The sequence below is a fragment of the Anabrus simplex genome, chromosome X, assembly GCF_040414725.1.
Source record: "Anabrus simplex isolate iqAnaSimp1 chromosome X, ASM4041472v1, whole genome shotgun sequence".
Taxonomy (NCBI): domain Eukaryota; kingdom Metazoa; phylum Arthropoda; class Insecta; order Orthoptera; family Tettigoniidae; genus Anabrus; species Anabrus simplex.
This window is the reverse complement of record NC_090279.1, coordinates 183,743,446-184,031,803: the sequence shown is the minus strand read 5'-3', so window position 1 is coordinate 184,031,803 and position 288,358 is coordinate 183,743,446. Positions and strand designations below refer to the sequence as shown.

At 39.6% G+C, this 288,358-nt stretch overlaps 3 protein-coding genes, 1 non-coding gene and 1 pseudogene across 6 annotated transcripts; 1 reads left to right on the top strand and 4 right to left on the bottom strand.

The window, feature by feature from the left end:
* Positions 1–55,481: 55,481 nt before the first annotated feature.
* Positions 55,482–123,403, bottom strand: LOC136885876 (gastrula zinc finger protein XlCGF57.1). Of its 3 annotated transcripts, XM_067158555.2 has the most exons (6): positions 123,207–123,403; positions 120,940–121,009; positions 107,641–107,858; positions 103,116–103,219; positions 67,259–68,171; positions 55,482–56,361 (listed from the first exon to the last, which is right to left on the bottom strand). In XM_067158555.2, exons 1-5 carry the CDS (start codon positions 123,242–123,244, stop codon positions 67,375–67,377), a joined length of 1,227 nt encoding a protein of 408 aa, XP_067014656.2. In that variant the 5' UTR covers positions 123,245–123,403; the 3' UTR covers positions 55,482–56,361; positions 67,259–67,374. The 3 variants fall into 3 exon arrangements, with proteins under 3 accessions (XP_067014656.2, XP_067014659.2, XP_067014655.2); XM_067158558.2 differs by lacking the exon at positions 67,259–68,171; XM_067158554.2 differs by lacking the exons at positions 55,482–56,361; positions 67,259–68,171 and adding an exon at positions 79,528–80,435.
* LOC136886915 (U4atac minor spliceosomal RNA) lies at positions 113,116–113,233 on the bottom strand. Its single transcript, XR_010861879.1, has one exon. It is a non-coding gene; the product is annotated as a U4atac minor spliceosomal RNA (small nuclear RNA).
* Positions 123,404–133,299: 9,896 nt separating the features above from the next.
* LOC136886759 (cell cycle control protein 50A pseudogene) lies at positions 133,300–134,379 on the bottom strand (annotated as a pseudogene).
* A 565-nt stretch (positions 134,380–134,944) lies between these two features.
* LOC136886073 (coiled-coil domain-containing protein 86) lies at positions 134,945–157,253 on the top strand. The gene is made up of 3 exons (XM_067158802.2): positions 134,945–135,233; positions 135,317–135,521; positions 157,100–157,253. The coding sequence occupies exons 1-3, from the start codon at positions 135,079–135,081 to the stop codon at positions 157,187–157,189; spliced, it is 450 nt and encodes a 149-aa protein (XP_067014903.1). The 5' UTR covers positions 134,945–135,078; the 3' UTR covers positions 157,190–157,253.
* A 134-nt stretch (positions 157,254–157,387) lies between these two features.
* IntS10 (integrator complex subunit 10) lies at positions 157,388–236,758 on the bottom strand. Its single transcript, XM_067158691.2, has 13 exons — positions 236,589–236,758; positions 227,562–227,629; positions 219,561–219,688; positions 203,267–203,382; positions 196,436–196,517; positions 192,989–193,116; positions 188,247–188,362; positions 184,952–185,103; positions 177,092–177,319; positions 173,120–173,313; positions 167,629–167,817; positions 162,522–162,778; positions 157,388–158,195 (listed from the first exon to the last, which is right to left on the bottom strand). The coding sequence occupies exons 1-13, from the start codon at positions 236,733–236,735 to the stop codon at positions 158,036–158,038; spliced, it is 1,965 nt and encodes a 654-aa protein (XP_067014792.1). The 5' UTR covers positions 236,736–236,758; the 3' UTR covers positions 157,388–158,035.
* Positions 236,759–288,358: the final 51,600 nt, after the last annotated feature.

Here is a 288,358-nt window from a genome sequence, read left to right as displayed (position 1 = left end):
GTCTTATGGCGACGATGGGACAGGAAAGGGCTAGGAGTGGGAAGGAAGTGGCCGTGGCCTTAATTAAGGTACAGCCCCAGCATTTGCCTGGTGTGAAAATGGGAAACCACGGAAAACCATCTTCAGGGCTGCCAATAGTGGGGTTCGAAACTACTATCTCCCGAATACTGGATACTGGCCGCACTTAAGCAAGTGCAGCTATCGAGCTCGGTAGATTATGTTGAAATGTAGGGTATTGTACTAAAAGGATTGGGGAACAACATGGTGTATTTGAATCTTCAATAAAACCAACCTGCTTTTAGAAAAAAAAAATGTTTGTCATATATTGAACTCCGTTCATACTTCAGAGTTAACAACTTTGACCTGTTCTTACACTTCATTACGTTCATTGCAGAAAATCACCCTTTGCATAAACAGAATGAGATTTTTCACAGCCTTCGTAGAAAGAGCTGGATATTCTTTCGAAGAAAAATCCAGAGTGCTGCAGCTTCAAACCTCTCTGTCTTTCCTCATATTGACGAATTCATTTTCTTCTGCTCGGCGAAGAACAGGTTGAGCAAAATTGTTCCTCACCCAGTTGAATGAAGCATTGACAAACATCAACACATCTATGCAATCAACTTTCTGAAATTAATGTATCTACATTCACCTTTGGTTATTCTGCTGGCTGCTAGTGACTGTAGTTTCTAAAATCATGCATTTGCTGGTTATGAGAGCCAGCTGGTGAGCTGTAATTTGATAAGCTATGTAGTCTTTGTTTATGCACTAGTGTCCAAAAGTTAAGCATAAGTTACGAGTAAGCAGGGCAACAAGAAATAGACCACAAATCGCACGACATATGCACCTACCAACCTTACGTGTACACTCTGTATAGGAAACGAGTGTTCCCTGCTTTGACTAGCGGTGTAAACACAAGGTAAACACAGCCAGTGCCTGCACCCCATATTCCCCCAGTCGTGTTTGCCCTGTTATAGTGTGCGGAGTGTAGCCTCATGGTGAACGTGACAACATAATGGCATGACGACGCCATTTGGACCCCATTTTGCAGCGTAGAATACTCAGCCGACTGGAAGCAGGCCAGGCACAGACCGAAGTCGCCGTATCCTTGAATGTGCCACAAAGTGTCAATTCGAGGCTTTGGAGACGATTTCGAGACACAGGAGATGTTAGTTGTAGGCCAGTACCAGGTCGACCAAGGGTAACCACCCCACAACAGGACCGATATTTGGCCTTAACCGCCTGACGAAATCAGAGTGCATCTGCAAGACAATTGTCGGCGGAGCTTGCAGCCGTCTCAGAGGTGTTGTTTCCTGGCAAACTGTATGCCAGAGGCTCAGAACAGCAGGGCTGTTTGCCCAATGTCCTGTGGTGTGCATCCCGCTCACTCCAGCACAGAGACGGGCTCGTTTACTGTGGAGCCGTCAACATCGAAACTGGACCATGAATGAATGTAGGCATGTGCTTTTCACAGATGAATCCTGCTTCAGTTTGCAGAACGATTCCCGTCGCACATTAATCTGGTGAGAACTGGGTAGCCGGATCAACCACAGGAACATCATGGAACGGGACCTGCATGGTGGTGATGGCGTCATGTTGAATGGCCGTATGGATCTGCACATCTTCATGGGTGGTCCGAGGAACACTGTTAACACTCGGAGATATAGGAATGAGGTACTGAGACCACATATTCGACTATTCAGAGATGTAGTTGGAATAGACTTCCTCTTAATGGACGATAATGCTCGACTGCACCGCGCTGCTCTGGTGAATGAATTTCTGGCTGGGGAAGACATTCATTGCATGGACTGGCCAGCGAGGTCTGCGGATCTGAATCCTACAGAACATGCCTGGGATGCATTGGGGAGGTGAACTGCATCCTGTCAGCCTCCACCAAGGACCCTCCAAGACCTTCACATTGCCCTTTCGGAGGAATGGGATCGACTGCCACAAGAGCTCTTGGACCATCTGATAGAGAGCATACCACGTCACTCCGAAGGATGTGTGGCTGTTAAGGGTAACCATACATCCTATTAACAGCATATTTTGTTGTGGAAGACAATGCCAAGTTTTGTTAGTTGTTGTCAAAGGTGTACCTTAGCTATCAGAACCTTTCTGACACTGCTTTTTTTGGACAAGTTGTGTGCGTCAGCTTCTGTTTATTCAGCAATCCGTTTGACATTCCTGTCAGGCGGTATGGCCTCGTTTAGTGATTATGCTTAACTTCTGGATACTAGTGTAGCTTGTGAATAAAAATGAATTACTAAAAATCAATTAAGTTCTATTCCATTTCTTTGGGTATTACACGTAATGGAAAAATGTTGTTCTGTTTCTAAATTCGAGGCCAGCAAAATTAACACTTTCTTTTCTGAGAGTTAAGGCATTTAAAAAAAGGATGATCCTAAAAATCCTTAAAAAATTATAATTTATAAAATGTCCATATGTTTTGAGGTGGATTCAGAAATCCCACCCTACATTATGGAGGAAAGAGGCCAAACACTCTGCAATTGGCAACATTGGTTCATTCACAGCTCACCAGTTGAAAAAACCTGATCTAAGCAGGCAAAAGTATGGAGGGATTTAGCTAATAACTACTCATCAAATTGCTGTTAAAGTATAGAAAGTTGTGTGGAAATGATTGCAGAGATCAGCAATCCTTTTGCAAGTGTTCAACCAAGATTGTGGCCGATTCTCTCAGTGTCATAGTGCATCCGCTCCATGAACACCGCACTAAATACAGAAGACCAACTGTGGAGTAGCAGTGCAAAATGCGTGGGTCCAGACACCTCCAGAACATTTCCAACACCTTGTGGATTTGATGCCTCTCCGTATTGCTGTCGTTTTGTGGGCTCACGGAGGAGCAACTCATTATTAACATCACGTTCAGTGTCTTCCCATGACTTTTGACCACTCAGTGTATTTCGTCTTAGAAATCTGACCCATGAAATTCTGTCATCTAAGGTTCACTATTGTGCAATATATATTGGAAAATTCTTGTTCGTATTGATGTGTGTGCTGAGGGACAGTATTTCTCCAAAACAGCAGTAATATCAGGTGCAATGACAATATGTTATTTTTGTAAACAAGAAGTCCACTGATTAGGAACAGGTGTTCATAATTTCAATTATTTACTTGATCAACAAATACTTATCTCTTAAGGTACTCACTGAAAAAAAAAAATATATATATATATATATATTGGAGTTCCACAGAAAATTAGGTGTCAGACACTTTTTAAACATCGCTCACAAAGGACAAAGTGAGGCAATTTTACACCACAATAACACATGAAAATGAGGGAACAATTTATTTTTCACTCACAGAGATTCAGGTGATTACAATGAGAATGAGAAATAAATTCACACCCAATCCACTCTCACGCAAGATAATTGCAACAATAAAAATTAGCAGTGAGAAATTCTAAAATTTACAAAGTAGCTTGCAGTTTATCACATAGTATTATTCAGAAATGATGATATAGAAAATGTTCATATTTCAACTTCTTAAACTTCTCTTATACCAGTAATAAAAATGAGTTTGCAGTTCGGTACATTTCTTCCGAGACATAATCCTAACTGAAACACAGTTTTTATCACACCTCACTCAAATAATGGAGGGAAGTTTATAGGACTTATAGAGTAATGAATACTGTTCTTTTTTTTTAAGTACTCACAAAAAAGCTTTTGCATATTCATATAGCTGAAACTCAATTATATATCATTTTACTAACTCAAAACTTAATTAAATTCCCAGTACAGCTTACTTATTGTAACAAGAGATGATCAATCCTCCACCATAATCAACAGGCTTCAAAAAAGTGCTCAGTTATACCATCAAATTAGGAATCTTCTCTCGGCCAACTAAATTCCTATATGAGCTCTTTATCAGGACCACTTTGAAAGTACAGACAATATGTGTATTGTTGCTTTCACAATATGTAGTGATAAGGCACGACATTTTTTGGGGCTTTTGTCGTATCACAGAAAACAAAGAAAAGTTATTTACATTTTGTGGAGACTTTGCTCTGCCTCTTCCAAAGAGAAAACGTGCCTTCCCTCTTGGAAAGGTAGCATAAAGCGAGTAATCTGGTGACAAATGAGAGTACCACTTACAACGGACCAGTGTTCCTGTATTTTCAGGTTCAAACCGTCACTGTTAGAGTAGTCTTCCTTGTGGATCTTTGAAGAGCGGGGCAAAGCCTCCACGAAAAAGAAAGAATTGCTCTTAGTTTTCTTTGACAAGGCAAAAACCCGAAAGATTATCATGTCCAATAGAGATTACAGTAGTACTTGGATAACTGGGTGGCCCTAGGGCAAGAGCTGCGTGCAAGAGTGGGCCACATGCAAGGAGGAAGCACTGGACATGGCTGCCCTGCTGTAGATCAGATCGCCTACTGCTAGGAGGTGGTGCAGTCAAGGAACCCTCCCCTTCCTAATATTTCAAAGACGTTCGATTGCAACACAAGTTGGGAAAAAAAGAGAGAGAGAGTTCAAAAGGTGCTGTACCGGTGTCACGGCAACAAGTTCTGACAAAGAATATGTACCGCGTTCTAGTCATGTCAAAATAATATATAAGTGATATTTAAGAAACTAATATAGATCGTCTGGTTCAAAAGTAAGACACCTCAAAAATGCTAGTTCTAAGTTATATGAGATTGAAAGTTTGTTTCTCTGTAAAAATCAGACTTTTTTGGTAGCTTCCTATCGTTTTATACTTCCAAGTCACTGCAGAAAAATGACATAACATCTTGTTCCTGTTCAAAACTATTACATTTCAAAAAGGTGCTTGTGAAAAGTTCAACATGACAATTGTGGATATTCCTATAGTAATTTTTCGGCTTAGTTTGGTTTTGATTAGCGATATGGCTTAGTGCAGTACTTGACCAGAGAGAGTTTCAAAAATGGAAGAGAATGATATAAATAACTTAAAATCAACAATTTTTGAACCAAATGATCAATATATAAATGAATGAATAAATAAATAAATAAATTTAGATACTGCTTGAAAAAAGAAAGCATACAATGACAATTTTTATTAGGGTTTTTTTTTTTTTTTTTTTTTTTTTTTTTTTTTTTTTTTTTAAATGCAGTTTCTAAATGTATTTATTCACATATTAGTTCTTACAGTCTCAAGAGACTAAGAGTTGTAACAATCAGTATGGGTTTAGAATTTTATTGTTGAGATTTTACTCCTTAACCCATTCCGGTCTGGGCCTGAATATCCCTAACAAACGTTCTGGACTGGGCATTTCTAAGGATTTGAAAAAGATTATAGCTCTGTACCTGTAGGAGATATTTGCATGATTCTTTTTTCTTTGTGCTTCTTTGAAGATCTAGTTTTAAAAAAATGATGTTTCACGTCAGCTATCACTTGAGATTTTAAAATTGTTTATGTATTATACCATATTTTGCAAATGGAAAAAAAAAGTCTGATGGATTATTAAGTACAGTTTTCTGAAATAATGGTAATTTTCCCTAGATTGATCATGTAAAATGTGCATTGCAATTACAAAACAACAATAATGAAAATGATGTAAAACAGTAACTGTTCAATAATAATAACAGGAAATAGAACCAGTAATGAGCACAATCAGGAAGAAATGCATTTCATTTTTTGGACATCTAATCAGGACACCAGAGAACAGGATCATCAGGAGAATAATAGAAAAATTATGGAATAGTAAGTGCAACATTAAGTGGATTACAGAAATCAAGGAAGATATGAACTACAAATTACAGTGGAAGACCTAAGAAACAAAACCGACAAAATCAAGAAACTCGCAGACAAACAAACCAAACTGCAAATCGGAATCAACAGACAATAGGAACGGTGATTTCCGATGAAGAAAGGATAAGATCAGAGAGAATGAAAAAGTACTGGGCTGACAGGAAACTGTAAAATTCTTTGTATAAAGTTGGCCAGAGTGGTCCAATGAAGGCCATAAAATGTAAATAAAAAATAAATAACAGTAATAAGCACAAAAATGGGAGCTCTTATGAAATTTTATATATATTTTTATGTGATGATACTGGCTCAGAAGGTGATGTTATCAAAGGTAATACTGAAGGCATGTAATTGGTAATTTTATTCACAAATGGAAATATTGACATCGAAATAAGAATTTGAAACATCTTGCATTTCATTATGATTGGAATTCATTTTACATTTTACCGTATGTTCCCGCGCGTTACATAACTGCGTGAATACGTAAGAATATCCACATATTGGTAAAGTTTTCTGTATTTTAGATGCGAGGGATTATGATTACATAAAATATAAAAAATATAACTTCTATCAAGCACTTGCTTACTGCAAAACGCCATGTTTTAGAGCACTATGAGTGACAACACCTACTAATGCACACTTGTCAATTATATCGTAAATTCTCTGACTTAGACAATACTGCCATCTGTTGAAATACTCTCGTAAGTAACACATGAAGAAACACTATGCAGTCGGCAGAATATGTGAATAGCCCGTTCTCGATTTTTAACGAATTGTCATACCTTACAACGGGCCATGCTCGCAGAGCGGCATGAACGTAATTTTAGCCGCTGCTAGCAGACCGGAAGGAGTTAATTTTAAGCGGATTTAAACATTTTCAAGATAAAGTTGATGTGCACAGCTGGGGCTTCAGTAGCAGCGGAACTTGTCTCACGACAGCATTCAACGGCAATAACTTTTGAGACACTCCCAATAAGCTTATTTGATTCCATTTCACTGTATTCTCTTAGAACTTGCCGAGACTGATCATACAAGGTGGTATCATGCCAGAGTTACACTCTTTGTCAGGCAAATGGCACGGCAATTTTAGTACTACAAGATCAATCACATCAGGAGGGTAATGGCTCAATGGGCAGGTCCTGGGCGCACATCGTCTTGCAGTACACACTCGTCATGGACGCGCAGTGTTCGCTATACGCAGCTGACGTGCAACGAGTTTCACATATTCCAGCACCCTCAACCACCAGAAAACTAACCACACTTCTCTGCTCTCCTTTGCTTGCCTCCATTTCCACAGCTGGACGAACACGCTAGACCAGTCCGTGCACCAACAAAGACATAACCCAACGACTGTGTGCACCTGCGAGTTGTCACTTTGCAGTTCTCCTACCACAATGATGTATCGATACATAACAACAGTGTTGCCACCTTTCACACAGAACGTGCGTTATGACGGGTGCTTGGTTTTAATTTGACTGCCCCTTACACCCAGATCATGAAGATTCCTTCAGTGACATGATTGTCTGTGAAGGGCTTTGCTGTGACCCAGACGAAACACTAAGACAGTGGCACCATTTGTACCTGCTGTATATACTGTGTACTCTTGCAGCCAGCTCCTTGAACACCCTTTCCAGATTTCAATATTTCTATCTCCAGTATGCCTCTAGAACAAGTAGATCATTTTGTCTATCTCGGGGAAGTATTCTCTCTAGTAACTGCTAAACAGAGAAGACATGGAGAACAGAACACATGCTGCCAAAATAACTTTTGGATGTCTTACACATCAGAACCTAGAATTTTGTATACAATGCAGAATTCCGTAATGAAGCGCAGGTACATCAGCTAGTTATAAACTAAACTTGGTGAGTACTAGCCATATGATAGGAAGGTATTTTGCTAGGACGAGTCGCTACGATGAAATTAACTAAGATCTGGAAGAACACGAGAATTACTAATAAAACAAAAGATCCGTCTTGTTGAAACCCTTGTATTCTCTGTTTTCTCATATGGATGCAAGACAATAACCGTACAAAGGCTTTGGACAGAAAATGTCTCAATGCCTTTGAAATGCCTCGGGCTACAAGACAAACGTGCCCATTCTTCAAGAGCTGAAGACATTAAAACGCCTTTCTTCTCGTATCAATGAAAGAAAAATGCAAGGAATAGGGTGGTATACGAATGGGATGCAAGAACGAAAGAACTGTAGCTGATCGTTTAGCCATTGCAGATGACATTGTGGTTCTGACAGTCAACAGAGGAGGCATGGAACCAACTTGCCCAAGTCCAGGAAGAAGCAACCACCAGACAACTAACCACACTTCTCTTCAAGAGAAAGTCGATATGCTTAACTGGGGCTTCAGTAGCGGCAGAACTTGTCTCAAACAACGTTAGACGGCCATAACATTTGAGACACTCCCGATAAGTAGGATCTCCTTCGACAAGACACGGTACATGACCAACAGCACCCAGATGGATGACAGCTGAGGGAGAGAGAGGATTCAGAAAGTGGAGAAATTCAAATAAATGGGGGGGGCGAGGTGGATAGACTATAACCTGTCAAAAAGACAGGCAATATTATCAAGAATCAACAAGATGAACTTGGCATATAAACTAACTATGAACGCTTACAACAAGAAGGATATCTCGATCAATGCAAAACTTGGACACTACCAGACAGTGATCTGCCCAGAGGCTTTATATGCAGCTGAAAGTTTGAACTTGATAAAAACAGGATATTGGGGTCAAGAAGTTGAATCTAGTGGAAAGATCCTGAGAACAAAGGATGAATCATACAGAAAGAAAGGAAACCAAGAATTATATCTCAAGATGGAAAAGATCTCAGATACCATCCGGAAGAGGAGAGCCATGTTCTTTGGACATATCTACAGAATGAACCCAGGAAGACTGACCAATCAGATAAGATTTTTTGAGATCAGGAAAACTACAGTGCACTGGTATTAGGTGGTGAAGAAGGACCTGGAAGAAATGGGAATACAAGGAACGGAAATCAGCAATAGGGATGGTTACAAGTCGAGGACCATGACCACCAAGAGGTTTCAAGAAAAAGATCCCGTACTTGAGCGCCGTGGGCAGAAATCTGTCCTTAAAGCCGAACTGCCCTTATAAAATGGTTATTTATATGAACCCATTATCCATAATACTCTTGCAGACAGTACAAACATGATGATGGAGACTGCAATTGATCTTAAATGAAGAGCAGGAAACTCCTCAAAGTCTAACGACTTCCTTAAATAGAACATGAAACGAATGGTGTGTTTTTCCTGTCCTCAAGACTCTGATCATTAGTTCTAAGCATCAATACTATTCTAGTGTACTCAGTGCATGCTTGTTAGGTTTTAGGAATCGTAGAAGTTTTTGACTATTCTGTGTTGTCTATCCATGTCCATTTTAATCTAAGCTATTAAGAAGCAGCTGAAGATGTCTCTCATAAGACAAAACATGTACTGCCAACATTTTGATTATGTAATTTAATTGTAAAATGTGATCAGAATTGTATTAAAATTAACTCAATTGTCTAGCATTTCCAGATGACCTTGCGCTACTTGCAAGTAGTGTGGAAAATTAGAACAAATAGCAGCAAAAATTGGATTACAAATCTCCTTTGAAAAGACGGAAATGATGCCATCCTTCAAAGTGGAAACATCACCTATCACACTGACTAATAACAAACAAATTAAGGTTGTTAATAAATTTAAATATCTTGGAGAGATTATAACTTGAAACTTAAAAGAGAAAATATCAGTTGAAAATAGAATTACCAAATTAAAACAAGCATAACATATTACTTGGCCAACCTACAAGAAGAAATCTCTCTCGATAAATGCAAAATTTAAACACTACAACTCCGTTATTAAGCCTGAAGCAACCTATGCTAGTGAAACCTTATTCAGTTTGAATACAAAATCAACTACAGATAAATTACAGAAAATAGCTAGACGAATCATCAGAACAATTCTAAACAAAAAACACCAAGTAGATGGACAATGGCAATTACTACCTAATGAAGTATACCAGGAGACTGAGTCTATAATAGATACAATGCGGAAAAGAAGAGTTGCTTTTTTTTCTGTCACATATTATGACTACCAGAGACTAGGATACTCAAACATTTATTCAACTACTTTTGGAAAAGTAAAACTAAAAATCACTGGTTCAAAGAAGTCCGAGAAGATTTAAATGAATTAGGCTTGACAATTCAACAAATTGAAAACAGAGAAGAGAAGAGGATCCTGAGAAATAATGACGCGAGACTTAAACTGAAGACCTATACACGCAAACAGTACAACATAACTGATGAAGAACGGGCAGCCAGGTCAGAGAGAATGAAACATTTCTGGGAACAAAAGAAGAAACATCAACCAAATTTGTAACCAATATTCATAAGACTTGACTGTATATAGATTGATTTCAGTGCTCCAATGTGGGCGTAAAATAAATAATAATAAAAAGGTGGAAATCCTAAAGTCTTTTATTTTGAAGTATCTCAAACTCAATACAGACAAATTATGAAATTCTTAACTTTTAATGATAACCGATAACGAAATTTTTGCTGCCAGAGTTACAGAGGAAGACTGATGGTGAATTGGAAAACAAAAGTGGCGTTTCAGGAAAAGAAGTAATCCCTCATGCAGTGGCAACAGCACAACTGGAAAGACTAATGGTTTATCCAGAACGTCAGATGGAAACTCAAGCTGAACTGATGTTGGTGAAATGTCTATGCGATCGTGCTGCTCTCCATCAGACAAATTTAAAACAAACGAAACTTACACAGTATTTCAATAAACAGAAGTGAGTACAGTACATACTGTATTGACTGTATGTGCCAAAAAAGTGTCCTTTTTTATTCTTGTTAGTGTAAAAATAAATGTTTGTATATATTAGTACCTTATATTCATTTATTAGTTTGTTTCTGGATTACCTCTGGTCTCACCTAGTCCGGATAAACACGGTTCTTGTGTATTAGTGTTGACTAATAGACCTTCATAATACATAAAAAAGATATAAAAGCAAGAAAAGGAACTTATAATAGGACGAAACACAATGGCAGATCAGTGCAGGGAGGAGGCAACAGAAAAATGTTTCTAATTATATACTGTATTTCTCCAAATCCAAAACAACCCTCACTTTTTCCTTCCAAAAAATTAAATCAGGCTTAAAAATCACTTTGTGAAAGCATATGAATGCCTTTCTTGTATAGTATGCACTTTTAGACTATCTTTGTCTGCACGCCAACACCGAACATCAGGTTTAGGTTCTTGCGGCTGCCCAATTATTCTTTATTTCCGTGTGTTTAATAACCATTAACTTAAAATTGGCAACATATTATCGAGGAGAACCCACTGAAAATTTGCCAGCAATACCCATGTGCCTTTACAAAACAATGATCCATCACAAAAATATTCCTGCTGTCTAAAAAACTGTTGGGCCTAATTTTACCAAGTATCAGATACAGTAGACGCGTTATAACTCTGCCACTGAGTAACCATGGCCTTTCCAAGATTTCGAAGTCTCCTCGCAGTGTTTATGCCATTCTGCGGATTTGAGAAACGTTTTTGTAGAAGCTAGTAGGAAGTCATTCTCTCTTCACTATTTCTAGATAACCAGTGACGTTACAGAGGTACTGTACAATCGACTGCCGCAGGTAGCGATGTTTAATAAAGACGTAGACGTTGATGGTCAACAAATTTTGTGCGCGCGAGGTGGGGGTGAAGGGATGCAGCATGGTTACCGAGGTAGCTGCCGGTGGTGTTCATTACTGTTAGATCACAAATGCAAGACGACCCATGATTTTTCACCAGAGATTCTGAGGGGAAAAAAGATTTGAAGAAATACGGTATTACTAGATTTGACACTTGTTTGTTCCTTTCGAATTCTAGTAAAGAAGAAAGCATTTTTTTTGATAGACTATAAGTTCTGAAATGCATTGTAGAATACTAATTAATACACATTATGATAGTAACAGTTTTGGTTATTTCAGAATGAACCCTGTAGATAGTTTATAAACTAAATTATGCTGGTACTAGTATTATTTCTGTTCTATAAACAAATTACAAGAACTGAGTGCAATAAAATAAGAATGCCTGTGCATAGCCTAATGATATCGCCAAGGATGGTATATTATTGTCTAATAAAATTTACCAATATGCAAAGCCTTCCCGTAAGTACTCGGGGATGACAAACCTTAATCGTGTAACTTCAGAAAATAATATCAGTTGTTTAAAGTCACTCTCACATGAGGCAACTTCATTCTGATAGTATCCTGAGAAATACCAAACATTCCCCTACATTGATAAAATTCTAAAATCTGAAGCTTCCTGAAATGAGACAATATGTCGACGCTTTCTCCGGTGAGCCGACCGCACTGAAAAAATCTAAGGCACATCAATCCTGAAACGTTTTGTAGGTACTTCAGTCCGCTGTCCGTTATGTCACTGTACCATCTTACAGTCAAACATCTCAACTGTTTCAGAGAATGTAACCTCCTCAACGTTTCATCACTCACAAAACCACCATCAAAAGTCAGCTTCTGGATCAACGGACAGTGCCGAGCTATTACTTCAATGATCCCGTCGTCGTAAGCTTCGCAGAACGAAATCTGCAACTTCACGACTTGGCAGAATATTCTGAAGAAAGCAGCACAATAAACGTCACTAGAAAAGCTTCCGCCGTGAATTGTCAATGAAGATATATTCGTGAAGACCGGTAATGCCTCTGGTTGTTTGTCTAGACTTCTGCATGAATTATCCAGAGACAGAGACTTCAGCTTTCGGCACAAAGAGAGATGCGGCAGAACGCAGGAACCATCACGCATGATGCACGGGATCCTCAGTGTGTGCAATTGATGCTTCTTGTTTCTAATTAAACACTCCAGATCCGAGTTGCTAACTTCAACACCCTGAAGTTCTAAATGTTCTAGGTTAGGAAAATTTGACGAAATAATACTTAACCCTCCAAAGCTTGCAAAGGTGGTTTTCACGATCAAAGTCTTCAGATGAACAAGTCCTGTAAAGATATTCAACATCCTAAAATCAGTGTAATCCAAAGGTGCCGTAATCTCTTCAATGTTAGGACATTTTGTAATCAGGTACTTGAATACTGATAGTTCCACATTGGTACGCTCGCACAGGCGCAACACTCGTAGGTCTGGACAGTGGTCACCCAGTATCCTAAACACTTCCTCGCTAATAAAGATATGGTCCGAGAGATCGACCACCTGCAACTTGGGCGACAGTTTCAGCATCTCCGTGATGTGGGCTTTGCTGATGTGGCCGTCAGGTTTATATACGATGTAATTCCAGAGACTCCTGCTCCTAGACACCTGCTGCCATCGCCTGCACACGTACTGGATGGACGTGACTAGACTGTGATGGGAACAGTACGAGAAGATAGTCAGCAAGACGTCATCTGGCAGCATGTCAATTGTTGTACTCATGTTGAGGGCAGGCGGAGCTCCTCCTGGAACAGAACAAATTAAGTTACCACAGTTAATATTTTATTTTTACACCTACAACAAGCATATTCATATAGAACAGGCAGTAAAGGAAATCAAAGAAGAATTCGGAAAGGGAATTACAATCAAAGGAGAGGAAATCAAAACCCTGAAATTTGCCGATGATATTGTCATTTTATCTGAGACTGCAGAGAAACTGCTGATTGGTATGGACAGAGCCTTGGGTAAGGAGTACAAGATGAAAATAAGTAAGTCCAAAACAAAAGTCATGGAGTGCAGTCATATAAAGTCAGGTGATGCAGGTAATATTAGATTAGGAAACGAAGTCTTAAAGGAAGTAAATAAATATTGTTACTTGGATAGTAAAATAACTAACGATGACAGAAGTAAAGAGGACATAAAATGCAGGCTAGCACAAGCAAAGAAGGCCTTTCTTAAGAAAAGAAATTTGCTCACTTCAAATACTGATACAGGAATTAGAAAGATATTTTTGAAGGTATACTAAGGGAGATATTCTTGATTATTACAATTTTCACAAACTTTCACATTACCTCCAGAAATATCAGTTCTACCTAAAAAGAGTATATGACAAAGATGAAACACGGCCGTAGCTGTGTTGAAACACCGGATCCCGTGAGATCTCTGAAGTTAAGCAACATTGGGCGTGGTCAAGAGTTGAATGGGTTGCCACACGCTGTTGGTGGGGGGTAAGGGAATGGAGGAGCGGAAAGGAACTGGCCACCCTACCGCACGTAAACTCCGGCTCAGGAACACCTCTGCGGAGGTTCGGACCTGCCTTCGGGCAGAATAACCCTTACCTTACCTACAAAGATGAAACAAAATCCCATTCTGAATCTATTGTGTTCAACACATTTTTAGCAAACAACCAATAAAAACCTCTTTTGTAGACAGCCTCAATAATTTTAAACTCAAACTTCTTCCAAACTAGTACTTCTACCTAGCGTTGTTTTGCAAGTCATATGGCCTCAAGCCAATGGCCCTCATATCCTCTTTGACAGCACATAGTCAGTGCTTTTTCGGTCGCCAAGCGAGCGTACACTGTTGACATTAAAGTGGAAGGAGAGGTTGGCAACTCTGCCAGGTGCAGCACGCAGAACATGGCCATACTATCAAAGGCACCTTTCCCGCGCTTTCTCCATAATTAGCGTGATGCCCGTTTTCTGACGAATTGTGTCGTTACTGATGTGGTAGACTAAGGAAATGCTGATCAATCAGCAAGCATGTGCATCTCTACAGCGTGAAATTGGCATTCAGTGCTTTTGTTAGACGGTCGGCATTCCGCACTGTATAGCGCAACTGGACGTGCTATGGTTCAGTATATCTTTGATTTCAGAAGAAGAGGCATTCTTTTGTCACAAAGAGGCATCCAAGTTGCACATTTATCCGAGTTGTGGGGCTGCACTCCAAGCGAGGCAAACACTTGAAGCACTGGCTTCTTAACTAGTGGTTTAGAATTGACTAGGCTTATGTATTCTGTACAAGAGCTGAGATGCTCATCATTCTTTGGTATATGATCGAGTTGCGAGGTAAGAGGTGTGAAATCTGTGTGCGTGTCTTAACTTGTGTTTGTTACAATATGGTGAAATAGAGTGGGGAAAGCCTTGTTAAAGAGACTTTGTACAAACTCTGGAGGAAAAAAAAAGAAATAAAACAACCTACTCCAGTGAGAGTATTATTATATTTTCTGACTATCTGTCTGCTTGGTTTTTATACCCCTTAGGAAGGTTTTATGAAAAACTAGAGCCCATCTGTTTTCTTGCATGTGCCATCACTGCATTAGACTCTTGACACAAGTTAAGCTGGTATGAAGAGCTGCAACAAAAACTATGAACTGACAATAACAAAAGCAGCAGGAGGATGAGGTTTAATTTTAGTAACAAAGGCATACTAATTACCATAAACTGTAGTAACACAAGAAGAATAACTCTGCTCCCTCACTCAACAACAGCTGTCATCTCTGCCGCTTCACTCAGTACTCTGAAAAGAGAGGGAAAAAAAAAAAAAGAAAGAAATGACAACTATAAGTTTCTTAATTAATAAATCTCTAAACAAAAATCTGAAATCAACACTTTCTGACACAAACAATGAGGAGACAATCTTTGTGTACATCATCCTGAGCTACCCAAAACCAAGCCAATGGCTCAACAGCACCGAAGGGCCTTGGGCTATCAAACGAACGCTGCTCCGCTCGAAGGCCTGCAGATTACGAGGTGACGTGTAGTCAGCACGATAAATCATCTCGGCCATTATTCTTGGCTTTTCAGACCAGGGCTGCCATCTCACTGTTAGACAGTTCCTCAATTGTAATCATGTAGGCTGAGTGGACATCGAACCAGCCCTCAGATCCTGGTAAAAATCCCTCACCTAGATGGGAATCAAACCCGGGGCCTGCGGGTAGGAGGAAGCCACGCTTCCCCTACACCGCGGGGCCAGTATCCTGAGCTATGGTCTTCTATAATAATGTATTCCTTGTCTTACTCCTTAACCTCTAGAAGTGTCAGGGGATTTTAGTGAAGAATGCAGATGTTCAGGGAATATGTAGTAAATTCTTGATTTTAGAGTTATCAAACTGAAACTTTACCAGAAACTTAACAAAAAATCCCAACCTTTTGCAATATTGTACACCAATATAAAATGTACTCTTTCAGAATTCTAAATTATGAAAACAATTCTGAGACAAAACAATTAAAGAAACAATCAAAATGAGTTTGGAAAATGTAAACACCATGATACATTTAACTCTTTAGGTATTAAGAGAGGGGGTGTAAAAATTTAAGAAATAAGTGTTTGCTACTCTGGGATTCCATGCTTGCCTCTAGGGTGTGCAAAAACAAAGCACTGAATAAATGTAAGTTACAGTTGCTTAAAAAAAAAAAAAAAAGGGGGGGGGGCATGCATGGTTTTGCATATTCCTCGAATTTCATATTTTATCAGAATTAATTTTTCACCTCCCATGTATATACAAACCTTGTGGACACCCATAGCAAACGGTACGGATTAAACTGTTTCTGAGAAGAGTTCACCTGCGAGGAACTTATACAATACCATGCGCTCATTCTTGTTTTGAACGACTGTACATTTGCAATGTATAGGGCGAGCCAGAAATACGGCTGTATGTTTGATCGATCGCTGACGTTTGACTATAACTCCTACAGATGGAAGAAAGACACCATCGGAGAGTCAAGGCTCCTTACTATCGACACACAACAAGGCAACAACAAAGTTGGTTACATTATTAACCAAAATGGCGCTCAATATGCAGCAGCAAGTTACCGTATCTGGCTCAGTCTGATGGTATATGAAAGTGCTTAGATACATCAGCCTTATGCCGGTAGATTTACTCGCATGTAATAGAACTCCTGCGGAACTAAATTCCGGCACCTCATTGGCTCCGAAAACCGTGTGTGTAAAGCGTGTAAAAGTAAAGTTAACACACAAATAAATTAGAAACACATGTAATGAGGGAACCCTTTCTAACCAAACCATGGTGAGCACAGAACGAAGCAATAATAAAACCAAGAGAAGATTAAAGAAAAATAAATACCTTGATTACATAAGCAATTAACATTCTCGAAAGGCCAAGATATGTACAGACATCTTGAATCGCTTAAAATATCTTTTATATGCCACAAAGGCTACTTGGAAATCCAATCCTTCCATCTTCTCAAGTCAATCTCCACACCCCACCAACCAGAAAGATAACCCAACAAGACGGGGCAGAAAAGAAATGCTTAGACCTAAACTAACGTATGAGTTGCCATCTATCGAAATAAGGAAAGATTACATAGTGGTAACAACACATGATGGGAAAGAGTAATAGTTCAAAATGATATGGTGCGGTTGAGCGAAGTGTAGCTTCCACTGAAGTCCCAGTCTCATCCATGGCTGTGACAATATGGAAGCTGCTGGGGTGTGGGAGACATTCAGAGCACGACCAGTGTGTCCAAGTGTTACAAAAGGGTTAGTCTTGCTACAATAGCACTTTCTCGCCCAGTGCGGAAAGCAATGGCAAACTACCTCACTCCTCATCTTGCCTAGTGTGCCCCCTTTTCGTGCCATCATCGGTTGTTGCGGTTTCCCTCTAACCACATAACCTTTGGTAGTGTTATTTGAGGATCCAATCAGCCTGAAGTCAGAAGTAACAGACATGAAAATAGGGAGAATCAGGCTGCACCAACTCTCAGACCAGAAAGGGGAAAGTCCTCTGAAAATGCTGAAATTTAACCTGCAGGAAAATGTAAGTTTTAGGTGTTTTACAATGAGAAATACTTGATGGAAAACATGAATTATTGTTTTTCTAAGAAGCTATTTCAACAATAATGAATGAATACAAACAAAAGTCTGCACAAAACCACGTAAAAATAATGGTGTGTTTTGATCATGAAAAAGTAAGGAGATTTTACACTTTTAATATGTGTGAATTAAAAGGATGGAAGCTGTAGAAATACAAACTGTCTCTAAAATCTTAAGCTTTAGTCTAGTTTTCTCGTAGAACATCAAACTGAGTTTTTAAACGTAAAATGCCTCAAATATGTTGCAAAAGAAAAAATTAAAATGAAAAGCCAATTTATAAATTTAAAAAATAATTTTTTTTAGTAATTGTTGAAATGAAGAAATATAGGTTTCATAATGTGGCTCTTATTACTATTGGAGATGATAATATCACTAATTCCTAGTTGTCAATACTTTTTATACCTGCTTTGCCCGTTTCCCAGAGGTACTGTTCCAGAGGAAAGCAGGTTTAAATAGAATTGACAACTAGGAATTAGTGATATCATCTCCAACAGTAATAAGAGCCACTTTATGAAACCTAGATTTCTTCAATTTGACAATTACTAAAAAAATGTATAATTTTTAATTTATAAATTGGCTTACTTGTTTTGTTTTTTAACATGAACTTTTTTAAGGAAGGAATATTCATCAGGACATATTCTCTATGGACTATTGTACAAGGTGCGCCAGATACCTGACCAATTTCAGACGTAAATAAGTCGGCAACCCAACAAGCCATTCACAATTTTGTTGCGCAGTTTAAAAGAGCAGGGTTTGCCACTTATGTCACATACAGTACATTGGAGCGAACTAAAGGTCGTATTAGCCACAGCTTTCAAAAAGATGTTTTTGTTGTGGTGCGCTCGATCTTGGCCTTGGAGAACATGTGCATCATCTCGTCCGGGCTAGTCAGTCAGCCAGCCAGCCAGTCGCTAGCATGGCGTCGTGTGGTGAACACCGAGGTTTCGTGACTGAGAATTATTTCAAAAATGCTGACTCTGTTATCACAACACAGCGTTTGTTTCGCAGACACTTTGGCTTAGGTCGACATGAGAAAGTTCCGAGCAGGAACAGTTTGAGAAAAAGTGCTTTGTGTGAAAACGAAGCCGCCTGGTAGGCCTTGTAGCGGCCGAACACCAGAGACCGTCCATGCAGCGAGACACCGTTACGCAATCTCCTCAACGTTCGGTGCGTAGCCATTCATGTGCTCAGGGACCCTCGGATCGCACCGTAAGGAGGATTTTACACGCAGGTATGAAGTTCCATCCGTACAAAATGGTGCGAGTTCAGAAATTCTGTGAACGTGATTGGGCCAACCGCAGAGCGTGTTGTGAGACTATCCTCGAAGCTGTAGCAGCTGACAAGTGTCCTGGCAAGTGATGAAGCACACTTTCATTTGTCAGGCTACGTTAATAAACAAAATTTTCGATACTGGTCTGCAACCAATCCTCAACAGCTCCATGAGCGACCACACCACAGCGAGCGTGTTACTGTTTAGTGCACTGTCACTGATTTTGGAATTGTAGGCCCTTACTTTTTTGAAGAGGAGGACAGAACTGTAACAGAGAAATGTTTCCAGGACGTCTCATCTCCTTACGGGGTGACGTTCCATGGCCAGCCCATTCACCTGACCTTGCCCCGTGCGATTTCTTTCTCTGGGGATATTTGAAGGATTGCGTCTTCCGACATAAGCCACAACACTACATGACCTGAAAGATGACATCCGTGAAGAAATCGAGGCAATACCACAAGACATGCTCAAGCGAGTCATGCAGAACTTCAGGGAGAGGCTTCAGAGGTGCATCGAACAGGACGGTCGGCATTTGGATGACATTATTTTCAAAACCTAGTTGTATGTGTATGTGATGCAAATGGCAAACACTACTCTTTCCAAATGTGCAATAAATCTTTAAATGGCTTGTTGCGTTGCCGAGTAATTTACGTTTGAAATTCGTCAGGTATTTCTGCCGCACCCTGTACAAATGTTTCCTTGACAACAGCTTTCAACTGTAAAAATAAATTAAATATTTTCTCACGAGTATTTTGTTTTTAATATTAACATTTAAATCTTCTTATGGTGCTTTTAAGGACTACTTTCTCTCAAAGCACTGATACTTTGTCAATATATGAATTTTTCATCTAAACAGTGTTATGTGGCTGAGATATTAATAATATACGAAACATGTACCACTTTTAACCATTAAGTTGCCTTAAGCAACTAATGTATCAACAAGGTGGAAAATAAATAATACTTAGTTGTAATAATAATGGCGTGTGGCCTCCGAAGAGGCCAAGTGCAGGTCTTTCGAGTTGACGCCGCATAGGCGACCTGCGCGTCTAATACTTAGTTGTGAAAGAGCTCTTTAATAGCCCAACATCATACAATACGGAATGCTGAACAGACTTTATTCTGCCTTACCCACAGAGTGAGCTAACAATGCAATAACTCGGGCTGATGACAGAACAAGGAAAATATCAGTAATTTTGTTTCAAAATTTATTTTTTCTTCCTCACTAAAAAGAAAGAGGACATTTCCTTATTTTTACAAAAAAAAAAAAAAAAAAAAAATCTGGACACTCCTTTTGCTGTTATAAAGAAGACATGCCTGGGAAAATATTACGAAGATAATTTTCCAGTTTCCCATATGTAGTATACGAGTGCTCACCACTTCTTCCTGTCAAAGTATAGTTTCTGTCCCTCTACGTCGTCCCACTTGACATTCCTCCTGCTGACCTCCAATTTCACTGTGTGTATCCATAGATTCCTTGGCCTCCCAACTGGCCTCGTAACATGTCCAAACCATTGTAAGCTGCATCTTCCTAAAAGCTCAGCAACAGGTATTTTGATGCCAACCTCCTTCCTGTTTACTTCATTCTAACCTTGTCTTGCCTGGTGTTTTGGTTCATTGTTCTGATGAATTTCATTTCTATTGACTGAGTTTTACTATTAGCCTTCTTATATAGGGTACATGTTTCGAGTCCATACACGAGATAGTACACCTAATTCTGAACGTCACCACGATGGAGGGGTGTCTGAGAAATAATACAAAATCACATTCACAACCACTCTTTATCCGTAAAGCTGAGAAAACAATTTTGCATAAACAACAAGTTCAAGTCTGTTCATGGAATTTGTGAGTGAAAAATGTCATGATGAAGGGCCTTCTGAGTAATAAAATATAAAATCAAGTTTTTAACTACCTTTTCTGAAACCATTGATGAAATAGTTTAGCATGAACAGCAACTTTTAAGTCCTTCACGTAATCTGTAAAGTGGCAGCAAGAAAATAAACCTTCTGCACAAGCAGCGTGATAACTGGCTGGTCCAGCGAGTAGTCAGCTAAAACGCTGATTCCAGACATTTGGTTGTTGCTCTTGAAGCACAGGACATACCCACCAGATGGCACTACAGCCCTGGAAGGGCCTTGGCCTACCAAGCGACCGCTGCTCAGCCCGAAGGCCTGCAGATTACGAGGTGTCGTGTGGTCAGCACGACGAATCTCTCGGCCGTTATTCTTGGTTTTCTAGACCGGAGAGGACATATCAAAACGTATTACTAGTTGACCCCCTGCCACCTAGTACTCGCTACATTCAGCTACGCGCAGAATGACTGTCTTTGTTTGCTTCTCGCGAAGGACGTAGTTGAGCCAGTCAATAACGCTGCCAACTTGTTTACTGAGGAACTAAGATCATTCTGTAGCTGAATTAATTTATCATTCTGGCTAGTGACAAAACTATTGGACTGTAATAAGTGTAACCTGGTGTAAAGCCGCAGCTTAAAGTTATCTAGCATTACGCAGGGCGGTAGCAGCTCTTTCTATGTTGGACAGTGGCGAAAAATGAATATTTCGGGTCAGTGACAAAGTGACTGGTCTGTATAGGTTACCGGTAGGTCCAGTTAGCGACAAAACGATTGGACTGTGACCAAGCAAAGGGGGTCTGGGAACGTAAGTCCCCAGGTTAGGGCTGCAAAGCAGGTTTTAGGAATTTAACATTCTGTAGGATAATAACAGTGTATTCTATTTTGCCTAGAGCGATAGCAGAGCATTCTATGTGGGCGAGTGCAGTGCATTCGATTTGACACGTTCTTGCGAATATTTGCTGTTCTATATTCCACACTGTTTCCTTTACTGCCATGTGTTCTATTTGTGTTTTTGTTCTAACAGAGTTGGTAATGCAATCTAATTATAATAACTAATGGCAATGATGTCGTAACCCTTTTCACGTTGGCCAATAGAAATACAAGGAACTATTTCAGCAATGGACAATGGCGAGTGCTGTTCTTTATTAGGTTATAAAAGTAATTGTACTTCTGAGGGCGAGCAAGTTGGCTGTGTGGTTAACGCCGCACAGCTGCGAGCTTGCATTTGGGAGATAATGGGTTCAAATCCCACTGTCGGCTGCCCTGAAGATGGTTTTCCGTGGTTTCCCATTTTCACACCAGGCAAATGCTGGGGCTGTATCTTAATTAAGGCCACAGCTGCTTCCTTTCCACTCCTAGTCCTTTCCTATCCCATTGTCGTCACAAGACCTATGCATGTTGGTGCGACATAAAACCAACTGTAAGAAGATAAACTTATAAACATTTATGTTCATTTCTGTTTAAATACTTAGGAACTTGAAATCTGGAACTTATCTTAATGAATTCCTCTAAGATAAGTTCCAGATCCTGGTCTAGAAAGCCAGGAAGAATGGCAGAGAAGATTTCTTGTGCTGACCCCATGACACCTCATAATCTGCAAGCCTTCGGGCTGAGCAGCGTTCGCTTGGCAGGCCATGGCCGTTCAGGGCTGTTGCACCATTTGGTTTGGGTTTTTATGTTCCAGATTTAAAGTTCCTAAGTATTTAAATAGAAAAAAAAAATGTTTATATTTTTCTAAGTATCCAAGTGTTCTGTATTTCAAGAATGAAACGTCATTAATTTTAATTCATTAATTTAATTAAGGTGGTATTTTATTCAATATAATACTGTTAGCATGTGTTTTCTTTTTCAGGTAGTTGGTTTTGGCAGACCGAAGAACCTAAAAGTTATAAATTAACCAAGTCGAATCTGAAAAGAGACAGCTTTAGATATTACAAATGATAAAGATACAGTATGGCGGAAGTACAGAGCAAAAGGAAGCAACTGCAGAAATTCCTATTCACAATCAATTATCTAACTAAGTTCTATGAAGGGTCTAGGAAGCTATATTGTTTGGAAATCCAAACAGTCTTGAATGCTTTGATCGCAAATCTGTGAGAGATTCACTCCGGGATTTCTCCCACACTGATTCAAGGGACGTGCAGAAACAGTACCTTGTTACAATGTTTCAAGAACCCACACAATTCCCACACCTAAATAATTACAGCTGCTCTATCATAGATTGCATAAACACACAACTTTGACATTGCTTCTGCATAAACAACAACTAAACATGCTGTACACTAAGCACTTAAATACAAATCAGAAATTATATGATAAACATTTTTTGACAGATTTATACAATCTACAGTTGCTATACCTTTACACAGGTAAAAGAAGATACTTGAAGTCTTAAATGCTGAAGCTAGACATTTGGCTGTTGCACTTAAAGCAGAGAACATGTCAAAATGTGAAAATGAAACATTTTCATACTAAAGATAAAATGCTCCCTATTAATATTTTTAAATAGACAGACTTTCATGCATATTTCTGTTCTTACAATTTACAAATTATATCTTTTTGTTTTTGTTTTAAATATTGTGCTGCAGAAGCTACAGAACTTACTATCCACACGGTATATCTACGACGTAGGCACAAGGAAAACTTAGAGACAACACGTAGGTACAAGGAAAATCCAACTAAAATACTGAACAAAAAAACAAGAAAAAACACTGACGCATGTCTTTTGCAGCATTTGAAGCAATATTCTATGTTCAATATTATGTATGTCTTCTTCAAACCTGTGGAAAGTAATAGCAGATAATGTACGCACTGTTAATTTACGTCCCCTTTTTCTGATTCTTGAATGGAATATCCAGGTGGCCCTAATCCAAACCTCGAACGTCACACCGAATATTGCACACGCGGAAAAAAAATCGTCCTTGCCAACTACAAGTTTTACAAATAACTGTCACTTCAACCGTTCTAAGATTTGTTTACGCACCAATCCGAATATTACCATTTCTACCTTCTGTCAAAACTAAATGTAGGACGGTCCAGGTAAATTTGCCGGTTTATTTAGATTGAAAAAAAAAATCCATGTTAACGGTATGAAGGAATTCTCCTGTCACTCCTACAATGCTACATGTAAATTGGTAAGTACCTACACTTTCAGCCAGAAATAACATTGAAGTGAGTAACAAAATTTGACGATTTGGAGAGAACATTATGCCCAAAGCACTTCAAACGCGTCACAACAACATTTGACACTATTTGGGTGCGGTAACACCCACTCGTATATAAACCATAACCTACGACGAAAGCATTACGTAATATCTTACCAAGTTTAAACTAATACGCAGTAGATGCAAACTGTCGAGAATAGCATTGGTAACAAACTTCCTCATATCACTTATCTCACACAACATAAGCTTCTTTTTAAATTTCCTTTTGCTAACAAACTGACACCGATACAAATCACACCTGCTGTCACATGGTTTGTTTAGATCGAATCACAGAGGAGAATCGGAAAGTCGCATCGAATAATGCGGATATCGCTTCATCGGCACTACCTAGAATTTCACTTCGATTCTCGATTAATGAAATATCACCTCTATTTTATAAAAGCTGTATTTGATAAAAGCTAGTCAGTATGTATCCGAAATATTTTTGTTAACATTTCTTAATTCTAAACAAATCTATACGTCTCCAAGGCAAAACCTATGAATACAAAGGAACTTTCCGCCACTGAGGTTGCAGATGTGCTTGGCTAGCGCTTTAGTACAGTAGCGCGGAACCACGCGGGACATATTCTTCGAAGCGGAACGCGCCTGATGACAATCAACCGCCTTAAATTTAAAAGTTTTTCCGACCTGTGTCTTGACGCTGTGCATTGGTGATTTTGGACTTTTCGAATTTCTGACATGCTGCTCTATTCTCTCAAATGAAATGTAATTTGAAGCCACTCATCGGCCATATGTTGCGAGATTTTGTGAAACAAATTTTTCTCATTTCTTCGCACATTATTTGCTCAAAAATGTACTGTCCCGGTATTTGTCTTTTGTCGTGTACTTTTAGAACTCACCGATACAAATGAAACGACACCAGGGAACGTCTTCACAACCCATGTCCAGGAGAGAGAAGGGCCGCGTTTACAGTTTACTAGCAGTTTCCCGCTGGCTCCGCCCGCAATGTACAAAGTACGGTATGGTGTTGTTGGTTACTATCCTCACGAATATATTTGCAAAGGTTCGAGTTAATGAAATAAAGCACATGATCTGCTGTGGTAATAGAATGTAATATTATGTCAATAAAACACTTGGAAATACACCCCACAAAGAAATTGAATTAAACATTCCTTGGAACAACACTACAACTGTTAAAAAGTCCCTCAAAGACCTTCGTCATGGAGACAATTGTATTCATAACTTTTCTCAGAATCTACCAATTTAAATAGTTATTACCTCAAAAGGGAAGCGCTTAATCCACTGAGTGTTTTTAGACCAAAATAAACTCCGTACCTCAATTAGAACCAAAGATATGATTGCTCCAAAGAGACAAATAATTGAAAAAAAATCAAATAGGTAATTTGAGGAAGGCAGAAGTTAAGTGATTTATAGTACCTGATGACAAATCTGTGCATAAATACCTTTCAGTTAAAAAATGAAGGAAATCGACCGAATAGAATGGCCGGACTTTAGTTTTCATAAAAAATTTAATATATAGATTACCGGTACCTCAAAAGAAAGAGCTCGATCCACTGAGTGTTTTTAGACCAAAACGAACTGCGTACCTCAATTAGAACGAAAGATAATTATGATGGCTTCAATGAGAAAAAGTTTTGAAGAAATTAGACGTCAAATTGAATGTGCACTCATAACTTTCCTCAGAATCCACCAATTTGAATGGTTAAGAGCTGAAATGAAAGAACTTGATCCACTGAGTGTTCCTAGGCCAAAATGAACTCCGTACCTCAATTAGAACCAAAGATATGATTGCTCCAAAGAGACAAATAATTGAAAAAAATCAAATAATTTGAGGAAGGCGGAAGTTAAGTGATTTATAGTACCTGATGACAAATCTGTGCATGAATATCTACCTTACAGTTAAAAAAAATAAGGAACGACCGGATAGAATGGCCGGACTAACTGACTTTAGTTTTCATATTTTTTTAAATATATAGGCCTAGATGACGCCCTGGACTGACTCTCTAACAGGGCGCCTTCCAACTCCTTTCGCTCGCGCGGATGACGTCACACTAAGAGTAAAATCCAGCCCTCTATTCTATCCTCTTTGATCCAGCCTTTCCTTCAATCGCTCATGAAATAGTGTGAGACGGTTCTGGACATGCGGTGAATTCTGGATTTGGCACGTTTTACAGCCGATGCCTTTCCTGTCGCTAACCTTCATACAGAGGAGTTGAGGAGCCTAAAATAAACAGTGGGATATACACACAAGTAGCCTATCCAGTACCAGAGCGAAGGGAATCTTCCATTCGCGATAAAAATTTCTTGACCCAGTTGGGAATGGATTCCGGGACCCTCATGTCCGAATACCAGCACGCTAGCCACTCCGGCTATCGAGGTTGACCTCCGATATTCTTCCTATATATGAGTTGACCACTAACTTCGGACTAGTTTAAGCAAGAAAGAAATTATATGTAGGAATTTGGGAAGGAAGCAGCATAAATTATGTTGACATTCATAATGTTACAAAATCTTTCATTAAAATGCAGAACAAGAACAATATAATCAAGGTAAATAGTTCTACGGCAAGTAAGTTAGTATGTTCAGATTACAATCTAAAATCCAACTTTCGATGCTCATTAGGAAATAGATTCAAGAGATCAGTTGGTTGTACAGTTATGAGTGTTCAAAAGAGGAAACCCAGTGAGTCGACTTTCTCTCGTTTGTTGTCAATTTCTGTTTATTTTCTTTTGTAAAAATTTTATGTGGGGTGGGATTCTAACCCCCAGTAAAATCCCCTTGGCTACGGTCGCGGGTGAAATGGGAAATCATGGAAAGCCATTTCAAGAATGCCATCTCCGGAGACCAAATTAGGCCTAGTAGCCCGTGGCCCTACTGCTGAGCAAATCAATTGGATTGTTGAAAATAATGATTATTAATAACCACCTTTTGTAAATGTTATCTTGGTTTATCCATTCTTCTTATTTTCCTACCGCGGGTGCGAACTGCGTCGCACATGTGGATTTGGCCCTGTTTTACGGCCGGATGCCCTTCCTGATGGCAACCCTATACGGAGGGATGTAATCACTATTGCGTGTTTCCGTGGTGGTTGGTAGTGTAGAGTGTTGTGTGAATATGAAGAGGAGCGTGTTGGGACGCACATAAACACCCAATCCCCGAGCCGGAAGAATTAATCAGAAGCGATTACAATTCCCGAGCCAGTCGGGAATCGAACCCGGGACTCTCTGAACTGAAGGCCAGCACGCTGACAATTCAGCCAACGAGTCGGATATCTTGGTTTATCTATTAATTCAATATTATATAATACATTTATAAATGCATATAATCTAAGTTTCAACCACCATGGAAAGTTAAATTAGCTACATAAGTAGACTTGTATTCTCAATGGTGTTACAAAGAAACTGTTCCTATTACTGTATTTGACTTACAGATCAGTTTAAAAAAAAATAACAGGGAGACAATTACACTAAACTCACTGTTGGCTTTAATTTAAAATTTTTCCCTCCTTCCTGCCCAAGTATGGTACATCAAAGCTACACTGAGAGAGAGAATGCTGCTATATGACAAAGCATTTCAGAACCCTCTCACTGGAAATATCTCCGATGGTATCATACAGGCTAGAGAACATACGGTGCGCAACTGTGAACTTGCATTCGGGAGGTAGTGGGTTCGAATCCCACTGTCGGCAGCCCTGAAGACGGTTTTCTGTGGTTTCCCATTTTCACACCAGGCAAATGCTGGGACTGTGGCCTAATTAAGGCTATGGTCGCTTCCTTCATACTCCTAGCCCTTTCCTATCCCACTGTCGCCGTAAGACCTATATGTGTCATTGCAAAGTAAAGCAACTTGTAAAAAAAAAAAAAAAAGAGAGAAGAAGAAGAAGAGAACATACGGCTGCATCTGAAGTACAAACATCATGCAGAGCTAGGGAAGGTTAACTTGATGTTCTTAAAAGGTGCTTTTTGGATGTCAAAATTCACACCTTTACTCGTAACTTATGCTTTAGTGAGAGAGCTCCCTTTCGTTAAGGAATAGGTAGGCCTATGTGAGATAGAGTCTGATATTTGAGCGGCGAAAGCAGTAAATATGAGGTGAGCTGCATTGCCTTACTTACCTCCACCTGCAATAATCATCCTTCAATACGGGTTTAATAAAACATATGGGGTTAATTGAATTCAATAAATTTTGACCAGTTCCTAAGCCTGTGCTAATGATTTCAGCATCTAAGTCAGAACCCGTCCATGCCGATAAGTATGAGATCTCATAATCAATAACAGAATCACCAACTGCTGGTAATTAACATCAACAAATGCATAGTCTAACATATCAAAATTATAGTCAGTGTATATCTTATATCCATCAGCGAGTCATAAGTAACTTATTTTAAAATACAGAATAGAACATTATATTTATTATTATTATTTCACCAGTATTCCTTCATCCGTTGGCTTGCTTGTGCTCATTCTTCTGCCAAGAATACCCTATTCTTCCTCGTTTTCTCATCAGCTAGGTCCTTCACCTCTGCAACTCTCTGCCTGAAGAATTTTCTGTTTGTTATATCTTCTGCCATGATCCCACAGTTTTCTAAATCTCGGTGGACTTCTTTTACCCATGGGACTCGTGTCTTCCTGTTCCCCTGGAAGGTGAGGATCCTGTTGGCGAGTCTCTCTGATCCCATCCTTTTAATATGTCTGTAGATTATCAATCTCTTCTCTTTCATTGTGGTGGTGATGTTTTCAAATTGTTGGTATAGTTCTTGGTTTGGTCTCATGCAAAACATAAATTGTCTGTTGATTTTCTGGGTCCAAGAATCTAACGAACCTCCTTTCTTTCTGTTCCAAATCTGAGAGTCCCTTCATGGCTATTGTCTCAGCTACGTATAAACATTCAGGTTTGACTATTGTGCTGTAGTGCTTGAATTTGGCCTGGTAGGAGAATGACTTAGATTTGTAGGTGTTCTGACATAATCTAAATGCTGTTTCCATCTTTCTTGTACGTTCTTGAATTGCTGCTTTCTCATTCATGTTTGGAGTCAAAATCTCTCCTAGGTACATGAATTTTGTAACTCTTTTGATGTCACCATACTTCGTCCTCATTGTCCAGGTTGGGTCAGTGCTATGTATGTTCATGTACTCCGTCTTCTCAAAAGATATTTGCCATCCTGTTTTATCTGCTGTTTCTTTGAGGACTTCAATCTGCTTAGTTGCAATTTGCAAATTCTCTGCAAAAAAGACTATATCATCTGCAAATGCAAGGCATTCAAATTTAAGCCTGGTTCTCTTGTGATCTAATCTACAGTAATTCCTTTGGAAAGTTCAAATTGCTCATTTCTTTTTGCCATTCCCTGATAACTTTCTCGAAAACACAGTTGAACAAAATTGGAGAGAGGCCATCTCCTTGTGTCAAACCTGTTTTGATTTCAAAGGGCTCTGACAGTTCCCCTAAAAATTTTACCTGCGATTGTGTGTTTTTTTAGTATTTGATGAATCAGGGTTGTCTTATTATCTATTCCAAATTCCTTAAGCACTTCCATTAGTGTGTCCCGGTCAGTGGAGTCATATGCTGTTTTGAAATCTACGAATGTCATTATCACTTTCTTATCTGCTGCTAATGTCTTAGTTTTGATTAAGGTCTTGATGGTAAAAATCTGTTCTGCACATGACTGCCCCTTTCGAAAGCCAGTTTGATATTCTCCTAATTGTTTATCTATATGTCCTTCTATCCTATGCTTGAGTGCTATAGAAAGTATCTTGTAGGCTACTGGCAAAAGTGATATCCCTCTGTAGTTATTGACATTCATTTTGTCACCTTTCTTGTGCAGGGGGTGGATGATAGCCTCCCTCCATTCTTCTGGGATCTCTCCTGTGGACCAGATCTGTTGAAAGAGTGTTTCAAGTTGTTCCAGTAAGTTATCACCTGCATATTTCAGAAGTTCAGCAACAATTGAGTCCGTGCCAGATGCTTTGTTGTTTTTCAAGCTCTTGATGATTTCTTTTATTTCGTTCTTATCTGGCAGGGTTGATTCATGGAGTGTGCTTTCTGGTTTCTGGAACGTCAGTTTTTCTTGAGATGGATCACAGTTGAGCAGTTCTTTGAAATATTTAGCCAAGTGTTCACAGTTCGGTTTGTTGCTCATAATCAGCTTATTATTATTACTGTTACGGGGGTTACCCGTGGATCAGCAGAGGTGAAAGAAGGTGCCGGGGTGAATGGGTCTAACAACAAAGTCAAAGTTAATTTAAAATTTTAACAAAGGTTATATTTTTCGAAAAATAACAAAACTTTAACAACTTTTCACTTAGTGAGATAACAATGACATATCAGGTACCATGACAAGGTTTAGACAAAGCAAGAAAACCCAAACTTTAGCGACTGTTTAGTAACCAGGGCTTCCAGCCCCTCGCTTTACATTACCTGAGCTCTCAGCTCAACTTTACAAAGATTACAATTTTACACAAGGGCAGAAATCCCCTAATACATGGAGCTCTTGCTCCCAATTTACGATATCAAGCCTCCTAGAGGCATTCTTACAATACTTGAAAAGAGTACTGCTGCCTGATGAAAGAGGTGCCTCCCGCCCCCTGCTTGACACACACACTTAGTTAGATGACGATGAAAAATGGCCAAGAGACGAGAAAATCTGCAGTTTATAAACCCTCGGGGAAAGTTCGAGACCTTTCACGAATAAAACAGCCACACCCTCACAATTTTATTGGTGGATGAAAAGTTTATACTGAATATCGAAGAAGAAATACGGGATTGGTTGAAAATTAATTCCAGAAATTCTTGATTGGCTACATTCATGATGATGAAGACAACACATACACCCAGCCCCCGTGCCATAGGAATTAACCAATTAAGGTTAAAATCCCCGACCCGGCCGGGAATCGAACTCAGGACCCTCTGAACCGAAGGCCAGTACGCGGACCGTTCAGCTAACGAGTCGGACAACTAGCCAGTGATTAACTAAGAAAAATAAAGTAACAACAAAAGCATTCAGAAAATAAATGCCTAAAGTAATAAAACTAACACAGTACCGGTACAACTTCACATGATATAACAGGTATTGTATGGTATCAATTTCATTTTTTCCGTATTGTTGAGTCCTCAATTCATTAAAATACAAGGAGGGTATGTTTCCAACTAATCAATACACTATACTTATAAAAAATACAGTTATATTTTAAGTCACAGTACTAGTTTTGGCTTTATATGTAGGCCATCTTCAGCTGAATATAAATAATAATATCATCTAGCACGCCAGTTCCTCAAGAATAATATTATCCTATGTATTGTTCAAGATAGCATGCCTACGTTTTCTACTGAAATAATTGGTGCACAGCAAGCTTTTTAATAACCCATTTTACCATGAAGAAAACAATGGTGATATTCATTAACAAGTGAGGAATGCTATTTTGAATTTTTTAAAGAATGCATTTTATATTCAGCTGAAGATGGTTTCATCATTTCAGTGCTAGTTTAGGCTGGATCCGCTTGGAAGTTTGGTATTCGAGAACATACTGTGCAGGTGCATCTCCATGCTGCTTCCCATCATCTTTTCCACTCTGTAATTTGGTTGCAGCCTGTAGCAACCATGTCTAAGGCGTTATGTAAGGTTGGATGTTGTGAACGTAATCTGTTTTGGGTGATAGTTCGTAGATATTCATGTACAGGTAGATCGGGGTTCCTTAAGATTTTATTGAATTCCTTGATGAGATAGGTGGGTCTGCATAAATCAGATGGCATTATTATACATAAAAGCGGGAGCTAATGAGTTGGCGTGGATCGAATTGTGCCAGTTATTATGCGTATAATGGAATTCAATTGAGTATCAATTCACAGTGCATGGTTTGCACCACAAAAAGTGTAGGAACAAAAGTTTCCATCAACAAGACTTTCAGTGCATATGCTGGTTATGCAAAAATCAGTGTGATAGATAGGCTATCATGTCATGAGGTTTGAGAAGAGACTGAAGTCCATTACAAAGTTTTGTAAGGAATATTGGTCTTAAAATGTAGGTACTTTGCACATTTGTGCACTATCTCTTCTTCTTCCTTTTTGGGCCAACTATGGACCACATTAATTCTAATTCGGCTTCATCTGTTTCTGGGCTTTAATACTCGTCCCGTTCTCCTTCATCCTTTCACTCTGCATTCTCCGCCTTTCTTCTGTCCATGGCGCTTGGGTACGAGATCTAACTTTATCTTCAAACCTCTTTGTGGCCTTGAACCTCGACTTGTAACGATCGCTGTTGCTGACTTCCGTTCCTTGTATTCCCATTTCTTCCAGGTCCTTCTTCACCTCCTGGTACCAGCGCACTGTAGTTTTCCTGGTCTCCAAAAAATCTTATTATCTGATTGGTCAGCCTTCCTGAGTTCATTCTGCAGGTATGTCCGAGGAACATGGGTCTGTTCTTCCGGATGGTATCTGAGATATTTTCCATCTTGAGATATAATTCTTGGTTGCCTTTCTTTCTGTATGATCCATCCTCTGTTCTTTGGGGTCCCAGTATCTTTCTCAGAATCTGTCCGGCTCCATGGCTAAATGGTTAGCGTGCTGGCCTTTGGTCACAGGAGTCCCGGATTCGATTCCCGGCAGGGTCGGGAATTTTAACCTTAATTGGTTAATTTCGCTGTCACGGGGGCTGGGTGTATGTGTCGCCTTCATCATCATTTCATCCTCATCACGACACGCAGGTCGCCTACGGGTGTCAAATCAAAAGACCTGCATCTGGCGAGCCCAACATGTCCTCGGACACTCCCGGCACTAAAAGCCATAAACCATTTCATTTTTTCTCAGAATCTTTCTCTCCATTAGTTCCAACTTCTTGACCAATCCTGTTTTTATCAGGTTCAAACATTCAGCTGCATATAAAGCCTCCAGGTGGATCACTGTCTGGTAGTGTCTGAGTTTTGCACTGATCAAGATATTCTTCTTGTAGTAAGTGTTCACAACTAGTTTATATGTTAAGTTCATCTTGTTGATTCTTTATAACAGTGCCTCTCTTTCTTGACAGGTTATTTTCTATCCACTCCCCCAGATATTTGAATTTCTCCACTTCCTGTATCCTTTCTCTCTCAAATGACGTCAACTGGGTGCTGTTTTCATGTTGTTCATGTATTGTCTCTTCTCGAAGGAGATACGTAGGCCTGCCTTACTTGCTTCTTCCTGGAGTTACACAATTTGGTTCCGTGCCTCCTTTGTTGACTCTGACAGAACCACAATGTCATCCGCAAAGGCTAAACAGTCAACTCCAATTCCTTTGTTCTTGCATCTCATTCGTATACAAGGGCGCCCATGCCCAGGGGGCAAGGGGGGAACCCCACCCCCGTAGCTCTCAGGGAAAGGAAAAAAATCTAATGTAGTCAGGTGTTTTTCTTTCAAGAAAATTATTTAAAAGTTGGTGTTACATAGAATTGGTAAGGGATATTGTGGGCGGTATTCTACCATGGAATACAAGTCGCAATTCATCTTCCCAAATATTAAAAATACTACATACCCCAAGGTCTAAGCCCCCCACCTCTACAAACTATCCTATGAGTGGCCTTGTTCATATACCGCCTATTCCTTGCATTTTGCGGCGCCATTCTCTAATCATTTATTCCGGTATGTTATGTAACCTCAGCAGGTTACATAATATTTCCCAGTCATCTGGTCAGCACCAGACCTTACCCAGAAGTGAGCACTTCGGGTAGGAGAGGTTATCATTTTATTATCATTCCTAATAGTTCAATTATTTAGGCTCGTGAGCAGCGTCACGTTTGCCAGTAATTCTTCCATTAGTTCAAAATCCATACTTTCTCGTGAGTAGCCTCACATCTCCTGGCAATCATAGTTCATAGTCCCTTCAGGCTAAGCGGCTCTCTGGTAGAGAGTTGACCGTAAGCCATTTTGTTTATAATTCTAATTTAACTATTACTATAATTGTGATTAATATTCAGTTCTTGCTTGGTTGTTATGAATTTGAACAATGTAATGGGTGAAGGCCTTTAAGTTCAAAGTTCAATAAATACAAATACATTCTCTAATCACTTTGTCAAAAACATAATTGAATAGAAGGGGAGATAGTCTATCTCCCTGTTTGACCCCCATTTGAATCCCAAAAGATTTCGACAGAATCCCTCTGAACTTGACCTTGGATGTTGTGCCAGTCACTGTCTGTTTAATGAGTTCTCTTGTCTTCCTATCTAGACCCATTTCTTCTAGGATATGATTCATTGTTTCCCTTTCTACAGAATTGTAGGCCTTTTTGAAGTCCACAAATGTGAGCACAAATTTCTTGTTTCTCTGGTCCTAGTAGGCAATGATCAATTTTAGGTTCAAGATCTGTTCTGCACATGACCTGCCCTTTCTAAAACCTCCATGATATTCACCAATTGTTTTTTCTGTCCTATGTAGCAGTGCCTTTGCAAATATCTTATGTCTCTGGTAGTAGCAATATTCCCCTGTAATTATTACCATCCTGTCTTGTAAAGTGGGTGTATCAACGCTGAGGTCCATCCATCTGGCAGCTTCTCCTCTTCCCAAATCTTGCTCAGGATGCATTATCTCTAATTGTTCATTAAATGAAAAAGACACCTCACACGACGTGCTCCATGCCAGAGTCCATATCACAGGTGGCATACAAAACATATTGTTGCCTTTCTCGTGGACAGTCGAGATTTTCTCCTGATGACGCAGAGCACAGTTCTCTGCGAAACATAAAGAATTTCACCTTATTTTCTTGACATGGCATAAGCCCAAGAGCCTATACAGTATCATGTCTATAAAAACATATATTATTTTTGTCTCACGTCCGATACGGTGAATATATTTGTTTGCTATAAACTGTAACACGTCCAGTTCCATGGCTGAATGTTTAGCATGCTGGCCTTTGGTCCAATGGGTCCCGGGTTCAATTCCCGATCGGCTACGGGATTTTAACCTTCATTGGTTAATTCTGATGGTTCAGGGGCTGGATGTCTTCAACATTAGAATTCATCATAGTAGGGAACCCATTCTCAGAGATGCTCAGGTTGCCTATCAGGTGTCAAGTCAAGAGACCTGCGACAGGCCCCTCTGCCCTCTGGAGGCCAAACGCCATTAACGAGAACACAAATATTGTTAATTATACGTGGCATTCCAAATCAAGGAATCAGTTTTCAGCCAGCTCTCAAAAGTGTATACTGTCATCAGCTCTACCTAGCTGGCACTTTATTTTGCAAAAAGAAAACCCCGCAAATCAGCAGAAAATACAGAGACAGGAATCTGAACTAGGTGTCTCTCCCATTATCTGTGAATCCTCAGATGTCACCAATCCTAGCTTTCTTTTTCCTTTTCTACCGCTTTTCCCACACCTGTGGGGTTGCGTCTGTGAACATGTTGATTGATGATTATGCTTGTTGTTTAAAGGGGCCTAACATCTGGGTTATCGGCCCCTAATGGTATGAAATGAGACAAAATGTTATGACAATATAAAAATCCATAATCCTCCACTGACCAGAATTCAAAACGTGAGGACGAAGAATGAGTGGATGGATATGAAGTTAAAACAATCAGTGGATACGACACGCAATGCCGCACATTTCCAGAAACTAGCATTAAATAATAGTATTACTGACCAAGGGACGGCTTTTAAAGCACAATACTGAATCGATGATGCTTGTAGTCGAAACGGGTCCAAAATCTAGGTCATCGGTCCCTCATAATGGTACTTATCGCTAAGAAAATAGAACCATGCTATTTGTTATGTTGTGGTACTAATCAAAAGTAGCATAGACTCGCAATATTCCACAGATTATGGTACTATTCACAGGTAATGAAATTCACACATGTACTGTAACACAGACCTATGGTGTTCCGCACACTAGGGTGCTATTTACAAGCAATGCAAACCTATGGTGTTCCTCACATAAGTGGACTAACCACAGGGATCCGCACTATCCCGTGGTGTTCCTCACATAGTGGGTACTAAACATAGGCAAGGCAGAACCATGGTGTCGCTCATCCCATGGTGTTGCTCATATAGGGGTACGAATCACAGGTACTGTAAAATGCATCCTGAGCCACACACTGTCGCTACTATGAATCACAAACCAATTTTGTACCAAACATAGTGATACTACACGCCAGTAAAAGTGGTGTTCCCCGTGTGGTGGTACAAATCACAAGTAGTTTCATGGTTCTAATAAAATCATCCCTTGGTTCCCCTTTTAGTTGCCTCTTACGACAGGCAGGGGATACCGTGGGTGTATTCTTTGTCTGCGTCCCCCATCCACAGGGGCAACATGTTGATTCGGTCCTGTTTTACGGCCGGATGTCCTTCCTGACGCCAACCCTGTACGGAGGGATGTAATCACTATTGCATGTTTCTGCGGTGGTGGGTAGTGTAGTGTGTTGTCTGAATATCAAGAGGACAGGGTTGGGACAAACACAAACACCCAGTCCCTGGTCCAGAAGACTTAATCAGAGGTGATTAAAATCCCCGACTTGGCCGGGAATTGAACCCGGGACCCTCTGAACCGAAGGCCTCAATGCTGACCATTCAGCTAATGAGTTGGACACTAATTCTAGCTTATATGTTACAAACATGTTGCATGTAAGTTAGGGGGCAAGCCCTCCCCATCTTCAACACAGCAATGAAACTTGTTAGGAGGAATTACAATCCAAAAACTCATTGTCTACAAAAGTGGAACAGTGTAGCTCTGACTCAATGGAAGGCATTGTTCAACTGTAAGAATCTTCCACCTGGTTCTGATTTGCCCCACAAGACAAAGGTAACCCTCAATGGTGGACGCACTAACCATGAGAGATGCAGATCAATGATGTGACTGTGGTGATGCTAAGCAGACTATCAACCATATTGTCACCGAATGTGTTAGCAGGGCATTTGCTGGATCAACACAGGACTTCATGATAGCTTCTACTGAGGCCATATAATGGCTAAAAAATTTAGATCTTGCATGATTGTTTCAGCTGTTATAATGTGTATATTTTGTACTTATAATTTATATTAGTGCTTACTGTTTATGTATGTTGTTTTGTGTACTGTATTATATGCTAATAATAATAATAATAATAATAATAATAATAATTATTATTATTATTATTGGTGTACGGAAACAAGTTAGATACATATATCCAAGTACACAATATTTACAAATATAAACAGACAAGAAATATGTTTCTTGGGAGCAAGATTTAGTTATAGTAGAATATTCAGTTGGATGATCTACAGTATGGCTTACTCTGTTGGTTCCAAAACTTCATTCAGGCTACCTGTGTAGGAATGTCTGCCAAGATGATGATGATGATGATGATGATGATAATAATAATAATAATAATAATAATAATAATAATAATAATAATAATAATAATAATAATAATAATGGGTTATCGGCAACCCCACCTCCCTCAGAAAATTTTCGAGTCAAATCCAGAGCACGCACTAATGTCCTCGATAATGACACCCCATTTGCCCTTCCCAACAGCAATATATTCTAAAGAGTATCATATTACACAGATCGATGTCCATTTGAACAAAATGGCAAAATGTGATCACAAATCAAAAGAGGCACTTTAGAGTGTTTCTAAGAGATAACTGAAATCAGGTAGCAAATCAGCTTTTTGAACTACAGAAGTATTTTACTATAGCCTTCAAGTCTGAAAGTGTGCATTAAAATGAGGACTTTTTAATCATCTTTCATATCTTTCCTTTACGCCAAATTAAGAAAATTTTGTTGTAACAAGTTATAATGCACTAATTTTATGATATAGATATTGATTCCGATAGGGAACCTGAAATATTTGAAATATATAATTAGCTGGAAAATTTATAATGTCCAATAACGGACCAATTATATTGGAATTACGAATTTATTCATTCAGGACAAACTGAGAATGGCCTAGCAGGTGTCAGTTTTTGTAAATGAGACAAAGTCTCTCATCGTACATTGGCAATGCTGGTACTTCAAAGTAGCCTACGGTATGCTCTAGGCACATGTATTGGTAGGTTTGCTGGTTACCAACTGATGAGCCCAAACTGGCACACTGGGGCGAAACACTGGCAACCAGGAATGAGTTAGCAAAATGTCCAATAATGGACCAATTACATTGGAAGCACTAATATTAGATGCTGGCAAGATCTGATATCTAGAATTTGTCATGGTCTGAATTAGAGTATACCCTGTGGACATTCTGGGACTCCAGTGCTGCACCTCGCAGTTGTAATTTAGCTAGCAAAGTGAGAGATTGTATTGTGTTGAACTGCGAGTGGTGAGCAGAGGTGCTAACATTCAAAATGGATTATCGGCAACCCCACCTCCCTCAGAAAATTTTCGAGTCAAATCCGGAGCATGCACTAACCTCCTCGATAATGACACCCCATTTGCCCTTCCCGACAGCAATATATTCTAAAGTGTATCATATTACACAGATCGATGTCTGTTTGAACGAATGTATGAGAATCATAACAGGCACACTAAAATCTACCCCAATTCCGTAGCTACATACTATCAGTAACATACCACTTCCGGAACTGAGACGACAGGAAGCAACTATATGTGAGTGGAAAAAGTTAAAACATCCTGATCATCCACAGAATCTCCCAATCCATGAGGTCCTTACTGACCTACCCCCTTCTCGTCTTAAATCAAGGAACCCAATATGGCATGATATAACTGGCTTCAATATCCAGGAAAAAAGGCATCAAAGTTGGAGCTCTCCATGTGTGAAACACCAAGGCATCCAAGACCCCACAATTGCACTCCCAGGATTTCATCTGAAGAGACACCAATGGTCTAAACTCAATGGTTTAAGAACAGGCCACGCTAGATGTAATGCCATTCTACACAAGTGGGGACTTCGAGAATCTCCTGCCTGTGACTGCGGAGCCCCTTTCCAGTCAGTGCAGCACATTATTGAGGAGTGCCCTCTGAGGAATTATGATGGACCAGACCAAGATGTCATCAGTGCTACATGCCCCTTTTTAGAATGGCTACAGCAACTGGACACTGATTTGTAAATGTGAACGCTACCAACATTCTTGTCCTTGTATATATTGTAATTTTATTTTTTGTATAATTGCCATACGATAAATAATAATAAAATAAAATTTGGACACTACAAGTTAGTTCTGTGATGAAACATTCTTTGTAGCTTGTTCTGCATCCAGCAGCTACCTTTCAGAATAGGTTTTCTTGAAGAATCCTTCTCCTTGTGATGACGTTTTCATCTTCTGAATCATGAGCAATTCCACTGTAGATTTGTCTAATGTAGGCCCGAATTCTGTTCGATTTTTCCTATAAACACTGAAAACTATTTCTAAGGAGGAGTTAATGTCAGGTACACTTAATACTTCAAATACAACATTACTTAAGGTTTTACAGTGGAGAAGAACAGAGCAGAGCCCTTTCACTCACAATGAATTACACGACGCTCACGGATAGCAAAAGGAAGTGACAATCGAATAAGTATCAATGCCAACTCACAAGCATTCAAACGAGAAGGGTTAAGCAGCAATGCTTGAACATTTTCCCTTTCCTTTTTCTCCACAGAAAATTATTTTTCATGATAATATCACTTTTCCGTAATAATTTTCCCTTTGACCGTAATGCCATAATCTTGAGGTGAAATCCGTAGTATTTATGGACAATCTGTAATAGTTGGCACCTCTGGGTGAGTAAGGAAGATAGGAATTGCTGTTCAATGGAATCAGGTAGCCAAAGGTTGATGGTACAGGCATGTGAAGTGAGGATGTGCAGCAAACGAAGAGAGTCACCAGCAGCCAACTGGACTGCAGGCAGCTCTAATGTCGGCAGTACTACTTGTGATAGGAGGTGCAGAAATGAATCCTGGTCCGGGACCAGTGGGAGCAACTGGCTGGGAAGAAATGGAAGGGATCAAGAAAATTGTCAGAGAGGCTTATCAGTCCGAACAATCAAGAGAGCAAATCTGCAAACAGTACACTGAAATAGAGATAAAAGAGAGTGTAAAGAACTGAGAATCATAACAGAAAAGGTTGAGGAGAGCTCTGGTGAAGTAGACATACTGAAGACTAAAGTAAAAGGATTAGAGGCAAGTACCCTCTGTGAGTGGGGGCAGTAGAATGACACCCATGGTATTCCCTGCCTGCCATACGAGGCGACTAAAAGGGGCCCCAGTGGTTATCAACTTGGGAGCGTGGGTTGGTGACCATAGGACCCTCAGCTGAGTCTTGGCATTGCTTCCACTTACTTGTGCCAGACTCCTCACTTTCATTTATCCTATCCGACCTTCCTTGGTCAACTCTTGTTCTTTTCCGACCCTGACGGTATTAGGTTTCCGAGGCCAGGGGAGTCTTTCATTTTCATGCCCTTCATGGCCCTTGTCTTTCTTTGGCCAATACCTTCATTTTTCGAAGTGTCGGATCCCTTCTATTTTTCTCTCGGATTAGTGTTATGTTTAGGATGGTTGCCTAGTTGTATCTTCGTCTTAAAACAATAATCACCACCACTTAGAGGCAAGTCAAATAGCAAGAGAAAAGGATCATCCAGGAAACGATGGAGAAAATAACATTATCATCTACAATATATCAGAGAATGAAAATTAATATTTAAATTATTTTATGAATTAAGTGTTGGACGTTATAAATCACTGTATGAAGATAAACTGCTGTGAAACAGGCACATATGACAGGGAGAGAAAAGGGGAAGAGACCAATTAAAATTAAGTTAGTCTCTCACCGAGCTCGATAGCTGCAGTCACTTAAGTGTGGCCAGTATACAGTAATCGGGAGATAGTAGGTTCGAATCCCACTATCAGCAGCCCTGAGGATGGTTTTCCGTGGTTTCCCATTTTCACACCAGGCTGGGGCTGTGCCTTAATTAAGGCCACGGACGCTTCCTTCCCACTCCTAGCCACTTCCTATCCCATCGTCGCCATAAGACCTACCTGTGTCGGTGCCATGTAAAGCAACTTGCAAAAAAGTTAGTCTCAGCTCTGATGCCAAATAAAGTTCTATTGAATGCAAAGAATTTAAAGTGGGGAAAAGATATTGGTCCATCACGGAACAGAGAATCCTATGTTTCCAATTAGGAAAGGCAAGGAATTCAGGAGACTTCAGGCCTACATAAGAGGTAAGCATCTCGTGGCAGGTGACATAAATTGGTCATGAACTTGGATTCCAGCTCAGCTAACGGAAATGGATAAGCAGTTGATTTCACCAACTCTGAAAGTTCATATTCCTGTGACTGAGCAAGGAATATGCAAGGTAGCTAAGAATGCAACCCTACTTGCCGAGCCTCAGCTGTAAAGGGAGAACAGCATACGAACGCAAGTGGACAGGAAACTCAGAATACAGAATTGGCAGATGTCCGAGTTGATAACTAGCAGCTTGGCCCACATCCAGGGTCCAGTGAAAGAGCAGAGGACAGAAGAAAGGAAATGCAGTAGATAATCTTATAATATTAACTGATTTATAACAATGGCCAAAATAGCCAAACTGAAAGTTACTTATTTTTCACACAAAAGTTAGTACACCACAATAAGAACTGAGCTACTCATATAATATTAAGCTACAGGTTAAGTCTATTTTCAACAATTAAACCATATACAGTATGTTGTTTATTTCTGTTTTTCCTTCTCATACAAACGGATAAATCTCTAAACGACAATGAATCACTGAACCATCTGTATTAGTACTGTACTAGGCCCCAAGTTAACTAAGTACGAGGCATGTTTTTTAAGTAAGGGACATTTGAAAATAACACTCAAACACCCCAAAAACAAAAGATTTGAGTGTTCGATGACATTTTTGACTTATTATGTCGAAGAAGGTGACAACATGTTGAGTCAGATCGAAATGGGAGACGAAACATGGGTTTTGCATATCACGCCTGAATTGAAGCCACAGAGCATGGAATGGAGACACACACATTTGTCTGTATAGGTGAAGGCCAAACAGAATCTGTCCCAGCGCATCAAGATCTCTTGGTTATCGGAGCAGGCGGCTAGTTTCTATAAACTTGGCGGCTATGTTGAAAAATAGAGTAAAAGTATGTAGAATCTATATAAATAAAACTGTAGGGGGTCCGCTGTCTGTAATTTCTTTCGTTTTGCCAATTTTTCAGATATATATCTGTTTTAGGTCAACTCAAGACCGAATTGGTGGTTTTTACGTTTCATGTCTGTTTGTTCCACCATCACGTCGAAACGGCTGGATAGATCTCAACCAAACTTCATATTTAGAGTATACTCATCCCGGGGAAGGTTTCGATATGCATATCGTTTTAAAATCTTTGAATACACGGGGGGTTTATAGGAAAACCAGAATGGTTTTTTCACCATCACGTCGAAACGGCTGGATAGATCTCAACCAAACTTCATATTTAGAGTATACTCATTCCGGGGAAGGTTTCGATATGGATATCATTTTAAAATCTTTGAATACACGGGGGGTTTATAGGAAAACCTGAATGGTTTTTCCACCATCACTTGGAAACGGCTGGATAGATCTCAACCAAAGTTCATATTTAGAGTATCCTCATCCCGGGAAAGGTTTCGATATGCATATTATTTTAAAATCTTTGAATTATTGATTTTCTGTAAACTTAGTTTACCGTACGTGAAACGTCTCTTCATTATAAACAACTTTTGTTATGTTCATAATTCACTTTACTCTTCACATGACGGAGAAATTTACAATTTTCCGCTGGTATCATGCTCTGCATTGAGTGACCGACAGACCGACAACGAACCTACAGGTTACCATGGCAACGTCTCCGACTGCATACCAGCAGGGAAGTAACATATTGCTATTTTCCTCATCATGCTTTTAAATTCGTGGTTGTTCCTTGGGTAGAAGGCAAGAGAGACGTCAATCGGCCTATCTGCGGGATATTGGCGGAATATCGTTGGATGTTATAACCGCCCTCAAATAGATTAAGTAATAACACCATTAGTCATCTTCTTATTATTTGTTTACCTAAGAATCACTGGACCTAAATTTCTCCTCTGTTACCGCTTTATTATATCCATAACTCACACTAGCATAATTTATTGAGGGGCATGTGATTTTCCAATACATTCACTTGGCATTTACATAATTGTCGTTATCCGGCTGTCCTCAGTTATAATCCATTTTCTATTACTTTCAACTTTCTTAACTGTATTATTTTCTTCCTTAATTACGCCGTATGTACACGAGTGCTTCAAACTACTGGATGTATTTCCACCAAGACTCATATTTAGAATACACCTGTCCTTGATAGGTTTTAGGGCAAATATTGTTTCTAAATCCCTGAACTGACTGGGGGTTTATACGAAACCGAAACAGTGATTTTGCACTTCCACAAAATATACACAACCAAACTTAATGGAAATCTACCTACCTTGGTAGAAATTAATTTCTAAACCTTTTTTCTCATGTGCATCATTTCGATACGAGGATTAATAAGGGAGATATCATTAACAGACCGTTTTTCTGTACAAGTCCCATGGGACTTAACTCACGAGCAGGTGCATGTAAAGCGTATTCCTTACAACTTGAAAACTACTGAAGACATTCGAACCAAAATTTATACTTAGCATCCACCTGTCCAAAGGTAGGTTTTAAACGTAAATAATATTTCATGTTCCGGAATGGACTGGCAGTTTATAGGGAACCGAAATGGTGATTTTACTCTTCCACAATATATACAGAACAAGACCAACCTGACTGGAAATCAACCAAACGTGATGGAATTCCCCCTCTAAACCTTTTTTTTCATGTGCATTTTTTCGTCAGGAGGATTAGTAAGGTAATGGTTACTTTTGCAGGTTAAGTCCAGCGGACATAGCCCAAAGGGTGTTTTACATGGAGCAGATTCCTTATCTATATAAATCAAATCGTAATGACTGTGTGCCTCTACACTGACTATTTTGGCGAAATTTTCGTACAGCTTTCCGTTTAAGGGGTAATAATGACCATCTCCATAATTTTTGGTTTAGTTTCCTGAAAGTCCTAATTTTTACCCGCCTCGCCCAAAATTCAGATTGCGGCATAATCTGCCAGAAGAAAAAGAAGATAATTTGAAATTTGACAAAATTATACGTTTTAGCCTGAAACGAACGGAAAACATCCTAGATCATTAAATTTTTCACTTTTTATCCCCGAAGAATATCGAAATATGCAGGCAATGTTAATGATGGTGCAGACCTTCGGAAATTCCTATTACATAACGGATTGCACAATCTCCGTTCAATTTGGAATGATCTACAACCTTGGTCTTATGACTTTTTGCCGTATCTGTATCCCTTTTATGTTTGATTTTTCTCTATTAATCGATGTTAAGTCAATTTGGAATTTTCACATGCATAATTCATACTTTCAATTACTTATATGAAATACAGAATCATCAAACTCTTCACGAAAATTGGCCCACCCAGTAGCCATATGTGAGCCAAATGCTATGTATGTAGCTGTCACATAATTATCCGAAAAGTAATGTAATGTGAGATAATCTTACAAAACCTTTACCCTGTTCCACGTTTCTAACTCAATCTGACCCAAGAATAGATGACATATCATAGGACCAGCCATTTAAGCCACTAAATCCGGCGTGTCTTATGGTATAATCCTTTGTCGATATGATGTACGTTTAGTAGCAGTTAATCTGTAAATGAAGGTCTTCAATATTGTAAACACGCATATACTTTCGTATGTCGATCTATATATATTCACTGATGTCGATTTTTAGCGATCAAGAAAGGGTGGGTCTGCTACTGTAATCAGTACTCCCCACACCGACTTTGACTGGCAGTAGGAAAGGGTTCCTTCTCCAACTCCTGTGTAACTGTCATTAGTAAGGAAGGCCTACAATTGTAATGAATAGCTCCCTTCTCGATTTGACTTGCAGAAGGCAAGTGAGCATACAGTTTTTTTTAAAAATCCCCTACCCGATTGTGTTTGGCAGTAGCCAAGGGTGCCCACCATTATAAAGAAATGTCCTAATCTAAAATGTGACTGGCATTAGGCATAGTGGCCTGCAATTTTGATGGAAACTCACCAACTTGGTGTGACTGGCAGTAGGAAAATGGGCCTGGCATTATAATGATAACTGCACAACTCAATTTCGAGTGATAGTAGGGTAATTGCCTGCCATTATAATGGAAACTCCTCAACTGTAATCTGTCTGGAAGTAGGAAAGGGGGGCTTCCATTTTAACGAAAACTCCCCAAATTGATTCTGTTCGCGTAGTAGGCAATGGGGCCTGCAATTATAATGTAAACTTCCCAACTCGATTGTGAATGCCAGTAGGCAAGTGAGCCTGCCGTTATATCACAAATCCGTAACAAACACTTTACAATGGAAACAACGTACGGGGACCTCCCCATGCTTTTTCTCGGATAACGCTAAGAGACATGCAATTTTAAAACAATCTTATTTACTGCATGTACACTATTTACTTCGATATTCGAATACAATTTAGAATACCGTAGCGAAGCACAGGTACATTCGCTAGTGTGCAAATAAATGTGGTGTTTGAAAACTGCCTTTCGTTGTATAGTTATTTTCAAACGGTCCTTACTAAAAAAAACACGCCACGTATTTTCAGTTATTAAGCAAATCTTTATTTACCTCTGTTTTTCCTTTAGGAGTCTATTAATATAAATCATATTCATGATTTTTTTTAAAGCTACTGACCTATGTTGAATATCCCATCGCAAATTATCTATCACCTGCTGTATTGCAGCATCTGTTGGAAGTTGAGATATTCTGGTACAGCATCATCATCATCTTCTAAAGTTTCTCTTTGATGTTTAAGTACTTACATTTTACACTAGCCATCACTGCTCTGCACTAACACAAAGTTTAGTCAAAAGCTGTAGCTAAACTGGAGGATGAAACATGTCTGTATGGTGAAAAAGAGAAGGAGAGAATATCACCCCTTGCAACTGGTCATACTTTCCCCAAATAACAGCAGCAAGAGCTACTTCCAGTACAGCGTGGTACAGAACAGTACTTGTCCAATATATTAGTATTAGTTCATATGGGACTTAATAAAAGTGACAGCATTATCCAACTGATAATATTTGTGATTACAAAATATTTTACGAAAATCAACCTATTATTTAAGTGCGGCCTGCGATTTTGCCTAAGGTTTCCAATGTGGCCCTTGAGCACTTATAAGTTGGAAACTCTTGGTCTTGATGATCTGAATAACAGTGATCTTGATTGCAAAGATAGTTCATTTTGACACGGTAGATCATAAAATCTTGCCCAAAAACTGCACCAGTTTGGATTATCAGAACCATTACTTCGATGGTTACGTATATACTTGAAAGATAGGCATCAGTTTGTGTTTTTCAAAGGCGAAAACTCACACCACTTCATTAGTTATTCCAGTGTTCCCCAAGGATCCACTTTGGGTCCCCCTTTATTTTTTATTTTGATTAATGAATTACCGAATAATCTTTGTCATGCCAGTTAGAACAGTTAAAACAATCATAAAATAAATCAATATTAAACAAGGTAAAATACATGATAACTAAATGGTAGGATGTGGAAAGAGGGAGAGATCCCTAACAAACCTTCATGAAATGAAAAATTCGAGAACCTGTAATTTTTCTAAGAACACTATTTATTATAACAACATAGTTCAAAATTTAAAAAATTAAACAACAAAGCAAGACTTATGTACTATCGGTGCAACATAAACTGAAAAGGTTACATGAAAATTACAAACAAATAAAATGCAAATGTAAATGCATATTTTTCCACTACACAGAATGGAGAATGACGCCTGGTGCTAAGAGCACTAACCTACAGCATGTTCTACATTGAAACAGTGAGCTAATTCCATATCTATAACAGGAACTTCATTTAAATAAAAGTTAAAAATATTAGTTTATATTCCAAGGAGCCTGAAAGATGAAAAAATAGGATGGTGAAATGACTGACTTCGCAGTAAAGAACAGGGAAAAAAAAAAAAAAAAGAGGGTTAAACAGAATTATGGAGGCTGTCACAAGTTAAAATGTTTAATAAAAGACTTGCTTCCTGACAAGATAAATGTAAGTAATTGATAAACTACCCTGGTGACATTTAAATATTGAAAGTGGGTCAAGAGACCTCGTTGGAGAAAACGCCTGCCCTTGAAGTTAAATTAAGTTACATTACCCTGATTTAAAAAAAAAAAAAGTCCAAAGAGAGCAATTGCTTTCCCAAGAAACACTGGACCTCACCCATGTGAGCGGGAGCTGTCACGGATCTCGTCCGTTCTCTACGAGAAAGATGACTTGCTAATGCACATAACCAGCGGGAATGCTAGCGAGTCGGCAGAGAGGAAATAACCCCTTCAAAATTTAACGCTCAATAAGAGTGCAGGATTAACCTTGCTGAGAACTATTAATCAATAAAAATTACCTTTATTTCAGCCAATAGTAATTAGTTTTATTATATCCAATACTGTATATCTTCATTCTTGCTGATGCTTTGAATATTAAAATGTCCTTGAAAATTCAATATGATGAAACCAGATGCAACTCTTCTGGAATACAGTGTGTGCATCATAGGATGTTCCAAAAGATTTTATCAAACAAAATTTTGAATGCCAACAAACATTAAGTAAGGTTACATAAATGAATGTTCAGAAAAATTAAAAAATATATTTTGACTGCCGTATTTTATCACCATCACATAAAGAAATGTAAATCTTTAACTTTTACAAGGAAAAATAACGGGTTGCATCTTACTATATAAGAGAAACTAATAATAATAATAATAATAATAATAATAATAATAATCGTATGGCCTCAGCTACCGTTTGCAGACATTTCGATTTGAAAGAGTTTTGATAATTAGAGACTTAGGAGTAATATTTGATGAAAAATTAACTTTCAACACCCATATTACAAAAATAATGAATGATGCCCACCATATACTAGGGTATACTAGCGGTGAGCGACGGCCTCTTCCCACACTAGCATGCTGCGACTGCTCCCGTGCTGATGGGTTCAAGGCACCTTCCGTATCAAATTATTTACTCAATCATCAATAGTTGTTCAATTATCCACTAGCCTTGTTAGGAGTAAATTAGAATATGTGTCTGTAATTTGAGACCCACGTTCAAAGGAACTTATGCTACTGAAATGTTTCAAAGTAAGATTTTATGGTATCTATATTATAAAACAAACAAAACATTCTGCCCTTTTGATACATCAACATGGTATTGAGGAAGTAATTTAAACCTCACATCGCTGCATAACAGAAGAATGATTATTTTGTTAAAAAACATTAAACATGATTGTAAACAATAAATCTGATCCCATATACGATAGTTTAATTTTATCTCCTTTCATGTTCCACAAGTTAGAGCTCACAGGAACACAGTATTTGACTTTCAAAGATCCAAAATATCTCACTACTTGAGTTCACCATTAAATTTTATTAAAATGCTACCTTTTACAACACATTTGCTGCAGGTATAGATTTATTTTCGGAATCACATACTGTCGTAATCAATAAATATTTAAAGGCCTGTGTTCCTAATTTATAAATAGAGAAATGTTATTCTCTTTTTTGTTGTTACTTTGAAATGCATTTATTTATTTCTGCTTCACCCATTTGGAGGCTGCCAAAAAGACAAAGCTTACATAAAAATTTGATTAATAATTACAAGGATCATTTAAAATATGTCTATAGATGTTAGGTATACCATAGTACATCCTACTTAATATCAGTGCTCCATAAAGTATTTATTATTGTAGTCTTTTAATCACTTATTACATCAGTCATGGCTTTGTTTTTAGTTCCTGTATCTTAATAGCATGGAAAAATACTTGAAGTACTTCAAGATTATTATATTCTTTGTATACCTATTTTATTCTTCATCATTATTTTTTAAATTAATTTTAACTTTCATATGTATTATAGGTACTGGTGTGTTAATATCTAGAAAGCCAAGAATAACAGCCGAGAGGATTCGTCGTGCTGACCACACGCCACCTCGTAATCTGCAGGTCTACGGGCTGAGCAGCGGTCGCTTGGTAGGCCAAGGCCCTTCACGGGCTGTAGTGCCATGGGGTTTGGTTTGGTTTGGTTTGGTGTGTTAATAAGGTACTATATTGGGCCAGCAGCCTGGGTTCAAACAAACAAACAAACAAACAAACAAACAAACAAACAAACAAACAAACAAACAAACAAACAAACAAACAAATAAATAAATAAATAAATAAATAAATAAATAAATAAATAAATAAATAAATAAATAAATAATCCGGTGGCAGAAATAATTGCAGAAAGTGAAAGTGATAGCAAGGAGTGTGATGCTAAGCCATGTGTTTGTGTGACAGGTGTCTGTGCATTGCAATGGGAAGATATGTCTATTGATGTGGATCAGAGGGAGGTATTTTGTGATGTGGAGCAGAAAAAGTACAATATATTACACATCAATTGCATGAGTTGAGTTACAGAGGCTCCAAAATTGCTTGAGCGACGGCCTCCTCCAACACTAGCAGGCTGTGACTGCTTCCATGCTGATGGGTTCAAAGCACCTTCCATACCAAAAATTAAGTCCCCAGAAGGAAACCATAATTTCATTTCAATGATTGCAAATATTTAAATATTCAAGCCTTTTAGTTCATTTCAATTGTGAAATTATGAGCATTTCGCCCCAGTGTAGCAGTGGGCTCATCAGTGGATTGCTACACCTTTCCAAGACGCTGGCAGCTAGTGCACTACAAATCTCCTATGTAGGACAATGTAGTGATGGTGCACTAGGGGAAGTACGTCCTCCACTTGTATAAAAGCCTACCTTAGGTTTCCTGCTGGGAACTTAATTTTTATATACAAGGTGGTCATTAACAACATGAACTAACTATATGACCGTTAGAAGATTGGTTGTAGTGATAAATATTTTGAAAAAAATAATCTGATATCTCGTGCATTGTCATTTTATAAGCTGCTGAAATTAGTCAATCAGACTGCTAAATCTGCACGTGGCTTAAGATACGCTTTACAGCACCCATTGGAGAAAAATTACTTTTAAGCAGAAGAGTGATATGAACACAGACCTCCGAGCCGACAGGATCGCGTCATAGCAAGTACGCTACGGTGACACTGGCAGAAACCCACAGTGTGTTTGAGTTTGATGCCGAGTTCTTGGTAAGAGCCAATGTAAGCCACTTGCAAATTTAACAACACCTCCTCGCAAAGCCCACATGAATTCAACTGCAAAGTCATCAGTTTGGCCAGCTGATAGAACAACAACGGCACAAGATATCAATTTTTCAATTTTTTTTTTGGCTTTACGTCGCACCGACACAGATAGGTCTTATGGCGACGATGGGAGAGGAGAGGCCTAGAAATGGGAAGGGAGCGGCCGTGGCCTTAATTAAGGTTTATCATTATGACCAACCCTCTAACACTCATACACACGGTTCACGTTTGTTTCTGACCACCCTATATACATATATATAAAAAGCACTTTTGGCCTAAGGAAGTGCACAGATGTAAGAGTTGCCAACACATCGCAGTAAAATTATCATCCAGTGTTGCAAAAATCACCTGATTTTCACCCATAGTATCCTCTCTTCAATAAAAGACTAGAAATAGTTTCCTATTTTAAAATGAACATAAATTCAAGCAAAAATAACCATGACGAGACAAAAGCCACCACGTCCACTACTTAATTTTAACACGATTTTCCATCATAAAATCAAGTGCGGAAATTTAAATATTATTATATTTACTTGCCATATATTAACTTCATCTACATGAGCAACACTCAATGCTTCACTCGCTGAAAAGAAGAGAGTCTTCTGAACAGGGGTGGGGGTGGAGGAATTTGTAAGTTACCAGGAAAAGGGGTGTCCGTCATTGAGGAGAAAATATTGTACAACACATATTGCATTACAAAGTATATCTGTGCTGAATGATACAGTACTTCCTCTTTAAAGGGGAAGAATCGCTGCCCTTGCAGGGCATGGACAGTTTAAAATTTGTGTGAATGTGAGTTTTAAAAGTGCACGTACTTGCAGAGATGCCAACCTTCAAAGGTAGTGGCATGGTCTCTTGCAGATAAAAGAAGGTTGCGTTAAACCAAAACAACGTGTGAAAAAAAACATTCAGTCTGTATAACACTATTACTGTCACTTTTTGTCGTAAAAAAAAAAGGACGAGAGCAATTTGCACTGCCCGTTGTTACATGCATACTCTTAACGTTTTGTTTTATTTTTTAAATTTCTCATAGTGTAGACAACCATTGCATTGAAAAATCACATTTGCATGTTCCACACAACACGTTTCCGTGAAATTTCCGATGGTCCTAGGCATTAAAAGCCTTCTGAGTACTGCTTTCGGTAATACTGATTCGCTTCAGATCGTCTTTCTCGATCACTTGGCTCTTCATTGTTCTTATGTTTACACAACTTCTTCTTATTATTATTTCAGTTTATGTTGTTCTTAACTTTGCCAAAATAAAGGCTTGTACTAAAAAATCCAAACGAAATCCCATGGCGCAATAGTTCCGAAACCGGGCGAGTTGGCCGTGCGTGTAGAGGCGCGCGGCTGTGAGCTTGCATCCGGGAGATAGTAGGTTCGAATCCCACTATCGGCAGCCCTGAAGATGGTTTTCCGTGGTATCCCATTTTCACACCAGGCAAATGCTGGGGCTGTACCTTAATTAAGGCCACGACCGCTTCCTTCCAACTCCTAGGCCTTTGCTATCCCATCATCGCCATAAGACCTATCTGCGTCGGTGCGACGTAAAGCCCCTAGCAAAAAAAAAAAAGTTCCGAAGGGCCACGGCCTATCAAGTGACCACTGCTCAGCCTGAAGGCCTGCAGATTATGAGGTGTTTTATGGTCGGCATGACGAATCCTCTCAGCTGTTATTTTTTGTTTTCTAGTCTGCAGCCACCATCTCACCATCAGATAGTCTGCGTGTTTACAATTGAGGAGCTAAGTGGACCTTGAACCAGCCCTCAGATCCAGGTAAAAATCCCTGACCTGGCCGCGAATCAAACCTGGGGCCTCTGGGTAGGAGGCAGGCACACTACCCCTATACCATGGGACAGGCATAAATACTTCACAAAATAAATTTGCAGCAAAAGCATGCAATGGAATTAATAATCAGCACCAGCAACTCATTACTAAATCAAAGATAAACAGAAACCAAGATGTGCTTGGAATTTACAAGATGTCAGAGTGGCTGTTAAATGTACAAATGACATTATTTCATAATTTTTTCATGAATTGATTTCTAACACCAAGTCTCCAACATATGAAACTTTTCTTTTCATTTTTTCAGGAGAAATGGAGAATTTTTAAAGAGCACTCTGATTTCGTGAAATCCGTAATAAACAGTACGAATTCCGTATTGCTGCAGTATAAGAGAGAAAATCATAAAAAAAACTGAGGAATATCTATAGTACGTGGCAACTTCGTATTTGTCATTTTTCTGCTTTGTCCTTGAACTTAACATTTAGTAAAAGAAACAGTGGGGTGAAGAAAGCCATGTGTTTCACTTCAGATTTTTAAAAAACTACATCCTACCAAGCAGTTTCCAAGTGGTAAACTTAGTCAGGTTTTCTCCCTACTTTTTTCAATTTATGTTCAAACATATTAACTGTGTATGTTTTTGACTAAAGATACCATTACAAGTTGACCATTTCATGACCGTATCGATGTTTAATCAAGAAGTAAGTATAAATAACCACCTAATCGATACTTTATTAATGCCTCAGGCAAAATTGAATAAAATTAAGATAGATGTTCGTAATGTTTCCTGCTTGGTTAGCATTCGTATTACAAGTTGTCCATTTCATGACCGTATCGATGTTTAATCAAGAAGTAAGTATAAATAACCACCTAATCGATACTTTATTAATGCCTCAGGCAAAATTGAATAAAATTAAGATAGATGTTCGTAATGTTTCCTGCTTGGTTAGCATTCGTATTACAAGTTGTCCATTTCATGACCGTATCGATGTTTAATCAAGAAGTAAGTATAAATAACCACCTAATCGATACTTCTTGATTAAACATTGATACGGTCATGAAATGGACAACTTGTAATACGAATGCTAACCAAGCAGGAAACATTACGAACATCTATCTTAATTTTATTCAATTTTGCCTGAGGCATTAATAAAGTATCGATTAGGTGGTTATTTATACTTACTTCTTGATTAAACATCGATACGGTCATGAAATGGACAACTTGTAATACGAATGCTAACCAAGCAGGAAACATTACGAACATCTATCTTAATTTTATTCAATTTTGCCTGAGGCATTAATAAAGTATCGATTAGGTGGTTACTTATACTTACTTCTTGATTAAACATCGATACGGTCATGAAATGGACAACTTGTAATACGAATGCTAACCAAGCAGGAAACATTACGAACATCTATCTTAATTTTATTCAATTTTGCCTGAGGCATTAATAAAGTATCGATTAGGTGGTTATTTATACTTACTTCTTAAAGATACCATTGCATTTATATGTTTTAACAGGAAAGGGCTATAACGGAAGAAAGATATAGGAATGCTGAGCTCTGGAAAGACAGAGAACGAGATTCAAGAACCGTCACAAAGAGGAGGAGCTAGAGCGAGAGAAGGAATCAGGTATTAGAAACACCAAGATCTGGAAAGACTGCAAAATTAAGATTCCTCACAAAGAGTGGGATCAAAGTCTCTACAAAGGAAGGCAAATGGAGCTTCCAGCTCGCTGGAGAAGTGCCGCTCACTTTTAATGAGCTATGGTTCACTCGTGGATACCTGGAAAAGAACCATTCAAAAGATCCAGGTCGCTCATGAGCTACTCATCCCTAGCATATAAAATGCATGAATTTTTCTAGAGTTTCTAAGTCGTAGAAATCCGAGCCCTACCAATGATTAAAATGATAATTTCAAAAAATGTCCTGTTTTACCAAAGTCACACGACACTGGATATGAAATTTAAGTCCTCCCTTCTCAATATAGCCATGTTTGCAAGTGTCACAGATACCGTATACAGTTTCCCCCCAGTATGACCCCCTGTGGGTAGAGGCGGTGTCCCCTGCCTGTTGGAAGAGGTGACTAAAAGGGGCCGCAGGGTCTCTAAACTTGGGAGTGTGGCTTGGCGACCGCAGGGCCCTCAGTTGAGTACGACATTGCTTCCACTTACTTGCACCACGCTCCTCACTTTCATCTATCCTATCCAACCTCCCATCATCAACTCTTGTTCTTTTCCGACCCCGACGGTATTAGGTTTGCGAATCCTAGGGAGTCTTCCGTTTTCACGCCCTTTGTGGCCATTGTCTTCCTTTGGGCAATTTCTTAATTTTTCAAAGTGTCGGATCCCTTCCATTCTTCTTTCTGATCAGTGTTATATAGAGGATGGTTGTCTAATTGTACTTCCTCTTAAAACACCAATCACCACCACCACTCTCCCCAGTATGAATGGAACAGATGCGTGTGCGTGCGTGTGCGTGCGTGTGCGTGCGTGTGCGTGCGCGCATGCACTGTGAATCTGATTCAGCAAACATTTGTTGCAGAGAGAACATGAAAATTGGCTGACACCACTATGATAAAGAAATGATCCTTCAGGTTTTCCTTCTGCACAAGGCTTTTCTGAACTGTGCACACTCATGAGGTTTGATGCCAATATGTTGCCTTGCATGGATTTTTAATTTAGCAAGTTGCTTTACGTCGCACCGACACATATAGGTCTTATGGCGACGATGGGACAGGAAAGGGCTAGGAGTGGGAAGGAAGCGTCCGTGGCCTTAATTAAGGTACAGCCCCAGCATTTGCTTGGTGTGAAAACGGGAAACCACGTAAAACCATCTTCAGGGCTGCCGTTTAATTTAGCAGCCATATACAAAAGTACTCTCACAGATGGGTGTTACCATGCTGATGCGCTCAGCTGTAGTCGTAAATGTACATACGATGCTGAGATAACAATAGTTATAGAATTAGTTAATATATAGCTTAAGCATACAAGTGGTAGAAAAAGCACTAATAATAATAATAATAATAATAATAATAATAATAATAATAATAATAATAATGACTGAACGATGGAAACGCGCAGTGAGAAGGAACTAGGCCAAGAGAAAAAAATATAGGAACAAGAGAAAACCAAAGGTTAACAATATAAATAAGATATATTTAACAATAAATAAATGAATAATTAAACATTTCACAACAAGATAAATAGATCGCAGACAAGAGTTTGATAGACAGTGAATTATATACAGGAAACCACAGAAGACAAGGAAAATGTGCCACATTTACAATATAGGTTATTAGAAATGCATCAAAAACCGTATGAATAAGTATAAAGCGTACAATGAAGACTGGTAAAAGTCGAATAAAAGGAAGCAAACCTGAAAGAAAATACGAAAAGGAAGGAAAGGGGAATGGAAGTAGGGATTGAACTGGGGAAAGGATTCTCTTCGCCGGGTGTAGTTACGCAGCAGGATCAGTTATTATTATTATTATTATTATTATTATTATTATTATTATTATATTTGCAAAAAGTAACATTGCAGCCCTGAAGATGGTTTTCCGTGGTTTCCCATTTTCACACCAGGCAAATGCCGGGGCTGTACCTTAATTAAGGCCACGGCCGCTTCCTTCCACTTCCTAGGCCTTTCCCATCCCATCGTCGCCGTAAGACATATATGTGTCGGTGCGATGTAAAACAAATAGCAAAAAAAAAAAAAAAGTAACATTGGTCCTAGGAAGCAGATAACATGATTTCGAAATTCCATTGTCCGTAGTACAGTTCGTAATTGACAAGTTTTAGTAGAAATAATGTCTTGCATATGTAATTTTGAAGCCGGAATAAGCTGGCGAAAGCAAAGTTCAATTGGGGCAGATGGCACAAAGAAGAATTTAGTGTCAAAATAACATTATGATAAGTCTTGCTCACCAAATAACCTGAAGAAATAACAGTCCACATGGTAATGACAATATAGAACGTAGCACAGATGTTTTGGTGCTCCAACACTCCGAGACGAAGGGAGGATCAATTTTTAGAGCGGCGGAGTGAGAATATATAGCAGTACAGAAACATCGAGAAAGGTAAAGAAGCGTCATAATCACGTGTCCAATAGAGGTAAGCACCAGCACACACACACACAAGCGGAGAAGGCGATGCGTGGAAAAGATGACGTCAGAGTCACGTGATGAATTGAGTAGACAGACGACAGGTGAGCAGAGCAGTAGAATGAGTGAGGCAGCGGCGGCGTGATCGGAGAAAGAGCAGCATGCGAAGGTAGGGAATATACGTAGTATTAGCAAAGATCGTAACATGGGGCATAAAAAAGTCTATCATCGCTGCGTATCATTAGATGGTGTGAGAAGGTTGATCGAGTGCTGAAGTTTTTGCCACTGAGATCACAGTAGTGCAGCCTATCCCCCATGTGGTTGTTCATGTGTTAAGATAGTTGATACTTGGAACAGACATTCTGACAAATGGTGCACGAAACCTAACAAGATGGTTTGTGGTTCCTTCCATGCATTTTTAACTTCCTCTGCTAAATCATATACCAACTGCTTCAATTTATCAAGTATTTTCTTGCTGCATTCCAGGGAGTTGTCCTTGATTTTGCTTCCTTAATCTGCAATGGAAAATGTGGCACATTAAAGAAAGCATTTCAAAATTTTTGTTTGCAGTCACACGTCACATACTGAGAAGTTCAATCTATGAGTAAAGACAAAAAGCAAGGCTACTCTTTGTCTCCAACTTTATTTAGTTTGTTTATTAATAATGTTAGTTAATTTTTTTTTTTTTTTTTTTTTTTTTTGCTAGCGGCTTTACGTCGCACCGACACAGATAGGTCTTATGGCGACGATGGGATAGGAAAGGCCTAGGAGTTGGAAGGAAGCGGCCGTGGCCTTAATTAAGGTACAGCCCCAGCATTTGCCTGGTGTGAAAATGGGAAACCACGGAAAACCATCTTCAGGGCTGCCGATAGTGGGATTCGAACCTACTATCTCCCGGATGCAAGCTCACAGCCGCGCGCCTCTACGCGCACGGCCAACTCGCCCGGTCGAATGTTAGTTAAAGGTAGACAAAATATGTATAAGACAGACCCTATTACATGACCTCCTCTGACAACAATATAGGACAAAAGATACTCTACATCGTCATTAATGACAGGTACTCGCTTAACTGGAGCTTCTTATCAAGAAAAAGTTCCACCTTAACAATACTTAGTTTATTCTTTAAAATAAAATTAGAGAAACATGTTTCGTCCCTCTTACAAACATCTTCAGCCTCACAACGTATGAAAGTTTATTCATATAGAACATCCTAAAAATAGTAGGACTGCGCATTAATTAGTCTTTGACCATTTTACTAGTAACTCATCGATTCTAGAAAACATAAGACTATCATCATACAGGGAGTTTCAGTGGGATGTCCCACTTTTTAATAAAATCTAGTCTTTGATTGAATAAGAAAGTACCCAAGTTGAAATGAAATGTCATCTCTGGGGGAAATAACGACAGTTACAAGATGTGTTGGAAGTGTCCCCCCACCCCACTCCTCCTCCTGGAGACACATTTTTACCAGCTTAACCATGTTTTTCAGATATACATACGAGGATGTCAACATCGATATTAATTATTTCGGATTGTGTCCGGCTCCATGGCTAAATGGTTAGTATGCTGGCCTTTGGTCACAGGGGTCCCGGGTTCGATTCCCGGCAGGGTCGGGAATTTTAATCATCATTGGTTAATTTCACTGGCAAGGGGGCTGGGTGTATGTGTCGTCTTCATCCTCATCACGACGCGCGTCAAATCGAAAGACCTGCACCTGGTGAGCCGAACATGTCCTCGGACACTCCCGGCACTAAAAGCCATACGCCATTTCATTTCATTTCGGATTGTGATGTTTCTCCGGAGCGCTAGGCAAAGTCCCACAATGATTACGAATAGCGGAGAACTGTTCAAAGCCAGTTATTTAAACACTGTCAGGCATAAAGTCACATCACAATCGAACACATACGAAGGTCCATATTCATGTAGGAGTTGAAGACGAGCAGATTCACTGAAGCAACTTGCCAGCTCCAGGTGATCAGCGTGACACATTCAATATCAGGCACTGTGGTTTCAAATGCCAAAGTAAAATGGAGAATAGCTTGATGATCCAATTATTTTCCTTGGTTGCGGGAAAGTAAGTATATAGATAAATATAATACAATACAGTTCTCTGCTATTCGTAATCATTGTGGGACTTTGCCTAGCGCTGTGTGTGCCTTGCTGCCGCTAAGAGAATTACGCACTGTTTTTCTTTTGAATGACTTGTATTTTACTTCTAAGTTTTACAGTGTCTACCCCCGTTCATTTCCTTTTCATATTGCCCCTTCTACTGATCCTATGCATTGTCTTCCATTTCTTAATCGGCTGATGATGACCTGGACTAGGGTCGAAACCGGCACCATTTCTAATTATTATTAAATGAGAATGTAATTCTCTACATTTCTTATTCTTTGGTACTGAATAGGTGGAATCTCCTTATCAATTATTTCAATTTTAATTGTGACATTTGTACAATACAGTCATCAACAAAACAAATTATACATAAATGATGAAATCAATAAAATATCTCTTTTGTGTCTAAACTGTTCACTTACACTTAGTAAAAACTTTAAAAATAAAATTATTTTCAAATCAAAAAATGAATAAAACCTAATAAGTTAGTCACTATATACTAAAAATTGAAATGATATCTGCTCTGTTCTTGAAAACTTTTCCTTTCCTTAAATCCTTATTTACACCTAGAAAAAGAAACTATTATATTTAAATTTCTAATCTGTAAATCAAATATCTAATTGGTATATTTTATTCCAATAATTGTCAATTAACTTACTGCTATAGTTCTAAGACTTTTCAAATAAATCGGAAGAGGGGAAATATATAACGGTACTAGTCAGTGATGCTAATGTACAATGATGTCTTAGAAGCGCCCAGATTTGTATCGGGTGTGATCTGACATCTCAAGAGTTTACAAATTGGAAGAGGAGAAATTCAGGTTTATATTAAAGGTCTTAGAGCTATAGCAGTAAGTTAATTGACAATTACTGGAATAAAATATACAAATAAGATATATGAATTACAGATTAGAAATTTAAATATGTTTTCCTTTTTTAGGTGTAAATAAGGATTTAAGGAAAGGAGAAGTTTTTAAGAACAGAGCAGATAGCATTTCAAATTTTAGTATATATTGACCAACTAACAAAATAGGTTTTATTTCATTTTATGATTAGAAAATTATTCTATTTTTAAAGTTTTTACTAAATGGCATAATGAGTGTAAGTGAACAGTTTAGACACAAAAGAGATATCTTCACAATTTCAAGATTTATGTATAATTTGTTTTGTTGATGACTGTATTGTACAAATGGCGACTACTGTGTGTGAGTCTGTGATATCCGTGGTGGATAATGGTGTAAGATGCAGTGAAAAATGTGGCAAATGCAGAAGAATAGTAAAAAATGGGATTCTGTGTCGTAAGTGTGATGAATGGTACCATTTTCGTTGTGCAAATATTGTAAATAGGTCTGATATTGAAGAAAGTGAGTGGCTGTGTCCCGAGTGTAAACAAACTGATAGTGATGTAGAACAACAAGAAAGAGAGACTTACGAATCTATGCTTAAGATTTTAGGAATGCTACAAGAAGACCTATGTGCTCTGAAACTTGAAAATGAAAGCTTAAAGGACAGAATAAAGAAACTGGAAGATAAAGAAGACAGTGGAGAAGAAAGATCGCCATGGACGGAAGTGACGCGTAGTCATTTTAGGCCTAATGTTAAAGATGTGGGAGAAACTACGTACAACTTAAAACCGGGAAAAAACTCTTTGCAGTGCCAAAATAGATTTCAGTCATTGCAACAAGTTCCAGAAGAAGACACATCAAGTTTTCCGAATAATTTTAAATCCAGTGGAGGTAACCTACAGAAGAAGAAAACCAACCGGAAGTCAAGATAGCCAAAAATTCATCTCTACGCTGACAGTCAAGGGCGGGGTATGGCAGAAGGCATCAAGGATGAGCTGCATAATCCAGAAACTGAGGTTTTAGGACTAATAAAACCAGGTGCCAAAACTGAAGACGTCCTTTCAAGTTGTGATCCTGTGTTAGAGAAGGACAACTACGTGGTGATTGTGAGTGGTACAAATGACATTGCTGCAAATGAAGGTGAGGAACTAATTACGACCCTCAGAGGTAAGATTTCGAAACTAACTGACTCAAAAGTAATTGTAGTTAATGTGCCACACAGGTATGACCTTATAGAAGACTTGTGTGTGAACAAAGCTGTACATGATGTAAATATAAAAATCAATAGATTAAGTAAGAGTTTTAGAAATGTCTATGTAGTAGATACTTTAGGTCTTGGCAGGCAAATGTTCACTAGGCATGGGTTACATCTGAATGGTAATGGAAAAGCAACTCTCTGTAGACAAATTGCTACAATTATCAACAGAGATTTGCAAACTAATATGCACTTAAGAAAACCCATACCACTAAATTGGCATATACAGGGAAACTTGCCAGAAAACCCAGATCCTTAAATCAAGATCTATGTACAAAGATCTGGGTTCCAGGGACGTTCTCAACTCATGAGTCAAATATTACCCAATTACAACAGTCAAGTTTTAGGGAGGAAGGGGGTCTGAGATTGCTCTTGGTAAACTGGCAGAGTGTAGTAAATAAACAAATAAAATTCAGTACATTGATGGAATCTTATGAGACTGATGTGGTGATAGGAGTAGAACCATGGTTGAGAGAAGGGGTGGGTAATAGAGAAGTATTTCCAGAAGGGTATACAGTCTGTCGTAGAGACCGAGGAGATAAAAAGGGTGGGGGTGGGGGGTGTTTATTCTGGTGAAGGAAACTTATTGTTCACATGAATGGTTTACTGATGAAATGGGATGAAATATTAGGGATAAAAATAGTTTGTGATAATATGAAGGAGGTGGGAAAAATAGGAACATATAGGCCTGGAAGAGAGGAAAGAGACATGGAAATATTTGAGAAAATAATAGATTATACTCATACAAACAATAATGATATGGTAATAATTGGGGGAGATCTAAACTTGCCTGAAGTTGAATGGAATGGAGCTGCAAGTGAAGCCCATGAACAGAAACTGGCAAATAAGTTAATTTGGGAGGGAGGATTTACACAAGTAGTACAAGAACCGACTCGTCTCAACAACTTGCTAGATGTATTTTTGGTTAAACCATGGGAAATTGTTGATAAAATTGAGGTAATTGAAGGAATAGGTGACCATAAGGCTGTAATAATGGATGTAGGACTTGTACCAAAAATGCTTAATAAGAGGGTCACACAAGACAAGAAATTATACAGAAAAACTAAAGTTGATGAATTTGGGACTTACCTTAAATCACAATTCAGTTGTTGGATAAGTGAAGGGAGTAATGTGGATACACTTTGGGCTAAATTTAAAGGAATCATTTGGGAAGGAGAGAAGAGATTTGTATCTGTTAAGAAGGGTAAAATGACCTCAGACCCTGTTTATTATACAAGGGAAATAAGGAAATTAAAAAGGAAATGTAGAATAGTAAACAGGAAAATTAAAGAGGGTACGGAGAATAGAGAAACTAGAAAACAGCTAATGAGGGAACTGAATAGAGTGAAAAAGGAAGCAAAAGAGAAATATATGAATGGCATACTTCAAGAGGGTAATGACCACAAAGGGAAATGGAAAAAGATGTATTCATATATTAGGAATCAAAAAGGAAAAGGAATCCAAATTCCTACAATGGTGGGAGAAGGGGGTGAACACTATTCAACAGATACTGAGAAAGCAAATCTATTTAGTATGAAATTCAGAGATTCAGTAGAAGATTGTCAGGAGTTGGAAACAGTAACAGAAGATAGAGAGGGAGAGACACATAGGGAAACAAGAAGCTTCTCATTCACAAATGAAGATATTTTCAGAGAAATCCAACTGCTTCAGCAAGGAAAAGCAGCAGGAAGTGATCAAATTACTGGGGAGGTATTAAAGACAATGGGGTGGTACATAGTGCCTTATTTAAAATTTCTCTTTGACTATGTCATAAATAATAGTGTAATACCAAAAGAATGGAAGGAATCTATAATAATACCAATTTATAAAGGAAAGGGTGATAAAAGGAAACCAGAGAACTACAGACCAATCAGCCTGACCAGTATAGTTTGTAAAATACTGGAGAGTTTAATAGCAAAGTACATCAGAGGGATATGTGATGATAAAAATTGGTTCATGAGGAGCCAGTATGGATTTAGAAAGAAATTTTCTTGTGAGGCACAACTGGTGGGATTTCAGCAGGACATATCAGATCAGTTGGATTCAGGAGGCCAGTTAGATTGCATAGCCATAGATCTTTCCAAAGTCTTTGATAGAGTGGCACATAGAATATTATTAAAGAAATTGCAGGGAATAGGATTGGACATAAGGGTTATACGTTGGATAAGAACATTTCTAAATTCAAGGGTTCAGAAAGTCAAAGTAGGAAATAATATATCACAGGAAGAGAAAATTTGGAATGGAATCGCACAGAGTAGTATAATCGGTCCACTGCTTTTCTTAATATACACAAATGATTTAGGGAACAATATAACATCAAAAATAAGATTGTATGCAGATGATATAATTGTTTATAGGGAAATAAATAACATTGAGGATTGTTCAGAATTACAAAGGGACCTTGAAAGTATCCAACAGTGGGTTGAAGAAAATAATATGAAGGTTAATGGAGGCAAATCGACTGTTACAACATTTACAAACAGGAGCTTTGAAACTGAATTTGAATATACTTTGGATGAGGTAGTTATCCCAAAATATGGCAAGTGCAAATACTTAGGTGTGAGATTTGAAAGTAATTTGCACTGGAAGGGTCATATTGATGACCTTGTTGGGAAAGCATACAGATCGTTACATGTCATAATGAGGCTACTTAAAGGATGCAACAAAGAATTAAAAGAAAAAAGTTACTTAAGTATGGTTCGTCCATTATTGGAATGTGCAAACAGTGTTTGGGATCCTCACCAAGAATACCTAATAAAAGAAATAGATAGTGTGCAGAGGAAAGCAGCAAGATTTGTAACAGGGGATTTCAGGAGAAACAGTAGTGTATCAGAAATGTTAGAAGAACTTGGGTGGGAAACTTTAAGTAAGAGAAGGGAGAAAACTAGACTTATAGGATTATACAGAGCCTATACAGGAGAAGCAGCATGGGGAGAAATCCGTGAGAGGCTTCAGTTGGAAAATAATTATATTGGCAGAACTGACCACAAGTATAAAATTAGAAGGAATTTTAGCAGAAGCGACTGGGGTAAATTTTCATTCATTGGGAAGGGCGTGAAGGAGAGGAACAGTTTACCAGGGGTAGTGTTTGATCCTTTTCCAAAATCTGTACAGGTATTCAAGAAGAGAAAAAACAGCAACAGGGAAAATAAATGAAATGTTAGAGGGCATTCGACCAGTGCAGGCTATTGTAAATAAAAAATGTGTATTAAAAAAAAAAAAATTAATTCAATCCCCTGGTCCATGGAGTTTGGACAGCCAAAGTAGGGGACTGCCTGTAGGGGTGAAGTACAGTGGGGACTTCGAGGGCCCTGGGACCGCTACGGTAGCTGTGAAGGCCCTTCAGGAACTCTGAAAAGTGGTGGCAAAAGGGGGCTCTGGTTAAGACGCAGCAGGTCGTTATGCTACTTAGGTTCCAAAATGGGTTAAAAAAAAAAGTAAAAAAATGCAATGTAAATTTTAATCTTATACCAGTGCATCTGAAGTAATTCCACATACTGTATATGAGTTGACTATGTCTGTAAGTATAGGAGATATTATAAGTAGAATTTTGTAAACAATATAAATTTATTAAGGATGATCTGTTTGTTTAATAGAAAAAAATTGTTAGCATAAATTGTATATTATTGTATTCTAGAAAAAAAAAAATTCTTCTCTTGTTAATTTAAAATTTAGTGCTTGACAATAATGTATTTTAGTGTACCATTTGCCACCGAGGTAGACACCTCATTTGCAAATAAAGAGACTTTGATTTGATTTGATTTGAAATGTGTCAAGTCCAAGGATTTTGTTTGATGTTTTGCACCGCTGAGGAAGAGAGCAGTTGAACTCTCGAAACATGTATGGTAGATAATTATAATAAAATGTAAAGTATTGACAAGACGGGAAAAGTGTTTCATACAAAATGACTTCATTGTGAGGGTGGGTGTCAATACTCACCAAGATGTCATATTGACTTATCTTCAATTTTAATGTGAAAAGAGCAGGTTAAGAACAAAACAGGAAAAAGACATGGAAAAGAAAGAGACAGAGACACATACAGGTGAATAAAAGACTAGAAACACATAACAAACACAAAAGGAGGAAAGGAGCCTAACAGGTCAATAATATAAGTATCAGAAAGGAACGAACAAGTAATCAGTAAAGTTATATAAAAAAAGACAGGAACAAGATAATAGGATAAATCAGTGGGGGAAGAGGAAGGAACAGAAAGAAGATACACGGACAAATGGGAAACCACAAGAAAACATGACAATTTCCATATATTCATACACTGCCGTCTTCACAGATATCTTAGTCACTGAAGTACCGGTGTTATATTTCATTCCATAATTTCTGATTACTCATTTTACATGATTGGGTAAAATTCAGAATTTCTCATAGACATCTGGAAGTTTGATTTTCAAATGTTCTTTCCAATCTTTATCGTGTCTCTTATCAAATCTTATTGTTCTGCTAAACCATGGGATTACCTGATGTTTCCAAGGTTCTCTCTTCTTGGGAGAATATTTATCAGGTGAATTGTGTAAACTTACAGATCATGTGTAAGAGTACCGGTAATAATCAGTGATGCCACTGTACAATGACATCACAAAAGCGCCCAGACCTGTATCGGTTGTGATCTAACATCTTGAGAGTTTACAAGTTGCTTTCACTTTGCACCGACACAGATAGGTCTTATGGCCACAATGGGACAGGAAAAGTTCAAGGAATGGGAAGGAAGCGGCCGTGGCCTTAATTAAGGTACAGCCCCAGCATTTTCCTGGTGTGAAAATGGGAAACTACAGAAAGCCATTTTCAGGACTACCAACAGCAGGGTTCAAACACTCAATGTATTGGTCACAACAAGGAAACAGGAATTATTTATTGGCTTTTAAACCAGGCATGAAGGCAGGGGCTAGACAGATGGGACATTCTGCTGCCGAAATTGTGCAGGCATTTAACACTACTTGAAAGACAGGGTCACGTGTATGTGGGGAGTATCTCACGGAAGGTACTGAAACCCACAGTGCACAGAGCAGTGGCCGACCACGGATGTTTAATGATCGTGATCAGCAGTATCTGGTTGGAATAGTCTGTAGAAAAAAGACAAGCAGTGGTGGTGATTACTGTTTTAAGAGGAAGTACAACTAGGCAACCATAACAATAATCAGAGAGAAAAAATGGAAGTGATCCGACACAAAATGAAGGTATTGGCCAAAGGAAGACAAGGGCCACGAAGTGTGTGAAAATGAACGACTCCCTAGGCCTTAAGTGCTCTAATACCGTTGGGATCGGAAAAGGACAAGAGTTGACCAATAGGACAGATGAAAGTGACGAGCAAAAAACCGATAAGCCACACTGGCTCAAATTACATCCGCACTTAATACAAGATGACCAAACATATATCCAGCAGGTCAGTGAAGTATTCTTTAGTCCCCATTGGGCATAGGAGCAGAAGACTGACCAAACTGTCCTTGCTAACACCACAACATCAGGCACAGATTCTCACCTGGGAGCGGGATGTAGCTAAATGGATCCTGGAGGATTGGTGACTGTGACATGTTTCAATGAATTCCAGTTGTTTTGAGCTGATGGTACAGTTCAGGTGAACACAGGCCTCGTGAAGCCATAGACCCCAGGTGTTCGAACAGGCTTGAGGTGGCTCAATAATGGTGTGGGGTGTGTTCACACATCATAGGTTAGATCCACTGGTCCACCTGCACGTGATTGACCAGTGACCATGTTATTGGTTTTACGTTCCACTAACTACTTTTACAGTTTTTGGAGACGCTGAGGTGCTGGAATTTAGCCCCGCAGAAGTCCTTTTACGTGCCAGTAAATCTACCGATACGAGGCTGTCGTATTTGAGCACCTTCAAATACCACCTGACTGAGCCAGGATTGAACTTGCAAAGCTGGGGTCAGAAGGCCAGCGACTCAACCGTCTGAGCCACTCAGCCCAGTCCAGTAACCATGATGGTGAACTGCTTGGTGCAGCCTTCAAGGACTTCACATACCCCAACAATGATGGGATATTTTAGCAGGATAATGCACTATGTTATCAGGGCCAAACTGTCCAGAATTGGTTCAAGGAGACTTTTAACAATTCCTGTGGCCACCTCGCTCACCCAATATGAAACCCACAGAGCATTTACGGGAAATGGTGGAGAGGTCCCATTTGCACCCAAGATCCTGCACATACAAATAGCAGGAAGCTGTGGGTAGCCGTCCATACAGCATAGGTCAACATCTCTTCACAAGTGTTTTTCCCACTTGTGGATTCAATGCCATTATGAGTTGGTGCACTTTGCCAGGCCAGAGGAAGGCCTACCCAATACTAAACCCCTGCCTCATGTTGCTGATATGGCAGTGTATGCCCTTAGGTCAAAAACATGTAAGACACGAGACAGATAATCAAGTAAAACTACATATACGAGGGCAAGTCAATAAGTATCTGCAATTTTGCTCTAATTGTCTTCAGTTTGGCTCTATGGCATTGTGTGCTCACCAACCGCTAGATTGCGCCGTTGTCTATGTCTGTAGTAGGTTTCAGCGTTATCAGATCAGTACAGCTTGCGCTGTTGTGATGTAAAGATGGCTGTGCCACTCTCTGTCTGCACCAAGGAAGAACAGCGTTCTGTAATCCGTTTTTGGTGGTCTGAGGGTGTACCAGGAGCGGTAATTCACAGAACCGTCACTTGTCTGTTATACAGGAACATATAACGCACTTGTTCAATACTGACATCAGTTACAGCTGCAGATGGACACCCGGATCTTTCATCATCCTTCACGCTCGTGCACCCTCTTTTGAATTGTTCAATCCACTGGTAAACACTTTGCTGCGGCAAAACATTGTCCCCGTATTGTGCTGAAAGTCTTCTATGAATTATCTCTCCTGGTACACCCTCAGACCATAAAAAACGGATTATGGAACGCTGTTCTTCCTTGGTGCAAACAGAAAGTGGTGCTGCCGTCTTTATGTCGCAACAGCGCAAGCTGTACCGATCTGATAAAGCTGAAACCTACCACAGACATAGACAACGGTGCCATCTAGTAGCTGGTGCACACACAACGCCATAGTGTCAATCTAAAGACAATTGGAGCAAAATTGCAGATACTTACTGAGTTGCCTACGTAGATTCGAAACAGAAAAATTCTGGGTGGGATTGTCAAAAATCTGGTAGTGCATAGGTAAGTGGAAGAATAAGCATTTCTCTTACCTGGTAAGATGTGCCTTCCATTGGTTTCTTCTCGTTTTTCATTATGCCCCTGAGTGCTAGCTTTAATACCCAACACGTGTACAGAGGCGTGCAAGGTTGATACGCACAACAGCTAGTCAATGCCCAAGAATTTGCACGTGAGTTCGTACACCTCTCTTCTCGACAAAGCCGCGCCCACAAGTATGACAGGTGTACGGTCTTTCTCCGGTGTGAAAGGAGCGGATGTGAGCCTGCAACTGCCGACTTGAACGGAAACACTTCTCTTCTTCACATGTGTCACACTTGTACGGTTTCTCTTTTGTGTGTGTCCTGAGATGAACTATGAGTCCATTATTGTCCATGAAGTCTTTACCACAAAAATTACAGTGAAAAGTTCTTTTACCGGTGTGCCACTCCATATGACGCTTAAGGGCATACGCCATCAAATATTCTTTCCCGCACATGTCGCACTTGTGAGCCTTTTGTCCTAGGTGTCGCTTAATGTGAAACCTTAAATCCGCACGTCTGAGGAACCGTTTCTCACAGATCGTACACTGTTGGGGTCTGTCTGTCTTGTGTCTCCTGGCAGTGTGGTTAGCGAGTGCTGCCGGGCTCCTGAACATCATACCGCAAGTATTGCAGATGTGTGGTCGTTCTCCTTTATGTATATTCATATGGAAAGACAGGTAGAACTTGTTGAAACTCTTTCCGCAAAAACTACATAAAACTGGTTCATGAGTCACCATGTGTCGCTTGAACGTCTTCCAAGTTGGATAATTCCTCATACACATATCACACTTGAATGGCTTCGGACAACACACGTGAGCTTTCAATTGCTTGCAGGTGTGGAATGATTCCCCACAACGTTTACAGAAGATGTCCTTGTTCAGCAAAGAGACTGTGTCGACACGTATCGTTATGTCCCCTGTGCCACCTGTAAACATCCACAAGGAATCTTTTTAGATTGTAGACTAGAATTATGTTAATACAGTATTTATTGCCTCAGCCATATACGAGGGCTATATTTTTTTTCAACCTCCAATCGGTCGCTAAATTAAAACCACAGTGAGAATCCGATGATGTGTTGTGCAGTGTCTCTGGTATGCCTGTCGACTGCATCAGGACACATTTGTTAGTTCTGAGCGCGCAGTGAGCAAGTAAACATGCCTAGGACAACAGAGTCTCTCCCGCCAAGTGTGAAGTGCGTGCTGTCATTCGATTTCTTCATGCTGAGGGGTGCAATGCAACTGAAAATCATCGACGAAGGAGTAATGTGTGTGGTGAAACTTTCATGAGTGACAGCAAAGTGCGGCTATGGAGCAGGAATTTTGAAGCAGATGTTCATGATGCAGATGGTTAGGGAAGAATGCGAGTGTCAGATGATCTTGTTCAGCGAGTAGATCAGGAGATTTGAGAAAAATGCACTGCACCCCTCAGCATGAAGAAATCGAATGACAGCACGCACTTCACATTTGGCGGGAGACTCTATTGTCCTAGGCATATTTACGTGCTCACTGCGTACTCAGAAATGACCAGTACGATGTGACATGGTCAAAAGGCATACTAGAGAGACTGCGCAACACATCTGCACAAGGCTTCATCGGATTCTCACTGTAGTTTTAATTTCGCGACCAATCGGAGGTTGAAAAAAAAAATTGCCCTCATATGTCAACGCATGGTTTATGGGTCTCTCATACAAATTAAGACCATCGAAGAGGAGTTTTTACTCTCCGGTACTTAAGCTCCAGTGTGGGAGGCGCGCGCATAATTCTCAACCTTGCAAGTAGCCTGCAAGTGTTCGACCTGGCAAGCATCAGTCATCAGTCTGAATCTCAGCTGTTAACATGGTGAGACAGTTATCATTGCAATGCTGTATTTTTGTGTTTAAAAGTTCTGGTTTCATCTTTCTGGTCGTGTGAACAGTCCATAACTCTTGCTATTGGTGTGCAGAAAATCCTAACGGTGTTTATGAAGTCCCTCGTTATGATAGGAAGATTGGTCCCTGGTGTGCTGTTAGTGCAAGACAAATAATTGGGTCTATTTTTTTTGAGATGACAGTGAATGCAGAGAAGTACCAAGATGACATTTTGATGCCGTTCTTTCATGAATGAAAGGAGGAAGAAAAATTGGGTGGGTGGTTTTAACAAGATTCAGACCCTGGTCATACAGCAGAAGATTCCCTTCTTACAATCTCAGAAGTGTTTGCAGACACAATGATCAGTGCTGGTCTACGTATTTCCTCTGTCCTTATCCAGATCTAACAGTGTGTGATTTTATCTCGTGGGGTAAACTGAAAGAAAAGATAGATGTATTGAACAAATCCCCACACATTGGAGGAACTAAAAGAAAGCATTACAGTGGCAGAACTCACATACGTCAGCCAGAATGTGGTTACCAGATACAATGCCAGTATAACCCAGGAAGGACACTTGCAGCATCTTTTATAAGGTAAGATTTCATATAAGATTGTATACACGTTTAAAGCAGTACGGCGGCCCGCGACGTTAAATTCGGCTGAGACAGCTGCCATAGTGCAGAGAACAAACACTGTGCGCTCGGTCTTAGTTTATATAAGAGACCCTGTATCATTCTATCCATTCAAGGACAAATACTCTCCCCACCTTCATTCCAAGGAACATCTGTTTATTTTTTAACACTTACCAATCATGAGGTTTACTTTTTTTTTCTATTTACCTGAAAACATCTCTTTTGAGTGTAGACTCGTTTAATTTAAAACTGTTAAGTTCTTCAGTCTGACAAACCTAATTTTGAATAAATCAATTCATAAACTACCTGAAAAAGACAAACATATGGTAACAGAATTATACCTGGGGAAAAAAAAATCAACTTAATTAAAATACGGTGGTCCTCGTAGATTTTCAGAAAACTTATGACTCTGTGGACAGAGACACTCTTTTCTCCATACTATGGGAACTTGGTTTGGATGGGAAGACCCTACGATTAGTTCAAGCCACTCTGAGGAACATGACGTCCAAGGTCAGGTTCAGAGGTGAACTATCCGAAAGCTTTCGAATCAGAACAGAAATTAGACAGGGTGATGGTCTCTCCTGCATTCCCTTCAACTGCATCCTTGAAACAATCATTAGGGAATGGAGAACGATGCTACCATCGGGAGCTGGCCTGAAGCTTGGGTACAAGACAGACAACCTCACTGTCCCATGCCTAGCCTCTACTGGCGAACAACATGGAGGAGGCTACCTACAACTTACAGAGTCTTTATTGTGTAGCGGTTAAGACTGGTTTCAAGATCAGCAACCAGAAGACTGAATTTATAACCAATATCAAGGAAGCCCCTTCTACAATTTCTCTCACAGACACTACCATACGGAAAGTACCTGCGGTTAAGTACTTGGGAGAATAGATCTCTGCGAATCAGAACAAGAACCTAGCCATAGATGCCAGATGTACCAAAATAAACTAAATTATTCTACACACCGTGGAAGCTTCACCTCTAAGTCTGAAAGGGTTTAGCACTCCTGTCGTAGTATCTATTCATCTAAGTGCCTCTCCAAGAATCTTGAACTCAGACACTACAACTTGGTCATCAAACCATCTGTTCTGTAAGCTTCTGAGTACCTTGTAATGGTCAGGAAGGGCCCACTCGAAAAGATGGAGTTAAAAGAGAGGAAGATCCTGAGGAGGATATTAGGACCAATCAAAGAGGAAGGGAGGCATTTACAGAATCCACCACAATGATAAACTGTATGAAGACCAGGAGGACATCGTCACGTCTATAAGGAAAAGACGCCTGACCTTTTATAGACACTTCGCCCATCTGGATTCCGAAAGACTCACCAACAGGATATTCACAGTAGCAGGAAGAGGCAAGGCTTCTGCGAACAAATGGATCACGTCAGTTATGTCGGATATGGAACAACTAGATGTCCCACTGTGACAAACTCATGACCGACTAGTGTTCCGTCAAGCTGTCTGACAGTGAGTTTTCTCAATGTCCCTTACTACAGGAACTAAGTGGACGGAGGAGAGAAAGCTGGCTAATACTCAGCAAATGAAGGAGTATTGGAAAAAGAAGAAGAAGAAGAAAGCAACAACTTTACCGAAGAGTAGGTACGAGCCCCGTAGTCCTCAGTAGGCCTAACGACAAAGATGGAGAAGAAGGAGAAGAAGGAGAAGAAGAAGGACATGTTTCCTTCTTGAATGAACATCATCAGATTCTATCAATTCACACTAAAAAATATTAAGAAATGTATAAACATTTATGCTTTATTTCTGTTCACATTCTTAAAAACTTAAAATTTGGAACTTATCTTAATGAATTGAAATCGGCAGGCCTCATCGGAAAGAAGAAGAAGAAGTCCAAATGGACTGACCAGCCAGTTGACTCTTCCCAATGACAGTGTATCGGTATTGCAACAACTTGCATTAACAGAGCAAATTCAAAATTAAATACATATAAGCTCATTTTATCTTAAGATAAATAATGCAAAAATTATTATCTATTTGATGCTGTTACCGTATGGTAACCCTGGTTCTAGGGCAGCTATCCCTTGTGGATTCTGTCTCTCTCTGTGATCCCTTCGCCAGACCTCAGTTTAATGCCATATGTCAAAACCACCTTTTCTCTTTCTTTCTTTCTTTCTTTCTTTCTTTCTTTCTTTCTTTCTTTCCTTCCTTCTTCTTTGGTTATTGCCCATGCTTCGCTTCCATAAAGAGCTACACTCCACACAAAAGTCTTCAAAAACATTTTTCTAATAAGTATGTCTGTCCTCCATGAGATCAAATTTCTTCTCTCTTAATAAGGACCTTCCTTGCTTGAGCAAGTCTACAATTAAATATTTCGTTGCTGGGCAATTTGAAACACACGTCAGTGAATTCATGTGAAGTTGAAAGGTCTTTTTCAGTATATAAGAACATCCTAGCAGACAGACGGCATTCGATGACTGCAGACAATTTAGGAAATATTTAGTTATTAATTGTGCCTCCAAATAATATTTAGAGGTTGAATAACATCTGCACTTTTAACATTTTCCAGTTTTGTTTCCTTTTCTGTGTACAAGAATACATCAAATAAAGCTTAAATATAAAGTTAAATATTTTTATTTATTACATATTTAACTACATATTTTGCCAATTTTAGCTACATATTTATGTACATATTTCTCATTTTAATATTACATATAATCCAGGCTCTAGTTATAATGGAAGAATTTAAGTACTTCACGATTCTCGGGCAATACCTAGACTTTAGAGAATCCATGGCTAGAGCCCTGTGCGGATATACAAAATAACATCCACATCTGAACTTCCTTCATCCGCACCCGCGAATGGTTATCCGCATGCGCAAAAGTTTATCCACGGATATTATAAATATTTACCTACAGTAAATTACACCCAAGATATTGAAATAGATAGATCTGTTAATACAATAAGCCTGACACCTGGCACCAGAACTCCTACATTCACAGGTTTATGAGGGATTTTCTCTTGCGACAACTACCGACGTATTGACCTTTGTTCCTTTCTTCCACTAACTGCGGACAGGAGACAGTTAGGCTTAGGTCAGATTTACGGCTTTATGGTCTCGAGGCTCTATATATCACCATTCTCCCACACCAATGTCAAGGGTCCCTTAACTACAAGCAAAAGTAAGAGTACACCTGAGTGAAAATCAATAAACGTCATTATTTAAAAATTATCAGAGCCTCCGTGGCTCAGACGGCAGAGGGTCGGCCTCTCACCACTGGATACCGTGGTTCAAATCCTGGTCTCTCCATGTGAGATTTGTGATGGACAAAGGGGAGGCGGGGCAGATTTTTCTCCGGGTACTCCGGTTTTCCGTCATCTTTCATTCCAGCAACACTCTCCATTCTCATTTCATAGCATCTATCAGTCATTAATAAATCACTTTGGGAGTGGCGACCCCATCGTACTAATAGCCTATATCTGCTTCATTCATTCCATCCCTGACCCGGTCATTGACTGGAAAACAGGTTGTAGGTTTTCATTTTCATTTAAAAATTATCAGCAAAATTATCTGCACTGGCATACAGTTTTTATCCGCAAAGACACTAACTTCACGGATATCTGCATCCATGCAGGCCTCTATCCACGGCCTTCTGATATCATTCTCAGCAGGCATTCTGAGGAACGTATATCAAGTGCTGTGTTTACATTGGGAAGGCACAAAATGGCCTCGCGAAACTCAAGGAGTTTGAGCAGTTCTGAAGATGATTGTATTTCTGAACTTGATTCTGGAAATGAGTATTGTGGTACCCATTTTTTCTGTAACACCTACGCAAGAAAACCAGCCCTTCATCCAGGCGATTGCTTTGAAAAGTACCATACTATAAAAGAGAACAAGTGAATAGACACATGGACATTGGTAATTCTGCACATTCAGTGTTTGTGTAATCATGTAATGTCTTTTATTTGTTTACTTTTTTTTTTAGTTGCTTTACACTGCATGAACACTGGCAGGTCTTATGGTTGCAGGTTATAAACTTCATTTTCCTTGTCCGTATTGAAGATCTACTTGTGATACAATTCCTTTAGGTTTGCCAATTGCCACCTTTATTGTATTGAAAAGGTGGCAATTGGCAAACCTAAAGGAATTGTATCACAAGGTCTTATGGTGACGAGACAGGAAAGGGCTAGGAATGGAAAGGAACCGGCCGTGGCCTTAATTAAGGTACAGCTCCAGCATTTGCCTGGTGTAAAGTTGAGAAACCACGGAAAACCATCTTCAGGGCTGCCGACAGTGGGGTTCGAACCCACTGTCTCCCGAATACTGGCCACACTTAAGCAACTAACCAAACCAAACCCCATGGCTTACAGCTCCAGCATTTGCCTGGTGTAAAGTTGAGAAACCACGGAAAACCATCTTCAGGGCTGCCGACAGTGGGGTTCGAACCCACTGTCTCCCGAATACTGGCCACACTTAAGCAACTAACCAAACCAAACCCCATGGCACTACAGCCCTTGAAGGGCCTTGGCCTACCAAGCGACCGCTGCTCAGCCCTAAGGCCTGCAGATTACGAGGTGTCGTGTGGTTAGCACAACGAATCCTCTCGGTCGTTATTCTGGGCGTTCGAGACCGGGGCCACTATCTCACCGTCAGATAGCTCCTCAATTCTAATCACGTAGGCTGAGTGGAGCTCGAACCAGCCCTCAGGTCCAGGTAAAAATCCCTGACCTGGCCGGGAATTGAACCCGGGGCCTCCGGGTAAGAGGCAGGCATGCTACCCCTACACCACGGGGCCGGCACACTTAAGCGACTGCAGCTATCAAACTCAGTTAATGTCTTTTATTCCAGCTTGAGTTTTGTAAATAAATTGTTTTAGCCCTAAGAAAAGATAGCAGCAGTATAACCATACAATTCCAGAAAAATAAATACAAGTAGAGATAGGTGACCAACTAAACAAATCTGAATGCTAAGGGTTAAGATAATTTCCAAATTTCAATTTTTTAGGAGGTGGTGGCAGTGATTATTGTTTTAAGAGGAAGTGCAACTAGGCAACCAACCTCTATTGACAATAATCAGAGAGAAAAAATGGAAGGGATCCGTCATTTAGAAAGATGAAGGTGTCGGCCAAAGGAGGACAATGGCTACGAAGGGCGTGAAAATAAAAGACTCCCTAGGCCTCGCAACCTAATAGCGTCGCGCTCAGAAAAGAACAAGTGTTGACCAAGGGAGGTCGGATAGGACAGATGAAAGTGAGGAGCCTGGCACTAGTAAGTGGAAGCAATGCCATGACTCAGCTAAGGGCCCTGTGGTTGCCAACCCACACTCCCATGTCAAGAGCCCCTGGGCCCCATTTTCTTGCCTTTTACAACTGGCAGGGTGGTAAGACCCCAACTAGAATAAGGTTCCAATGTATAGGACCCTCACCAGGATTACTTGATTCAAGAACTGGAAAAAAAAAAATAGCAGCTTGATTTGTTCTGGATGATTCCTGACAAAGAGTAGTGTTACAAAAATTTTGCAAAGTTTGCGCTGGGAAGACTAAGGAGAACGGAGACAAGCTGCTTGACTAAGTGGTATGTTGATTCCCATAGGGAACCCATGCGTCTTGGTGGGTGTGCTATTTATGAACTGATGAGCCCAACTTAACACATTAGGGCGAAACGCTGGCAACCAGGAATGAGTTAACTGGAAAATTTATTATGTCCAATAACGGACCATTTATATTGGTATTATAAGTGGTATGTTCCGAGATGTCAGTGGAGAGATGGCGTGGAATGACATTAGCAGACAAATAAGTTTGAGTGGTACCTTTAAAAGTATGGAAGATCACAATATGAAGATAAAGTTGGAATTCAAGAGGTCAAATTGGGGCAAATATTCGTTTAACTGAAGGGGAGTTAGGGATTGGAATAATTTACCAATTTCTTTGCAATAATTTAAGAAAAGGCTAGGAAAACAACAGATAGGGAATCTGCCACTTGGACGACTGCCCTAAATGCAGATCAGTAGTGACTGACTGACTGATTATTCTACCGTCCCCACCCACAGATGATCAAGTTATTAAGGATTTAAACAAAATGTTAACATAAATATTGAATATTTCTAAATATTTTTGAGTGTAATTTGATAGAATCTAATGATGTTCTTTCAAGAACAAAATCTGTCATTCTATTTTAATAATTTGTTTCCTTTTTCAGGTAGTCTATGATTTGCCAGACTGAGTGGCTCAGATGGTTGAGGCGCTAGTCTTGAACCCTAAAATATCTTCTTTTTAAACCACTTGAATCTAGAACTTATGTAAAAACTGTTAAAAAGGCGGAAATATATCGACGGTCTACTTGCTGTGAAGCAAAGGGAATTTCTTATGTTGTCATTAGACAAAATGGACCATATATTTCTTGAAAGAGGTTAAAAATTGTGTACACTATTGAAATGTCTGAAATCTGGAAGGAGAAGAAGAAAACAATATGAAACTATGAAATATGTGAAAATGGTCAAATTGTCATGTGTGGTTGGTTCTTAAGTGTCAATAAGATTCATAATGTGTAACCATTAGAGTTACAAAGAAAATACATGAGAGTTTCTTGCAGAAAATTTAATTTCATGCTTTTTCTTCTAATAAGGCCAATTGTTTATTCATTATTTTAGTTCATGTAGGGCAAAAATAGCCCACATTTGGGCTGTAAAATCCTCCACTAGTTTGAAATGGAGAAATACAGTAGAAACCGTTTATCGTGAGATCACTTTTGACAACGTGTTCGATATAACGGTGAAAACTAACAGTCCTGTCTAAATTCTATATAGGCCCTAAACACAGTTTTTTTTTTAAAAATCACTTATTACGTGACACATTATAATTATAATTATAAAACAGCATATTTTTATCACATTTTCAGAGAAATGTATCGACTATAACGTCCAATGTTGATTTTTTTTCGTGACGCGTTTGGGGATTGCTGACAGCAATGCAATTTTCAAACTCTTGTCTTCAGTAGATTGTAGATTTCTATTTGTTTTACGTCACACCAACACAGATAGGTCTTATGGCGACGATGGGACAGGAAAGGGCTACGACTGGGAAGAAAGCGGCCGTGGCCTTAATTAAGGTACAGCCCCAGCATTTGCCTGGTGTGAAAATGAGAAACCACGGAAAACCATCTTCAGGGCTGCCGACAGTTGGGTTTGAACCCACTATCTCTCGAATACCGGATATTGGCTGCACTTAAGCGACTGCAGCTATCAAGCTCGGTGATTGTAGATTTCAAATCACTCTGTCCATTAAATAGTCAAGGCAAGCATCGCTGTGAAGATGTCGCAAAAGAAAGGGAACATCAGCATCGCGAAGGAATTGAGTGTATGGAAGAACAGAGAGAACTTTGCATTTATTAGCTAAGACAGTGTGCAACATTATTGATCAATTTACATTGTTGCTATTTCTTTTGCCGAAGTATTTTTGATGTCATCGTCATCATCATCATCATCATCATTTCCCTTTATCCAGCTGTAGCCGGGTAGGGGCAAATATGGTTCCTCTCCACTTTCTTCGGTCTTTCCACCACTTCTCCTCCAACACTGTGTCCCAGTCCAGGTTTCTTCCTATAATACTGCATTGGATTGTATCCTTCCATGTCAATCGTGGTCGTCCACGACCTCTCCTTCCTTGGATTTGCATTTCCATCACCTTTTTTGGCATTCTTTCATCACTCATTCGCTTTATGTGCCCAAACCATCTTAGTCGGCTCTTCTCTATTCTATCATTCATCTTTTCCACTCCAATTTCTTCCCAGATTTTCTCATTCCTTCTTTTGTCTTTTCTACTCTTCTGTATCATACTCCTCAAGAATTTCATTTCGGCTGCCTGTATTCAACTCTCATCCTTTTTTGTCATTGTCCAAGTTTCTGCTCCGTAAGTTGTTATGGTACGTAATACATCTTGTACATAGTATCCTTTGCTTCCATTGGCACATCTCTGTCCCATAACATGTTTCTTACACTATGATAAAAACAAGTTCCAGCTTGAATCCTCTTATTAATCTCACCATCCAGTCGAGCATTCTCCATTAATTCACTCCCCAGGTAATTGAACGTTTCCACTACTTCGGGGGGCTTGTCTGTCCTTTCCCTTCTTTCTCCCCTCTAGTCATAACAAGAGGTTTACTCTTTTCTACACTTATTTTCAATCCACATTCTTTGATCTTCCCATTCACCACATTCAACTGTTCTTCAACCTTTCTGTCGTCTTCTCCCCAAATCACAATATCATCTGCAAATAACATCATGTTCATTTCTCTTCCTCCATATGCTGCTTTTGCTGTTCTCATGATGTCATCCATTACTATTGTAAACAGGACTGGTGATAGAACACTTCCCTGTCTCAGCCCACTAGTTATTTTGAACCAACTTGTCCTGCCAACTTGTGTTTGCACGCAACTACAACATTCCTTATACAATGCCATGATCATTTTTATTAATCCCTGTCCAATTCCTTTTTGCACCAGACTGTCCCAAACTTTAGTATTGGGGACACTGTCATATGCCTTTTCAATGTCAATGACTTCAACTTAAGTGCTTTTGGTTTATTACACAAAGACCGGACGGTCCACCTATTCAATACCGTAAGTTATATATTATAATTATTTATTTAATCATCAGCATCAATCACAATTGGAAAACACTTTATATGCGACTTACAGTCAACAATATTCGATATATCACACTGGCATGTCTTGGGTCACTGGATGCTACATTCCATATACATGAGTCCATTTAAACTTATGTCACTTGTACATATGACTCACTTGTTCTTGTAAGAAAACCTATGTTCTTGGTATATGATGTAAATATTCCACATTTAAGATAACACAGTAACACATAAAAAATATAAGCTTTCATTATATGACTTTTATGATGTCCTTTGGTGTGGCTCAACCTTCCTCCAGAATAGGTGTACTAGTTAGACAATAACAGAAATATATAATAAGGTTCAAAACATAGTTTTGATATATAATGAGTGTAGCAAACAAACATTTTACACTCGGTGATCACTTCTGTTGCTTTCCACATCTTTTGTGAAACATTTGCAAATTTTGTTTCCGGGTTTGAACATTTGTAGCAGGAACACGGAGGCCTCACTTGGTAATTCCATTCTTTCCTAAAACACATGGAATACACTCTTCAATCAACAGAAGTGCCCCTTCTTCCTCAGAACTTGCAGACACTCTGTTTCAGAATTATGATCACTTTCGTAAACCTCATCTGTTTCATTACCATCACTTTCGGTGTTCAAGTCCACTGACTCCACTGTTTCACCCAACCACAAAATTTTGTGATTAGTGCATGCCTTTGTAACTTGTATAAATTCACTAACGACAGTCACAATATATACGTTGACTTATTACAATGCACGAAATATGAATAGCACTGTTACTCGCTACTGAGCTCAGTGCTCTCCAAACATACACTGTCATGCCTAATAATGGATTGAGGGTCTTGATTTTCAAAGATAATGGAAATAACTGACACTTCCCCTTCCTAACAATCTATCTGAAAGTTATATGGAGTTTCAAAAGTACATGTGTTGTAACATTCCAACAACAAGCAATATACTACAAAGGTGAGCGCCGCACTCACCATGCGAGTATTTGTGGGTTAATGGAAAGTAAATAATTACAAACCCATTGTAAACACCTGTGTGATAACAAACAGAACAACAATGTCTGAGTTCAAGCCCTTGGAAGTTGGTACTTGGGATAAATGAAAATTCCTCTGAAATGGAGCGAGTCAAGTTGAATAATGAATAATATAAATAAAATTGTTTATTTCCATGTTTGTGTCGCTTCATAGTTATAAAAGAAAAAACATATTCTATGCACAATGTTATCATAAAAACTGTTTTAAATTCTTGTTATGAGAACAAACCCATGCAAGGTTTACAAACACGAACAGCCCATCAATGTCCATGCACTTGTACGTGAGCTCGAACTCCTCTCTTCTCGACAAAGCTGCGCCCACAAGTATGACAGCTGTAAGGCCTTTCTCCGGTGTGAACGGAGCGGATGTGAGCCTGTAACTGTCGACTTGAACGGAAACAGGTCTCCTCGTCACATTTATCGCACTTGTGCGGCTTCTCTTTTGTATGTGTCCTAAGATGGACTCTAAGACAACTATGGTTTACGAAGTCTTTATCACACAAAGTACACTGAAAAGTTCTTTTATTGGTGTGCCACTCGCGATGGCGCTTAAGATAATACGCTGTCAAAAATGCTTTCCCGCACACTTCACACTTGTAGACTTTTTCTCCTACGTGCCGCTGCATGTGCAACCTTAGTTCTGTGCTTCTGAGGAATCGTTTTTCACAGATTGTACACTGTAGGGGCCTCCCAGTCTTGTGTCTCCTGGCGATGTGGTCAGAGAGTCCCGCCAGGCTCCTGAATGTCAAACCGCAGGTACTGCAGATATGTGGTCGTTCTCCTTTATGTATATTCAGGTGGAGAGGAAAGCCATATCTGTTGAAACTCTTCCCACAAAACTCACATAAAACTGGATCATGAGTCTCCATGTGTCTCCTGAACTTCTGTAATGTTGGATAACTCCTCATGCACACATCGCACTTGAATGGTTTCACACAGCAATCGTGAGCTCTCAGTTGCTGGCGGGTGTAGAATGATTCCCCACAACGTTCACATAAGATGTCCTTGTTCAGCAAGGAGGCAGTGTCGACACATATCCTTACATCCTCTGTACCACTGCCACCTGTGAACATCCCCAAAGAATATTTGTGAGATGTTCAGTCATTAGCAACGCAGACTAGAATTAAGCTTCAGAGTTGAGACAGGTTTAAGACAGGGAAGTGTATTGTCTCCCTTACTCTTTATCATCATGGATAGAATTCTACATAATATCAAGGAGAAGATGACGGGCGAGCAAGTAAAGTCTATGCTCTTTGCTGATGACATTGTAGTTTGGGGAGATAATGAAGAGGAAGTACGGACACAAGTTGATTTATGGAATGAGGAGATAAGAAATTTAGGAATGAAGATTAGTGCGTCAAAATGCGAGACTCTGATCATGACGAGAGGTAACAGAAAATCCAGGGGAGTGATAAAAACAGGAAATGAACCTCTTTAAAGTAGTGACAATTTTTAAATATTTGGACAGCATAATATCACAAGATGAAAATTTGGATGGAGAAATTAATTTAAGAACACAGCAGTCCGCAAGTTTCTACCAGTGTGTGAGACATTGTATGGAACAAAGATGTGCCAATGAAGTGCAAGAAGGTTTTATACTCGTCCTATTTTAAACCTATACTGACCTATGCTTCAGCAGCCTGGACGACTAAGCGGAACCAAAGTAAGATACAGGCAGCTGAAAAGAGGTTCTTGAGGAGCATACAGGGAAAGACAAGATGAGATAGAATATGAAATGAGGAAATAAGGAGAAGCATGGGAGTGTGTAAACTTCAAGAAGAGTGTGATATAGCAAAGCTGAAATGGTTTGGACACATGATGAGAAAGCCAAGAGAGAGAATATTAAAGAGAACATTCATGGAAACAGAGACTGCAAACAGGCCTAGGGGACGGCCTAGAATGAGATGGAGAAGTTGTGTTTTGGATTGTATTGCAAATAGAGGAGTCAATAGCAATAAAGTACTGGAAGAGGAGTGGTAGAAAGATTGAGTAAGGTGGAGGGCTTTGGTACACTACCCTAGCCAGAGAGAATCTGGAAAAGGGACTGGATGAAGAAGAAAGAAATAGTACTTATTTACAGTAGTTTGATGCTTTCACAGCCCATAATTGTAGAGATGATAATCAGTTTTTGGGCTTTTGTTGCGTCAAGAAAACAAATTTATATTCATTACATATTGCAGAAAACTTTGCTCCGTGTCTTCAGAAGAATATCTCGCCTGTTCATGAGGACAACTTCTGTAATAATGAAGGATTAATTTAAGAATACTTAACCATTGGACTATAGTAAGGAGTACTCTCGTTCGTTGCACTTTAATTTAACAATTTTTTTTTTTTTTTACTTATATCTCCTACCACATTCGTTCTTTAACCTATTCAACACCAAACCCATATATCTACGTTACTGAATGCCGTGCCTCGCCCGCCAAACCCGTATATTTACATTTTAGTGCAGTGTGTACGTCACCGATCTCATAAATGAACGGGATATAGTGTCACGCTTTGAAATTCCGTAGAAATGCTCAAAGAAGTTCTGTATGGCAGATATACCACTTCATTTCATGTGTTTTGAGAGCGATCTGATGTTATTTCCGCTTCGTTGGAGTGGTACACATCTTTCCCGCTAACATGTAGCCATCATGGCGTCTTGAAGTATAGGATTTAATTCTTGTTGACGAAGAAATTGAATGTTTCCTCATAAGTGGTGATGCTGGAGAGCTATATTTTGATAATGAAGATGAAGAATATATAGGGGGCGATACTGAACTACAAGAAAGTGTGACACAAAGTAGTAATGATGAATCTCATGTGGAATTGTCACCCCTCCTCAGATAAATTCTTGTTTCCCCAAATGTTAATGATTTTGATAATACCAGTTCTTGGATCAAAAATTTTGTATTATATTTCAGTAATAGTATCATTGAGTGGAGTAGCCGTACGTGTTAACATGCTATGACTATGGAGCCAAGCTCTGCATTCGGCACGTGATTGGGTTCGAACCCCACCGTCAGCTGTCCTGAGAATTTTTTTGTGGTTTCCCTTTTGCACTCCCAAGCAAATGCCAGGACAGTTCCTATTCATAAGCCACAGCCAATTCCCTCCACTTCCTTAACCAGTTTCATTCACCGTCATTCATTTCATATTCATTATCTTCTCAACTGAGGTTGGCATCAGGAAGGGCATCGGACCGTAAAAAAAAGCCGTAAAATTAATCTCATTTCATCCCCGACCGCGTATTGGGCTGCGGGGCTAAGGGAAAGATCTGCATTCCATTAACAGTATCAGTAAAAATTTATCTGTAAAAGTGCTTCTTCCTTTAAAAAACGCCCAGAGGGTTCGCCTGGTCATCAAAACTCAGCAGTGAAAAGGTTAATTTGTCTGATGACCTTGGTGTTTAGTACACAACGCACATACGATTGAACAAGAAGCATCTTAATTGTACTTAAGATAGCATCATCACTTCCCACTTTGAAGGCTAGCGCACAGTGAGCCATCTGGTGACGAACTAATAAGAGTACCACTTACAACAGTCCAACGGTAAAGTATTCTTAAATTCAAACCGTTGTTATTAGAGAAGTCTTCCCCGTGAACAGACGAGATATTCTTCTGAAGATGTGGAGCAAAGTTCTCTGGGAAATGTAAGGAATTTCAACTTGTTTTCTTGATGCAACAAAAGCTTATTAATATTTTTCAACTATTATCAAAAAAAAAAAAAAAAATAGAGGAAAAGAAATTGCAAAAACTCCTTCAAATGAGGTGGTGGTGGTGGTGGTGGTGGTGGTGGTGGTGGTGGTGGTGGTGGTGGTGATTATTGTTTTAAGAGGAAGTACAAGTAGGCAATTATCCTCTATATAACACTACTCACAAGGAAAGTATTTGGGCTCGAACAAACATATTTGTATGAAATTTTGGTTACCGTACCATTACGTACCGCTCAATATGCTGGTAAGTGTAGTTTTTTCTGCAAGACTTTGCAAATGTGCTATAGGTGTCATATGTCGTATGTGCTGAAACCTCTGACGTGATAATCAACGTATATGTTTTCTAGTGAGTTGTCAGCAAACACCAAGATGACACTTTCGACTTTCAGCTTCTTATCAGAAGGTTGGAATTCACTTTTGCGGCTTCCATCGCCTCTTCTCGAACGTGCCGTATCACTACCACTTGCAGGGAGGTGTTCGTCATTATCATCACTAGCATCATAATTATGTTACCGCTGATGCTTTCACGACCCGTACTTATAGACATGATATAGGCTCTTTGGCCTTATGGCGTGTCAAAAAAATAAGGTGAAATTTTTTACGTTTCGCAAAGAACTGTGCTCCGCGTCTTCAGAAGAAAATCTGACTGTTCACAAGGAAGTGATTGTCTCGTACATTTTTACCTTACGAACTATAATAATGGAGATATTTGCAAATTTAACCCTTTCGCACTCAGCCTACATGCAAGGGTTTGCTCGAAGAAGCTCAAACTAATTTCTGTGATTTTCCAACCAAATTACAAAAAATCAGCACGCAAACAGTTAAACACATATTAAAATAAAATGAATCACACTAATACAGGAAACTATGGGCATTTCAGAAATGAATATACCTTAGATGTATTATTATTGGTAAAGCCAAAAAATATATTATTAAACTTTGAAAATAAATTATGCCCCTACAGTGTACAATCTTCTGAAATGTGCTAATATAACTTTTTGTGTAAATAAAGTATAAATTGAAATAACTATTTTGCTAGATGCTCCTTTTTCTCCTTTTAAACCACGCCAACCTGGGCTACACAGTTTTGCCAGAAAATTTAGGGATACACTATAATTTGAACATATGCAACCCTGTCCCTATATTACGAAGGCGGATCGAATATAAACAGGAATTTGAATGTACCGCTGCTGTTAGTAATAATTCTGAGGTGGGGCTTTGTCAGCATGTTGGTGGGAGTGTCTCGAGAAACGGTTTGCGTGCGGGAAGGATGGTGGAGAGCTGGGCTGTTTCGGTACGCCATGAGTATGCAAGAGGTGCACAAATCTGTTGTGCAACATATCATTATCAAATTTCTCACAAAAGAGGGCACCAAACCTTCCGAAATTTTGAGACGGCTCCGCGCACAGTTTGGGGAAGAAACACTTTCGCAGATTCAAATGTATGAGTGAGCAAAAAATTTGTGGCAGTAAGAGTAGCTGTGGAAAATGAACCTCATGAAATGAGACCACGGACTTTCGCAGATTCAAGCGTATGAGTGAGCAAAAAATTTGTGGCAGGAAGAGTAGCTGTGGAAAATGAACCTCATGAAATGAGACCACGGACAAGCATCACTGCAGACAACATTGTTGCTATTCGTGACATTACTGGTGAAGATCGGCGAATAAAAATTTTGCAAATTATTTTAGCCATACGAATAAGTTACCATCACCTGAGACATCTCCTCAACCAGGAACAAAAGGCTTTATGCCAGGAAGTTTTTCAAAGACTCCTGCGTCGTTACGAGGAGGAAGGAGAGGATTTCTTGGGTCGTATTGTGACTTGTGATAAAACTTGGGTGCATCATTCATTAAACCCCAGAGTCAAAGCAAGCAAGCATGGAGTGGCGGCGAAGAGACGAACCAGGTCCGATTATGGCCAGAACGCGTCCATCTGCTGGAAAGGTGCTTGCAACCCTTTTCTGGGACTCCGTGGGCGTTTTGCTGGTGGATTTTCTTCACAAACAAAGAACAATTAATGCAGCCTCATACTGTCACCTTTTGGATGAAGCAAAAGTTGCGTATCACAACAAGCAACACTGGCAAACAATCCGAAACATCACTCATCTCCATGACAATGCAAGGCTTTAGCGCGGAAAAAACTGGAGGAAATTCACAGGACACCTCTTGAACAGCCTCCATACAGTCCAGGTTTATCGCCCTGTGAGTACCATTTGTTTGGACCACTCAAACAAGACCTAGGAGAACAGCGCTGCGATGATGATGCAAGTGTAGAAGAGTTCGTGCGCAAATGGCTCTGCACACGACCCTCTTCTTTCTATCAGGATGGCATCAAAAACTTACCAATCCGGTGAAAAAAATGTGCATCGTAGGCAGGACACTATGTAGAAATGTTATCTCTATAAGTGTATTTTTTTGGTTGATGCAATAAATTTTCTTTTAATTCCTATTTATATTTGATCATATCCGGCTTGCAGTAAGGAATTCATGATGATGCTGATGATCTGATCCACTACAACTAAGTTTTTATCTGTTAATTAACATTGGGAAAATAGTACTTTATTGGCGGTACTACCTGCGACTGTCTGGCCGAGGGTTGGGCGGCCGACACCAAACCCGACAAACTAGGGGAAGACCAACAGCTACGGGTGGAGTAGTTTCCCCCTAGAAGGTTTGATGAGACCCTTGTGTAGGAAATGACACATAAATTCATCAGCTGCTGCCTTGCAGTGAGGTAGGGGACTGCCAAAGGCTAAGGGAGAATACCCCTGGCAGAAAATCCCCAGCAGTGTTAGGCTTAGCAAGTCAACTGAAGGGTTATATCGATTGCTTTCAACTACAAAACGAGCCTCGGAACACAAAGAAATTACCGGACAGACACGTCTTCTCAAACATCTGCAACGTATGATGACCGTAAGGCTGATGTTCAAGTACGATGTTCTGAGAAGAAGCCCAAAAGAAAGAGTCCTAAACACAGAATTGGAACATTAAATATCCTGACCCTGACTGGCAGAAGCGAGGAGCTGATAGATATGATGGAAAGAAGGAACCTCTGTATTCTTGGCCTGAATGAGGCAAAGTGGAAGGGAAGAGGAACAAAAAAGCTAAGAAAAGGATACAAACTACATTGGAATGGAAATAAAACAGAAGCCAAAAATGGTGTAGGTTTTATATTATGAGAGGACATTGATGTCATCAGTGAGGTAATATATGTTAATGAAAGAATTATTAAGTTGAACATCTCTCTTAACAAGAGTGTGCTGACAGTAGTCCAGGTGTATGACCCACAGACTGGCTGTAACGAAGAGGAAAAAGAACAATTCCGAACTGATTTAGAAGAAGCTATAGAAAGAGAGGAAAATATAATAATGGGAGATCTAAATGCTCAAGTTGGATCAGACAGGCGTGGATATGAAAATGTACTAGGTCCACATGGTTATGGAGACAGGAACCCAGAAGGAGAAAGTCTTCTAGATCTATGTGTAAGGAATGGCTTGAGAATAACCAACAGTTGGTTTCAGAAGCAGCTAAGTCATAAACTAACAAGATACAGTTGGAATGGAGATACTAAAACTCTGATAGATTATTTTATATCTGACAATGAAGCAGGAAAGACCATATGTGATGTCAGAGTTATACCAAGTGAAAGCCTGGACAGTGACCACAGACTTCTCCTCGCAACAATAAAGCACATTGAAATTTATAGACCTCAGAAATACAGGAAACCAAAAATTAAGACATGGGAGCTAAAGAAGACAGAGAAACAAGTTGAATACACAAAAAAAGTGACCAATAAATTACCATCAGATGCATTACAAGAAGGCAACATCGAGTGGACTAGATTCAAAGAAAGCATTGTTGGAGCTGCATTAGAAGTTTGTGGTAAAACTAATAGCAAAATGAAGGGAAAAGAAACTCCTTGGTGGAACGATCGGGTGAAGATTGCTGTGAAAGTGAAAAATGAAACCAGGAAAGCCAGAGACAAAGAAATGCAAAAAGGAAGTCAAAGGAACGAATCTAGAGTAAACGAACTGCACCAGAAATACAGAGATCAGAAGTTACAAGTAAAGAAAATTGTGGCCGAAGAAAAACAGAAAGCTTGGACTGATTTCACAGATAAACTAGAGCAAGACAGCAAAGCTAATTCTAAACTACTTTACCGAACAATACGAAATATAAGAAGAGACAATGAATACATAACAGCAATAGAGGAACCAGATGGTAACATAGTTAGGGAGGAGACAGAAATAAGGAAGATCATGAAATCCTATTTTGATAATTTATACAACAGTACTGGGAAAGACTCCAATGATGTAACCACGCAGGTCAGTTTAAGCTGCAATGATGAGCCTGACCAAGAGAGTCCGCCAACATGGAAGGAAGTAGAGACGGCCCTTAATAGTATGCCCAAAGAAAGATCTACAGGATTTGATGAAGTCAGTGCAGATATGATCAAAGCAACTGGTGCAATAGGAATACAGTGGCTTCATAGAGTAATTAATGCAATATGGAAGGATAGGAAAGTTCCAGATGATTGGAAAAAGGGAATAATAATACCTCTCTTCAAAAAAGGAAGCCGGAAGAAATGTAGCAATTATAGAGGGATCACTTTATTATCTGATGGTTTGAAAATATTTGAGAAAATACTTGAAAAAAGGCTAAGGAAAATAATAGAACCACAACTACAGGAAGAACAATATGGATTCAGAGAACACCGATCAACTACCGATCTCATATTTGCACTTAGAATACTGTTAGAAAAGCATTGGGAGAAGGGCAAAGACTTAACACTAGTGTTTTTGGATCTCGAAAAAGCATTTGATAGTGTTCCAAGGAAGACTATATGGGAATGTTTAAGAAAGAAGAATGTACCCAAAGGGCTTATCCAGAAAGTTAAAATGCTTTACGAAGACTGCTGCAGTTGCGTACAGATAGGAAACGGTAATTCTGATTGGTTCCAAACCACTAAAGGAGTGCAACAAGGCAGTACCCTTTCACCATTACTTTTTATCACTGTCATGGATGAAGTCATGAAAGAAATTAAGCAGAAGAACAATATGGACATCAATGCATTTGCATTTGCAGATGATGTAGTAATTTGGGGAAATACAGAGAAGGAAGTCCAAGAGAGGCTGAACACCTGGAATGAACATTTGAAAGCACACGAATTAACAATAAATAAATCGAAAACTGTTACTATGTCTGTCAACAGGCAGAAGAAGAAAGGAAAAATAATGCTGGAAGGTACACAACTGGAAACAGTAGACCAATATAAATATCTTGGGTGCATCATTTCAAGTGATAACAGAATACAGCATGAGATTAACAACCGCATTCAAAAATCAGCTCAGTTTTACCATCAAGTTCGGAACCTCCTCTGGAACGAACAAGTTCCCTTAAGATCAAAGCAGATTCTATTCCAATCATACTTCACCCCCATAATAACATATGGCCTAGAAACCTGCACAACAACCCAACAAGTGGACAGCAAACTACAAGCCGCAGAAATGAAGTTCCTACGAACTATGGTACAGAAGACAAAAAGGGACAGGGTAAGGAATGAAAGAATAAGGGAGCAAGCTGGTGTGTACCCATCCCTGAATGAAAAAGTGACAAGGGCCCGTTTGAAATGGTTTGGCCATGTCAAACAAATGGACGATGGAAGGACAGCAAAACAATGGCTACACACAGTCGTGGCCGGAAAACGACCGGTAGGAAGACCTAGGAAGAGGTGGCTGGACCACGTGAAAGAGGACATAGGAACAAGAGGAATCAGCTGGGATGTCGTCTTGAGAGAAGAGTGGTACATGGACAGACAGAAGTGGAGAGTGCTCGTAAACCACACCCGGGCAACTGGAGTGGAAAACTGATGATGATGATGATGATGATTGGCGCAAATTAGGCTTTTCTACAACGATGGTTGCTCTTTCTAGAAAATGTTAGCCTTTTTAAGATATTTTGACATTTTCGCAACAAAATTCAAAATGGCTGAGAAACTAACTGTGAAGCAATTTTGAATCATTGCTGGATTGTTTTCAAAGTACTGTATTCTAAATCAGCAAGGATGAAATGTCCACTGAAATATTATTTTGCAAACGTCCGAGCATCTTGTGAGTTTTGAATTTACTAGAGAAAAGTGGTGGAAATCGCGGCATGAATTGTTTGATAAAACTGTTGAATTACCGGGCGAGTTGGCTGTGCGCGTGCGATTAGGGGCGTGCGGTTGTGAGCTTGCATCCAGGGGGATAGTGGGTTCGAGTCCCACTGTCGGCAGCCCTGAAGATGGTTTTCGGTGGTTTCCCATCTTCACACCAGGCAAATGCTGGGGCTGTACCTTAATTAAGGCCATGGCCGCTTCCTTCCAACTCCTAGGCCTTTCCTATCCCATCGTCACCATAAGACCTATCTGTTTGGTGCGACGTAAAGCCACTAGCAAAAAACAAAAAAAACAAAAAAAATGTCGAATGGAAGCATCTAGTGCACTTGGAACTTGTCTCACCTACAGACTGGATCCCAAGGAATTCTGCTGTACAAACAGCGGTGTGCTAGTTGCTTCCATTAAGAAGTTATATCAAACAACTTATGCAATGATTTCCCCCATCTCTATCCAGAAAAACCAAATTTGGATAATGTTCGGACATTTGTGAAGTAAATTTTTAAGGGCCATTTCATTCTTTCAAATTTAAAATATAATATGTTATAAATGATCGAGTAATAAATCAAAAATCAATCACAGTTAGTCACTCAGTTATTTTACATTATATTTCCAAAAAATTCATACATTTTCATTCGCTTAAAGCACTATAAAATTTTCTAAAATGAGCAACTATTGTTATAGAAACTCCTAGTTTGCAAAAAAAAAAAAAAAAAAAAAAAGTTTCCCCGATGTTAATTAACAGTCAAAACATTGTTATGTCACCTAAAGATATAAGGACAGGGTCGCATCTGTTCAAATTATAGTGTGTCCCTAAACTTTTTGGAAAAACTGTATTATGAGAAATTTTCACCTGTTATACCCTCCCCTATTTCTGAAGTTGAAAATTAGAAAGAAAAAACACGGGGTGTTACAGGCAAGTAAATACTGTATTTTTTATCTGCACTCGAGAACCATCTTTCCGCCTCCATTCCAGAAAAGAATAATCCTTCTTGAGATGGAATACGTCCATACTTTTGGAACTCCACTTAGGCTCATGTTTGTTACAAAAACATGAAAATTTTAAAATCAAAATAATTTTTGACAACACAGGTAATTACATGTAACTAATCTCATTATTAGACCCGTATTGAACTATGCTATGATATACTAACAATTTGTTGGTTATTTTGATCCACCTTTTCAATACAAATTACAGTCTGTGTTGCTAAGTTGTAATGTTACAACACTAATTTACCGGGACATGTTTCGCTTTTATTCATAAGCATCATCAGCCTATACTATTGCCTCAAGGTTTGTCATTTTTGGGTTGTTGTTACAAATTTCATTACATTGAATGTAAATCTGATTTCAGTGATAACAATATTTAAAACAAGAATAATATACACATTAAAAATTATGACAATATGATTTGAAATGTTGAAATGGATTAACTCTTAATTCTAAAACACATTGACGTCCAAAACACAGTTTTTAATTTGGCTAAAAATTGTTTGCAATGTTAAAATAAAATTGATTCAACTATAATTTGGCATTAAAATTTGAGTCATAAATATAAATATAAATATTGGATGTTAATATATAGGAGCCATAGTTTCTGAAGTGCGTTGGTTTCTAGATTACAGTAACATTTCAGTATTGAGAATTATAGTTAAGAATTGTGCTCTCTAAATAATGTTATTTAAAAAGACTGTAATTTTGCATTATGCGTGATTAGTCATGATGATAATCTAGAATTGAAGTCTTGAGTTCATTGGAAACGGCTTCTAGATTTGATGAGGCTTGCTGCTGCAGTTTGGCTATTTGATCAGAGGAAGTATTGACAATTTAATTCTTGTTTGTAGCGACCAGACTCTCCGTTGGAAGTTGATTGTTTTGATGTAAGTTATGGTTAAAAGGGGCTTCAATCCAAATTTTGAGTACTGGTATCTGATTATGTTTCTTTCGATTTATGGAATGGAAGAAGCTTCCCTTTGTCTGCTGCTACAGATTCTTGTGGGCCTTATTGTGTTACTGTGACTATTGTCTGTTGTGGCTCTACTCCTTGTCAAATCTAGAAGCCGTTTCCAACGAACTCAAGACTTCAATTCTAGATTATCATCATGACTAATCACGCATAATGCAAAATTACAGTCTTTTTAAATAACATTATTTAGAGAGCACAATTCTTAACTATAATTCTCAATACTGAAATGTTACTGTAATCTAGAAACCAACGCACTTCAGAAACTATGGCTCCTATATATTAACATCCAATATTTATATTTATATTTATGACTCAAATTTTAATGCCAAATTATAGTTGAATCAATTTTATTTTAACATTGCAAACAATTTTTAGCCAAATTAAAAACTGTGTTTTGGACGTCAATGTGTTTTAGAATTAAGAGTTAATCCATTTCAACATTTCAAATCATATTGTCATAATTTTTAATGTGTATATTATTCTTGTTTTAAATATTGTTATCACTGAAATCAGATTTACATTCAATGTAATGAAATTTGTAACAACAACCCAAAAATGACAAACCTTGAGGCAATAGTATAGGCTGATGATGCTTATGAATAAAAGCGAAACATGTCCCGGTAAATTAGTGTTGTAACATTACAACTTAGCAACACAGACTGTAATTTGTATTGAAAAGGTGGATCAAAATAACCAACAAATTGTTAGTATATCATAACACAGGTAATGTCAGATTTAATATATCATTTTAAAGGAGGAGGACCACAGTATCTAGCATTAACACATTTGAGACTCCCATATTTGAAATGCGCTCCCCTCCAGAAATTACGGATTTTTAATGGTTTTTGAAAATTTTTCAATACTAGGGAAACCAAACCAAACCAAACCAAACCAAACCAAACCCAATGGCACTACAGCCCTTGAAGGGCCTTGGCCTACCAAGTGACCGGTGCTCAGCCCGAAGGCCTGCAGATTATGAGGTGTAGTGTGGTCTGCACGACGAATCCTCTCGGCCGTTATACTTGGCTTTCTAGACCGGGGCCGCTATCGCACCGTCAGATAGCTCCTCAATTCTAATCACGTAGGTTGAGTGGACCTCGAACCAGCCCGCAGGTCCAGGTAAAAATCCCTGACCTGGCCGGGAATTGAACCTGGGGGCTCTGGGTAAGGGGCAGGCACGCTACCCCTAAACCACGGGGCCGGCAATACTAGGAAAAGCAAACTATATTTTTTTAAATTCTTTTTTGCAATCCGCTAACAACTCCCCACTGGACCGAATTTTATGAAAATGAATTCAGATGAAAGGTACTTATATGCAAATGAGTCAGTACTATTGTTTTCTTTATTTCAACCATCATTAGCATTAACATGCGCATATACGACAAGTACGCTTTCTGTCTAGAATCTATCAACAACTTCTACTAGGCCAAATTTAAGGTGGTTTGCTTTAAATTAAAGATACGTATCTCTACGTTCTACATCATTTTGTTGATAGTTATCACTTTAACATGAATTTTTCATTATTCAGACGAAGCTTTCCCTTGGCTTCAGGAAGCAGTTTCAATCAGTTCCAATAACTGACAACACGTGGTAATACTGTAGGTCATTCTGCGACTGTGAACAAATGGCACTACTACTGTTCTAGCGTGGTCTATATCAATGAGCTAGAATAACACAGAAAGGTGTAAGTGCTGCCTTGCTGAAGCTAACTGAACAAATGTCTGCCCTCTTTTCAGTGGTCACATAAGCAAGGGCACGGTCCTTGAATGAAGAAAAATGGTGAAAATATACATTACAGAACCAATGGTGCAAAACTGAAGACAGTTTGCCAAACGCGTAACAGTATTAAGCATTCCAACCAAGCGGAGGAGGGGTGGCCACAGTTCTACCGTGTGTCTATGCCTCTGTATTTCGGACACGAAGAGGGGCTGGTCCCCAACATTGGCTGTCCTGAGATTGGTTTTCCATTCTTGTGCACTAAGGCAAATGCCAGGTCAGTTCCTAGTAACTGTAATAACTTTGGAATATTTAGTGACATCACTCTCTCCTCTACACAAAAATGAGTTTAACTATCATAATAGCTTTTTTGCTAGTTGCTTTACGTTGCACCGACACAGATAGGTGTTATGGCGACGATGGGACAGGAAAGGCCTAGGAATGGGAAGGAAGCGGCCGTGGCCTTAATTAAGGTACAGCCCCAGCATTTACCTGGTGTGAAAATGGAAAACCACGGAAAACCATCTTCAGGATTGCCGACAATGGGGCTCGAACCCACTATCTCCCGGATGTCAGCTCACAGCTGTGCGCTCCTAACCGCATGGCCAACTCGCCCGGTACTACCATAATAGTGCGGCAACTTTTAAATATAAAATTATGAAGATAATACTGTAGGTTCTAACTAACCCCGTGGCACTATAGCCCTGAAGGGCCTTGGCCTACCAAGCGGACGCTGCTCAGCCCGAAGACCTGCAGATTACGAGGTGTCGTGTGGTCAGCACGACGAATCCTCTTGGCCGGTACTCTTGGCCTTCTAGACTGGGGCCGCCATCTTACCATCAGATAGTTCCTCAATTCATCACATAGGCTGAGTGGACCTCGAACCAGCCCTCAGATCCAGGTAAAAATCCCTGTCCTGGTTAGGAATCGAACCCGGCGCCTCTGGGTAAGAGGCAGGCACACTAGACCTCAGGACTGGTAAGTCCTACAAACGAAAAAAAAAAAAAAAAAATCTGATGCAGCTATGAATGCTAATTAGGTTAATATTTTGAAATTTGACAAATATTGATGACGCATATGCTAAAACATACTAATACAGATTCTAACCTAATTGGTCAATTTGCACGGGTATCCTTGTTTACAACCAGTAATTTGCTTTCCCACCATTCGTAGCCTGACCTGACAGTGGGCTCACATCGGGTGCATGTTGTCATCGGTACCGTCATTTGGGGTAATTTCGGACACTTTTAGCAATTTTTTTGGTTATGGTCCTTATTAACGAATTTAATTTATATTATTTTAATTTCTACGTCTAGGTACATATCTAGGAGATAAAATGAACACCGGAAGAAACACGAGAACGCACATCGTCGTGTTTTAAAAAATATTAAAATGTGTCCGAAGTTACCCCATATGTTGGGGTAAATTCGGACATGCAGTGTTTTTAAGTTACCGTCCGCGATTACCTCGTGTATGGGGTTATTTCGGACAGTTATTTGCGAAAAAAATATATGTGCATGATATAGCAGAATTATTCTTTATTTACATAACAAAACAAACAAAACTTTGCCGCAAAATACAATATAGTTTACTTTCTATTCAATTTAGTCATTCGTGTGGATTATTTACACAACGTCTGTATCAAAGGTGAATATTCCCCTTTTCTCTTTTGGTGCCGGTAGAATTTTGGCAATCTGGTCCTTCAGAACTGTGTCCTTATCCTCAACACTCGGAAACACAAATATTTTCTTGCTTCCCCTGTGTGACCGTAGGAATTTTACGACGACGTCCTGAGCTCCTATGTTGACCGTCACACCAACATATTGCCTAGTTTGTTTCTTGCTCCCAGACTCGTAATCGTAGTTCACTACGACGAAACTTTCTAGTCCAAGTGTGGAACTGCATGGTTGGTCATCTGATAACTGTGGAACTTCTTCCTGATTTTGTACAGCAGTTTCACTGTCACGTAAGTGACCACCCACGATAGATTTTCCGGGAGGAACATTCAGTTTACGACGGCGAGATGATGCGGTAGAACCAGAGCCGTAACGAGCTTGAGATAGTACAGTCTCGAAAGTGGATAACCAAGACGATTCCTTTGCATTTGAATCTGATGTTTCTGGAAACCTTTTAAGGACTCTCTGGGGGTCAAGAGGAATTAATCCAGTGCTGCGGAAGCCACTTCTGATATTATCTGCTTTTTGCACCTCTATCTTATCTAGCGTCTCCTTCAGAAGAGATGGGAAAGCATCTCTAGATATAGGCCCATGTGTACACTTCTTCCAGTTCGTCAGCACATCCCTCCAGGCTTTCTTAAGTGGCCCAAAAAAAAACACACGTCTAAAGGTTGTAGAATATGTGTGCTATTTGGTGGGAGAAGGATAAAAGAAATGTTGTGCTTTTCACATTCTTGAATAACTGAGAGAGACACATGGCTCAATAAATTGTCCCCGATCATGACTTTTGGTCCATCCAGCTGTTTCAAATACGGCAGTGCCACCGTTAAGAACCAGTCTTCAAAAATCAGTAGATCGAACCATCCACTTTTGTTCCTGTTGTATCGGGTGCCAGGAGGGCCACCTTCTTGCCAGGTATCCCAAAGATGCTCAGACTTGTACAAAACGTACGGGGGCAGTAGTTTTCCATCCCCACTTGCGCACATCATGACAGAAATACTTGTCTTGGAGAAGTCCATTACTCTCTCCGCATGCTTAATCCCTCTCCTAACAATCACGTGTTTCTTCGCAGGGTCGTCACTTAAGTTGGTTTCGTCACAGTTTATGACATTTTCCGGTGGAATGTTTTCCAGAGTGGGTAGCACGTTAACGAAAAATTCGCGTACGGACTCCGAGCTAACCTCCGCACGAGCTCTCTTAATATTCTCTGAGAGACGAACGGAGAGAATGCTGAGTGCTTCTTTAAGAAAGACCTTGCCCATTCGACGCCTGGAAGATTCTGTGTAAATCTCCTCTCCTTTCTTCCAATCCTGTCAAGGTACCCCTTTACAATATATCGAATATCACTTGAAGTGAGAGGATATCCCCAGTGTGCTGCTCGGACGATCCCGTGTACAAGCATTTCCTCCTCTTCAGTGTCCAGGACAGGTGGTGCTCCGATTGCTTTGGGGTTGGTGCGGTTCACCTTATTCTCCAGGGTCGATCGCGGTACCTGAAAATACTCCGCGGCTTTGCGGTAGGACATTTTTCCAGCCTTAATGGCATTTACTGCCGCATCGAGTTTACTTTTCTCGTAGTTGCAATACAACTGTCCTCCTAATCTTCTCTTGTACACACGCGGCATAGTCCGAAATTACCCCAGCCTTGCACAGATTCACAGAAAAATGTGTGTAGAACGAAGTGTTTAAAGATAAACTTCGTAGAAGCCTCATGGATACTTTCAAACACAACAGAACAAATGGTAGACAATAGTGAACAGCAGCTGGACTCTTTTAATACCTGTGTACACTAAGAAGTTCCTGTACCAATTGTCAAGGCTATAATGAAACCAACAACAACGAGCATTATTAACGTGATAATTTCGTACGTAACGCAGGATATACGCGCTAAAATTGGCGCGGGAATTCGTCTTGAATTCAAAAAATTTGAGCGCGGGAATTCTATCTTGGAAAATTCAGAGTGACCAACCGTGAAACGAAAAAGTACCGTTTTGTCCGAAATTACCTCCTGCGTCCGAAATAACCCCAAATGACGGTACACAGGAAGCAACTCACATATTTAGAGAGCAATATAAAACTGTATTAATGGTGTAAAGCAAGGAAGTGCCCTCTCACCTCTACTATTAATAAAGGTGATGGATGATATAATACAGAAGATAGCAGTGTTGCTTGCAGATGTTCTACTAATATGGGGAAACAGTAAGAGTGAAGTGCAGGAACAGCTAAATGGATGGGAGGAAGTTGTGTCATCTTATGCAATGAAGTGCTCAGCACAAAAGAGTGCTGTGCTGGTAACGACACGAAACAAGAACCGAGCGTACAATGACACGACATTAGGAGGGGAGCAGTTGAAAAGAACTGAAAGCTTTAAATACCTGGAAAGTGTAACAGAAGAAAATGGAGGAAACAGGAGAGAAACCAACAAAAGAGGAAGGTGTGCAAATGGAAAGATTGTGGGAGGATTGATATGGAACAGGGATGTACCACAGAGACATTAAGGAATTATCTACAAGACTTATTTTGTGCCGATTTTCACGTATGGATAAGAACTGGAGATGGTCATCTGAATGGTTCAATACAACCAAAGGAGTACAACAGGGAAGTGCCTTACCACCTCTTCTATCCATAGCAGTTATGGATACCATTTTAAGGAACTAAAAGGAGAAGGTAATAAAGATCTTCAGGCTCTGGTGTTTGCAGACGATGTGGCAATATGGGATGAAACAGAGAAGGGAGTACAAAATAATCTGAATGCATGGTGTAAGAAGTTTGATGATTATGGAATGAAACTGAACCCATCAAAAACAGTAGCATTGAAAATCAGCAGACATAATACAGAATGCAACATAAAAATACAGGACCACCAAGTTGAAGTAGTACACCAATTTGGTTATTTAGGAAGCATAATGGCATAATGGCTAGTAATAACACAGCTGAGATAGAAATAACAAACAGAGTAACCAAATGCTCTAACTTTTACAGTATCGTTAGACACCTACTATGGGATGAGAAGGTCCCACAAAGAACAAAAATGACCCTGTACAAGTCATATTTCATTCCCATCCTTACATATTCTCTGGAAACCTGCACACTAACATCAAAGGATTGTAGTAGGATTCAAGCCTGTGAAATGAAATTTCTTAGAACGGCCCTCCAAAAGACCCGAATTGATCATGTGAAAAATGATGAGATCCGATCTAACCTAGGTCTAAATGAATCGATGGAGGAAAGACTTAGGTCATCTAGACAAATGGTTTGGGCATGATAAACAAATGAATAGCACAAGGTTACCATGTGCTTATTTGGAAAAGGGAATAACAGGTAGAAGACCAGCTGGAAGACCAAGAAGAAGATGGATGGACCAACTAAGGGAAGACGTGGAGAGAAGAGGACGGAATTGGGAATCTGTCTTGGACAACGAAATGTTTTTGAATAGGCAACTTTGAAAGACGCTCGTTTTCAAACACCCTACCCGGCTCGCTCGAAGGGCAAAAAGTAGAATACAAGCAGCAGAAATGAAGTTTCAAAGGTGTCGAGTAGATTTAACAAGAATCGCCAGAGCAAGAAATGAGAGAGTTTGGAAAATGGTAAATGAGGTACCCTACAGGAAAAATTGGGGCTGCAGTGGTATGGACATGTTAAGAGAACGGAAGAAAAGAGGATACCGAGAAAGATTTTAGAGATGGAGTTGAAGGAAAGGAGACCTAGAGGAAGACCGAGAGACAGATGACTGAAAGGTGTTAGAAAGAGCACTGAGGCAAGAGGGGGGTAAACTGGACAAGAGAGACAGACGTAAAGTTGGTGGAGAGACAGAAAATGATAGACTTATGTTCCAGACCCAGCCTGTGGTTGGAAACTGCTCCAGATGATGATTACAGAGCCCACTTCACACCTACTTGAACTTAGCTCATTATCTAAATTTACTTGTCTGAAGCGTAAAAAATTATCATGTTCACTTGGTGTGCAATTGTTATCCTCGCCCTCGATTTCAGAACCCGAGTCTTCCATAAGAATATCCAGTATGGCTTCATCGTCTAAATTCTGTACACATGTTAAATATTCACAAAAACGATGCAAACTCTCAAACACACTCCCTTCCTGTCCACACGCAAGCATGTACCTTCCCGCTCATTTCACAGCTGAGAGTGAATGATGACGCAGCCTCAGATTATGCAAAAAATGTGAATATGTTATCAATACCCTCAAAGAAGAGCTCTCAACTGATGCTCGTAACTTGTACATTTTATGTTTATAGAAGCATCCAACAGTATTCCGAAGTCAACAGTTCACTCAAAGGCGATGACTATTTTTAGCTAAAGTTAAAAAATTCAAATGAAGAAAGATTTTCACCTATTCAATACACATTTATTACAGCAACCACAGGTTAAAACACCATGGTACTATTTTGAACTTTTCTTACAAGTCACCTTCAGCCAAAAATTTTAAAAATTGACATGACAATGACACAATGATCTACAATGAAGAACAATAAAATCTGGTAATATTTTAAAATGTAAATGAAAATACATTGATCAGCCAAAACATTATGACTACCTGAACTAATAGCCAGTATGTCCAAGTTTGTTGCGGATAACAGCGGCGACGTGTCTTGACGTGGAAGCAATGAGGTCTCAATAAGTCACTGGAGGGAGTTGGCACCACATCTGCACACACAAGTCACCTAATTCCTGTAAATTCCAGGGAGGGGGGCGATGAGCTCTGATGCCACGTTCAATCACATCCCAAATGTGTTCGATCGGATAAAGATTTGGCGAGTTGGGGGGCCAGCATATCAACTGCAACTGGCCACAGTGTTCCTCAAACCACTCCATCACACTCCTGGCTGTTGGGAAACATGATCGTCATGAAGGGGTGTACATGGTCTGCAACCAGTCTACGATACTTCTTGGCCAACATGGTGCCTTGCACGAGCTCCACTGGACCCACGGATGCCCATGTGAATGTTCCCCAGAGCATAATTAAGCCGCCGCCAGCTTGCCTCCGTCCCAGAGTACAGGTGTCAAGGAGCTGTTCCCTTGGAAAACAACGGATTTCACCCTCCCATCGGCATGATGAAGAAGGTATCGGGATTCATCAGATCATGCAACGCTCTGCCACTGCACCAACGTCCAGTGACGATGGTCACGTGCCCCTTTAATTCATAATTGCCGCTATTGTGATGTTAACATTGGCACATGCGTAGATCGTCGGCTGCAGAGGTTCATCCTTAGGAGTGTTTGGTGCACTGTGTGTTTAGACACACTTGTACTCTGCCCAGCATTAAAGTCTGATGTTAGTTCCGCCACAGTTCACCGCCTGTCCTGTTTTACCAGACTGCCCAGCCAACGACATCCGACATCTGTAATGAGGGGTGGCTGCCCAATCCCTCGACGTTTGGACATGGTTTCACCTTGGTTTTGCCACTTGTCGAAGACACTCACCACAGCACTTCTCGAACACCCGACAAGTCGTGCAGTTGTACAGACAAGAAACGTGGTCCACCTATCAATACTTATTTATTGTAAATGGATTTACAAATCAAAAAATTTAAACTCAAGTCTTTGCAGTCTGTCATAACACTTACTGAAGTACATCAACGGTTGAATTACATAGTATTTAAAGATAAAAATTTCATGATGTTCCGAATTGAACTGTATCACAATTAAATTGAAATAACAAATAACGTAGTTCAACCTATTCAATACAAGTAAATAAGAAATGTGGTGTTACATTCCTATTTAATTATAAGCAGAAGCGGTACCGGTTTCGACCCCAATCTGGGTCATCATAAGCCGAATAAAATGTAAAAACAATGCATAGGTAAATAAGAAATTAAATCATAAAATTTAGAAGAAGTAGAAGGTCAATCACTTAAGGCGCAATCTTCTGAATAGTAGCACAACACACGCAAAGTTCAGCACTGTCTCAAAATGTTTATGAGAAGCGGAGAACAGTTAAGTGAGCCAGCCTGCATATACTATCAGGCTTCTGCTTATAATTAAATAGGAATGTAACACCACATGTCTTATTTACTTGTATTGAATAGGTTGAACTACGTTATTTCAATTTAACTGTGAATTACATAGTACTCGAAAAATTTTCACTACAAGGGTTTTCACCACGAATCAATATGACATATATCAGCCATAGAATATTCTCGAAGATCACTCCATGCAACTAAATTAACATAGATACAGAAGCATAAGAACTATAAAGAAGATTGAAGAAGAACTCCACGCAACACAAACTCTCAAATTTTAACAGCGTTTTAACATATATATATATATATATACACCATATTTTAGTGTGTTTAACTTATAAAGTGTTTTATACTGTGCCTTATGTATTTTAATATGTCCAATGTACATTCAATAGGTTTTAGTTTACTGTAGCCTTCATTACCACTTTGATCACAGATATTTTAACCCCACATAGACAAAATACTACTACAATATATTTTATATTTTTTCATCCCCATTAGACATCCGGGTGATCTAACATAATAACATCTTTGTGATATCGTCTATGGCTATAATATAATTATGTACTAGCTGATGATGGCCATGAAAGGCCGAAACCGGTACTAATGTAAATCCATTTACAATAAATAAGTATTGATAGGTGGAACACATTTCTTGTCTCTACAGTGAATCCAATCAATACGGAAAATGAAACTTGTAAATACTAAAGTCGTGCAGTTTCCAAAATGCTCATGCACAGCCTTCGTGCCATCACAGTCTGCCCTCGGTCAAACTCTGACTGATCGCACGCCTTCCCCATTCTATACATGGACAGCACATTCACTGATACTACATGCACCGTGCGTGTCATTCCTTGTCAGGTGACGCTGCTATCACCTGGACAGATTTATATCGATAGTAGGTAGGTGGTCATAATGTTCTGGTTGATCATTGTACATATTCCTGGTTTAAATTTTATGTTATGATTATAAAAGTCTATTTAAAATGTTGTCAAAAATTCTATATTAAAACTTGAAGGTAACACATGTACAGCATGGGTGAGAAGTCCCTGTACCACTATAACTGTTTAGTGTCAAATGTTATTTATGCTATGTTATTTATGTAGTTTGGTAGCTATATTACTTCTTATTAATTGTTGGAATCAGGTGTTGGAATACATACTGTTGCAGTCGAGTGTTAGTGTGAAGCCACATGACAGATTTGAGCAGTAAGAGTTATACTACTGAGGAGCAGTTGGTGGCAAGTGTATGGGTGCATGAACGATAACGCACAGGGCAAAAAAATGAGACAGATTAAGGGAACATTCCAGGAAAGGTTTAATAAGGCTCCACCACGAAAACCAACACTTATGAATTGGGACAGATATGCTTTTGCCTTGGGCATTGTTAAAGACAGGTCGCGGGGTGGAAGGAAGAAGATACGAGAAGAAACATGTGCTGAAGTGAGTGCTTCGATTGAACAATCTCCTACGAAGTCGGAGCATAAAAGTGCTTGGGAACTCTGTATTCTGAAGACAACAATGCGAGATTACATTAAAAAAGACCTTAAGTTCAGACTCTTTTGACCGATGTTCGTAAACGAGTTATGGGATAGGAAACCGGAGTGAGTGTGTTTTAGCATGGCGTGCATTGTTAACTGAAGTCCCAAATGCACTGAGCCGTGCCAAGGTTATGTTTTCAGATGAATGTTCTATTTATCGCAGCTCACATGCTAGAGATATTGCCATGTCGGCCAAAGAGTACAGAGTTGAGTTGGAAAGGAACCCGCCTCAGTTAATGATATGGGCAGCGATGACATCACAACATCTGCTTGGACCATACTTTTTTTAAGGGAACGAATGGTGCAAATTATTTACAAATGTTACAAACTTGGTTAATACCCCAGCTTGAGGTGCCTGCTCAATGTGCTCTTGCAATGCGCAAGTTCCTAAACGAACATTTTGCAGGCCGGTGGATAGGTCATGGTTCACTAAGAACATAAGCTCCCATGAAATGGCCACCAAGAAGTCCTGACCTCACCACACCTGACAACTCGTTATGGGGAGTCATTAAGGCGCATGTATTTGCATGTCATTATGCTACAAATGAAGAACTGCGCAATGCTGTTGAGGATGCATTTCGCACTATAACAGCGGACATGCTTAGAAATATGTCAAGAAGAATATGGAGGTGTACAGAACTGTGTTTACAGCATACAAGCCGATGGGGAACATGCAGATATATTGGACAATTAATACGTAAGTAACGTAACCTAAATAACATTTGACATTAAACAGTTACAGTGCTACGGGAACATCTCGCCCACTCTGTAGTTTGTCATATGAAAGCAACTTGTTTTGTATTACTGTATTAAGTGAGTGTACTATTAAACTTAATTTTATTTATGCAACTTGTTTATTCTTGGACTAAAGCTGTGTGTTCATATGGAAAATGCATTGCATATCTGTTTTATATTTTCTGAACAGCAGACAATCCTGAGAAATGGACATTTTGAAAATCCCTCTAGCTGTCTTCTACTGAGAAGATAACTGTATCAGAAAGGTAAGAGTACCCACCAATTTTATGAGATTCCTTTTCTGGCTGCGAATCTACACTCCTGCTCGTTGTACCGCTGTCTTCGTCGTCACCACTCTGTTCACTGCTTTCCTCGCCCATTTTGCTGGTGACAGAAGAGTAAACAAAATCAACTAAACTACAAACATAGCAAAGTTAAAGATAATCACAGTTGATCTAGACAGGAGTTAGAAAGGGGAGGGACCAAATACGGGCTGTATGAACACTGGCAACAAGGAATAAGTTGGCTGGAAAATTTATAATGTCCAATAACAGACCATTTATATTGGTATTATAAATTTACTCATTCAGGACAAATATTTCAGGTTCCCTGTGGGAATCAACATCTATATCATCTGATGGCCAGGCAGGCATCAATTTTTGGTACTGAGACAAAGTCTGGTGGTGGCTCCAATTAGCCTATGCAGTAGCCTCCACGGTATGCACTAGCCATGTGTCTTGGTGGGTGTGCTATTTACCAACTGATGAGCCCAACTTAGCACACTGGGGCAAAACGCTGGCAACCAGGAATGAGTTGGCTGGAAAATTTATAATGTCCAATAACGGGCCATTTATATTGGTATCAGTGACAGCGGAATGATTGGATTGCAAGGACTGCTAGGCATGAGAACTTTGGGTGAGACAGTTTACAATGAACAATATTGTGAAATCCTCAATGAATTTGTGTTGCCAGTGATGCAAAGTGTTCAGCACCAACATTGAGTATTCCAGCAGGATGGTGTACCCCCTCACTACGCTACTACGGCAAGGGAAATTTTGAATTGCGAATTACCAAACAGGTGGGTGGAAAGAAGAGGGCCGACAGAATGGCCAGCTCACTCTCCTGATCTCACAGCCTGTGATTATTGATTGTGGGGGCATTTGAAGGAGAAAGTTTACGACCGAAAACCACGAGACTTCGACATGCTCAAAACAGTAATTGAGAAAAAATTTGTGCTATAACATTATTCATATATCAGAAAGCAATGAGCGATTTTCAAAAGCGGTGTCGACTGTGCTGTGATGTTAATGGCGAAGAGTTTGAGGCAATTATGTGACTCGGTACTGGTGATAGTTTTCGTTGCATTGTTGTGTGTTGACAGTGTCAGGCCTTGACTTTCTAACAGGGTTTTTCATTTATCTGTAGGAGTTATAATTAAACATAAGCAATCGATCAAATATGTAGCTGTATTTCTGACACCCTGCATCTATTTAAATATACAACTGTTCAACTGAGTTTTAAGTTCATTTTCCAAGGGAGAGAATTCTTAGATTGCACAAACTTAATGCAAGTATGTTAAGCACGTTCAGATTCATCTCTTTGTGAGAACAGTTGTTTCGATTACTGGCGGTCTGTAAATCCAGGCACAGAACTGGCTCACCAATCTAAACTTTAAATGTGCTTTGTGACTTGCCAGTAAAGCAACCAACAGTGTAATGTAGGTATGGCTACTCCTTAGTCCCATTTCTTGGTACGAGGTCGGGGATGAGGCGAGATGATGTGCCAACTTCCAAAAGCAAAGTAAACTAAACTTGTGTCCTCGCCCCAATGTGGTGCAGCTCTTTAGGCACGTCCCCAATGGAGGTGAACCATATACCAGCCCTCCTGCCATTCTTAAATTTCTGGCAGTACCGGGAATCGAACCAGGGCCCCCGACGACGGCAGCTAACAGTGCTAACTGTTACGCTATGGAAATGGACAATTTCAAAAGTAAAAACCAGGATTTTTTTTTTTGCAGCATATCCCAAAATGTTACAACACATCATTGGTTACGTAACTTTGAAGAATAGTTAACACATTATTCTACTCAACTATGTAATTTCTCTTACTTATTTCTTTATTTCTTTCTTTATTTATTTATTTATTTATAAATACTGCATGCATTTGAGCTTTAGAACACATGACTCTCCATTGTAACTGCCTGAGGCCTCTTCATAAATTTCTGAACTAGATTTATGCTCAAAGCACTGGACTTATTGAACATGTTTTAAGGTTAAATTTTTTTCCAAAAATCTTTTTTTGGGAAGCTTCGATCTGAATTGAGTTTTCATCCTTGTAAATATGTTAAAAAATACTGTCAGCATTGCTATGAGAAAATGATAAAATAAAAAAGCATTACGTTAGAGACTGTCATATTTAAGAACACCAGTAGCTGATTGCATCTGCTTGCCAGCGCCCACAGAACAGAAATTCTCTCCAGCTACTTAAAGAACGAGGAAAACTGGAGTTTTCAAAAAATATAGGAACACAAAATCTGCTCTCAAAATTGGGAGACAAGTCTCTGCGATCCAGAAAGAGGGAAAAAAAACAAAATATAGGGAGTCTCCTACTTAAATTGGGGAAGATGGCCGTGCGGTTAGAGGTGCACAGCTGTGAGCTTGCATCCAGGAGATAGTGGGTTCAAACCCCACTGTTGGCAGCCCTGAAGATGGTTTTCCCTGGTTTCCTATTTTCAAACCAGGTAAATGCTGGGGCTGCATTACCATTATGACAAGAAGATCACAACCATAATTCTGTTGTTGTATGTATTTCAATGTTATAATTATTCCTGCAACATTGCCTTTATCTTATATAATTATATTTTAGTTTATCACATGACCTGTTTAATTTTTACTTGGCTGAAGATGGCCACTAAATGGCAGAAGCTAGTCCCAAGACTCATGTAATATTATTTACTTGATGTATTGTATTGAAAAAGTGGACCCTTTTGTCAGTTTAATTCTTATAACTGCATTTCAACACGGAACAAAAATGAAATTTATAGCTTTAAATGAAGGAGTAAGTCGATCAAAATGTGACTATCTAACAAAGGTACTGACTAGCCTCAAAGTGGATATTGTCCTTCTGCCAGAGACTCACTGTGAAAATCAGCTACATGCCATATCTGTACTTTCATAACAGTGTATCCACCTGCCATATGAAATCAATAAATTTAGTATTTAACACTTTCAATACTATGCTCGTATGGGATATGGGCACACTGCTTCCCTGGTTCTGGACGATGCACATGTTTATATGCAGCTACACATATCCCATACAGTTCCCGTCCCTTGCTTGGAGATAGTAGTTTATCTAGTGTCCACTAGAATGCAGCAGTTGTCATGAAGTTCAAAAATAAACGATAAAAAGGGTAGTTTCTGCTTGCCGTGATCTCTACCAAAGCACTCGATGTGCTGGGTGCTGAGCGCACCAAATATGTCGCACTGTCAGCTGTGTTACTCTACAAACTCGTCCTCACTCCGGCTCCATGATGGCGATATCTTGGATATTTTATCCAGAGAAGTGGGTTCCGAAACAGATGACAGTGATGAATACTCGGCTTACGAGCCACATATCAAGTGATAGTTCGGGCAAGATTTTTATTTGTTACGTCACTTTCGAGTGCAAGTTTTTTTAACTGCATTATTTTACTCCAAATACAAACGATAGAAATACTTCACCTCTCCCGAAATTTGGGCTTATTTTTTTCATTAAGATGAAGATGCAGGCTGATGATTCACCTGTACCATGAAAAGAACGTACTGTAGATGGTGGTATAAGGAGTACAAGGTTGGACTTTGCATAGATCAATATCTTCAGGTTATTATACCAAAACAAACTATTCTTAAATAGGTAAATTTTGTATTTCAAATGTACTTGTGTTTATTTGTGGCTTTAGTAGCCACATTAAATGATTCATTTTTATGTCTGAGCAGGTTTATTGGCAAAACTTGAATGTAAATGATTTATTCACATATATTTGTTATGTTTATCGTAAGAATAGTATAATTAAAATACTTCAGATATGTACTTTCTGATTAACACCTTCATTTTAGACAGCTGACACCTCACATGATACAAAAATCAGGTTTGTACTGTTTCGCTATTGTGTAATAATGTATTAAAATTCAGGAAAAAGACCCAGTTTACTGACAGGGTCCATGATGAAATATGGTAGTGCTGAAAGTGTTAAAAATATTTACAAATACGTGAAATGATACTTCGTTATCTTCTCCCCAGCGGTTGCTACTGCATGAAGTCTGCCTGCTCCCTAGACAACGAGCTGATAACTAAAGCCAAATGGTCAACCATATTGCTTGACTGGAGAAACTGGCCCTGAAGTCTCACAAGGCTGAGAGAATCCTATTTCAGTCCTCAGCCCGGGATTAAAATACTTTGACAAGCAAAGAATCAAACGCAGCACTCTGGGGTATAGTACCCTTACATCATGAGGCCAGTAAAACTAGACTACCGAGCTCGATAGCTGGAGTCGCTTAAGTACAGCCAGTATCCAGTATTCGGAAGATAGTGGGTTCGAATCCCACTGTCGGCAGCCCTGGAGATGGTTTTCCGTGGTTTCCCATTTTCACACCAGGTAAATGCTGGGGCTGTACCTAACTTAAGGCCACAGCCGCTTCCTTCCCACTCCTAGCCCTTTCCTGCCCCATCATCGCAGTAAGACCTATCTGTGTCGGTGTGACGTAAAGCAAATTGTAAAAAAAAAAAAAAAACTACACTACTACACTAACGAATTACTAGCAACTTACCCATCAGGTGGCATATCAGGTTCGACATTCTCTTCTTCCAGAGTATCAAAATGCTTCATTTCAGAATATTCCATAGGTTTTGCCTCAAAATTTTTCACCTCAAAATTCTCCTCCTCAAAAAATTCTATGCTCTCTTCTAAATATGACTCTGCATCCTCTTCCTTCACAGCAACTACTTCTGTAGGCAAGATTTCTTCAGGACTGGTTAAAATTTCGTCCTATAACAGAAAGACTTTCTTGGAATAACTGCAATTACAATAGAACTTCATTATAAAGTAGCAAGATCAGTTTCAGCAACACCTTGTCAACAGTATCAGGTATTCTGTGGTACCACGGCATTCCTCATAAGGAAAGAATTCCTTTAGCCTGCTTAATATCACAAACATGTAATGCATAATGTTGTAATACCAATATAAATGGTCCGTTATTGGACATTATAAATTTTCCAGCTAACTCATTCTTGGTTGCCAGCGTTTCGCCCTCGTGTGCTAGGGTGGGCTCATCAGTTGGTACCTAGCACACCTACCAATACGCTGGCTAGTGCATACCGTGGAGGCCACTGCGTAGGCTAACTGGAGCCACCAGCAGTGCCAATAATGTTGTACGTCATGTAATTTTAAACCTGTTTGGATTAGGATGTTATAAGAACCTAGGTATTTTAAGAACTCTTTTATCATATGAAGATAAAGATGATGCCAATGACAGTCAAGTAGAGTACAACATTCTGAATGAATGCAACTATGAAACAGATGATAGCTTAGTTTCAGCTGTAAGTGAAGGGAAGATTAAGGGCCAAAGTGACCAGAAGAAGAAGAATTCTTTTCTTTACGAACTGTCTACATCGCACCAACACAGATAGGTCTTACAGCAAAAGTTTCCATGGTTTCCCATTTTCACACCAGGAAAACTGCTGGGACTGTACCTTCATTAAAGCTACGGCCATTTCCTTCCTATTCTATCGTTGCTGTAAGACTTATCTGTGTTACGGAACTACAAACTATTTCTATGTCAGCTTTACGAGGTTCCATTTCATTGCTGAGAAATCACTGCAACATGCTATATCTCTTGTAGTTTAAAAAGACATTATGAGAATAATGTAATCGACCAAATTATTGTAAGTCAAAATTATAATTAGATCATTATGCTTTGTCCATTGTGGCAACCTTCAACCGAGGGAAGTTTTGTAAATAAAATAATATAATATTTATATTGACAGACAGAAAAGCTTTCAAGTTGCATTCTATCCTAGTGAGCACATCTGAGACGCTATCAAGAGAGATTTGAGCACCCTGGACCCTGCTCTGATCAATCTCTGTGCATTATGGGAGGTCATGCGGCAGTCATGGATCAGTATGGCTCCCTTGTGGAGTCCACGTCACTGTCATCGTCAGAATGAAATGGGGCACTACATGTTCGTAGGCAGGCACCTCTAACTGAATGGCTCATCGGTGTAGAGAGAGAGACGAGGTGATGCAAGGATCAGGAATAGCTGGCAGCTTTAAATATTTAGCTACTACACAGTAATGCCATAAGTTCTGTCAGTAAAATCTAAATGCACTGTAGTATGGTAATTGTGAATGAAGAAGTGTGGCAACGCTGTATGTTGTCGTCCACAAGGTCACCTTCCAGTAATCGGCTTGCAATATGCCAATAGCAGGCAGCCGTGAAAGATGGAGTGGGGAATGTATAAGAATCGTATCGCTGTATTGGTGTTATTTCGTTGCAGAAAGCGAGCTAAGGAAATCTCTTCTATGCTAAAACCTCTCAGTATGGACGAACGATTTATGTTTCGGACAATAGCACGGTTTAAACAAACAGGTGCAACTGCTGATCGTGTCAGATCACGCCATCCTAGGTGTGTACGCAGAAAAGAAGTAGAGAATGCTGTTCGTGCAAGAATTCAACACAATCCTTTGCGTAAACAAACAATTTTGTCTCATGAAATGAATATATCTCCACAAACTATGTCACGTATTTTGAAGGATGATTTACGTGTTGGTGCATATGAAAGATACACACGGCATTTCCTGACTGACAAATTAAAGGTGATATGCCAAGTTCTATCCCACGTTTTGTTAAGGACATATGGGGAGAGCCAATATTGAGATGTCCTATTTACAGATGAAAAGATATTCACTGTGGAAGAGTCGTTTAACGAGCAAAATGATTTTTTGTACGCATGGTCCTCCAAGGACACAAGATGGAAAGTTCCATGTGTGCAGCATGGATATCACCCTGGTTCTGTCATGGAATGGTGGGTGGTTTCCTGGCGGGAAGAATCGGAGGTGCATTTTTGCGAAGGTGGAGTAAAGACTACTGCATCTGTCTACCAGGCAATGTTGGAAAAGGTGATACCTGTATCAATTTGAAACTGTTTGACGGGAAATCATGGATTTTTCGGCAGGACAGAGCTCCTGGACACAAAGCAAAAACGACGCAGCAGTGGTTGGCAACCAATGTCCCACGGTTCATCGGTGCTGTTGACTGGCCTAGTGGAAGTCCGGACCTCAATCCTTTGGATTATTCTCTGTGGCAGAAGCTTGAGGCAATAGCATGTCAAAAACGGAACACCAATATTGAGAAGTTAAGAAAATCAATCACGTCAGCTGGCAAAAAATTTTCACTCGACACGATTTGTGTGGCTATTGAGAAGTGGACCAAGCTATTTGAGATTCTGAAGGTGATCAGAATCAGATACCGAGAACAAAGAATTATCTACAATCTCTACAGAAATCAGTCTGCAGTCGTATGAGTCTTCGCTGCTGTGTTGCCGCAGATGGTGATCATTTCAAATAACAGTATGTTCATTTTGTAGCGTTTTTTTATTTTTTCCAGGATATATGTCTATTCATGGGTTTGCATAGTTTTATTTAATAGTTATATGCATTGAAAGTACTGACAGAACTTATAGCAGTACTGTGTACATTGTCAGATGATGGAAAAATTGAACAAAGAGATAAATGCACGACTTAAATTATGCACCAAGTTCTACCTGAGGGTGTGACAAGTTGTGTGGGTCCAGGATGTACCAATGAAATGCAAAGAGGTTCTCTACATGGCACACTTTATATTGATACTGACACACACTTCGGCAGACTGGACACAGGACCCAAGCAACTGAAATGGAGTTCTTGATAAACATAGCATGAAAAAACAAACAAGACAGGATACGGAATGAAGAGCCCAGGATGAACATTTAGTGTTGGGACTAATTCCAAAAAGCTGAAATGGTTTGGGTACATGACGAGAATGCAAGAAGAAACAATGTCAAAGCAGGCATACAAGGAAATATGACAGGGAAGAGGGCTAGAGGTCAGCCCAGAACCAGATTGAAGGATACAGTGAAGGAGTGCATTAAGGCCGGAAGAACCAACACTGACAGTATGTTCAAAGAGGAATGATGGAAGGACAGACTGAAGTGGAGAGTCTTAGCACACTAATCTTCCCAGAGAACAGATGATGACCCAAGCAACTAAACCAAATTTCCAACAATATACTTCTTACTACCTAAATTATGTTCATTTACATGATTAATCATGTTGTTCTTAGAAAATGTTGTATGTTAAAGGAAATATTATTCAAACTATAAAGGTTACTTAATACTGGTACAGTGAACTCGCTATCAATCCCAAACAGCCATACAAAATAAAATAATTCAATTAATGATTAAAACCAGCTTTAGGTTCTTTATCTCCATCTTCTGAACCACAAAGATCTCACTGTTCTGTGCTAAACTTGATTCAGAAGAAATATACGAACACATGAAGCAATCCTGACTTTAAATCTGATATTAGAGGATCGAATTAAGAAGGACAAGCCTGCATACGTGGCGTTCTCGAAAAGGCTTTCGATAATGTTGATAGGTCCAAGTTATTTGAGATTCTGAAGGTGAACAGGATCAAATACGGAGAATGAAGAATTATCTACAATGTCTACAAAAATCAGTCTGCAGTCATATGAGTCGAGGGCTGTGAAAAAGAACCAGCAATCCAGAACGCAGTGAGGAAAGGCTGCAGTTCGTCCTCCTTTTCAATGTTTATGTAGAACAGGCATTAAAGGAAATGCTGATGATATTGTTATTGTATCTGAGTCTGTAGAAGATTAGTAGAAATTGCTGAATGGTATGGTCTTGGGGAAGGAGTATAAGATGAAAATAAATAAGTCAAAAACAAAAGTAATGGAGTGCAGTCGAACAAAGTAACATGATGCAGAAAATATTAGATTAGGAAATAAAGTCTTAAAGGAAGTGGATGAATACTGTTACTTGGGTAGTAAAATAACTAACGATGGCAAAAGGGTAATATAAAATGCAGACGAGCACAAGCAAGGAAGGCCTTTCTTAAGAAAAGAAATTTGATCACTTCGAACATTGATATTGGAATTAGAAAGATGTTATTGAAGACTTTCATCCAGAGCGTGGCATTGTATGAAAGTGAAACAAGGACAATAACTAGGCCTAGCTCAGAAAGAAAGAGTATAGAAGCATCTGAAATGTGGTGTTACAGAAGAACGCTAAAGGTGAGATGGATAGATCGAATCACAAATTAAGAGATACTGAATCGAATTGGTGAGAGGAGATCGATTTGGTTAAATTTCACCAGAAGAAGGGATAGACTGATAGGACACATCTTAAGACACCCAGGACTTGTTCAGTTGGTTTTTTTAGGGAAGTGTAGGCAGTACGAACGGTAGAGGTATACCAATGTATAGGAGCACATGTAGGATGCAGTAGGTACAGAAATGAAAAGATTAGCACAGGATAGGGTGGCATGGGAAACTGCATCAAACCAGTCTATGGACTGATGACTCAAACAACAATAGCACACGATGTCTGTCACAGTCAAGATCTCATCGTTCGCAAACACATCCAGGACTGAGGTCATGATAGGCTTTTGTCGTACAAAGCTTTAAATGGAAACCATATACAGTCGGTCTAGGTAGGATGAGTCGCAATTCATAATTCACCCCCATCTATTCTCCGTCGATATAGCATCCATTGCGTAGAATTAAGAGAGGACAGTATTACTCCCAATAAGTGCAGTAAATATGGAAAAAAATGTTAAATTTAACATTAAATTACAATGAAGTACTAAACCAAATTATCTTCATAAAATAATATTAATCCTAAGAATGAAAATATCAAGCATTAACAACTAATCTCTCCAAATTTGCTGCTGTAATCAATTGGTTACATTTCCAACTTATTAATTTCTCTATTTATGATACAGTAGTGGAATAAATCATTTCCATGTAGGAATGTAGTATGCTGTCAAAGGAAATTCTTTAATATTTGAAAAAGATTAATTCAGATACAAAATCCATGAGCTAAACAGAGGTACAAAGGAATAGTAACACACCTGAATCCCCAGAACTAGAAATAACATCCAAAAATTCTAGCAGTGGGAGCACACAGGGTCTAATTGGAGAACCCAGCATTAAATTGTTAATTTTATCATATCCCCTATAAAGTAAGGGGACTACAAAAATTGCACTCAACTAAAAAGCTGGGTGCATGATAATTTCACTAGGGTGTCAGCATCAATGCCCTCACTATACGTTCATTGGGCATTATGCTCTCCCAGACAAGGACTGCTCTTAAAATGAGGGAGACATCTTATATTAGTCTCTTACTGCTTTCAGGTTATGAGTACTACAATAGATTTCTTTTTCCTAAAACTTATAGAGTATCATTTCATAACTAATCTTAACAGTACACTAATTATAGTTTTTTTTGCCACCAAACCAATATGAATACTACCAAAAACATTGCTATCTAATTCAGTTATTTGACCTAAACATATGTAACTATCCAGAAAATATTTAAAGTTATGTTACATCCAAGAACAATGCAGATAGCAAGGGTAAATTAATGTGGTTTGCTTTCTAGTAACTGGAATTGATTATTCAATTTGGCTTCTTGGCTACATGGTCAGTGTAATGGCCTTCAATTCATAGGGTCCCAGGTTCAATCCTGGTTGGGCCAGGGATTTTAACCACATCTGGTTAATCACTCTAGCTTACAGGCTGGGTGTTTCTCATTGTCTTAATATAAATCTTCATTCACATGCAACATATCATACAATCAACTAGGGCCTACCATACAAACGCACAACAGTCAATAAATCCCTCCACAAAGGGTTGGCCTGGGACTCAAACCCAGACAATTACCTATTTCTAGAGGCACGATTTTTCCGCATTAACGATAAACGTGACAAAAAATATTTTGAAGGGGTTTTGAAATATCTTAATGTATCATATGATTCTGGTTAAGAATTGAGTGATCCTGACTTCGCAAATTAAAGCGAAATTTACTTATTTTGCAATAAGCGCAAAAATGCTGCAAATTTCATGGAAAATAACGATCTTGAAATTGTATTCCAATATCACATGGGTGAAGGGAAACAGAGGACAGAATAAGCATTATTCCTTTTGACAGAAGTATCTCTTCATATTAATATTCTATAAAATCCCTTAATGGTATGGTCATATATGGTGAAAGCTTCTTTTTCTTTGTTAGTGGCTTTACGGCGGCCGTGGCCTTAATTACGGTACAGCCCCAGCATTTGCCTGGTGAGAAAATGGGAAACCACAGAAAACCACCTTCAGGGCTGCGGACATTGGGATTCGAACACACTATCTCCCAGATGCAAGCTCACAGCTGCGCGCCCCTAACCGCACAGCCAACTCGCCCGGTAGGGTGAAAGCTATGGCCATGTAGGGTTTACGGGAGATTTATTATGTAACCTTGATTAGGGCTATATTATAGTTCTAATCAAGATTACATAAGGAATGATGAATGATTATCAATATTGCTTCTCTTTATTTATTTATCTTTTTTCTTCTTCCTTTATGACCGCATAGGATCATTTTAGTCAGTCCATCATTCAGGTCACATTGAAGGGATTGTTCAGGCTTTGTTGCCCTCCCACTACTTCTTCAGATGCTCCAATCTTCGTGCCCTTTCCTTGGTTGCAAATATGATGCGTGTTGTTGGTTTGTTTCATGTAAGGGTAAAGTGGAGGTTTGAATTCTTGAGTTTTATATTCAATTTTATCTTATTTGTGGTGTCTTCTGTTGTAAGACCTATTTCCTTCATATCGTCTCTTACTTCTCTCATCCATTTACATCCTGTTGTGGTATTTTTTGAGATGAAATTGTGTTGTACTAGTTGTTTCAGAAGTCTCGAGTCCTGCGTCCTCATGATATGTCCACAGAATCCCAGTCTCCTCTTATGCATAGTATCTCTAATGGGTTCTAGCTCTTTGTACACGACTTTGTTAGGTATTATCCACCACTGTCCATCTTTCTGGTATTTTTTGTTGATACAGGTTCTTCCAATCCTCCTTTCAATTTTCTGAAGTCTGTCAGTCTTTGATTGTTTATTCAGGTGAAAAAGTGTTTTTGCTATATATGTAGTTTCTGGTTTTATAACTGTGTTGCAGTGTTTTATTTTTGCATTTATTGATAAACATTTCTTTTTGTAGATATCCCATGTTAATTTTCGTGCTTTAGCTAATCTATTTGTTCCTGTTTGGATTGAGATTTTTTCATTTAGGTTATGTGTTATTACTTCTCCAAGATATTGAAATTGAGTTACTATTTTGATTTTATTACCATTTATTATAACTTCTTTTAGTTGTGTTATTTTTTGGGGCATAATTTCTGTTTTTTCAAATGATATTTTGAGGTCAATTTTATTTGCAATGTTTTGAAGTTCTGATATCTGGGTTCTTGCTTCTTTTATATCCACTGCTAGTAATGCTAAATTGTCAGCGAAATCCAGGCAATTTGTTTTGATTTTTTGGCCAATCTTTATTTCTGGGGGACATTTCCTAAACCATTCCCCCATTACCATTTCTAGAGCACAATTAAATGATAGTGGTGAGAGCCCATCTCCCTGCTGTCGTCCAGTTTTAATTTCAAATGACTCTGATGTTTCACCCCTAAACTTCACTTTTGATTCAAAAATCTCACGAATTAAACTTTTTATGAATAACTTTAGGAAAAGATTAAAGCAAACTGACAGCGATGGGGTCAGCCCTATCTCGTGAAATAACACAAAAATGTGTTCCTTTTCGCAAAATCAAACATAAATTAATGCGGAAAATCATGCCTCTAACCATATCTAAAGATTCCCATCATATAAACACCCAACAGAAAATGAATGGCGTATAGCTTTTAGTGCCGGGTGATCCCAGGATGGGTTTGGCTCGCCAGGTGCAGGTCTTTTGATTTCACTCCCGTAGGCGACCTGTGTGTCGTGATGAGGATGAAATTATGATGAAGACAACACATACACCCAGCCCCCGTGCCAGGGAAATTAACCAATGATGGTTAAAATTCCCGACCTTGCTGGGAAACGAACCCGGGACCCCTGTGGCCAAAGGCCAGCACGCTAACCATTTAGCCATGGAGCCGGACAACATCCAAAAAACATTCGAATACACTTTGAAAATTATGGAAGGATTGTACAATTATGGTTGCTGAGCATATGAAGTATAGCCAAATTGCCCTTAATGGAATGTGGGGATTTCTCAAACTGGAAGCATCCTACCTGAATTCTGTATTTGTTCTTGCTTCAATCAGAATTATGAATTATAGTTCATATACAGGTCACCCCTATCAATGAGAAGCTTCAAGAGAAGCAGTTTTGCAGAAATGGTCATATAATGAGACGAAGTGAATCCCGCATCATACATCGCTCCTTGGATACGGAGGAACTGAGCACAAGAACAGGAAGGCCAAAGGTGATATGGAAAGGATCCCACAAAGTAATTACAATGAAGGCATTGGCAGATGGCACACGAGTTAAAAATTATGTGTGGCAACAGCAAGAGAGGCTTTCTTTAAACATAACATTGTACATCGAATAACGTAAGAAATAACCATACAATGGTGTAAAAATATGACGTGACTAGACGCTACAGAAGTTATCACACAGTTTTGAAGTATAAAGCTATCCTCATGGTCACAATGCAGACAAATTAATTGTGAACCATAATCTGCAGAAGGAGGCAACTATTAGCAGCTATGCATATGTTACGTAAAGAGTGTATGAGCGACTGGTTTGACCATCAAATATTGGATGTATTGTTTCTGTTTATGAGACCATTGCTTTTGACATTATGCTTAATTCTGTCAAAATTTTCAAAACACATAATTTCTTTGAAAATACAAAGAGTCTCTGCAGCAAGAGAAACTACGTTAAAACTATATTGTGCAGTTCCAAAACCTAAATAATTTTATGCATAGATAACTGTATTGTTTAACATATGGCCTAGCTGGGATGAATGGAATAAAATGTTACATTCATTTCTATAAAAATTAATACATTTACAAAAGCCCATCTAGTCTCAGCCAAACTGAATTTACGGATAGTCTCGATGGTGTAAACAAATGATGTGGCGGCCAGGACTGAATTTAAAACATCACTGAGGAAAGCCCACAATGTTTTATACTGAAATAAAATTGTTATTCTTAGTTTTACTTTAAGGCTTAGTAATTACACTCATTATATAATTTTTCCTGTATATACTTCCTAAAATTCAGGATCGTCTCACATGCAACACAGTCTTACATTTGGGTTAATATAGTAATCAAATAACAGATTCTTCTTATTATTATTCTTCATTTTTCGTTTCCAGTCTCCAGGGTCGGGTTGTGAATCAAGGATCTCCACAGTTGTCTATCTCTCCAACACTCCCTTCCGTCCTCCAATATTTCTTCTACTTTTACTCCTCCCTTCTCTATACTCTCCTTCACAGTACCCATCCACCTCTTTCTAGGCCTTCCCCATTGTCTTCACCCTATTATTTTTTCCATGAATACTTGCTTTGGAACTCCATCTTCTTCCATTCTCATCATAAGTCCATACCATTTCAGTTTACTGATCTCTATTTTGCCTTGCAGTTTTTTTTTTTTTTTTTTTTTTGCTAGTTGCTTTACGTCGCACCGACACAGATAGGTCTTATGGCGACGATGGGACAGGGAAAGGCTAGGAGTTGGAAGGAAGCGGCCGTGGCCTTAATTAAGGTACAGCCCCAGCATTTGCCTGGTGTGAAAATGGGAAACCACGGAAAACCATTTTCAGGGCTGTCGACAGTGGGGTTCGAACCTACTATCTCCCGAATACTGGATACTGGCCGCACTTAAGCGACTGCAGCTATCGAGCTCGGTGCCTTGCAGTTTAGAGAATCCTCTCTCTGATTTCTACATTTCTGACCTTAACCCTTTGTGTCTTCCCAATTATTTTTCAAAGGAATTTCATCTTGGTTGCTCAGATTCTGATTTCATTACATTTTCTTGCTGTCCATATGCCTGCTGCGTATGCCAAAACTGTTGTGCAATACACTGAGTACAGAATTTTCTTGCATTTCTCTGGGACATCCCGGTTCTACACATACCTGTCACACACTGGTAAAACCCATTGGCTTGTTGGATTCTCTTTCCAATTTCTTGTCTATTTTCCCATCTTCTGCAAGTATTCTCCCCATATATTTGAAGCTTTTCACAACTTTTAATGGTCTTCCCGTATGTTTTATTATGTAACAGATTTATATGATTAATTAATTACAATTCCTTTACAAGAAGCAGCTGTCTACTCTCATTTTATCCCTATTTTCTCTTATTAAATACTAGCTACTGCCTGCAGTTTCACTTGCATATGTTCAGGAATTGTTTATAAATAACATCACTAACACCCACACCAATGTTCATCTGCTCCCATTAAGGCAATAGTAAGTGGCATACTTGAATTAGAAGTTCCTCTTCCCATGCAGGACCACAACTATGACAAAAGAGAAAATAACCTAATGATGACAAATGAATCAAGAAAGAGGCCTAAGGAAACAGAAGAGAGCAGCAAGAGTGTTGTATAAAAGCAACAAGCCTGCGGGGAGCCCAGGTCGCTAACAGATCATTTAACTGAAAGAGTACACCAGTAACTAACAGAAAATGCAGCTAAGACAATCTGAATGTGCATGGGTTACTGGCAGAGTAATCTACAAAATTCTCAAATAAAAATAAGAAAATTAAACAATAAAAGTTAACAAGAGTTGCGTTCACAGAATAAAGCTAAGGCTGTGAATGAGCTAGGGTTATGCTACATGCTTTAACCAGTTATTCTGCTGAATGAACCTGCCTCTACTGGCCAGCCTGTTTGTTGTTGGGTAATTTACTTACCAACTGTTTGTGGAGGCAATAACTCAGAAACTATTCATTTGAAAAGCTTCCTGCAAATATTATTTTCATCATCATTAATGCCCGGTATCTGGAATGCTGAGATATCTGTCCAATAGCTATTGATTTGTTACAGCTGTTGACTCAATAAATCTTCGCTGCATTGCACAGCAGAATAGCAGCTAACTTATCGAACTGTTAACTATTGGCTCGTTGATCAAGTTTCATAAATACACACTAGTTGCCACCCCTCGCACTGCTTTGATTTTGTACATTAGATATGTTCCCTAGACTGACAGGCACATGTGCAAAAGTAATGCATCATATTTGAGCTTTCCATGCAGTTCCTATTATCTCCTCTTTGCCATGCAGTGAGAAATCGACTAATTCTTGCAGAGATGGGTGTCAGTTTCGTATTGTTTAAGGACATTCAGAAGAATTTTACATTGCGTGAGTATTTCTAATGAAATATGCACACCAGCAGCACGTCACATGATCCAGTTTGAACTGAGCCTTATAAATATACCGTATCTCTTCCCTGTTATTCCAAAATATGAACATTGTTTGGCCATCGAATAACGATAAATATAGGCTAATTAATATAATTATATAACCTGTTAGTTCCTTGTAAAGTAATATCTTTATTTAAAAACAATCCCATGATAAAAGTATATGTTCACTGCCAATGCAAGTAGGCCTACTACAATAAATGTGTAATTATCTGTTATTCTCTGTTACTGGTACCAGTGCTTTTATGGACATGAATGCAGTCACAGATACCAATATAATAAGACTCAGTAGTATTAAATGGTATCGTAACGAATATTTGATCAACAGGGGACAATGGAAAATTATTTGTCACAGGACGCAAATTGTTGCCTATAACCTCAACCAAACATATGACAGTATATTTGTTTAGCCTGAATCTGTCTTTGAATTCACTTTCACTATACTTCATTAGAACTGTCTGGCTCGATGGCTAAATGGTTAGCGTGCTGGCCGCTGGTCACTGGGGTCCTGGGTTCGATTCCCGGCCGGGTCGAAAATTTTAACCGTAATTGGTTAATTTTGCTGGCATGGGGCTGCGTGTATGTGTCATCTTTATGATCATTTCATCCTCATCACGACGCGCAGGTTGCCTACGGGAGTCAAATCGAAAGACCTGCACCTGGCGAGCCGAACTTGTCCTCGGACACTCCCAGCACTAAAAGCCACACGCCATTTCATTTCATTTCATTAGAACATCAGGCCAACGATGATAGAATAGTGGTCGTTCTAGAATGCTGACCATTTCTACAATTTCTTCGTTGGAAGAAGATGAGAAAGTCAGAAAATTTTAACAAACACATTATTAGCTGCCGTTACTGAAGTACTGCACAGACGCCCACCATGTTAACAAATAGATATCCCCTGCTCAGGGCCCTCTAGGTTAGCAGGCGATTTATCGAACTGATAAATGTATCTTATGTTCGTGCAACACCAAAACACAAATTAACCATTCAATACCGCTATAGGATCAATATCTCATGTTCCAGAAACCGGGCATTAATTTACTCACATATGGGATAGACTATTTTTATGATGTGTTTCAGGTTTTTGCAATAATATTGCAACGATTGTTCTGTTCTGTTAATGATAAATATGGAAATGATAAAAATGCTTATCGTGAGATGTCTACTGGAGACATTCTGCTCACATTTTGGAAGATGTAAATAGGATTTAAAGATAATTTCCCTAATTTTTTTGCTCTTTCTAAAATGGCTTGGGAATGCTAAAACTATTAAGAATCAAGGTCAAGTGTTTTTTTCTTCTGTCAACGTGTTCAACAATTTCTTTCACTGCATGCATCCTGTTTGAGTTATCTTTATAGTAGCCTATGTAAGTCAGTGTTTAAGAATGCAACTAAACGTACGCCAAATTTCACTGAAATATCTTCATTTGTTCCTGAGTTACAGCAGAACAAAGATACAGAAAAACTTTGCTCCCACTTACAGATTTGCTACATGTATACAAACCTGCGCTTTAGTTGGTTAAAAGAAGATTGCACAGTAGAATAGCAACCATTAACTTGTGCACATTACAAAATTATTTTGGCTGTTATAGGTGACAGTCTTTACATACCTCTTCTCCTTTCTTGAGCACTTGAGGTCCACAAGGGACAGGCACAAGAACTTCGTCACCCATCACACCACTAGAAAAAAAAGAAGGAAAAATCAAACAATGTATTAGTTTATTTATAACACTTACTGTGGGAACAAATACAGAATATAAAATACCATATCAGGGTTAGCTGGTAATAAACCAAGTGTTTTTTAAAACAAAACTGTTTTCTCAATGACAGGTGATTCCAATTTATAAATTTCATTATCAAGAATCCATATTGACATTAAACCAATTGTAATTCAGATTTTTTCCACCTTTTCAATGTTTTATTGTGTCTATATCAACTAAAACACATAATTAGAATGACAATTAGTACATGTTTGGTTCCCCTATATCAGAGCCTCTCAGGGTGCACGCACTGTGCACGGTGCAAAAGACGACTTTGCTTGGTTGACTAGAGTGCAGAACCCCACTCCTGGATTTGGAGCAATAGCGCTGTCTCTCTCTTTCCCCACGCCTGTCTCGCTCGCTCCCTATGTCTCCCTCTTCCTCACTTGCTCCGTAGTGCTACAAATCCGAGCAGAGTTGAGCCAAGCTTAGCCGAGTAGCCCAGAAACGAAGCATTGGTCCGAGCCGAGTGGGACCGATCTACTGTGCACAGGAACTCTGCGCCACTGTCTGCATGCGTGAGATTTTGGGCGTTTGAGAGGTCCTCCCCTATATGGAACATCTTAACCTACAGAGATAATTTATATCTAAAAAGACAATGGACAAGTTATTTCAATAACATTATTGAGGATTAATCAAAAAATGAACTTTTCGAGGGTAGGTTTTGAGAAAAAAAGTCGCACAACAGAGGAAAACCTGTGAGTGGTAGAAAACTCAACTCAACTCATGTAACACTTTTGCATTTACTCACGTAACTTCTTTGAATTTCTTTGCTTTGCTTGATGTTACTTGGTGGGGCGAGTTGTTGACAGGAGGAGGAGGAGGAGGTGGAGATGGTGGTGGTGGTTATTGTTTCAAGAGGAAATACAACAGGGCAACATCATCTCTTACTGTACCATAACACTAATCAGAAGGGAAATGGAAGAAGTCCAACATTTCGAAGAATGAAGAGAAAAGGAAAGGCTACGAAGGGCATGAAAATTAAAGACTCCCTGGGCCTCGCAAACCTACATACCATCAGGGTTGGAAGAGAACAAGAATTGACGACGAAGGTCAGTAGGAGGGTGAAACTGAGGAACCCAATACAAATAACTGGAAGCAATATCAGGCTCGCTAAAATTATAATTTTACCTTCCGCAGCCCAGCACTCGCTACATTCAGCTGCGCACGGAACGACTGTCATTTGTTTACACACTCGGGAAGGAATGTTGTCAAGAAGCGCTCAGCGCTGCCAACATCTTTACTTAGGAACTAATGAGTGGTACTTCGATAGCTGGTGGTGGTGATTATTGTTACATTGGTTGGACCTTTGGCCTGGATTGGTTCTTGCCATGCGGACGGTTAGGATAGGATCTGGACAAGACAATTGGTCTGGACGGTTAAAAGCCGCGAAGCGGCCCTAGGCCCCTAGTGTCGTAAGGAAACACGATTGGTCTGGACGGTTAGGATTCTTGCCGTGGACAAGATCATTGGTCTGGACGGTTAGCAGTCGTGAAGCGGCCCCCTAGTTTCATGAGGAAACACGATTGGTCTGGACAGTTAGGATTCTTGCTGTGGACAAGATCATCGGTCTGGACGGAAGACGATTGGTATGGACAGTTAGGATTCTTGCCGTGGACAAGATGATTGGTCTGGACGGTTAGGATTCTTGCCGTGGACAAGACGATTCGTATGGACGGTTAGGATTCTTGCCGTGGACAAGACCATTGGTCTGGACGGTTAGAAGTCTCGAAGGGGCCCTAAGTCTCTAGTTTCGTGTGGAAACACGGTTGGTCTGGACGTGCAGACGGTTCGTGTAACACTTTTGCATTTGCTCACGTAACTTCCTTGGAAAACCATCTTCAGGGCTGCCGACAGTGGGGTTCGAACCCAATATCTCCCGAATACTGGAATCTGGCCGCACTTAAGCGACTGCAGCTATCGGGCTCGGTGAATCTTATTTTAATTAGACCGCTTGCAATTAGCAATACTGATGAACATTTAACACATCAGAATCACGAAAGGCATGATTAATTTGCTTTACAATATGCCTTTGACAGAACTCCACAACTAGAGAGGAGACAACTTGGGGATAGATTCTGTTTATGTTCCATATTTTTTATAAATTGACAGCTTACCAAAGAGAAAGAAAATCCTCAAAGCGTGCCTGATGCATACAATTCCCTTTCTCAGTAACATAAACCCCTGTTGTTTGATAAAATGACTAAAATTACACTCGCAAAGACTTAGTACAGCTTATTTCGAACTTCGAACCATACTGCTTTAAACACGCCGAACACAAATATAAACAGCAGTCGACAGCAGTGTTGTGATGTCAACCACGAGCGACAACTGTTAACGCAATGAGCCAGTGCTTTAAACCAAAGAAAAAGAAGCAATGTCGCCAACACTTGATGAAAATGACCAGAAATAATATGGAGTAACACATTCGATAATAAACGGGACGGCGGGTTGATGCATATATCTGTGCTAACGAAGGGCATTTTGAACATCAATTAAAGGCGGATACCAAAGAGGCTGCAACATGCAACGCAAAGTTTGCTGCAACCTTGTATAATGTGTACGTTCGTCAAACCTCAATGCGAACACCAGTAGTTCCACAGCGTTCGTTGTGACACATGCAACAATGTCGTCCAGTATACTCGTCATAAGTGCCGTGTATATTTTGCTGCATTACCGTAACTAATCGAGGGCTGTATACATCCCCATCGTTGGTAGCAAGGTGACTTTTACAAAGGTAAGCTAATTCCAATTTGCTTCTGGGTTTGAAATCGCAAGAAATAAGTGGTTATTTTAAGAATTTCACGCATATATCACCGATCGATTTCGAGTATTTATTAAATTTGGTTGAACCGAAAATTAAAGAAGGGACATGAAATTTAGAAAAGCTATATCTGTTCAAGATAAATTGGTATTTACTTTGAGATTATTAGCCACCGGTGACAGCTTCACCAGCTTGCAGTATCTCTTCAGAATATCCAGGCAAGTCATAAGTTTTTTTCTTTGGTTTACGTCGCACCAACACAGATAGGTCTTATGGAGACGATGGGATAGGAAAGGGCTAGGACTGGGAAGGAAGCGGCCGTGGCCTGGTGTGAAAATGGGAAACCACGGAAAACCATCTTCAGGGCTGCCCACAGTGGGGTTTCGAACCCACTATCTCCCGGATGCAAGTACGGCCAACTCGCCCAGTAGTCATGTAAATTTGTACCACAAGTGTGTCAAACAATCATCAGCGAATTAAAAGATCACATAGAGGTAAGGTTCATTTAATTTTATTTCATTTCATTAAACTTTTTTTTATTTGTATGAGACGCCATTGATATTGAAATCATTTGGCACTTCACTGAAGGGTCCCATAATAATGTAGAATTGCGATATACTTCTATTAAATTTAGACAGGATTCCTCAGTCCCCTCCATGACCTCTGCGCGCCCTGACTAAGAAATGTGCCTGGAACACGTCAACGAACACACTGCGCGCTATTTTGTGTTTGCCGGAATACCGACAACCAGATGAATCACAGCGCGCCTCACTGCAAACGATTGCAGCAAAGAAGCTCAAGGCGTACTCATTAGAAAAATAGGTTGCAGCATCCATCGCGTTGCATGTCTCCGCCTCCTAGCGAGTACCCGCCTTAAGAAAGAGTCTCATGTGGTAAGCTGGTACGTTCTATTTCTGTGTGTATCCCATGATTAATGAACTACATAAAGTTGTAGAACATGAGTTCTAACGTGGATATAAAGCGTTTCAGGACCCGTGTCCATATACAGATATCTTCTTCGTTTACGTGTGAGGAATGTACTTTGGATGTTTGACCATGCCCTATTGTTTCATCCTATGGTTAAGACAAAGCAAAATAATTCGTCGGATTTTTACTAATTTTGATCACAGCCTACCATAGTCTGGTCGGTGTAAATGCTGCCCGAGTATCCCTCCGCTGAGAAACCTCTCGGATTGGTTAGAAATGTCTCGCCAATTGGAGATTTATTTTTTTCGGGGGCCCCACAAAGCCCGCTCCCCCCGCGTGATCATCGATTCAATCTACGTGGCCTCCGGCATGCTATTATTTCTAAGAAGAAAAGTATAGCAGGGAAGAGTGGGAAGTGATACAAGGAGAATCTGCCGGTTTCCGAGTCAGACTCGCTACGGCGGCCAGAGTTTGCGTTGGTTAGGTGGTGTTAAGGTGTGGTATTGAAGGGTCAGGGGAAAACCACATAGGCGGAAAAGAGAAAGAGCCTACATGTAAAACCTGACATCTTGTGATAGCACATGCAAGGATGTGGGCTGGAAAGGTCCAGTGGTTATGTTAGTTGAGAAGAGGTTTCATGCACCAGCCATGAACCATAGCCTCGCCATTCCATCTGCCAGGGGATCAGTCTGTCTGGGCACTGCCGTGATTAGCGCGGGCCTTGCCGGTTGCGGAGCCATGCGTCTAATACCACTAGGGCCCGCCGAATAGCGCCACCTCCTTGGGGTCCCTCGTACCCGGTCTCCGATCCCGGAGAATGAGCCACCGGGGCGGGATCCTCCTGGAAGGGAGTGGGTCATGACGGCGGGCCTCCTTCTTCTCTGCCCGCGCCATGGGTAGTGCCCTACCCTAGGCACTCCAGTATATAACACACAACTTCGCGAAGAAATATATATAACTTGTACCTTAAAATCCTTTTAGAAGAGAGATGTGTTCATTACCACTGCCAGAGACCCACCAACCCTCCCAAAAATGTATGTTTACTTTTATAACAGATCGAAAGTTTTCACGCGCCATGCACCATTAGCCGGCTAGCTACGAGCACGGCCATTGGCCGATATGACGTCATTCCCATGATTCGTAACTGGCTGGTTCCGTTACCAACCCGTGCAGAATAAAAACGCAGCAAGAAACACACCAAGAAAAATATGTAATTTACTAGCTGTAACCTATCTTTCCAAATCCAGGCCAAGCTCTGTCATGAGAACAGTGGCCCCCGCCACACTCCCTTCGACAGGCTCTTAACTATCGCCGCAGCGCATACTGCCCGCTCGGCGGGAAAAAATGTAATTTATAGTAGGGCCCACGAGAGTTGAAGTCTGACAGGTGAGCGGCGAAAGCTGTAACTACGAAGTACGCTGCGTTGTCATAGTTACCTCAATTCGCGGTCTACCACCTTTCAGACAGGCTGAGTGTTTAATAAAACATGTTGGCCTAGGCCTAATGCAATTCATTTACCTTTGACCGGTTCCTAAGCTCGTGATAATAATTCCAGCATTTAAGACAGAACACGACATTATCGATATATATAAAAGATTTCATAATCACTAACAAACACATCAGTTTCTGACAATAACCTCAACAAATGCACATGTTAATTACAGTATAGAACAACACTACCCACATTGATAGTTTTTATTATTTAACGCCGATTGTTAATGGTACTTGTACAATTCGGGAATAAACTACGGTACGGTATAATAAACACAATAGGAAGACGATACTTCATCGAGAAAAGAAATCAGTCAGAATATGAATGACAATGATGGAATTAAGGAGACATTCGGACTTTCCCCAGTAATTGCTCAGAAAATAGCAATAAAATTTACAGACATGCAAGGTACACAAAGCACTGAACCGAGATATTTGTAAAAATAAGAAGTACTCACTGCTCTGCCAACAGCAATCAGTCATCTAGAAGGGGCTCTATCCCATCCATATCATCTCCTGTACTATCCTGCTCGTTGTCACTGTCACTGACACAATCATTTCTCTTCCCTGGCTTCGAACAGTCACACCTCGGTCAGTTGTATCTTTTGGCGTTTCTTTTGACTTGGAAGTCATTGCTAAACACTCAAAAGAACCGATCAAATAAAACTACACGGATTCTTTACGAATAATGGAGTACTTCACACTAACACTATAGTCACACTACAAGATCGCTAACATCTACAGACGAACAAAACTAGGAAAACTGAACAACTAGCCACCGATAAACTTAAAGAAATACACTAACACCTAACATAATATTCTGAAAACATACACATTAAGCAGCAACGGCTAGCACAGCTAACACAGTACCATTCGGAATACTATCACAAAAGCGACTGAGAGCAAGCCAACCCACGTGGTGATAGCGTCCTAAAATGTTGCAACTCTGTTATCGTTGCCATAGCAACAGGCCATTTTCGAACAGCGTTAGTCAACTTTTTCTCGCCGGTGGCGCTAAACGTCAGACTTCAACTCTCGTGGGCCCTACTTTAGTAGTTGTAACCTATCACTGCCAATCCAGGCCAAGTTCTGTCATGAGAACAGTGGCCCCCTTCGGGGGCCACACTCCCTTCGAGAGGCTCTTAACTATCGCCGCGGCGCATACTGCCCGCACGGCAAGAGAAAAAAATAATTTAGTGGTTGTAACCTAAAACGAATTTTGCAACAGTCCGCTGGACATTTCCTTAACGGTTGGCAACAATTCGGAGATCGCTGACAGATCGTACAGAACGCTTCTATCGGCAATCCTGTGAACTAAAAATAAAAGAGCATCACCGGCCGCGGAGCTTCCGTGTACAGCAAGCGGAATGAGTGGAGTGCCTACACTAGGGCTATGCCGCGCCATGGCCCGGTAAACAGGGCAACAGCGATGGGAGGTCGGGTGGCCAACCGCGCAGTTGGCGCACACCGGCGCCTCCTTAAGTGCGGTGCAGGCCGTGTAGTGGTGATCATCCCCACAACGGTTGCACCTCACTAGGAGCCCACACCTCTCCTAACGGTGGCCCCACCTCAAACAGTGGAAACACTGCAAGAGCTGTTGATGGGGGCGTTTCGATCTCACCTGATTGCCGCTACCCGCTGAGGTACTCTCCTGATTGGCTCCTCGGTCGGCTGCTGTCCTGGGATGCGGCTGGGCAGCCCTCTCCTTGTGCGCCGGCGTCTTCTTCTTCCTCCTGGTCCGGGATCGGCGTCTTCTTCCCGGGGACCTCTTCTCCGCAGGGTATGAGGCCTCTTCCTGGTGTCCCTCATCCCGGCCTGGTGACCTCGGGATAGCGTGTGGCTCCGCTGCGTCGCCGTCTTCTTCTTCCTCCTGGCTGGCGGCGGTGGCGTCGGTTGGTGCTAACACTCAACTGTGTTCCCTGTCCTGTGGGGCGCACAGCGTCGTCTGTAGCTCGACAATCACACTGGTAGGCTGGCCCTGGACAGCAGCCTCTGAACGCCAGGGGGCGTCCTGCTCCACTGCTGTGCTGCCGTCCGCCGTCGCGGGCGATTTCCTTGATTGCGCCCGGGTGATGGGCCTTCCTGGTAGGCCTAGGTCTGCGTCCACCTCGCCCTGGCAGATGGTCGACGTTCCTGATTGACGGCCTTGTCGGTCTGTGTGTACATGGTGAAGTACAGCGATCCAACCGGGGTCGCGGCGTCGCGGCGCTTGGGGGCGCCTCCGTCGTCCTCAGTCCTCAGCTCAGTCTGGGTGACTGCCTCCTGGTAGCCTGAGCAGTCTAGCTGCTCCCTGTGTCCTGGTAGTCGGACAACCTGATATTGCTGGGACGTCAGCTCCTCGTAGACCCAGAAACGGTCTCTGTCCTTGGGGTGGATGATGACCGCCCAGCCAGTGATCACCTCGCCGATGATCTCGATGATCGTCTCCCCGATGAACTCCGCGATCGCGGTAAGGAGATCGATTATGCGGATCATCTCCTGGTAGGAGTCATTCCCCCACCGGTTGTATAAAAACACCAACAGCGTCGGGAGTCTGTAACCGAGGGCGGCCAACGAGCTGAGCGCCGCTTGTAGTGTCACCATGGCTCCCCTGCAGTCGTAGCCGTCCGCTCTCGCTGGGACGGATAGCTTCTCCATCCTGGTCCTCCTGAAAAAGAAATCCTGAAAGAGAAACAGAAAGCGAGCACTGAGAAGTACTCAGCTCTGACAAAAGCTCTTTCGAAATTGTACTAACAAGTACAGCTGTCTGACTAGCACTTAGAAAGTACAGATCGCCTGGCGAGGAGAGGGAGAGCGGAGCGAGAGGCACGTACGCCCTTTCACTTCCACTGCTTCCACAGTCAAGCTCGTCCTCTGAGACCAATTGGAGAGGTGCACAGCGAATTTAAATCCAAAAGATCCTTCTTAAACGTGTAAAAGTTCAATATCTGAAACACAGCTTACCAAGTACGCAACGAATTATATCAATCACCACTGATCTACATGTATGGCAGTCGCCCAGGAGGAAGATTTCCTATTTGTTGTTTATCTAGTAGGTTCTTAAATAACTGCAAATAATTTGAAAATTTCACTCGACTATATTATTCGTTCACTTGAAAAATGAAAACGAACCAACTTCTTTAAAGTGCAGCAACGTTCGTTTAAACAAACCACACTGAGCCAAGTAACTGAAATTCTATTGCCAATAAAACTAATTTATAATAATTCAACTAATTATCCACAATTTGATTGTTTTCCATCAGACCTCAAACCCGTGGATTACTTAATAAATGTCCACATTTTGAAGTCTGTAAATTGTACTGAAATTGTAACCTGACTGTATTCCGGATCCAAATGGTCATTCTCATTGGAAGACGGACGATTTATTTATTTCTTTAATAAATCTCTCTCGAAATAGCCGTATATTCCACCTAGCAAAAAGGAGGTGTTTTTTCTGCTTTCCACAGTAGTGGATAGAACTTAAAAAGGATTTTCACACTTTCTTGTAAATAACAATTCCTTCATTGAGTAATTACTGTTTAGATCATTCCTCTATAACAGAGAGAGAAGTGTAATTTTTGGTTTTATCTTCAAATTTTGCGGTAGATACTAAAATATATATTTTAGATGCTGTCGAAATCTGGTAAGACGCGCTGAAAATTCGTCTGGTATAGATATACTGCACCAAAAAGCACCTTTTTGGGAATGAGCCAGAGAGGATACATGGAATATATCGATGATGAAGGGGAAGGTGAAGTCGATTATTTTGAAGAAATTTCGAGACTTGATCGAGCTGCTGCGGTTTAGTTACTCCAATTGTTCCGGTCTTTGTTACTTCCTACCTATCTGTCAAGTTCTTCTACTACAGATTTCCCCATGTCTGTGGGGTCGCGGGAGCGAACCGCGTCGCACACATGTGGATTTGGCCGTGTTTTATGGCTGGATGCGCTTCCTGACGCCAACTCTATATGGAGGGATGTAATCACTATTGCGTGTTTCTGTGGTGGTGGTAGTGTAGTGTGCTGTCTGAATATGAAGAGCAAATTGTTGGGAAAAATACCCAGTCCCCAAGCCAGAAGAATTAAACACACGATTAAAATTCCTGTCCCGCCCGGAAATCGAACCCGGGACCCCACAGACCCGAAGGCCTCAACGCTGTCTCTGAGTCGGACTGGTTAAACACATTAGCGTCCTAATCTGTTAGTGCCTAAAACTCCCTTCCCTAGTCCTCAATGGTACATTCTCTTCAGACTCTTCGACATCACTGTCTTCAGTTGCCAATTCAAGATGTGCGCACTGCTGTTTGAAATAGTCAGCCTGCATTGAGTTTTAAGTGACAGCTATCACTGAGTGCGGGTTATTTTTCTGACAGGAAGTCATGAATTTGGCTCACTTATGACCTCAATTAGTGAATGCATGAATAAAGAAACAGCATGTTGACTCCACACAAATCAGCCTAAATGTACTTGTCAATCTGTAATAGTGGTGGTGGTGGTTGTGGTGGTGCGGTGGTTCTCAGTGTTTGTATACTGTAAACAAGCAACATACGTGTGAGAAACGTATAATTTATTGTAATTACTGTAAGGCAAACTCGAATTACACAGAACGTCAAACTACCGGAGCTCTACTGTATTGTTTATACAAAGAAAACTTAAACACGAGCATTATAACAAAGATCACACATCAATGTTTAAAGGACTATATCCTGTGCAAGAAGATAATATACTGTACAACAAAACAGGAATCTAACATGCCAGTTTTACATGAATATAAACATATAAATTGGTCATATTATCTATTAATAGTCTATAAATGATATCACTGTCTGACAGAAATACTGCAACTCTTACATAATATTCAGTATAAGAGATAAAAGGAAAAGCGCAGTGTACAAATGTGGCACAATGGAGAAAATTCGTTGTACACGGAGGCAAAATGGAGACAGAACCCTAGTTCTGTTATTGGGGATCATTGTTTCTTAGTGAATCAAACCTATATTCCATCAGTATTTCATTGTAATAAATGAGGATTATTATGAACTATAACACGCAGGTCATCAATAGCATAGTAGAGCCAGGAGTCCCTACAATGATGGATTCTCATGAAAAATAAATGCAGCATACCAAATTTAATGATTTTAAGTTCAGCCACGTCCAGTGGACATTGGAAAGCACAGCTTCCAGCCAATCAGATTTCTACCTATGTCCAAGATCGCCAAGCTTGACTTTTTATGATGCAAAGGTTCTAACACTAAAGAATTCGCACTGTACACAGAATTCTTTAACACATCTCATTGAATAACTGCACCATTAATCTTTTTTCTTGCTATTGGGTTTACGTCGCACTGAGACAGATATGTCTTATGGCGACGATGGGACAGGAAAGGGCTAGGACTGGGAAGGAATAGGCCGTGGCTTTAATTAAGGTACAGCCCCAGCATTTTCCTGGTGTGAAAATGGGAAACCACGGAAATCCATCTTCAGGGCTGCCGACAGTGGGGTTCGAACCTACTATCTCCCGAATACTGGATACTGGCCGCACTTAAGCGACTGCAGCTATCGAGCTCGGTCATTAACATTTAAAGGTCATAGTGGATCAAACGAAATTTCATCCATTCGCTCATTTTTATTGGTACCAAATGAAATTAACATCACAAGACTGGCAGGTATCTTTTTAAATATTTATTATATCACCAAACTGGACCATGGATTGGTTACAATTTAAATGATTATAAAAGGAGGAAAAGCAAGCACATTTAATGCAGCTGTTAATATCTCTGGTTATCGTCACGGACCTCTACGTTTACAATGAAATCAAATCACAGGGACATTTTATTTAAAAAATCCCACATATACTGGCCAGGACCCAAACCGCAGTCACTGTGGTAAGAAGCCTGTCACAATGCACACAACTATCAGGCCCTCAATAAGGAAATGGATTAATATTATATATATATAGCCTATATATATATTACTCCTAATACAACATTCTTCTTTTAACTGTTTGGATAAGAAAGCTAATAAGAGCAGAGTATCCTTGCAACATACTGAATTATGATGACTCCAATAAGAAAAATAATATATGGAAAATATTTACTAGGACCTATATAGCAATGTATGTCATGCTAAACATGTAAATGTTTCACTCATAGGCCGAAGCACTTGTCTTCAATGCAGCAGCTCAAGTGTGTGGAATTTAATTCTGGTGCAGTCATTTATCATTTAGGAGTGGTAAAATGTAAGAGTGATGTCGATAGATTTAATGATACCTTGAATACCTTACTAAAGGGGGGAAAAAAACCATTCATTCCGGTGTGTCTAAAAACCCTCACTTTAAGGTAGAAAACAATTGACTTATTACCAGGCCAAACACTAAATGAAGATTTCACTATCCATATATTACTTCCTACTGTATTGACGTGTGGACACTGAAAAGCACAGCTTCCAGCCAATCAGATTTCTACCTCTGTCCAAGATCATCAAGCTTGACTTTTTATAATGCAACGGTTCCAACACTAGAGAATCCGCACTGTGCACAGAAGTCTGTAACATCTCATTGAATAACTGCACCATTACTGCGTACTGATCTATTCAATACCAATTTAAATTAGCGAGAGGAAATGTGTATGCTAATTGTTTGTATGTGCATCAGCAAATACAACTTTTAAACTATTTCCCCCTTGTTTTATATAAACAGCAGAAGCCTCAGGCAAGATTGTATCAGTTATCAAGAAAACTTTATATAGATATATTGATGGAGGTATCATTATAATGATTCAAAATTGTTTAACAAAAATATAGCCTATTTATTCCGGAACAGTGAAATTTCAAGTTCCATATCTTATATATCAGGTACTACTTTGAGCCTTCAAATTTGACAGATGGCTGAAGATATCATCATCGAGATAAACACTCCATCACCTCATTTGCCGACATGTACAAAATAGTTTTCCATCGAGATTTCACCGCCTTGCCTTGTCCTATCTTGAGCAGGTAAGGTTACCAGTATTTGCCTGAATGCTTCTGCTGTACGGTACATCATTGCGAACTTTACTGATATGGTGTCCGAGGATTAACATTTATCATTTCTGTTGTACTTTTACCACATTTTATATGGCTAAAGAGGAACATTATTCCCAAAACGAGACACACCGTTCCAACAACAATGTAGGCTATGCCAAGGAATGGGTTCTTACCTCCCACAAGTGAGGTGTTTGATAAAATCATACATTTTGTTCCACGAAATGCGTTCACTTGATAACTATATAGAACGATGAGGCTATAGTTGCCCTTTGGTAAACCACTTTTATAGCCGGGCTGACTATGATCCACACGGCGATACAGTTTGCGGAAGTTAGGGAGAGCAGCTGTTCTCATCCAAACTATTAAATCTTCATTTTTAAACCCATTGTTGTCAGGATCCTTAGTATCAAGTTCATAGATTGGGTGCCTCCATTTTGGAGGTGAAGCATATCCTTCAAATGCTTCAATTAAATTTCCTTTAGGATTTCGATATTTGATGCGCTTGTCTGATGGCCATGCTATACCCGTACGTAACAAAGGGACTTCTCCATTATTATCGACGGAATACAGGGACAATTCATCACTGAATAAGGAATTTGCAATTGCTCCGCATGGGGCTACTTTCACTTTCTTTATCCCGTTAGCGGTATTTATTTCAACATAATCGTAAGGCACACAGTTCATGGAAGATTTCTGGCTGAGAAACCCAAGCAGCTGTTTGTCATCACGAGACTTCACATAACGACGATGGTTCTGGTAAAAATTTGTGAGTCCGTAATACATAAATACCTTACCCTCAATATCATTATCCAGAACAATGTTAATACGGCATTCACAAAGTGCTGATGAATTATTCTCCAACATTTTAGAACATGTCTCTTCCGTAACCGTTCCATTATTGTAAGTATACTTGCAATCTGTGTAGTCTATAACCTTCTCCTTGACCTCGTCAGAAAAATACAGCAACCCGATTCCGACTGGAATGAACGCCACACCAATTACAAAGAAGGTGGGCAATACAGTGCCAGCAGTGAGAATTGGCTGCCACGCTGGCAGACGCTGTTGCTTAAATGCACTATCGGATGGGAGTTGTGAATTCGAAGTCATTTTCTGGGCAAAATAAAAATGGGTTTCTTGTAGAACTTACAGATATTTTACATATAATTCAATTAAGGCGACACTTCCCTTACACACTTACACCCCTTTCTGCCTACCGGTATCTGTATAATACTCTGGTTATTCCTAAGCTACACTACGAGGAGTATTATAACTTGACATCCTTAGACAATATACTTCCGCCGACATATAACCACGATCATAACGGCTTAGATTCAACCGTCAATTTTTTTTTTAAAAGCAATTATCGCTGCACAAAATAGAATTCCCAACTTATATCTCTTCCTTAGTACGTCACTTTACACCGAGACTAGTTTCTACCATATTTAACGATCGATACACGAGTTAACCTCTCTTTACGCAATATACTCCCGCCGACACATTACGGCTTAGATTCTATCGTCAATTAAAAAAAAAACCACTTATCACTGCACAAAATAGAATTCCCAACTTATGTATCTTCCTTAGTACGTCACTATACACCAGGACTAGTCTGTACCATATTTAACGATCGATACAGGAGTTAACCACTCACAACGGGTTAGGTACTGTAGGGAACTTTATAGAAAGCAGAAGAAGAAGAAGTACTTCACGTGCTTGTTGACAACCACATCCACACGTTCTCGTCGGTTTATTCGAGTTGTTACTTTGTAGAGTACAGTAGAGTTAGAGTAGAGTGCTAAAGTGGAAATGAAGATAGGTAAAAGTACTGCATCTGTTGAAAAGAGGATTAGCGTACCAAGTGGAAAGACTGACGCTAGCGATGCTTCTGAAGATGAGGATAAACTTAACATTCCCAAAGGTCGTCCGAAGTCGGGAAGAATTTGGAAGTCACAAAAATCGAGGTTAGTGTTTCTACGTTCATTTATTGTTATATAATAGTTTTTCGTTGACAGTTGGTGCTAACATCTGTATCTCTTTATCTTAGGGCGTCGTCATTGATTAAATCTCGCGGCATTAGACTGTCCTACAAACAGAAACAGGTGCTCAAACAACAGCTGAAACTTGCAAAAGAATTATCCCGTGTAAGAAAAGAAGAACGTGAAAGACTGAGAGAAGAGCAGCGCCAGCGGAGACGAGAAAATCTCAAGCGTCAAGAAGAAAATCGTAGAAAATCTGAAATAGTTCAAGTGGTATGTACCATTTTACCATAACCCTTTTGGTAGTAACCTCTCAACTGTTTCCTGAATTGTTCTGATTTGGAACAAGACTCCTTTTTGATTCTCGTAATGTCCTTATCCATTAATCGTGTGGTTTGGTGGAGATTATGTTGTTTAGCAGAAGATCCTTTTGTTAGATGCTGCCTCTTCTCCCTCATCATCCCATGGTGTGAATTCAAGATCGTCAACTTGTCACAGTACCGTACTTGTGGTCACTAAGCTTGTTGTTTTAGAATGAAAAAATTGTCTGCTAGAACGTTAAGGTTGTCACAATCCATCTTTCCAAACAACACGTTTGCCTGAGCAATAAATGATAATTTCCTGAGCAGTGATACACGGGAACGCATCATAAATTTAGCTGTGAAGCATCCAGTAGAGTACTGTGTGTAACAGTACATTTAAAAGTGGCATAGTGGATAACATGTGAAAGATAAACTGAACAGAATTGTGAATTTTAGCTATTTTCTAGAAAGGAAATTGACATTAGTATTACGATGATTGTAGGAGCCTGAAATTTTGAACATATCCTAACCAGGCAATGCACTCCAAATTATGCCAGAAAAATTATTATTTCTAGGTCTTGCCATCATTGTGGCACCGTAAACAGTGGGAAGTTCGCAGAAAGAAGGCAGGAAAGATCAAACACATGATAAGGGTGCTTCTGGCTTATTAGGATTTATGATTGCAAGCACTGTTCATTATGGCCTCCCAACGCAGTAACATGCTGCCTCTGTAACAGGACATGATTAGAGATGAGCTTAAATGATATTTCAGAATATTGGTGACGGGTGTATCTGTGATGCAGTCACAGGAAGCACGAGCATATGATTATCGGCACGCTCGCTCTCTGGTCGCGGGTGGCCAGTATGGAAATACTTCTAGTTGATATGATGACAAAGTTGGGTAGTATTTTTCGGATGATTCGGGACATTAGAAGTGGGAAAAATAATATTCACATTTATAATTTGAAGTTATGCATAGGGAAAAGGTTGTTAACATAATGCACAATAAATTAACAAGCGGAATGTGATTACCTGTGTTGTGTCGCCGGGATACCAGTTATCTACAGTATGATACTTAATGTAGGTTTAAAAATAAAAAGACTAAAAATAATACGTTTATGGACTTAATACAAAGATTCCTCCCATATACAGGGCTATTCAGTAAAGTTGTCCACCTCAAATAGCTCTTAAACGGTTAAGGATATTGACATTTTGTTTTCACTTTCAGTAGTTGTACCAAAGAGCTACCGTGCCATGACCTTTAATATTTTATGGGCTCATGGTACTAACTTCGCTTTTTTTAAACGGTACTACACTATTTTGTACACGTAGCCTTAAATCTACAAACATTACAAATTCAGCACCGTGATTATTTTGAAAATCGGACAAGTACTTCTCGAAAAAATATGATGTATTCAAACATGCCTCATTTGCCAACTGAGGACTAATTTGTTTGACTTGCGCTACGTATGAAACATGAACTAGCTATTGACATATAGAGTTGCTAGACAGGTGTTCTCTCTACTGTGCTCATAAATACACTATGATAGAATGTATTATTTAACACCTTTAATATCGCCAATTTTTTTGCTGATGATATAATGGTATGGGGTGAGACAAAAGCGGAAATACAAACTAGACTAGATCTCTGGCGTGAAGCTTTTACAACCTTAGGTCTCAAGGTCTCAAAATCAGCAAAACGAAGACAGTTGGCTTGGTGATGGGGGTAGAAACTCTCCAACTGTTCATCTAAGAATTGGAGATGAGATGAATATTGTAGATAACTTCCAGTCTTTAGGTAGTATTCTGTCATCAGACAATACCATACAGCAAGAGATTAGCAGCAGAATACAGAAAGCCTCCAAATTCTATCACGCTGTACGTCAAATTCTTTGGGATGAACATTTCTGTTAGTTTCCAAGATCAGCTTGTACAAAATATATCTAGTACCTATATTGACGTATGGCCTAGAAACAGCAACACTTACTGGACCAACAAAGAGTCATCTTCAGGAAACAGAAATGAAGTTCCTCCGTTCTTGTCTACAAAAAACAAAAATGGATAAAATAAGGAATGTGGATATCTGGCAACAGCTTGGATTGGAAAGAAGCTTGCTGGAGACTAGAAGTGAAGAGATTGCAATGGTATGGTCACATGAAAGGAATGGACCCTCACAGGACTCCTCGAACATTACTTTGACCACAATGTTCCTGGGAAGAGACCAAGAGGAAGACCTCGTGATGTTTGGGGAAAAACGGATATTGAAGGACCTTGAAATTAGAGATGTGAACTGGTGTCGCATATATGAACAGCATCTGTGGATGGATAAGACAAACTGGAGGCGGCTCGTACACAACTGCACCCGACTTGCTGGAGTGAATAAATTATGATGAATATTGCTGTAGGTAACTGGTAAATGAAAAATGGATATAGACCTTAAGCTACAGCGGATAACATAGCCCTGTGAACATGATCCAAGTACACAACTTAAATGATATTTTGTCACAGATACTTCCGTGACAGTGTACCTGATATATCGGTGACAAAGTAACAGGCTGTAATTCATCGACCCTCTCTAGGCATGGTTGACAGTTGCCCGCAGCATATCATGTTAAATCAAAGCGACATGTGGTTGTGTACAAGCATTTAGGTTAGGCAGAGATTGGATATGCCCCTGATAGACATGATCTTTCAAATACCCCCACAACCAGAAGTCGTATGGATTTAGTTTGGGGGATCATGAAGGCCACGCATCTGGAAAATGCCTCGTCTTGATGTGATTGTTAACTGAAGGTTTCTTGCAGCATATCTTTCACCTGGCGAGTGACATTTGGTGTTGCCTCATCTTGCATGAAAATAATTGCATAATAACTGTGTGGTCACAGTTGCGTTCTTGCAAAGCTGGAATCAGCTGTTGCACAAGGAGGTTCCTATAACGTGCAGATGTCACTGTACACATAACAGGCCCACGAGGGGTCATCTCCTCAAAGAAAAACAAATCAAGAATAAGGAGCATGTGAAACAACACCAAACAATTGCATAAGCTGAGTGTAATGGTTGTTCCTACACAATGTGTGGAGGAGTCAAACCCCGTATGTGACAGTTCTGTGTATTCACTCCGTCCCTCCAGTGTAAAATTGCACCTCATCAGTTTACAGACTATTCCCCGGCCACATGTTTTCCATTTCATGCGCACCAAAAACCGATGTCAAAGTTGCGGCATTGTGGAACATTTTGGTGTTTCACTTTGTGAACAGTATGAAGTTTGTAGGGATACCAGTGTAAAATGCACCGCAGAATCTTGTGAACTGTTGACCGGAGAAGTGACACAGCTATGATCACATGGAAAAGTTCAATTTTTTAAGTGTCAAATGAACATTCACTTAACATAAGGTATCAACACTCATCACCAAGGAACTGACAAAATGCAATTCCACTAAAAGAATACTCTGATGTCAGAGTTACGGAATATTGCACGTTCTGACTCCGTACAGCGCCAAATTTTGCCTGGTAGCAAGACATGGAACTAATCATTTTTGTGGCATAATTTGCGAGTGCATAGCTTAGCATATTTATGAAATTTCTGAATCCTACGATCATTACAGTCCATGCTGTACCACGCTGACCACTGTTAATTTAATTGCGCACACCCAGTATATTAACCCTTGTGAAATGGGTCACATTTTTGGTTGTGAGCGTAATTAATTTTCGTGATTTTATTTTTGACATGCGTGAGTAGGCTACTCTGAAACTATAGTTAAGCGTAAATAAGTCATTTATACCTAACTTCATCAGAATAGATTGCAGGTATCACCACAGCTACAATTTCTTGGTTTGTTTAGAATTGATGACAGTCAGCTTCCATCCACTTGCTAACGTCATTTTCATTAGATTCCTCACACCCAGGAATTTGTTGGACGAGTTCAAGGAAATGTGACAGATGCAGATGCTTCCACTGGACTCTTGATGAATGTGAGACTCTGCCACAATTTCTTCCACGTTTTCCACGTGAAGTGTTCACTGATACCCTCCCATGTGTCTGCTGCCCAGTAAACCACAACCTTAATATCCACGTTCTGCAGTTTTTGAAGAATAGTAAGTGAACTGTCATTCTCAATCATGTACCTGAGAAGTTTCTGTTTATACAAAAAAATTTGCATTTTGCAGAACACCCTGGTCCATTGGCTGCAATATCGACGTAACATTAGGAGGCAAGAAAATTGCTCTTATTTTGCTTCAAGTTAATTCACTTACTGCTGGGTGCGATGGAGCATTGTCAATTAAGAGCAATGCCTGAGAAGGCAAACCACTTTTTGCACTAAAACTTGTTGCTGAGGGAACAAACTGTTCTTCTAAACATTCCTTGAAAAATTATGCATCTATCCATGCCTTTCTTTGATTGCTGTAGTAAACTGGAAGAGTATTCTTGTTGCAGTTTTTGAATGCCCGTGGTTTTGCTAATTTGCCGATAACCATTAGGGGCAGTTTATTTGTTCCTGCTACATTACTATATGCTAATACCGTAACACGTTCCTTACTTATCTTAAACCCAGGTGCATGAGATTCCTCTGCAGACGCAAGGCTTTCACTGGGAAGTGCCTTGAAATTTAAACTCGTTTCGTCGGTGTTATATTCACTTCTTGCGGTGATTAAATTCAGTGATGTAATCTTATGTAGTGGCATGATCACTTGATTACTGTTCTCCTGTTATTGTTAACTAACGTATTCCATGCCTTTTCTTCCATCAATCGTATCACCCAGTACTGGCAGTGAATGAAACATCTCCATTCAATAATTTATTTAATTGAAGAGCCTTTTCTTGAACAAGAGGTCCATATAACAGAGTACTTTTTGCCTCTCCTGTGACAACCATAAATGAAGCACTTCATCAAGATTGTCCAATTTGGACACTTTTGATGTTTGGTGGGTTTTAAGGATATATGCTGACAATGCTGTACAAAACTGCTCGATTTTAAAATGATTTTTCTTCCAGTCAGAAATCTTAGGTTTTCCAACACTAAACTAGACAGATAATCTTGATCCACCATCACCTTTATCTAACCGCGTCGGCACTTCAAGATTTTCTTGAAAAGAACAAGACCTGTGCTTTTGTTTGCTTGCCTTAACTTATGATATAGATGTTGATTCCCATAGGGAACCTGAAATATTTGTTCCGAATGAGTAAATTTATAAAACCAATATAAGTGGTCCGTTATTGGACATTATAAATTTTCCAGCTAACTCATTCCTGGCTGCCAGCGTTTTGCCCCATTGTGCTAAGTTGGGCTCATCAGTTGGTAAATTGCACACCCACCAAGACGCAGGGCTAGTGCACGCTGTGGAGGCCAATTGCACCGGCAGTGCCAATGCAGTATGAGAGACTGTCTCATTACCAAAAAATTGATGCATGTCTGACCATCATATGATATAGATGTTGATTCCAGATTGAAGCCTTCTTGCGAGTGGAGAAGTTAATTACATGGTGATTACGTTTGACAGCAAGACCTGCCGCCGCTGCCGATACTCAGGTGAGGTTGCCCGGACCCCAAGTACCTTCAGATACACTTCTCCCGCTACTATGAGAGGGGTAGTCGTGGTGATGGTCGCCGCAGATTAGATGTACATGATCAGGCCCCAGATGGGTTGGTGGTTGGGTTACCGCACCTCAGTCCTTGCCGGAGGGATGGACTCCGGTGCGCCGTCGAGAAGGAGACGTCACTGGAGCGAAGTGGGCCTATTCTCCACTCTGGTATCTCTCGCTAGATGGTGGAGCACGGCGGCTGATGGCTGAGGGGGTACTGAAACAGTAAGATCTAGGCGACAGAGAAGCTTGGAGTGTACTATCTTTATTGCTGTGAGGCAGAAGTGCGGGCGGCGTTGATGGTGAGTGTGTGTCAATAAAGCGTGAATGCAGGAGACAGGGGCTTGGTAATAGCCAGCAGGGAATTGACGACAGGAGAAATCAGAGGGGAAGATCGTACATATCGGGTAATACATCCAGCAGGGCAGAAGGCCTTAAATCTATTGTTACCATAATTTTAAAAAGAAATATAACCTTCGACTTCTGCCAAATTTTAATGGCTAAAGTAAATACCAATGAAATTACACAGGTTTTACCTGAGAGAGAACCCTAAAGATCCTCTCTGTGGCTGGGTTACTGACCAATAAGGTAACTGGTGTTAGAAAATCAAGAATGAAACACGGTCCATGGAATCTGGGGGCAAGCTTGCCCTCTGGAACGAAATTTCTTACCATGACTTGGTCTCTGACTTTTAAATTGGTGAGCCTCCGTCCACGATCATATCTTTCCCTAACCTTTTCATGGGAAAACTTAAGATTATGTTTAGCTTTCTTCCATAGATCTGTAAGATTATCAGGATCTATTGTTTCTGGTAATATATCATTATGTGACCAAAGGTTAGAGAGCAGCGTGTTAGGAAGGTAAGGCTTTTTGCGGATGATGTTATTCTCTATAGAGTGATAAATAAGTTACAAGATTGTGAGCAACTGCAACGTGACCTCGAAAATGTTGTGAGATGGACAGCAGGCAATGGTATGTTGATAAACGGGGCTAAAAGTCAGGTTGTGAGTTTCACAAATAGGAAAAGTCCTCTCAGTTTTAATTACTGCGTTGATGGGGTGAAAGTTCCTTTTGGGGATCATTGTAAGTATCTAGGTGTTAATATAAGGAAAGATCTTCACTGGGGTAATCACATAAATGGGATTGTAAATAAAGGGTACAGATCTCTGCACATGGTTATGAGGGTGTTTAGGGGTTGTAGTAAGGATGTAAAGGAGAGTGCATATAAGTCTCTGGTAAGACCCCAACTAGAGTATGGTTCCAGTGTATGGGACCCTCACCAGGATTACCTGATTCAAGAACTGGAAAAAATCCAAAGAAAAGCAGCTCGATTTGTGTTCTGGGTGATTTCCGACAAAAGAGTAGCGTTACAAAAATGTTGCAATGTTTGGGTTGGGAAGAATTGAGAGAAAGAAGAGGAGCTGCTCGACTAAGTGGTATGTTCTGAGCTGTCAGCGGAGAGATGGCGTGGAATGACATTAGTAGACGAATAGGTTTGAATGGCGTCTATAAAAGTAGGAAAGATCACAATATGAAGATAAAGTTGGAATTCAAGAGGACAAACTGGGGCAAATATTCATTTATAGGAAGGGGAGTTAGGGATTGGAATAACTTACCAAGGGAGATGTTCAATAAATTTCCAATTTCTTTGAAATCATTTAGGAAAAGGCTAGGGTGCAACAGATAGGGAATCTGCCACCTGGCCGACTGCCCTAAATGCAGATCAGTATGATTGATTGAACAAATTTAAACATAAGAGAAGCTGGAGTAAACTTTTGGGACTCGTGAACCGCCAAATTTAAAGCAAAGGCCAACCAATGCAGGGACGTATCCCACCTGGAATGATCTTCATGATGAAACACAATTGGAGCAGATCTAAGATTTCGATTGACCCGCTCAGCCAGAGATGGTTGAGGGTAATAAGCTGAAGTAGTTACATGTGATATAGGCAGGTCAAAAAAGAATTTACAGAACAAGTTGGACGTAAATGCTTTGGCATTATCAGAAACTATATATTGGCCAGGACCAAAAGAGTCAGACTGCCTATAGATAACCAGCCACTGCCGTGCTTGGTACTTGCCTTAAGTGGGGACATCGAACTAAACCCGGGTCCACAACAGTGCACAATTTGCAGAAATAGTGGTACGAGGAACCAATTATTTGTCCACTGTAATAATTACTCGCTAAAAGGCCATAGAACCTGCGCAAAAGTCTCAGTGTCTGAATTCAGAAAAATAAAGAACGGTTCCCGTACATGGTTATGCTGGAAGTGTTAAATGCAGCCGTTATCAGGCTCGTTCTTTACAGTTACCAGTGATACGCCCAGTGACTTAGTAAATAATTCTAAATGTACCTATGAAAATAAAAAATATCACTTTGTGCCTTCAATGCGCGCAGTATTATGTGACCTGGACGGTTACAAAATATCCACGCATCGCTTGAAAGCCTTGACCCGACCATCGTATGTGTCAATGAGACGTGGTTATCCAGCAAAATTAATGACTCAGAAGTGTTTCCTGACTCGTTGATATTGTTCCGTAAGGACCAATCCCACCGCTCTGCAGAGGGAGTTCTAATTGCAGCCAAGCCAGCATGTCATCCAACTCAAGTTCATCACCTGGAGACAACAACCGAAGCACTGTGGGTGGAAGTGACGTGCAACAAACACAAATTCCTTATTGGATCAATTTATCGCGCCCCTAAGTCATCGCCGGAAACTAATGATGAACTAATCCTCTCTCTCGAGCGTGTGCAACATGTACAACAAAATTACGATGCCATTTATATTGTCGGTGATTTCAAACTAGAAATTACGTGGTCCAGAAATGCTGCACCTGTTCCAAATAACCCCTCGCCAATAAATTCCTTTCCGCTTTCAATGATTTCTTCCTTCATCAATTAATGTTCAAAGCCACACGTATTACACAAACAACACGCTCAACCCTTGATCTTTTCCTAAGCAACATACCACAGTCCGTCCAATCTCTTAATACTATTCCTGGATTCTGTGACCATCAGGCAATTCTCGCAACACTGACCCACATAAAACCATCCCCCAAACTCCATACCAGAACAGCTTATAATTTTTCCATAACAAACTGGAATGATCTATCCACTTTACTATTCAACCGCCTCCCCGTCCTCACCTCAGATTTCACTGGCAGTACTTACATAAACAAGATATGGAATGACTGGAAGAAAATTTTCTTTCAATGCATAGAAGAAACCACACCAATAGTAAATATAACCAGCAGATGGAAATCCCCATGGATTACCAAGGAGATAGTGCGAGAAATTCGAAGAAGGGACCGCCTGTACCAGAAATGGAAAAGAAATTCAAACGATTGTGAGTGGGAGAAATACAGGCTGGCTAGGAACATGGCTAAGCAATCTATCAGAGATTCCTATGATTCTTACATCCACAGGCTCAACACCAACTCCAAGGAACTCTGGGCTTTTCTCAGAAGTAAAGGTTGCAACAGAGCTCCATCTGTATTTAAACATAATGGTATGGCAGTCTCTATACCACAAGAAATTGCAGACACCTTCAACAGGAAATTTAAAAGTAATTTCTCCGTCCCTACTGAGGAAGAGAACATGCTGTATTCAAGGACAACATCTACCCCTCTCTTCCCTCTAACCAACCTGTATTTCTCAACAAATGAAGTAAAGGAGAGCCTTCTGAAAACAAGACCTCATGCCGAGACCGGGCCGGACCGAGTGCCAGCAAGAATTCTCAAGAATTGTGCAGTCGCCTTGGCGCCCTCTCTTTAACTATTCCATTAATACCGGTCTGTACCTGTGGAGTGGAAAGAAGCCAATATAGTGCCGGTTTTCAAAGATGGGGGTAAGGAAAACTTAGACGATTACCGCCCAGTTTCTATAACATCAGGGGTCTGTAAATGTATGGAACGTCTAGTTTCTAAATGTATGTTGGATTTTTTCAAGGAGAGAAACCTGCTGAACTCAAACCAGCACAGCTTCATTCTGGGAAAATCCTGCACAACACTTTTAACAAAAGTCATTGATGACTGGCAGTTCTCTTTGGAGCAGACTGATATCTTACAAATAGACTGTGTGACTCTGGACTGGAGCAAAGCTTTTGACCAGGTGTCACATCAAAGACTTCTGTTAAAACTTAGCAACTACGGCATTCAGGGTAAACTGCTGTCATGGTTGAGGTCATTTTTGGTGGGTCGAACGCAATGTGTTGTGTACGGAGGAGTCAAATCAGACCAAACCACAATTACTTCTGGAGTAATTCAGGGCAGTGTGATAGGGCCCCTCCTGTACACGATTTATGCTCTCGAGTTACCGGATTGTGTAAATTCGACCATGGCGCAGTATGCCGATGACACAGTAATTTACAGAGCCATGAAAAACAGTGATGATATTGTAAAATTCCAATTGAATCTGGATAGTTTAGCTCTGTGGTGTGAGGTAAATAGAATGTATATAAATATTAAGAAGTGTAAATATATAAGACTAAGCAGAGCTAAACAACCACTCCAGAACCAACCTACTCTATGTGGAATCCAACTGCCGACTTCTAACTCCTTCAGACTGCTCGGTATTCACATTACGGACAATCTGAAATGGAATAAACATGTGGAGGAAGTGAGGTGTAAGGCATACAGAGAGCTAGGTTTCGTCCGTAGATGTCTCTCGGGAGGAAGAAGTAAAGCCCTACGAATGGCTTATATTTCCCTAGCGCGGCCCATACTACTATATGGCCTTCCTTCCTGGCATCCAACGACAACGGAAAATATGAGGAAACTAGAGGGTATCCAGCGACGAGCAGAACGTTTAATTAACAAACACAGCCAGGTCATTGCCACCAGTGAACTCGTTATGTACACAAATAGACGTAGCCTTCCTTAGGAAATCCCTGACAGATAACACACACCTCTCCCCTCTCCACCGCCTGCAACTCAATTACCGCTCTGTTAAAAGAGGCCAAGGAGTTACTCTTGTCCCTCCCTTCGCTAGAACAACCTCATATTTAAATGGGTTTTCCGCAAGGGCTGCTCGTACCTGGAACCTTCTACCATCTGAGGAAAAGCTGCTTCCTCTTCCTCACTTCCTCCGCGAAGTAAAGAAAATTTATATGTTAATAGAAACCCTTATGCGATGTGTATAACTTGTATAAATTAGAATTGCAAGAAGGATGGGTGCAAGTACAGGTACACGTGGGCGAATGTGTATGCGTGCGCGTGTGGGAGTGGTTGTGAATGAGTGTGTATACAGGGGTATGAGTGAGAGTATAAATGGCTGGGTCTTCTTACCCTAATATTTTCAGGATAAATCAAGATAATTATTAATCTAAGGGTACAGTGTTTGGAGTGTAAATATGTAAATTTAAAATTGTCTACATAAGTTTATATGTAAATATTCAGTAGAGTTTATGTACACATGTGGAGATGGAGGCACTTCGGTGTATGTGGGGCGTGCCCTTTCTCCATCTACCACCCTTAAATTGTACATGTACAATTTAAGGAAAATAAATAATAATAATAGTATTCAAACAAGAAATAGTAGACTGAGCAATAGCCAACTTAGTCGGGAATAACCAGGAAAATTTAGTGAAACCATCTACACACACCAGAATAAATTTATTTGCGTTCCCCTTAGATTGTGGGAAAGGTCCAACGTCTATATATAGACGTTCCATGGGGCGAGATGCTTGTTGAGATGACAATAGACCTAGCTTAGTGGACATGCTGGGCTTACTGAGCAAGCAAGATTTAGAGGCCATAAGTAATTCTCAAATTTATTCCCGAGTTTTGAAGATGCCTAAATGCCCCCCCAATGGGCAGTGGCGAAGCTATTAGTTAGTTAATGGGTAGGCAGGAAATCTCACCTTAAAGTTTTTTGTAGAGTAGTTCCAAACGTTGAGTTTTCTTGGTTGCAAAATGGTCAATCACATGGTCCTTTAGTACTTGATCACTCATCAGTTCCTTCGCAAAGCATTTTTTCGATATAAATGGTACTAAGACTGCTGAGTCTTTCATTGTTCGTTGAATTACGCAAGTATGTTTTTGTCCTCTTCAGAGTGCTCGTACTCCTTTCAGAGGAAGCCGTTGTCACAGGAAATGTTAATATTAAACGAATCAATTTGACACTTCCACATACACTTGTTCGAGGTCATTGAGGACAATATAATTCAAAAGTTTTTGAGGAGACAAATGTTTTTCTATATTGGAATAAATATTAATTGTCCGACTCGTTGGCTGAACGGTCAGCGTACTGGCCTTCTGTTCAGAGGGTCCCGGGTTCGATTCCCGGCCGGGTCGGGGATTTTAACCTTAATTGGTTAATTCCAATGGCCCGGGGGCTGGGTGTATGTATTGTCTTCATCATCATTTCATCCCCATCACGACGCGCAGGTCGCCTACTGGCGTCAAATAGAAAGACCTGCACCTGGCGAGCCGAACCCGTTCTGGGGATATCCCGGCACTAAAAGCCATACGACATTTCATTTCAATATTAATTGATTCATTTTCCAATCTTTCCCTGTTAAAAATGGGTTAAATATTCATGACTGTTCAGTTTAATAGCAGGAAAGCTCTCTTTGTAAACTATGAACTGAGCAGGATCCAACAAACCAACAAACTGGATATCGCCAAACCGTATTTCCATTTGCATAATTAAGGTGTCAAGAACTTCATATGTTAACATTTTGAGCATTTGCAATGTCCTGTCATCTACATTTATCTCGTTATTTATTTTGCGACATTTTACAACGCAAGAGGACATTGAATTTTCTGATTGCATATCCTTGAGGATACCAGTGGTTTTTCTAATTTCAGTATTGCTCAGAATTACACCAGATGTGCTTTTATGTTGCAGTAGAGCAAAGATATGGTCTGTATAAATAAAATTTCTCTATAGAGAAAGAGTAAATAAATGAATTGGGCCTTCTTGAGTATGACAAGCAACCCAACAGCTGAATTGTACGACTCACGGTCCCAGCCTTCTCTGCAATGTCTTCAAAAACCTGTCTTAGATCATCATAGTGTGAAAGTACCTATTGTGCGGACTGCTCTCGAATGAAAGCTCCAACAGGTAGCGCATGCTTGTGGAAGTCTTGAATCCTTTGGATTCCAGAAGATGAGCTATTTTTGAGGATCTACTAAAAATGAAACGCTGTCAGATTATGAATGAAGAGCCTGACTGATTTTAAAGCTTTGGAGCAACGGAGAAGGACGAGGTTTAACTTGTGGGCATCCGTCTGTCTGTTAGGTCATCAGCCCAGGGGCTATGCAGTTTTAGGGAAACTGCAAAAACCAATGGCAGCACCAAAATGAGGCGTACTAGGCAAGATGAGGAGTGAGGTAGTTTGCCATTGCTTTCCTCACTGGACCAGAAGGTGCTACTGCAGCACCTTTCATAACACTTAGACACTAGTTGTGCTCCAAATGTCATTACTCAGCACCCCCCTTACCCCAGCAGCTTCCATATTGTGACAGCCATGGATGAGACTGGAACTCTGGTGGAAGCTACACTTTGCTTTGGCCTGTGCCAAAAGACGGATACAAAAATACTGCATCCATCAAGAAATGGCAACAGGCATCTTGTGGGCATAACAGTGTAGAAATATTGCCCTTCGGCAAACGTTCTTAACGTAATGCTGAAAACCCCATTGCCTTCCTGCCATTGTGGAGCACCCGTTATACGTTTGACATACGACTTTATCAATCACTCCCCACTTTCGCAGAATATCGACAATTAATTCTGATAAGCCTGATGCAGTCTTATCAATCGAAACATCATAAAAGCCTATGAATATTTCTGTGGGACCCTGTTTTGAGCAGAACCGGAATATTACACTAACTTGAGATCTGTTTGATACATCTAAGGTCTCATCTGCCTGAATACCAATGAAATCACAAGAATCTAAATCTGCTTTGAATGTATCTTGAATTATGGCAGTTACAGACTCAATTCGTTCTGTATTTCGCTTGGTGTGCCTTTAAAGCCCGATGTGGACTGGAGATGATCTCGAATGTACTGTTCCTGTTTTGAAAGAAGATCTAACAAGTCTAGATTATTGCCCCTGTTGATCGAGTCTTTTCCTTCAGAATGACCTCGAAATCCTGTTTCTGAAGAAAACACACAATGCCAACAAGTGTCTCAAAAACAAGCCTATTTTGTTTCACAGCTTCGTTATGTTTAACGACTTTAAATCGTGCATCTTCAGATAAAGAATGTTCTATCATCCTCCCGCGCCCCTGTAAACGGAATCTCTCTTCATACTGAATATGTTTATTTGAATTTTGATGCTTCTCCGCTTTTCTAAGAATTTTTTTTTGGTATCAGTTACCCCATTTAAAGTCCATTCCTTTTCACCACCAAACAAAACACATGTATAACAAAAAAGCTTCTTACCGGGAGAGTTGGCTGTGCGGTTAGGTTTGCGCAGCTGTGAGCTTGCATGCGGGAGATAGTGGTTTCGAACCCCACTTTCGGCAGCCCTGAAGATGGTTTTTCCGTGGTTTCCCATTTTCACACCAGGCAAATGCTGGTGCTGTACCTTGATTAAGGCCACGGTCGCCTCCTTCCCACTCTTAAAGACTTTCCTGTCCCATTGTCGCCATAAGACCTATCTGTATCGGTGCGACGTAAGGCAAATACCAACAAAAAAAAACTTCTTGCTTTCGGACCAGGCTGTTAAGCACGAATATCGTATATACCAAGAAAATTGAAATTTTCTCGCTACTTTACCGTCAGAATACTTAATATCCAAGTTACGCATACATCTTTCCTTTTGGCTTCACATTCCTCTTCGTAAGTCCAAGATGAGAACGGCTTACATTTTAACGAGTTCAAAAGACTCGTTAAGTTCCCGAAGGGGCCTACTTGACAGTTCACACATTATTTCAATGCGATTTTCAACCGGATGATGTACTGTAAGTCTTGTTTTATACAACTACCAATCCATGTCTAAATTGTCACAAATAAAGCCAATAATTTACGGATTGCCTACTAATTCAAAAGAAAAAAACACACTTAACAATAGGGTACCGGTACTTCATTGTCATCTTCATGCTGGGAATTACTACGCTCTCAAATAGCACAGGAGGCTTGCCTCTCTGTGGTCTAGACCGTGTGGAGAGAGGAGTGCGGGCGGTAACCCTATCTTTCCTCCACCACCCCGCGCCAGTCAAGAGCTGACTGAAGGGAAACAAAATAAAAGTCCTGCGTGAGATAAGTTACAGACTGCCTCCCTGTCAGAACAAGTAGTTTGCTGTTACCATCTAGCGGTTCGGATCCCACTGGTGTCTAGTTGGCCATTTTTGTTCTGTACTTAACATCTCTTCATCACGTACTAAGGGTCTTACTAATAAAAAGTCCTTATACCGTTGTTTAACTCTTGTTTAGTTATACAGTGAATAAACCCTGTATAAGCGTTTTACATTTTTCTTACTAATAAACGAGGTATACGCGTTGTATTACTACACAGCACGTATACACTCGTTCCAAGGAGAAGGAATCTCTTCCTGCAGTTCACTGACGTATTTCGCACGTTCACCGCCTATATGATCGCTTCTGCTGGTTATCTACGAGCAAAACTTTCCGGAAAGTCGCACAGTAGCACGGCATATCGAAAAGGCAGTGGCAACACTAAGTGAGACAGCTGGAAATTCGCTTATCCTGATATCAACATTTCTTCAGCTTGCTTGTGTAATGAATGCCAAAAAAAGAAATGGAATGGCTTAAGAAAAGATCAATAGCTCCTAAATGGGATAGTACGGAAAACGTAAGCAATTGTAATTGAATCGGCGGGTTGAAAAGGGTACACATTCCAAAATCCTTACTTTTCAGGAGAAAGGAAAACCTGTTTTGTAGCTAAACGAAAGGTTAGATCAAAAAAGTTTCTATTAGGCATTTATACATCACATTTCTACGTATTCAACTACAAAGTATGGAAATCATATTACGTACGGTTTTCAAGTTATACCACTTTTTATGTCAAGGAATATGTCCCTTTTTATACTCAAATTTGAGAAAGATCTAAGATCTTTGTAGAGGCAGATAATGTATAATAAACTCGCAATTTAAAGTCTATTAAGCAGTAACACCTTAATACACAAACATACGCCCAACCACAATTTCTTTTATAGTTATTCATTGTCATTCCGTGAGACAGCTGGAAATTGACTTATATTGATATCAACATTTCTTCAGCTTGCTTGTGTAATGGACGATAAAAAAGAAATGGAAAAGCTTAAGAAAATATCAAAAGCTCCTAACTGGGGTAGTTCGGAAAACGTGAGCAATTGTAATTGAATCGGCGAGTTGAAAAGGGTACACATTCCAAAATCCTTACTTTTCAGGAGAAAGGAAAAACCTGTTTTGTAGCTAAACGAAAGGTTAGATCAAAAAAGTTTCTATTAGGCATTTATACATCACATTTCTACGTATTCAACTACAAAGTATGGAAATCATATTACGTATGGTTTTCAAGTTATGCCACTTTTTATCTCGAGGAATATGTCCCATTGTATACGGTAGGTACCTACTCAATTAAGAAAGATCTTTGTAGGGGCAGATAGTGTATAATAAACTCGCAATATCAAAGGTCTATTAAGCTGTAACACATTTTTACACAAAAATACGCCCAACCATCATTTCTTTTATAGTTATTCATTGTCATTCCGTCTCTTTAAAGTGTTTTACTTGACGAAGATGTCTAGCTTCCATAACCTCTGAATGGTGTACGGTACCGTATGTCTTCTATGTTTAAAATATCGTGAAGATCATCAACGTTATCGTCATTCTTTCAACGTGTGTTCAATGTTAAATGGATAAGTCGAATATTTTACAACGATTATATTACTGTCGACAATAAATACTACGAAAATAAACTGCTCACTCGTTTCTTTTTATCCGCTACACGCTGCTATACAACGCTTATACAAGGGTCCTGGACTGTATAAGCAATTCAGTGAATAACTATAACAGATGTATACATAGGAGGCTTATACACGGTTTATTAGTAACGAATTTCGCGTAAACGGTGTATAAACCTTGTATAAAAGTTATACATTGTTTATTAGTAAGACGGTAAAATGTACGTAACACGACCTAATAGGTTGAAAGTCGCTTTCGACTTCAAAAAGAGCTTACATGCTCTCGATTTTTTACAGCCCACTCAAGGCAACATTACATCAAAATCTGACACTCTCTGGCCTCACAAGGCACGATTTACAAATGGAAATAGTTTTACACAGGGGTATCTAGTACCCAACCTACTGGACCTTTGCAGAAAAAGAACAGGTTAAATGATTGGCCCGAAACAAAAACCGAATGGAGGCATACACTTGCGCTCCTAGATAATGAAATATTAAAACACTGACAGGGTTCTGGGCCCGGTGAAACAGGGGCTAGTCCCAGCTACTGAGGTGACTCGCATGGAAATAAATTTAATACATTACAGTAAGAAAACAGTTACAAAATCGTAGTCACCTCAAACCAAGATGAAGGGAAGCTCGAGAGGGTAACTCACTCTCTATCCCCGATTTACAGTTAAAGACTTTATGAAGTTTTACATTAGCCAAAAGAAAATTTACATTTTAGAAAGTTTTGTTACATAGTTAAAAATTCGGACCTTCCCCTCAGATAAGCCTGCGGAGGTAGCTACAGTAAAGAGAATTTAGGTGGCCATTACCTGGCTGATGTACTGCCTGCCGAAGAATGAGGCGTCCTGCCTCCTGCCTTAATACACACACTCAGAAAGACGACGAAAAGAGACAAGGAAACTTGAAAAGCCGCAACTTATATACCCTCAGGGAAGGTTCGAGAGCATTCTGGGCTAATCCGGACACACCCTCTCATTTTTATTGGCTGAACCCAAAAGTTACACTCAAAAACGAACAAGAAGTCTGTGATAGGCTGAAAATTAATTACAGAAAATTTTCATTGGCCAGATTCAAAACTGGCAGAATGAGACAGAATTGTAGCAAACCTAGAATTAAAAAAAGAAAACAATTGAAAGTTGAGAAAACCTATAAACACAAAATTTATTTCAATAACAACTTCCTGTACCTTGCACCAGAGTGCATTACTATAATTTTTTGGTAGTGACATCGGTGGAAAAATGTCCAAACTTCTTGATGTACAGCAAAAACAAAACCAATAGAAATCCAATCAGTTTAGGAAACTTCACAATAACAAAATTACTTAATGTTTCAATAGTGACATCTTCTGATCAAAGTCATTTCACATTTTGGTCGATGGAGAAGTTAATTAAGGCGCTTATTTTGAAAATGCGAAGTTGAGGTGTACCTCCTGGTACAGTCGTTACTAATAAAAGTTCCGAGTTAAATCAGAGAAGGTAAAAATGTGCTAAATTTATTTGGACCAGACTGTTGGAACCTGACAGAAAATTGGACTGCAAAGGGTTAAGAGGTGCTTTAGACACAGTTCCAGTATATGTTGCCATTGATGCTTTCACGGCCCATGCTTATAAACATGACATAGGCTTTTGGAATTCTTTACGTTTCGCAGAGAACTGTGCTCTGCGTCATCAGAAGAAAATCTAGACTGTCCACAAGAAAGGTGAAACGTAAAGAATTCCACCTTATTTCCTTGACACAGCGTAAGCCCAAAAGCCTATATCATGTGTAGTTCCAATATAATACAGAGTTAAGGTGGATAAGCTGTGGCTCGTGGTTATTTGGGTTTAAATTATCTGATAAACTCACCAACAATCCAATCATGCTTACCAGGAATAAAATCAGTGAGGTTATTTATTTGAAGGCATACTGTTCATCTGGTAGATACATATTTACACTGTTGTTGCACTTTAATCTTGGATAGTAAATATGTCCTCACTCATGATGAAACTCCCCCTCACCATTCAGAGGCTACGGCCGTTCAATCAAAAGACCTGCACCTTGTGAGCCAAACATGTCCTCGGATACTCCCGGCACTAAAAGCCATATGCCATTTCATAAGAACTTGATATATGTTTTGAAAATCTCACAATTTCAGAATTTTCCTTCACTGGCTAAAGGTTCTTTTCTTATTTGTCACTATGTATGTTGAAAACCCTTCTCTTATGGGTCACTATGACCAGTCAAAAATGTGTCTTTTATTAGCTGCAGTGTTGCTGGAAGCCCTGTTCTCACTGGCAACTTTAAAATGAGTGAATATTGTGGTACTCAAGTCTGGCATTCTTTTTCGCCCTTGCATTGCATCATGTTTTTGTTTGCCATGGTCGTGTTTGTGGTGTTCAGGAAGTTGATTGATGTGGCTTGATCAGCTTCAATTTGAATCGATTATTTGAGAAACCACACATGTCCATTTTCGGACAAAATAAGTGTAATGCATATATATTAAAATTATGTGTGTTCCAGTCATTCAGAGAGAAAGGATACATGTCTCCCTCATTATTAGGGTTTTACTGGGATCTTGATAATTTTCTCCTGGCCTACTGTTGCTAAACAAAACATATCTGAGGAACTTGAATAACAGGCATGACAAGACATTCTCTTGCAGTTATTAATAGGAAGGATATCCCTGAGTACCTGTAATAAGTGATATTGTTAAGACTGACAATGTTGGAAAATGTTGTTATATGAAGGGAAACTTAATTAAAGTGTGATATATAGTGTGCTTAAATGTAGTTAAGCATTAAATAACCTAATTTTTTAAAATGTTTTTAGCCAACAAGTGTTTATTTATTTATTTATTTATTTCTTCTTCTTGTTTCGTATAGGCCAGCTAAGGACCACGACATTCAACTATTGCATTTTGGAATGGGCTTTGATGTTTGCCCAGTAGTTGCGCATCCTCAGGCTGTGTTGCTCCTTCCTCTCCTTTGTCCAAAGGGCGCCAGTCTTCTTTGTTGATAATCTGTCCTGGAACTTCTTATGTTTAAGCATCTTCCTGAGTGCTGTACGATCCTTTAAGATTCCTTCTGTTATTCCCAGTTCCTGTAGATCTTTATTCACTTCCATCAACCATGGTGACTTGGTCTTCCTATTTTGCCAGTAGCTGAGAATCTGGTTGGTCAACCTGGTAGGATGCATCCTGTAGACGTGCCCATAGAATGCTAGGCGTCTCTTCCTTGCTACATTCGTTATTCTTTCACAGTACTTGTAGAGCTCTTGGTTAGGCCGTCTTTTATAACTGTCCCCTTCCTTGACTGGCCCCAGTATCTTCCTCATTATCTTTCTTTCCTGGATTTCAAGTTTTTCCATGAGTCCCTTCCTGTTGAATGTTAGACATTCTGAAGCGTATAAGGCTTCAGGGCGGATGACTGTCTGGTAGTGCTTCATCTTAGTATTACGAGAGAGACACTTTTTATTATACGTATTCTTGGTCAGTTGGTAGGCCATTTCAAGCCTGTTAACTCGAGTTGACAAAGCTGTTCCTTCAGAGAGATTGGATTCCAACCATTCTCCCAAGTACTTAAACCTATTGGTTTTCCTGATCTCTCCCTGTTCCAGATGCAACGTACAAGGAGATTCACCGATGTTCGTGATGAATTGTGTTTTTTCGAGAGACACATGTAGCCCAACCTTTGCTGCTTGTTGTCTGAGAACATTTAGTTGTTTCACTGAAGTTTCTATTGAATTAGATATCAGGGCCAGATCATCGGCATACGCCAGACAGTCAACATTGAGCTCATTGCGCTTATGTCCCAAATAAATGCCACTTGGAATCTCCATTCTAGCTAACTCCTTTCGCCACTCTCTTATTACTTTCTCCAAGGCACAGTTAAAGAGGAGAGGGGACAGACCATCTCCCTGTCTCACTCCTGATTTAATTTCAAAACTTTCTGATATGACTCCTCTGAACTTTACTCGTGACCTGGTGTTGCTTAAAGTCTGTTTGATTAGGTTATGGGTCTTCTCATCAAGTCCTAGTTCCTGCAAAATCTTCATAAGAGTAGGTCTGTCTACCGAGTCATACGCCTTTGTAAAGTCGACGAAAATGACAACGTATTTCTTACCGGCCATTTTTGCTTGATGTAATACTGATTGCAGATTGAGTATCTGTTCTGTACAAGAGCGTCCTTTTCTAAATCCTGCCTGGTACTCTCCTAATTGTGGGTCTAGTTGAGGTTCGGCTCTATTATTTATTTATTTATTTATTTATTTATTTATTTATTTATTTATTTATTTATTTGAAAAATCACATATGTCCAGTACCTTTCAGTTCTCATATCACACTTTTTCAAAAATTATGAGATTTTTTTTGCTAGTTGCTTTACGTTGCACCGACACAAATGATAAGAATTATTACAGTAGATCTAATAAATTACTATAAAAACCAGACACAAATTCCAAACATTAGAAGCAGTTGGCAGTTTTTTCCACTCTCTCAAAACTAGTGGACATGTGTGCTTTCTCAATCAATTCAATTATTGTGAACAGTTGTTATTATGATTTTGTTTTTAAAAATGCTTGTAAGTGTTTGATCATGTTATGGAACCAACAGCAGTGTTACTTTCCATGTAAAAGTTAGTTTAATTTATTGTATTGGTTATTGTTTTGATACAGCATGGTGTGTTTATTCAAAGTTTGATATTTTACTGTCGTGAAGAAATATATATATATATATTTGACTGAATCAGTGAAAGATTTTTTAGTGTTTTTTGTATTGATATTTTATAGTGTTTGACAGTGTCATGTTTCCACAATCTCCTTATTTTTTGTTTTCAAAGTTTGCCAGATATGCATAAGTTTAGTCAATTGAGGAAACTGTAATGGAGTTGCATTATTACAGTAGCAATATCAGTAGTTATGTAAAACTATGAAATAGCTTGCTTTCATTAATTGCATACATCTGTCTGGCTGATAATCCCGTTGTTTCGCCCTATCAAACAACCTTCACATCCTCCACCCACAGATCTTATTCCAGCTATGATCCCAGCTAATATATAACTGTCCTTTTCTTGATAAGGTGAATGTATCAGTGAAATGCTTGTTTATATTCCTTTTCTTTTTCAATTTCAGATTACAAACACTACAAAAATCAAAAGAATGAAGAAGAATACTTTACGCAAAATAGAGAAGCGAGATACAACAAAGATGATTCAGAAGTGATGTGGTGCCGCCATTCCGTTGTTAAATATTTTGTATAAAATTAATAAATTTCTTGTAAAGTTTAGAGTAGCTGTTTTACAGATCGTTCCTCCTACCCTGAAGCTAACAATAATAATGATGATTTCATTTAAGTTTTCCATTAATTACGTTGTGGCTCAGATGGCAGGTTCGATTCCAACTCAGTTTGGTGGTGGTTGAAGGTACTCAGATGCCTCAGCCTTGCTTCAGTAGATTTACTGGCATGTAACAGAAATCCTACTTGACAAAATTCTGACACCTTTGAGTGTCCAAATATTAAGAATTATTCGCTTACTGGTCGCACCCTACAAGGTTTTCAAATTTTTTTTAATAGATGTGCGATTAAAATTGAAATCTTCTTCAATACGGAACAATGAAATTTCTAACTTTAAATAGATGTGCGATGATTATGCAGTGAAATATGGTATGTTTGAAGGTTGGAAAAAAGTCCTTTCAGCACTCATATTGTATGATATCAGCTGTAAAAGATCTCTGGTAACACATTTGGTGTTCAACTGACAAAATTAATTAAAACTCAGCCATAGATACATTTGTCTGCTACGTGGAAGAGTGAATGGACTGTCACATAGTCTGCCTATGTAGCATCAAATAAGAATGACCTCTGCTACAGTATGCAGGCATTCTTTGTTTTATTATTTGCAGAACAGGCCTAATTGGTCTATAGTACTTTGTTGAAAATATACAAATGGCAGTAGTGAACTCAAGGGAATACAACAGGGCTTGAAAGAACTATACAAAATAAAAAAAATATTTATATATATTTTTTCATATCGCTAAAACTAATGTACAACACATTTACAATGTACATTAATGCAGGGACTGAAGGAGCAATTCCCTTTCGTTGGATAAGAACTTTATGATAAGAAGATCGAGGGGCTCACTGCTCCGAGCCACCTGCCGTCGCATTGCCATCTTGAAGTCTTCTTTCACACCCTTGTCAGCTCCACGGGTTGAAATACGTCGCTGGCTGTGAAAACACGCAACACATGACAAAACGTAAATATTTAAGTTCAAAGATTAATGATAGTCTTTTGCACTTCAATAACAGTTAATATAGTATAATTATTTCTAAGCATCTAACGAGGGAAGTGTCACTCCCTTCATTCCTAAAGTTACCATGACTCTGCTAATATAACCAATGTGAACTGAAATGAAGAAAGAGTTCCAACTATTCAATACACATTTATTGTAGCAACTACAGGTTAAAGACCCCATGGTATTAGTTTAGACTTTTCTTGAAAGTCATCTTCAGCCATAAATTTTTAAAAACTGACACGATATACAACGAAGAACAATAAAATCTGGTGATATTTTAAAATGTTGTCAGAAATTCTATATTAAAACTTGAAGGTAACATATGCAGGTTGTCATATGAAAGCAAGATGTCTGGTGATGTATTATATGATAACTTATCATATGTAGGCTGTTTGTGTTCTTGAATGTACCAAATACTTAATGGTCGGATGGGGAACATCTTACTGTGATAGATCAAAGTACACAAGTCCAATCCAAGTTTATTTTTAATGTGGACCACAATAAAGCAAGAAAGGTATCCCCATTTATTGCATTGTCCACAAACTAATCCCTCTCTTTCATAGCGCTTATCTCGATGTATGCGGTCTGGTGTTTTACCATATCTCCTCCATTTTGGTCTGTTGCTAAAATCTTCAGGTTTTCAGCCAATGTTGACCTGGATGTTATCAGTGCACAGCTTTAATGGTCTCTGACATGGTCATATTCCACCTGGGTCTAATTGGAGAGCTTTTATTAAAACGGAATAGTCCTGCCTTCTCATTACACGACTGTTCCAGCGGAGACAAGCTTCCCTTACTTTTTCCACAATTGGAGCCATGCCAAATCATTGTCTAACATCTGCACTTCTCACATGGTCACAATGAATCAGTCCAACAGTCCATCGAAGCATCTTCATTCGATGTTATGAAGAGCCTGTTCATGTCTTCGTCATTGGGTGACACTTTGTCCCATAAATGGCTGCTGGGCGTACCAAGGCACTATAAATTTTTATTTTTAAATGCCGAGGCATCTTTCTATCGCAGAGGACTCCGGCAACTTGTCTCCGCTTGAGCCAAGCTGCATTTACCCTTGCCCGTCAATGAATTCAACAACTACAGTATATTGTAAAAAGAGATCCACAGTGAACGTTTGAGAAAAGTGTAGTGCATAAGAAGTGATAAAAAAATGTCTTTTTCTCACAAAATACAGACATACGGACAAGAAATGGGTTAATTCAATTTGTTTTACGTCGCATCGACACAGATAGGTTTCAAGTAATTCATCTCTTTATTGTGACCGCATTGAAGCTTAGTGTATTAAAAAGTTACAAATAGTTTATTAATATCTACCTGTTCAATACAATCCATATAATTAGGATACAATTATTACATACTGTTTAATATGGGACATGTTTCGCTTGACATGGCAAGCACCTTTAAGTTAGGTTAGGGCCCTGAGTCAGATGTTATGTATAAGACTATCTCTTAAAATCTAATAGTTTATAATAATATTGTAATTAATGGTCATTAGTTCTCCAAAGCGGTGGAAGTAACGCTAATTTTAAATGAAGTCATAAAACTTTAATAAGATATTTGTTTTGTTGACTTCATATGTAACAGAGATAAAAAGTCTTTTACAATGTCAAAAATTATGTAAAGATTGATTCTATGATTAATGATCAAAATCATAAGAAAGCCTTAATATTTACAATAGTATTTTCCAATGATTACACATATTGTGTACACCATAAGTTATATGATGTGTGGATTAATTAAAAATGTCAATATATTAAAATCTCATCCTAGTAATAATTAAGAACGAGAGTCAGGTACATAGCGTTTCATAGTGGAATAGCCGGTTGAACGGCGAGTATGCGTGTTATGAACAGCCGAATGGCACTTGCCAACGTATCAAAATATAAGAAATTGATCCATTTTCTCCAAAATCTGTTGTGTATAGTGGACTTGTATTAGTTATATGTCGTAAACTTGTACTATATATTCTGATTAAGTCAGTAAGGGGAAGTTCACCAAGAAACTGGATGTAATATGAACTGCAATGTATCGCGTGTTGAAGTCTGAAATATAAGGAAAGTGAGTGTAAGTTGCTGTAACTTGAAGCGTTATATTAAGTGTAGTAAATATCTTAAGGCTTACCCCTTAGAGTGGTAGAAAGGCGACTAGCAGCGTTGGCTGCAAAAGAAGGTCTAGCAGTCACTTTGTTACTGCTTCTTGTATTGTATGGGTATGCTTGTAGTGGCGGGGTGTGAGCCAGGTGGGGAGGGTAGGGCAAAACCTTGAGAACACTAGTGGTCTGCGGAGAGGACATAGTATGGTGAGGTGGTGGTGAAGCAGCTACTGTTACTGTAGGAGTATTGTTGGCGAGTTTATAATTAAATATTTTCATGAAGTTATTGGTATTTTATTATTAGAAGTGAGTAAATTAGGAAGTTGTTTGATTACCGGACCTTTTGTTTCCAATACATCGTTTAAATTATTATTATTATTGAAGTGCTGATCAATATATATATATATATATATTTTCAAATTCTGCCATCAGTTTGCTCTTGCTTACGCATTTTAAGATTTGAAGATCTTTATCAATCGTGGTAAAATTGTGTTCTGTCTCTATCATATGATTGTTCATTGCAGAATATTTACTGTGTTTAGAGGCATTATAATGCTCAAGGTATCTAGTTTGGAAACTGCGCCCACTTTGCCCATTGTATGAAAAATTACTGGTAGATGACATGATCGATATCTCTGTTGTCTGCACATGTGTGACTAATTAAGGGTTTAAAAAAAAATGTTGGGTTAGATGGAAGATAACAAAGCAAGTTCAAAGATCTTTGTTCATGATATTGCCTTTATTTGTGGCAACATTAAAAAAAGAAAACACACACTGAGAGCGTGTGCAATGAAGTTTTGCGTTCTGTTAAAGAAAACTGCTTCAGAAATGCTTCAAGATATTTGTAGAGTTATGGCGAATCAACTGTCTCACGCTTCATGTTTCCGTTGGCATAAAGCTTTTAAAGATGGAAGAGAGAGTTTTGAACCGCTAGGAGGGGAGAGGGGCCGGGCCCCCACCACCTTCCTTACTAAGACCACTATCAACACTGTGACTGTGCTCGTGACTGAGGATTCTTGTTAGAGAACTTGCAAAAATGCTGCACATATCTGAGTGAAGTGCTCACACCATTTTAAAGGACTATTTGAACATGTTATGAGTGTGTACTTGCTGGATTCACTTATGTAGCAACAGTTGTTACGACCTTCTCTTTCGGTTTCCAACTGCAAAAAAGGACCTTGAATCACACGGTACATATTGTACATTAAGACTCGCGGCCATGGGTCCAATACAGACCTCATTAAATATTTTTTAAACTGTGGCTTGCAATCAGCGTAAAACTGGAGGTCCCAAGGCTATGGACACAATATCGACAGCCACGTAAAACTAGAAGCCTTTATTATTTGCTTTTTACATCGCATTCCTCTACTTATTGTTGTGATTTGAAGATGCATGAATGAAAAGAATTATTTTACGTTAGTAAACCCCCTTAAAATAAAATAAATAGGCACCACATCCAATGCATTCGATTTGTATCAGACTCTGAGAAGGAGTTGTCCAAGATGCTGAGTGAGTTGTCTTTAGAGTTGTCCGATTCACTCTTAAACATTAATGTTAAGGAGACCAAGGTATTTGTTGTGAGTAAACATCTTGAATGAATTAACACCAATATCAAGCTTATTTGAGCCTCCGTGGTTCAGGCGGCAAAGTGTCGGCCTCTCACGCTGGATACCGTGGTTCAAATTCCGGTCACTCCATGTGAGATTTGTGCTGGACAAAGCGGAGGCGGGATAGGAAAAACCGGAGTACCCGGAAAAAAACCTGTCATCTTTCATTCCAGCAACACACTCCATTCTCATTTCATACCATCTATCAGTCATTAATAAATCACTTTGGGAGTGGCGACCCCATCGTACTAATAGCCTATATATATGATTGATTCATTCATTCCATCCCTGACCCTGTCAATGACCGGAGAACAGGTTGTAGGTTTTCATTTTTATCAAGCTTACTGACAAGATAGGAAAACAAGTCAGCAGTTTCCCTTATCTAGGAAATCAGATTGCCAATGGCAGTAGGTGCAGCAAAGGGATCAAAAGGCAAATAGTGCTTGCCAAACAGGCATTTAGTAATAAAGGTTAAAAGGATTTTAGTAGGAATAACCTCGCATTTAATTCATAACTGCGGGCTTTGTTGGTATGTAACGCCTTACCTGGTAGAGAGCGTCGAAGGAATGATATCGAGAGAGATGCTTCCTCCTTGTTCGGTGGACAAGTACATGAACTCCTCCAAGATATCAACGTTCACCACGTAACTGGCAAACGGTGTATACGAGAAACTACCCTTCTGTCTGATTCTTTCCATCAGCTTGTTGAAGAGTTCTTCTTCCAAGGGCCAATCCAGCTGGAGTAAGGTGATCATGTGACCAATAACAAGATCAGTATCCACTGTGAGTTTCAAGAGACACTGCTGCTGGAACAAAACCCAATAAATAATAATAAATACAAGAATGGCACAACAACAATTAATTAACTAATCACATTAAACAAAGGAAACTTAGTGAGCCTGCTTAGTTATTGTAGACAACAAAGTGTTACAAAGATGTAATTGAGTGTGCTTTTGGACAAGAGATAGGTTCATGATGTGTTTTATATGGGTAATTTCTGTTGTTCTAGTGTATTCGGTTATTTTTGGAGATATATCCATTTCTCCTTGATAAGATAAACTGTATCCCAGATAATTGAATTCATTAACTCTTTTTAAAATGTTATTATCTAAAGAGATTTTATTAGGGATAGTGTTCCTCCACTTAAAATACCACTAATTTGGCCATTTCAGGAGAAATGATCATGTTGAATTTCAAAGAGATTTTCTGGAGATTAAAAATTGACCACTGGAGATCATCATCTGATGATGCTGCCAGTCCAACATTAACAGCGAACAGTATGGCATCTAGATGTGTGCAACATCTGATGACTGGTATTGTCTTTCATGCCTCCATTCCCGTATTATGGTGTTCATGTACAGGGTGGTTGGAAACAATGTAAACTGGTTATATCAGCATTAAAGGGAAGGTCATACTGATAAATAATTTGAAAAAATTAAGTTGATATCCCATGGAGTTGTCATTTTATCAGTTGCTGAAGTTGGCCAGATCACTTTGCGGGGGAATTGAAATGGACTTTTTGAGGCGGTGTTGCTAAATCAGACCAGCATGACAGCAGTGGTCAAAGAAAAAAACCTTTTCCAGACGGGAGATTTGAACACGGACCTCCAAGGAGGCAGGATCACGCCATACCAAGTATGCTACAATAACAACGGTGTTTGTGTTTGATGTTGATTTCTCGGCATAGCACTCAAGCTGGTCATAAGCTACCAGCAGATTTAACACTTTGAAGACGAGCGCCGTACGTCATTTGTAATGTTCCGTGGAGGACGAGCGACATACGGTGTTGAGTTCTAGTGCTTATCCGCTTCAAAGTAATACAAACATTAGCAGAGTGCTGGAACACATTCTGCAGTGCTTGTAGTTCATTAAAAAAAAAAAAAAAAAAATACCAGGTGGCAGCACATCATCGAACCTAATTCTATTACAATACTAAAAAGAGTGTTAGTGGTTCTGTTCCAATTCTGAAAACAAGGTATGCATGCATAGCTCAAATGTTGCTGAATCCAAAATAGGTTTGTGACTGTAAGTAGTATGAGTTATTTTTGTTTGAAAATGTAAAAACACACTAAAATGCTCAGTTCACCATGAAAGATCTAACTTCACCTGCTCAGTCTTCAATGTGTTAACAACACCGCCTCACAAAGTCCTTTTGAACTTGCCCACAAAACAAACTGCTTGGCTAACACCAGAGGCTTATAAAATGACATCGGCGTGAGATAGTGAATTATTTTTTAAAATTATTTATTAGAAAGACCAGCCCTCTAATGGTCATACACCTGGTTCACATTGTTGTTCATAATCTGCAGGGTGGTCGGTAACAAACGAGAATCCACAACCTTGTCTCACACCTTTGCTGATTAGATCCCATTTGGTCTTATGCTTTTCTAATTTCACTGTAATAAGGTTGTCTTACATCTTGTACAGAAGGTCGTTCGGGATCTCTGGGGCGATGTTTGAAGGGTAATTAGCTTGTGAAAATCCATGTCTCCACCAACGATCATGTTTAATTGGAAAGCCAGCATTTCTATTTATAGCCCAACAACGTAATTTCCATTGCTGCAGACTTTTTCTATCTTATCCCACTCCTCCTGACAGGCTTTCCAGAGGACACTGATAGTGCGTGGACGTCTATTTCCTAAGGCTCTTTCAGGATTCCAAATGCACAAATGTCCATGGGTGACTCATTGGGTGCCTTCACTGGAATGTCAGTAAAAGGAACTGCACAGATTCCAGTTTCCATCTCCATTCTCTCTAAGAACAGACGAGTCGAACGAGAGGTATGGTTGGATGCTATATCTTGATGTACCCATACCTGATTTTTTGCCCTCCCATGCAGTGATGGGATATCTTGTGTTCTAATGGGTGTTAAAACTCCATGCTGATAGTATGTAGAGTTCACCTTTACATGACACGGATACTGCTATAATGGCAAGTTAAGCATTCACTAACGATGATCATGAAACCCCTTGGAAAACTTTCCCTGAAATTCTTTATACAACATTTGATTTGATTTTTTTTTTTTTTTTTTTAAATCTAGGGAGGTATTAAATCAAGAGGGGTTTGTTACAATCACTAAGGTACACATACGCTTTGTCTAATGTTGTATGTATGTTTAGTCCTCAGCCCGAAGGCTGGTTGGATCCTCAACAGCTCCACCATCAGCTGTCATAAATGGCCTAGGCATCACTGAAGAGGTGTACTAGGGAAATGAGGAGTGAGGTAGTTTCCCGTTGCTTTCCTCACTGAGCCAGAAGTTGCTATTACATATCAGTCTGCCAAGCCCACTGAAATGCATGCACCAACTGACCCTATGAGCAACATTTTCACACCATTCATAGCAGGGACTGGCTGCATAAGGAATGGCATTACTAGCATCACTCATACCTCAGTCACTTTCATCTTGTCAAAGCCAAGGATAAAGCTGAGACAGATCAATGAAAGTAACAACATTGCTCTAGCCCATACCAGAAGACAAAGTGCACTGTAAACACTACGTCCTGCCAGCAAAGGCATTGTCTAATGTTACCGCATTTTTTCATCTGTCCGCTGCCAGATAGCCCTCACACAGCTTTCTTTCATTAGTGCGAAATTCCGAAATGTGACGAGGTAACAGCTTGTGACTGGGCGCTGCTTATGCCGTTTTTCTAATTGCAGGTCCTTGTTGATTATCGTGTTAACTGTTGAAACAGACATCCCCAACTTACGTGCGATAGTCCTTTGGGAGGACAGGGTTACCAACTGGGACAAGAGCCTTCGCTTTCCTCACCACTTCTGGTGTTTGGCTGGTGGCTGATTGTGGATTTGCCTGTTTTTTCTCCTCTGTAATTAAGCCCAGTCGGCCTTTGTCTTTTTCTTATTCAATACAGCACTGATCGCATTCTTTGATGTCAAGAAATCATGCTTCTTGCACATTCCTTCCATTGCAGGATAGTTATATTTAACATCGGAAAGGGCTGTTAAGTAGCCCTCCAAGTAAGGGTCAATCTACTTAATTATCGTTGCAACTAATGTCACAAAACTCTACACACACGTTCTCAGTAGTGACATGAATCATTACTCCCCATTTTAAAGTGCTCAAGTTGATAACAGTGCTGCCAGCGGCCTTCGAACTCGTCACCAGAGATCCTGAACGATCTTCTGTATATGCTATCTATTAACTGTTATGGGACATTATCTTTTGATAAGATATTCAGAATTCTGTTTCTGTCAAGCAATAACTCTTAAAATATGTTCTGGTAACAATTTGTGGCTCAAACACAGCCTCCATGGTGGTGGTGATTAATTTTTAAGTGGAAGAACAAATTAAAGGGAAACAAAAATTAAAATAAAATAAACAGAGCTGGACAAATCCCAGGCACCAGAAATGTGTAAGGATCTACAATTTTCAAATTGTAACTGGTAAATTCCAGTTCGAGGAAAAACATTACTTTTGGAATTTACTTCCGCTCTGGAAATGTGTAAAAAAATTAATTTGATGGTATTTTAAAAAACTCAACAGTAAAATTTGTTGCTAAAGTGTTTTGTTTCTTGTTGTTGTTACTGTTGTCTTCCTAGTGTATTTAAATGTGGGGATTATAAGGTTTAGAAGCAGTCATAAGCATCGGTTACAACTGAACATTGACTTGAATCGATGGTAATCTCATGGTAATTCTGGATAATTAGAGCCAATTTACTAACCCACAGCCATTGCATCATTCATTTATAACAGGGCCTCTCAGGGTGCATGCGCGTGGTGCATGCACTGTGCACGGTGCAAAAGACGACTTCGCTTGGTTGACTAGAGTGCAGACCCCCCACTCCTCTCTCCCTACACCTGTCTCCCCGTTCGGCCTGTCTCCGCGTTCCTCACCTTCACTGCTGTTTCTCCCCCACTGCGAAATGTTTACGTGTGGTGAGCGGAGACGCACAGTTGTATGGGACAAGGTTACCAGTGTTATTAAAAAAATTTAAAAAGTGAATTAGAAATACACATACATGTTTGAGAGGAATGTAAACATAATTTTAAAAAATGCAGAACCCGTAACCAAAATGGAAATGCTACAGTACTGGAACAAAACTCATTTGTGGATATAGAATGCTCTTCTTCAAGCTGTTTCAACTTCCTTAATTCTTTCTCTCTGACGTCTCCTATGATTTCACAATAATTTTCCGAATGTAGTCTGTTGTAGTGTCTTTCAATAGATGATTTTCTTACGCACGTAATTATCGTCCCACAGATTAAGCATTTGGCGTTATCGTCACGACAAACAAACAAAAAAAAAAAAAAAAAAACGAAAGTTCCCAGTTCGATTGAAATGGACTTTCGGAAGTCTTTGCTTTCTTCGAAACAGGTTGCTCCATTATTATGTTGTTGTCGTGCGCTTGTCTATTTCACTGATAAACACGTCGTCTACCACCAAACGCTTCGTAGCTCTCAGCACACTACACCATCCGAGTCAAGCCGAGTTGAGGCGAAGCGTACCGATGCACAGTGCACAGAGCCTATGCACCTCGCTCTGCACGCGTGAGAGTTTGGGCGTTTGAGAGGCCCTGATTTATAACATCAATCATTTAAAGAGCAATGTGAATCATCAAGCAACTGTTAACTGTTCTCTATAAAACATGTACGGGGGGGGAATACAAGAAAAGAGATTTTGTGGAAATTACTGACCTTAAGAGCGGACACCAGCAACTTGACACAGTACTGTAACACCTGCGTGCGAGCCAGAGGCAGGTAGTGCATGTGTCTGTTAGAGCGACTGGGCTGTTCCAATACCTGGCTCAGTTGTATGCCGCTGTTCGTACCAGTACTTATGGATGGAAGAGCGGATACCACCAGCAGGATGTGTTCCATTGACAACTGCAATAATACAAACAATCTAATACAGAAAATCCCTTTGAAAAAAGAGAAAATTTAAAAAACCACCGTAGTCGATACATTTCAATATATACAGGGTGATCAGAAACAACGTAAACTGGGTATATCAGCGTTAAAGGGTTGGTTACGCTGGAAAATAATTTGAAAAAAATTTAATATCTCGCATTGTTGTTATTTTATCAGCTACTGAAATTAGCCAATCAGATCACTTTGCAGGCAAATTCAAATGCTTAAGACCGGCATGAGAGCACCGGATGAAGAATAAATCTTTGTCAGAGAAGGGGTTTGAATACAGACCTCCGAGCGGACAGGATCGCCCCAAAGCTACCTTGACGCCAGCTGAAACCAACGGTGCGTTTGTGTTTGATGCTGATTTCTCAGCATGGCTATCAAGCCGCTTCTTAAGTCACGTGCAGATTTACCAACAGTGCCGCGCAAAGCCTATTTAAAAGTGTCCGCAAGGCAATCTGATTGGCTAACTTCAGCAGCTGATAAGAGTGAGATTTCAAATTATTTATCAGTATGATGAACCCCTTAACGCTGATATACCCAGTTCACACTCTTTCTGACCACCCTGTATATATTAAAAACGCTTGTACATGTTTTGGCCAATATTTAGGACTTCTTCAGCCACATATTAAAATGGAAAAAAATATATGATGTAAAAGAGAAAATAATTAAAAAATGACAAAAAAAAGAAGTTTCATATAAAAATGTTCATCTTGATGAAAGGTGACAAATAAAAATGGAGATCAATCTTATTCAAAAAACACACATGTCTAGACACTTCTTGAATGCTGTAGACAATATATTCTTATTATCTAAATCTATCAGTGTTAAAAACTGAGGACAACTGCTGATGATTAGTATGTAAAGCAGCAAATTTGTGGAAGAATAATTGTGTAAAACAAGTTTTTCTTCCTTTTTTTGAAGTCAACATAGAACACTGGCCGGAAAAGTTGATGTGATAACAGGTACGACGTTCTTTAAAATCCATAAAGAAAGAAAATAAGAATATTAGGATAGGGAAAAAGGAAAGAAAAAGATAAATGAGCTAGTAAAAACACTGCAAAGGACCAAATATGTGACTTACTACTTGTTGAAGATTGAATGCAGAACGTAAACAAAGCGTACGCTAAAGTGGAATATGCCAGACTGTTGCATCGGATCAGCTGTTAACCGAAAGCAGAACAGGGGAAGGGGAGAGGGAGGATGAAGAGGGAAAAGGAGGGAAGGAAGTCAACACGGAAAGTTGGCCGAAATATGTACCAAAATTCTTAATCATGACCTGTTAAGTGTTTTAAATATATATTGAATTGTATTGACTAAGGTGGATTTTAGCATTTTCTCCTTTTGCAAAGGAATTTTGTTTATTATACATCGTCAATACGGAACATTGTGAATATGAGATTCATAAACTGTAATACTATCACTCTGTTACAGAATTTAATTTATGATATTCCCGATATTACTTTTGCAACACATCAAAGAGAGGTTAATAAATTTAAATACCTAGGTGAAATAATTCAGATTAATGGACTCGATAAGGAAGCGAACAGATCAGGAGCAAGAAAACTGGAACTAGCATACCAACTAAAGAATCTCTCAAGGAGAGAAAAAGGAAAGGAAAATATTGAGCAAAATCTGGGGACCACAGAAAATGGAGGAAGGAGAGTTAAGACATGGGTAGAATAAAATGAAAGGATATCAGACATGATCAGAAAGAAGAGAATTACATTTTTGTCACATAATGAGGATGGATAACAGCAGATTGATAAAATGAGCATTCAACCGTATTTACAAGAGCAAGAATGGCAACAGTGGATTCAAGGTGTAAGAAAAGATATGACAGAGATTGGAATAACAGAAGAATAAAAGACAGAACAACTTTCGGAAAACTGATACAACATTTCAAGGGTTTCCAGGAGAAGAGGAAGGTGATAAAATAATTAATAATAATAATCTTCGTATGGCCTCAGCTATCGTGTGCAGACATTTCAATTTGACGCCATCTCGCTGTCTGCTCATCAATTTTGACGTTCCATTTTACTCTGGGCCTCCTAGATGGCAGACAGAGTAAACCAAAACTTTCTTGGGAGTCTATTGCTGAGATTTAATTAATTTTGTCGGGTTAACACCAAATGTGTCACCAGAGATCTTTTACATGCCGACATCGTATGACATGGAGTGTCGAATGAACTTTTTCCCGCCCTTCAAAAATTCGACTATCTCTGCGAGGTTTGAACCAGCTATCTAGGGATACGGAGGCCGACACTCTACCACTAATCCACAGAGGCAGCTAGGAAGGTGATAAGATCTGGACACAAAAGTGGAGGAAACAGCAAAATGAAAGGATGGGAAACTATTGGAAGTCAAGAAAAAACAAAGAAGGCTCAAGATGAATGCACAGTGTTACATTCCATGTCATTTGATGGTCAAAATCATGACGAGGAAGGAAAGAAAGTGTGTGTGTTTTATTTTCCATTCATCAATGATCTGATTTTAGGACTGTTGCCCAGGAGGCAGATTCCCTATCAATTGCTTACCTAGACTTTTCTTAAATATTTTCAAATAACTTGGAAATTTATCAAACTTTTTCCTTGAGAAATTATTCCAATCCCTTACTCCTTGTCCTGTAAATGAATATTTGCCCCAATTTGTCCTCTTGAATTTCAACTTTATCTTCATATTATGATTTTTCCTACTTTTAAAAGCTCCTCTCCAGCTACTAATATCATTCCACTGTCAACTCGTCTCCTTACTCGCAAGTCTTCCCAGCAATCTGCCACCCGGGCAAGTGCCCTAATGACTGATTCATGATGGCTTCCACATCAGAAAGTGGTACCTCTTTGGCTGCCATGGACCACAACAAATTAGATTCAGGTAACAGCAACAAATAAACTGATTAAGTACCATTCGAAATGACATTCAGAGTAGTGTATTATCAAGCCTATTTAATGCACCTTTGGATACTGTAACTTGAGTATTTCATTTGACTGTACTGCACTGTAAAGTATTTCAGAGAATATTATGTAGTTTCTATTGAACCATTACGTGCATTGCATATGAACAGTGTTATTTCCCTTAAGGCGACACTCGGAGATAAAAATCGATATTTTGGTGAATTTTTTATGACAAAAAATTGAAAGGATCAAGTTTCTTTTCCCTTGTCACAAAGTTATTCCGCTGAATTCAAACAATTTATCACTGTAATAATGCTTTGTTTGCTAATTGTAATATTACATTTAAATCCCTCCCATAATGTAACAAAATTTTTTTCTTTTTTTTTTTTTTTTTTTTGCTAGTTGCTTTACATCGCACCGACACAGATAGGTCTTATGGCGATGATGGGACAGGAAAGGGCTAGAAGTGGGAAGGAAGCGGCCGTGGCCTTAATTAAGGTACAGCCCCAGCATTTGCCTGGTGTGAAAATGAGAAAGCACGGAAAACCATTTTCAGGGCTGCCGACAGTGGGGTTCGAACCTACTATCTCCCGAATACTGGACACTGGCCGCACTAAAGTGAGTGCCGCTATCGAGCTCGGTGTAACAAAATTTGTATGGTATATGTATCACAACTATATTAAGAAACCTGCGTATGGAATTTTTGATTGCAGAATTTTTTTTTTTTTCAAGTAGTAGGGATTTTTAAGTTCAAAATTTTAGAACGTAAAACTTACACAAACTTTAGTACGATATATCTCCTTATATAAATTATGTACAGACAAATCGAAACGTACTGCTTTTTTTTTTTTTGCTAGGGGCTTTACGTCGCACCGACACAAATAGGTCTTGTGGCGACGATGGGATAGGAAAGGCCTAGGAGTGGGAAGGAAGCGGCCGTGGCCTTAATTAAGGTACAGCCCCAGCATTTGCCTGGTGTGAAAATGGGAAACCACGGAAAACCATCTTCAGGGCTGCCGATAGTGGGATTCGAACCTACTATCTCCCGGATGCAAGGTCACAGCCGCGCGCCTCTACGCACACGGCCAACTCGCCCGGTCGTACTGCTTTTAAAATAAGTATTATCTACCTAATTTCGAATTTACATTAATATGTTAATTAAATTTCATTTTAAAAAATGGAATTAAAAATTTAAAAAAACAAAAATTTATTTTGGAAAAAGTATTAATTGTATAGGAAAGAAATGTTCGTGATATCTTTACTTTTATACGGGTGACATTTCCACAAAGTTTTCTAAAAATCCATGCATAAGGTAAAAATATCTTTTTATCTCCGGAGTGTCACCTTAATACAGATTCAGAGAACTATTTTAGAAAACACATCTATAAACTGAATTGTCATTATGAAGAAACCATTCAATACAGGATAAAATTCAGAACCTTAATCCACAAACACAAGGGAATCTGCCTCCTGGGCAAGTCCTAAAATCAGATCATTGATGAATGGAAAATAAAACACACACTTTCTTTCTTTCCTTCCTCGTCACGATTTTGATCATCAAATGACATGGAATGTAACACTGTGCATTCATCTTGAGCCTTCTTTTTTTTTTCCTTGACTTCCAATAGTTTTTCATCCTTTCATTTTGCTGTTTCCTCCACTTTTGTGTCCAGATCTTATCACCTTCCTAGCTGCCTCTGTGGATTAGTGGTACAGTGTTGGCCTTCGTATCCCTAGATAGCTGGTTCAAACCTCGCACAGATAGTCGGATTTTTGAAAGGCGGGAAAAAGTTCATTCGACACTCCATGTCGTACGATGTCGGCACGTAAAAGATCTCTGGTGACACATTTGGTGTTAACCCGACAAAATTAATTAAATCTCAGCAATAGACTCCCAAGAAAGTGTTGGTTTATTCTGTCTGCCGTCTAGGAGGCCCAGAGTAAAATGGAACGTCAAAATTGATGAGCAGACAGCAAGATGGCGTCAAATTGAAATGTCTGCACACGATAGCTGAGGCCATACGATGATTATTATTATTAATTATTTTATCACCTTCCTCTTCTTCTCCTGGAAACCCTTGAAATGTTGTATCAGTTTTCCGAAAGTTGTTCTGTCTTTTATTCTTCTGTTATTCCAATCTCTGTCATATCTTTTCTTACACCTTGAATCCACTGTTGCCGACTAAATACAAGATAGACTTAACAACATAAAAAGGAACACAGTGAGAAGAGGAAAAGATATTGGGAAGAGAAGAAGAAGAAAAAAAAGTGCTAATAAGTTCAAAAACACTCCTTAGTTATAACGAATCAAGAAGAAATCAGACTTTCACCGATTTGAACCATTAATCCGAAATAGTGAGGGTTTACTGTATATGACTTACTGAAAACAGTCCTTGGCAGTAATAAGTGCCAGCCATGTGGAGATTCCTGCGAACAAGTGCTGTAGTCCCAGATACTTCAAGAGCTCGCAGTTTGGTCAGGGCATCATCGAACAGGCCTTTGTACAGAGCCAAGTCTATGAGAAATCCTTGCAGCCAAGTCTCCAACCGCAGATGTTGACTTAGTTTTGTGAATTCTGCACAATAAATATGTTGGAATGTACACAACAGAGAGTATGAATAAGACAAGGAATAATACACTCACCATTTTAAATATGTACACTGAATATACAGTGAAAGAGAGATGAAAAATTAGGAAATTGGGAAAAAGAAAATCTCACTATACAACTGCCTTTTATTTTAGAGAACAACAACAAATTCCAGTTTCTAAAGTGGGAAGTGTGCAGGATGAGCAGTCCAACTTTAAAAGGGCATTTGTAAGAGAGTGCCTGTGTGGAACATCAATGAGACTGAAAGAAAAGGAGACACCGTGGTGGAATGAGAAGGTGAGAGAAGCGGGGAAAGAAAAGAAGAAAGCATGGCAAGAATGATATAGAGATTTAAAAAAAAGAAGTAAACAAAAGGAAATACCTTGATAACAAAAATAAATGTATGTAATTGGTAAGAGAAGAATATTTAGGAAGAATTTACACAAAAGACGGTAACTGATGGAGCTGGTAATAAAAGAACGATGAATGGAATTATACAAAGTAATAGGAAAGAAAAGAGTTTATTCAAAGCTGATGAAAGAGGAAGGTGGAGAGTTGATAACATGTCTGGAAGAAATAGAGAAGATGAAAGGATTATTTTGATAAGCTGCTAAATGTAAGAAATTGTGCAGAGGAGACGGTAGTAACACATTGCAATGACTTAACAGTAGATGATGATATAACAATGTTAGAGGTGGAATTCGCAGTCTGCAAAATGAAAATGGGATGGAGGAAATTAGTGTGGAAATGATAAAGGCTGCTGGACTTGTTGGACTATAATGGGTGTACAGATTGTAAAAGTGAATATGGAAATAGAAATGTATGCCAGAAGACTGATGAAAGGGATTAATAATACCAGTTTTTAAGAAGGGGGACAGAAAAGTTTTTTTTTTCCTAGTTGTTTTACGTCGCACCGACACAGATAGGTCTTACGGCGACGATGGGACAGGAAAGGGCTAGGAGTGGGAAGGAAGCGGCCGTGGCCTTAATTAAGGTACAGCCCCAGCATTTGCCTGGTGTGAAAATGGGAAACCACGGAAAACCATTTTCAGGGCTGCCGACAGTGGGGTTCGAACCTATCTCCCGAATACTGGATACTGGCCGCACTTACGCGACTGCAGCTATCGAGCTCGGTGGACAGAAAAGTGAGTGATAACTATAGAAGAATCACATTCTTATCACAAGTGGCAAAAATACTTGAAAAGGCAGAAGGAGAGTTGCAAGAGTGAAAATACGGCTTTAAAAGTAGAAGATCCACAGTGGACCCAATCTTCATCATGAGGCAAATAAATGGACAAGAATTGAGAATATTAAAAGAATCTGGTCATAACATTCATAGACCTAGCGAAGGCCTACAATAGTGTTCCCAGGGAGAAGGTGTGGAAAACCATTATCAAAAAGGGACTGGGTATAAAAACTGTAGAAATGGAGCAAGCAACGTACAGGTTCATCAGCGTACAGACTCCGCTTCGAAAGAGAGAATGCTTCAGAAATGAAACTGGACTAAGACAGGGGAGTGTGCTGTTGCCTCTTTTCTTTCTAATGTTTATGGATGAGCCAGCCCCGCGATGTAGGGGTAGCATGCCTGCCTCTTACCCAGAGACCCCGGGTTCGACTCCCGGCCAGGTCAGGAATTTTTACCTGGATGTGAGGGCTGGTTCGAGGTCCACTCAGATATGTGATTACAACTGAGGAGCCATCTGATGGTGAGATAGCGGGCCCAGTCAAGGAAGCCAAGAATAACGGCCAAGAGGATTAGTCGTTCTGACCACATGACACCTCATAATCTGCAGGCCTTCGGGGCTGAGCAGTGGTCGCTTGGTAGGCCAAGGCCCTTCAGGGTCTGTTGCGCCATGGGGTTTGGTTTTGGTTATGGATAAAATTGTAAAGGAAACAAAGGAAGCGAATGGGAATAGGGAGATAAAGTTATTACTATATGCAGACAATGTTGTGGTCTGGGGATAACAACTTACTTAGAATTTGATTTACATCGCACAGACACAGATCTACGGTGATGATGGGATAAGAAAGGGATAGGAGTGAGAAGGAAGCGACCGTGGCCTTAATTAAGGTACAGCGCCAGCACTTGGCTGGTATGAAAATGGGAAACCAAGGAAACATCTTCAGGGCTGCCGACAGTGGTATTCAAACCCACTATCTCCCGAAAACAAGCTCACAGTTACACGCTCCTAACCACAAGGTCTGGGGAACAAACAGCTAGAAGGGCAAGAACAACTTGATGCACTGAATCAGAAAACTGAAAGGTATGGCATGAAAATCGTACAGAGCACGTTTGACCAGGCTGTGATCGTGATAATGGCACACTTTAACCGTTCTGAGCGGGGGCGTTTAAAAATCTAGCCTTCACTGGATGTCCACCATATATAGTATGTTTAGTGTTGTTGTCATTGAAGTGAGGTAATTTGCATATGGATTCAAATTTGTCTAAAGATATGAATCAATTATGGGGCATGACAATGGTACAATTTTTCAAGTAGTAAGACCTAAAATTGAGTTTCTGTACTATAACCATCAACATGAAGATGGCTAAGGTAACATACATCTCATTTTCATTGACTGGAATCAATTCCCATACCCTAGATCAAAATGGAAATACATTCCTCGAGATTTTATGTACCGCCAATTGTAGACATTTGTTTCCGTTACACTCAGCTGGACGAATTCAAGTGAAAAAAAAAGTTTGAATGACTTTACTGGTTGCACGATATGTAGAGCTAAACATTGGGGTGAAATGACCTTACAAAATGTTTATTTCTTACGTAATTATCCATGTCATCCCAGTCAAAATTACACGCAGCAGTACCACATTAGCATGAATAGTGTTGGAAACAACAGTCTCTTCCGTTTCATTTCAGCCTCATCACGGTCTAATTTGGTAATATCACCATCACTGTCAACAGAATCATTACTAAAATTATACCTAATATCCTCATAATCACTAAAACACTCATTTAGCATGCCTTGTATATACCATCTCTAGAAAAATTATCCTTGTTCACCGATGCCATTGCGGGAAAAGTACAGGAGTGAATAGTCGATGAATTTTATACATCGATAACAAGGTGAGAAATCGTTAAAATGGATCGATAGATATATAAAACGAAAGAATGAAGCTTTATCTAGATGGCTGTGAAGAGACCTCGGACATAGTTCGGAGGAAACTCACGAGATGGAACAACAATGCAGATACGGCGCAATGCGTGTCAGACACGTCACTCCACAGCAGCAGACAGCTACTGCATGACGTGTGCTACACGTCTCTCCATGCTGTCGGGTTAAAGTAAGTTTGGTCTACTTTGAAATACAGTCTACTTTATAATAAATTTTATGTTCAGTTTTTTGTGTTATGATTTACCAGAGAGATGTTGTACCCGTTGCACATTTTGAATTTAAGAATGCTTTACCGCTGGAGAACTGTAGTGGTATGCATGCATACAGCGAGCCACCTGGTGACGAACGAGCATACCACTATAGTTCTCCAACAGTAAAGCATTGTTAAATTCAAATCCTCATTATTTTAGAAGACTTCCTCGGGGACACTCAAGATTTTCTTCTGAAGACGTGGAAGAAAGTTCTCTGCGAAACTTAAAGAGTTTCACCTTGTTTTCTTAATGTGGTATAAGCCCAAAAGCCCATAATCATGCCTACAAGTAAGGATCGTGAAAGCATCAATGTTAACAACCAATAATCTAATGATATTTCCTAAACATGCTCAAAGAATATGAAAAGAAGCATTTTGACTTACCTCTATCCAGAATTTCAGAGCTATGAAGCAGATCCCAACAGCGTACTGCCATCAGAAAATTATGTATTACTGGTACAGGCGTGCCCGTTGCTGGCTTGGCCACCGTCAACAGAGGCACTGTTTCGTCTATCTCCAACTTGCGCCTCTTGATCTTTGGCTCCGCAGGATTATCAGGCTCCATTGGGTAAGCGAAGGCTTCCACCAGGACTAATGGGACTTCACCTCCTCCTGAAGAGAAGAAATTAATCCATTTGATCCAAGATGATTTTACCACCAGTCTAGATATATTTTTAAAAACTTACACTTAATTTGGAAGCTTATCCCCATAAAACAAGAGAGAATAAAATAGGACAGATTTATAAAACCATTATAAAGTATTATTATTATTTCTTCGTTATGCCCGACTAAGGAGCGCAACTCAACATATTTAGCTGATGTCGTTGCCATTTTCTTCTCCAAAAATCTCTTAATCTTCTCGCTGTGGCTCTCCTTGTGAACTTCTGACCAGGTTTTGTTGGTAGCAGTGTTTGGATGGTGTGTAAAGCGGTGATTGTCGACTAATTTTCTGAACTTAGATCTGTCATCTGTGATGCCAATTTCCTGAAGATCTTTTCCAACTTTGAGCAGCCAATTGTTTTTTACTTTCATTGATAGGGCAAGGTTCAAAAATTCTTTTGGTCAATCTCTGATTACTAACTCTAAGAATATGTCCGTAAAATTTCGAATGTCCTTTTCCTAAATTTGTCTGAGATTTTCTCTGAGTGTTGGTACAGATCATGAGATTTATCATCCAGACTGGTCCAAAAATTATTATTATTATTATTATTATTATTATTATTCATTTTTTTGTTTCCAATCTTCTCAGTCGGATAATGAATTAAGGAAATCCACAGTTGCCTATGTCTCTTCTTCTAGGACTGTGAATTAACTCTTACTGGAAGAGTGCTTGAAAACTTGATAGGGAGAAAGAATGCAGATTGAGAAAGGGAATTACAGGAATATCTTGGATAAACTGTTTATCTGCTTGTCGCAAAAAAGGTAACAGTGATTTAAATTTGAATGAAATTTTAACAGAAGGAAACTCGTTTAAATTGACAAACTCATAGGTTAAAAAAAATTTAAAAAAATAATGAATCTACAACCTTTCTCCCTATCGAATTTTCGAACTGGGACTGACCTTTAAGACCATGTCAAACATGAAGATATGTGACGTAGAGCTGGTGTAGCCTCTATCGTACAAACAGCAAACAAAGCAACGATAATTCCATAATAGAAAGGGCCCTCCAACTTGACCCAGGATGACCCCGGCCACAAGAGAGACCACCGAAGCAGTGAACCAGTAACATTTTGGAAGATGTGCACGCTGTGGACCTCAACACTCAAATGTCTCTGAGCACAGTAAATGGTGAAAATGTAGAAAAATGGCCGACCCCATTTGATTGAAAAATATGAGAGAGAGAGAGAGCACATGACTTGTAAAAAAAATTAGATAATAATAACAACAACATTATAGGTTTTATGTTCCAATAACTATTTTTCAAGTTTTCAAAGATGCCGAGGTGCTGGAATTTTGTTCCAGAGGAGATCTTTAAATCATCATCGTCGTCTTCATTTTCCCGTTTCAGTTTCCCGGGTGTGGTGTACACGCACTCACCACTTCTTCCTGTCAAAGTATAGTTTCTGTTCCTCTACGTCCTCCCACTTGACATTCCTCTTACTGACCTCCAATTTCACTGTGTGTACCCATCTATTCCTTGGCCTCTCCTCTTTCACTTCTATGTCAAAGTAATTCCTTGTTGTTCTCGTTCCGTCCATCCTCACAACATGTCCAAACCACTGTAGCCTGCGGCTTCCTAAAAGCTCAGTAACAGGCATTATGTTTGCTTCATTTCTGTTGCCTGGTTACATGTTTTGAGTCCCTAGGTGAGCACTGGAATGAAACATAGTCAGTGCTGCTTTCTGGGGTATTTTATAATTCCAGAGTAGATTTCTCACTTGAAAATAAAATTGAGAAACTTTATGAATCCTACTAAGTATTTCTTGATTTATTGTGTATCTTTTTAAATGATACTTCCACAGTATGTGAAGTTAGAAACAGATTGTAACAGAGTTCCAAAAAACCAAAAACCACACCCCACGGCACTTAACGCCCTGATGATATAGATGTTGATTCCCATAGGGAATCTGAAATATTTGTCCCGAATGAGTAAATTTATAATACCAATATAAATGGTCCGTTATTGGACATTAAAAATTTTCCAGCTAACTCATTTCTGGTTGCCCAACCTAGCATACGGGGGCGAAACGCTGGCAACCAGAAATGAGTTAGCTGGAAAATTTATAATGTCCAATAACGGACCATTTATATTGGTATTACTTAACGTCCTTGAAAGGGCTTTGGCCTGCCCAGCGACCGCTGCTCAGCCCGAAGGCCTGCAGATTACGAGGGGCCGTGTGGTCAGCACAACGCATCCTCTCGGTCGTTATTCTGGGCTTTCGAGACCGGGGCCACCATCTCACCGTCAGACAGCTCCTCAATTCTAATCATGTACGCTGAGTGGACCTCGAACCAGCCCTCAGTTCGAGAGAAAAATCCCTGACCTGGCCGGGCATCGAACACAGGGCCTCCGGGCGAGAGGCAGGCACGCTACCCCTACACCATGGGGCCAGAACTGTAACAGAGTTCCTTCCAGGAAAATGTTTAAAACTGTGCCTTTCCTGTTGATAGTCCTTTCAACAGTTTTTGTTTTACTGATATATTTTTTTAACTTGTCATTCCAAAGATTTAGTTTCTCCTGTACTTCTGTTTTTTTTTCTCCCGAGATCAAAACACTATCTACAAATATTAGTCTGTGTGCTATGTTGTTTGATGGATTTTATGATCCAATCCATGACAATGATGAATAGGAGCGGTGACAAGGCATTTCCCTGCTTTTGGTTTCCATTCCCTACTTGGACACAACTAAAGCATTTTTGATAGAGCATCCTTACTTTATCATTGAGGAAGTTTGGCACACCTATACCTTCTAGGCATTCCCAGATTATCTTACTAGGCGCACTTGCCATGACCATAAAAAACCATCAGTAAGTTCTTACCATATTCTCAATGCTTCTCTGTTAGCATTTTGACAGCAAATATCAGGTCTGTAGTGCTTCGGCTCTTCCTGAACCCATGTTGCTCCTCCTCCAAAAACAGACTTACTACATTCCTGATTTTTTTTTTAAGTTCCAATAAATTTACCAACTGAGTGCCTTCAAATACCATCGGACTGATCCGGGATCAAACCTGCCAACTTCAGCTCAGAAGGCCAATGTCCCACCATCAGAGCCAATCATTTTTCATGTGAATTTCCAACTATGGCCTCTCTAACCTCCTCCTCCTCCTCCTCCTTCCGTCACCCTTATCCCTGCAGCTCCTGGGTCAGGCAGTGAATCTTTGATCTCCATTTCGCCCTCCTTGTCCTGGTACACTCTGACGCTTCATACAGGATATTACAGTGGAACCTCGATTATCCGTTCCCGGAAAATACGTTTTCCCGGAATATGCATTCAAATTACGTGGTCCCACGAGCATCGTAATTAAATCACATTGTAAAAGTCCCGCATTATCCGTTCCTCGAAGAAACGATTTCCCGGATCAACCGTCCAGAAATTCCAGTCCCATCAACGCTAAATCCTCGATCAATCGTTCTTTAATAAACTGTATCTCACGAAAGGACGGCTGTGGCATATTTATGGATCTTGGCGTTAACGCCCCGTCACTGCGATAATTAAAGCAAGTACTGTACTGGAAAAGCGATCGGCGGTGAACTTGCATAAGGGACGATCTTAGTGTTGCATTCGGGTGGTATTGTTTAGAGAATCTCGGAAAATCATAAAGCAGAGAGTGGTCACAACAATTGCAAAGAGACACGGCGGATTTCGACACCTCTGCTTGAAGACGGAACGAGTTTCGTCAAATGTTCGCACTTATAAAACGTCCATATTATGTCCAGGGTTAGATGTTTATATTTTTACATTTTTTCGATCGTACTGTCGAAGAGGTTTTCGGCACTTTGCTCAGGGCACTGCAGAGTAACTGGGCTTTCAGGCAGGAATCGAAACTGCTCCTTCTTAATACAAATTCAGTATTTTTGATATTATCGTACATGATTATGTTAGCGAGACCAAAATAGATGTTGCACCTTACATTAAAAAAAAGAAAGCTATGGGAGGTCTTGGGATTGCCTATTACTGTTTAGGTCCTAATGAAAGACTGGGAATTTTACGTTTTCGTGTTAAAATACCAAAAACCGCAGTTGTTTTATTTGCGCACGTTACGTTTTAAATGGTTGGTATCATTTCAAACTCGTACTGACATGTGCAGCGAGCGCGCTTTCCAGATGACCTCAAGGTCATGAATAACCGTAATTTCTGAAGTTTTGATATTTCTTTTATCTTTCCTATTTGATTGGATTTGTGACGCGCAGAATTGAATATAATGCATTCGAGAACTTTTAAGAATCGATACTTACATTTGAAACCGTGTTTTCGAGTTCAACATAACCTTTAAAAGTCGATGTAGGCCTAATTTGCGCGGTACGAGATTTCCAGAAACTGACTACGAACAGTATACCGGAGACCAAATTACAATGAAAGATTAAGAAATTAAAGGATTTCGCCATCATTTTGGGTGCTTTTGTATCTAATGTGCTTTATTTTATTAGATGAGAGAATTAAAAACTACTTGTGGTCAATTGTCGTTTGGTTTGGCGTTATTAGATTTTTCGAAGAGTTTGGCTAGCCTAATCAAAAGTTGCTGAACTGAAAGAAGTTTTCACGGGAAACTGACGAAGATTCCCCTGTAAAACTGAATATAAAGTATCGAGATTTTGAACTCGCATACCGGTAATTAATGCGGTTTCGCGGTCTAACATGCCTGCCTCTCATCCAGAGGGCCCGGCTTCGATTGCGACCAGGTCAGGCAATTTTACCTTGATATAAGTCTGGTTCCAGCTCCACTCAGCCTACGCGATTACCTTTAATTGTGGAGCTATCTAATGGTGAGATGGCGACCCCGATCTACAGAACCGGGAATATCGGCCGAGAGGATTCGTCGCATTGACCAAACGCACCTCGTAATCTGCAGGCCTTCGGGCTGAGCAGCGGTCGCTTGGCAGGCAAAGTTCCACTGGGGCTGTAGTTTGGTTTGGTTTAGTTTAGGAGTTTTTGTAAGAATATAATTATACATATTTCATTTTTGTGATGTTTAGCCAAATTGTTGATGGTTTTCATTCATTCCCGGATTTTCCATTTTCCCGTGTAGTACGTTTTATTTTCATGGTCCCTCGAAAAACGGAGAATCGAGGTTTCACTGTATATTATGTTGGTGTGTAAGTCTGTAGCATTTTTGCTTCAAGAGTTGGTACTCCGGTTGCTATGGGTTTATTTATCGATTGTCATTTTTTATTTGTAGTTCAATGTTTGAATTTGAGTTACATATTGAAGTTTTGCCATTTGCAGATAGTGACTGGAACCGTGGAGTGCCAAGTGGAGAAATTGGAACATTTGCGATACATTCTTATCTTTGGGTTCAATAGAGGGGCGAAAGCAGCGGACGCGGCCAGAAACATTTCCACCATGTATGGGGATAATGCCATTGGAGAGAGCATGGCAAGAAAATGGTTTTCTCGTTTTCAGGAAGACCTTTGGGGTTTGACGAAGATCGTTTAAACCATTAATCCAAAATGATCCACGTCAGTATACTCGAGAACTGGCAAATATGATGAGCTGTGATCATTCAATGGGCAAGGTTCAAAAATTGGGTGTATGGGTACAGCATGCTCTAAGCCAAAACCACAAAAACCAGTGGATGGCCATATTATGTGTACCGCAACTTCCTCGCCATCGATTGGCTCGTGAACAACACCGACCCCTGTCCCGTATCATTACTGGTGACAAGAAATGTCTTTAAGCTAACATAAGGAAAAGAAAGGAATGGTTGAGCCCAAACAAAAAAGCAACTCCCCATACAAAGACCCGCATGCATCCACAAAAGATAATGTTATGCATCTGGTGGAACAGCATTGGTGTGCTGTAATACGAACTGCTCACCGAGGTGTAACCACCACTGCTGACATTTACTGCCAACAACTGAGATGTCTTGCAGGCGCAATCCAACAAATACGACCAGCAAGACTGGGTGAAGTGGTGCTGTTCCATGATAACGCCCGACCACACTCTGCTAACCTGACGAAAAACACTATACAGGAGTTGGTTTGGGAAGTCATTCTGCACCCACCTTATTCACCTGATCTTGCGCCCTCAGATGTTCACCTTTTCTGCTCTCTATCGAACAACCTTTAAAGAACTTCCTTTCCAGATGAAAATGTGCTCCGAACATTGTTTGACAAGTTCTTCAACTCAAAACCATGTGATTTCTACAGGCACAGAATTGAAAGTTACCTCAGCATTGGCAGACTGTTGTAAATAGTGAAGGAGAATATATTACAGATGATTAACTTCCCTCTTATGCGTATCTGATATGTCTGGAGAAACACTATGAACTTATGCATCAACCAAATAACAGTGGGCTCACCACACACAAAGGCATTTTATTCCAAACTGCCAGGTTAGAACACACACTTTTTGCAGCCAAACCTAAACTGAAAAACAGATGCTGCCTGCTGGGTTTCAGTGGTGTTTCTTCCATTGGGGAACCAGCACCTACCAAAAGGAGCTCCTCTGCCCACAGTCATTGGTCTCCTTAGAGAGCAAGGTTATGTACCGCCCCACAACATTTGGTGCTGAGTCGTTAGCTGTAATGTCTTCTCCATTTTGTAGCAGGTAACCCCGGCCAGACGCTGCTCTTTTTCTTCTTCGGACGCTGTTTCCCTATGAAAGTTGGCGATCAAATTGGTTATGATTACTTGCAAAACAGCAGCTTCAAAGATTTCAACAGAAGTTCGTCCATACCAGCAGTGCAAGCCTTTAAGCCAAGAATTTCTTCGTCTCCCCACAGATGGCTGCCCTTCAATTTTCCCTCTCGATGATGAGTTGTGAGAGGTATAGAGTGGAACTGGGACGTACCAGAGAAATGCAAGAAAATTCTGTACTCACGCATTACACACGAATTTTGACATACAAAGCAGGCACATGGACTACAATAAAACATGATGAAAGTAGAATCCAAGCAGATGAGATGAAATTCCTTAGAGGAATAATTGGGAAGGTAAGAAGGGATAAAATCAGAAACATAGAAATCAGAGAGAGAATTGGATTCCCTAAACTACAAGACAAGATAGAGACCAGTAAGCTAAAAGGGTATGGACACAAGCTGAGAATGGAAGAAAACAGAGTTCCAAACAGAGTATTTATGGAGAAAATAATAGGAGGAAGAGAACGGGAAAGGTCCACAAAGAGGTGGATGGATATGGTGAAGGAAAGTATACAAAAGAGAGGAGTAAAAGTAGAAGAAATATTGTAGGAAGGGAATGATGGAGAGATAAAAGACGATGGAGGTCCTTGATTCACAACCCAGACCAGAAGACTGGAAATGGGAAATGAAGAAGAAGAATTGGAGAAGTTCATATCCTTCACCTCTCATGATGTACCTGAGATTTCACTCCTTGATGGTTGTTATCGTTTTTATTTAATTTTTTTTTACAAGTTGAGAACCTCCTCACTAGTCTTCTGTGTCATCAATTGCCTCTAATAAATCATCCACTATTTTTAAAATAAAAACAACAAGAAGTCTGAGAGATGAACATTATAAATGACTAAGAATGCAACATTCAAATTTCTCCGGCATAATGAATGTGTCGTAGTCATGCCTTAATATTCCGCTCTAGAAATGCTTAACTGATTTCTTGTGTACATTACCTGTATCCAGCATGGCCATGTATTCATGCAGACAGTACAAGAAGAAGGTGGTAGTGCAGTACAAGAGCTGTTTGTGGTTTGGAGTATCCTCATTGGACAACACTCGACTCTGTCGGAACGGCAACAGCTTCTGCCAGAATAATTCCTTGTTCCTAGGATGAACAAGAAAGCATACAAATTAATTCCTTCTTGGTAAAATGCATAGTATACAAAATGGAAGGAAACACACAGGTGATAAATTAAGTTAGCATATGTACATGAACAGTGCTGTATATTTTATTTTTTTAAAATCTGGTGGCAAAGAGTCAGGGTGTGGGTATTTTCTATCAAGGTTGATGCAGTGCAGAAGTTGGTAACTCTCGCCATAAGCGAGATGCATGCCGCAATGTATCGCGTCAGTTTAAGCGGTATGGTGTGTTGAGAGTGTGGCTTGTGCCAGTTCTCATTATAGGCCATTCACTGCTAAAGAAAAACTCACATTCTTGAAGAAGCTCAGGAAACTGGTAATTGCGCTCAGGAAGAAAGAAAGTAAGATGCGGACAAGAGTCGTGCACGTGATTGGAGCGGGAAAAGAAACGCCAGTCTTGATCAGACAAATAATTGTTACTTTCAGCGACAAGGAGTTACAGGGAGTTGCTACAAGAACTGCAATCAAAGAGGGCTATGATATGGGACGAGTTTTACTCAAATAATGCAATGATAAACAGGGATTGGACGCGCAGTGGATATGATCTGAGGCATACAGTGACCAGGTTCGCCGTACACGGGTTCCACCATAAGGTATGGAAAACCTTGGGATTTCATAAGCCAGGACCAGGCTGTGCATGTGTCTTCTGCGACCAACGATGTGATATATACCATGCCATCGAATGTGTCCGTAGAAAAGGAAGCTTGACACAATTGTCGCATTGATTGTATAATATTATTATTATTGACATATATCTGAGTGCATTTAAGTGTATATATTATGACCATTTGCTTGCAATAAATTTATTATTAATAGTTAACTGCCGGGTATTCTTCTGAGGAAGTCTCCAAAAAACGGAATGTGCAAATAGGTGATTGAAAAGAGATGGTTTGGATGCGCAATCACGTGAAACGTGTTGGTTGAAAACTAAAGCAATAGCAAGAGAGTAAAAACTTATGGTTTGTGTTTGGATAAGGATATTGGCAGAAGGGTACAAGTGGGAAATACGTTCCACCAGAACGTAAGGAACTTGGTGTGGAACAGAGTAGTTCTTATGAAATATAAAGAGATAATGTTCATGATGTACTATACCCCTATATTGATGTATGCATCAGAGACTTGAACTTTTGACAGCAAGAGACGAGAGTAAAATTCAAGCTAGTGAGATGAAGTTCCTTAGGAAGACAAGGAACGACAGAGTAAGAAATTGTGATACCAATAAGGAATAGGAGTAGAAAAACTAAGTAATAGAAAGGAGAAGAATAAATTGAGATGGTTTGGACGTGTTATGAGGATGCAGGAGGGAAGGAGTGCAAGAGGGAGGCCCAGAGCAAGATGGATTCTGTCAAGAACAGTATAAGAAAAAAGAAGACCGGAATGGAATACAATTCCTGAAGAGGAGTGGTAGAAGGAGAGGCAACGGTGCAGAAGTACCATCAACATCCCAACGTGACAGGAGCTGGACAAGGAAAAATGAAAATGATGATGAACTTCATTAATCATATGAATACTAGCTTTATGCAACATCTCACATGAAATGTTACTGAAACATGACTGTATACATGATTTTCAATTATAAAAGTGTATTGACAAGGTGGACCAAGCACATACTATTTTAAATAGTTGGTAGTAGCTTTAGACGTCCGATCTGTTGGCTGAATGGTCAGCGTACTGGCCTTCGGTTCAGAGGGTCCCAGGTTCGACTCCCGGCCGGGTCGGGGATTTTAACCTTCATTGGTTAATTCCAGTGGCTTGGGGGCTGGGTGTTTGTGCTGTCCCCAACATGCCTGCAACTCACACACCACACATAACACTATCCTCCACCACAATAACACGCAGTCACCTACACATGGCAGATGCCGCCCACCCTCACCGGAGGGTCTGCCTTACAAGAGCTGCGCTCGGCTAAAAATAGCCACACAAAATTATTATGACTTTAGACAAGTCAGTACAGGAACAAATACTTATTATGGTTAAGTTTATCAACTGTGAAATATATCAAAATCAAAACTATCCCTTGAGGGACTCAGGATTTCAAGCTATCTCTCTTCTTCTTCCATTCCCTTTTCCAGATTCTCTCTGGGTAGGGTAGTGTACCAAAGCCCTCCACCTTACTCAATCTTTCCACCACTCCTCTTCTAGTACTTTATTGCTATCGACTCCTCTATCTGCAATACAGTCCACAACAGAGCTCCTCCACCTTATTCTAGGACGTCCCCTAGGCCTGTTTGCAGTCTCTGTTTCCATGTATGTTCTCTTTGGTATTCTCTCTCCTGGCATTCTCATCATGGGGCCAAACCATTTTAGCTTTACTGTATCAATCTCTTCTTGAAGTTTACACACTCCCATGCTTCTCCTTATTTCCTCATCTCATATTCTATCTTGTCTTGTCTTTCCCTGTATGCTCCTCAAGAACCTCATTTCAGCTGCTTGTACCTTACTTTGGTTCCGCTTAGTCAACGTCCAGGCTGCTGAAGCATAGGTCAGTATAGGTTTAAAATAGGACAAGTATAAAACCTTCTTGGACTTCATTGGCACATCTTTGTTCCATACAATGTCTCTCACACACTGGTAGAAACTTGCAGACTTAATCAATTTCTCCAACCAAATTTCCATCTTGTGACATCATGCTGCCCAAATATTTAAAAATTTTCACTACTTCAAGAGGTTCATTTCCTATTTTTATCACTCCCCTGGATTTTCTGTCACATCTTATTATGATCGAAGTCTTGCTTTTCAAAGTACTAAGCTATATCTTTAACAAATTTCAGCTAGATCAGTCCAGTATTTTTCAAGCCTATCCGGAATAAACAAACACCATCTCAATTTTATTAATAGTGTAGAAGATATCGATGTAGATGGACATGGGTCTGGAAATGCTTTATTTCCCTGTGAGAATTCATTTTCTACACTTCTACATAGTACATTAATCATGGGAAACACACAAGAACATAACGTACCAGCATATCACATGAAACCTTTTCTTACATGAAGTGTTTAGCAATGAAACACGCATCAACCTGCAGTCAGTGCATCTGGGATTCATTTTTTGATGCTTATGACTTGAATTTTTTTTTTTTTAAAGGGAACAATGACACAAAATCTTACCATGACTGAGCGAAGATGGAGCTTAGTTCCCAGCCAAGTTTCTTGCCAGTCATCTCCTGGATGGCGAAGAGATTAGCCCACGGTTGATCAATCTTGCTCTCCAGCTCTGGCAAGTCCTGCACGTCAACACCATCAAAAAGAGAAAGTGAAATTGGAGACAGACTCGTATGTTCTAAATTTATCAGTGCAGGAACAGGCAATTAAGCTAATGTTTTATAGATCTAGAGAAGGCATATGACAGGGTACCAAAGAAAAAGATGCTGGCCGTATGGGATCAGGGGTAGGTCATTACAGACCCTGAAGGCCAGACACAAATGACACACTGATGTGTTTGAGATGTGGTGTTGGCACACGAAGCTACAGTATGACCAAAAGAACCAATATGTCCATAATAATGCATGTTAGCTAGGCAGGATGCCTTTGCTGGCGAGATGTAGTGTTTACAGTGCACTATGTCTTCTGGTATGGGCTATATCAAATTTGTTACTTTCATTGACCTGTCTCAGTCTCATCCCTGGCTTTGACAATATGAAAGTGACTGAGGTACGAGTGATGCTAGTAATACCATTCCTTATGCAGCTAGTCCCTGTTATGAATGGTGTGAAAATATCGCTCATAGGGTCGGTTGGTGGATGCATTTCAGTGGGCTTGGCAGACTGATATGTAACAGCAACGGCTGGCTCGGTGAGGAAAGCAACGGGAAACCACCTCGCTCCTCATTTCCCTAGTACGCCTCTTCAGTGACGCCTAGGCTGTTTATGACAGCTGTTGGCGGAGCTACAGAGGATCAAACCAGCCTTCGGGCTGACTACCCAACAGCTAGGCAGGGAAAGGTTTAATACCACCGGGGTCAGAAAAGAACAAGAGTTGATCAAGGAAGAGCTGATAAGAAAGATGCAGGTAAGGAGTCTGGCACAAGTATACAGAAGCAATGCCCGTCTCAGCTAGGGACCTCATGGTCATCAAGCCATGCTTCCAAGATGAGAGCCGCTGGTGTCACCTTTCAGTTGCTTCTTACATGAGGCAGGGGATACTGTGAGGGTATTCTACCACCCCCACCCACCGAAGGAACAAACAGAAGATTACATGAAAAATTAAGAATGTGTGTCTTGGTTGGTTGGTTGCTATTTCTTTTACGTCACACCGACACATACATCTTATGGCGACGATGGGACAAGAAGGGGCTAAGGATTGGAAGGAAGCGGCCGTGGCCTTAATTAACGTACAGCCCCAGCATTTGCCAGATGTGAAAATGGGAAACCACGGAAAACCATTTTCAGGGCTGCCGGCAGTGGGATTCGAACCAACTATCTCCCGAATACTGGATACTGGCCACACTTAAGCGACTATAGCTATCGAGCTCAGTAACAGAAGGTTAAGAAAGGGGTATTGCCTCCAAACAAGCAGTATATGATCTTAGCTGTGAAGCTAAGTCATTTTGCCAAATTTACCGGTGAACGTGAAACTCGAGGGTGAACTCCTGCATAAGAAAAAAGATAAATTATCACACTTGAATGAAGTTAGAAACTGAAATAAACGTAGAAACAGTGCTTACCCTGAGACCGGGTTTCCCACGAGGGGACCAAAAGAGGAGTACGACCGCTCGCTTCGATGGTCAGATGATCAAAGGAGCGGGGTAAGATCGAGAAATAGGAAATGGTGCAACCACCAAAGAGAACCAATCAGAATGCAGAATTCACCTTCAACTTTCACATTCACCAATTATATTTACTCTTAATTTCTCCAATCAAAAGTCTCTTCTTTCCTGCTGACACAATGCTAATAAATGTTTGAGATTAGTCATCGTTTACGCAACAGGAAATGCGCTTCTTGAACTGTGCGCGTATAGTATAATATACTTCATAATTTTGACAAAAAACCGAAAATACTGAAATCCACAGATAAAAATTATAATTTAATACAGCCCAAAAATAACAGTTTTTAAAACAGATTTGAAAATGATTTTGATAGATTCTCTGTGGATCAGTGGCAGAGTGTCGGCCTCCGGATCCCAAGATAGCAGGTTCAAACCCGGTAGAGGTAGTCGGATTTTTGAAGGGCGGAGAAAAGTGCATTCGACACTCCATGTCATACGATGTCGGCATGTAAGAGATCTCTGGTGACACATTTGGTGTTTACCCGACAAAATTAATTAAATCTCAGCCATAGACGCCCAAGAGAGTTTTGGTTTACTGGGTCTGCCATCTAGTGAGCCTTGAGTAAAACAGAATGTCGAAATTGACAAGCAGACAGCCAGATGGCGACAAATTAAAATGTCTGCACATGGTAGCTGAGGCCATATGATTATTATTATTATTATTATTATTATTATTATTATTATTATTATTATTATTATGAGATTGAAAAAATTCCAAGTCAAAAAGTCCACACAGAATAAAATCTTATACAACAAAATAAGAATTCCCCACCTCTGTCTTTATACTGCCACAAAAAAGAAGTCTGGAGAATCCTTTCCAATGAAACTGTCTATTGAGAGACTGACCCAATCATCAGCGCAATGAAGAAAAACTGCCAGGAAACTGGATTTTTTGACAACTAATAATGAGAAATCTAGGAAAGAAGAGAGGAGGCCAATGGATCCATGAAATTCAGCAAGATCTCAAAACAGTTGGACTCAAAACAGCAGATGTAGAAAATATGACTCTTCAATTTTCAGCAGAAATGATACATAGAAGGGCTATAGCGATTTCAGATTAATTGAGAAAATTACGATCGGAATGAACTAAAAAGTATTCGGCAGAACACAAGAACCGAACAGAATAACTTTCAGAGAGAAAGTGAATGTGGAACAAATCAACTGGTCCAATGTGGCCAATAAAGTTGACCTTGCAATTTTTCCTGATTCGCTAGACAGAACAAATTAATGAGCTGAAGACACAAGCGGCAAAGGCAGGACTCCAGATCTCCTTCGAGAAAACAGAATTTCTAACAAATATTAAGTCAGCACCGAGAGCGCTAGAGGTAGGAGAAGCGAAAATCAAACTAACAGAAAAATTCAAATACTTTGGAGAGTGGGTAGATTCCAGTACTTCTGAGAAAGAAGCCTTTACATCACAAATCAGGAAAATGGAAACAGTATATCAACTAACCAAAAATGTCTACAGGAAGAAATCTATATCCATTAATACCAAGATAGGACGTTACAGCACAGTAATATGACTGGAGGCTTTATATGCTCCAGAATGCCTTAAGTCTGAATAGGAAAGGCCTGATCGAGAAATTAGAAATAAAAGAAAGGCAGATCTTAAGGAAAATCCTAGGGCCAATCAAAGACAATGGTGAATTTAGAAGACGACATAATCATGAACTCTACACACACGTAGAAAAGATCACAGACGCCATTCGCAGGAGGAGAATTGTTTCTATACCCACATCACCCGCATGAATCCTACAAGGATGAGCAATAGGATATTTAATTACTTTCTCAACAAGGAAACCAAGGAGGTGTGGTTCACCGAGGTAGAGAAAGCCTTGCAAGAAGTGGGGATAACACAGGAGGATATCCAGAAATGTATTCCGCTCAAGAAGACTCTCCAAGAGCATCGTAGTTTCCAAGAAAAGCCAAAACTTCAAACCGGCAAAACATGGACTGAAGCGAGGAAGGGACAGCATAGGATTTGAATGTGGGAATACTGGGCGAAAGTTAAAGCCCAAGCACAAGGGAAAGGAAAAGGACAGCTGAAATAACGTGGTCCGTAGGTGGCCGAAACGATAACAAGAAAGAATAATAACAAATAAAAATCATCACTGAAAGTGTCTGTTCAAGGTGCACTCAAACTACATAACTGTGTTAGAATAATTCTTTTTTTGTTGTTGTTGGATAATCAAGTTATGTTAGCGACAGCAAGTGCTGGTGGGCGCGTGGTTAGCGCATTGGACCCACAACTCCAAGATCGTGGGTTCGATCCAGGCCGAGGTCAGTGATGTTTGCATGGTGGCAAAAACATAATGTGCCATGTTGTACATTGTAAAGGCGCAACAGACCGTTCCCATGCAGAAGACATTAATTCACCAATGAAACAACACAAGCGCTTGGTTCCTACACCCAGGTGTCGCCACTATGGCTGTGCCTACATTAACTGTCGGCTGGAAACACAAGTACAAAGAGAACATTTTGAACATTTTATTTTATTTGCTATGAGATGAACACTTCCTATGAGCTGCCAATATCAAACACAAGTAATCTGTCATCGTAAAATTTTCTTTCAATAATACCTCCTAAACAAAACATTTCCAGGTGTATGTTTGGTTTGGTGTGAGAAACCCACACCCACCGTTTGTCGAAGTATTTCTGATACACCCTGAATATTATCTTGTTGTGCTCCTGCCTCAGTTAGCATGCCTACACATCTGCATACAGGGTGTATCAGAATTATACTGACAAAAAATCAGGGATGCTCTTCGTGGTATGTTACGAACGATGGTGCAATTGGATTGGCAGAGAAAATATATCCTGTATATGAAGTAGGATCCAACAGTTTGGGCTCACAAACGCTCAGTAAACCACGAGCATGTAATTAAAGTTACGTCAGAAATTAACAGTAAAGTTATATTCTAAAAGTGTCGGCACTAATAATCTCAGAACTAGAAGAAAAAATAATTCATGTGTACAAGGACTTACTGCAGTAGAACATAAGAAGTAAGAATTTGTTCCTGAACTGTAATGTCGTAATCACTTCAAATTTTAACATTTCTTTTCTCCATACAATGTGAATCCTTACCTCTATTGCTTTGTTCGGAAGCATCAGATAGGCAAGGTAAAATTCTATGGACTTGTGGAGCAGTCGGAAAAGCTGTTTCGGCGGAAGTTCGACAAGACCTGTCCCAAGAAGTGGCAGCAAATCACAAACTGAAAAGACAGGGCAATATTCTATTAAAACAAATATTGTATCAGCAGTCTGCAGGCCTGCGCCATTGACCTGATTGAGAGCTAACCTTCTTGGTCAAAATTAGTAGGAGTGATGATGGTTCAGTTCGACATATTTCTTGGATATACCTCAAGATTTCAGCCTTTGTAATATTTTCTTCCATCATGAAGTGATTAACATCCTTTTTTTTTTTTTTAAACAAATCCAGTATCTACATGCAGTACAAAAAAATATTAATTACCAGATGTTAAACCCCAATAACACCAGTGAAAATCACTGGTAAAGATCTAAGTCTGTCTTGTCAATACTATAAAAAGCTATTTAATCTATATTAATAAAATGTTGTACATATTTACCAAACATTCCACCAAATAATTTGTGGACTTGATAACTAACCTAACAATATACTCTAAATAAGTTGTAATTAAAATAAAAGAATTGCCATCTACATAAAATATTTAAAAATACATTACCACAACACTAAATAAGTTATAATTATGATACAAGATTTGTCATTTAAATAAACATATAAACCAAAAGCATTCCTTCTTTTTAAAATTCTAATAATGTCTTTAAAAACAAAGTGTACATCTACAAATTAATTTTTTTTCAGTTTCCTCTGTTTGAAACTTCCTCCGAAAGGCTAACCTCTTTTTAGTCGGGTGTGATTAGCTTTCTGTTACATGGTGTGGTTGCTTGTATGCGTATCAAATTGTGAATACATGCGCCCGACCTTGACTCGTGAATGGATATCTTTCTTCCAGAAACATGCAGGCCAGTTTTTGTAACTTATTTCCTGCGCCCTATAAACCCATAAAACAAAATCAGATCCACAATAAAATGAATTGGAAAGAAGATTTTAAACTATAACAATGAGAGACTTAAGAAGAAGAGATGCTTATTAGATATAAATTTCTGGTTATCAACAAGTGTTCTGAGAAGTTTCTTATAGCTCCTTTAGATTCAATTTACTGATCGACCATAGTCGGGACAACTCAGATGTAATCGACTATGGGAAAAATTTCATAACTGTTAAGTCCTTCAGTCTGCCAAAACAAATTTTGAGAAATAAATTTACAAAATGCCTGAAAAAGAAAACATATGATAACTATTATACTTGAAAAAAGAAACAACTTAATTAAACTTAATTAATGGTATAAAACACATTAAGAAATGCCAGAGTGTAGGAATTCTGTGCTGCAGGAGAATTAGCAATGATCAGATACAAAGAGACCTGCAGGTCAGCCTGACCATGGAAGAAAGGCTGAGTGTTCCAAGGCTGAAGTGGCTAGGACAAGTTAAGCGGATGCAGATGAATCGAACACCAAGGAAGTATTTTGAAAAGATTGTTCCGGGTAAAAGACCAATTGGATGCCCTAGAAAAAGGTGGTTAGACCAGATAAGAGAAGACCCAGAGAAGAGAGGAGAAACATGGGATGCCCTAGAGAGAAAAGAAGCATACTAGGACAGTAAGAAATGGAGGCACATCATTCTTAAACATCCTACCCGGCTTGCTGGAAGGAATTCATGATGATGATGATGATGATGATGATGACGAGTTCTTTAACATTTTTGAAAACCACTGACACTTATAAGAGCAGCTTAGTCACCTCTGGTTCTCTTCTGATCCCTACAGTATTACATTCATGAAGTCTAGAGAAATGTTTATTTTTTCCCAATTTTCATGACTCAACCATCTTCACTTTCTAAGAGTCGGACCTCTTCCTCTCTGTCCTTAGATTAATGTTAAGAAAAGCTGATAATCTTGCCTTTTGTCCCATAAAACAACAGTCACTATCACGTTGTTGTTGTTGTTGTTGTTGTTGGGTCATCAGTCCATAGACTGGTTTGATACAGCCCTCCATGCCACCCTATCCTGTGCCAACCTTTTCATTTCTGTGTAACTACTACATCTACTCTAATCTGTTTGTCATATTCATACCTTCATCTTCCTCCACTGTTCTTACCGCCTACTCTTCCCTGTACAAGTCCAGGATGTCTTAAGATGTGTCCAATCATTTTGTATCTTCTTCTTGTCAAATTTCACCAAATTCTTCTCCTCTCATCAATTCGATCCAGTATCTCTTCATTCGTGATTTGATCTATCCACCTCACCTTCAGCATTCTTCTGTAACACAACATTTCAAAAGCTTCTATTCTCTTTCTTCCTGTGCAAGTAATTGTCCATGTTTCACTTCCATACAATGCCACATTTCAGACAAAAGTCTTGAAAAATGTCTTTCTAATTCGTATATCAATGTTCGAAATAAGAACATTTCTTTATTTAACGCTTCAAGCGGGTAATAAATTTGAGAAACATATCGCAATTTACATGCTGCCACAAACATTGCTATGACTTCTAAACGACTTGTCTAATTTTGTTCAAAATAAGAGGATACGCAGTTCAAAACATGCAGATGTTACAAAAATGAGACATGAAAAGTAAAAAAAAATGCCTAATTACCTTCTTGTTGGAATAAAATTCGAAACAACAGGTGTTCATGACCACTTGGGTGAGCAATCGCTTATATTACTATCATTATATACATCATACGTAATTTCCTGCTGCACATAATCTTCATCACTAACATTTTCATTATCACTCGGATTATTCTCACAAGTACCTGATATGCGTTCGAGAGCTGCAATAGGTAAATAAAGACCATGCGAGGACACCGCCATGTTATTTACAACGACTGACGTTGATGAAACCAATTCTTTTTACGCCAACACAATGCTGCATTACGGTAGAAGATACTCCCCTGCGCAGAATGATATCCTGTGTTGCGAGCCGTGCTAAAATTTCACGTTGACAACCAACAGATGGCACGCAGATGTACATCTAAAACATCACTAGCCCAGTCCGTACAGGTATACCTCTAACCGATCCTCGCTTATGTTTTGTAGGTCCGTATACGTTGAACCGGCTTGAGCGGTTAAGAAAGGTCTTCCTTGCTTGTGCTAGTCTGCATTTTGTGTACTATTTTCTTCTGCCATCGTTATTTGTTCTACTAACAGAGTAACAATATTCATCTACTTCCTTTAAGACTTCATTTTCTAATTTAATATTTCCTGCATCACCGGACTTCATTCGACTGCATTCCATTACTTTTATTTTGGATTTATTTATTTTCATTTTGTACTCCTTACCCAAGACTGTGTCTATACCATTCAGTAATTTATCCAGATCTTCTGCAGACTGGGATAGAATAACAATATCACTGGAAAATCAAAATGCTTACAATATTACAACAATACTTCACCCACGTCATGCAACCAAACTAAAAGCATATAACCTACCTAACAGTTTACGGTAGCAGTTGACAGAGTTTTGATAATGGCAATGCTTCTCGGCTATCAACAGCGTATCCACAAGCTTCGGCTGAAAGAAAAAAATGTAAGGTTTATAGCAATGCAAGTTAAGGAACTCGGCCATATCTTTAACTGTTAGTTCAAGTTAATAAGAACTCTTATATTTTCCATGCTTCGGCTTCAGAAGAAAGTCTTGCCTTTGAAATGTGGGTGCGTAAACGGATAGTGAGAATATCATGGACTACTGTAAACATTTTAATACAACTGAAGATTACAACGCGTTCATCCATGAAAATCAATCAGTACTTTGGATTGAAAAGAAGCTTGCTGGATACCTAGAACTGAAGAGATTGCAATGGTATGGTCATATGGAAAGAATGGATCCTCACAGGACTCCTCGAGCATCCATTAACCACAGCATTCCTGGGAAGAGACCAAGAGGAAGACCTCATGAAGTTTGGGAGAAGCAGATTTTTCAAGGACTTTGTAATTGGAGATGTAAACTGGTGTTGCATACATGAATAAAATCTGTGGATGGACAGGATAAACTGGAGGCAGCTCATTCACAACCACACCTGGCTTTCTGGAGCAAAGAAATAGAGATGATGATGACGATGATGACATATATTCATGGTGTGTCCCTTTTAAAAATAAATGTTGTCAAGATGTTCTTTGTTATGGCAATTTTATATTTCAAACTATTATCCTGAAAACTGTGTTTGTTTTGTTTCCATAGTTTACAAAATCTTTTTATTTTCACGTTTATGGCTATTGTCTGCTTTTAAACTAATCTACCTATTTATCATCCTGTTATTTCATTATTATTATTATTATTATTATTATTATTATTATTATTATTATTATTATTATTATTATTATTATTATTATTATTGAGTCAAAAACATACAAATATACAGTTAATGTACAAGTCAGTTTGAAGTATACAAAACATAACTCGTGAGATCACATTATACATGCCCAGTATTTTGCAATGTCATGTGCACTCAAAGTGGCTTGTGGTTTGTTCTTGTCCACATTCATATCTTGTGTCACTTGTACTGAACCCCGTATTTCTTCAAGTTATCCCTGGATCTTCCCATTCCTGATTGCAGCTTGTTCAGGGACTTCCACACCAGCCAGCTTTCATTATGTCCAGCTGGTAACTGCTCAGTTGTTGACATCCATCCGCATTGGTGAGGGGAACAAGAAAGGTGTCTCCCTGAAGAATGCAACACACTTAACAGTTATAATGCAATCGGCAAAATAGCCAGCTAATCTTTTCATAATGAAAACATCATCTTGGTTCTTTTCAGGACCACAGTTAACCATCATCTCACTTATTTCATTAATACACTCTTAGATATACCCTAGTTGAATTTCTTTCTCATGTGACCTCCTCGTTCACCCCATTTCCCTTTGTCTGTCCTCTCTACTTTGGACTCTTGATTAAGCCTGTTCCACCGACGATGCATATTGTTGTTTTTCAGTGTCTGAATGACATTTTGACTTATATTCTAAATAAGGCTATTTATTTATATGCATTCTATCCGCTTAATATTAATGTTCATTGATCCACGGCTTTGCTGTTTAAGCCCAGTGCTTTAATTATACTCTACTTGCTATAAACCCTTTGGCGTATATAGCTGCCCTCCAAGCAGTCAAGTATGCTGCGCCGATTCATACATAAATGCCCAGCAGGCGGTCTACAGCATAGTAGGTTTCTGCAACTAGTTCAAGCCTTCTGTTCATAAATGGCACAACATGCAAAATACCATTTGAAAGCTGAGAATCTTCTCTCTCTCTTGAAGTTGGAATGATCACACAGCAGGAATTTGTACTCAAGGTAGGGTGATTCCATGCTTGGATGTCACCATAAATGGCCAAAGTACCGTTTTTAAATATGGCCACTGCAACACTTCAGTCGTCGTTTGGTGCATGCACGCTCAGCACGTACATCTGTAGGCTAGCCACAAACGCCATTTACGAAAGCATCTGTCAATATTTATGTTCGTTTGTGCGTACTGGAAATGCCTCTGACAATTACAACGGTCCCACCGAGTGTGAAGTACGTGCTGTGATTCTTTTTCTAAATGAAAAACACGTGAAAGGCATTTAAATTCATTGGCAGATTAGTGAAGTGTATGGAGAACACACTATGAGTGAAGGAATGGTAAGAAAATGGGTCAGAGCATTTAAAGAAGGCAGCAGGCGATTGCCTGTCATTACTGAAGACTCGGTGCAGAACGCTGATGCAAATATTAAAAAAAAAAGATGCTTTATGGTTTCGTCATTAAGTTATGACTTGCCTGAAATATCAAGGGGTGTTCTTTAAGAAACTGTGGCAGGACGCTTCGATTATTGGAAGTTGTGCCCATACTAGGTACCAAGGATACTGAGCAAACAATAATGAAGGTGATGCGTTCCTAAGCCGAACTGTCAGCAGCGATGGAAGATGGGTGGTTTATGTTACACTGAAATCAAAACAGCGGTCCACGGAATGAAGACACCGGGCTGATGACCTAGATTTTAGGCCCCTTTAACAACAATCAAACAGGCAATAGAGACACTGAACATCACCCAAGAAATTTAAGTACAAATAAACAATTTCAGCTCGCAAACTCATGTGCACTGTGTTTAGGGATATGCAGGGTGTGCTGCTTGTGGATTTTTTGTACCAGGGTGACACAATAAATGACAATGCTTATTGTGAAACCTTATATAAACTCTGTTGTGCAATACAAAACAAATGGCGGGGCATGCTCACAAGAGGGGCTCTTTTGCTTCATGACAATGCGCAACCCCACACAGATAATCGAACTCAAGAACTCATCACTTCATTTGGTTGGGAATGATCTGATAATCCTCCAAATAGCCTTGATCTAGCACCTGACTGCAACTTATTCCTGGACTTGAAAAGCATTTGGGGGGTCAGTGCCATGACGATCATCATCATCATCATCATCATCATCATCATCATTTGTGACCTAAAAATGACTGTGCTGCAGTGGCTGGCACATAAGGCAACAGATTAATGAGGATGGAATTCAGAAGTTGGTTTCACAATATGATAAGTGTCTTAATATGCTTGGAACTTATGTTGGGAAGTAGTTTAAGGTACAGGTTTACATGTATCAAATGTAAAAATAAAAATATAAAATTGCATAACTTTTTTCCTATATCAAAACAGTCATCATCATTTCCCTTTATCCAGCTGTAGCCGGGTAGGGGCAAATATGGTTCCTCTCCACTTTCTTCGGTCTTTCCACCACTCCTCCTCCAACACTATGTCCCAGTCCAGGTTTCTTTCTATAATGCTGCATTGGATGGTATCCTTCCATCTCAATCGTGGTCGTCCACGGCCTCTCCTTCCTCGGATTTGCATTTCCATCACCTTTTTTGGCATTCTTTCGTCGCTCATTCGCTTTATGTGCCCAAACCATCTTAGTCGGCTCTTCTCTATTCTATCATTCATTTTTTCCACTCCAATTTCTTCCCGGATTTTCTCATTCCTTATTTTGTCTCGTCTACTCTTCTGTATCATACTCCTCAAGAATTTCATTTCGGCTGCCTGTATTCGACTCTCATCCTTCTTTGTCATTGTCCAAGTTTCTGCTCCGTAAGTTGTTATGGGTACGTAATACATCTTATATATAGTATCCTTTGCTTCCATTGGCACATCTTTGTCCCATAACATATTTCTTACACTATGATAGAAACAACTTCCAGCTTGAATCCTTTTACTAATCTCAGCATCCAGTCGAGCATTCTCCATTAATTCACTCCCCAGGTATTTAAACGTTTCCACTACTTCCAGGGGCTTGTCTGCAAGTCTAATCTGACCTTTCCTTTCTTTCTCCCCTCTAGTCATAACAAGAGTTTTATTCTTTTCTACACTTATTTTCAATCCACATTCTTCAATCTTCCCATTCACCACATTCAATTGTTCTTGAACCTTCCTGTCATCTTCTCCCCAAATCACAATATCATCTGCAAATAACATCATGTTCATTTCTCTTCCTCCATATGCTGCTTCTGCTGTTCTCATGATGTCATCCATTACTATTGTAAACAGGATTGGTGATAGAACACTTCCCTGTCTCAGCCCACTAGTTATTTTGAACCAACTTGTCCTGCCAACTTGTGTTTGCACGCAACTACAACATTCCTTATACAATGCCATGATCATTTTTATTAATCCCTGTCCAATTCCCTTTTGCACCAGACTGTCCTAAACTTTCGTCCTAGGGACACTGTCATATGCCTTTTCAATATCAATGAATGTCATCACCATATCATTCCCGTACTCCCAATGCTTTTCCATTAGTTGTCTCATAATGAAAATGGGCTCTATTGTTGACCTACCACTTCTGAAACCAAACTGATTTTCCTTTATCTGCTTCTCAACCCTCAACCTTATTCTACTTTCCAGTATCTTTTCCGTTATCATAGCAACATGGGATTATTAGAGTAATTCCCCTGTAGTTCTTCAAAACCCTCTTATCACCTTTCTTGAAAATTGGGATGATTATTCCTTTTTGCCAATCCTCAGGGACCTCCTTATTCTCCCAGACATTCCTGAGAACCCGATATGTCCACTGCAGGCCTACAGCTCCAGCTGCCTTTATCATCTCCACTGAAATTTCATCTATTCCAGCAGTTTTTCCATTCTTCATCTTTCTTACTGCCATTTCAATTTCATTCATTGTAATTTCTTTATCCATTTCTTCATCAACTAATTGCCTTTCTTGGTCGTCCATTGAATGACTGTCATCCGTTCTTATGTTCAGCAGCTTCTGAAAATACTCTCTCCATCTATTTCTTATTTCTTCTGGCTTTGTTAAAATTATGCCACCTTCATCCTTCACAAATCTGGTGTTTACTTGATATCTCTTTTTGTTTCTTAAGATACCATACAGTAATTTCTTGCTGCCCTGCGAATCATCTCTCAATTTCTGTGTGAATAAGGCCCAGCTTTTCCTCTTTTCTTCCTCCACTACTTTCTTGGCCAAATTCTTTGCCTCCACATATTTTCTTCTACTTTCTTCAGTCTTAGATGTTTTCCATGCTTTCCATGTCATTTTCTTTTCCTTCACTTTAATCTTTACCCTATCATTCCACCAGTGTGTTTCTTTGTCTTTCACATTTCCTGATGTTCTACCACACACCTTTTCTGCACATCCAACCAGTGCTTCCTTAAATATTTTCCATTCCTCTTCAACATTCCCCACCTCTGTCCTGGGTACCAAAGGTATTATTTCCCTTTGAAATTCTTCTTGTATGCTTTTCTCCTTCAACTTCCATACTTTAATTCTTTTCTCTCTTCTTAACTGGGGTTTTTCAATCTTTCCAACTTTCAATTTTCCTATCACAACTCTATGATCTCCACCAAAGGCTTCTTCAGGCATGGCTGTTATATCTACAAGGTTCTTCCGGTGTTCTTTCTCTATGATTATATAATCAATCATGGTCTTTGTTCGTCTGTCTTCCCAGCCATACCTTGTAATCTTCTGACTGTTCTTCTTCCTAAACCAGGTGTTTCCAACAATCATTTGATTCCTCATGCAAAAATCCACCAACAACTCGCCTTCTGTATTTACATTTCCATATCCAAAGGGCCCTACAACATCTTCCTTTCCTTGTCTTTCCATTCCAACTTGTGCATTTAGATCTCCCATCAATAGTACTTCCTTATCTTCTATCTGTCTCGCCACTTCCTCTAAGAAGTCCTCTAGATGTTCATCTATGCAACCAGTTTGTGGGGCATACAACTGAAATAGATCTTTCACGCCATTTTTAAACGGGAGTCTCATCATCATCATCATCCTATCGCTGACGTACTTTGTATATTCCAGATATTCTTGGATTTCTCTTCTAAGTATGATGGCCACTCCAGTTTTTGCTTCAGGTCCTCCGCTGTAATACAGCCTGTATCCTTCTCTCAGAGGGATCTCCCCTGTACCCCTCTTCTTGGTCTCACACAGTCCAAGTATGGCTATATCTTTTTCTATCATGAAGTCAACCAGTTCTTCTGTCTTTCCCGTCAGTGTCAGTACATTAACTGTTGCAATTTTGATGTAGTTTGGTGTTGGTTGCCCATTTTTCACAGTTCCCCCAGCACCTGAAGAGCTGCGCGTCGCTTTTAGCAGTGGAAGCCCTAACCTTTTCCGAGGCACCATATCTGCTTTGTCCATACAGGCTATTTGTTACGATGGGCTCGCCACACCCAAAGGCATTTTATACCTACTGCCAGGTTCAAAATTAGGCCACCCCTAACATGGAGACAGACACCTTTCGTAGCCGCTCCTCTGGAGTACAGACGCTACGGGTATGCCCCTTCCGCCATCTCCGCCGTACCGAAGTCCACCTTCTCCGCCGTAGATGCCGTTGAGGTCTTCACTCGTAACCCTGAGCTGGGACCCATACCAGATGTTACACACCGGGTCAGTGTGCTCTGGGACTCACATAGGCAGGGGCGCCACTCCCTGGGTAGGGCTGCCTCCGAAGAGGGTCCCTACCTGCTAGCTATATCAAAACAGTACTTACTCAAAAAACATGCCTCATATATTTTTCCTTTTGTGATCAGAAACTAGCAGCATGAAGCATTATTACATACAAAAAGTTTTTCTTATTATTCAGAAATGAAACCCACAGTCTTATCCAGAACAGACAGAGGGGAAAAGTGTTTCTAAATAGATGTGTAAAATATATTTTTTCTTAATATTCCATGACCTCGGAAGACCACATTGTGGAACTCTTTCAGATAATTAAGCTATAAAATTAATATTCTTTCCGTCCATTTCTGCCCAGACATTTACTTACCCCAAGTTCAGTAACGCTCTTTGGGAACTGCCGCAGCAAAAGGAGCAGTAAACGACAGTGCTCCATTGTGTCTTCACTGCGGTCAGCACTCACCAACAGCAAGTTGCGTTGAACATCTGCACAAAGGAAGAGAACCTCAATTACTCACGCAGCCGAGTGTGTTATTGTTTGGAATAATATCAATAAGTTAATTTATTGAATTTACCACCTAATCAATACAAAATGTCATACTTTAGTTGGTTTACTTTGGCATATTAACTAAAATGGTACATATATATATATCCCTCTCTTCTTTTTGTACTGAGCAGGTTTGTTACATGGTTTGGCTCAAGCAGCAGTGAGTTTTCTATGATTTCCCATTTTCACACCAGGCAAACGCTGAGACTGTACCTTAGTTAAGAACACGGTTGCTTCCTTTCCATTCCTAGTCCTTTCCCATCCCATCGTTCCCATAACACCTGTCTGTGTCCACGTGACATAAAAAACTCCCTCTTGGATTATCAAGATATCAGAATTTTACACCGAGAAGGGGTAATTTAATGCTCTTGGTGCTATGCCTATTTACATGGCAGCCGGTTTACAGCCCAATATGCAAGGCTGAAGAACTACAATTCGCCCCACTATTTTAAAGCCAGGTATTTGAATATTCCACCAAACTGAACAGAATAGATGGCTGTATTGATATTGGTTTTTTTCTTTGTTTGCCATTTGCTTAACGTCGCACCGACACAGATATGTCTTATGGCGAAGATGGGATAGGAAAGGCCTAGGAATGGGAAGGAAGCGGCCGTGGCCTTAATTAAGGTACAGCCCCATCATTTGCCTGGTGTGAAAATGGGAAACCACGGAAAACCATCTTCAGGGTTGCCAACAGTGGGGTTCGAACCCACCATCTCCCGATTACGTATTGATATTGGTAACGAACAAGGACAATTAAAATCCGACTTGAGGAAGAAAACATATTTTCAGAGAAATTAATGTGAAACGGTTATAATTTTTCAGATTAAGACCTATAAAAGTTGTTCTTACGGGGTCTTTGAAACTTCTGTTCCTGGTATCTAAATTTGCCTCTTGCTGAAGCCGCCACACTGCGTAAGATGCTTGTGTTCTAGACACTTCCTAGTTACACGCGTTTGCACAGGCTGCGGAGCTCAGAAGCTGGAAGGGCGTTGAGATATCTCGGATAGAGGGAGAGAGTAGCCAAGGCTGCACAGGTGGTGCATAAGCGTGGGTTTTACCAATAACTGAAATGCTCCACTTGAAAGACTTTTTTTGCAATTTTTCTTTCCCCGATAATTTCTTTTCCCTGATAATTGTTTAAAATCAAAGGGTGCCGGGAGGGTGTTACAGTTAAGTAAATATGGTAAATGTGACATTTTCTGCCGTTTTAGCTGTTTGCTAAGAGAACTAATTTGTGGATGTACTTTTAAATCATGATGATGTATTTTAATTTATATTACACTGGATACGTAAACTTGTTTACAATAGTAATGGATGACATCATGAGAACAGCAAAAGCAGCATATGGAGGAAGAGAAATGAACATGATGTTATTTGCAGATGATATTGTGATTTGGGGAGAAGACGACAGGAAGGTTCAAGAACAGTTGAATGTGGTGAATGGGAAGATTGAAGAATGTGGATTGAAAATAAGTGTAGGAAAGAGTAAAACTCTTGTTATGACTAGAGGGGAGAAAGAAAGGAAAGGTCAGATTAGACTTGCAGACAAGCCCCTGGAAGTAGTGGAAACGTTTAAATACCTGGGGAGTGAATTAATGGAGAATGCTCGACTGGATGCTGAGATTAGTAAAAGGATTCAAGCTGGAAGTTGTTTCTATCATAGTGTAAGAAATATGTTATGGGACAAAGATGTGCCAATGGAAGCAAAGGATACTATATATAAGATGTATTACGTACCCATAACAACTTACGGAGCAGAAACTTGGACAATGACAAAGAAGGATGAGAGTCGAATACAGGCAGCCGAAATGAAATTCTTGAGGAGTATGATACAGAAGAGTAGATGAGACAAAATAAGGAATGAGAAAATCCGGGAAGAAATTGGAGTGGAAAAAATGAATGATAGAATAGAGAAGAGCCGACTAAGATGGTTTGGGCACATAAAGCGAATGAGCGACGAAAGAATGCCAAAAAAGGTGATGGAAATGCAAATCCGAGGAAGGAGAGGCCGTGGACGACCACGATTGAGATGGAAGGATACCATCCAATGCAGCATTATAGAAAGAAACCTGGACTGGGACACAGTGTTGGAGGAGGAGTGGTGGAAAGACCGAAGAAAGTGGAGAGGAACCATATTTGCCCCTACCCGGCTACAGCTGGATAAAGGGAAATGATGATGATGATGACGTAAACTTGTAAAAGGTAAAATTGTAAATTAGTTTAAATATCTTGGTGAAATTATAATCTAGAACTCCAATGACAGAGCATCAACAGAAAGCAGAACATTTAAATTACAAAAAGTACAAGAAATTATCTGGCCAACATACAAGAAGAAATCTCTTTCGATGAATGCCAAATTTTAACATTACTATTCTGTCATTAAGCCTGAAGTAACTTACACTAGTGAAACATTATTTAAATTGAACACCAAATCAACAACAGATAGACTGCAGAAGGTTGACATAGAGAAGATTCACAATTAGAATTACAGGAAGGTTCAACCTTTTCAATACAAAATGTGTTGTACAGAGTGTTCAGAACATATTATTTATTATATTATTAGTACCGGTTTCGACACTTAATGCGTCATCATCGGCTAAAAAATCACAAGTGGGCAAAGTACATATCACAAAAGTTGTATAAATAATTCTTACATGGCAAACTACAAATGATAGACTGCTTTTCTCCTTAAAGGATAAAAGAAAAATTAGTAAAATTTGATGATATAATGTGACACATAAAAGCGTTATAGTCTAATAAAATAGGTGAGTATTGTGCAATAAAATTGGTCTGATGATTGAACATAAAAATCTGAATGTGATAATAAAACGATGTAGTAAAATTGTTCACTCTTCTGTTGTTGTTCAATGGAGACACACAAGTCCGGGTTCGATGTTATGTGAGGTTGGCAAGACCATCAAAAGGTTTTTGTCTAAGGCCGGGACACCTGATGTTAAGTGATTGAATAAGGTTGATCTTAAAAGTTGTCTCAGCTTAACAAGGGTGGTGAATCTTGTTCAGCGTGCTGTGTGTGTAGTGTGAGAAGAGTTGTGGACCACCCTTGTTAAGCTGAGACAACTTTAAAGATCAACCTTATTCAATCACTTAACATTAGGTGTACCGGCCTTAGACAAAAACCTTTTGATGGTCTTGCCAACCTCACATAACATCGAACCCGGACTTATGTGTCTCCATTGAACAACAACAGAAGAGTGGACAATTTTACTACACTGTTTTATTATCACATTCAGATTTTTATGTTCACTCATCAGACCTATTTTATTGCACAATACTCATCTATTTTATTAGACTATAACGCTTTTATGTGTCACATTATATCATCAAATTTTACTCATTTTTCTTTCATCCTTTAAGGAGAAAAGCAGTCTATCATTTGTAGTTTGCCATGTAAGAATTATTTATACAACTTTTGTGATATGTACTTTGCCCACTTGTGATTTTTTAGCTGATGATGACGCATTAAGCGTCGAAACCGGTACTAATAATATAATAAATAATATGTTGTGAACACCCTGTACAACACATTTTGTATTGAAAAGGTTGAACCTTCCTGTAATTCTAATTGTGAATCTCAGTTCAATACGGGAAAATGAAGTTTTTAACTTATAATAGAGAAGATTATCAGAACAATCATTAATAAAAAGCACGAGGAAGATGGACAAGGGAGATTGTTGCCTAATGCAGTGGTATGCCGGGAAAGTGAGTCAATAATAGATACAATGAGAAAAAGGAGAATTGCCTTTTTCTGTCATATATTAATATTAGATGAAACTAGGCTATTGAAACAAAATATTTAACTACTTCTGGAAAAGTAAAACAAAAAATAATTGGTTCAAAAATATTCAAGATGATTTAGAAGAGTTGAATACTACAATCCAAAAAATTGCAAACAGAGAAAAGAAAAGGATTCTGAAGAACAAACATATAAGACTTAAACTAAAAACTTTGCAATAAAAACAATATGTCATATCTGATGAAGAAAGGGCAGCCAGGTCGGAAAGAATGAAAGAGGTTATGACAGAGGACGAAGATGATGAAAGCTAAATTCCCAGTAATTCTTTGAAGACTTACAAGGGAAGGACGCGTCCTGGGGAATCACGGACTAACGTAAATTTTGCACACACGTGAAATGAATCAAGAATAACACAACGGCCAAAACATTTATTTCGGAAATTAACTCATACAACCTGCAGAAAGTGTTGAAGTGTGCTTGGCTACGCAGGACTGCGGCGCGTGCTGGATTCACTCGTCGAGGGCCCGTGCCACTGCTCTTCTTTTCTATTCCGATAGTAATTGCATAGCATGTATGTATGCATGTATGTATGTATGTATTGTACCAGGAAAAGTTGTGGGCAAAGGGCATGAGTAGGACCTCAGGGAGTGGAACTGGGTTTTGGAGCCGATACAGAGAAGGATAGTCTCGCAGAGCGAATAATAGATGGTAAATAATTTTTTTTTTAAACAATTTATTAATTTCTCACCCTGCGGTATGATTGTTGACTCAAAATTTATATTGAAATTAAATGTTGAAAATAATCTTCTTGAAAAAAAAATGGCATAAATATCATTGGTTTCAAAGTCTTTCATATGTGTGAATTTCCACCTAAAGTCTTTTTAAACCTAAGCACACTTTTATAATGGTAAATGGATATGAGAAATTATTAAAAGTTTTCAGTTCTCAGTTCGTCAATCTCGTTATACAGCACACTTGAAATCCTACAGTCTTTCTACGAGAAATGAAATTGAAATTAAATTTATCACTTTTGAGAAATTATGGAAATTGTTCACACGCGACACTGAAGTTTCACTGTTCAAAATAAATGAAAAAGTTTAGTCAGTTTGTTACTCACTTATGACAAGAACTGTTGTTACCAAATGTCGAAAGATGGACATCTGGAATGTTCCATGTAGAATCAGGATCGGCGATGTTGACGTTCCCGATGAGGTGATGACAGCTGGAACTGTTGAGTTTCGCACACGAAAATTCATTTAGTGCGACTGGTTATCACTTACACTGTTGAACACTATTTATGGCGTATGAAGAATCACAGTCCTTTCTGTACTAAATACTATTTACAGTCGTTATTGAAACGTTCTTAATCACACAGTTCACACTTGAAGAAAGAAAAAAAAGAAAGCAAGTCGATAAGCACAGTCTGTGAACACAGTCATTAAGTTAGATTTTCTGCTAATCCTGTTATATTAACTCAGAAAAGTTCTTACTTTTTCATTCAAAATATTGATGTGACGTGAATAAAGAAATATAATGCAATACTCGAGAGAAAAAAAAAAAAAGTTCTGGTGATTCTTAAGTATTAGGCTCTGTAGAAGTTTAATGTTACTTGACGTTGCCTAAGTCCACACGTAATGAAATAGTTAATATTTGTACTCCAATAAGTTCACTCGTGTTACAGTCTTAAATGTCTTTTTAGGATTATATTGTAATCGCGACGCGACATACTAACTGCAGTGCGACGTCCTTTATCGGCGATAGAATTTCGCGTTCTGGAGATACGACGAAAGTACTTCTACCGTGACTGCGCGAACATACTGTACGCGGGCCGGTCTCTTCACTATCTCACTCACACAGTTGTCTGCTTGTCCTTGTACGGTACTGTACTGTACTGCACTGTACTGGTTTGCGGGCTATCTGGCCTTGACATATATAGATACCAGCGCAGGGAGGGGTGGCAGCTCTCTCTCGGCCATGTGACCGTAATTACGTAATTTCGTTGAGACTTTAAATTGTTATAACTCAACAACCGTTTGATGAATTAATTTGAAATTTACAGGGATTAACTTTTATGATGTTTGCTATAATTCAGCGTTTGTCCCGTTGAAATTGGTTAAGGTGTTAAAAAGCTGTTAAAAGAAAAATTCTTTCGAGAAATATCTCTAGGGGAGGTGAGCTTCGAGCGACAGGTGACGTCACTTGACTCCGCCTAGCGTACTCGTAGGGTCTGGCACATACTGGAACATTCTTTACATGGATGTTCGTACGTCGGTCGGATCTTTAATGCTGGAAATAACATGTCTTTCAATTATTATGGACCAGGACCTAGGCCTTCCTGGTACATCTTCCCCTTGGTTGGACGAAAAGAAAATACGCAGGATTTTCTTTTCCAGGCTTTACTCTTCCTGTGGTACATATTGTTTTATGAATTAGCTGAGTTATAAATACAGGCTTACGCACTATGGCCAATGGATTCAAGTACTTAGTTACGCAAGGCGAAATTATCCCATAATCTGTCATTTTATGAATTAAGTTACGAACTTCTTCTCGATATTTCTCGGGTACGGGATATGGTTTCTTCTGATAAGGAGACAAGTCATTTACATCAAGATGATATTCATAGTCAGCTATCTCTCCAGGCTTATCATCGAATACACATGCAAATTTCTGTAGAACGTCATTTTTAGCCTCCTCCAATTTTAATTTAATTTCCGGGTCTTCAACCACACTGGCTATTGACATTATATAATCCGGACCTATAATGGAGTTCTCATTGAATATGGACTCTGCATCGTTCTCACTTTGGTCACCCTTTCTATTTTCTGCTACGGCTGGCGCAACCTCGCTCACAGCGGGCTTAATAATGTCACCACCGGCTGCTTCAAAACGGGCTCCCTTCTCTTGAACTTCCAGGTCACCTCGTCCTACCAGCTGTAGTTCTACGGAATTATTCTGTAATCTTACGAGGTTGGCATCATAGTCAATGGTTCCTTTGTATTTGATCATAAAATCTGATCCAAGTATTAAGTTGAAGTTAAGACGTGATACTACCAAAAATATGTGTTCGAACATCTGACTGTTAATTTCAAACTCTAAAAATGCCTGGGATTTACATTTAACAATCTTATCAGGAACTATCCCTCTTACTTTAATTTGAGCTGCAGGTAATAACAAAACATTGTTCTGATCTTTAAGCGAGTCTACAAGCTTATCAGAAATTAAAGAAGCTTGCGCTCCAGAATCGATGAGCGTAATCACCTGTAGGTTGCCTGTGCGTACTGTTATGACAGGTAATGAACGTGCAATAATTGGCCTTAGTGTTTGTGCGTCTTCGAATAGTAATTCGGAATCGTCAATATGCCAGTAATTGATAACAGCAGTACAATAATTTGACGTTTCGACCTCATCGTGTTCGGTAGTCAATCTCCCTATTGCGAGATCGGCGGTTTTTTTTTTATAGCGCCTGTTGGGTCAGGATCAGGTGATCTTTGTTCTCTTGGTCCGAATTGACGTTGATATTCCAGGGATGTAGCTCCAGGCTCATCAGGATTACGGTTTCTCTCCCTGATGTATTCCCGTGTGTCCTTCCATCTACTTTCGAGTTCTCGTCGTCTGGCCTCACGGTTTCCTTCAGGAGTGCTTTCGCGCTGTCTCCATGTATTCCTAGGTTGGTAAGGGTGTCTATCCTGATTCCTCTGACGTCTAAAATTCCGGAATCTGGTTGGGTTAGTAGGGCTTAATCTGCCTTCTTCACGTGTCCTGGGTTCCTCTCTCTCCGGCGGTTTTATTTCCGCAGAATTCGTATTTACTTCTCGACTCCTGTTAGTTTTCGGACTAGATTGGGTATTAGCCGTATCTAACCTACGCAAAGTAGCGTCAAAATGCTCCAATGTTCTAATGTTGGCAGCGACTAGTATTTCTTGCACATGAGGTGGATATTGAAGTGTCAGGATCTGAATAAGTTCAATATCTGGCAAAGGTGGATCTAAAAACTGGAGCTTCTTTAATTGCATTAGGCAGTAGTCTGAATATCGGGAAGTATTGACTGAAGTATTGTATTTGCTAGAGTAGAGTTGCATTTTTACAAGGTGCTGTCTTTCTGAATCCCAAAAGCGTTTAAGAAGTGCCTGTTTAAAGTCGTCATAGTTTTTAAAGTTGCTCTTAAAAGCTATGAACCATGATAAGGCTCGTCCTTCTAGAAGTTTGGATACTACTCGAAGTTTCCTATCGTCCTCTACCCTATTTTCCTCCAGGTAATCGTCGACATTTAACAAAAATTCTCGAGCAGTGTATTCATCACGTCCTGAAAATTTGACTGGTTTGTCATCTGGTACTTTAATAAGGGTTGTTGTATTGTGTATTTCCCTCGACGAACCAGGAATTGTGACGTCAGTTGTATGTTCTTTAAGTTTAATTTGATTCATTTCTTCGGACAAATTTTTAATTTTAGAATTAATTGAGGTGTCTAAACTTTTTATTTCATTTCTCAAGTCAGTTTTAATGACTTGTACGTCTTTACAGAAAGCAGCTATCTGGGTATGCGTGCTATCTAGCTGTCCTGTAATACGCTTGTCGAGTTCTCCTTGCGTGCTCTTAATTAATCCTATCTCGCTTCGTAATTTACCCACGTCGCTCTTTAATGCATCTCGCAAGGTTTCCTGCACCTGAGCTAACTTTGCTTGAGTTTGTGAGATGTTACCATGGGATTCTTGAAATTCAGTTCGTAAATCTTTGAGTTCAGTAGAAAATGCTTGAACGGAAGGAAGAACATTTCTAAGATCTTTGTCTAAAGACTTGACGACCTCTGTCTTTATTTCTTCCTTAATAGACTCTAAGTTTTCAACAAACTGATCCCGCATGTTTTTCAATGTAGCTTCGACTTGTGCACTAGAATCAGTAAGTTTCTTTTCGAGGCGAGTTCCAGCTTCACGGAATCGTTGCTCGATAAGGGCACTAGATTCAGTGAGTCTTTTGTTAATGACTTTATCCGCTTCAGCAAACTTAGTGTCCAAGGTCCTGTCAATTTTAGAAGTTAAGTCTTCAACCTTACTATTTGACTCAGTTAACTGCGCTTGAAGTTGAGTATTTTGTGCCTGCATTTGTTGTTGAAGTTGAGTATTTTGAGCCTGTAGTTGAGAATTAGAGTCAACTATTTGTGATTGTAGTGCGGTTATTTGTGTGTTTATTTGAGCCTGCAATTGGGAATTAGACCTATCAATCTTAGCATTCTGATCATTAATGCTAAGCCTGAGAGCTTCGATTGCTGCAAGTAAGTTATCCATGTTTCCGGAATATTCGAATAAGTCAAATACAACAAGATCTTTGCAGTCAAATCCTGTGCTCAAGATATAATGACTTGAATCGAACCCTGAATGTTGCGATTTATTACAAGTGCATCATTTATTATTATAGCACGGCTTCAAAATTGAGTCCTTGAAGTTGCGACGTCATCTATTATTATAGTACGGCTCCAAAATCGTGCCCCACGTTGGGGCGCCATCTATTATTATACTATCCTCTCTGTACCAGGAAAAGTTGTGGGCAAAGGGCATGAGTAGGACCTCAGGGAGTGGAACTGGGTTTTGGAGCCGATACAGAGAAGGATAGTCTCGCAGAGCGAATAATAGATGGTAAATAATTTTTTTTTTAAACAATTTATTAATTTCTCACCCTGCGGTATGATTGTTGACTCAAAATTTATATTGAAATTAAATGTTGAAAATAATCTTCTTGAAAAAAAAATGGCATAAATATCATTGGTTTCAAAGTCTTTCATATGTGTGAATTTCCACCTAAAGTCTTTTTAAACCTAAGCACACTTTTATAATGGTAAATGGATATGAGAAATTATTAAAAGTTTTCAGTTCTCAGTTCGTCAATCTCGTTATACAGCACACTTGAAATCCTACAGTCTTTCTACGAGAAATGAAATTGAAATTAAATTTATCACTTTTGAGAAATTATGGAAATTGTTCACACGCGACACTGAAGTTTCACTGTTCAAAATAAATGAAAAAGTTTAGTCAGTTTGTTACTCACTTATGACAAGAACTGTTGTTACCAAATGTCGAAAGATGGACATCTGGAATGTTCCATGTAGAATCAGGATCGGCGATGTTGACGTTCCCGATGAGGTGATGACAGCTGGAACTGTTGAGTTTCGCACACGAAAATTCATTTAGTGCGACTGGTTATCACTTACACTGTTGAACACTATTTATGGCGTATGAAGAATCACAGTCCTTTCTGTACTAAATACTATTTACAGTCGTTATTGAAACGTTCTTAATCACACAGTTCACACTTGAAGAAAGAAAAAAAAGAAAGCAAGTCGATAAGCACAGTCTGTGAACACAGTCATTAAGTTAGATTTTCTGCTAATCCTGTTATATTAACTCAGAAAAGTTCTTACTTTTTCATTCAAAATATTGATGTGACGTGAATAAAGAAATATAATGCAATACTCGAGAGAAAAAAAAAAAAAGTTCTGGTGATTCTTAAGTATTAGGCTCTGTAGAAGTTTAATGTTACTTGACGTTGCCTAAGTCCACACGTAATGAAATAGTTAATATTTGTACTCCAATAAGTTCACTCGTGTTACAGTCTTAAATGTCTTTTTAGGATTATATTGTAATCGCGACGCGACATACTAACTGCAGTGCGACGTCCTTTATCGGCGATAGAATTTCGCGTTCTGGAGATACGACGAAAGTACTTCTACCGTGACTGCGCGAACATACTGTACGCGGGCCGGTCTCTTCACTATCTCACTCACACAGTTGTCTGCTTGTCCTTGTACGGTACTGTACTGTACTGCACTGTACTGGTTTGCGGGCTATCTGGCCTTGACATATATAGATACCAGCGCAGGGAGGGGTGGCAGCTCTCTCTCGGCCATGTGACCGTAATTACGTAATTTCGTTGAGACTTTAAATTGTTATAACTCAACAACCGTTTGATGAATTAATTTGAAATTTACAGGGATTAACTTTTATGATGTTTGCTATAATTCAGCGTTTGTCCCGTTGAAATTGGTTAAGGTGTTAAAAAGCTGTTAAAAGAAAAATTCTTTCGAGAAATATCTCTAGGGGAGGTGAGCTTCGAGCGACAGGTGACGTCACTTGACTCCGCCTAGCGTACTCGTAGGGTCTGGCACATACTGGAACATTCTTTACATGGATGTTCGTACGTCGGTCGGATCTTTAATGCTGGAAATAACATGTCTTTCAATTATTATGGACCAGGACCTAGGCCTTCCTGGTACAGTATGTATGTATGTATGTATGTATGTATGTATGTATGTATGTATGTATGCATGATCAGTCTTCAGCCCTGATCCTCAACAGTTCCACCATTAGCTGTCATACATGGCCTAGGCATCACTGATGAGGCGTACTAGGGAAATGAGGAGTGAGGTAGTTTCCCGTTGCTTTCCTCACTGAGCCAGAAGTTTCTATTACATATCAGTCTGCCAAGCCCACTGAAATGCATGCACCAACCGACCCTATGAGCAACATGTTCACACCATTCATAGCAGGGACTGGCTGCAGAAAGAATGGCATTACTAGCATCGCTCATACCTCAGTCACTTTCATACTGTCAAAGCCAAGTATAAGACAGAGACAGATCAATGAAAGTAACAAAATTGCTCTAGCCTATACCAGAAGACATAGTGCACTGTAAACACTAGGTTCTGCCAGCATGGTATTAAGAGAAATAATTTCATTTCTGCATTAATTGTGCGTCAATAAAGCAATAAAATAAGACTGTTATAATGAAAATAAAGGTTAATCCCAAAACAAGGGACGTCACACATGTAAGTAAGTTATTCCTTATAGCTTCTGCAACAATGATGCTCGTGGTAAAACTGTTGAAAGCACAAAGTGGTTTTACACCATCAACACTTAACGAAGTGATGATGAGGGCTTAATATCAGTTTTATATTTTCTTTCCAGCACAAATATAACTTTTTCTATGTTAATTACCATTATACCATGCAAACAACCACTAGTCCCATACAATGGCTATAAGCGGATGTCAGTGTAGTTTCAAATCAGCTGTTGGACAGAGTAGCTGAGTGTAGCTGAGCACGCTAATTCAAACATGCAAAATTAAACGCTTTCTGTAGGTCGCCCTAGTTAATTTCGAAAAGAAATATTTTGGCCATTGTGCTATTCTTGGCTCATTTAACACGTGAGCAAAATGTATTTAAGATCGGCAACTCCCCGGTATCGTAATCTATAATCTTCATTTCCGTATTGACGAATTACACAATTAAAAATTTTTAACTCCCCGGTATGCGCCCTTCTCTTGTTAGGTGTATATGGCTTGATTTAAGTGCTCCAATGTGGGCATAAAATATATAAATAAATAATTATGTAAACATTACACTTTGTTCAACGCGGCATCCCGTAATTTTGGATAGATAGATAGATTAGATAGATAGATAAATAAATAAAAAAATAAAAAAATCATAACGACTGTGTGTCTGTAGATTGATTATTTTGGCAAAATTTGAGTTCGGTTGTCTGTTTCAGGTGTAATAATGATCATGCCTTCTTATAACTTGAAAACTATTGAATATATTTCTACCAAACTTCATATTTAGAATCCACCTGCCCTTGGGTAGGTTTTACGGCCAATGTTGTTTCTAAATCTCTGAAATGACTGGGGGTTTATGCGAAACCAAAACCGTGATTTTGCACTCCTACAAAATATTCACAACAATAGAAATCTGCGCACCTTAATGGAAATCAATTTCTAAATCTTTTTTCTCGTGTGCATCATTTTGATATGAGGATACAGGCTGTCATGTCATTTCAAGGTGGGTTAAAGGGTTTAAGTAAAGAGCCATTTCACCCTTTTCGATAGAACAGATAATAAGAGAGGTTATCGTCAATGATTGGTTTCTATGGCGACAGTGTCCCACCTGGTTTCAGATGAACAATATGCAACCAAGGAGGGGGAATTATGCACACTTTGGACCAGGAACTGTACCGTTCAATAAACTCTGTTATCGTCCTCATTGTGTCTCCACTTTGTTCTTTTTTTTTTTTTCCAAGTTGCTATACGTCGCACCGACACATACAGCTCTTATGGCTACGATGGGACAGGAAAGGAATAGGAGTGGAAAGGAAGCGGCCGTGGCCTTCATTAAGGTACAGCCTGGTGTGAAAATGGGAAATCACAGAAAACCATCTTCAGGGCTGCCGACAGTGGAGTTCGAACCTACTATCTCCCGAATACTGGATACTGGCTGCACTTAAGCGACTGCAGCTATCGAGCTCGGTCGCACTTTGTTCAGCTTTATCGTACTTCACGTTACTGCTTTCGTAGAAGAATATCAGTTTAATGTGCAATATTAAACTTTTGAATACAGGTGTGTAACTTTGCATAAATTCATGAAGGAGTCATGAAATCGATTACCAATCCCCGTGAGAATGGCTATATATGCTAGTAAATAAATAAGTAAGTGAATAAATATATAATAATAAATAAATAAGTCATCATAGATTCCCCTTTTCCAGCTAACACAGTGTCTCCATTTTGTTCTGTCATGTCATCATTCCTCACCAAACACTGTGTTCCACTCCAGGATCTGTTGTCTTATACTATTCCTCACCAGGTCCATTCATTGCCATCTTGTCTACTTAGCCCTCTGTTCCCTGTTGTCTGTTCCTCCAGAGCCTATTGTGGCACTCTTGTTTTCATTCAACCACTTGATATGACCAAACTACTTCAGTCTGTTTCGCTCCAGTTTTCACATGAATACGATTTTACGCTGGGGGATCTATTTGAAATTAGATTGGACAGAAAACCAGCATCATGGCAATCAGTGTTTGCCATCTATCCATACTAAGTCTTCGTCATCATCTTCATCATGTTATTACCGTGTGCCAGAACTCTGTCTTCTATAAAGAATGGGTACAAATGGTGCCGTGTTTTAAATGTGTTTCAACTGTCTCCGACTCTCTAGGTCACAGCAAAGCCCTTAACACACGGTAATGTCACTGAACTGACCACAGGACAATGTATCACTAAGAACACATACAATAAAAAAGGCCTCTCAACAGCCACAAAATTAAAACACTATAAAAGATCTACACAACCAGAAATAATGTATGGAAGTGAAACTATTTTCAAAACAACTAACGCTGCACAAATAGACAGAATCGGTAATTAGAATGTGCATTAAAAAAAACTGATGATGATGATGCTTGTTGTTTTAAGGGGCCTAACATCGAAGGTCATCGGCCCCTAATGGAACGAGATGAACGACATGAGATATGAAGTTAAAATTTTTAAAAGTATCCACTGACTAGAGTTTTAAAAAAATGGTGATGAAGAAAAACCAGGGCGAGATTAAAACATTCAGTGGATCTAATACGCAATGCCTTATTTTCTAATAAAATAAGATAAAATACAGGAAAACGAAGGAATAAGGCATTGCCCGGTAGTATAGATATTAACACAGAATTTACGTTAGACGTTAAAATAACACATTAAAACGCGCAACACAAACTAAAATGAAGTCAATAGGATAAAAGCGCAACTGACACAAAAAACACTAGGACAAAGGACATCATCACACACGATGAAACAGACCGCTATCCCTCATAAAGCGGATGACGAGGTCTGCTGACTGTATGTACAATATAACTATTTATAATAGTTTATTTAAATCCGCCTTGATCAATACACTCATTAAATGAAAGAAACATGTATGGTTTAATAAATAAAGTTTCTTTCATTTAATGAGTGTATTGATCAAGGCGGATTTAAATAAACTATTATAAATAGTTATATTGTACATTTAGACCAGTCAATACGGACCAAACACAATATTAACCTATCATGGTTAAGTTTATTAACAGTCTGCTGACTGCTCGTCATCTCGCAAGATAAGGGAGATTGTACTCGGAAGGTTAAGACTACGGCGCAGATCGACCAGGTCCACACACATTAAAAAAAAAAAAAAAAACTACCAAGAAAATGGACATTGGAGACTAGCTTTTAATGAAACAGTCTATAAGGAAACAGAACCAGCAACGATCACAATCAAGAAGAAATGACAATCATTCTTTCAACTGCAATTGGCTTTACGTCGCACTGACACAGATGGGTCTTATAGCGATGATTGGATAGGAAGGGCCTAAGAGTGGGAAGGAAGCGGCCATGGCCTTAATTAAGGTACAGCCCCAACATTTGCCTGGTGTGAAAATGGGAAACCACGGAAAACCGTCTTCAGGGCTGTCGACACGACAGTGGGGTTCAAACCCACTATCTCCCGGATCCAAGCTCACAGCTGTGCAACCCTAACCACACAGCCAACTCGCCCGGTATAATTCTTTAAACATCTACTCGGGAACTGCAAATTACAATAAAGATTTAGAAAAAACAGACAAAATCAAGAAACGCACAAATAATAATAATAATAATAATAATAATAATAATAATAATAATAATAATAATAATAATAATAATGTCATTTGCTTTACATCCTACTAACTACTCTGACGGTTTTTGGAGACGCTGGGGTGCCAGAATTTAGTCCCGCAGGAGTTCTTTTACGTTCCAGTAAATCCACCGACACAAGGCTGATGTATTTGAGCACCTTCAAATACCACCGGACTCTACCAAGTTAGGATCAGAAGGCCAGCGCCTCAACCGTCTGAGCCACTCAGCCCGGCAAACTCACAAACAAAGCAGACGACAAACTAAGATCAACAGACAGATAATGGAACGTGTGATTTCAAACAAAGAAAAAAAGTTAAGATCCGAGAGAATAAAGAAGTACCGAGGTGACAGAAAACTTAAAAAAAAACTTTTTTAATTGACTTGAGTGGTTTAATGAAGGCCATAAAATGAAAAATAAATAATTTTTAAAATATGGTCTCAGACATCATGATATGAAGCCATTTAGGCAACCTGGACGTCAATTTCGATGTTGCGTTTCACTCCACTAGATGGCAGAGTAAACCAGACCTCTGTTGGATGCTCTATGTTCTATGAGATTTAATTAATTTTGCCGGCTAAACACCAAATGTGTCCTCAGAGATCTTTTACATGACGACATCATATTGTACGTCATGGAGTGCCAAATGCACTATTTTCCGTCCCTCAAAAATTCAACTTCCTAAGACAGGTTTTGAACCACAACACCATATCGCTTATCCACAGCGTTCTATGAAGAGATTATTATAGGATAGGATGGAGTGCTGCATATCCTTCCAATCAATGAACTGATGTCCTAAACAATGAAAACAGCATCAAAACTATTCTCAATGCTAGAGTACATGCCTGAATATCTGGTAACACCCCAAAACCTAAATTTAGGTTTGTTCCTTCGCTACACTTTACCTTGTTTAATGTGGCTGAACATCTCCCTCAGAAAGACTGAGTGTGAATCCCCACTCTCGGACCTCAGAGCTACGGTAAGCGCCTGGACCTCTTGCCACAGCTCTGCTACATCTTGAAACTTTTTGAATCTGAAAGAGAGGTCGACTTATGGAGGTTTAATAAATTTTTTAAAAAATACCTCAAAACAAAAACATTAATAACAGATGAGAAAAATTGATAAATATAAAATAAGAATTTTGTCTTTACATTGCTCAGAATTTAAAAAGAATGATATTTTCGTATCGGTCGTGTCCACAGAAACAAGGAAATGCACTTTTTATTTTTCCGTCAACTCTATCTGTCTATATGTATATACATGTATGACGAGAAAATGGCTGAAGAGAATTTAATGAAAATCAGTATGTAAAGTCTGAGAATATGGTTCTACAGTCTAGGCTATAAATAATTTTGTTCATCCTGGATGAAATGGTAGTTTATGGGAAGGTGCCTAAATTTTTTTTAAATTAAATACCTATGTTATTGGTGCTATCGTTACGAAACAGAAGTTATAGAGAATACAAGTTCCAATCATTTATATCTTATACAGTTTTACTATGATAACAGAATTCATGAATTTAGACTTTTGTTGCTTCATCCATTTCTATGTCGAGCATTGTTAACATGGAAATAATGTTTAATCGTGCTAACTAGCGATGGTTTTTGTCATGATTGTCTTAAGGTGTAAAACCACATGGTCATCGCTCCGCATCAACCAGGAAAATTGTAAGATGATTATAAAAAATGACAAACATTTCATGAAGGAACGATCGCTTGAAGAATAATACAAGAGGGAGTCGTGAAAGAAGACAGGACTCCCTTTACATTAGATGCCCTAATGTTGGAAGAGTTGGAAGAAAACTAAATGTAAAGGCCTACAATATCGAAAGCTCATAAAACTATTAATACTAACATTACATTGACCATTATTGTAATGTGATTTGACTCTTGTGCTGCCACTCATCTCCGATAAATAGGATTACTGCTGCGTCCCGAGTAAAACAGCATGCCTGAATATTAGCGGAAAGTAGCTGGGGGTGTTGATAAATTTGCACCTGCTACGTGATTGTCCCTTCAACAATGGGTACTACAGCTCATCATCATCATCATTTCCCTTTATCCAGCTGTAGCCGGGTAGGGGCAAATATGGTTCCTCTCCACTTTCTTCAGTCTTTCCACCACTCCTCCTCCAACACTGTGTCCCAGTCCAGGTTTCTTCCTATGATACTGCGTTGAATTGTGTCCTTCCATGTCAATCGTGGTCGTCCACAGCCTCTCCTTCCTTGTATTTGCATTTCCATCACCTTTTTTGGCATTCTTTCGTCACTCATTCGCTTTATGTGCCCAAACCATCTTAGTCGGCTCTTCTCTATTCTATCATTCATTTTTTCCACTCTAATTTCTTCCCGGATTTTCTCATTCCCTATTTTGTCTCTTCTACCCTTCTGTATCATACTCCTCAAGAACTTCATTTCAGCTGCCTTGTATTCGACTCTCATCCTTCTTTGTCATTGTCCAAGTTTCTTCTCCGAAAGTTGTTATGAGTACGCAATACATCTTGTACATAGTTTCCTTTGCTTCCATTGGCACATCTTTGTCCCGTAACATGTTTCTTACCCTATGATAGAAACAACTTCCAGCTTGAATCCTCTTACTAATCTCAGCATCCAGTCGAACATTCTCCATTAATTCACTCCCCAGGTATTTGAACGTCTCCACTACATCCAGGGGTTATCTCCAAGTCTAATCTGAACTTTCCCTTCTTTCTCCTCTCTAGTCATAACAGCAGTTTTACTCTTTTCTACACTTATTTTCAATCCACATTCTTCAATTCTCCCATTTACCACATCCAATTGTTCTTGAACCTTCCTGTCATCTTCTCCCCAAATCACAATATCATCTGCAAAGAACAACATGTTCATTTCTCTTCCTCCATATGCTGCTTCTGCTGTTCTCATGATGTCATCCATTACTACTGTAAACAGGATTGGTGATAGAACACTTCCCTGTCTCAGCCCACTAGTTATTTTGAACCAACTTGTCCTGCCAACTTGTGTTTGCACGCAACTACAACATTCCTTGTACATTGCCATGATAATTTTTATTAATCCCTGTCCAATTCCTTTTTGCACCAGACTGTCCCCAACTTTAGTCCTGGGGACACAGTCATATGCCTTTTCAATGTCAATGAATGTCATCACCGTATCATTCCCGTACTCCCACTGCTTTTCCATTAGTTGTCTCATAATGAAAATGGGCTCTATTGTTGACCTTCCACTTCTGAAACCAAACTGATTTTCCTGTATCCGATTCTCAACCCTCAACCTTATCCTACTTTCCAGTATCCTCTCCATTATCTTAGCAACATGAGATATTAGAATAATTCCCCTGTAGTTCTTCAAAACTTTCTTATCGCCTTTCTTAATTGGGATGATTATTCCTTTTTGCCAATCATCAGGGACCTCCTTATTCTCCCAGACAATCCTGAGAACTCGGTATGTCCACTGCAGGCCTACAGCTCCAGCTGCCTTTATCATCTCCACTGAATTTTCATCAATTCCAGCAGTTTTTCCATTCTTCATCTTTCTTACTGTCATTTCAATTTCATTCATTGTAATTTCTTTATCCATTTCTTCATCAACTGATTGCCTTTCCTGGTGGTCCATTGAATGACTGTCATCAGTTCTTATGTTCACCAACTTCTGAAAATACTCTCTCCACCTATTCCTTATTTCTTCTGGCTTCGTTAATATTATGGAGTCTTCTTCCTTCACAAATCTGGTGTTTACTTGATCTCTCTTTTTGTTTCTTAAGATACCATACAGTAATTTCTTGCTGCCCTGCATATCATCTCTCAATTTCTGTGTGGATAAGGCCCAGCTTTTCCTCTTTTCTTCCTCCACTACTTTCTTGGTTAAATTCTTTGTCTCCACAATATTGGGATCAGTTACGGCTGCAGATGGACGACTGGATCTTTCCTCATCCTTCACGCTCGTGCGACCCCTTTTGAACTCTTCAGTCCACTGGTAAACACTTTGCTGTGGCAAAACATTGTCCCCGTATTGTGCTTAAAGTCTTCTATGAATTTCCGCTCCTGGTATACCCTCAGACCACAAAAAAACGGGTTACGGAACGCTGTTCTACCTTGGTGCAAACAGAAAGTGGTGCGGCCATCTTTACGTTGCAACGGCGCAAGCTGTACTGATCTGATAACACTGAAACCTACCAAAAACGTAGACAACAGTGCCATCTAGCGGCTGGTGAACACACCACGCCATAGAGTCAACCTAAAGACAATTAGAGCAAAATTGCAGATACTTATTGACTTGCCTACGTATCTCACGTAAGACTCAATCTGCCACCTGATGACGCTACAAGCCATACGCCATTTCATTTCACAACTTGGTGAATCCTAAGTATAGATTTCTAGACTCCCAGAAGATCAGGGGATACTAAGAGACCTGGAACTTCAGGAGTGGTGCGCTCTCTCCCATAAAAGTAAAGTAGTCATCTTTTTTAAAGAACATTCGGCTTCCAATAAATGGGTCAACCACTACAAAGGATTATCAAACAGTGAATGGAGTGACAACCTCAAGATGATTGGGAATGTAGCAGCAGTTCATGCCGTGCCGGTAGGACCACGGACAGCAATCGCTGAAGGTGCTGCCTCAATGAGATTGAAACACTTTCATAGTCGGCGATTCCTGTCAGCATGGGGAGACTTTACGCATCATCAAATACGAACCATCATCACCCAGGCCCTCAGAAGAAATGGACTCACCGTCCATGGTTTGGCAGAGAACAGCAACACTCGAAGGTTCAATATGACTGCCTACAAAGACGACTGTAGGATACATAACTGATCCAACCGTCCACTTCAAATCCTCTAAGAGTAAAACTGACTATGTTCATCATGAGAAGAAGGAAACACATGAGACCACAATTCCACTTTACAAGGAAGCATAAAACCTAAAGAAGATCAAAATCATAGGCTTGCTGATTGGTAGCAGGGGCACATTACCAAAAGAATTTGCTGAGTTCTGCAAGACATTCCACCTTCCTAACTCTTTAATGAGTGACACTGCGTTTTCTGCCTTAAAATCGTCAATGAGTATTTTGAAAAACCATCTGGAGTGAATTTATTTTAAATCCAATAGACTTTTTTTAAATTGCATACTTTTAGCTGGTACAAAGCATTCTTTGTTTTTTAGGCAACCTCTAAATCAGGCATTTCAAACAGTGCTCGCAGTAAGACATTGCATGGCCTAGAAATGACCTCGCATGTGTGCTCACAGCAGGGATGTGTAAAGCAGATCTTTTCGTGCCACGTGAAACAAAAGGACGATGCAAGATGAGAGTGATAAGAGCAAAAAGTGACAGCAGATTTGACCCGAAATGGTCGCACTATTTTATAAGTCACAAACATGAATGAGAAGCTCAGCGCTTAGTGTGTGAACAGCATGTCGCCTGCAAAAGTCTGATGTTAGGGATCATTATGAGCTGTAACATGTACATGAGTACAGTTGTATTACTGGTGATGAGAGGCTGAAATTAATAGCAGAACTACAAAGTACTTTGAAAGCTGTAAGTATACTTAAGTGATGTGTTTTTAAAAGGGAATTTTTTAGGAGAACATGAAACAGTAATATAGATGTTGATTCCCATAGGGAATCTGAAATATTTGTCCTGAATGAGCAAATTTATAATACCAATATAAATGGTCCGTTATTGGACGGTATGCACTGGCCAGCGTATTGGTAGGTGTGCTAGGTACCAACTGATGAGCCCACCCTAGCACACGAGGGCGAAACGCTGGCAACCAAGAATGAGCTAGCTGGAAAATTTATAATGTCCAATAACGGATCATTTATATTGGTATTATAAATTTGCTCATTCAGGACAAATATTTCAGATTCCCTATGGGAATCAACATCTATATTATCTGATGGCCAAGCAGGCATCAATTTTTAGTGATGGGACAAAGTCTCTTAGTGCATTGGCACTGCCGGTGGCTCCAGTTAGCCTACGCAGTGGCCTCCACGGTATGCACTGGCCAGCGTATTGGTAGGTGTGCTAGGTACCAACTGATGAGCCCACCCTAGCACACGAGCGCGAAAAGCTGGCAACCAAGAATGAGCTAGCTGGAAAATTTATAATGTCCAATAACGGACCATTTATATTGGTATTATAAATTTGCTCATTCAGGACAAATATTTCAGATTCCCTATGGGAATCAACATCTATATTATCTGATGGCCAAGCAGGCATCAATTTTTAGTGATGGGACAAAGTCTCTTAGTGCATTGGCACTGCCGGTGGCTCCAGTTAGCCTACGCAGTGGCCTCCACGGTATGCACTGGCCAGCGTATTGGTAGGTGTGCTAGGTACCAACTGATGAGCCCACCCTAGCACACGAGGGCGAAACGCTGGCAACCAAGAATGAGCTAGCTGGAAAATTTATAATGTCCAATAACGGACCATTTATATTGGTATTATGAAACAGTAATGTCCAAAAAACAGTAGTTCCAAATATTGGCTTACTTTTTCCCAGAAATCCTCACAATCTTTGGAAGTAGTTGCAGATGTAAACAATTCTTTTCCAGGATGAGCATTAAAAAGAAAATCTTGAATCCGATCTTGGCTAACAGACATGCATCTCAATGCAGTAACTAAAATAGTGTCTGCCATCACCATTAAGCCTAACATTGACTGAATTCATCATCATCATCATCATCATCATCAATGCCCCACTCCAGTCGCCCGAGTGTGGTTAACAAGCCTCCTCCACTCTTTTCTGTCCTTCCACTTTTCCTGCTCCATTACTTCCGCCACATCCAATCGAGCTTCTCTAATGTCCTTCCAAATCCGATCCATCCACCTTCTTCTCTGTCTTCCAACTGGTCTCTTTCCCTTAACTTCTCTTTCCAATTCCCTTCTTGCTACCCGTTCCTTTCCCATTCTTTCTACATGTCCGAACCATCTCAGTCTTGCTTTCTGTATGTTCTGTACTAACGGTTCTATATTTAGCTCTTCTCTGATTTTAATATTTTGAATTCTATCTCTTCTTGTCTTTTTAACCGATGTAACAAATGTCAACAGGGCTCAGGAAATCAGTGAACATCAATGAGTCGCTTTCAGGCAACATTTTTTCTTTCTTTTTTCTCCAGAGGAAGCAAAAAACCATGATGACCAGGGTGTAGACAAGCGCTCACCAGAATGTTTAAAAGTTATTCTGTCACATCTTTGTTTTGTCAACTACAATACTCTTAACTTATTACTTGAAAATGTCAGAATTTGATTCTTTGTTTAATATTTGGTTAATGGGTGTAGTATTTAAGTAGCCTATAATCCTATTGTCTTTGTCATCATCATCATCATCATCATCTTCATAATCATTTCCCAACTCCAGTTTCCCGGGTGCGGTGTACAAGCGCTCGCCATCTCCTTCTGTCTTCATACATCTTCTGTTCCAGTACATCCTCCCATTTGTGTCCTCTCTCCTCCACATCTGATCTTACAGTCTCTATCCAACGTTTTCTTGGTCTTCCCTGTGGTTTTCTTCCTACGAGATTAAGGTCAAAATTTTTTCTGGCAGGTGTTTCCCTGTTCATTCCCATTATGTGCCTTTGTATATATCAATAAAGTGTTTATTATTATTTATGTAAATTAACAATTTTCAGTGCTTTATTAATTATATTGGTGAATGGCAGTACTCATTTAGAGGTAGCACACTTCGTTCGTAATGAAGGAAGGAATACTGTGCACCCCTAACGCACGGGAATAAAGACATCCTGCACGCAGCTCACCTGGCGTGCACTTGACCTTGACATGCCTGCACTAAATTGAGGACGTGTTACTATGTAATAAATATATATTGTGGCAGGTTCCGCCAATCAGTTGTAAGTCATGGGGAGGAGCAGCAGAGCCTGGACTGTAGCACAAATGATGTCAATGCGTTAGGAACTCGCTACACAGCAAACCAATTGGGACAGCCCCGGGAGCGCACTAACCAGTGCTTCCGCCATCACAGTCTCCATTGCCCAGCTACCTCATTGGAGGCCTCTGGTGTTGTGGAAGGGATCTAGACAGTGCACCCACAGTAGATCACTTTTGGGGAGACTTTAGAGGCGTTGGAGTATTGAGCTGAGTTGCGTCGAGTTGAGTTCTGATGGTGAGTGTATCAAGTTAAGTGTGTGAGTCTGGTGCAGTGTGTGAACTCTGTTGGTCAATCTGAGTTGAGGAGGCAGTCTGTGGAGTGTTCTGTCCATGGAAATGAGCATTCATTCTGCCTGTCTGTCGTCATGCAGGAGATTCTCGGGCCAGCCGTTGTGTAGCGAACGTCGGGTTCTGGAGCGGCATGGGAGAAAACACAGGGTGTAGGCATGGGACAGTGAACAAAGACTGCAATGTGAGTGCTGGCAATGTACGTCATACTCAACTGTGAGACTGAGGATTGTGGTATCGGCAACGAGAGTAACTGAGGGACTGACTGAGACAACGAGCGTCAGTTGCATAAGTGTGTGTAGTATAGACTGTGTAGTGCGAAATACTGTGACCGAACAGTCAAAACACCAAGGGAGTGCGAAATGTATAAGAAGAAGTTGCTTTATGTACCACGGACACAGATAGGTTTTATGGTGACGATGGGATAGTAAAGGACTAAGAGTGAGAAGGAAGCAGCCGTGGCTGTGGCAAACTGTGCAATTGTGTAAGTAGCTATTAGTAGAAAGTCAATAAATCTTACAAGTAAACGCTACCAGTTGTTGCGCTTATTTAACCACCCCACCAACACAGTATTTTTGCATCTTAACTCATTGCTCCTACCTTAAGAACAAATATAATAGCATTTAACAGCTCCCGTAAGTAAAATGGCAATGGTCAGCTATTTACATGAGAGTAGAAATTCTGGAGGCTGATGCCTCTTTACAGACCACATCCTATAACTAAAATTGATGATATACTCACAGGTCGCTGAAGCATTTAGCAGCCTCTTTCACATTTCTGGAAGATTTTTCTATCTGGTATGCCTCAAACTATAAAACAGAGTGTTGTTATTAATTTGCATGGCAAAAAAAAAAAAAAAAAGGATACATGAGCCAAGGATACACCCAAAAATATACAAATTAACATAAGACAAAAGAACTACAGTCAACAAATCTTCAGAATAGCACATCCTGTGAAGACGTTAACAGCTCTGTGTATCGCTGTATCTCCTCCATGGCCTCCCTTGAACCTATGCAACAGACACTCCATTACCACATGATAGATAGTTTGTGGCGTGTTCCCACAATCACAATAGGGACGTTCGGCTTTAATCCACTTATTTTTCCAGAATTATAATCTGCCATAATTTGTCTGTATTCGCTTGAGGGAGTCCAGGTTCTGCTAGGAAGATCAAGGACTTTGAAAAGAAAGCAATGTTAATTCTAACTGTGAAATGAGTGTTGTTACGTCGAGTAAATGTGACCCTACTGTAAAAGTTGAAGCAAGGAGTTCAAAGAAAGAATACAATAGAAAAAGTGATAGTTCGTATTTGGAGGAAGATTTATTCGTCTTTTAAATGACACTGTAGGTCGCAAAATGGATATCATACGTTATATAAAATCTTGGGTAATTGATAGAGATACAAAGAGTACTTATTATGCGTTACAAATAGATGATAGATCTAACAAAGGCATACAATAGCGTTCCCAGGGAGCAGGTTTGGGTAACAATGATTAAAAAAAAAAAAAAAGACTGAGTACACAAACTGTACAAATGGTGCAAGCAATGTAGGACCGCATCAGCAGTGTACAGACTCCTGTTGGAAAGACAGGATGGTTTAGAAATTAAATTGAACTAAGACAGGGGAGTGTGCTGTCATCTCTTTTGTTTCTAATGGTTACGGACAAAATTGTAAAGGAGGCAAAAGAAGCACGTAGGAATAGAGAGATAAAGTTATTATTGTTGCCATTGATGCTTTCACGGCCTGTACTTATAGACATGCTGTAGGCTTTTGGGCTTATGCCGTGTCAAGAAAATAAGGTGAAATTTTACGTTTCACAGAGAACTGTGCTCTGCGTCATCAGAATAAAATCTTGATTGTCCACAAGATCATGTTCCCAGAGAGCAGAAAATACAGTGAAAGATCTCGCGGACAGTCGAGATTTTCTTCTGATGACGCAGAGCACAGTTCTCTGTGATACGTAAAGAATTTCACCTTATTTTCTTGACACGGCATAAGCCCAAAAGCCTATAGCATGTCTAGAAGTTATTATTATTTGCATATTATATTGCGGTCTCGGGAACAAACAACAAAGAAATACAAGAACAACTTGATGCACTGAAAGAGAAAATTGAAAAGTATGGTATGAAAACCCATGCAGAGAAAAGCAAGACCACGGTAAAAAAGACAAGGGGAAAGGCAGTGTGGAAGTTGGCGGTCAAAGCCTTGAAATTATTGGTAGTTTCAAATACCTAGGGAGTGAATTAATACAGAATACAAGGCTGTACATGGAGATTAGCAAGATTGCGCAACAGGGCAATGTATAGTATTCTATTATTATTATTATTATTATTATTATTATTATTATTATTATTATTATGTTAGTGAGACTCCGTGGCTCAGGCGGCAACGCGCTGGCCTCTCACTGCTGGGAACCGTGGTTCAAATTCCAGTCACTCCATGTGAGATTTGTGCTGGACAAAGCAGAGGCGGGACAGGTTTTTCTCTGGGTACTCTGGTTTTCCCTGTCATCTTTCATTCCAGCAACACTCTCAACTATCATTTCATTTCATCTGTCAGTCATTAATCATTGCCCCAAAGGAGTGCGACAGGCTTCGGCAGCTGACACAATTCCTATCCTTGGCACTAGATGGTGACTTCATTCATTTCATTTCATTTCATTCCTGACCCGGTCAAAAATGACCAGAAACAGGCTGTGGATTTTCATTTTCATTTTTCAATAATGATGTTACATTTTCTATGCCCCACCAACTACTTTTACGTTTTTTGGAGACAGAGGAGCCTGAATTTTGTCCCACAGGAGTTCTAGTACGTGCCAATAAATCTAATGACACGGGGCTAATGGAACTGAACACCTTCAAATACCACCGGACTGAGCCAGGATCGAACCTGCCAACTTGGGCTCAGAAAGCCAGCGCCTTAACCATCTGAGACACTACCAGAGTGTAAGAAACCAAGGAAGTGTAAAGAGATAACGTACAAAATGTATTATGCACCCATATTGACTTATGCGGCTGAGACCTGAACAATGACAAGTAGGGAGGAGAATAGAAATTAAGCCATCAAAATGAAATACCAAAGAATTTATAGGAAAGACACATTGAGAAATGAAGATGTGAGAAAGGAGATCAGAATGGAAAACTTAAATGAGAGAATTGATATGAGTAAATTAAAAAGGTTTGGACATGTAGAGAGGGAAGGAGGAGAAGAATAATATCAAAACAGATGATGGAGATGTAGTTTGAGGGAAAGAGAGTGAGGGGGAGACCTAGACAAGGTGGATCAATTCAATAAAGATGAGTGCAACAGTGGGACAAAATGATGGAAGAGGAATGGTGGAAGGAGAAGGGAAGGTGGGGAAGTGCCATAAATGCCCTGACCCGGGAGGAGCTGGATAAGGGGAAGGGAGGAGGAGAGATGAAACTACTGATGTCACAGATGGTACGTAATTAATATGCACCAAGCTCAATAGCTGCAGTCACTTAAGGTCTTACAGGAAAGGGCTAAGAGTGGGAATGAAGCAGCCATGGCCTTAATTAAGGCACAGCCACAGCATTTGCCTGGTGTGAAAATGGGAGACCACAGAAACCACATTCAGGGCTACTGACACCAGCTTTCGAACCCACTCCCTCCCGAATGCAAGCTCAAAGATGCGCGACACTAACCCCACGGCCAACTCGTTCAGTGGAATCATTTTTAGTGGAAAATGACATAGTCGATTCTGAGTTTTTTGAAACGGTTTGTAGACACCTCAGAATGGTGAAACATATTTTCCAAATAACTTATATAAGAAATTTCTGTGGATCTGCAATATATTTGAGGCTTATGGTCATGTGCCTACTCATTCTCAAAGAGTAAGTAAATTTGTGTCCTCGTCTTTTTTTTTTTTTAGGTACACCATTGGAGGTTAGCTGCACGTACCACTTTAACCACCTACCACTCCACCTCTCATTTTTAAGACTCTGGCGGTACTGGAAATCGAACCTGGGCCTCCAAGAACAGCAGATAATGGTACTAACCGTTATGCTAGGGAGGCAGACATTCTCGGAGAAAGAACAATAATAATAATAATAATAATAATAATAATAATAATAATAATAATAATAATAATAATAATAATAATAATAATAATAATCGTACGGCCTGAACTACCATGTGCACACATTTCAATTTGATGCCATCTGGCTGTCTGCTTGTCAATTTTGACGTTCCGTTTTACTCTAGGCCTACTAGATGGCGGACCGAGTAAACCGAAACTCTCTTGGGCATCAATGGCTGAGATTTAATTAATTTTGTCAGGTAAACACCAAATGTGTCACCACAGATCTTTTACATGCCAACATCGTATGACATGGAGTGTCGAATGGACTTTTTTTCGCCCTTCAAAAATCCGACTACCACTGCCGGGTTTGAACCCGCTATCTTGGGATCTGGAGGCCGACACTCTACCACTGATCCACAGAGTCTGCCATTAAGATCAAGTCATCTGCTTAGGCCAAACTGTTCACTACTGCCAGTTAATACCTTTCAGCAGATGATCCATGTAAACAATGAACAACAAAGTTGTAAGATTACAGCCTTGTCTAACCTCTGTAAATACCTTGAACCACAAATTCATTCTATCATCAATTCTTACTGCAGGCTAATTATTGTCAACATGAACGCCTTTGATTGCAATCTTTACTCCATAGTTCCCCAGTATGACTAACTTATTTTCCTTCGGTATTCTGTCACATACCTTCTCTAGACCTATGGAACATAATCATAACTGTCTATTCCTCACACAGTATTTTTCAATTACGTGGCACATACCGAAAATCTGATCCTGACAACCATTCTGTGGTCTGAAACCACACTGGATTTCATCCAACTTACTCTCAACCACAAATCACACCCTCCCATCCCAGTGAACACCTTGCCTGGTATACTGATCAATGAAATACCCTGATAGCAGTTGCAATCCTTCCTCTTCTCTTGCTTATAGACAGGTGCAATTACCGCTTTTATACAGTCTGAAGGTCCCTAAATAGCATTCCACTCTAATCTCATTAATCTATGAAGCTATTTCATCCCTGCGTTCCCACAACATTTCAGGTCTAATTTTATCTATTCCTGCCGCTTAATCACAAAGGAGTTTATTTAATAATAATAATAATAAAAATTAAAATGTTATTTGCTTTATGTCCCACTAACTACTTTTACAGTTTACGGAAACGCCGAGGTGCCGGAATTAGTCCCTCAGGAGTTTTTTTTACCACTCAGCCTGACTGGAGTTTATTTACTTTTTGTTTTTGTTAGTTGCTTTACGTCGCACTGACACAGATAAGTCTTATGGCGACGATGGGACAGGAAAGGCCTAGGAATAGGAAGGAAGCAGCCGTGGCCTTAATTAAGGTACAGCCCCAGCATTTGCCTGGTGTGAAAATGGGAAACCACGGAACACCATCTTCAGGGCTGCGTAATTTCACCAACATCATTGTCCTTCTCCCCATGTGCTTGGTTGTTCTTGATGTCAACGGAAAGATTTCCTTTTACACTGAGAAATTTTTCAAAACATTCCTTCCACCCATCCAGTGATTCCCAGGGATCTACTATGAGTTCACCTGATTTCATTAACTCACTATTCATTTCCTTTTCCTCTCCCTTTCTAGGATTCTTTACTACTGTCCAGAAAGGTTTCCTTGCCACTTGACCTAGCTTTTCCAGGTTATTGCCTTCCAAAATCTTCCCATGACTACTTCCTGGATTCAACAATTATTTGCTTCGATATGTTTCTTTCCTTCTTATTTGGAGCCATTTCTGATATGCCTTCCTTTTACGTTTACAAGCTATTCTCACTTCATAATTCCACCAAGACGTATGCTTTCTCCCATCTTTTTCTTTACATAGAGTGGTTCTTAGGCAATCCCTTTCTGTTTCTACTACAGTAGAGGTGCTCACGCTGGGCATTACATCCCAGCTCTGTAAGCAGGCAATGAGCATATGCTATTAGAGCACAGTGACGTTGTGGCTAAGTCACAGGCCGTGAAGGATGGGCGAAGTTCTCCCAGTCACTCTCAATCGCTGCGGCAATACCCAGGTTTGAAATAGTGGGAGAAAATAATGGAAGAAAGAGGGCAGAAATCCACGTCATTTTCAATTTACGTTGTAAGAAATAAGTTAGTTATGTTCATTGCAGTTTATATATTTTGAGTGCAGGCAATAAAGAGTTAGGCCGACAACCTCAAATATTTTTATAATGTAAAGCAAAGCAAAGCAAAGTCACCTCCGTACAGGCCATGAAGGCCCTTGGAAGAGTGGAAGGTAAAGGCTTCCACCATTGTTAACCTCGGCACGTGATCGGGTGGAGTGGTTAGCTCTACGCCTGGCCGACTTTGCCCCCAGGAATTAACCTGGTACTCATTTTTGGTGTAGGCTGAGTGAACCTCAGGGCCATACGCACCTCCGGAAGTGGAAATCTCGTTTCTTAAATTTTACGACTTCCTGACGGGGATTCGAACCCACATCCTTCGGGCGAACCAAGCACGCCTTTACCGCCTCGGCCAGGCAGCCCCTATTTTTTTTAATAATGTACGTAATGAATTACAATTTTCACTATTACATTTTAAGAGGTGCTTTAGAAATAGTTTTAATATAATGCAGAGTTAAGGTGGATAAGCTATGGCTTGTAGTTGTTTGGTTTAAATTATCTGATAAACTCACCATTAATCCAATCATGCTTACTGGGAATAATATCAGTTAGGTTATTTATTTGTTATTGGCTTTACGTCGCACCAACACAGATAGGTCTTATGGCGACAATGGGACAGGAAAGGGCTAGGACTGGAAAGGAAGTGGCCGTGGCCTTAATTAAGGAACAGTCCCAGCATTTGCCTGGTGTGAGTTATTTATTTGAAGGCATACAGTGAATCTATCTGGTAGATACATTTACATTGTTGCTGTACTTTAATCTCGTCATTTAGAGGCTAGCTATTATCACTGGACACCTGTTAAATTTTAGATATTATTTTCAGAAATTCAGTGAACAGGGAAAGTCACACAACACTACAACACTGTGCAAAATCAAGCAGTAAACTTGTTGAATTTTGTAATTACATTACTTTTTGCTTAAGGAATAAAAGGAATTTTACTTTTTTTTAAGGAAATACTGTTATACCCTTCTAAGGAATTGTCAATTGTAGCTTGTATGCTTAAAAACTGTACCTTTGCACATTGTAACATAATTTCTTTGAATGAATATAAGAAAATAAAACTGACTGTTTATATCGAGCACAGTATAAATCAAACCGGAATATCTAGGAAAGGTCAGGTTTTTTTTGCGATTACAGCGTTTCATTTTTAATACTATACCCCAATCAGATGCCTTTGCTGGTGAGATGTAGTGTTTACAGTGCACTATGTCTTCTGGTATGGGCTATATCAAATTTGTTACTTTCATTGACCTGTCTCAGTCTCATCCTTGGCTTTGACAATATGAAAGTGACTGAGGTACGAGTGATGCTAGTAATGCCATTCTTTATGCAGCCAGTCCCTGTTATGAATGGTGTGAAAATATTGCTCATAGGGTCGGTTGGTGCATGCATTTCAGTGGGCTTGGCAGACCGATATGTAATAGCAACAGCTGGCTCGGTGAGGAAAGCAACGGGAAACTACCTCACTCCTCATTTCCCTAGTACGCCTCTTCAGTGACGCCTAGGCTATTTATGACAGCTGTTGGCGGAGCTGCAGAGGATCAAACGAGCCTTCGGGCTGAATACCCAACATACACACCCCAATCAGCATTTTGCTGAGTAATGGAGGAGAGTTTCATAATCACAATCAAACGTCAATGCTCCCTCCCTTCCTTGCAAACTGTGTTCGCTCTTTTTCACCATCTTCTCTTACCCGAATTTCATTAACTCTTAACACATACAGACACATTCTCTTTGCTGACTCAGCTGGTTCTACTAACTTTCTTCCACAAGCCCCATTAATATTGATAACTCCCCGTCGAATTCCATTTTGTTTGCCAGGCTGCTTCCAAAGGAGTCCCTCACAGTGGCGTATGCTGGAATCAAGACATGGGCTACCACTAGACTTTGGTTACCCCTTTTCCGTAGTTGGTTTAGTGAACGTGAAGCCTTCATAATGTTAATTCCCCTGGTTTGGAGACTGGGTGTTTATGATGTCTTCGCCATTCATTTTATCCTCATTAGATCACCACCAAGCCTATACAGATGCCATGCACCATTATTATTATTATTATTATTATTATTATTATTATTATTATTATTAAATAAATATGTAGAATTTTACAGTGGTCGTACCCATCGTTCACTGGTTTATTAGCTTTCTCGGGAGATCATTGGTGGTGTCTGAGTCCGACCCATGATCATGGGTTTGATTCCAACCAATTAAGGTACATACAGCACCAGCATTTGCTAGGTGTGAAAATGGAAAACCACGGAAAACCATCTCCAGGGCTACCGACAGTGGAGTTCGAACCCACTATCTCCCAAATACTGGATACTGGGCGCACTTAAGCGACTGCAGCTATCGGGCTTGGTAGCAGATCTACCTATAAAAAGAAAACTATATTATACCTATAACAGCAGCCCTCCCGTGTCTTCCTACAAGGATGTAGAAGTAAACAGGAGTGAAATACCAGCACTCTGTTATCTATATAATTACGCCAGAAATATGGAGGTGAGGAAATATACATGATGAGTAATGCATGGCTGATAGTTAGCAGTGGCAATCTGACGGAACGAAGCCTAGCACAGCTATAACCCTGGTCCCAGCAACTATCGGACATACGTCAGCAAGCCGCGTGAGGTGTCTCGAAGGGAGAGGGGCGAGAGTCTGGGCTGCAACATCAGTCTCCGATGCCTTGCTCTCAGAAATACGTGCAACGTTTTTTCTCACTGCTTTCAAGTTTTGTAAATGGAACAATGTGTCAGATGCTTACATTTAATGTGCTTATACTTCCATCATTCTCGATTGAGGTTCGGGCTTCACCGATAGCCTTGGTAGCCCTCAGTATATGCTACTAGTCCCTCGCCTACCAAATGAAACTGGGACTACATTACTCCAATAGGTACGAGACTTGCTTAAAATGTTCTGATTATGCTTGGTGAAAATTCTGTTAAGCAGAATGTTACCCTACATACACATAGTCCCAAAGAGAATCTCTTCTCTAAAGGGTTAGGGACCACCAGTGGTTTGTATAGTCGTAGCCTCCTCAGCAAAAGAAGACCCATGACTCAGAATATATCTGAGATGCCCACTCCTATTCCACAGCAACTGGTATCCTGACTATCGGGACAACTTACTAGGCCACTCAGCCGTTGCCCATGGTTCACGAACTAGAACTTGACTACAGTAACCCACACACGGAATCACCGCTAAAGGAAAGGAAAAAAAAAAAAAAGGGAGAATATACCACCCAGCAAGTCACTTTGTATTGTTGCTCAGTAACAGTTTAAGATTAAACACATTCATATTTTTAATGTGTCGTAAGTTTAGATCATAAACCACACATGATAACGATTAATGAAGGTTACAATTGAGATCCCTCAATACATTAGTGTTATGATGTTACAGATGTTATAACAGTGCAGACAATTTCAACAGCCAAGCATCTGTCTCTCTTAGTTCTGTATTTTTACAAACGTCTCTAAAATGTAAGGCTATGTAATTATATAAAAAAACAGAACAGTTTGCATGTTCAAATTAGGTTATGTCAATATGATGCACCGCGACTGCACATTACAATAACCTCTATTTACCTGAATTCCGAAATTATTCGGAAAAAGCATTTTTGCTGTTATCATCCATGATTTAGCAGCGTATGGATCAAGTTTCAAACATTCCTTTGCCCTCGAAACTAGGTATTCCTCGTCTGAAACGAGATTGTCATTAGATACTGGAGACATCTTCGTTATGTTTACTGTTTTACTGTTTAGGTTTATATCAAAATCTCGCATAGGCGTAATTCAATTGTTTCGCTCAGTCCCTCAGTGTCACCATATGATCGAAAGAATCTTTCCCTACTAAAAGAATTGATTGAAAAATAATTCTACTTCCTTCCAAGTAAATTCTCTACGTCAATATTTACTGCTGCTGCTATAACGACTATTAATAATACTACACTATGATAGTACCGCGCTGTAAATGCAGAAAGAGTATCGTGTAAATTAACGCCGTCTAATATTAGTGGTATTAATCTGAACATTGTAAGTCCCAAAGTAGTACAGGGCCCCATATACACACAGATCTAGTAATAATAATGTTTTTGTCTTTTTACGTCCCTTTAACTACTTTGACGGTTTCGGAGACGCCAAGATGTCGGAATATTGTCCCGCAGGAGTCTTTTACGTGCGGAGATTTAGTCGGAGGTAAGTCTGCGCAAACCAGTCTCTTCAGACAAGCATGTGTGTTCTTCATTGAGCCCTAACATATTGAGATCACTGGTGTGTAAGGCCGTTCTGTCCACTGGGAGATTTTGTGAAGAAAGCTCTCCCTGAAAACGGTGGTAGAAATATAATATAATATAATATAATATAATATAATATAATATAATATAATATAATATAATATAATATAATATAATATAATATAATATAATATAATATAATATAATATACACTGACTGACAGAGCAAATGCAACACCAAGGAGGAGTGGTCAGAACTTTATGCCAATTGCAGGGTAGACTGACTTCACTGAGGTATGCTCATGATGTGAAATGCGCCGCTGTGCTGCGCACGTAGCGAACGATAAATGGGACACGGCGTTGGCGAATGGCCCACTTCGTACCGTGATTTCTCAGCCGACAGTCATTGTAGAACGTGTTGTCGTGTGCCACAGGACACGTGTATAGCTAAGAATGCCAGGCCGCCGTCAACGGAGGCATTTCCAGCAGACAGACGACTTTACGAGGGGTATGGTGATCGGGCTGAGAATGGCAGGTTGGTCGCTTCGTCAAATCGCAGCCGATACCCATAGGGATGTGTCCACGGTGCAGCGCCTGTGGCGAAGATGGTTGGCGCAGGGACATGTGGCACGTGCGAGGGGTCCAGGCGCAGTCCGAGTGACGTCAGCACGCGAGGATCGGCGCATCCGCCGCCAAGCGGTGGCAGCCCCACACGCCACGTCAACCGCCATTCTTCAGCATGTGCAAGACACCCTGGCTGTTCCAATATCGACCAGAACAATTTCCCGTCGATTGGTTGAAGGAGGCCTGCACTCCCGGCGTCCGCTCAGAAGACTACCAATGACTCCACAGCATAGACGTGCACGCCTGGCATGGTGCCGGGCTAGAGCGACTTGGATGAGGGAATGGCGGAACGTCGTGTTCTCCGATGAGTCACGCTTCTGTTCTGTCAGTGGTGGTCACCGCAGACGAGTGTGGCGTCGGCGTGGAGAAAGGTCAAATCCGGCAGTAACTGTGGAGCGCCCTACCGCTAGACAACGCGGCATCATGGTTTGGGGCGCTATTGCGTATGATTCCACGTCACCTCTAGTGCGTATTCAAGGCACGTTAAATGCCCACCGCTACGTGCAGCATGTGCTGCGGCCGGTGGCACTCCCGTACCTTCAGGGGCTGCCCAATGCTCTGTTTCAGCGGGATAATGCCCGCCCACACACTGCTCGCATCTCCCAACAGGCTCTACGAGGTGTACAGATGCTTCCGTGGCCAGCGTACACTCCGGATCTCTCACCAATCGAACACGTGTGGAATCTCATTGGACGCCGTTTGCAAACTCTGCCCCAGCCTCGTACGGACGACCAACTGTGGCAAATGGTTGACAGAGAATGGAGAACCATCCCTCAGGACACCATCCGCACTCTTATTGACTCTGTACCTCGACGTGTTTCTGTGTGCATCGCCGCTCGCGGTGGTCCTACATCCTACTGAGTCGATGCCGTGCGCATTGTGTAACCTGCATATCGGTTTGAAATAAACATCAATTATTCGTCCGTGCCGTCTCTGTTTTTTCCCCAACTTTCATCCCTTTCGAACCACTCCTTCTTGGTGTTGCATTTGCTCTGTCAGTCAGTGTAATATAATATATGAATATTAAACTGCAAGCTATCGTATTTAGTTCCTTACAGAAAGTAGCCTACACAGTTCAAAAGAATTAGGGGAACATGTTTTTGAACGTATGCCATGCTCCACAAAACATTACCTCACCGGTACATTACCAACTAAAACTTTATTCTGTATCGGTGAAGTATACAAAAGAACATCGATGGATTCGCGTTAATTTTCAGAACACAAACGGAAATGTCCAAATAGGGGTGAAAACAAAGTGATAACAGTCCTCCAGGGTGGAATTTTATCCCAGTTGGAGAGCTTCACTATGGGGCATGTCCTCCACGAGCATTTATCACAGCTTGGCACCTACGTGGTATGCTCCGTATAAGTCGAGGGAGGTCACGCTGCGGTTTCGGGTCCCATTTTTCAATGAGAGCCTGTTCGAGGTATTGGAGAGTCTGTGGTGGAACAGGACACCCACGAACACTTCTGCCAAGCCTATGCCACACATGTTCGATGGGATTAAGATCGGAACGCACTACTGACCATTCCATCTCTGGAATGTCCAGTTCTCACAAGACAGTTCTGGTGATGCGCGCTGCATGAGACCTGGGATTGTCGTGCATGAATACGAATTCAGGGCCAACACCGCATGCAGTACCAACACATGCTGTATCTGCTCGATGTACCCCGCAGCGGTAAGATTCTCACGGACGACGACAAGATCTGTACGGCTATCAATACTGATGCCACTCCACACCATCACAGAACCTTTTCCGAATCGGTCGCGTTCCTGGACAACATTTGCCATATATGGCGCACCTCGGCGTCTCCATATACGTTGACGTCCATCACGCTGTATCAGGGGAAATCTGGACTCGTCTGTTAACAACACAGGTCTCCATTGTTGAAGTTGCCAGTTGACGTGGGTACGGGCAAACAAAAGGCGAGCTGCACGATGTTGCTGCGTTAAACGGGGCACTTGAACAGGACGTCTGGGCCGTAAGAACACTTCTCTCAACCTGTTCCTTACTGTCTGGTCAGACACCGTGACTCCAGTGACCCTTCTGAGGTCTTGTTGCAATTCTCTGGTAGTTGATGAACGGCGCCGCAACGCACAGACGGTCAGATATCGATCATTCTGTGGGGTTGTCATGCGTCCACGACCTTGTCCAACCCTCCTTGTGAACTGGCCTGTCTCATTGTAGCGATTCCACAAGCGTTGAGTAACTGAAGGAGAGACACTGTGATTCTCAGCAACACGATGAAAAGTCCATCCTTCCTGGATCAAAGTGATTGCCCTTGCGACTTGTGCTGGTTTACGTACAACGTGCTCAAATGACCGCAGTAGTCTATGTACCTTACAACGACACACGGACGCGTCACTATTCACTTTGTTTTGAGGGGTCACCTGACAGTTTAATGCATGGCTACGCCTACAGATGGAGTATAACTTCGATTTGACATACCCTGAGTAGCGAAAGTGTCAAGGTATGCTGTATGACCATTAGAACCCCTCCTACCAAATTAACGTTCACATACCAGACGTTACAAAACATGTTCCCCTATTTTTTTGAACTGTGTATTTACGCACCGTTCGGTTTCATCCTGTCAGACCAAACTGCGTTGGCAGAGCAACTTGTTCTGTAGGTTTGAGGAAATATTCTCCTAAATTCCTTGTGAATTCATTGCACGGCTCATGTCGTCTATTTATCTTTGAGAAATAAAAGTAAGATTGAAAATATGGTGATGGAGAATTTCAGAACCCCGTAATTGCAACAAACATTTAATGTAGTAGTAAGATGATCATTGTATTTATCATTACTATTTTCCTACGTGACATTTAGTTTTCCACTCCAAAGGAGTTCATCTTACTATAAGGGCCAGAGGGCCCGGCCCCTACCTTTGTAATTTATGATTTGTAGTTGATATAGCAAACACTATGAAGCGAGTATGATATTCAACGCTAATAGTCCGTCAATGGCCTTGGTTCCGTACGAACTGGCCAAACTCTGCTTGCCGCAACCATCTCGCCTCCCCACGTGTTCTGAGCGGCACATCAGTCGACTGGCTTACTTCCCCTCCTCGGCTGGCTGACAGAGTGGGAGTGTAGATGGGTGTTGCTGGCAAGTGATCCCGTAGTTTGGGACCAGACGAAACTGGTCACGGCCAACTGGAAATTCAGGCCTGCTATACATGACAGTTCCATAGTGATGACGTTAGGCTTTTAGTGCAGCGATATGGAAGCACGAGTCTTGTTTACATGGTGGTTTCGGTGTGTGCCGTGTAAGACCTGTTTGACACAGTGCATGTTTAGTGCGTTGGTTCTGAACTGCGAACAGGAATATGATCGACCAAAAGATCAATGTACAGTTTTGTTTTGTTTTAGCTTGACAAGACACCGAAAGAAACGCATGCGATGCTGGTACGTGTTTATGAAGATCAAGCACTGTCCTTGAAGTGTGTGTACGAGTGGTTCGCCCGTTTTCGAGGAGGCCGGGAAAGTGTTTCTGACAACCCCCGTAGCGGAAGACCGGCGACCGCCGTCAGTGACGAAAACATTGAGAAGGTGAGGACATCAATCACGAACGGTCGGCGATTAACCGTGAGCATGATAGCGGATGAACTGCAGATTAAACGTGAATCCTTGCGACAAATCGTTACCCAGAAGTTAGGGAAGAGGAAAACGTGTTCTCGTCTTGTGCCACATCACTTGACTGACGATCAGAAGCAGGCACGTTTAGAGGCTTCACAGGATTTTGTCGAAAAGCGGATGGGACACCAAATTTCTTGAACTGTATTGCCACTGAGGATGAAACCTGGTGTCTCAGGTACGACCCTGAAACGAGACGGCAAAGCATGGAATGGCGTTCTCCGGGATCCCATCGTCGGAAAAAGGTCAGAGCCGAAAAATCACGTATCAAACTCGCTTTGAAAGGAAAGAGATTGGACTATATTCCTGACATCCAACGAAACGTGACGAGGCTTTTGAACACCATCCCAAAGGAAGCCTTCTTGCAAAGTTTCCAGGACATGTATCGCCGATCTCAGCCGTGCATAGTTCTGGGAGGGGACTATTTCGAAGGACAGTAAAGTCACTGTCGTGCATTGTTCATCTATGTTGATAGTACAGGACTATTCACCGAACGTTATAGTCACAGGTTGTCCATAGTACTGACCAGGAGGAACAAAACAACCTTGTACACTTCTGTAATAAGTAGTGTTTGTAAACAAACCTTCACAGGCTTTGCTATTCTATTTCATTTTATTTCATAGTCTTCCATTTGGTGCAAGTTGTTTATTTATTTAGTTATACATACTGTTATTTGAATGATTATATATTTTTTTTGTACAGTGTGTGAATGCTCTGTTTTCAAATTGTTGTACTGGTAGAGGTGGCCATATTTACTGGCCTCCTAGAAGCCCTGATCTCACTCCAATGGACTTCTGGGGATATACGGGTTATTCACCTAACATGTTACACGCAAATAACTTCTAAACCATTAAAGATATCGGCATTCTGTTTTCATATTCGTAAATGGTACCTAAGGTCTTGCAAAATAACGTGCTATTTAGTCTCATGGTGTGATTAATAACCGAGATATTTATATTAACTCCATATTTTTTAAATAGAACGGCTAGAATGCTAGTTTCAGCTTCATAATCTTATCAACCAACCAGAGCCTCCGTGGCTCAGACGGCAGCGCGTCGGCCTCTCACCGCTGGATACCGTGGTTCAAATCCCGGTCACACCATGTGAGATTTGTGCTGGACAAAGCGGAGGCGGGACAGGTTTTTCTCCGGGTACTCCGGTTTTTCCTGTTATCTTTCATTCCAGCAACACTCTCCATTCTCATTTCATAGCATCTATCATTCATTAATAAATCACTTTGGGAGTGGCGACCCCATCGTACTAACAGCCTATATCTGCTTCATTCATACATCCCTGACCCGGTCAATGACTGGAAAACAGGTTGTAGGTTTTCATTTTCATTTTCAATCTTATCAACCAATGACATACGGGGCTGGATGTGCTCTAAAATTGCCTTATTGGTGATTTTTGCAGTCCATGGTATTCGTAAGAGCCTCCGACAACACCAGAGCTCAAAAGCGTCATTCGATTATTTCTAAAGCATTCACCATGAAATTACCCCATTCATTTGAAAAAATAATCTAATGGAAAAAATATTCACTATTCAATTGCCTCATTCATCCGAATGATTAATCGAAAAGGAAAAATACTAGAATAAAATGAAATAATCGAATAAGCTATTATTTTGTATTTGATTGTCCCATCACTAGTTTTGACACCTGTGGCCTACCCATCCGTACTTTACGTCACAGCCTGCCGCGTTACTAGTTTACACTTCCGTCACACATTTTCTTACATGACACTTTTTCGGATGACCTCCAGCTATAAGACATATTTATGTCAAAATGACATCAGCAAAAATTTTCCGCCGCCCCTAGGAAACCTTGCTATTTGCTCTACGTCGTACCGACACAGATAGGTCTTATGGCGACGATGGTGCAGGAAAGACCTAGGAATAGGTAGGAAGCCCCCGTGCCCAGCATTTCTGGTGTGAAAATGGGAAACCACGCAAAACCATCTTCAGGGCTGCCGACAGTGGGATTCGAACTCACTATCTCCCGGATGCGAGCTCACAGCTGCGCGCCCCTAACCACACGGCCAACTCGCCCGGTGAAATGAAAATCCACAGCTTGTTTCCAGTCATCTGACCGGCTCAGGAATGGAATGAATGAAGCTCCCATCTGCGGCGAGGATAGTAATTATGCCTGCTGCCGAAGCCTGTCGCATTTCTCTGGGGCAATGATTAATGAATGACAGATGAAATGAAATGTCGTATGGCTTTTAGTGCCGGGATATCTCAGGACGGGTTCGGCTCGCCAACGTGCAGGTCTTTCTATTTGACACCCTTATGCGACCTGCGCGTCGTGATGAGGATGAAATGATGATGAAGACAACACATACACCCAGCCCCCGTGCCATAGGAATTAACCAATTTTGAAATCCCCGACCCGGCCGGGAATCGAACCCGGGACCCTCTGAACCGAAGGCCAGTACGCTGACCGTCGGATAATGACAGATGATATGCAATGATATTGGAGGGTGTTGCTGGAATCGAATATGACAGAGAAAACCGGAGTACCCGGAGAAAAACATGTCCCGCCTCCTCTTTGTCCGGCACGAATCTCACGTGGAGTGACCGGGATTTGAAACACGGAACCCAGCGGTGACCGGCGCACTGCCCCCTGAGCCACGGAGGCTCTACGCCGCTGCCCCTAGACAGATGTTATAAATCCGCCTCTAGCCAGTATAATATTTCAAAATAAGAATTTTTACATAATAATAATAATAATAATAATAATAATAATAATAATATTATTATTATTATACTAGTTTTTTTTTTAAAAATTAAACTGAACATAACAGGCTTTCGCCCAGTTACAATGTTCCAATAAAATAAACACCCACAGACTATAGCTAGACACTAACTACTTACTACTTAACTACTTCTAAATCTACTTTGTAGCATCTTGCACATGGGCGGATCGCCAGCTCCACATGCAACACACCACCTAACTAAACTAACTACTTTACTACATAAATATACTACTTAACTACTTCTAAATCTACTTTGTAGCATCCTGCACATGGGCGGATCGCCAGCTCCACATGCAACACACCACCTAACTAAACTCACTACTCACTATCGGCAGCCCTGAGGATGGTTTTCCGTGGTTTCCCATTTTCACACCAGGCAAATGCTGGGGCTGTACCTTAATTAAGGCCACGGCCGCTTCCTTCCAACTCCTATGCCTTTCCTATCCCATCGTCGCCATAAGACCTATCTGTGTCGGTGCGACGTAAAGCCGCTAGCAAAAAAAAAACCTCACTACTTTACTACATGAATATATACTAAATCTATCCTAAATCTGTCTGGCCGCGACATCACCCCGGGTGAGGAACTGCTACCACCCTTCCCTGGGATGTCACGACCAGACATGTCTCATGAGGCTCGGAAACCGATACCTCATAGACCCTTTAAGCTGTCAATGTTATTTCCTCACCACTCCTTCCTGTAACAACCCACATGTGTGCGGATTGCCTAGCTCTACATGTAGGCTGTCACACCTATATTTCACTGCCGAGACGGATTCCGTAACTCGGCTCATCTTTCACTGTCTCATTGACAACTTAATTCCTCTAACCTAACACTATTCACTACTTTACTCTACTTTACATGTGCAGACGTACCGAATCAACACTTTAGCTTGAGATAGGTCAGGCCTATCCTCGCCTCTTCCAACTCTACTGTACGTCAGCAGCCAAAACAAACAAACTAACAAAACCAAACTGAAATAAAACCACAATAAAATAAAATAAAACGGGCAGACAAACAACCAACAATCTCATTAGAAGGTAGCCAAAACAAACTATCTAACAAAACCAAAGTAAAATAAAACAGGCAGACAAACAACAAACAACCTCATTAGAAGTAATACGGTACGGCTTACATATCAATGAACTGAATCTACTAATTATAAATATACAATACCTAAGGAACAAGGGAACAAAACTGAACAGATATAAAAAACGAAAATAATACTAAACTTATAATTATTGTCGCCCTTAGTTATTAGTGAGTTAAACTCTATAATGTTCCATATCTGTGAATCAAAGTTGTTTTATGTACATACATGATTACAAAACTTCGTTGTTATTATTAACCCATACAGAGATGATACTTCAGAGATAACTACTTTCCGTATGTTTTCTTCTACTGACTATAATGATTTTAAACTTCTTATTCAGTGTACTGGTAACTGGTCGATTTGGAGTCTCCCTCTTCCAACTTCGGTCGTCCGAAGTAGGAGAGCCGAGACTTGGTTCATCCTGAAATACTAGCATGCATTCCTGTATGTGTAGCTTAAGTGTCCCATAATATCCTTCAACCATGTGTACTCGTGCTAATTTCGCTGTTTCATTTTTTTTCTTTCAGCAGCATGTGCCCCTTCCCTCATGCACTAATTTCATTTTTTTCTCCCACAAGCTTTTTATAATTGTGAATAATTTTGATAGTTTCCCTGGCCTTCTCCATTCCCTGTTTATTAATTTGACAAGAGTATAGTACTCAGATTCTCTTTCCATTTTATTTAACTCTTCCGCTTCCAAGTATTTAACCCGTAATGCTCTTGTACTTTCACACTGTCTCAAGAAATGTGCATTTCCTAACTCCTTTTCACACAATAAACATGTATTTGCAACTTCTGTAAATGCCTTATTTTTATAAACTCCCATCAACCACCATATCATTCCCCTGTATTCTCTTTTGGTTAATTTATCATGTATTATTTTCATACCTGGGTATATATTCATGAATTCCTCCAGAGTTCTCCTATTATTACCCTCAGCTCTTAGCCTTTGTATTTCTATATCTGCTACCCTCTGTGCCACTCTCCCACAGACTTTTCTTTCTTCTAAATCGTTGTCCCAATAGTTCCCCATCCCAATTCCTTCTAGTATTTTCTTTAAGTTGCCCGCCCAGTACCCATCCTGATACCTCATTTGGTGTCGGTAAGCTATATCTAGAATTTCTCCCCCTCCTCCCTTTTTTAACCTATACCAATATTTTATTAATCTCTTGATTATATCCACTTTTATATTAATGTCAGTACACATTAATCTTGCTCCACTATTCGCTGTACATATTGGTAAGCCTGTAATTATTTTAATAAATCTACTAGTGACTGAATCGAGCATTACTATTTCCTTTTCTGTGCCCCATACTTCTGAACCATATATCATTTTAGATTTAATCACAGCGTTGTATACATTTCTTTGTACCCTAAAGTCAATATTAGGCATCCTGTTAACTAATATTCTTATACTAGCTAGGGCTGCTGCACCAATCAGTTTTGCTCTCTTGACGTGTTCAGACCAATTTCCATTTCCTGATATGATAATTCCTAAATATTCTAACTTATTAACTACTTCCAGATTTACTCCTTCAAGATACCATTTTTCCTTTTTTGCTAATTTGTTCCCGTTTTTGCACACCATTACTCTAGTTTTCTGTGCGTTAATTTTCATATTCCACTCTTTACAGTACTTCTCGATACCATCAATACTTTTTTGCATTGCAACTGGCGTTAGTGTGAACAGGAGTATGTCGTCAGCAAAGACAAGACCAGGAATATCCTGATTTTCTAAACACGGCAGTGCTAATCTTTCCTCAACTTCAAATTCCAGTATATCGTTAATGAACAATAAAAATAAAATCGGTGACAATTTACATCCCTGTTTCAAACCCATTTTAGAAATAATATCTGCTACTACTACTCCTTCTTTGACTCTCACAGTACACTTTACTTCAGCATATATCTTTTCTATAGCCCTTATCATTTTACATGACACTCCTACTTGTCTCAATCTAGTAACGACTGCCCCCCTGTTCACAGTATCGAATGCTTTTTCTAAATCTATTGATGTAATATAGAGCTTTCCACGTTTTTTCTTTACATATTTGTCAATAAGAGTTCTCACAATAAAAACATTATCTGGTGTTGTTCTCCCTCTTCTGAAGCCACTTTGAAATTTCGAGAGGATTGAATGCCTCTCTGCCCAGTTCCTTAGTCTATTTGCTAGTATACCCGTATATACTTTCCCCAATGTATCTAATAAGGTTATTCCCCTATAGTTTCCTGGATTTAATCTATCCCCTTTATTTTTGTATATAGGGCATATAATCCCCTCTTTCCAAGCTTTTGGAAATATCCCTTTCTCGAATATCTTATTGAATATCTTTGTCAAAATTTCCAACATGCCGCTTCGTTCTCCCACCTCTTTCCAAAATTCATATGTGATACCTGAAATAGCTCCTGATTTTCCCTTTTTGGCTCCTTGTAACAGGTTCCTTATTTCATGAGTCGAAATAGCCTCATCTAATTCAGGCAGAGTGACACTCAAACCCCTCGAAACAGTGATCCCCTCATGCTGAGCTCTCCATTTGTCTTCTTTATTCAATAATTTCTCGAAATACTGGACCCATGTACTATAACTTATATTGGTCCCCCCAGAGCCCGACTTCTTCTTGGTTATTTGATTTATTTTATCTCATACTTTCCTACTGTCATTGTCCTTACACTTTTTATTTATGTCTGCAGCCATCTTTTGTTGCCATTCCAACTTCGTCTTTCTTAACAATTCTCTGTATTCTTTCCTTTTTTAACAAAATTCGTTTCTAGCTACTTGACCACCATCCACCCTGTATCTCCTAAGTGCCTTCATAACTTGTGACTTTTTCTTTACACATTCTGTATTATACCATCCACCTCTTATCGGCGTTTTACTTAGATTTTGTCTCATACCTTTTCCTGCCATTCCTATTAAATTTTCTATCTTGGTTAGGGCTTCCTCCACTCTATTCTCTTCTATCAATTTTACAATACCTATTTTCCAAATCTCAAAATTTTCTCCATTGAAGTACTCTCTGAATTCATTTCCTAATTCTTCTCTCCAACGATACCTAGCTATTTTCCTCTCCTGTACGCTATCGTAAACGATCTCTTGCGCTCCTATCTCTTGAATAATTAATTTTATCGATACTGGCATATGATTTGCCTCTGCCCAATCCTTAATGCTTATCTCTTTGATAATTTGCAAACTATCCCTACAGCATACAACTATGTCAATTGTACTACCCCCATTTTCTACTATATAGGTTAGTTTTCCCCTCTCATCTCCAAACCACCACCCATTCAATATATAAAGCTCCTCTACCGCGCATAACTCTAGTAGTTTTTCTCCATTTCTGTTACATTCTTTATCCTGGCTATTTCTATTAACTAGTAATACCCCGTCCTCAAGTTGACTATAAACTGGTTTCTTGTCCCCTATCCTCGCGTTAAGATCGCCCATCATACGTACTTCTCATTCGTCTAATTTCTGTCGCTAAATTCTCAAAAAAATCATTCTGCGCAAATGGGGAGCTCAAAGGTGGATTATATATAAAAGCTATACATATTTCATTCCTCCAATTGACCCTATCTAATATTCTTATCCAGATTAATTCCTTAAACTCAGATTCTAACAGCTGTATTCTATCTTTTAAGTTGTTTTTGATAACCACTGAAATTCCGCCCGATATCCTTCCTCTATTGGATCTCCTTGATCCATATTGACTCCATACGATACACCCTTCTATCTTTAAGTTTTTCTTGCAATCAGCCCAAGTTTCTACAAGCCCAAGGATGTCCATTTCTTCCAGTAGCTCTTTAAAGTCTTCGTTACCTATTTTGCTCCATACTCCTTCAATGTTAACACATGATACCTTTAACTCTAGTTATTTTTTACTTCTATGTTCTAAACTTCCTGACTTACTTCTAGTTATTCTAGATCTTTCCACTTCCATTATACTTCCCTCCGGAGAGCAAATAACGTCCTTCTCAGATAGTTCTTCTGTGAGTTTTAATCTACTACCTGAACCCATCCCCTTCTTCTGAAAAAAGTCTTTTAGACTCACTGACCTACGCCTGGAAGTATCCTCAGCTCCTCCACGCGGCGCCGCTGTTGACATCCGGCTCGCCTCGTCGTTCCTCCCACTGTTAGGTAACTCCGCTGGAAGATCTGACGTAGGCTGTTGAATCACCTGCCCGGGGTTATCAACCCGAGCATCGCACGTATACTCTGGAATCTCTTGTGTCATCACTCCTTCACCATGCACTTCCGCTGATGACCCAAACTGCTTACTTCGTTCCTTAAACATATCACCCAGATCACTGACCGTCCACGTTCTCGCCCAGGTATCTCCCATCACATGCAAGCGGTTTCCTCTTATAAATGCTCGTAGATTCGATTTTCTTGCTTGTCGTAAATGGAATTGTAGAACTCTTTGCTCTTGGAGGCTGTTTCTGTCCATATCCCTTTTTATCCAAATTCTGCTGCCCTTCAAGTTCCTCGCACTATTCAAAATTCGGCTTGCCATTAATGAGGAAACAAACTTAATTCTAACGGGTCTTCTTCCTCTATTCTTTCCCATCCTATACACATCATCTATCTCCCTTTCGGTACACTCAATGCCTAATTTCTCTCTCATTAGCTTAAGGACTGAGCTCATCAATTCCATCTTAGATTCTCCTTCCGTTTCATCCAGTCCGTAAATAATAATATTTCTTCTCTTCTCCTCCTCCGTTCTTCTGCTATCTCGCCATTGAAGTACCTGTACTTGTTCTTCTAGCTCCTGTATCCTCTGATTTAGTATAGCTCTTTCTTCCTTGTCTTCTCTTATCTTCGCCTTTATTTCTGTTAGATTTCTGGTTATGCTTTCCTTCATCTCGTTGATTTGTTGGAACTGTGCTTCGAACATTTCTTTGGTCTGGTCAGCCTGAGAAGCATCGCGAACAACTTCCTTGATTTTCTCAATGTCCTCCCATGTCAATGGGCCTGGGTTCATCTCGACGCCTCCGATGACTAATAGAGTAGCCACTATAGCTGCCGCCATCAACAGTTCTGTCAGTCCTATTTCTTTATTAAATCCTGATTTACAGTCCGTCTTGATCCACTTGACCCGGTTGTGCCATCGCCCTATCACACTCCTATACTGCTGCACTGTTACGCCCATATTGCTTTTCCTGCACTTCCGCACCGTTACCACGCACGTCTGCTCCCTAGCTCAGCTCAGCAAAGACTGTAATAATAATAATAATTTAGCCATACTAAGGTTTCGCAGTAATGGTTAGGATCGACAAGTTCAGAAATCTTATCAGACAGCCTTTGAATGTGAACGAAGCACTATTACGCCCAGTATGTTAAGTACTCGGTCCGAAGTTTGGTTTTGTTCTCAACAGCTCAGCTATTAGCTGTCACAGATGGTCTAGGCATCACTGAAGACGCCTGCCAAGGGAATGAGGAGTGGTGTATTTTCCCGTTGCTTTCCTCCCCGAGGCAGAAATTGCTATTAGATACCAGTTAGCCAAGCCCAGTTAAATGCATGCACTAACCGACTCTATGAGCAACATTTTCACACCATTCATTACAGAGACTGGTTGCATAACGAATGACATTATTATTATTATTATTATTATCATTATTATTATTATTATTATTATTATTATTAAGCTATTTTCTTTACGTCGCACCGACACAGATAGGTCTTATGGCAACGATGGGAGAGAAACGGCCTAGGAATGGGAAGGAAGCGGCCGTGGCCTTAATTAAGGTACAGCCCCAGCATTTGCCTGGTGTGAAAATGTGAAACCACGGAAAACCATCTTCAGGGCTGCCGACAGTGGGGCTCGAACCCACTATCTCCCGGATGCAAGCTCACAGCCGCGCGCCTCTAACCGTACGGCCAACTCGCTCGGTATTATTATTATTATTATTATTATTATTATTATTATTATTATTATTATTATTATTATTATTATTATTATTATTATCTACAACCGGTATAAAAATCAATAGCAGCGATAAAAATCTAGGGCTTTGAAAAAGAAGCAGCAATCCAGAAGGAGTGAGGCAAGGCTGCAGTTTGCTATCGCTTTCTTTTCAAAGTTTATTACAGGCGGTAAAAGAAATCAAAGAGGAATTTGGAAAGGGAATCACAATCCAAGGAGAGGAAATTAAAACCCTGAGATTTGCCGGTGATATTGTTTCTGAATTTCCCTTCTGTGTGTAAAGTGTTCACTTGGCTCTAACCACGGCCCACTGGATCCCTCGCTGCGCTCCTTATAAGGAGCTAGCTAGAGCGACGCATCAAGTCGGCCGTGCTCTAACATAAGTCTTTTCCGGTTTCACTAAGAGATGGCGCCAGCGAACAGTACGCAGCGTATGAATTTGACACATACTTCAGTTTGGTCGTCTGACATTAACCTACCAACACACACACGTTGAGTCTGCTATTTAATCGTAGACTGCAGATAATCTGGAGAAATTGCTGAATGGTATGAACAGAGTGTTGGAGGAGTGCAAGATGAAAATAAATAAGCCCAAAACAAAAGTAATGGGGTGTAGTCGAATGAAGTCAGGTGATGCAGGGAATATTACATTAGGAAATGAAGTCTTGAAGGAAGTAGATAAATATTGTTACTTGGGTAGTAGAACACTAATGAGGTGCCAGAGTAAGGAGGACATAAAGTGCAGAGTAGCACAAGCAAAGAAGGTCTTTCTTTAAAATAAAAAAAAATAAAAATAAAAAAAAGCAAAGCTCACTTTGAACATTCATTTAGGAATTAGAAAGATTTTTTGAAGACATTCGTATGAAGCATTGAGTTGCATGGGAGTGAGGCATGGACAATAACCTCAGAAAGGAAGAGAATATAAGCTTTTGAAATGTGGTGTTACAGAAGAATGCTGAAGGCGACATGAATAGTTCGAATCACGAATGGAGAGATACAGAATCGAATTGGTTAGAGGAGATCAACCCCCTCCCCCGCCCCAAACCAAACCCCATTGCACTACAACCCTTGAAGGACATTGGCCTACCAAACGGCCGCTGCTCAGCCCTAAGGCCTGCAGATTACGAGGTGTCGTGTGGTCAGCACGACGAATCCTCTCGGCCGTTATTTTTGTCTTTCTAGACCGGGGCCGCTATCTGACCGTCAGATACCTCCTTAATTCTAATCACGTAGGCTGAGTGGACCTCGAAACAGTCCTCAGGTCCAGGTAAAAATCCCTGACCTGGCCGGGAATCAAACCCGGGGCCTCCGGGTAAGGGGCAGGCACGTCACCTCTACACCACGGGGCCAGCAAGAGGAGATCGGTTTGGCTAAATTTGACGAGAAGAAGAGTTGAGAGGAAATCTTAAGACAGCCACGAGTTGTTCAATTGGTTTTTGAGAGAAGTTTGAGCGTTAGGAACGGTAGGGGTAGACCAAGGTATGAATATGACAAACAGATTAGAGCAGATGCAGTAGTTACGTAGAAATGAAAATATTAACACAGGATAGGGTGGCATGGAGGACTACATCAAATCAATCTATGCACTGATGACTCAAACGCATTATTATTATTATTATTATTATTATTATTATTATTATTATTATTATTATTATTATTATTATTATTATCCAACTCCTTGGCTGAATGGTCAGCGCTCAGACCTTCGTTTCTGAAGTTCCCGGGATCAATTCCTGGCTTGATCGGGGATTTTAATCGTTTATGATTAATAATTCTTCTGGCTCGGGGACTGGGTTTGGGTTTGTCCCAACAATCACCTCTTCATATTCAAACAACAAACCACACTGCCAACCACCACCAGAACACGCAATAGTGATTACATCCCTACACACAGGATTGACGTCAGGAAGGGCGTCCGGCCGTAAACCAGGGCCAAATCCACATGTGCGACACAATTCGCATCCGCAACACTACAGGCGTGGGAAAAGAATTATTATTGTACAATTTGCTTTGCGTCGCACCGACACTGATGGAGTCGTTGAGACAGGAAGGGGTTAGGAGTGGGAAGGAATCGATCGTGGCCCTGATTAAGGTACAGCGCCAAATGTGCAAGTCTTGAAAATGGGTGTGAAAATCGAAAACCACGGAAAACCACCTTCAGTGCTCCCGACAGTGGGGTTCGAATCCACAATCTCCCGAATTCAAGCTGACAGGTACGTGACGCAAACAGCGCAGCATTGCTAATACCTTACTGTCCGACTCGTTGGCTGAATGGTCAGCGTACTGGGTCCCGGGTTCGATTCCCGGTCGGGGATTTTAACCTTCATTGGTTAATTCCAATGACTCGGGGGCTCGGTATTTGTGTGCTGTCTCCAACACTCCTGCAACTTACATAACACGCAACTACCTACACATGGCAGATTCCGCCCACCCTCATCCGAGGGTCTGTCTTACAAGGGCTGCAGTCGGCTAGAAATAGCCACACGGAATTATTATAATAGGTTACTCACTTTCATATTGTCAAAGCGAAGGGTGAGTCTGAAACATATCAATGAAAGTAACCAGTGTACCAGAAGTAGTACACTATTACGTCCTAGAAACACCATAATATTCCAGCAAATCAATGATATACATTAAAAAGGTTGAATGATAGAAGTTACCATTTTTATCTCAGAATGGTTAAAACAGTGCACTTTCTGTAGTTTTCGTAATAACCAGGCAGAATTGTTTTTATTTTATTTTTTATACTTCCCCTTCCCCATTTTTTCTCTCCATTTTTCTAGTGATACTAATGGGTGATCTTGGACACATTAGTGAAATATTTCTAGAACATGTCATCACGCATCTATATAATTTTCTGATTATCCCCAAAAATGCAAAATGTAGACACGAATTGTAAACGCTAATATTTTTTCAATCGTTATGGACGGTGGGGGAAATTCTCCAAGTGTGAAATTTGATTTCCTGCACAATAACAATTCTAGTTTGAAGCAAAGATAAATTGTAGTAAATTATATTTTATTTCTAGTGTATTAATGCACATTTGTTGCTCAAAAGTAATTAGACTCCTTATTGTTTGTTAAAAATATTCAGCTTTTATTGCAAGGAGGGCGCCACTTGGCGCTTTGTGTAAGGCACTAAACCCACCCCTCTTGTCACATAGGTACTCATTGCTAGAACGTTTTCAGTTCTCAACGAGAGTGCATCTGTGTTGACAACGGTGCTGATATTTCCTTTTCTAGGTATGAAAAATAATTCACTTTCTTAATAGGAGATTATAACCACTATTGATAGTTACTTTCAGCTAGTGTGCAACATTTTCTGAAGATGATTATGAATTTTCAGTACTAGAGACTGCAAAGTATCAGGACAAGGTGTCTTGTTAGGTTATCAGCCTGAAGGCTCGTTGGATGATGAATGCTGATATGCTGTGTGTGCCTAAATATATTTTTAAATCGTCAGCATCTAAAGTTAGTTTATTAAGTCTTCTTTCTTTAAGAATCCCGTGAAATTTACTGTTATTTTTATAAGTGATACAAACTACACCATTTATCCAAGTAGCGGCATTAACTTACAGGTATCCGGTGGCCTTGGAGTTACCTTTTAAGAGCCTGCATTTAACTCCACACATCAGTTCTATATTAAAACAGAGTAAAATATACGATGCCATTAAATTAACTGTTACTTCTATCAATGTATGCTCAGTACTACGAATTCATTAGTTAGTGTTTATTGAAAATATTTGAACTCTATTAGACGAAACCCTCCGCACACGCTTTGTAAAGGCGGTTGAATTGTCCCGCCAGTATTCCTATTGTACTCTTTGCAGCGTACCACCTTCACCTTCAGGGCGGACAGCATGTGTGTTAATAATACTCCAAAATCTCCTAATGCAATGTTTACTATAATCATTCTGGTCATGCTGAACACTTTCGTCCTTTTAAGCACTCTTTGATTTTATTTTGTGCAGGCATTCTACGTGAGTTGACGCAGTTATTTTAGGTATAAAATGTGGAGAGCGGCCATAGAATATTTAGATCTAGTTTTGTTTTGCCCTTGTCAAAATATCATTAATTTCTGTGTGACAATTGTGTTTCTGCGTTGGAAAACGGTTACATTTTGTGATAAACTAATTTGAAAAAAAAATATACCAGACGCAGCGTTATGGAATTCAATTAAGGTACCGTACTGTAATTATAGCAGTCTAATTGTAACAGCGGCGATGTTCGCTCTGGAGCAATATGGAATACAGTTGTTAAAATATTTACCGGTTATTAATTTTAATAATAATGTTACTTGTTGTACATCCCACTAACTACACTTACGGGTTTCGGAGACGCCTAGGTGCCGGAGTTTAATCGTACGGGAGTTCTTTTACGTGCCAGTAAATCTACCGACAAATGCCACCGGATTGAGCTAGGATCGAACCTGCCAAGTTGGGGTGGTGGTGGTGGTGGTGATTATTGTTTAGGAAGTAGACTCTCTAGCCCTCGCAAAAGCTAATAGTGTCTGGGTCAGAAAAGAGCAAGAGTTGACCAAGAGAGGTCGGAGAGGATAGATGAAAGTGTGTGGAGCGTGGCACAAGTGGAAGCAATGCCAGTACTTAGCTAAGGGCCCCGTGGTCGCCAACCCACGCTCCAAATTTCAGAGCCCCTGAGGCCCCTTTTACTCGCCTCTTACGACATGCAGGGGATACCGTGGGTGTTATTCTACCGCCCACACCCACAGGGGGAATCAAGTTGGGGTGGCCGTCTGAGCCACTCATCCCGGCGTTATTAATTTAATCTAATACTGCTGTTTGTTGCTACAAATCAAATGTGACTAAACAATTTAACGTAGCCTAATTTTCTGCAAATAGCATTATTCTTGCTACACCGAACCTCACTTACGTCATGTACAGTTAAGTGATTTTGTAGTTGTACTAGGCATGTTACGACCCACCTCCTTTTCGATCTACACCGCTGATACAGTACAAGGACTTCACACGCACTAGTAAAGAAAAATTAGAGGCCTCCTCTGAAATCTGACTTCCGCACATGTATTCTCGAGTGCACAAGAAATATAAATTTCGAAAAAATTAATGTTAGGCTATACATTTTCGGAACTCTAGGATACGGTATTCTTGAACAGTGGGTAGTCGCTGACGGAGATGATACCTGAAATCCTGCCAGCTGCAGATGCAGAAAAAGTTCGTTCCATTTCAAAGAAGATAATTTTGAAAGAACTATCTTTACGACGGCCAATTTTTGTGCATTCGAGTGTACGATTGTCAAATGTGCCACAGCGTTGGGCACAAATAGGAAGCGAATAGAGGCTTGCAGTGCGGTAACTTAAATGTCGCGAGAGCGTGAGTCTGTATGATATTTAGACACTAGAGATGCTGAATATGACTAAAACCCAGTTTAGTTGTTCAGCTGTTGCTATTAACCGAATTAAGCGTGTACCTACGTTCGTGCTTTCGTAGTATGGGGTTCCATATCGTTACCCTGGAAGTACCGTACTCGTCCCGTGCACAAACTAGCAAAACGTTGCATGAAAACGGAAACATCAATACGATTATCAAATTGGGCCTAAAACAGAGCAAATGGTCGAGTGCGCGACAGTGGGGAAGATGATGTGGAAGCAGGAAATCACGAAATGTTCCCTTTGAAACAATCACCATCACCAGGAGAATACCCTCCTGTTCAATTTAAAAACAATAGGCCATAAATCATTAATGAATGGTGATCGTAAGGATTATTTCGATGATGCCGTCTTGAAATTCTAATGTGAAGAATGATCACTGTCAGCTAAGGCAATGTGAAATAAGACTACCTGTACCCACGAGGATTTTCGGTTATCTGGTAGGTTATGTCTCATTTGCAGCGCATTATTCAGGTTCTCGTGATGTCTTCTACTCAGATGTCATAAAGGTCTGATGTTTCACCTTATTTGATGTCGTGTATTGCTCTTAAAAATACCGTAGATTCGCTACAAAGTTCACGTATATTTCTCAACCTTACCTCATGTGCTTTAGCTGTTCGTTGCTGGCATTTGGCAACGCCGGAACACAACCAGGAAGAACACAACATACGGTTTCAGGCGTCACTAAACCCTCGCTCTACGCAGCTTACGCAAAATCTATTGAGCATCTCCTTTGATAAATTATTCAGATCCATAATTCATCTTCATATGAACCAATACTTGCCCCAGTTTGCCTTTTTGGATTCAAACTATCTTCAAAATATGATTCTGCAACTACATTCAAACTTAGAGCGGTTGGGTGGGAAACGTAACGTGAACGGTCGGGCTGGGTCTGATAGACCCAATATAAAAACAATTACGGTATCTAAACCTTTTTAGCGATTCCTTTTTAAAAAAAAATGACATACCGGTATCAATACCCTGAAAACATTTTGAGAATCGTTGACTCCATAACAAATTCAAAAATGCTAACTGAAAATCATCATACTATTTAGGGTTCAATAGACTCACCGATATGAAAATTTGTGGCAAACAATATGCACTTAATGTACCTGTTAAACACCATTTTCACCTGGCGAATTGGCCGTATGGTTAGGGGCGCGCAGCTGTGAGCTTGCATCCGGGAGATGGTCTGTTCGAACCCCACTGTCGGCAGCCCGGAAAATGGTTTCCCGTGGTTTCCCATTTTCACACCAGGGTGTACCTTAAATAAGGCCACGGCCGCTTGCCCTTGCCACCCCTTGCCCTTTCCTATCCCATCGTCGCCATAAAACCTATCTGTGTTCGTGCGACGTAAAGCAACTAGAAAAAAAAAGTTTTCCAGAAATGAGCACAATTATTCTCAATATACAAAGCAAAATATAACATCTAAATAGAGAAGTTGTAGCTGGGTAAAGTTCCTTAGCTTTTTCTGTCTTTATCAACAAAATGAGAACTACCTACTTTTGAATCATCTGTAATCACAATAACACTGTGGAACTGGCTATAGTTGCGTCTTCCGTTTTCTTCACTGAATTCACTGTTGGATTTATGATCACTGGTTGTTGCAAAATCTGGGTCGGCATGTGAATTGTCAAAATTCATCGTTGTATAACATTTGCTCTATTTCACACGTTTAAATCCTTCCACTTGATGCTGCCACGTTCAAAACTTCATGGGGGCTGATGACCTTGATGTTAAGCACCTTTAATCATCATCAAAGCTTCATAGAAACACTAATGCTATTGCTTTGAAACTTAAACCATAGAAAATAACATTACCACGGGGCGAGTTGGCTGTGCTGTTAGGGCTGTGCAGCTGTGAGCTTGCATCCGGGAGATAGTGGGTTTGAACCCCTCTGTCGGCAGCCCTGAAGATGGTTTTCCGTGGTTTTCCATTTTCACACCAGGCAAATGTTAGGGCTGTACCTTAAGGCCACGGCCAATTTCTTCCCACTCCTAGGCCTTTCCTATCCCATCATCACCATAAGACTTATCTGTGTTGGTGTGACATGAAAAAAAAATATTAAAATCCTTGTCAGTGTTGGACAGAATTTGGTATGTCAATGGTCAGGCCAGGCCTGAGGGACCCACTACTACTTTGTGCAAGTGACTGAAAAAGACTGAAGTGCCTAGATGAGAAATGCAAAGCATACCTATGCTCATTACAGGAAGGTACAGAGACTATCAACCCTCTAAATGCTGAGGTCTTGGGGTAATTATAAAATTTCATACTGCTGGGTGTCAGGGGCCCAGCCTGACCGTTCTAGAGTTAGTCATTATAATTTATCATCAAAACTTCATAGAAACACTAATGCTATTGTTTATCGAAGATAAACCTTAACCATGATCATTAAGGCATATATATAGTCTTTATGGTCTGACTCAGTGGTTAGCCAGTTTTCAAGTCCTATTGGTGGAAAAATTGTCACCAATCTGAATATTGGCTTGCAGGTTAGGGGAGGTGGTGGTATACAACTTCTAATCACTAGATTGTCTGCCAAAAGCTTGGGTTAAATTACAAACCTCTCCACAGTGCTGAGGAGTGAGGATATGACACTGTTTATGGTGATTTCGTCCCTCTGATGGAGACGTTAAGCCTTCAGTAATCCCTGCTATTCAACAGGAGTTGGCTATGCACTGATGCTAGGTTTCAACCACTCCCTATGGGGGGTGGTGGAGGAGCACAACAGATCTAATTAGTAGCAGCATATGGTCGTGCAGTAATCTCCCCCTTGTAACCTAACCTAAATGTTATTCCACGCCATTTCTCCACTGACAGCTCAGAGAATACCACTTAGTCTAGCAGCTCATCTACTTGCTCCCAAGTCTTACCAGCCTAAAATTTGAATATTTAAAAAAACTACCTCATTGTTGGAAATTGCACAGAACAAATCGTGCTACTTCCCTTTGAGTACCGTATGTTCCAGTTCTCGAATCAAGTACCACAATTTTCAGGCTGTAAGGTGCTGTGGTCCACAAGACTCACCCTGATATTTTGATGAAAATTTAGTGAAAAATATTTCACTGTACAATAAACTCCCTCTAGTTTAGCCATCTCGAGACTGGACCCTAGGCCGGACTAATAGGCAATGTGATGTAATACAAATATTTAGCTGAAGTGAAATACAGTAATAAATAAAGAACCAATTATAACGTGAGCAATATTAATGTCTTTACCAAGTGTACTTGCCGAAAATGAGCTGATGTTGTATTTATCTCTTTTCCATACACTATTAAAGTTTCACTCCCAATGAGAGTGGTGAAAAATTAAATGCAGAAAAATGTTACAAAAACTCAGAATTTAATTTGTAAAGGTAGGTACACTAACACTTCTTATAAACATCAGACTGTTGTAAACAAAAGGATCTTGCATTACAGTATAGTACTATCGTAAATTCTGCAGAATTCAAACATTTAAAAAAATCGGTTTTCTTTTCTGCATTTTTTTTTTTTCAATTGCTTTTTAGAAGCAAAATCATGCCACTCCTCTATAAACATGACATCAACTGCTGTTGCTTCTGTCTGCTGCTCAATGTAAGTCGCTACCAATTGTAAAGCTGCACTTTCTTCAGTATGAAGTAGACCAAGCGAATTGGCCGCACGGTTAGGATTGCGTAGCTGTGAACATAAGAAAAAGCTAGGAAAACAACAGATAGGAATCTGCCACCTGGGTGATTGCCCTAAATGCCTCAGTTTCCCCTCTTCTTCTTAATCATCATAGATTTCTACTTTTTTGTCCTGCTGAATAACAGCTTGCACAGTTTCTTCATGAGGGAAGTGTGACTCGAGGACAGGTGCCGGCCGGACTAACCAAAGCCGAACTACAGTAATTTTCAAACAAAATTTTATGGAAATAACTTAATTTGTGTACAAATACAAATTATCTGTAGGTAGTGCAATATATTGCCCCCATTTCAGAAGTAGGTACTGTCTTCCTGCTGCCTAATTATCATGTCATTTTGCTAATTCCGTAACTTTTCATTTGAATGCTGATATTGTATACGGTAAATTATCACTAGCGGAACTTGTCATTACTGGAATTTGCTACTTATTACTATTGAAGGTTACCTACAATGGTAGTCACGGTCACAGCTCTTTGAGTTTGTGTGGTAAGATAAGAAAATGGACTAGGAAGGAATTGCGGGCAGTCTTGTTAGGAATTCCCTGGCAACACACATTCCTGTCAAACAAATGCAGGTATACCATAGCTGCTGTTTAACTGCAGTAATAAATGGGGTCAACTACTGAGAGTATTGTAAAGAATATTTTGAGCATTGGTGTAGCAAATCGCATACACTCGGTATCTGAGTATGATAGACCTTCGGACCATAAGACGCAGCCTTATTCTGGGCAGTAATTTTTCGTATTGAAAAATCTTATGGTTCGAAAAATACAGTAACCTGTGTGTGCGTGTGTGTGTGGGGGGGGGTCCCATACACTGGAACCATACTCTAGTTGTGAGCTTACCTGTCGTTTATATACACTCTCCTTTACATCGTTATTACAACGTCTAAATACTCTCATAAGCATTGAAGAGATCTGTAACCTTTATTTACAGCCTTGTTCACATGATTACGCCCAGTGATAAATGAAATGGCATATGGCATTTTAGTGCCAGGATTGTCAGAGGACAAGTTTGGCTCGCCAGATGCAGGTCTTTTGATTTGACACCCGTAGGCGACCTGCACGTCGTGATGAAGATGAAATGATGACAAAGTCAACACATACACCCAGGCCCTGTGCCAACGAAATGAACCAGTTATGGTTAAAATTCCCTACCCGGCTGGGAATCAAACCCGGGACTCCTGTGACCAAACGCCAGCACTCTAACCATTTACACATGGAGCCGGGCACCCCAGTGATGATCTTTCCTTATAGAGGGAGTTTGACTTCGCACTTCTGCCCGCAGGCCACGGGAATCCCCAAGCGAGCGCCATATGATTCGTGTCAAGCTTGGCGTGATCAGCTGATGCAGCAGTTCATTAGTAACTATTTGAATTTTTAAGGTGTGTAGTAAGGTTATCAGGATAGTTGAGTACACTACCGCAGAAATAATATTTTGGTAGTGTTATTTGCACAAGAAGAAACCAGTTAAAAGGTGCCTTTGAAAATTCTATGGACAGTTTCCCAATTCTACAGTACCATCAAAACGTTACATGCAACAACTCTTTCAAAAGTGGTGTAGTACTGGTTCTGTAACTACTAAGAGGAAACAGTGAAGGAGAATAGCTTTCACACAGGAGAGGTTAGAACATATACAGGCAAAACGGCAAGTCAATCCACAGAAGTCACTTTGGAGATTAGCTCAGGAAACTGGTATTTCACATTAGTCAGCACGTAAAAATTATTACATTTACTATCTTAACCGGACTTGTTCAGTGGTGTGTTCAATTTCATTTACTAGATTTATTTATTTATTTATTTATCCTGAGCATGTATATAGCTGGAGAATTTAGTTTCGTTTAGTTTCTACAGGCCTAATCATGCTGCTTCTTTATGAAGATTATGGCCGCTCGTGATTGTGGGCACTGCGCTTGCTTTCACCGCTTCTCTGCACTCCTCTGCCTTGGTACTCTGCTACGAAGTCTTAAATCCTTGTATTAGCATCTTGGTAATTGCAAAGGCCTCCATAAGATACTTTCACTCCAACACTAAGAGGACATTCCTCCTTGTGAAACTTACAACCTGACTTTTTACCATCGTGCCCTTGTCTGCTGTCCATCTCGCAACATTTTCAGTCTTTCTGCATCGGTTCACAATCCTTTAACCTCTCCTATTACTCTGCATCTTAGCCTTATCTGTGATGCCAGTTCTGTAACTCAAATAATGTCTATATACAAAAGAAAACTCAAAAGTACAATAATACTGTCTTGTTGAACCCCCTTAATCATTATAGGATCAGGTAACTTTTACTTACTCTAATTCTGAGCTCTGTTTTCTGGAAATTTAGCCACCTGTTCACTCTTGTCTAATCCAATAGTCATTTTCATTAGTAGTCAGTCATGGACTACCCCTATCAAAAGCGTTGGGTAGGTTAATAGTTAAGTGATATTGTCCATTTGACCTCCTGAATCTCCACACGAAAACTGCAGTTGCGCATAATTTCGCTATGTGAAATGAAAATCTGCAACCTGTTTTCCAGTCAGTGACCGGATCAGGGATGGAATGAATCAGGCCCCCATCTTGTGGCGAGGATAGGAATTATGCCAGCTGCCGAAGCCTGTTGCACTCCTCTGGGGCAATGATTAATGACTGGCAAATGAAATGATAGTGGAAAGTGTTGCTGGAATGAAAGATGACGGGGAAAACCAGAGTACCCGAGAAAAACCTGTCTCGCCATTGCTTTGTCCAGCACACATCTCACGTGGAGTGACTGTGTTTTGATGATAATTGCATCTAATAAAGTATTAAATGCAAGGAACATACAATAACATGCACTCATTTAAAAAACTTTTCTTGAGAGACTATACCTCCATACAGAGACGTGCGGTGAACACATTAGTTACCCCAGCTGTAAAAATTAAAATAAAAAAAACTTAATTGCAGCCCCACCACTCTCTAAAGCCAACATAACGGTTTCATAAACTCACCGTATAACTAAGTGGAAATAGAAACAAGCAAACAGATTAGACAATAAATAAATGAAATAAATAAGACAATTTAGGTATTAAAGAACTTACGAAATTATAACAAATTTGGATAAGAATATTTTCAACCACATACTTGCACAAATTTCTAAATTGGTATTCACGGCACTGACGGCACCAATCATAACTTAAACTACCAAAGATGTTAAAGAATGTACTTATAGTTTCACCCACTGACACTTCATAATAGTAGTCATGGTTTCCACAGAAATATACTGGGACTAACTTTTTGTTCTTGAACTTAAAAAGCCTAACCTAAATTGAATGAGCAAAACTTTGCAGGTATCTTAGTCACCGGAGTTTTACAGTTTCACTTGCTTACTGAGCGTAGGTACAGCAATGAAAACAAGAGAAAAATCTTCAAGACGAATAATGCCACAGAACTTACGTCCCTATAATCCAAGAAAATGCTTCAAAAATTCAAAATTTCACCATTACATGCAAACTCACTCATACAGAGCAACCAAATACAAAATTCTTGTATTTTGTGCTTGGCTCTGTGTTCATATTGGGCATCCTAAATACCAGTATTTTTCCGCATGCATTGAAAAATGTACACATGCCATCAGTGAAGCGTTCCCAAACCTTCATACATGCCGAAATCCAAAAATGAAAAAAATACTTTTATTACCATTGATTTCATAAAATAGCTATTTTTATTAGTAATATTATGTGCAAGTGGCTATCCTGATTTTTCTTGTAGCCTCCGGTGTGTGGCGCCGAACTTTTCAACTGTTAGCTATTATAACTAACATGTACCGAAAGTAAGTGCTCTGCCACTGTTAGGACACTGTGAATCTGAAGTGAGGCCAACAGCTATCACCCTAAGAGGAGGCTTAAACCAAGTAACTTGAATTTCACTGGGGTAGCTCTCTTTCACACCAGCAAAGAAGTCTGGCTCACTGGAGACACATGGAGTGCGGTAGAGCTAGCAGGTTGAGACTGTCGTACTTGTCTTTACTTGTTGTTTCCAGTTGTTTAAACATGATTAAGAAATATTGTAAGGAATAAGAAAATATAAATACAAAATTCTTTACCCCAGCAGCACTGGGGTAGCTGAGGTTCAACGCATGCTACTGCCTCCATATTATGTAATATTCATTGAAGTGTATTTAATGTTTAAATTTCTCTTTACAGCTTGTGTGTAACTGAAGAACACACGAAGAACCCGCTTGAAGCCTTCACTGTCCTCCCTAGATGTTAGGAACAGTTAGAAGTTGTCCACTTCAAGATGTGTGCCCTCTTCTAATTTTGTAGGAACTAGTGAGGAAGGATAGGTTTGTAGAGTAGTTACATAGCTACATAGTTACTTACATTAGCCCTTCCTTGCTAATAGGGTGATAGATAGGCTTTGTGAAGGTGGGATTGCAGGATGTAGTCAGGTGCCCACATAAAGACTGCACATTCTTCCTTTTCAAACAACAATATTTAATCCTAGGGCTAATATTAGGACAGTCACACACACACACACACACACACACACACACACACACAAAAGTAAACTTTGTAGTTCTGACAACCGAGTGGATCCTAACGGTGCCAACGAAGCGAGGCTGTCTAAAGAACTACTTTGTTTACACTCTACACTAGCATCAAGAGAGAAGATTCCAAGCATCGCATCGCTTCGTGGGACCTGAGTTTGTGAGTGAACATTATGGTATAGCACTTGTCCTCCAGGATTCTTCCCCTCAGGAACTGTCTGATAGGCTGTAACAGTTTCCCTTAAGTAGCTGGCATATTTTAAGCTAGATTGCAGGAGGACTTGTGCTACTTAACATAGTTTGTGGATGCTGGTGGAGGTGATCACCACCAGTCCCTGCAGACTCTGTTAAGCATGTTGTAGTGGGATTTGCTGAGTGTTATTTGAGAGCACAGCATGCACTTCATTAAATACCAATGTAATTTCAAAATGTCCTGAGCTTGATCAGGCTTGTGGTGTGCTGTGCTCTGTTATTTTATTGCAGCAACAAGTGCAGGCGAAGACGAGGTCACTGGTTGGTGGAGGGTTAGCAGTAGCAGTGACGCCGTTGGTAGCCTGTGCCAACGAGGGACGCGCGGGTAGCAGTCCTGGATGAATGTAAGTCATAGCTGTAAGTCTAGAGAGAAACACACATTAGAGACCGCGTACCTTTAAATCCGCGTATGTGTCCACTTCGTATAGGTGGCACCCATCGTTGTTGGGGGGAGGGGGGTCGACCTTTCCGCTTTGTTTCTTCTTCGACAGGTAGCTCGATCGTTAGGGCGATGAGAGCTGCTAGGCCTGTCTAGGGCCCATCCAGCCCTGAAAAAGTGGATACCACTATACGGCTAGGGTGTCATTAACTTGACTCCCATTTGTGTGCTGTTTCATTGTGTGGTGTACCCTAACACACCTCTTTTGCTAATATAACTCTTTCTTTTTCCACAGGTCTATTTGTTTCAGGACCAAAGGTTGGTTTTTTCTTGTTGGCACCGCTGATCTCCAATGTATGGGTGGAGATTTAGTCTGTTCATACTCACAGTAGGTTAAGTTAGGTCCCCGAGTTATGTTCAGACAATTTCTCTGCCTGTTTTGGAGTGACTGCTCAATTACTCCCAACTCAGTGAACCTTCCTTTGGTCTCTGTGATATTCAATAATCTAATAGTGTTTTGTTTTGCAGGGAGACTTTGTTCGACCCTTTCTGCTTGGTTTCTTCTGACAGGCTGCTGGTCCTTAGGTCAACCAAAGCTGTATTGCCAATGCTCTCTATACGCCTGTCCAGCTCTGAAGGAACTGATACTCACCTGGAGTGTTGTTGACATCAGTGCCTCTTGTGTGCCATAATACACCTCTTTTACAATATAATTCTTTTTCCAGAAGTCTTTTTATTGTTTTAGTAACCAAGGTGGTTTGGTTCTCGGCACTGTGCTGAATAGGGAAGAGAATTTTAGGCATGAAGAAGTTAGAATGCAAATTTATTTAACCAAGATGCAAGAGTCTTCAACCTGCTCAACACATTTGCAGCAAGATTTGCCTAAATATTAGAGATCTGAACTATCAGAACCCCTAAAATTTATGCAACTCGGACGTAACTGTACAACAGGCTTGCGCCTTGTTCAAATAAGTTTGTATTCCAAACTATTCATGTTGAAAAATTCTTCCCTAGTGCTGCCATCCAGTGTATGGGCAGTGATTGTTCATGTTTTTAAGTTATGTCTTGAGTTGTGTTCAAACTGAATCTCTGCCCATGTTGGAGTGGTGGCACAGTTACATTCAACTCAATGAACTTTCCTTGATCTATGTGATCTTAAAAAGTCTAATAGTGTTATCTTTTGCAGGAAGACTTACTCTTCCTTGGTTTAAACCTTGCACTTTATTACTGTATGAAGATTTAATTAAATAAGAAAGGAAGTATTTGGAAGTATTGGTGAGCTTCCAATTTTCCAGTACTGTAATAACATGGATCAGCCTGTCAGGCTGTATCACTTTTATGTTAAAAGTTGTGATCAGAGAACTTCCTATAGAAGGATTCCTAAATTAATCATGCCTTTCTGAATTTTATATTTTACTGTTTCATGTCCTATGAACTACTGGTGAAGACGGCTTCTCTTGTGTGTACTTCAAGTATCCAGCAGTCTTTTGAGAATCTGCTCCACTGCCGGTGCCTAATCTGCTAAACTAGTTCTCATTTTCTACAAGTGGGCTTTGTAAGGTTGTACAACATTTCCGCTAGTATCATAGTTTTTCTTTAATCATTGATTAATAATATAAATATAATACAAATACACAATATGTTAATACAAATATTTCTAAAAACATTTTGTAATGTATTCAAATATTTTTGATAATGGTGTGTATGCTTTTGTTTCATGTCTTGCAGATGGCTGTACTCTGGAGTTCTTTCAAAAAATAGGCTAACTCCTTGGTCATCCAGGTGGCAGATTCCCTATAAATTGTTTGCCTAGTCTTTCTACTAAGGCAGTGACCAAGGTAGTGCTGAGAAGAATAGAAAAGAATATAGAGAATATTGGAAATGACCAGTTTGGTTTAAGAAAGAGAAGAGGAACCAGAGATGCAATTGGATGCCTAAGGAAGATTGCAGAAAGGATGTTAGAAGTGAACAGGGAAATGTCTATATGCTTCATTGATTGGGGAAAAAGCGTTTGACAGAACTGGTGTATTCTGATGAGGATTCTGAAGGATATTGGTGTAGACTGGAAAGATAGAAGAATGATAAAGAGTTCTATAAGAATCAGAAAGTGATGTTTAGAGTAGATGAATATGAAGCAGAAGTGGATATCAGAAATGGAGCGAGACAGGGATGTTGCACGTCACCGGCTCTGTTCAATATATATGCCAAAAAACTATTAAAGAAGGTCCTGGAAAAAGCAAGAGGTATTGTAGTGGGTGGAGAACCAATAAAGACTATAAAATACGCAGATGATGTGGCGCTATTAGCGGAATCGGAAAAAAATCTGCAAGTCATGTTGGAAAATACTGGCAGTGGTCAAAGAGTTCAGAATGAAGATCAACACTGAGAAGATTAAGGTGATGAGAATAGGAAAGGGGGAGATTGCTGTTAATATAACACTAGAGGGAAAGAAATTGGAACAGGTAAAATCATTCAGATATTTGGGAAGTTTGACATGGATGGAAGCTGTACAGAAGAAATAAGAAGCAGAATATCTATGGGGAAAAGAAGTTTTTGGAAAGGTGAGAGGGCTTTTGATATCTAAGGCAAACCCTATTGTTGTGGAGTGGAGTGGAGTGGAGATTAATAAAGAAACAAAGTATTTGGGAAGTTTTGAAGTATGGCTGTGGAGAAGAATGGAAACAGTGAAGTGGACAGATAGTTAGAAATGAAGTGCTGAGAAAAATAGAAGACACACCTGATGAAAACGATAAGGAGAGAAAAATATCCTGGTTTGGTCATGGAGGGAGAGGAAGAAGTAGAAGTAGCAGCAGAAGAACTTGAAATTTATCTAACATTTCTCTTAATAATTTGATTCCCTAATTCCACTTTCTATAAATACTAGTTTGCCCAACTTTGTCCTGTTGAATTCCAAAATTATCTTTGTTTTATGATCTGGCCTATTTTTAAAAATTCCACTCTACCTTATTCATCTACAGATGTAATGCCATACCATCCCACCACTGACAGTTCACAAGATGCTGCTTAGTGGTGTTTCTGATTATTTTAAGAGGAAGTAAAACTAAGCAACCATCCTCTCATATTGCTTAATCGAGCATTTAGTCTCCTTACTCCAAAGTCTTCCCTGAACAAAGTTTCCAACATTTGCGTAACACTACTCTCTTGTTGGAAATCATACAGAACAAATCATGCTACTTTCTTTGTGTCTTTTCCAGTTATATAAAGTGATTTTGGCGAGGGTCCCATACACTGTAACCATACTCTAATTGGGGCTTTCTAGGAACCTACACACTCTCTCCGTTACATCCTTATTATGACCCTTAAATACCCTCCTAACTATATGAAGAGACCTGTAACCTTTTATTTACAATGTTATTGTGATTATCCCAATGAAAATCTTTCATTATATTGACACAAAAATATCTGCAGTGATCCCAATCTGGTACATTCACCCCATAACTCAGTAATTAAAGCTGAAGAGGACTTTTGGTCTTTGTGAAACTTACAACCTGTCTATTCATCTTTTTTACCATCATACCATTGTCTGCAGTCTCTCACAATGTTGTTGAGATTTCCTTGCAGTCTCTTGCAAAATCCTATAACTTATTTACTACTCTATGCAGTATATCTGCAAAAAGCTGTATCTGCAATTCCATTCTTGTCCGGCCCCGCGGTGTAAGGGGCAACGCGTCCGCCTGTCACCCGGCGGCCCTGGGTTAGATTCCCGGCTGGGTCAGGGGATTTTAATTGTCTGTCTGTCTGTCTGTCTGTCTGTCAGGTCATCAGCCCAGAGGCTGGTTGGATCCTCAAATAGCACCACTAAAGGTTATGCGGTTATAAGGAAACCCCAAAAACCAATGACGGCACCAAAATGAGGCGTACTACGCAAGATGAGGAGTGATGTAGTTAGCCATTGCTTTCCTCACTGGGTTAGAAAGTACTATTGCAGCACGACTGACCCTATGAGCAGCACCTTTCGTAATGCTCAGACGCACTAGTCGTGCTCTGAATGTCATTACTCAGCACTACTCATACCCCAGCAGCTTCCATATTGTCACAGCCATGGATGTTGACTGGGACTTCGGTGGAAGCTACACTTTACTCTGGCCTGTGCCAAGAGATGGATGCAAAAGTACTGTATCCGTCAAGAAATGACAGCAGGCTGAACTTTAATTGTAATGATTAATATCCCTGGCCTGGGATCTGGGTGTTGGTGACATCCTTACCTCACACACAACATTCCACACTACCACCATTTCAATTACATGCAGGTTCATACAATATGGTGCCAGTAGGGGCAAAAGATCCACATGGGTCGACGCCCCGAACAAATAGCATTAAAAAAAATTCCATTCTTTATTTTTATCACTTACATACACATGCGGTATCAATACTGCCTTTCAGAGGAGGGTTTCCCCCTCCTGCTTCTTGTTTTACAGGATCAGATAATAATTTACAGCTGTTCCAGAATTTCCTTATTAACAAATCTCAATCCTTGTTTTATTGAGCTTTTCAGATGTTGCAGAATATTTCCTTAATGCTTCAATTTGGTGTCGCAGATCATAATCTTTATTCTTTTCAGCTTTTTCAGAATATACTTTTCCTTACTGTATCCATTTTAATAGTGCTTTTTAGAGGTAGATTATATATAATTACATATGTAATTCCCTGTACTGATTTTCTTAAGCTGTAAGAAGATAGCTTATTCCCCTAATGGTTTCAGTCTATAATAATGTGGTTAATTTTGGTTTATATTCTGATTTTGCTTTTCAGCATTCCCAGGACATCCTATTACCGTACTTTAGTTTGAATTGGTTTAAGGACATTTTATTCCATTTACTAAATGTTTTTCAGCTATTCCAGCATGTCTTAATCTTTGCTTCAATTTTATGTTTCACCTGTTGTGATGCAGATTTTATCTCTGTATGGTGCTAATAATCTTTATCTTTACCTTAGTTGTATAGATTAGCTATTAGGAACCATATTTTTCCTTGCAACAAACAGGAACTGCAATATTTCAGTCTATTCACGAATATGTCAGTTGTCTGTGTTAATTTGACATTTGTATAAATTTTTTTCAGCAGTAACAATGTTATTCGTTTTTCATACTACCATTTTCTGTTGTAATTTATACTGCCCCATGTACAGTTTATTTCTCTTTTGCCCCCTTATGTCCTAATTTTAGCAAATTTTTCTGCCATTTTGATGTGATATTCCTGTAAGATTATCAGGTTTACATTTCTTATATTAATTGTGTTTAGTGTTTAGTTATTAATTTTTCCTTGCTTTAACTACGGTACCATACAATATCTGATGTTCCAGAATCCTTGTATTTTTTCCTAAGGCCCCTTTACATGTTGTTTTTTTTTTTTTTTTCTTCATGTATGCTAATGCTGGCTGGAAACATTTTGTACATTGATTTTCTTTCACTTCTTTTGGTGTGTTTTATTACCTTTGGTATTTTGCCAACTTTCTTATACTTAGTTTGTTTCCAGCTTATCTTATGGATCCCATCACTGTTCATGTTATGTTTTACGGGAGAGCCAGTAGGCCCTGTGTCGTAACAATGCCTTAATTTTGATTTCCAGTCATTGCAAAACCTTGTTAAATTTACAGAAGAGCTTATAGCCTGTTGCTGTGCTGTATTTCATTTTTTATTCTTGCTTATATTAATTTTCTACTGTTATGGAATTTTGTAATTCTTGTAATAATTTTATATTTCCAATCAATATGAAATAATCAATATAATCATTAAATGTAGCCTAAATTGTTTTCATCTATTCCATTAAGCCTTTTCATCAATGTCTTGTCTTCATTTTCTGGTTCTCATCATTCACTGTATTGTGGTGTTCAGCCTGATAGATTATATTGCCAATGGTAGTACGGTATTTTAAGTGTTCTGGTATGCCTTATTCCTTAGGTTTTTCAGGTTTACTAGCATGTCCTTCTTCCTAGTTCAATTGTACTTTGAAGGAGTCTTAATGTTATTTTTATTTCAGCCATTCTTTACCTTGTCTTTTTTCTTTCAGCAATTTTTATATTAAATATTCTCTCCGCTGACAGGTTTGCCAGTACATTATGCTGCTGATCTGTGTTTTAGCTATTTTTGTATGCACTATCCCTTACAGCAATTGAATTGTTTATTGTATAGGCCTAAACTGGTTTATGCTACTTCCTATTATGATTATAGTTTAGATATTTCAGTTCATACTGTATTAATAATTTTAATTTACAGGTACCTGGTTATTCAAAGACATTGTTTTTTCCTACCTTTTCAGTTTGACCTTGCTTGTTTGTATTTCTGGTATTTTATTACTGTAAAATTTATTCTCAGTAGCTTAAGTATTGTGGTTTTCAGCTATACCAGGTCGTCATGTTGACCAGAACTTCTGATTTCATTTGTTCCAGTCCACACTTTCCTTATATTCCATATTTAGTTTTAGGTCATTTTGACCCACTGAAAAGCTTAAATGCTCCTTAATATCTTAAAGTGTCTGCTTTTGTGTTTAATCTCTTGAACTTCCGCTTTTTTATTTTTTCACTTTTTTTATAGCAATAATAATCTTATATGCTTTACATCCCACTAACTACTTTTTATTTTATTTTTTTACGGTTTTTGGAGAGCCAATGTGCCGGAATTTAGTCCCACAGGAGTTCTTTTATGTGCCAGTAAATCTGCCGACATGAGGCTGGCGTATTTGAGCACCTTCAAATACCACCAGACTGAGCCAGGATCAAACCTGCCAACTTTGAGTCAGAAGGCCAGCACCTCAACCGTCTGAGCCACTCAGCCCAGCACTTTATATAGCTTAAGTCTGTGTATTTACATTCCTGTCCTGTTGTATTTGTACTTCCTTAGACCAAAGCTCCTTTATTGTGTTTGAATATATTGAATTAATTTCCTGGAATAATAATAATAAATTTCAGCTCTTAATGTATATTTTATAACTTTAGGCTAATATATTCTAGCTCATAATGTGCCTATTGTGCCATTTCCCTGCAATAATGACTCTTTTAGGCTCTTAATGTATATTTTATAACTTTAGGCTAATATATTTTAGCTCGTAACATACTTATTCTTGTGCTGTTTACATTCATAATGACCCTTTTCAGTTCTTAATGTGTATTTTATAACTTTAGGCTAATATATTCTAGCTCATATGTGCCTATTCTTGTGCCATTTCCCTGCAATAATGACTCTTTTCAGCTCTTAATGTATATTTTATAACTTTAGGCTAATATATTCTAGCTCATAATGTGCCTATTCTTGTGCCACTTCCCCGCAATAATGACTCTTTTCAGCTCTTAATGTATATTTTATAACTTTAGGCTAATATATTCTAGCTCATAATGTGCCTATTCTTGTGCCATTTCCCTGCAATAATGACTCTTTTCAGCTCTTAATGTATATTTTATAACTTTAGGCTAATATATTCTAGCTCATAATGTGCCTATTCTTGTGCCATTTCCCTGCAATAATGACTCTTTTAGGCTCTTAATGTATATTTTATAACTTTAGGCTAATACATTCTAGCTCATATGTGCCTATTCTTGTGCCACTTCCCCGCAATAATGACTCTTTTAGGCTCTTAATGTATATTTTATAACTTTAGGCTAATATATTCTAGCTCATATGTGCCTATTCTTGTGCCACTTCCCCGCAATAATGACTCTTCAGCTCTTAATGTATATTTTATAACTTTAGGCTAATATATTCTAGCTCATATGTGCCTATTCTTGTGCCACTTCCCCGCAATAATGACTCTTTTCAGCTCTTAATGTATATTTTATAACTTTAGGCTAATATTCTAGCTCGTAACATACTTATTCTTGTGCTGTTTACATTCATAATGACCCTTTCCAGTTCTTAATGTGTATTTTATAACTTTAGGCTTATATATTCTAGCTCATAATGTGCCTATTTTTGTGCCATTTTCCCTGCAATAATTACTCTTTTCAGCTCTTAATGTATATTTTATAACCTTAGGCTAATATATTCTAGCTCATAATCCAGACTGTACTTATCCTTGTGATGTTTTCATGCAATACGGTAATGATCTTTCTAAGGTCTTCATGTATATGTTAACTCCCTTGACTAAAGCTCCTTTCCAGCTCATTAATTCATTCATTTTTCTTATCAATTGGTTGATTCATTTAAGCTATTCTTTTCATAATATACTCTTTAGCCTATGCTTTTTCTGTAGAATAGTCACTTTTCAGCTCTTAATGATTGTTCCCTAGATTAGTGTCCCTTTTTTAAATCTTAATGTTTCTATTTCAGTGTTAAGTACATAAATTTATGTTCCTTTCTAGCTTGTAATATATCTGTACATTTGTTTATCCTTTAGATTGTTGTTCCTTTTCACCTCAAGAGTATTTGCATTAGTTTTAAAATTATGAATGTCCTTAAACTTTTGGTGTGTCTGTTCGTTATTTTTGCAGGTTGTATTTATAGTTGTATCAATACTTCTCTTAAATAATATTCCTTTTCTGGTCTTAATATACAGTATTTTTTAGATCTTTTTCTCTCTTAATTTCTGAACCTAATAAAATTTGCTACTCCTAGTACCGGTATCATTGTTAAATGTGCTTTTAACCTTTTCAGCTTATGTACTTCCATCTGTGTGCACCTTAAAGAGTAATATAACTATTTTCAGGTCATATTTTCAAAAGTATCCTATTTTAATGCAGGCCTAATATTTCTTTTATTTTCAGTTGACTATGGGTTTGAATTAATGTTTCTTTCTGTGTATATTTCTTCCAGCCATGAAGCATATGCAATAATGGTCTGAATCTTCAGTTAAAGATGGACTTTGATTAATGTTAATTTTGTACTTTCTTTCTAACAGAGTATATGCAGAACAGGTCTTTTGTTTTCCCAGTTGTTAGTTTTTAAGTGTTCAAGAGACACTGGCTCAAGGTCTAGCTCAGCCTTAAGTGAGCTACCGTAAAATGGGTGAATAGGGACAGTTTTTTTCTGTTTTTGCTTAGTAACTGTTGAAGGAATTGGTTAACTTTAACGGGGTAATTTTTACTATTAAAAAGGAACTAGTGTGTTTATATTTTATACATACCTACAGAAAATTCTCCTGTAGTTGTAGAACTGTATATATTATTTTAAAGGGCTGTCCCTTTTCACCCCAGTGATGGGGTCAATAGGGACACTCGGTATTTTAAATGGATTTCCCTGTTCTAACCGGGGTTTGGGTTGATTGGGACACAATGTGTTTCTAAACAGCTTTTAATGTACAATGTATATATTATGGGTGCAGAATTTACATGTTTGGCAAAACAAACAAACGGAAATCCTTACAATTCACTGGAAATATTTTCCCCTTCTTATAACCAGTGGCTTCAGAATGTTGTCACCTGTGTCTGCTCAAACTGAAACTCATCAGTTACATTTGGGAACAGATAAATACCAGACACTTTCATAGACTGTCTGAGAAATGTTCCTAGGTAATTTCGTCCTAGGTTTATCACTTTCAGTACCTTTCCTGCAAAGACCTTTTCCACACCTCAATCATATAAGAACTTCACTTTCACCCAGCTTCCTTCCCCTGTTCCTTGTTTTACAACATGTCAGAATACACTGTTCCAATTCCTCCTCGAAATCATACGATAAAATTGTCTGCCCGCCTTTCTTCTTCTTAGACACTACGGTTCCATCTGTGTTAGCAACATACCTTTGTCAAGCAGATTTTGAAATGTTGAATTTCTCCGCTGCTGAAAGTATTAACCTGCCACTTTTCACCTTCAAAACTGCCTGTTCCAATATATCAGCATCCACAGGTAAATTATTTTTTGAATGAGGGTCTCTCTTATACTTCCTTCTCATTGTCCCTATTCACCCCAATTTCAAGTTATACGGTACAAGTCTCTAAAAAAAGATATTAAATAATGCACAGTTTAGTCACAAGAATCTTCTAGAAACTTCAGAAGTAGTTCAAAGAATATCACCGAATGTAATTATAATCCTAACACCGTGTCAGTCTCTGAAATTAGCTCACCAACTTAAGTTTTCCTGAACCAAAAAATTGGCACCAAAACATAAGCTGCCTTACAGGCTGGCCACCCTGACAAATTTTTTTGTATAAATCCTTAGACATTTCTGAAAATGTAAAAGAATGAAGAACACTTCAATTTCCCTTCAATGAAAAAAAATCTTTAGTTGACATTTTGAAGAATACATTTTTTTTCCCCTTTTATGTCCCTATCCACCCCTTTGTCCCTATTCACCCCCATTTTACGGGACCAGAGAATTTTTGTTCTCTGGGGGGTAGAGTATGTCTCTACCCTGGGGCTTGAGGCAGACACCTCCACGTGGTAAGTCCTGGTAACTGTGCACCACTCAACTCGCTGCATTACGGAGCTTGAGGCACAAACATTTCCTTCTCTCATTCTTAAATATCATATTATCCATTTTACAAAAATAGTCATTTAAAATCAGACAAAATCAGAGCAAAGGAATAGATGCATGCAGGAATGGGCTAACCATCAAATTTGTGAAAATTGAGTTAGATGTTGCTACCTACTCTTAATTATATAAAATAAAATTTACCGAAGTGGGCTGCCATTAGGATATTATGTACTGTGTAAAGAAATACAAGGCTTCGAAGTTCTTGGGATATCTAAATCATCTTGACAAGAATTGCAAAATCTGGCAGATTGTTCTAAAAGTTAGCGTATGATGGTGCTACAGTATCGGTAGGCTGGCAAACACTACAGAATTTGGTAGTCCATAATAGTCCATTCTAGTATGATGTTAATTCAAAATAGAATAAAAAATGCAGATATTATTTTCATTTTAATAGTGCATGGCCTTCGAAGAGTATTCAATGCAATAAATTAATTTAAAATATAAAGTGTTATATGGACATTTTTTTTTTTTATTGACCATATTGTCTGTTTACCCTGTGAAGGTGGTGATAATTAACGTGAACATAATCGGAGATCTACCAGTGGAAGTTACAGAAAACTTAGAAAAAATGTCAGAAACTGGGAAAGGGAAAAGCAGAAAAGGAAAAGGTATAGTGTTGATTATTACATTACATACAGAGGAAAAAGAATAGCTTGGATGGAGACTGTAAATATGCATAAAAGTTAATACTATTGCAGAAAAATGGTAAAAGCATTCTGTGTTTTCATGCTCTGGCCCAGTATTTCATGTTCAGTTCACCTCCTTAGCTGAAGGTGATTACTCGCATTCCATGAGAGGACTGAGGAGCTGCAAGATTCGGAGATCCCGAGGTTCGAATCCCGGCGGCTATCCTGAGTGTAGTTTTACCCTGGGTTTTTCCCACATTCCCTCCAGACAAATTACAGCATAGCACCTTAAGTCCCCCGGCACTAAATCTAGGACGACAACCAGCTATCATTTGAGGAACCTTTCTTCAATGGGCTGGATTATGAATAAGTGGCTGCTTCTGAACATATTTTGCCCCACCCCAGGTTGATTATCAAGAAAACTGTTAGTTGTATGCCGATATTAAAAATAAAGCTGCTTCTTTCAGATGAGAAAAGAAAATAAATGTTAATTTTATCACCTAAAAAAGATTTTTTTCTATGAGTGAGGAAGTCTCCTCTTCTCCATTTTAAGAAAATGATGGTTAGCCTGTTTTTGCATGCATACATTCAAATAAGCAATGGTTTTGGGTGAAACAAGTTTGTCGAAATGGAATCCTCTCAATTCTAGCGAGACTTAAGGCTATTTTACTAATATGATAACTGAAAGGGTATTTTACCTTTCCTATTCACAACAGAATGTTTGTTGCAGAGAGTCTTGCAGACGTACAACAAAATCCTGTGATTTTGCTGTCAAGCCTATTACATGTTTAGAATTTGTACCAGTTGGTTAATGTTGCGAGTAGATAATCATTCCTTCATAGCCTTGATTTTATCTGAGCTGTAAGTGTTCAGATGTCATCAGATGAAAGGTACAGCAAAAATCAAAGGAATGAAAACTTTTCTGCACTGCATGCAGAAAGTTGCAATAACCAAATTTACAAGCGTGTTATGAATCTTGTACAATTGTTTTGCTATCCTCAACTCTAAATCTCAATTTTGTGCTTCTGTCTCCGGTCTGACTTGTAAACATAGCCTGTTGAGTGTTGCACAGGCTGAGAGCTGCCATCTAGTTAGATCTCCAACAAATTTGACAAAATGACAATCTCTGTTGCAGATAAGTGTGTACCATTGTTCTTCAAGAGTCTCAAAAAGTTTCTTCAGAGAAAACAACCCTATGAGATCTGACATCCACATCGGGCCTTGAAAAGTTATAATACAAAAACAAGAGTTTATATGTAAATCTCTACCCTAATTATACAGTATATTAAAATATATCTTGCAGATAAATTGGTACGTGGTCTGCCATATTTGTGGGATATGTTTGCAAATTAGAGTATATAAATTTATATAATTATATCATTTCCTTGTTTATAATGCTCAGCTTGAATAAATCATTCAGATACTGTACAATGTTGTTCATTAAACTGGTCAGTATGGTGCTTGGAGTATATGAACAATATGTATGTAAGTTTGTGTTATTCATGTAATTAAACAGTGTTTCAGAAATAAAATGATGGCAGGACATTTGCAATCTATAAATCGTATCTAATAAAGGTCGACAAATGTCGTGTATTTTTTTTTTTCTGTACACATACTTATGTTCAGTGAAGTCTAAGAATATTTGAAACATACATTGTATGAAGTTATCCTGCAGATCTTTTTTTTTTTTTATATATCTTGAAGGAAGATGTCACAGTCTCAAACATCAAGAATGGTATTTGTTGACTTTCTTCAGTAGACATGCAAGGGATGCCTTAATGATTTCTACAGTCAGTTTCTTTTGTCTACTGCAGTAGTTCTCAGTTGTAGATATTGAACCAATGAGAGGGGTAGTGATACTCCTTATTAAGCCATTGTAGCCTGGTCCTTTGCCTGTAGAATGGTCTAAGAGCACAACAGTACCTCTGCTCTGTTCAAGAACAAAGCAGTGTGTTCAATTTATCACCCAGTTACCTTCTATCCCATACAGTAAAGATATTTTAAGGAATTGCTGACCAAACATTTTTACGAACTTGTCCAAATGTGCATGAATCAGTGTGCCTTTGTAAAAGACTGCAGAAAAACTGATGTGATTTTCACTGCTCACAAACTCCTGGAGAAACACTGTGAAAAGGAATAGCCACTGCACATAGCCTTCCTGGATTTAGAGAAAGCATCCCATGGGCTAATCTGCTATGCACTGAATGATCATGCAATTAGAGTAGCTTGTAAATTGGGTTAAGATGTTACACGTCAACACTGATAATGCATGTCCTACTGCAACATCAAGAACCTTTCCTATGAAGGTACTTCACTGAAGTTCAGCACTATCACAGATGTTTTCATGTATATAAAAATTGTATAACTAGAAACTTATAATTACGCTCTCGGACTCAAAAGACTCTTACAGACACTTGAAGTGTTCCTGCGCTATGAGTTGAGTGCATTTTCTGTTTCAACATTGATTGTTCCCCCTCCTGTACCTTCCCTTCTCAAGCGTAGTCTTGGTGGCTGGTTGTATCCAGTGTTTAACTCTCATTATTTATTTGTCGCTCTCTAGAGTATCTACCTGGGAGTTCCTTTCTAACCCGAGGCTTCTGGACCGCGAACATCGGAGCGTAAATCGTGAGTGAATGTTGCACGTGTATATTAAGTGAAAGGTTAATGCTTGTGGCCGTGAATGGGTTAAGAGTTGTGCTTCTGTGTGTGCTGTGCAGTGTTGTGTGGATGTGCTGCGTTCGTAGTCCAGGGGTCTATAGCCAGTTGAAGGCCATTTCTTTTTGTAATATGTATTTTTCAAATGATACATTCTAGTACTACTTGCATTTCTGTTATATTACCTGTGGGTAACAGATATTATGTTCTCGGTTGTATGTTCAAGGCCAATAGAAGTTTATTGGTTTACTTTTGAAGGAGTTCTTCAGTTACGGTATTGTAAATACTGTGTTACCATTGAATAAATGACGGATTAATTGACGGATGGAAAATTCCCTAACCTCGGTCCACCTAGCTTCCTCTCTGGGCATGTTCCTGTTTTCCTAGGTCCTAATGCTAGCAGCACCTTCTCAGCACTCTTGCGATTACACTTCATTCTGGTCATGGACACAGTGACAAAAATGTGCCATGGACCTTGCTCTAATGAGACAATGCTTTGCTCGTGACTAAAATCAGTGCAGTAAGAAGTAAAGACCTGCTATGATTGTCTCGGCTTGTTTGGCCTCAGTCTAAACATTGTAATAATTAAGTACCTGGAAACCATTTCCAGTGCAGGCCCTATCAAAGTAAACGGTTATAATCTGAAGAAAAAAACTTGTTTCCTACTACCTAGCCCCCTGTGGGTTGGAGGTGGTAGAATAACACCTATGGTATCCCCTGCCTGTCGTAAAAGGAGACTAAAACGGGCCGCAGGGACTCTTTGAGTATGGGTTGGCGACTACTTACTCGTGCCAGGCTGCTCACTTTCATCTATCTTATCCAACCTCCCTTGGTCAACTCCTGTTCTTTTCCGATCCCGACGGTATTGCATATGGAGGCCATCGTGGCCCTTGTCTTTCTTTGGCCAATACCTTCATTTTCTCAAGTATCAGATCCCTTCTATTCTTTCCCTCTGATAAATAATGAAATGGCGTATGGCTTGTAGTGCTGGGAGTGTCAGAGGATATGTTTGGCTCGCCAGGTGCAGGTCTTTTGATTTGACACTTGTAGGCGATCTGCGCGTTGTGGTGATGATGATAATGAAGACGACACATACACCCAGCCCCCATGCCAGCGGAATTAACCAATGATTTTTAAAATTCTGACCCTGCCGGGAATCAAACCTGGGACCCCTGTGACCAAAGGGCAGCACACTAACCATTTAGCCATAGAGCCAGATTTCAGATAAGTATTAATAGAGGATAATACCAATATGGTTCATCCATTATTGGACATTACAAATTTTCCAGCTAACTCATTCCAGGTTGTTAGGGTCTCGCCCCAGTATGGTAAGTTGAGCTCATCAGTTGGTAAATAGCACACCTACCAAGATGCATGGTTAGTGTGTACTGTGGAGACCACTGCATAGGCTACTTGGAGGCATCGGCAGTGCCAATGCACTATAAGAGATTTTGTTTCATTTTCAAAAATTGATGCCTGCCTGGTCATCAGATGATAAAGATGTTGATTCTCATAGGGAACCTGAAATATTTGTGCCAAATGAGTAAATTTATAATACCAATATAGTTGGTCCGTTATTGGACATTATAAGTAGCCTATGCAGTGGTCTACGTGATATGCACTAGCCATGCATCTTGGTAGGTGTGTTATTTCTCAACTGATGAGCCCAACTTAGCACACTGGGGCAAAATGCTGGCAACCAGGAATGAGTTAGCTGGAAAATTTATAATGTCCAATAATGCACGAACTATATTGGTATTATACATTTACTCATTCGGGACAAATAGTTCAGGTTCCCTATGGGAATAAACATGTATCAATACAGGATAGTTGCCTAGTTGTACAACCTCTTAAAACAACCGCCAAGGAGGAGGTGGTCGTGTTGTATGGAACTCAATACAATAGCAGAGGGGCATTGCGTCCATTAGAGATGAAGCAGGAGAGAACACTCCAGTGGTTCGGACATGTAGTCTGCACTTCACGGAACACAACTGCTAGGTTCTTCAGTCCCCCGAAACTAATTTTTCTTTTTCAGGTATAATTCTGTTAATATTTTTTTCTTTTTTTTAAGATAGTTTATAAATTAATTTATTCCAAAATTAGTTTTGGCAGTCTGAAGGAACTAATTTCTAAATTAATGGCTTCAGATATCAAAAATCGGTCATCGGCATTGCCCACCACCTCCAAGACAATGGTTGACATTCTTATGGCAGATTAAAACAATGCTGGAAAGACCTGAAGACTAGCATGATCATGCAAATTGGCATACTGAAACTAAAATAACAGACCTTGTGCCAATTTGCGATGACGCTTGGAAAAGAAAAACTAGATATAAACCCTGTAGATACCCCATCGAACATAGGTTCAATTTTGTTTCTCTGAAAAATGTATCTGTGGGGAAATTACACAATACCATGTACTCATTCTCCTTTTGAGCAGTTGTATGCATTCTCATATAATGTTATTATGAAGGTCGATCAGATATAAACAAGACTTGTTCCTGTACACGAACGGTTGGTAGGACTGGCCCCGTGCTTCTGCTATGCTTAGGCAGGACTGTTAGGAGTGGGGAGAGTGTGCTGTTTGATATTTCCCGCAGTTTCTTCAGTAACGCTCACGATGTCAGAGCAACACGTGCACCCCTCTACAGCGCAACGCATAATTATAAAATTTCTTGCTCGTGAAGGAGTTACAGGCGGAAATTTGCCAGAGATTGTCTGCACAGTTCAGTGATCAAACACTGTCAAGGACACATGGGTTTGCCTGGCATAAAAAGTTCAAGGAAGGATGAGAACGTGTGGAAAATCAGCAACACAATTGCCGTCCTTGGACCAGCATTACAGACGAAAACACTTGTGCGGTTAAAGACATTATTGACGACAATCGATGGGCGAGAGTATCAGAACAAGTTGGAATCGGTTATGGGAGCTCTCAAGCAATCGTCACAAAAGACCTACAGTTCCGTAAAGTGTGTTCCAGGTGGGTCCCTCGCCTTTTGACCGAAAATCTGAAGTTGAGACGTTTGGAGGTCTGTCAGAGGCTTACAGCAAGGTCTGCAGAAGAAGGTGATGCATTCTTGAGTCGGATCATCGCCTGCGATGAAACATGGGTCCACCACTACACTCCCGAATCCAAACAAGTCAGTAAGGAGTGGTGGAGGAAACAGGAGGTAGTGATGGGCAGTCTGAGACGAGGTCTCGAGATCTCTCGAGACTAGCGCAGGCACTATTTCTCGCGAAATCTCGAGTGTTTTCCCTGCATTGTACGGCGAGCAGTGTGTCGTAGGCCTATAGGTTGATATAGATGTTGAATCCCATAGGGAACTTAAAATATTTGTCCTGAATGAGTAAATTTATAATACCAATATAATGGTCCGTTATTGGACATTATAAATTTTCCAGCTAACTCATTCTTGGTTGCCTGCGTTTCGCCCTTGTGTGCTAAGTTGGGCAAGGAAGTCCACCTGATATAACTTGTGAACAGTTTTAAGATACTGGCATTCTGTCTTCACTTTCGTTAATGGTATTAAGGAGCTCATAGTTCAACATGCAGTGCCTTCCTAGGCTTTTGATAAAATTTATCTTCGCACACGTTTCCATATGAGAACTGATGATAACTATCAAGGTTACACTTGAAGTTACTGGGACGTCGCACAGCTCGCAGCACACGAGAATCTGTCTCGAGAGCGTTGACCATCACCCCTGCTGAAAGAATTGGAGCAAAGTACGGTATTTTAGATTACGATCGAATTTAAATCTACAAAATAGTGCCTCTCCTTTAATAGAACAATTAATTTTCTTAACTAGGATTAGATACCCTATTATTCCAATTGTAAATATCATTACTTGAGTAGTAATAAATAAGTCGTGAACAGTTTAAGATACTGACATTCTGTTTTCACTTTCGTTAATGGTATTAAGGGGTTCATAGTTGAACATGCAGTACTTTTCCAGGCTTTTGACAAAATGTATTGGCTCACACGTTTCCATATGAAAACGTTATTTCACACAATAACTGCCAATGATCTACTATCAAGTTTACAGTCAGAGTTTCTGGTACTTCGCACAGCTTGCACTACAGGAGGCTCGGTCTCGAGCGAGAGCGTTGCCCATCACTAACAGGAGGCAGCATCAGTGAAAGCCAAGACTCTACTGTCAGCTGGCAAGGTTTTTGCAACCGTTTTTTTCAATCGGCAAGGCGATTTGCTGATTGATTCTTTGCATGAGCGGCGCACAATCAATGCTGCTTACCACTGCGGGCTGTTGAACAAGGCGAGGGTTGCATATCGTCGTAAAAGAGACCAACCGATTCAACAGGTAATTCTCCTCCACGACAATGTGTGGCCCCATACTGCAGCTCTGTCTCCAAGCTACAGGAAATGCACTGGACTACACTTGATCACCCTCCGTTACAGCCCGGACTTATCGCCTTGCGATTTCCATTTGTTCGGTCTGCTTAAAGAAGCTCTAGGAGGGCAATGATTTGTAGATGATGCGAGTGTGTGCAACTGGCTGGTGACACGACCCTGTTCTTTTTACGATGAGGGCATCAAAAAGGTGCTGATACGCTGGAACAAATGCATTTCCAAAGCAGGAAACTATGTGGAAAAATGAACGAAATTGCCTTGTGTTTTTCAATGAATGAATTTAAATAAAAAATAAAATCCCGTGTATTTTTGATCCCTCTCGAATCATGTTCCACTTATTCAATACACATCGTTAAATAATGGAAAGGTATTTATTTTAAATTTTTACCAGGACATGTTTTTAGTTCTTTTGAACAACTGAATCTACAGCTGGGTAATATTTAAAAATAGACTAGAATACATTCTAAAAATGCTAAAACAATGGTTTATATGAATGATGTGAAAATGAAAAATACAATAAAAACATGTCACTTAAAGGATCCACTTGTTAAATGCACATTCCATTAGAATGTTGTTCTTTGTGGTGCAACGTTTACAAGGCATTATCAATGAATAAAGAATGCGCTCTATGTACGAATAAGTGTGGTTGTATACAAGCTCCATCCTATGTCAAATACTTGCTGTATACTAGAGGAATTCCCAAAATTCTAAATTATACATTGGTCAACCAGAGTTTAAAATAAGAATGCAAAAAGACGATCGTACTTTTATTCAAACGTAGTGAGCATTAAGAACTACAAGAAGAGGATCTTAACGTACCACAAAGAACATTTTAATGGATTGTGCATTTAACATTTATATACACCTAACAGTGGCATCTTTCTATTGAATTTTTTCATTTTTACATCATTCCTCTATCCATCATTTTTTAGTATGTATTCTAGTCAATTTTTCAAATATTAACCAGCTGAAGATGATTCAAAAGAACTGAAACGTGTCCTGGTAAAACATGAAATAAGACTTTCCATTATTAAATAATGGAAAGTAATTTTTAAGTGCAATGAATAGATGGAACATCGTTATTCTCATAGGAGTATTTGTAGGTGAATACGAAACCATTAACAGCACATAACATAGTCATCACATTGGACAGACACATATTCTTCCTCTCACCTCCAATATTTGAGGAGTGTGGAAAGGTGGAATAAATAAGTATATAGACATATTTTTGTCTTCATGGCTGAAGAAGGCCCAATGTGGCCGAAACGTGTACCTGTTAAAGGAAACTTTAAGTTAATTCACATAAGACACCGTTTTATTGTATTGACCAAGGTGGAGCGATTATATATACACCTCAACAAAAGTTGGCAATAAATGTGCTGCGGGTTAACACACAAATGGAAGAACTCTATTTTTTAATCTCGGGAGTAAGATCAACCCCTCTCTATATATTTAACATTTCAAATGAATTTCTGTATAAAAACAAAATTTGGCTTTATTAGATGTATCTTTTTTCCTTAACTGGTATTCCAAACTTTTGTTGAGGAGTGTATATTTCTTCAATTTTCTTGACACTGTTAGAAGTCACCTGCTCTCAGCTCTCTGCATTCATGCCGTTAGCTCAAGTGGCGGGGCTCTCTCATTGTCCTCCTAAACTCTTAAGTATAGAAAGCCTAATAACCACAAATATCCTCCCTGCTTTTACCATTAAAATAATAAGTGACAGGGGGTTCAGTGACCCATTGAGCCTAATGAGAATCTGTGTCCGTTTCCACTTGGTTTTCAACTATGTCCTTTCTGTCCATTACTGAAGCTTATGCCATATTCAAATTCCACGTGAAGAATACTGTAATAACATATCAAAAATCTCTATTGCTCTCGCAGCTGAAAAGTTCCAAACAGCGTTAACGTGCGGATAATCAGTAGTTTCAAAGTTTCAAAATTTCATAATGCTGTTGGCTTTCAGCAAACTTTTCTGAACTCTTTCCACTGAAACAACCTGGAAGGAAATAATTTGTATTATGAATTGAAGATACAATTGCACTTGGGCTTAGAAGCCTAGTATTCGTTTACTACAGTTGATTGATAACAGCAGGCACATCAGAGGATGAAGTGTAGTCATCACGAGTCTCACGTTATTGACAAGACTGGTGTAAAAGGACCATAATGCAACTACTGTACATGGTTAAAATGGAACATTAACTTCAGAATTCAAAGAAAACTTGAATGACCAGCCTGTTTGAGCTTGGAACATGATTTTATCACACATTTTCTACAGTTTTACCCAATTCTGTTTGGTGATGAATTGCTAGACATGGTTGGTTTTATGCAAGCTTTCCTTTTCATTATTTGTTTATGCCACTACCATCACAATACTGTTAGGATGTAAGTGGTTTCATTAATTTATTTTGATCTTGGTACTTCAGTATCATGTCAGTAGAATGACAGGCCAGTAATAGAAATGGATACATAGTCCATAGTGTGGAATTTTGTTTTTAATGTAAAGCAGCCTAACATGTTACAAAGAAGAATAACTGCGTTATTTTATTTATACAACTTCCCCCATGAGGACAAAGTATATCAATTACAAAATAATTGTTTTCCAAGTCATTGGTAAATTTGCTAGAAATAATCACAAGGCTCAGAAATAAATTTGCAACATAGCATGATGTACAACTCGTCCGATGCTATATAGATGATTGCGGAGTGTGGCTATTAAACCTTGATGTAGTGAAGTGTCTGGTTAAGTCCAAGAGAATCCCACTGCTGTACAAGAAATTAGGGATTGTGCCTCGAGCACCGATCATGAGTCCATGGTCGGAGATGTTGTCTACGTGATTTTTGCTTTTATAATAGTTTACAGTTGGCTGGTAAATCGACTTCTTCTCGGTGTCCGCCTCTTCAGGATGGCCAACGTGAAACTCAAAGCGTATGATATCATATTCATTACTTATACTACTTTGTTCTTATTCCCAGCCGGAATGCAGTACTGTCACAATGCTCAAAGTATGGAAATCTTTCTTCAAATTATATACTCACCCAAAATGAAACCATGCTAGATATCACCACTTTTAAATTCCCATAATGACAAGTGGTATGCTTTATTGAAAGTTGAATTAGGTCTGGATATTACGGTCAATCAAATATAAACAGGATGTTTGTTCCCGAACATCAACAATTGGTAAGACTGGTCCCATGCTTCTGCTATGCTTAGGTGGGACCGGTAGGAGTGGAGAGAGCATGCTGTTAGATATTTCCCGCCGTTTCTTCAGTAATGCTCGTGATGTCTGAGCACAACGCATAATTATAAAATTTCTTGCTTGTGAAGGAGTTACAGCAGCGGAAATTTGCCTGAGATTGACTGCACAGTTCGGTGATCTAACATTGTCAAGGATGCGTTTTGCCTGACATAGAAAGTTCAAGGAAGGACGAGAACGTGTGGAAAATCAGCAACACGATCACCGTCCTCAGACCAGCATTACAGACAAAAACATTTGTGCGGTTAGACATTATTGACGATGATCGACTGGCGAGAATATCAGAAATTGCAGAACAAGTCGGAATCGGTTATGGGAGATGTCAAGCAATCATCACAAACGTCCTACAGTTCCGTAAAGCGTGTTCCGGATGGGCCCCTCGCCTTTTGACCGAAAATCTGAGGTTGAAACATTTGGAAGGCTGTCAGATGCTTATACCAAGGTTTGCGGAAGAAGGTGATGCATTTTTGAGTTGGATCGTCACCTGCAAAGAAACATGGGTCCACCACTACATTCCCGAATCCAAACAAGCCGGTAAGGAGTGGCGGAGGAAAGGGGACGCAGCACCAGTGAAAACCAACACTCGACTGTCAGCTGGCAAGGTTCTTGCAACAGTTTTTTTCTGATCAGCGAGGCATTTTGCCGATTGATTTTTTTGGCATGAGCGACGCACAATCAATGCTGCTTACTACTGCGTGCTGTTGAACAAGGCGAGGGTTGCATATTGCTGCAAAAGACAAGACCAACCAGTTCGACAGGTTATCCTCCTCCACGACAATGCACAGCCCCATATTGCAGCTCTATCTCCAAGCTACAGGAAACGCACTGGACTACACTTGATCATCCTCCTTACAGCCCGGATGTATCGCCCAGCAATTTCCATTTTGTTTGGACCGCTTAAAGAAGCTCTAGGAGGGCAACAATTTGAAGATGAGAGTGTGGAACAGGGAAGTTTACATCGAGAATCTGAAAAAAACTGAAAAGACTTTCTGTATGTTCATCCCTATAAAGATGTTGAAATCTTCCTTGAGCATGACAATGCAAGGCCACACACAAACCTGTGTAGACTATTCTTCCTCATCCTCCATATACCTTCGGTCTTCTGACCGTTGTTTGGTCCCTTTAAAAATGCACCTTGTAGGAGGTGATACAACACCAATGATGTCATGGTCAAAGTGCAGACGTGGCTGAGAAGGAAAGAAGCCGAATGGTATAAAGGCTGTTGCATCTCGATGGAGGAAAGTGGTAGATTTGAAAGAAGACAATGTCAAATAAAAGGTATTTGCAACCAATGAATTAGGGGATAATGTGGTATATTCCCTGTTGCAAATAAAGCAAAGCTTCAATGAAGTAAAAAAAAAAAAAGTGCATTTCTTACTAAACCATGTAGTACAAGAAGTTTATATATAGCTAAAGAAGTGTATTGATTATAATGGATAAGAACTTCAACCTAGTAAAAATCAGATTTCCGTGAAGAAAATAAAGAGTAATATACAAAGTTTTACTGAAAAACTGAGTAGCAATAAGCTGAATACAAAAAAATTGTGTTTCAGAATTAGAAGAGTGTGTGTG

Coding starts and splice junctions, on each gene's coding strand:
- LOC136885876 (XM_067158554.2), bottom strand. CDS start 123,244: ATGCATCAGGCACGCTTTGAGGATTTTCTTTCTCTTTG. Junction 107,859..120,939: donor TGCTCAAGAAAGGAGAAGAG/GTATGTAAAGAC, acceptor TTTCTGTTATAG/GACGAAATTTTAACCAGTCC. Junction 103,220..107,640: donor CCTGATATGCCACCTGATGG/GTAAGTTGCTAG, acceptor TTCTGTCACCAG/CAAAATGGGCGAGGAAAGCA.
- LOC136886073 (XM_067158802.2), top strand. CDS start 135,079: ATGAAGATAGGTAAAAGTACTGCATCTGTTGAAAAGAGGATTAGCGTA. Junction 135,234..135,316: donor TGGAAGTCACAAAAATCGAG/GTTAGTGTTTCT, acceptor TCTTTATCTTAG/GGCGTCGTCATTGATTAAAT. Junction 135,522..157,099: donor AATCTGAAATAGTTCAAGTG/GTATGTACCATT, acceptor TTTCAATTTCAG/ATTACAAACACTACAAAAAT.
- IntS10 (XM_067158691.2), bottom strand. CDS start 236,735: ATGTCTCCAGTATCTAATGACAATCTCGTTTCAGACGAGGAATACCTA. Junction 203,383..219,560: donor GTTCAGCCACATTAAACAAG/GTAAAGTGTAGC, acceptor TCCTTTGTGCAG/ATGTTCAACGCAACTTGCTG. Junction 193,117..196,435: donor CTGCTACCGTAAACTGTTAG/GTAGGTTATATG, acceptor CTGTCTTTTCAG/TTTGTGATTTGCTGCCACTT.